This window comes from Callithrix jacchus, chromosome 11 (genome assembly GCF_049354715.1).
Source record: "Callithrix jacchus isolate 240 chromosome 11, calJac240_pri, whole genome shotgun sequence".
NCBI lineage: Eukaryota > Metazoa > Chordata > Mammalia > Primates > Cebidae > Callithrix > Callithrix jacchus.
Window position 1 is genome coordinate 96,845,415 of NC_133512.1, and position 221,208 is coordinate 97,066,622.

General features: G+C 49.7%; 9 protein-coding genes across 17 annotated transcripts; 6 read left to right on the forward strand and 3 right to left on the reverse strand.

The window, feature by feature from the left end:
• Positions 1–553: 553 nt before the first annotated feature.
• On the reverse strand, positions 554–38,719 carry NUB1 (negative regulator of ubiquitin like proteins 1). Of its 4 annotated transcripts, none has more exons than XM_078343446.1 (16): positions 38,681–38,719; positions 33,936–34,053; positions 28,592–28,759; positions 27,349–27,407; positions 25,929–25,999; positions 22,427–22,609; positions 22,193–22,287; positions 19,621–19,727; positions 11,900–12,086; positions 10,755–10,862; positions 9,895–10,047; positions 4,586–4,732; positions 2,959–3,051; positions 2,753–2,851; positions 2,126–2,303; positions 554–1,885 (listed from the first exon to the last, which is right to left on the reverse strand). In XM_078343446.1, exons 2-16 carry the CDS (start codon positions 34,050–34,052, stop codon positions 1,707–1,709), a joined length of 1,944 nt encoding a protein of 647 aa, XP_078199572.1. In that variant the 5' UTR covers position 34,053; positions 38,681–38,719; the 3' UTR covers positions 554–1,706. The 4 variants fall into 4 exon arrangements, with proteins under 4 accessions (XP_078199572.1, XP_078199571.1, XP_009001060.1 ...); XM_078343445.1 differs by having other exon boundaries at positions 38,563–38,719; XM_009002812.6 differs by lacking the exon at positions 2,753–2,851.
• Positions 38,720–91,859: 53,140 nt separating this feature from the next.
• On the forward strand, positions 91,860–130,001 carry SMARCD3 (SWI/SNF related BAF chromatin remodeling complex subunit D3). 3 transcript variants are annotated; one of them, XM_002751854.5, is made up of 14 exons: positions 91,860–91,925; positions 93,756–93,894; positions 123,310–123,521; positions 125,286–125,328; positions 126,169–126,291; positions 126,406–126,528; positions 126,782–126,877; positions 127,036–127,137; positions 127,346–127,507; positions 128,451–128,548; positions 128,727–128,862; positions 129,234–129,356; positions 129,478–129,579; positions 129,818–130,001. In XM_002751854.5, exons 2-14 carry the CDS (start codon positions 93,856–93,858, stop codon positions 129,869–129,871), a joined length of 1,413 nt encoding a protein of 470 aa, XP_002751900.1. In that variant the 5' UTR covers positions 91,860–91,925; positions 93,756–93,855; the 3' UTR covers positions 129,872–130,001. The 3 variants fall into 3 exon arrangements, with proteins under 3 accessions (XP_002751900.1, XP_078199573.1, XP_002751898.1); XM_078343447.1 differs by lacking the exon at positions 123,310–123,521; XM_002751852.7 differs by lacking the exons at positions 91,860–91,925; positions 93,756–93,894 and adding an exon at positions 120,037–120,525.
• On the reverse strand, positions 116,679–119,870 carry LOC144578411 (uncharacterized). Its single transcript, XM_078343448.1, has 2 exons — positions 119,557–119,870; positions 116,679–117,595 (listed from the first exon to the last, which is right to left on the reverse strand). The coding sequence occupies exons 1-2, from the start codon at positions 119,671–119,673 to the stop codon at positions 117,206–117,208; spliced, it is 507 nt and encodes a 168-aa protein (XP_078199574.1). The 5' UTR covers positions 119,674–119,870; the 3' UTR covers positions 116,679–117,205.
• Positions 130,002–130,139: 138 nt separating the features above from the next.
• Positions 130,140–136,002, reverse strand: CHPF2 (chondroitin polymerizing factor 2). 2 transcript variants are annotated; one of them, XM_009002816.6, is made up of 4 exons: positions 134,298–136,002; positions 133,282–133,846; positions 132,358–132,540; positions 130,140–131,583 (listed from the first exon to the last, which is right to left on the reverse strand). In XM_009002816.6, the coding sequence occupies exons 1-4, from the start codon at positions 134,576–134,578 to the stop codon at positions 130,276–130,278; spliced, it is 2,337 nt and encodes a 778-aa protein (XP_009001064.2). In that variant the 5' UTR covers positions 134,579–136,002; the 3' UTR covers positions 130,140–130,275. The 2 variants fall into 2 exon arrangements, with proteins under 2 accessions (XP_009001064.2, XP_009001066.2); XM_009002818.6 differs by lacking the exon at positions 132,358–132,540.
• Positions 136,003–142,446: 6,444 nt separating this feature from the next.
• Positions 142,447–155,984, forward strand: ABCF2 (ATP binding cassette subfamily F member 2). Its single transcript, XM_009002819.3, has 15 exons — positions 142,447–142,525; positions 143,189–143,387; positions 144,730–144,942; positions 145,600–145,782; positions 145,864–146,035; positions 147,101–147,196; positions 148,070–148,172; positions 150,304–150,399; positions 150,613–150,732; positions 150,821–150,910; positions 151,287–151,397; positions 153,181–153,243; positions 153,478–153,606; positions 154,138–154,341; positions 155,312–155,984. Exons 2-15 carry the CDS (start codon positions 143,231–143,233, stop codon positions 155,447–155,449), a joined length of 1,875 nt encoding a protein of 624 aa, XP_009001067.1. The 5' UTR covers positions 142,447–142,525; positions 143,189–143,230; the 3' UTR covers positions 155,450–155,984.
• Positions 155,585–160,771, forward strand: H2BK1 (H2B.K variant histone 1). The gene is made up of 2 exons (XM_009002820.5): positions 155,585–159,254; positions 160,501–160,771. Exons 1-2 carry the CDS (start codon positions 159,105–159,107, stop codon positions 160,735–160,737), a joined length of 387 nt encoding a protein of 128 aa, XP_009001068.1. The 5' UTR covers positions 155,585–159,104; the 3' UTR covers positions 160,738–160,771.
• Positions 160,772–163,126: 2,355 nt separating this feature from the next.
• On the forward strand, positions 163,127–179,606 carry DRC11L (dynein regulatory complex subunit 11 like). Its single transcript, XM_009002821.5, has 19 exons — positions 163,127–163,216; positions 163,822–164,149; positions 165,118–165,237; positions 165,531–165,716; positions 168,753–168,824; positions 170,211–170,416; positions 172,220–172,304; positions 172,763–172,885; positions 172,999–173,074; positions 173,489–173,595; positions 174,363–174,446; positions 174,536–174,594; positions 175,416–175,498; positions 175,652–175,759; positions 176,526–176,725; positions 177,205–177,291; positions 177,597–177,774; positions 178,172–178,410; positions 178,977–179,606. Exons 1-19 carry the CDS (start codon positions 163,206–163,208, stop codon positions 179,082–179,084), a joined length of 2,460 nt encoding a protein of 819 aa, XP_009001069.3. The 5' UTR covers positions 163,127–163,205; the 3' UTR covers positions 179,085–179,606.
• Positions 179,607–182,707: 3,101 nt separating this feature from the next.
• Positions 182,708–193,696, forward strand: ASB10 (ankyrin repeat and SOCS box containing 10). 3 transcript variants are annotated; one of them, XM_035254364.2, is made up of 7 exons: positions 182,708–183,100; positions 183,497–183,735; positions 183,892–184,159; positions 187,511–188,030; positions 192,751–192,864; positions 193,114–193,299; positions 193,435–193,696. In XM_035254364.2, the coding sequence occupies exons 1-6, from the start codon at positions 182,721–182,723 to the stop codon at positions 193,297–193,299; spliced, it is 1,707 nt and encodes a 568-aa protein (XP_035110255.1). In that variant the 5' UTR covers positions 182,708–182,720; the 3' UTR covers positions 193,435–193,696. The 3 variants fall into 3 exon arrangements, with proteins under 3 accessions (XP_035110255.1, XP_035110256.1, XP_017830996.2); XM_035254365.3 differs by lacking the exon at positions 183,497–183,735 and having other exon boundaries at positions 182,736–183,100; XM_017975507.4 differs by lacking the exon at positions 182,708–183,100 and having other exon boundaries at positions 183,301–183,735.
• A 7,930-nt stretch (positions 193,697–201,626) lies between these two features.
• Positions 201,627–220,699, forward strand: GBX1 (gastrulation brain homeobox 1). Its single transcript, XM_035254366.3, has 2 exons — positions 201,627–202,307; positions 219,585–220,699. The coding sequence occupies exons 1-2, from the start codon at positions 201,773–201,775 to the stop codon at positions 220,136–220,138; spliced, it is 1,089 nt and encodes a 362-aa protein (XP_035110257.1). The 5' UTR covers positions 201,627–201,772; the 3' UTR covers positions 220,139–220,699.
• The last annotated feature ends 509 nt before the right edge of the window (positions 220,700–221,208 follow it).

A 221,208-nucleotide genomic window follows, 5' to 3' on the forward strand; every position in this document is an offset into this window, starting at 1 on the left:
GGTGGCGCAGGCTCAGCCCGAGTCTCCATCCCTGGAGGACAGCCTGTCTTGGACACAGCATGCCCAGAACTGCTCCCCACAGCCGGCTTCCTGTGCAGCTCTCTCCACAAGACACGGAATAGCATTGGGGTCTGCTGGTGTGGCCCTGCCTCTATGATGGCTGAAAACAGCTGGGAAGCTAGAAGCCACGCCCAAACCAAGCTCAGGACAGCGACTTGTTAGCCAAAAGCTGCTAATCAGGCCCAAATCTAAGTGTGACATTGTCTCAAATGAGGCTGAGACTCGGCATCACTTCAGCTCACTGGGCACTTCGAGGCAAACCCTGACAGGTGCATTGCAGTCCCCGGCCCAGGGTCCCCCCCACACCCAGCTTTGCATGCGGCATTGTTCACAGCACATGCCCTCTGCTGCTGCTCAGGTCATCCTTCCATTGCCTCACAAAACTCACTGGAAACAAACATCTTGCAATCAAAATGAAGTGCTAGCCACCCAGACCCTTTCCACACCTACAGCTGGGGAGGCTGAGTAACGTACTGCAGAGTTAGGCTGACAATTTTGGAATATATTTTCCACCTTTTATTTCCATCAGTATCATCCATTTAAAAAGAATCACAAGAAGATTCCCAGCAGTCCAAACCGGAGCACCCATGCTTTATGAAAAAGTGGAAGCATTTCAGCCGGCCCCACATGACCTATCCTGCCTTCCATCAGAGGAGCTTCTAGCGCCTTCCGGAAGGCAGGAGAAGTCTCAGATGCACTGGCTGCTGCTGGGGTCCTGGCGCTGGAAGGAACCCCCACCGAATGCATGTCACAGGAGTGCGAGGTGCAGTGAGGACGCTTCCTGAAGCCGACACACAGCGAACCACATGCTTTTAGAAAGCCTTCTGTCACACGGTTAGAACCCAAAACTCCACAGAAAACCTGGAGAAAATATATCTAAATCTCTGATAGGTCTCTTAGCTAGCAGTGAGTTCACTATGGCAGCATAGAGTCTAAAAATACTAAAAATAAGTTGCTTTGGTTAGCATTTACACCTTTCCCATTCAATAAAAGATTTTTGTAATGAGGAATGTTGAATATATATCAAGTCTGACACTCAACCTGGAATTTTGGGGGCATATTTTACTGAGCTAAGAGCAGAAAACACCGATGTCCCAGGCTGAAGGCATCTGCTGCAACCTGCTTTGGCCCCCGAGGCCTGCGCCTTGGCGTTACGCCCCACAGCAACTGGGAGGAAGACTTAAAGTATATGTTGAGGGGCGGGGGAAGGGGGCCCAGGAACCCATGGGGCACCCTGGCAGAGATGGTAGCGGGGGAAGCAGGAAAGCCATGGGCATCAGGTGCAGGCGAGCCGAGCAGATGGAGCTGGGGCTGGAGAAGAAGCGGTCCGGGCGCCCTTCCCAGGACCCGTTCTGCAGCAGCCAGTCTCCTTCCTGCTTCAGCGTGAAACATCAGGCTGGGGAGGGTTTAGGGATGCACACCCGGGAGGCAGAAGGGGCGGCCTGCGCTGGGCCAGAGGAAGCTTCTTCCCCGAGACCACGCGTGAAGGCCCTGGGACCCTTGCTGGCCTTATCCCCTGCCCGTCCCTCCTACACCAAAGAGGACTAGCAATTCAGACAAAAAGTAAGAACAGAAAGACCTGCATTCGCCTTTTCAGAATGATAACATTTATAAGCAGAAACTTCGTACTTATTCCTGTTCAATATCTAGTTTTCCTTTGCTGCTGACTTTGTATTTTCTACGTAGGATAGGTACTCTGCGATAGTAATCTCTTCATCTTCCAGAGTTGAGTCGAGGTAGTCCTCCTCGTGCTCTGGAATGTCTTCCAGAATCTCATTGACAGCCTCTGTCTCCATGTCTTCGTCTGTTGAGGCACTGGAGGTTCCTACAATCAAACACCGCAGGAGTGAGTGAGTTATGTGAGGACTGTCCTGGGCACACGCATGACCACAGTCAACCTCAGACTGTGCCTCCTGCGGGCCACACTGTCCAGGAGGCCGGCCCGGCGACACCACAGGACACCCCTCTCAGTCTCCACGTCTGCCGAGGCCCAGGGCACAGGCCCCATCTGTTGGCTTCTGAAGACACTTTGCTCTCAACACGGCCCTCAGAGACTCACACCTACCTGCGGAGTCTGAAGGGGATGTGGCTGGCGAGGACAAGGAGCCTTCTGGCGAAAGCGGCAGCTCAGCAGGCAGGCTTCCTCCGTTGTGAGCAAGGGTCTGGGCAGCCAGCTGGACGTTGCCTCTGAATACTCTCAGTGCAGCTTCGGCCACAAGTGTGTCAAAACCCATGTACACCAGCTAGGGGAGAGCACAGGGGTCATGGCACCGGACCTGGCTCACCTCTGCCACCCCCGTCACCCACATGGGTGGACAGCCGGCTCTCGTGCTGAAGAGCTCCCGGCGTGCACACCATGGCCCTTTCTGCACAAGTCGTGCTTCTGGGCCAATGTGAGCATGGAGCAACCTGGAGGGGGGCTTGGAAGACTTGAGTCGGGTGCGCCAGTGAGCAGCCATCTCAGGACAGGTGATGACCTCGACTGAAGCAAGGGGGCCATGCCAGCCTCACCACACGCACTGCGAGGTCAGCAGCCACAACACACAGGCACACTAACGTGTGTGGGGGGCAGACAGCCGTTGCTTGGGACAGAAAGCCAGATGGGTTTCACAGGACACAACAACATCCTTTTAGGTCACAGGCAGGGAAATGGGCTGATGTAAACCGTGGTGCATAGAAGAGGGAGGCAAACCTGAAGGGAACCTCCTGATGCCTCCCCAGTTTTCCTGCTCTCCCCTGCCCTCTGTTGCTGCGTGGGTGGCCTCTGAGGCGGGCAGGTCACACCTGGAGCCTGGGAGCCGAGTTTTAGCATGGACTTCCCTGGTCCTGCTGCCGGGTGACCCCAAGCAGCCCCACCCGAGGCTGTCCGAGCTGAGGGCACACAGGCGTGTCACTCACTTGGTCAATGTTTTCCTGGGAAGGACTTTCCTGACGGTTGTTGGTTTCAGGATTGGAATCGTTTAACCACATCAGAGGATTGCTGAGCAGAATCTAAAACACGCAGGAACAGGCTTTACCCATCACGAAGAACTCATCACACGCTCAGACAGGCACCACACCCTGCCGTCCTCCGCTACTCAGGATGCAGGGATGGAAAGGGGCTCCCACCCAGAGACCATGACAGAGCTGGGGTTTGAAGGAGGAGCAAGACTAGCCAGGGGAAGGATCCTTCTGATAGAGCAGGAAGGATGGAGGGCAGGTAGAAGCAGCATCCCAGAAAACATGTTTTGTCAGGGCTACGAGGCCAGGAAGAGCTACAGACAGAAAGGTCTCTTCCGCAGCTCAGGGCTGCCTGATCTCTGAAAGCGTCATGCCCTCTAGACTTAAAATGTCGGCAGGAGGGTTACTTTGACCCTTGATTTCTTCATCAGACAATACTTAGTCTTAAACACCCTTGCGGAGACTTTCCTTTCCAACACTCAATACTTCTGTGTTGATTGAAAGCATTTACGTGCCACTTGTATAATTAAAATCTATTTTGAGACCCATCAGTCCCTTCGGATATTCAGATTTTCCTGCCTCTTTAATATTTCTCTAACACAAAAAAATCAAACTAGATATTCAAATAAAATTTTAAAGTTGAATATGTTAAGTATACATATACATAGTAACAAAAGTACTGACTCATGGAGCCTTCTGGGGAACAGGGCAGAGGTGAGGCAAAGGCAGGGTGGACTCCCTGTTCTGGCTGTACCCACAGCCCTGCCTTAGCAGGGCAAACAAGAGGACACCTGCCCTGCCCCCTACCCCCCTCCAACCCCATCTCTGCCCCCCAGCCCCACCCCCAGCACACGCACAACCTAAGCCAGCTCCTGCCGCCCCCGCCCCACTGCTCGCCACGCTGCGCCAGCATCTGCCTAGACTGCTGCCTCCGCACAGCCAGCCCCTGCCTCCCATGCACCCCTCAGGACCCCCCACCGCGTGTGCTCCTGCGGGGTTGAGAAGGCAGAGGGTGGTTCCATGCCAAGCTGCTGAGACGCAGCATAGCACCCGGCCTACTGAGGATTCGATATGCTTCTCCAACACGGGGAGGGAGCTGGCCCAGGGAAAGTCACTGCTGTCTGGATCCCCACCTGCTGTCACTCGTGAGGGTTTCATTGAAAAGCTCCCCCTTAGTCGACATGTCGTGTGGACTAAATAAATAAAACTAGATACTTACATTTAAAATTGTAACGCCGAACCCTACAGTTAAATTTCCCTTCTCTTTTTCTGCTGTGGGAACTGTGCCCGTGTACATTAAACTCTGCTGCACACGGAAACCCTCCACAAAGTCCCGGCCTGTGGACTCTGCTGGTGTGGACAGGCACCAGGTTCCTGAGCCAGGCCTCTGCCAGGCACTGAACATGGGGCCTCATGGGGCCTCACATGGTCTCTGGGCTGGAGACCCGGAGAAAGCTGCCCCTCAAATCCGGATGATGGGGTAGCCCATGGGAGTGAGCTCCATGAGCCTGGGAGGATGCTGGAGAGCCATGAAAGGAGCTCTGGGCAGGACCCAGTGCTCAGGGACAAGGCCAGAGGCCACTACCTTCAGGGCCTCGTCCAGGTTCCCGCTGGCCACGTGGAGCGCCTGCTGGGCTGCGTGCGTGGAGTAGCCCATCCCTTTCAGGGACCTGATCTTCTCCAGGTGGCGTCTTTTCTTCTCTTTTTCCTCCTTCCTTATTTGGGCCAGTTCCTTTAGGAAAACAGCAAAGTCCCATACCAAGTTAGGGACTGAGATTTCACAGACAGCCTCCTGATCTATGCTCTGCAGGATTCTTGGGGTTCCCAGGCAAAGCCACAAAACCAAAGCACAGCACAGGGGATCCATCTCCACCTCTCCAGCCAAGCGGGGACCTATCTCCACCTCTCCAGCCAAGTGGGGACCTATCTCCACCTCTCCAGCCAAGATGGGACCTATCTCCACCTCTCCAGCCAAACGGCAGAGGCGCCACAAGAGCAGAGCGGTGGTGGGTGCTGCTTCTGACGGCAAGCAGAAGTGACACGCCCGTCACCAACCCCACCAGCCACCATCCAGCATCAGGATGGGCCCAACCCAGTGCTCCCACCGCAGAGGTCGCAAGCGAGAGGTGCACAGATTCTCTTCTAGGAGCCGGGCAGAAGAGCTCCCTGCACTCTGATGAATTGCCCAGGGACTCAAGTTAAAATGTGATGTGGAATCCGTGGGAGGTAGGGGACACCTGGGCCATGCCAAGGCTGATGACCCACCCACCACAGTCTGGGGAGCAAGGACTCCAGGGCCTTCCGGGGACTGTCTGTTCAGAACCCACAGAATGCTCAAGGGATAAAGGTCGTCTGACCTCTTGGTTCTCAAGCCTGTTTCTCAGAGGTGCCTGCTGTGGCTGCAGAGGGTTCTAGTCTCTTCACCTCTCCCACCCAGGGCCAATCAGGAGAGTTCCCAGTTGGTTTTGTAAGCTAATATGCCCATAAAAATGTCATTTAAAAATGGGATTTTGCTGCTTAAAAACCACCACCACAACAAAGCAGGTTTGAAATCCTGGAATTTAATCCAACCTCATTATTTTGCCAACAAGGAGACAGAAAGCTTTCAAAAAAGTTCAGTGACTGCCACATTCTCCGGGGGAGACCAGACCCTCATCAGCAGCAGTGAGCATGGGGGAGGTAACAGACTCCTCTCCTTCCAGAGACCTGCGCCTGCCTCCTGCCCAGCCCCAGTAACAGACACCTGCTTGGATTTTCCCCACAGCAAGAAAGTGGCCTCATTTATTAGGAAAACAGAAGCATCATCGTGGAACCAGACTCCACAGGGCCTGCAGCAGGAGCAGACAGAACAGAGTGGCTGCTGGGAACAGCTCCAGGGCTGAAGACATTTGGAGACTCATGCCCTGTCTCTATCAGGGGAGACCCCCCCAGTGTGCCCCTGGAATGCCCCCAGCGCCAGCTCCCTTTGCTTTCCCTTCAGCTGCACCAGGCCTGTCTCATGCTCCCGTTGAGTTCCTGACCTCTCAGCGGCCAGTCTCCCCCAGCTCCAGCCCCGCTGCACAACGCAGTGGGCTCCGTCATTCCAGCCACCTACCTGAGAGACTGCAGCCACTCCTATCACCCCCCACACTCTGGCAACAGTTCCTCATGCTGTCACGGAGGGCCCCCACGCCTGGCCCCAACAATGTTTCCAAACTGACCTTATCCTGCCACACTGCCAACCATGCACACCAGCAGGTCTTTCATGCCACTCCCATTTCCACTTATATTCACATAGACTCCACGGAAAATGCCTTTACTGGCCCCATCGTCTGCTTTCAATACAGTTTCTTCCATTTGTATTTCAAAAGGCTAAGCAGCACGCCTAACATTCAAGCATAGCGAAGGATGCTGCCAGGCAGCAGACCTGGGCATGACCTGACACAGACCTCACATCAACTGGGACATTCGAAGAACATCCTGTCATCACAAATGTCTTCGTTTCCTTCTAATCACGTAGACGCACGTGAGAAAATTAAAGTATGTTCTAATACTTCTCTATACCAGGATGAGTTAGAAAGATAACGCAGATCGAATCAGTGACAGTGAGTGCCGCATTGCAGCGGCTAGAGTAGTCAGGTCTCAAGAGAGAGGCGCTGTATGGTCGAGACAAGCTGGGCCCACCAATTAGGAAGGCTGCCTCAGGGCCTGGTCATACTGAGGCACGAGCTTCAGTCTCCGTGTCTACAGTCTGCTGCTTTTCCCAGATGCGAAACTGGTCTGTACTCAAGGCCATGTTGCACAAAAAATATAAACTTCCAAGAATTATGTATTAAAGACTGGGTGCAGTGCTGCACACCTGTAATCCCAGCACTTTGGGAGGCCAAGGTGGGAGGACCGCTTGAGCCCAGGAGTTTGAGACCGCCCTGGTGAGACCCCTTTTCTACAAAAAATTGAAAAGAAAAAAAATAGCCAGGAGTGGCAGGAGGCTCACTGGAGTCCAGGAGATAGACTAAGGCTGCAGTGAGCCATAATCATGCCACCACACTCCAGCCTGGACAACAGAGCAAGACTCTGTCTCAAACAAACAAAAGAATTGTGGCCAGGCGCAGTGGCTCACACCTGTAATCCCAGCACTTTGGGAGGCCGAGGCGGGCGAGACCAGCCTGACCAACATGGTGAAACCACATCTCTACTTAAAATTTAAAAATTAGCTGGGCGTGGTGGCACTAGCCTATAATCCCAGCTACTCAGGAGACTGAGGCAAGAGAACTGCTTGAACCCAGAAGGTGGAGGTTGCAGTGAGCCAAGATTGCACCACTGTACTCCAGCCTGGGGAACAGAGTGAGACTCTGGCACACACACACACACACACACACACACACAAATGGTTTTACATTCAGCTGAGATGCTCAAACCCAGAACCTTGGAACTCAGAGGAAAGCAGATTTTTCTCACTCATCTAAAGCTCATCTAAAGCTCTGCTAGGAGCTCATTTTCTATGGGACATGGTTTTTGTCTTCCCAGCACCCATTCTAGCCCTTCCTGAGGCGTGGGAGGCTGCTCCAGCTCCCCAGGTGGCCCCTGAATGGGCCAAGGCAGCAACCCTCTATCTCTCGCCACAGGCCAGGCTTGGTGTTCCTCCAGCTCAGGGACTGGGTCAAGGCTGCCCAATTACAAACAGCTTAGGATTTTCACTGAGGATTCTGGGACAGAGATTATGCTCCTTGGTGTGACTGGATGACACTGATGACATGGGGCAGGGGATGGGGGTAGACAGCAGACCTCAGGTCCTCGGTGACCTCAGTAAGCCGCTGAATGAATCAAGTAACCCTGAGACCTATCCTACTTCTGGACTTTTTACAAGTAAACAGGCCAATAAATCCCACCACATCCATTTTTATGATGTTTAGTCCAGTTTGAACTGGGTTTTGTTGCTGCTGTTTTCAGCCAAAAGCATCCTAACAACAGCCATTGGGTGGAAGAGGGAACAGGGTCAACTGCACCATACACACTGTAGTTTTTTTAATCTGCATTTTCCCCAAGGGCTTTTAACTTCAGAAATGTACACGTGATATGACTCCACTATACTTTAAAAGACTGCCTCTGCACTACAGCTCTTCTGAGTTATGAGATGAGAAGTATCTGTCCTTGTGGCCTCTCGGGTGGTCACAGGCAGAAGTGAATGACGAGTGTGACGATGTTTATGAACTATAGTTTCATACAGCGATGAGAACTGTTGTCCAAATGACCTCATTCTAAAACACTGGCTTTCCGGATGCTAATAAAATCTCACTGGTAGTGGAGTAACAGTGGAGTAACAAATCAGTATCAGCAATGTTCCTTTTCCTGTTAGTACTGAATTAGAGCATGTAACACTCAAACACACAGAACTCAACTTTTCAGCCAGGTGCAGTGGCCCACGCCTGTAATCCCAGCACTTTCAGAGGCTGAGGCGGGCAGCTCGCTTGAGGTCAAGAGTTCAAGACCAGCCTGGCCAACATGGTGAACCCCATCTCTACTAAAAATACGAAAAGTAATTGGGCGTGGTGGTGTGCACCTATAATCCCAGCTACTTAGGAGACTGAGGCAGGAGAATCTCTTGAACCTGGGAGGCGGACATTGCAGTGATCACACCACTGCACTCCAGCCTGGGTGACAGAGTGAGACTCTTGTCTTGAAAAAAAGAGAATTCAGCTTTTCAGTCTCTGCCTTTGCCTACTCATTGACTTCTACAGCAAGACCCAATGGAGCACAGTTGGACTAGGTGAGAAAGGTAACGGCCACAGCTGGTGTTGTAAAACGAGAGGCCGCAGCAGCCCCGTGTCTGGGTCACCTCGGAATCAACCCAGGAATCCACTCCCTCTCCGCCATCAGGCAGGCAGACAACCATGGGACTTCTCTACTCCCCTCCAAATACCCCGATGCTGCTTTTTGCCTTCAGGATTATCCTAGTGTTTAGCAAAAAGAGAAGCAAGAGATAACATACATGTGAAGATTCTAGAGACTTCTTTGGTTGGAGTTGTGGACAGAAAGGACCTGTGAGATAATCTAATACCAACTTCTTGTTTTGACAAGAAAAATGTTTCTCCTGCTAATATTCCACCATTACCTCCCTCCAGACCTCAGTTCTTTCACTGCAAACTTAACATATTGGGTAGAATAAGGATCCTTCCAACTCCAAAATTCTACGGTTTTCTTTAATGTATGTAATTGTTTCAAAGTATTACAGTTTTTTAACCTGTGCTCATAATATAATACAACTTGTTTCTATGGTTGGACTCATGTTTCTAGGCAAGGATGCAATCCCCAACTTTAATAATAACCCCAGGAAAAAATAATTTTCTGTTTTTAAAATGACTTCCAGAAACACACTATGATGTTAGAGAAAGAGAGAGAGGGGGCTGTCTGCACAACCTGCCACCACGGCAGGAAGCAAAACTAAGGAGACTGTAGCACGTGAAAAATGATCTGATTAAAAAGGCACGTTTCGGCCGGGCGCGGTGGCTCACACCTGGAATCCCAGCACTTTGGGAGGCTGAGGTGGGCACATCACTTGAGGTCAGGAGTTTGAGACCAGCCTGGCCAACATGGTGAAATCCCGTCTCTACTAAAAATACAAAAATTATCCGGGTGTGGTGGCAGGCACCTGTAGTCCCAGCTACTGGGGAGGCTGAGTCACAAGAACTGCTTGAACCCAGGAAGGGGAGGTTACAGTGAGCCAAGACCACACCATTGCACTTCATCCTGGGTGACAAAGGGAGACTCCGTCTCAAAAAAAAAAAAAAAGACGAGTTTTTCTCCTTCCTTTCCAATCTGGAGTAATAAAGAGTTCCTTGTGATTAACACCTTCTATGGGATTATCTTCTTTTGTTCTTTCATACTCGAGTGCTGGGGCACTGTGAAAGTGGGTACCTCTCTGCGGTTGGTAATATGAGTGGCCGCATGATCCACGTTCCCATCACACGCCCTCAGGCCAAGCCGGGCTTCCTGGGCAGTAAATCCCAACTGCAACAAATTATCAACTTTTGATGGATCAATATATAGCTCTTTAAAGAGCTGCTGTGCCTAGAGACAGGGAGAAATGTAAGAATCATGTAACCATAGCAATACTTACAGCTTAATACAAAGCAAAAGCCTAAAAGAAATTAAATTGTACCCAGTGTGAATTAAAGGGCATGGGATTTTGGATAAAATCTCTAAACTTGACCTATTAACAGGTACGAATGGAAACAGATCAGCACTATTACCACAACACAACAGGAGGAAAGAGGCTGTGTGTTGCGGAAGTGACTGGTATCCATTTTGTTTTTGCAACAAACACCCCCGAATTTGAGCTGTGCACATGGCATTTCTCACCCTCCTGTGCAGCAGGGTGTAGCCAGGTGGTCAAGTCTAGGTCAATGGCATGCAGCCAGAGCGCTGGGTGCAGTGCTGGGTCAGCTCTCGAGCGGCCTGCTCTGCACTTTCTTGCCCCCTCTGCTGGCTGGAAGAGGCACTGACAGGAGCAACCTGGGACGCCGGGCGCCCAGCTCACCTCTAGAGCCATCAACTTCTATCCCATCAAAGTCACTGTCTTTCTGAAGTCTCCTTATTACAGCATCTGGCCTGTACTCTAACAAATGCAAATATGTTTCTGGTCCAACATCTCTCTCCTGTGCACGGAGAAAGGGCAGCATGTTTCTCACAAGTCACAAACTACAAGTTAAAATCCTTAACTTCCGGGAATGTTTTCTAAAAGCAGGTGAAAATGGTTCCAACTGTACTTTTCTTACCTTGTTAAGACACTCCCGAGCCTCTACATCGTTTCCACTGTGATAGTTTCGGATACCTTGAAGTAAGTAGAGTCTTAAAAACAGTACCTTCTCTTTCCCACAATTTCCCTAAAATTATTGGAGAAAAAAAAGGATAAAATTGCCTTATTTCCATATAGTCCTATAATACTCATATCTGTAATTCCCTTTGTCTCTAGAAGGGCAAAATGGTGATGTTAAAATGTGCATAACTTCACTATGACTGACGGCAAAAGTGAAGCCCCCTCTTCCCCGCCCCCTGTGGTAGGATGACATTCCTCATAACAGACAGGAGAGGTGCCAGAGCACCAGCCTCCAGACATCCAGCACAGCGGCCCTTTAGGTCAGCAGAGAAGTATGTCAAAATCCGAACCAGGTATAAGAGAGCATAAGCAGGATGTTGATGACTTGTGGGAATCAGAAAAATCCTTACTTGAGCCACAGCTCGTGAGCTGTGACTCATTCACGCAAACGGTTCCTGCTGAAATGTCTATTCTCTGCATTGACAGCTTGCAAGTTAGACTCTACCGACAGAAAGAAGTCAGCAGCTCTCTCCTGGTCAGGGTGATCGTGGTGGGGTTTCTATAACCAGCAAACCGTGTTCCTCTGGGCTAAACGCCCACACACTAAAGAGAACAGCCAGATTTGTGAAACGTTGGATACTTTAGAAATATATAGCTTAGAGGCCGGGCGCGGTGGCTCATGCCTGTAATCCCAGCACTTTGGGAGGCCGAAGCGGGTGGATCACGAGGTCAAGAGATCGAGACCATCCTGGTCAATATGGTGAAACCCCGTCTCGACTAAAAATACAAAACTTAGCTGGGCACGGTGGTGTGTGCCTGTAATCCCAGCTACTCGGGAGGCTGAGGCAGGAGAATTGCCTGAACCCAGGAGGCGGAGGTTGCGGTGAGCCGAGATTGCACCATTGCACTCCAGCCTGGGTAGCAAGAGCGAAACTCTGTCTCAAAGAAAAAAATAACTCCAGAAATATATAGCTTAGAAAGAGTCCACTGCATACTCCTATCAACATCAACTCACCTCTGGCAGTAATTCAACTGCTTGGGCAGAAATAAATACAAATGCTAGAAATGAACTCAACAAGATGAAAATGAATTCCAGAAACATACTTTTATGTGGACCAGTCTCTGATGATTTTCTCCATAACAATTTTTAAAGCATTTCTGGGCCAAGTTTAATTTTTTTTCTGCATCATCAAGGCATTCCAGTTGTTCCAGGCGGAAGTAGCACCACACGATGTCCAGCTGGAGCACGGCGTAGTTATCTACCGTGTCCAGCAGCTCTCGGCAACACTCACTGGAAACAGAAGGGGAATGACATCACTGCCAAGCAGCATCTGAAACCTTTTTAGCATCTGAAACCCTTTTCTGAATTACTGGAATTCTTTCCCAGTTCTTGGTATATGTTCAAAGGCTGACTGCTCTAAGAGAGAGCCTAATATTTAGGAAGGAAGCTCTATTTTATAATCTCATCCTGCTAATGGAAGAAAAGAAGGGAAATCAGAAATCAGGGCTTAGGAATAAAAGCTTACCACCACTTGCCCCAGGACATACAGGCAGCACCTTGACAGGAAGCAGAACCCAGGGCCACTGTTTCAAGAGCCCTCAGGAAACACGGGGAGGACCATGCTTTAAAGCCGCGACTTCAACCCTGACTGCAAATCAGCATCACCTGGACAAGAGCAACTTCCTTTTTTTTTTTTTTTTTTGTTTCGCTCTTGTTACCCAGGCTGGAGTGCAATGGCATGATCTTGGCTCACCGCAACCTCCACCTCCTGGGTTCAAGCAATTCTCCTGCCTCAGCCTCCCAAGTAGCTGGGATTACAGGCGCATGCCACCATGCCCAGCTAATTTTTGTATTTTTAGTAGAGATGGTGTTTCACCTTGTTGAAGGGGATGGTCTCAATCTCTTGACCTTGTGATCCACCCGCCTTGGCCTCCCAAAGTGCTGGGATTACAGGCGTGAGCCACCGTGCCCAGCCTTTTTTTTTTTTTTTTTTAAGAATCATTGATCCCACCTAGATCAAATATGACAGAAATCTCTGGGGTTGGGCCTGGATGTCATAGTTCCAGAGTCTCCCCAGGTGATTCTAATGGATAGCCAGGCTGAACACCTCTTCTTTAAAGACACACCAAAAAAAATCACTACTATGAATGCCTCAACTGATGAAGGCTCTGGCAAGGCATTCAGGTTCAACCACGTTCAAGCTGGGAGGAAAAGCAATCCAGAAAGCGCCAGGTTCTAACCGCCCAGCCGATTTCTGAGAGCCTGCGTGCAGGCAACACACAACTCTGCAGCCGTGGCAGCAGGCTGAACCCAGGCGTGGAGAAGGGAAGAAAGACAGCAAGAGACGTCAGTATGGCCCAGGAGGGGAGCTGACAAACAGCCTTCCAGATGACTGATTTTAAGTTACATTACATTACAAATTCCTAATGCCAATCTAGGTCTCAAGTCTTCAGTAAGAACATTTGGAACCACACATCATACATGAATAACCTTTAAAGGTTTTATCTCTGTGTTCATTGGTATTCTAAAAGACCACCCTTGTATAAAACTACAAAATCCACATGGCTGAAAGCTTCCTGTCCTGCCTATCAAAATACGCTTGGAATTAAAAAAAAAAAACAAAAAACAAAAAACTAAAGGACTTTTATTTTCTCGTTTACCCTGTAAAACAATAGTCTCCTAAAGAGGGCCCCTAGAGACAATCCAGTTGGGGGTGGGGCGAGAAAAATGTATCACAGCAGTATTTTTATATTTATTTTCGTCTCTTTTAACATTTCTAATTTTGTGAATGTTTGAGCATCTGCACCATATTTTACACACGTGCGCACAGATACACACAAATGTGGGGCTGGGTGAGGGCACTTTCTCCACATCCACTGCTTAGCCTGAGAAGGGGACCCCGAAAGAAACAGCAGCACTCTGTGGACTGTGGTCTGATCTCACAGTCGCGGTGACAGTTCCTGCCTCTGGACACTTTCTGGTTTCTGGGACAGCAGACTCTGCCACTCACTCAAGAAAGCAGTGGGCATGTGACCGAACCTCTCCAGCTACTGCGTGTTGCTCTATGGGCTCGCTCATGTTTCACTAAGCATCAAGAGCGTGGGCAGAAATGGTCTCATGTCAGTTACAAATAAAATCAACATGCGCTTATCTCAAGTCTGACCCAGAATCGAGTATTTCTTTGTGCAGACAAAAAGAAAAGAAAAAAACAACAAAATGAACAAACACACACACAAAAACAAAGCACAGGTCTCATATTAGAGGTGTACATGTCATACTTTTAGTTTTAAGAAATCAACACTTGGTCGGGTGTGGTGGCACGCTTTGTAATCCCAGCACTTTGGGAGGCCAAGACAGGTGGATCATGAGGTCATGCGTTCAAGACCAGTCTGTCCAACATGGTGAAACCCCGTCTCTACTGAAAAATACAAAAATTAGCTGGCCATGGTGGCTTGTGCCTGTAATTCCAACTACTTGGAAGGCTGAGTTAGGAGAATTGATTGAACTGGGACCCGGGAGGCAGAGGTTGCAGTGAGCTGAGATCACACCATTGCACTCCAGGCTGGGCTAGAGTTGAGACTCCATCTCAAAAAAAAAAAAAAAGAAATCAACACATTGTTATATATAAGTCTATATTTAAACTTGATCATTTGCTTGGGGGAAAAGTGGTGGTTTTTTTTTTTTTGAGACAAATTTTTTTTTTTCCAGTGATACAATCTTGGCTCACTGGAAACTCTGCCTCCCAGGTTCAAGCAATTCTCTGCCTCAGCCTCCTTAGTAGCTGAGATTACAGGCACCCGCCGCCACATCTAGCTAATTTTTTTCTTTTTTCTTTGTATGTTAGTAGAAACAGGGCTTCACCATGCTGGCCAGGCTGGTCTTGAACTCATGATCTCGTGATCCACCTGCCTTGGCCTCCCAAAGTGCTGGGATTACTGTTGTGAGCTCCTGCACCGGACAGAAAAGTGGTTTCTTAAAGCCTGGTGTAAAATTGCATTTAGAAGGCCAGACACGGTGGCTCACACCTGTAATCCCAGCACTTTGGGAGGCTGAGGCAGGAGAATCACTTGAACCCAGGAGCTTCAGACCAGCCTGGGCAACACAGAGAGACTCTGTCTCTAAAAAAAGAACTATAGGCCAGGCACGGTGGCTCAAGCCTGTAATCCCAGCACTTTGGGAGGCCGAGGCGGGTGGATCACGAGGTCAAGAGATCGAGACCATCCTGGTCAACATGGTGAAACCCTGTCTCTACTAAAAATATATATATAAAAAAAAATTAGCTGGGCATGGTGGCGCGTGCCTGTAATCCCAGCTACTCAGGAGGCTGAGGCAGGAGAATTGCCTGAACCCAGGAAGCGGAGGTTGCGGTGAGCAGAGATTGCGCCATTGCACTCCAGCCTGGGTAACAAGAGCAAAACTCTGTCTCAAAAAAAAAAAGAACTATAAAAATTAAAAATTACATTTAGAGTATATTTTTATTAATATTGCTTTGGTTTACAATTTTAGTAACATTAGTATTCAACACTGTTGATACATTTTCATGCTTATAATACTAAAATAAATGAACGATATTTATTTAAATAAAATCTACTGAGTCTAGCTTTCAAAAATTAAATCCTTGCCAGTCACAGTGGCTCACACCTATAATCCAAGTACTTTGAGAGGCCAACGTGGGCAGATAACCTGAGATCAGTAGTTCAAGACCAGCCTGGCCAACATGGTGAAACCCCATCTCTACAAAGATACAAAAATTAGCCAGGCATGATGGCGGGTGCCTGTAATCCCAGCTACTCAGGAGGCTGAGGTGGGAAAATTGCTTGAACACGGGAGGCGGAGGTTGCAGTGAACAGAGATCATGCCATTGCACTCCAGCCTGGGCGACAGAGTGAGACTCTATCTCAAAAACAATAACAACAACAACAAAAATTAAATCCCATTTGACCTTAAGTAGGTTATTTAATGTAAACTTATTATGTTTGTCTTACAGTTTAAAATTTTTATGTAAAATAAAGAATTATATTAATTTCAAGAACAGTAAGCCTGGCCAGGAGCGGTTGGCTCACATCTGTAATCCCAACACTTTGGGAGGCCAAGGTGGGCGGATCACCTGAGGTCAGGAGTTCGAGACCAGCCCGGCCAACATGGTGAAACCCCTATTCTACTAAAAACACAAAAATTAGCTGGAAGTGGTGGTGGACACCTGTAGTCCCAGCTACTCAGGAGGCTGAGGCAGGAGAATCGCTTGAACCCAGGAGGCAGAGGTTGCAGTGAGCTAAGATCGCGCCACTGCACTCCAGCCTGGGCAACAGAGTGAGACTCCATCTAAAAAACAAAAGGCAAGTCAAACTTACATAACTTTTTTCAAGAAAGCTTGGCTAAAAAGTCATTTTCAATTTTATTACTGGTTTTAAGGAACTGGATTGAAGCATGCCATAGTGTGTTTTTTTTCTGATAGTTCTTGTACTTGGGGTTCATTAAAGTTTTTGCATCTGGGGGTTTATAGTTTTCATCAAACTGGAAAAAATTTTGGCCATTGTTTTCTTCAAGTATGTCTTCTGTTCCATATGCCTCCCTTTCCAGGGCCTCCAATTATATGCATTTTAAGCCACCTGAAATTATTCCACAGCTTGCAAATGCTCTGTTCATTTTCTTCAGTTTTCCTGTTTTCTCAGATAGTTTTCATTGCCCTATCTTTACATTGACTAATCTTCTCTTCTACAGTGTCTATACTGCAGTTAATCCCACCTAATGTTCTTTTCATCTTGGATGTTGTACTTTTCATCTCTTACACTCTAATGTGGGTCTTCCAAATGTCTCATGTCTTTATTTGACATATTCAATTGTTCCTCTGCCTTCTTGAACATATGTCCTTGTCTAATTCTATCTTCTATGTCACTTCTGGATCTGTTGCGACTGACTAATTTTTCTGCTTGTTATAGGTTGCATTTTCTTGTTTCTTTGCATGCCTGCTAATTTTTCAGTGGATGCTGGATATTTTTGAATTGCTACATTATTGAGCTTTGTTGGGAATGCACTTATTTGAAAACAGTAAGTTAAGGCTACTATTCAGGACTAGCTTTTAAGCTTTGTTAAGTGGGACCACATTATGCCCTTGTACTGAGGCCACACACCTTTCTGAAGACTCTGTTAGATGCCCACCCTGTGACTACCAAATTCTTCACTCTGACTGGCAGGAACATAAACTATTCCTGGCCTTCTATGAACTCTGAGGATTATTCCCTGCTTGTTTCACATGGTACCTTGCCCAGCCCTGGGTGGTTTCCTCACACACACGTGCTGATCATCACTCGGCAGAAGACTCAAAGGACTCCTCTGAAGCTCTCTGACACCCTCTCTCTGGCAGCTCGCTCCTCTCACCTCCTTGGCCTCCTTCACTCCCAGCTCCAACTCCTTAACTCAAGGGGAGCACAGGGCTCTGTCTGGGTTTGCCTTCCTGCCCCGTAGCCTGAAACTTCTCCAGGCACTGAGCTCCCCTTATGTTTCCCCACTCGGAATCACCATTCTGTGCTGTCAGGAAGTCACTATTTCATACAATTTGGGGAAAGAAACTCTGCTTGGTCATACTACATACCATACTCCAAGACATATAGCAGGAAGCTGTGACAGAACTTCTAGCTTACTTGGAGAAGTCAGGGGGAAAATCAAATCATAAAGGAAATGGAACCACCAAAGTTTCCTCCATCTGCATTCTATTTGGCTTGCATTATTGCTGATCTCCTTTAAGAAAAGGGAGAAATCCCAAACAGAAATATGCTAACAAGTTGGCCAGGATAAGCAGATGCCCAGGATAAACAACTGTCTCGAATTACAAAGACACTGACAATTATTATTCATTTTGATACCTACTACTTACCGAACAGGTTAATGTACCATGAACTGAAGATATAGCCACATTTTTATTCTGTGGTTCCCTGAGACCTGAAAATTATTTCAAGGATTTGTCCAGGGTAAAAAGATTAACAGAGGCCCATAAAGATGTATGAAGATCAGCCATGTATTTAAAATTGCTGAAGCTCAATTGTGAGTGTATATAGAAGCTCATTATACTAATTTTTATTTTTATGTCTATTTGAAATTTTCTGTAATAAAAAATCAGAAACAACTGTGGAAGGGAATAAAAAATTTACCTAAATTTTTAGGACCTAATTTATAGCCTGTTAACCCTCCCCTGTTTTCAGAAAAGAATGAAGCTGACACCCAGAAAGAAGCGGAGACAGAGACCCCAGAGCCACTCAGACCTCATACTTGCTATTCCCAGCCCAGCCCCTCCCCTCCCATATATGTGAGACAATAAATCCCTTCTTTGTGTATGTTAAAGTTGGGACTTGTTCACTTAGAACCCAAAAGGCACTGACCAATGGCAAGCTATAAATATGTGCATTCATCCCCTGGGAGTATACAGTATCACCTTGGGAATGCACCAAAATAGAAAAGAAGTTAACACTAAATTTGTTAACTTTTGACCATTTTCAAAAAATCAAGCCTACTTTTCAAATGTTGAGTATGTCTGCATCACAGTCTCTCAGTACCGATTCCCATGAAGAGAAACCAGGACTCATTGGGAAAGTGCTCATTCCTGGTTTGGAGCATGAGATGCCCAGGCTAAGCCTGGCGTCTTTGGATTCCAGAAATCAGAGACTGCAAAGACTAGCAGGGTCAAGTCAAAAAACACGGGGGCTGCCTGCCAGCCAGTAAGGACCAACTTAAGCAGTGAAGTTTGAAACACATCAAATGTTTTAAACCTGTGAGTTCATAATGACACTTAAGAAAATGAAAGGCCAGGCGCGGTGGCTCACGCCTGTAATCCCAGCACTTTGGGAGGCCGAGGCGGGTGGATCACAAGGTCAAGAGATCGAGACCATCCTGGTCAACATGGTGAAACCCCGTCTCTACTAAAAAAAAAATACAAAAAATTAGCTGGGCATGGTGGCGCGTGCCTGTAGTCCCAGCTACTCAGGAGGCTGAGGCAGGAGTATTGCCTGAACCCAGGAGGCGGAGGTTGCACTGAGCCGAGATCGTGCCATTGCACTCCAGCCTGGGTAACAAGACCGAAACTCCGTCTCAAAAAAAAAAAAAAAAAAAAAAAGAAAAGAAAATGAAAAGGAGGCTGGGCGTGGTGGCTCACGCCTGTAATCCCAGCACTTTGGGAGGCCGAGGCGGGCAGATCACAAGGTCAAGAGATCGAGACCATCCTGGTCAATGAAGTGAAACCCCGTCTCTAATAAAATACAAAAAATTAGCTGGGCATGGTGGCGCGTGCCTGTAATCCCAGCTACTCAGAAGGCTGAGGCAGGAGAATTGCCTGAACCCAGGAGACGGAGGTTACGGTGAGCTGAGATCGCGCCATTGCACTCCAGCCTGGGTAACAAGGGCGAAACTCCATCTCAAAAAATAATAATAATAATAGCAAGTGCAGACGGAATAATATCACCAATAATATCACCATTATATAGCTCCTAATTAAACAATGGATTTGGAGAATCATCATCAATCTACCCCAAAACCTGGTGAAAAGCTGATAGGAAATGTTATAATGGAGAGTTCCAACTAGCAACACAGCACATGCACAAAGAAAGAAGAGAGGATATCCTACCTGCTTAAAAATTCTTTTCTTTACAGGGAGGAAAAGTCAATTAGAAACACGAAGGGAAGAAGAAATTCACCAGTCTACACCACAACTACTCTTTACAGTAACCACTGTCGTAGATGACAGTCTGCAGACTGACGGGCATGGCAGGCGTGCTCCATATAGTCTGGGCCATCTTCCTTAAAGCCGGCATTCACCAAGTACAAAAGCACCTACCAGAAATATTTGTCAGCGTCCAACAAACACGGCAAGGCTATTCCATATTCTTTTCTTTTCAGGAAAGCTCTGCCCTTCTCATGATATCCCATAGCTAACATAAGGGCCTAGGAAAAAATGTGAATTTAAAAAACATCACTTTAAAATATAATAAAACAAATTATATCAAAAGCATATTATTTTTTAAAAATCAAATAAAGTAAAACAAAACCAGAAACAAAAAAACAAAAACAAGATCGAAACTCAATCTAAAAGCCAATTAAATTAAGAAAAATACAGTAATTAAAGCATTATTTCACTTCAGTATGAGGCAGCAGCTCCCTGCACGCAGCTGATACAGTCCTGATCAGCACTTGGACCTTTGTTTTCATCAGTTTACTTTCATATCTGCTGATCTGGATCCACTTCTAATATTCTATTCACACTAAATATATTAAAAAGCAGCCAGTAATGCTTATATCCTTTTAATTTAATTAATTTTTTTAAGATGGAGTCTCACTCTGTCATGCAGGCTGGAGTGCAGTGGTACAATCTCAGCCCACTGCAACCTCCACTTCCTGGGTTTAAGTGATTTTCCTGCCTCAGCCTCCCTAGTAGCTGGAATTACAGCAAGCTAATCCTAATTAAACAATGGATTTGGAGAATCATCATCATGTTTTCTGTTTTTTTCTGAGACGGAGTTTCACTCTTGTTACCCAGGCTGGAGTGCAATGGTGCGATCTCAGCTCACCACAACCTCTGCCTCCTGGGTTCAAGCAATTCTCCTGCCTCAGCCTCCCGAGTAGCTGGGATTACAGGCACGCGCCACCATGCCCAGCTAATTTTTTGTATTTTTAGTAGAGATGGGGTTTCACCATGTTGACCAGGATGGTCTCGATCTCTTGACCTCGTGATCTACCTGCCTTGGCCTCCCCAAGTGCTGGGATTACAGGTGTGAGCCACGGTCCCGGGCCTAATTTTGTGTTTTTAGTAGAGACAGGGTTTCACCTCGTTGGCCAGGCTGGTCTCGAGTCCTGACCTCAGATGATACGCTGGGATTAAAGGCATGAGTCAGGGTACCTGGCTGCTTGTATTGTTTTTAAAAAGGGCATTCATTTCACTTTCTAGTCTTAATCATCTAGTTTTTTCTGAAGTTATTTGTCAAGTTTAGTATTTCCAACACAGTTTTTAAAAGGTGATCCAAAATTTTTTGAAGTTCATTAGTTTTAAAAATTTAAATATTCACATAATTCAGTCTGATAAAGCAGCAGTTCTCAACCTTTGGGTACTAGAGACTGCTTTCATGGACGTTTTTCCATGGACAAGGAGAAAGGGGATGGCTTCAGGATGAAACTGCTCCACCTCAGATCATCAGGCATTAGATTCTCATCAAGAGCGCACAACCTGGCTCCCTCACATGCGCATTCACGGCAGGGTTCATGCTCCTCCAAGACTCTTAACACCGCTGCTGATCTGACAGGAAGCGGAGCTCAAGTAGTCACGCTCACTTGCCCACTGTTCAGCTACTGTGAGGCCCGATTCCTAACAGGCCACAGACTGGTATCCATCGCAGCCTGGGGGTTGGGAACCCCTGTGATAAAGGTTTTCCAAAAAGATCTGGATGTCATCATTCAGTGTAAGAGAGCAGTGGGCAAGTAATCACCACTTCCAAAAAACAAACATCGATCTACTGACAACTCAAATGTAATCCATATAGTTCCCTTTTGAAGACAACTTTAATCCTTAATTTTAAACAGAATAATAGAATGATGCCCACTCAAAACTGTCCTTCAAAAACAGAAAAATTAAAATTGATTTGACCCATAGTCATTCATTATAAGAAGCGACTGAACTCTAGCTCAGAGATTGATCTCAGAGTCCAAGTTCCAGAATGCTGCTATAGAGACCCCCATGGGTCTGGGTAGTAGCTCATGCCTGTAATCCCAGCACTTTGGGAGGCCAAGGCAGGCAGATCATCTGAGGTCAGGAGTTTGATACCAGCCTGGCCAATATGGTGAAACCCCATCTCTACTAAAAATACAAAATTAGTCGGGTGTGGTGGCGTATGCCTGTAGTCCCAACTATTCGGGAGGCTGACGCAGGAGAATCCCTTGAACCTGGGAGGCGAGACTGCACCACTGCATTCCAGCCTGGGCAACAAGAGCAAAACTCTGTCTCAAAAGTCAAACAAACAAACAAGTGCAAAACCACAGACATGTTTAAGATTAAACCCCCAATGATTCCAAATCACAGAACAGGTAAAGGGGTATGAGGACACAGGGGAGCGATGTCAGAATCACCTGTGGACTTTTCCCAAAGTACACTGTTTGGGAGAGCCGCTGCACTGAAGGCAGTGGGTGGTGTCCTCAGGCCTGCTGGAAGTCACTGCTCCAGGACAGTGAGGTCATGACATTTGTACTAATGCAGTGAAAACCACACGGTGAGGCCTACTGGATACAAGTACTCAGAACATGGTGACGTTTTCTGCTGACAAGGCTGGAGACAGCACTGTTTCCAACCCTTTATAACACCTCCAGGATAGAGTAACCGCAAAACACCTCTGCCCTGGCCACACATTTCCCATCATACTTACTTTTCTTTCTTCTGGGGGAATTTTGATGGATCTGCCTGTCTGGTTAGCTATGTCTAAGTATGGCGTCATTTCTGGATCCACCACCGTCTCAGCGGCTGTAACCAAACCGAAAGGACCTCTGTTAACTCAGGGTGAAACAGCTGTGACGATGACAACCTTAACAGTGTGAGCCTGCTGAGGGGAAACCCCAGTGAGAGTCACCTGCGCGGGTGACAAGCCCCCCACCCTGTGTACCTCTCTTTGCCAGTATTTCTAGTCCTCTCTTGGTCCTCTCAATTCGTTTTTCTTTGAGTTCGGCCTCATTTTGTTCCTCTTCCTCTAACTGGAAGTTTTTCCTCATATCCTCTTCAGACTGTTTTAGTTCAAGCACCATCGCTTTTACGTTGTGAGTCACTCCTTGCTCTTCAAGGGTTTTCCCTATAAAAATCAGAATCACCTATTATTTTCAGAAGCCATTAAGCTTACCAGGCAGTAGTCCATTTTCTACGTTAAGTGGAATTGTTTTTCTTTTTGAGACAAGGTCTCACTCTGTCACCCAGGCTGGAGGGCAGTGACACGATCATGGTTCACTGCAGCCTTCATCTCCTGGGCTCAAGCAATTCTCCCACCTCAGCCTCCTGAGGAGCTGGCACTACAGGCCCATGCCACCAAACCCAGCTACTTTTTGTATTTTTCGCAGTGATGAGGTCTCACTATGTTGCCCGGGCTTCGCTTGAACTCCTGGGCTCAAGCGATCCTCCCACCTCGGCCTCCCAAAGTGCTGGGTTACAGACATGAGCCCTCACTCCCGGACAAAATGGAATTCTTAAATCTGCATACCAACACCCCACATAATTGGTAAAAAATATGCTTAAATTTGGTTGTAACTATGACACTGTTAAGCAGTGGCAAAAATTAACTAGTGACAATAGACTCAACTGAATCCATCTTCTCTAATCTTCTTTATTCTCAGCCTAAGACCAGATCAAAGCAACAAATATTTGAGAATCTACTACAGGGAGAACTGTGCTAGACAATATAAATAAGAAAGCGAGAAAGTGTCACACACATTTCCTCTCCTCCAGCTGGAAAAAGAATGAAGCCGATTCACAGCTACAGACAAGAAACTGTACTGCAGTCTGCTGTCACGGTTGGAAGCAAAGACCAGCAGGGCGCGGTGGTTCACATCTGCAACTTCAGCACTTTGGGAGGCTGAGGCAGGTGGATCGCTTGAGCCCAGGAGTTCAAGACTAGCCTGGGCAACAGAGTGAGACCCCATCTCCACAAAAAAATAAAACATTCACCTGGCATGGTGGTGTGCACCTGTAGTCCTAGCTACTCACTGGGAGGCTAAGGTGGGATTGTTTGCATCTGGGAGGTGGAGGTTGCAGTGAGCTGCAATTGCACCACCACACTCTAGCCTGGTGACAGATAGAGACCCAATCAATCAATGCAAAGACCATGGGCTCCATCTGCCATTTTAACTCTGTGGCCCTGAACAACTGCCTGTCTTCTAGGATTCTGTTTCCTCATATAAAAATTGGAAATAGGCCGGGCACGGTGGCTCATGCGTATAATCCCAGCACTTTGGGAGGCCAAGGCGGGTGGATCACGAGGTCAAGAGATCGAGACCATCCTGGTCAATGAGGTGAAACCCCGTCTCTACTAAAAATACAAAAATTAGCTGGGCATGGTGGTGCGCACCTGTAGTCCCAGCTACTCAGGAGGAGGCTGAGGCAGGAGAATTGCTTGAACCCAGAAGGCGGAGGTTGCAGTGAGCGGAGATCGTGCCATTGCACTCCAGTCTGGGTAACAAGAGCGAAACTCTGTCTCAAAAAAAAAAAAAAAAATGAAAATAAAGGGCAGAAATCAGTGAAACAGAATGAAAATGAAAAGCTGGCTCTATGAATAAATTAACCAAATACACAAATTAACAAAAATTAGGTCAAAGATGAAAGCAAACAAGGGTAAACACAGATGCAAACAGATTTAAAAAAACAAAATACCAGCTCAAAAATCAGGGAAATGGGAGAAAAAAAGAAAAAAATAACAAAATAATATTATGAACTATCAACACAAATGTAAACATATTTCTGGAAAACTGTAGTTGGATTTTTATTTATTTATTTATTTATTTATTTTTTATAAAGATGGGGTTTCACCATGTTGGTCAGGCTGGTCTTGAACTCCTGACCTCAGGTGATCCACCCACCTTGGCCTCCAAAGTGCTTGGATTACAGGTGTGAGCCACCACACCCGGCCAGATTTTTTTTCTTTTTAGAAATATGACAATCTTTCTAACATTAATGCACAAAATAAAGGTCCACCGTGGTTAAGTCATCTTGATTAAAAAAAAAAAAAAAAGCAGAGGGTTGGCAGAGGTCACCAGATTTTAAGACTACAACAAAGCCACAGTGATAAAAACACCACAGGTGAAGAGGAGGAGCAGAAAGTACAGAAACAGGGCCCCGAAAAGGGTCACCATCAATCAGCGGGGAAAGGACAGAATAAGGCATTATATAGAAAGAAAATAAAGGAACCCTTAGCCTTTATCTAAGGGGGCTAAAGGGGGACCCTGGACAGACTGAAGATCTCTTACAGATTAAGCTAACAGTCAAGAAAGCAGAGACCATCCTTTCGGCCCTGGGGTTAGGGAAAGAACTTCAACAAAACACAAGCCACAGCGAGGGATTTGATGACATCCGAATCAAGGATTTCTGTCTAATGAAGGATACCATTATCCTTCATTAGATTAACAGGATTAACAGAGGGATGAGGCAGCAGTGAAAAGATACCCATGACATCAAAACTAGACAACGGCAAACTGCTAGAGATGACGCTGGAAAGGAACGCCAGGGTCAGATATGAAGGGCTACCTTATGTCAAGCTAAGAAATGTGAACTGAATTCTCAAGGCCACAGGAATGCACTGAAAGCCAACGGGACTCCAGCTTGTATGGAAACCCTGCAATGGCTAACTGGTCTCCCCAAGTCATTGCATGCCTCCTTCAAATACATTCCCCTACTGCGTGACCTTTATAAAACACAAACAGAATTGTGTACCACTCCCCAGCACAGATGTCTTCCCATTTCTCTTAGGAGAAATGGACTAACACTGAGTAAGGTCATCTAGTTGCTCATTTCCCAGAAGCTATGCCACTGACATCTTGGGCTGGGCCGGTCTTTGTCGCGGGGCCTGCTCTGGGCACTGCATGAGCGGCAGCATCCCCAGCCTCTACCCACTGAATGACAGCAGCACGACCTCCCCATCACCCAGTTATACACCAAAATCGTCTCCAGACGATGCCGAATGTCTCCTGGGGGTTCACAGTGTGGCCTCTGCCTTTTCCACACGCAGCCTCACTGGAACCCCCTCAGTTCCTCAGATTCACACCATAGTGCTCTGACGTGAGGCCGTCAGCCTAGGACACACGCCACCATGGCCTCCCCACTGTCTTCACACAGGCTTTGCTCTTCTCCCTCAAGGAGAATTTGCTGGAACTGGCAACTTACACTCAGCACACCTCACCCTCCATTCTGTAACATTGAATCTAAGCTGCAATGAGTGTCTTCATTACCACTACCATAGAGCAGACAATAAATATTTATTGGAAAAGCTATTTTCTGCTTAACTTCTAAATCAGCTGTGGATTATAAATGGAATAAAGCTACAAACTTTTGAAGAGTGAGAAAAAGAGGGGAGTCATTATTTCTATATCAGGTTCATTGAAAAATTATGCCTACTTTGCCATACATACCTAGTTGCAGTTGCTTCTTATTTATGACAATTTTGATGTAATTTTCTTGAAATCCAAAGGTTTCAGCTATTCTGTAAAATTAAGACCAGTGAAAACTGTAGGAAAACAAAATTGTTATTTGTTATCCACTAAAAAGACTTCAGCCAGGCCCGGTGGCTCACGCCGGTAATCCCAACACTTTGAGAGGCCAGGGTGGAAGGATAGCTTGAGCCCAGGAATTCAAGACCAGCCTGGGCAACATAGAGAGATCCTACCTAAAAACAATGTTTTAACATTAGCCAGGCCTAGTAGCCCGTGCCTGTGGTCCTAGCTGCCTGGGAGGCTTGGGTAGGAGGATCGCTTGAACCCAGGCGTCTGAGGTTGCAATGAGCTATATTCATGCCACTGTGCTCTAGATTGGGTGACAAAGCAAGATCCTGTCTCTACAAAATAAATATTTTTAAAAAGAAGGCTTTAATCATGATAGCTATTTTATACATTTTTATCAGAAACACCCGGGATTTCAACTGACTGACTCAACAACCATCACAATAGAGCCATCTTACTAGCCGGCTATGTGAACCTGTAGGAAACAAGGCCCTTTGAAAGCCTGTTTTCCTACTTGTTCCCGCAGGCAAGGGGGACCACAGTGTCGCAGCTCTACGTCAACAGGAAGCCCTAGCTGCACATCAGGAGAAAATCCACCCTCTAGGCCTTCTGTGGTCTCCTTGGAGGAGTCCATAACAGGGGGGCTGATCCACAGGGTCTTCTACACATGTGTGTTAAATGCCACTTCCTGAACCCACCCCTAACAGCCCTGATGTAGACTGAAGAAGGAAATGAGAAAAATTAGCTGAAGAAATACATCAGCTAGCTAGCCCTGGAGGGCCCCAAACACTTAACATTTTAAAACATATGAGGAGATGAAATAACAGACCAGATCTCAAAGTTAGGATTTCACTAGTATGTGCAGACGTGTGTGTGTGTGTGTGTGTGTGTGTGTGTGTGTGTTTTACAGATGGGCCAACAGCCTGAAATCAGATAAAACACTGCACTGAAGGTCACAGCAAGCTATTAGTACACTAGGGAAAATAACAGTAATTCAAAACTAATGAGCTAGTGACTTTCAGGTATCTCCTGTTTATATCACTCATTCATTCATTCAAACATGCACCAAGTGTCTCCCATGTGATAGGCACGGAGTTCCCACTGCTCAGAAGTTACACCAGGAAATAGTGTTTGCAAGTCCTGAGTCCTCACTTTGCCACTTACCCACCAGTGTTAGCTCTAATAAGTTCTTCGACCTAAAAGCCTCAGTTTTCTCTTCTGTAAAATGGGGACAATACCTGCCCTGCCTATCTTAGGAGGACACTCACAGAGGATCAAATGAGCAGATGTAGAAAGGCCCAGAGCACCTGGGACACGGAGCACAGATACGTACTTAGACCTCAGTTCTCTGCCGGTGACGTGCAATTGGGTCTCCAGCAAGTTTTTCCTATCCTGTGAAAAATAAGACAAATAAAGTAAAATGTACTTGAATTTAACACATTTTGGAGCGATTACCCTGTGAAATCAGAAAAGCTGACAGCAGAGGATATAACCTTAGCTCACTGTTAAAACTAAAACGCTGCCTGCCTAGAAGCCTACTGAACATAACTCAGCACAGGCTGACCCCGTGACTTGCACGTCCTCAAGGGGGCAGCAGTGTGGCACCACCAGGCAGGGCTGCTTAGAGAGGCCGTTCTCGCATGGCTGGCCACCTTTAAAATTCCGGAACATTCCCACCATCCCTCAAAGAAACACTATGCCCTGCACCCCATTCCCTCCGCTTTGCCCCCCAGCCCCTGGCAACCACGAATCTATTTGCTGCTGCTACAGATTTGCCTATTCCAGACAGTTCACATAAACGGGATCAGGCAGTACATGCCTTTTATGTCTGGCTTCTTCCCCAAGCATCATGTTTTCAGGCTCATCCACGCTGCAGATGCATTGGCACTTCATTCCCTTGCATTGCGCACAGCTTCCATCGTATGAGTAGACCACATTTATCTATCCATTCACCTGCTGATGGACATATGGACTACTTCCATCTCTCAGCTACTGAATAGTGCTGCTGTGACCATTCATGCATGAGCTTTTACATATTAATATATACTCTTATTTCTTCAGACAGTACTGGTACTGATCAGTCCCAAGAGGCTCTGGGTGCCTTCTCACAGTGACATTTCTAGATGTGAACTACTTGGCCATGGTAATGAGAGGAGGTGACCCTACCCAGATGTCCTCGGCCCTGCCTGAGCACACAACAGACTGCCCTCTGACCTCCACCGGAACAGGAAAAGGATGAAGCCCTCAGTGATGTGTCCTCCTGTACAGGGTTCCAGGAAACCTGGGAGTCCTTAATTCCCCATTCTTTCTAAACGTTCACACTCTAGAAAGGGTCAGAATGTGACAAACAGCTTTGTGGCATTTTAGAGGTCCAAGAGGGTCTCTAAAAGCCTACCTTGGGAATGTTCCAGTTTAAGAATTTGTAACATTAACTTTCAAGTTGATAAACTTTCAATATGGAAAGTAACTTAAAAGAATTCTAACTTTGGATTGTAACTTTCCAAAAAATAACAGTGTATTGGTTCACATCACTAACTAGACATTAGCGCCTACTCAAATTTAGGGAAATTACTCACTTTTCTTAGTCTTGGTGGTAAAAACACCTCAATTGTAGCAATTCCTGTTGTTCTATAATTTTCATTTCCTGTTCCACGCTCAATTGCCTTGCAACGTATTTCTTCTATGATCTTTTCCACTTCACTTTCACAGCATTCTAGTTTGTCAGAGTACTTCTTAGCAAGCCCCTATCACAAAAGATCAGAAAATGCAATACCGACTTAAACAAAAAAGGCAAAATATAGAAAGGGCATGAAAGACTCTAAGGCCATCAACTCTGATGAGTGGAGGTTGCCCCGTTACACTGCAGTCCACACTGTGGCTTCACATCTTGAGAGGTGTGGCATTTAGAGAGGATCCAGGAAAAGATGAAAACATTTATTTGAGGACAGGCACAGCGGTGCAGGCCTGTAATCCCAGCACTTTGGGAGGCCAAGGTGGGTGGATCACTTGAGTTCAGGAGTTTGAAACCAGCCTGGCCAACGTGGTGAAACCCTGTAACTACTAAAATACAAAAATTAGCTGGGCGTGGTGGCACATGCTTGTAGTCCCAGCTACTCAGGAGGCTGCAGTAGGAGGATCACTTGAACCCAGGAGGCAGAGGTTGCAGTGAGCCCAGATGGCGCCACTGTACTCCAGCCTGGGTGACAGAGCGAGACTCCATCTCAAACAAAACAAAACAAAACAAAACAAAACAAAACAAAACAAAACATTTATTTGATAAATGTCTTTTACCTACAAATAGTAACAACAACAACAACAACCAAAGAGTCTCAACAGAAAAAGTAAAAATAACCGAGAATCTTCTAGGGGGACAAGAAGGGTGGGCTACGACTTACGTGACTGCAATCTATTAAAAAAGTATTTTAGGCTGGGCGTGGTAGCTCACACCTGTAATCCCAGCACTTTGGGAGGCCGAGGCGGGTGAATCACGAGGTCAAGAGATCGAGACCATCCTGGTCAACATGGTGAAACCCCGTCTCTACTAAATATACAAAAAATTAGCTGGGCATGGTGGCACGTGCCTGTAATCCCAGCTACTCGGGAGGCTGAGGCAGGAGAATTGCCTGAACCCAAGAGGTGGAGGTTGCGGTGAGCCGAGATCGCGCCACTGCACTCCAGCCTGGGTAACAAGAGCGAAACTCCGTCTCAAAAAAAAAAAAAAAAGTATTTTAAGGAATAGTGAACTGTTCACCTCCACTGGAGGGGAAAACATGGAAAAAAAAAAACCCAAAATATTCTAATTTTTCAAACTTGTGAGAACAAATCAGGTTGAACTGAATTTTCTTAATGAAAAATTACGAATCAGAAATACTAGTTTTAAAATTATTTGTCAGGGAGAGCTTTAGAAACAGGAAAAAATTAAGGCCGGGCGCAGTGGCTCATGCCTGTAATCTCAGCACTTTGGGAGGCCGAGGCCGGTGGATCACGAGGTCAAGAGATCTAGACCATCCTGGCCAACACAGTGAAACCCTGTCTTTACTAAAAATACAAAAAAAGTGGCCAGGCGTGGTGGCACACACCTGTGATCCCAGCCACTTGGGAGGCTGAGGCGAAGAATCGCTTGAACCCAGGAGGAGGAGATTGCAGTGAGCTGAGATGGGAAAAAAATTAGATTTGGGGGGCCTCAAGAAAGGATGTGAACCAGTTATTACCGCAGGCAAAGTTATTATGTTTCCTCCCCCAAAAGAATAGATTAGTATCTCTAATCCAAAAATCTGAAATCTCCAAAATTTGGAATTCAGTTTTGAATCTGAAAATGCTGAAAGAAAATGCACGCTGAAGTTTCTGAATTTTGAATTTCCAGATCGGGATGCTCACTAGTAGGTATAACACAAACATTCCAAAATCCAAAACATTCCAGTCCCAAACATCTCAGATAAGGGATACTCCTCTCAATTTGTATTTGCATTTGAGGTTTGATGTTTCATTAAACATCTCATAAAACAGTAAACACTTCAAAAAACCCTAAAGGTCAAGGTTTCCTTAAATCCATGATGCAATACCATACAGTACATAAAAATTATGGTGTAAGCGTAAATTTATGACAGAAGAGATGCTGATGATCTATGTGTAGTTGGAAAACTTTATAGATATGAGCAAAGGTTGGGCGCAGTGGCTCATACCTGTAATCCCAGCACTTTGGAAGCCAAGGCAAGAGGACTGCTCAAGCCCAGGAGTTTAAGACCAACCTGGGCAAACAAAGTGAGAACCCATCGCTACAAAAAATAAAAATATATTAGCCAGGCATGGTGACGTGTGCCTCAAGTCCCAGCTACTCCCGAGGCTGGGGTGGGAGGATCACTGGAGCCTGGGAGTTCGAGGCTGCAGTGAACTATCATCATGCCAATGTACTCCAGCCTAGGCAACAGACCAAGACCTTCTTGTCTGTAAAAAAACAAGAAAAAAAAAGTAACATAAACTTATATATCCTTTTTTTCTTTTAGAGATGGGGTCTCACCCAGCAATCCCATTACTGGCTATATACCCAAAGGATTATATAAAGACATTCTGTTATAAAGACACATGCACACATATGTTTATTGTGGCACTGTTCACAATAGCAAAGACTTGGAACCAACCCAAATGCCTACCAATGATAGACTGGATAAAGAAAATGTGGCACATATACAATATGGAATACTATGCAACCATAAAAAAGGATGCGTTAATGTCCTTTGAAGGGACATGGATGAAGCTGGAAACCATCATTCTCAGCAAACTAACACAGGAACAGAAAACCAAACACTGTATGTTCACACTCATAAGTGGGAGTTGAACAATGAGAACACATGGAAACAGGGAGAGGAATATCACACTCTGGGGCCAGGGGGTTGGGGGCTAGGGAGGAATAGCAGGGGGTGGGGGGATTGGGGAAGGATAGCATTAGGAGAAATACCTAAAGTATAATTTAAAAATATATAAATAAATTTTTTAAAAAAGAGAGAGATGGGGTTGCCCAGGCTGGAGTGCAGTGGCTATTCGCAAGTGCTACCATAGCACACCACAGCCTCCAACTCCTGGGTTCAAGCTATCCTCCTGCCTTAGCCTCCTGAGTAGCTGAGACTACAGGCATGCACCACTGTGTCCGGCAATACTTTTTTTAATAGTTACATAGGAAAATAGGAAGAATACACCTACATTAATGGTGTTTAACATATTTTAAAAATACATTTTTTATATTTTTGTATTTAATTGTGTACATACTTTTTTACACCCAGTACATTATAAATACTTTTAAAAAAACTTTCTATAATTTTTTAGAAAACCTAACTAGGGAATATGTCTTCTTCCTCTTGTCACCAGCCAGTTCTGACACCAACTGGAAGTCATATGATTCATTTCTGACACTAACTACCCAGAGTCAGTGTTACACTCCACAGGTTTAAGGGCTCAGTCCACAAAAAGGCCCTAACCTCAGGCACCACTTACCAAGTAGCTGGTCCCCAGGTTACCCGTACTTTTGTCTGACGTAGCTACGAAGTCAAGGGTTCACACAAGCACCCCCTTCAGGTTCTGTGATGTGTTAGAGCGACTCGAAGGACTCCGGAAAATGCTGTACTTACTAATATAGTTCATTATAAAGGACACAAATGACCATTCACATGAAGAGGTACTAAGGCAAGGTTTAGAAGGGCCCTGGGCACAGAAGCCTCTGTCCCATGGAGTTGGGGTATACATCCCTGACATGCGGATGTGTCCACCAATTTGGAAGCTACCCGAAATCTGTCACGTAGGGGTTTGTATGGCAGTTTCATTATGTAGGCCTGATTGATTAAATCACTGGCTATTTGTATTAGTGATCAGCTCAATCTCCCCTGCTCAGAGGTTGGAGAGTAGGATTGAAAGTTTCATGTGTCTGATCAAGGCTTGGCACTTTTGGTGACCAGCCCCACCCTGAAGCTATCTAGGGGCAACCAAGCCACATCAGAACAAAGGTTGTTCCCATCATGCTTGCCACTCAGGAAATCCCAAAAGTGTTGGCTCTGCCAGGACAGGGACAAAGATCGAATATCTTTCCTAGCATGCCGCACCTAGTTTCTGAACCAAGAGACTATAACAAGTAAATTCAGAAGCAAGGTCAGAAGGTGGGTTGCAAAGAGAAAGTGAGGCCTGCCTGGAACAGAAGAAAGGGAAGAACTAAGACCCTAATACAGTTTGTCACCTCCCCAGCACATCATCATGTCACAGCACAGAGCAATTTAATGCCTCATGACGATCCTTAGCCCCTGGTAAAAGTTACACCATGTTCAGGATACTCAGACTGAGAGCCGAGAAGCACATGCTAGGAAATTCCAATATGAGAGATTTCTGGCAAAAGTAAGATTTCCAGCAAAAATGAGCAATGTTTCTCTGGTTAGAAAAGCAAGCAGACTTCAGTTTCGAGAAACATCACTTACATACAACACCATTTGTGATGATGTCATAAAAAAACAGATACAACTGCTGGAAAAAACCTATTTTAGAAAAATGAACCGTGATAGTAATAGCATCCAAAAAAACTGGGGGAAAGGATCAATTGTTTTATAGCAGATGACGACAGCAAGGAGGGCCAAGAATGAACCAAGACACTGTCACTCTGAACGCACAATGCAATAACTTACTGGCACCAATACTGTTGCACCAACAGGTCAAAATTAGTTTCAGATGAATAATGTTATATAATGCAGTGATATTAAAAATAATACATGCCTAGGGTCGGGAGCAGTGGCTCACGCCTGTAATCCCAGCACTTTGGGAGGCTGAGGTGAGTGGATCACGAGGTCAGGAGTCCGAGACCAGCCTGGCCAACATGGTGAAACCCCATCTCTATAAAAAAATAAATAATAAATAATAATAATGCATGCCTAAAAAAGCACATAACATCCTCATGTGAATAAAATATTAGTAAACAAAAATAAGGACATCAATTCCTAGTAAAAACTGGGTACCGGCTGGGCGTGGTGGGTCATGCCTGTATTCCCAGCACTTTGGGAGGACAAGGTGGGTAGATCACAAGGTCAGGAGTTCAAGAACAGCCTGACCAACATGATAAAACCCCGTCTCTACTAAAAATACAAACATTAGCTGGGCATGGTGGCACATGCCTGTAATCTCAGCTACTCAGGAGGCTGAGACAGGAGAATTGTTTGAACTGGGACCCTGGAGGCGGAGGTTACAGTGAGCTGAGATCCCACTATTGCCTGAGCTATGCAGTGAGAATCTGCCTTTAAAAAAAAAAAAAGTGGGTAGCCACTCACCACTAATGTTTTTGGCTATGCTGAAAGTTTGTATGGTCATGCCTGACAATTTCCAGTCACTTCAGAATCTTATTTACCAAAGAGATTTATAGTGCTGCTAATTATTATCTTAAAAGACAAATACCTTTAATGCCAAACCAACTTTTTTACTTTCATCTGTATATGGAGGTTTCCAAAGTTGAATCCTGTCTTCCCTTAAAAACTGGGTCAGTTTTGCTTGAAGATACTTCTTTTGTGCCATCCTTGAAAGCAAAACAATACATTAATAAAACTCCACACCGCACTTTAAAATGCTGCATAACTTACCTACAAGGTAAGGTGTTTTGCTGGGTAAGCAGAGCTCCCTTCCTCTCATTAAATCTAAATTACTATGGCTTAAACAAGCTCCAGATTTCTCTAAAAATATATAAATATATACATTCAATTATATATATTACGTATACAAAATATGTATTTCAAAGTTGCTAATATGTAGCAAGGATTATTACACTTTTCTATTTCTTAACCTGCTATTCTCTTATCTAAGAGAAAAGAGAAAAAACAGGAAAGATGGCTCTCTCAAGTAGTAAACTTTTTTTTTTTTTGAGACAGAGTCTTGCTCTGTCACCCAGGCTGGAGTGCAGTGGGGTGATCTCGGCTCACTGCAACCTCCGCCCCCTGGGTTCAAGCAATTCTCCTGCCTCAGCCTCCTTAGTAGCTGGGATTACAGTCACGTGCTACCACACCCAGCTACTTTTTGTATTTTTACTAAAGATGGGGTTTCGCCATGTTGACCAGTCTGGGGTGGAATTCCTGACCTCAAATGATCCACCTGCCTAGCCTCTCAAAGTGCTGGGATTACAGGCATGAGCTTGTCAATTTTCTCATACTTTGGCTAGTTTAAGATAAAACAGAAGGCCAACAACCCTGGTAGTTAAATATAAAGAAAAGCTTGAACTGTAAACTATCAATAATAAATCTTTTCAGACAGGCGTGGTGGCTCAGGCCTGTAATCCTAGCATTTCGGGAGGCCGAGGCAGGTGAATCTCTTGAGGTCAGGAGTTCGAGACCAGCTTGGCCGACATGGTGAAACCCTGTCTCTACTAAAAAAAAAAAAATACAAAAACTGGCCGGGCGCAGTGGCTCACGCCTATAATCCCAGCACTTTGGGAGGCCAAGGTGGGTGGATCACGAGGTCAAGAGATCGAGACCAACCTGGTCAACAAGGTGAAACCCCGTCTCTACTAAAAATACAAAAATTAGCTGGGCATGGTGATGCGTGCCTGCAGTCCCACCTACTTGGGAGGCTGAGGCAGGAGAATTCCTTGAACCCAGAAGGTGGAGGTTGCAGTGAGCCGAGATCATGCCATTGCACTCCAGTCTGGGTAACAACGGCAAAACTCCGTCTCAAAAAAACAAAAAAAACAAAAAAATTTAGCAGGGTGTGGTGGCAGGTATCTGAGGCAGAAGAATCGCTTGAATCCAGGAGGCAGAGGCTGTAGTGAGCCAGATCACACCACTGCACTCCAGCCTGGGCAACAGAGTGAGACACTGTCTCAAAATAATAAAAATAAATATATAAATATTTTCTACATCAGAATTTTTTAAATTAGAAAGATTACAATCCTAGAAAAACGTTTCCTATTTTCTGATTAACAGCCTAACAGCACAACTGCTATTCAGATCTAACACTGATCAGATCATTTCACAGCTGAGAAAACCAGGGCCCTGAGTTTGTACGACAACTCAGGCAAAGACACAAAATTAGGCGGCATCATAACGAGCATAACTTCCATCCCCAGCACTGGACTCTGAACTTTTGTCATGGAGTCCCTTGCTGCTTCTCTGTTCCATGTATGTAACTTCTCTCTCCCGGAGAAGCACATGCCCGATGGAGCTGTCGACTCATCCCTAGCACAGCAATTCAAAGGTGCACATGACGCGGCGGAGATGCAAGGCAGCCGGCAGGTATAGAGCTTTAAGGTCTGCCAAATCAGACAAGCAGTAAGTACAGAAAAATGTTATTATCACCTGAATGATGAAGACAAGTTCTAGAGAGTCAAAACAATATGAGTAACTATTACCGAGATAAATACATTTCTTTTTTCTATCGAAGGCCAGTATTCCACATCCTCCCAAACCCAATTCACGCAACTCTGAAATCAAGTTTGGTAGCTTCGGTGTATTTCATAAACAAATATTTATTATTATTACTATTTTTTTAACTAAAAAAAATTTTTTTTCTTTTGGCCAGCACGAGGCGCTAAACAAATATTCTTTAAATGGAAGTTCAAATCTATTTTATGTTAATGCAGGGACAAGAATTAGGTTAATCAGGACAGGGAGGAGAAAAGAGGAAGGAATAAGAACAGCCAAGGAGGTGCTGTGTATATCCCAGGGGACCCACGAGGGAATCCTTGATTTTCCTGCACTAACAAACGGCTTATCACAGCAAAGCATATGAATACTTAGAGCGTTGGCTTTTCAAATAGAAGTTGTGGGTAACACCCCATATAAGCACTGAGGAATGAGAGCTAAGCAGAACCCTGGCACAGTTAGGGCTTGAAGAATATCTCAGTTTATAGTGTTACTACTCAGCTATTCCTTTTATATAATCCTTTATATAATCATATATTAGTTTATAGAATTAGGTCCTGAAGAATCCCTTTATATAACCCTCCATATATAATCATATAATAGTTGATAGTATGAGTGCCTAAAGAATATTTCCCTACATATATATAATTATATCTTAGTTCATAATCGGAGGAATGCCTAGAGTGGACACAGTACAGAGCATGAATTAAGGAATAAGCAGCTTATAATCGGAGGAATGCCTAGAGCAGACATAGCGCAGAGCGTGATTTAAGGGAAGAACAGTTATACCAGGACAAGAATCCACGGCCCAGGTGGCAGTGTTCAGTATCATAAAGATACCCGCTATATGGCAGGCTTGGGGCAAGAGCCACTCCTCCTGATAAAGGAGTTGTAGGACCTTGCTCCAGTTCTTGTGGAAGGATGACCTCAGACCAGTAATCCACTTTGGTGACTGTGAACTTTATCAGCTCTTGCTACTGTGCTGCTTGAAAAGCATCTTCCCACAGAACTCACTGGACGGTGCCAGAAGGTGGCGGTAACCCTGACAGCTCTGTCACTGCTATGTGACTTAAAACATCCCCCTATAAATCTTCTTAGAAGTAGTTTGCCCATAGATAGAAGTATTGTACACTGCACCCTCTTCACTGCGCACGGCCCACCTTCAAGCCTTGGTGACCTAATGGGGGTGAACCCCTTACTGCACACAACCCTTGCCTTCATGGTAACAGGCCCCTTGCTGCGCACTGTCCACCTCCTAGCCTGGGTGACCTATTGGGGACGGACCCCATGTTTTATTGCTCACGACCCTATCACTGTCCTTAAAGATGATTTCACTCACTGCCCTTCCCACTAACCTATACACAATAAATACTTACACTTCTGGACATTCGGGGCCTCGCCTGACTCCGCTCATAGGTGGCGTGGCCCTCTGAGCCCAGCTGCGTTTTCCTTGTACTTCTGTGTCCTATCTCTTTGTTTCTCGGATCCTGTCCCTCAGCACAGTATGAGGCTCACCCCGCGACCCTGTGGGGCCTTCCGCCCTACACAAGTAACTTAAAAGACTACTTTACATACCATACTCATGAATCTTCAGAAATTCTGAATAAAATATCACAGCAATCCTACTGTCTCCCCACTGGAGAGTAATATCACAGGCTGTTTACGGAGCCAAGCAATTTGAAAGGCTGAGGCTGTCCTCAAAGAGGTCTTTTCAAGCCACCACTTGACAGAAGGACGAAGGGGTGTCACAAACCCATTTCGTGTCAGACACTCCAGGGAGCAAACTACACTGCATACGATTTAACGTTAAAAAAAAAAAAAATTTAGGCTGGGTGCCGTGTCTCACGCCTGTAATCCCAGCACTTTGGGAGGCTGAGGCGGGTGGATCACCTGAGGTCAGGAGTTGGAGACCAGCCTGACCAACACGGTGAAACCCCGTATTTAAAAAAAAATTAAACCACTGTCTCAAAACTTCATTTACAGACAGCAGAATAAATGGTGACATATTTAAAGTCAAGTTTAATAGTTTTTAACTGAAATGAGAACCGAAAAAGTTTTATGCACGCCATACAATGTTCCACATTATAACAACCAAGAAAAGACGAAACTCATTAATATCACTCCACGCTCCAAACAGAAAGTGAAACGTTATAACGATCCTTTAAAAATGTCACTTTCACTTTTGTAATGAACTGGTCAACGCTAACCTTTAGTAAGAGCTTTTCAACTATACATTGTATATCGTTGAAACATAACTTTATCTAGTCAAGACATTCATTTTTTTCAAGACATTCATTTTTAGGAAAATGAAAGATTCTTGATTAAAAATAAAAGGGAAGGAGACGGGAATTACAGAATCAGGTAGTCAAGGTTCGAGAAAATCAAATGTCATTAAATAGCAAAGAAAATCTGGCTTTGATTGCAAACAAATCCCAAATGGTACACTCGGAGTAAGAGTTATGATTCAAGCATCTTATTTCGCTAATTTTTATACACAGATTTATTGCTTTCTCTCCCCAAACCAATACACTCAATCTCTTCTTTTAAATACCCCACATCTCTGCCTAACTCAGCGCAAACCAAAGGTTCCCGAACGGCCAGCGCGTCCGGAAGCCCTGCCCGCCGCTCCCGGCCCCGGCTCTGGCCCCAGCCCGGCTCTGCACAGGGCCGCTCACCCCTGCACCGCGGCCGTTCCACGCCAGCCAGTAGAGGTGCCCAGTCGTGCCGGGAACCGGAACAACGAGCAGCGCCGCTGAGGCCGGGGTCGGGGACACTCGGCTGCCGGGTTCTCACCTGTGCCACGCCCCACCCGCCGCGACCAGCAAAGTGCCCGGATGCAGCGACGGCCGCCGTTTGTTTTTATTCCGGGTGAGGCCAGCACCGCCCCCACCCCCGCCCCCGCCGCCGCCACTTGGAAGGAGGGTTGTGGGCGGGGCCAAGGAGAAGCCAGCGGTGGGCGGAGATACTGATTGTGGGCGTGGTTACTCGGGGAGGGCCCGCGATGGGGCGGGGCTAAGTGGAGGCGGGGCTGGGCGAGGACCAGATCAAGCCGGACTAAGGATCGGAAGGTGGTGTTGGGCGCTGTCCCAGGCTCAGGCTTCCAGGACCTCCCGCCCGGACCCAGCCCGCTATCAAGAGGAAATGGATCCTGGCTTTGTTGAGGGGGAGGGTCGGGACCGTCCCACCCCGCATCTCATCCCTCAGCCTAGGCTGGAGAGTCAACTCCGTCCCTAAACCAGCGGCTTTTCACCCTGCCCTCCGCAATCCCACCAGGAAGCCCCCGGTGGGACTGTGGAGGGCAGGGTGAAATTAGGCTACTTCCTGGGAATTCCCTCCACCATGCTGTCCAGGGCCAGTAGGAACTACAAGACCTAGGGAGCTCTGCCTACTTCAAAGGCTCTCTGCCCAAGGCTGTGGTCAACAGTGAGGGTTCTGTTTTACTATCAATTACTGTTGTTAAACTCTTACTGTGCCTAATAAACTTTATCGAAGGTATGTATAGGAAAAATGTAGTATATATATATAGGGTGCAGTACTATCAGGTTTCAGGCATCCACTGTGGGTCTTGGGACATGCCACCTGTGTGTGGATGAGAGGGGACTGCTGTAACCTTGCAGTGACCAATCTGCTTTTCGTTCCGTTTCTGCTTTTTCCAGTCCTTTTCTACCTGTAAAGCCCACCTCCTCTGCCCAGCTCACTAGAGCACCATCTCTAAATTTTTAGAGAAGATGCCATCCTGATTCATGAATCAATAAAAGCCAATAGATCTTTAAACTATACTTGTGGTAATTTTGACTTCTGACAAAGGGATATTAAATAATTGTATAACCACACCAGACCAATCTGATTCAACTTTTATATATCCAAGTTGTGAGCTGTTTTTCAGTTGCATAGACTCCCAGATGGAAGATCTTGCTCGTAACCTGAAGATGCCCAGATGAACCAAGCATGCAACCAGGAGCAGAACCTCAGTGCTCAGATCAAAGCAGGGAGTGAATTCAGTAAAAGGCACTGCATGGTGAGATCCAGAATGTTAAAACGCCCGCTCTGAATGAAGAGACCCCGAAACAGGCTTTGTGTAGCAACATGCCTGTTTATTCACCTGGGTGCAGGTGGGCTGAGGTTGAAAAGGGCATCAGTGAAGGGCGGTGGGATAGGAGTTGGTTTTATGTTTGGGGTGGGCAGTGGAAACTTACATTTTAGGGCAGTTTTTTGCAAGCTGGGAGGAGATTGTAGGTTTGCAACCTGGGATGGGGTCATAGGGTCTGGAGTCATGAGGTTGACCAAGGTCAGTTACAAAGTACAATGACCTTATCAATTAGGGCAGGAATAAGGAACAATAGAGAATGTCTCAAAATTAAGTAGGTGTGGGAGAGGTTGATCATTTCTTCAATCTTTCAGTTACTTTAGATTTTCCAGGAACTCATCTGGAGTGTCCTTGCAAGTCACAGAGGTTAACGTGGCGTCCATGGCACCGTCAGTCAGCCTAAAAGACCTTACACAGAATGCAATCAGATCGAGCCTTCCCATCACCCTATGGCAGGGTCCAGTCAGATGAGCATCCCGGCATCACCTCATTGCAAAATCTAATCAGATCATACCTCATTACTCTATGCTTATAAAACCCAGTCCAGCCCCCGGCTCAAGGAGACAGAGTTGGGTGTCTCCTCATGTCTCCTTGACATCAACTCCCAATAAAGCCTTTCTTTTCTCAGAAGCCGGTGCCGGTGCCATGGTGTTGGCTTCTAGCTTGTCAGGAAGCAAGCCCATTGTAGCAAGATAGAAGGACAACAGAATCTGTTCTGACAGTTTTTCCTGAGGGCTTTCTCTGAGATGAGTAAGAAAGATAGTTTCACTTTTACATTTACATAGTACTCCAGGAAATTGAATGTCCAGGCTCAGGTGTGATGGAGCAGCTTACAGCAGACCAAGGCTCCCACTAACAACAACTAGAAAAGCTGGAAAGCAAAGTCAGAAACCATCGATTTGAAGGCAGTGGAAGCTGCTGAGGCAAGAATGGGGGAACTTGATATTCCAGAGAAAGGGGAACCTTAAAGGGGTGAGCTAATGTCTGCAGGGGCTTGATGTCTGAGGGCTTTTTGCCAATTCTGGACACAAGTATGAGGCTGAGAATTTAGACTTTGAGACCACAGAGGACCACTGCTGGGGACAGAAAACCAATACAGCTTTTGCAGAGACCTGGGGGAAATTCCAAGGACATTTGCTGAATTCAAGGCTTGTATGGGGCAATAAACTGAAGCTTACATGAAAGGCCCCTGACAACAGAAGTTTTTGATAGACTTGCAAAACAAAGATTTAAGTCTGAGATTCTGCTGGGGTGGTGGCAGAAGTGGGTCCCTGCAGAGCCTACACCATGTTCCCAGCTGGAAACTGTAGGGCAAAGGTAGCCTGAACCCTACCAGAGCCTCAGCCCAGCCTCCACTCCATGCAGTGCCTGATTGGTTGTAGGTTATCGGCCACCCTCCTCTTTCGTTTTGAGGAGGAAAGGGAAAACCCTCCAGAGAGGATAAAATTTGAAGCCTCTACAACTTTTTAGAAGCTATATTTGGCATCTCATTAAAAAGTTACTAGATAAATGAAAGAAAGAAAAAGGCAATAGAAGCAGACACACAGATGAGTCAGATATCGGAGTTGCCTAAAACAACTATGGTGAGTATGCTCAAGAAAACAGAGAAAAAGATGAAAATTTTCACCTGAGTATTGAAATCCATAAAAATAAATCAATGAGCCGGGTGCAGTGGCTCATGCCTATAATCCCAGCACTTTGGGAAGCCGAGGTGGGTGGATCACGAGGTCAAGAGATTGAGACCATCCTGGTGAACATGGTGAAACCCCATCTCTACTAAAAACACAAAAATTAGCTGGGCATGGTGGTGCACACGTGTAGTCCCAGCTACTCGGAAGGCTGAGGCAGGAGAATTGCCTGAACCCAGGAGGCGGAGGTTGCGGTGAGCCGAGATCGCGCCGTTGCACTCCAGCCTGGGTAACAACAGTGAAACTCCGTCTCAAAAAAATAAAATAAAATAAAATAAAATAAAATAAAATAAAATAAAATAAAATAAAATAAAATAAAATAAAAATAAATAAATCAAATGAAAACTCTAGAGATGAAAAGTATAATAAATGAGGCTGTGAACTCTGGACGTTAAACACAACCAGCGACACAATTAGTGAACTTCAGGCAACATTGATAGAAAACATCCAATCTGAAGCACGGAAGGAAAAAAATGGAAAATACAGAAACAAGTGTTAGAGACACGTGGGATGTGATGAAAAGGTCTACCAGGTGTTCATTTTCCCAGAGAAAGAGAGAATGGGGCAGAAACAATATTTGCAGAGATAATAAGAGTCCAAGTTTCACAAAACTGATGAAAGACATCAAATTATAAGTTCTATGATTCCTAAGCAGGATAAATACAGTCTACCACACCCAGTGCATTCTAGTAGGACCACTGAAAATCAAAGACAAAGATGCGATCTCAAAAGGTACCAGGAAAAAAGATACATTGTCTTTTAAGACTGTCAGCTGATGTCAGAAACAATAAATCCAGAAGACAATGGAATGGCATCTTTAATGTGCCGAAAGAAAATACACATATTTAATTCAACATTCCCCAATATTTTAGGCAGTAAGATTTACTGAGAACATAGAGATGGTGCAGACTTCAGATTTTATGTTTTAATTGTCATGTGTATGTGACGTCATCTGGAATTAAGTTTAAAAAAGCAAAAAAAAAAAAAAACGGGCCGGGTGTGGTGGCTCAAGCCTGTAATCCCAGCACTTTGGGAGGCCGAGGCGGGTGGATCACAAGGTCAAAAGATCGAGACCATCCTGGTCAACATGGTGAAGCCCCGTCTCTACTAAAAATACAAAAAATTAGCTGGGCATGGTGGCGCGTGCCTGTTATCCCAGCTACTCAGGAGGCTGAGGCAGGAGAATTGCCTGAACCCAGGAGGCGGAGGTTGCCGTGAGCCGAGATCGCGCCATTGCACTCCAGCCTGGGTAACAAGAGCGAAACTCCGTCTCAAAAAAAAAAAAGTAAAAAAAGTAAGTTATGCTGGCATCGCATGGCAGTTTCTCAGATGAGAAACCTGCCTACAGTGGTGATCAGCCACCTTCTTGCTTCCAAGGTCACGTTAGTTTTATTCACCCTTAAACTTAAAATCACATGATTAATATCATGTATCGAATTCTTTTTAACATTAAAAGGGGTCAAAAAACAAACACAGATAAAAACACAAACAGATGATCCTGAACTTAATTCAGTAGCACTAATACCACAGTTTTATTTATTTTATCATCTCTGTTCTTTTTTTTTTTTTTGAGACGGAGTTTTGCTCTTGTTACCCAGGCTGGAGTGCAATGGTGCGATCTCGGCTCATGGCAACCTCCGCCTCCTGGGTTCAGGCAATTCTCCTGCCTCAGCCTCCTGAGTAGCTGGGATTACAGGCACACGCCACCATGCCCAGGTAATTTTTTGTATTTTTAGTAGAGACAGGGTTTCACCATGTTCACCAGGATGGTCTCAATCTCTTGACCTCGTGATCCACCCACCTTGGCCTCCCAAAGTGCTGGGATTACAGGCATGAGCCACCACGCCCGGTCCTCTCTGTTCTTATTTCTTTATCTTGTTAGAGTAAGTACATCATCACCCACCCAGCTATTGAGACGAACCTGGGTTTAAAAATTTGAACCAGAATATGTCAGAGATTCAAAACCAGGACACAAACCATGAGGACTGACTATGTGCTTCCAGATGATTCTACCTGAATCACAGGTGAGAAGGCCAAGCCCTTTCTCACAGTGACTATGGCAATAGGTGTTCATGACCTTCACTGAGATAAGGCATCCTGGCGGTGTCTCCTGGGAATCAGAGACACCCTCCGATGCAATTATCTTCTAACTTCCCTTAGCTGCTGTCATCTGTATCTGTTGGGGTGACTGAAATTCTGGATTCCCAATCAGATGGGAACAACTTTTCCTCACCACTCACTTGATTTCTCTGTCTTCCATGTTCTTCATGTCCAACTAGGATGCTGAATAAAATTACCGTGTCTCCAAACAGCATGTTAAAAAATGATTTATGACACTTGTTAAATAAAGATGGGAAGGCAGGTGTGATTCCAAGGGGCCGTGACAATGTGTATAGGGACCCCTGCAACAGGTCTTGCAGTGGGGCAGGGCAGAGACTGGACTCAACTCCAGGTCCAAGTAGGACATGTGAGGAGTTATAATAGAGGAGCAGGAGGAGTGGAAGGGGAGGTCAGTGGATGAAAAATCAAAAGAAATATCAAGGAAAAGGGGCTTCCAGCTAAAATGACTCGATACAGCTGTTTCTGAAGGCAGGCCAGGGTGCTCAGATACAAGATAAAAGGGTCAGATACAAAGGATGAGGGCCTTCTCTCAACTGACTCGGCAAGGTTCTTGCTCTAACTGGATTCTACAAGAAGAGAGAGAAGCCCACAGGGCCTTAGTCAGAAAGGACTCAGGAGACTGACCAAAGTTTGTCCCGAAGAGAGAGTCGTTGTCAAGCGTTCCTAGTAAACCAGAAAAGCCGCCAGACTGAAAGTGTGAGTCATCATCCAAATTCCCCAAAACTCCAGTTCATAACCACTCCCCAGAAATTCCCTTTTATAAATAGGAAAGTCAAGAATTGACTTGTTTTCTTTTTAAATCCACTTTCCTATGTACAAAATGGTTCACCACCAACTTAACCCAATGCATATACTGTCATCCCTTGATATCTGTGGAGCTTGTTCCAGGACCTCCAGATACCAAAATCCTCAAACGCTCAAGTCCCTGCTATGTAAGGGCACAGTGTTTGCGTATAACCTGTGCACATCCTATACTCTAAAGCACTTCCAGATTGCTCATAACACCTGATACAGTGCCTACACACCACTTCATTCCTGTGGATCCAGCGTAGCACTCAGCATGCTGCTAATTCCAGTTTTGCTTTTGGAAACTTAATTTTTTTCCCAGATATTTTTAGTCTGCAGTTGGTTGAATCCATGGATACGGAACACACAGACGTGGAAGGCTGACTATCATCCTGATCAAAAGGAACTGCCAAAGCTACCTACGACTTTTCACGCGTGTTTTTTTTTTTTTTTTTTTTGAGGGAGTTTTGCTGTTGTTACCCAGGCTGGAGTACAATGGCACAATCTCGGCTCACCACAACTTCTGCCTCCTGGGTTCGGGCAATTCTCCTGCCTCAGCCTCCTGAGTAGCTGGGATTACAGGCATGAGCCATCACGCCCAGCTAATTTTTGTATTTTTAGTAGAGACGTGGTTTCACCATGTTGACCAGGATGGTCTCGATCTCTTGACCTCGTGATCCACCCACCTCAGCCTCCCAAAGTGCTGGGATTATAGGCGTGAGCAACCATGCCCGGCCACTTTTCACCCTTCTAACAGGAATTGATAATACTCGGCATTAAGTTTTGCCATCGTGCAGAGGGAGTTTCTGATTTTACTCCAGCAGAAGTCAAGCCGGCTAAGTAGAAGTGCCTTGATTCGTTATCACCACGAAACTCATTCCAGGCTCTTGGCTACTGCCTGGGAATCGGGAAAAACCCACACACAGGGGCTTTGACCACTGTTCAATTCTTCCATTCCTGCGAGGAAAACAGCGTGGGATTCAGCCCGCTGAGCTGACCGTGTTTTTGCCTTCTTCCATCAGAGTGGCATCTTTCTAAATAGGATGTTGTTCGGAACTGCCATCCACAAATCTGGCAGCTTTTTTTCTGGTCAACTGAGATGAATCCTTTGACTCTCCCTTTTGCCTTTCCCCAGTCTCTTATTAATTAACCTAGTGAGCCACCGCGCCCGGCTGAGGTCAGGAATTTTCAAGGATAGTTTGGTGGGCAAGGGGCTAGGGAATGGGTGCTGCTGATAAGTTGAGGATGAAATTATTGGGACATGCTGAGCCCACCTTTAGGTGGGGCCACAAGACGGGTTGAGTCACGAGTCACAAGTCCACCACTGGGTGAGATCAGTCAGTTGCAAGAATGCAGAAGTCTGAAAAACATCTCCAAAGGCCAATCTTAGGTTCTGTAATAGTGATATTATCTACAGGAGTAATTGGGGAAGTTACAATCATGTGACCTCAGAACAATGCTTGGTTATCATATAACTATGCCTACATCTTAGCAGAATTCAAGACCCTCTCATAAACCTAACCTGGTGGCCTTTCATTAGTTTTAGAAAGGTGGCTTAGTTTCGGGAAGAGCTATTATCATCCTTGCTTTAAGGTTAAATGGAAAATAAATTCATCCCAAAGTTAGTGTGGCTTACACCCAGGGATGACCAGACAGCTTGGAGGTCAGAAGAAAGATGGAATCGACTATGTCAGATTTCTCTTACTCTGATAATTTTGCAAAGGTGGTCTCAGGGAGAAATGAACAATTCCTCTTTACAGGGTAACCAGAACTTACAGTGCTTTTATCCAGTGCAGGAGGCTGTATGCCATTGGGAATAAGCTGCTGTGTGTCTGCATCCCATACAACCATCTGTGATTGTTCTTCAGTGAGCTGTGGGTCCAGCTCAAAATGCCCTTCCACCCAGCATCATTGAAAACTAAAGAAGCCGCCCCTGAATTAGTTACTGTCACAATCCATTTTAGTAAATGTTCTTCAGGAAGCTGATGATGCCAAGCTACAAAATGAAACAATTCTTCTGCACGACACCTTCTGGTTTCGGTAGATTCTCGGTTTCGCTTTTCTGCCACATTGACTACCTTAGTAACCACAGGTCTTAGAGGTACTTTCCATTGTGCCTGAATAATTTTCCCCTTGGGAAGTAGCTTTGAGGCTGGTGGCCAAATCTGACTCAACTGAAATGTGAGCTTGATTTAGTATCAAGGTCCCTGCCAGCACTCTATTTTAATTTCATTTTTTTAACTATTGCAGATAATAATCCCTAAGAATTGAGTATTTGCCATTTTCTTATTAGCTTGCATTTTTTTCTCCCCCCTTTCCTCTCTCTCTTTCTTTTCTTGTTCCAGACAAATTCTCACTCTGTTGCCCAGGCTGGAGTGCAGTGCCATGATCATGGCTCACTGCAGCCTTGAACTCCTGGATTCAAGAGGTCCTCTCGCCTCAGACTCCCTAGTAGCTGGGACTACAGGTGCATGCCACCATCTCTTACTGAGTGAAAAGACTAGCTTGTGCTCACAGTGAACCAACTCCCTGGGAGTTAGATTCATCTCTGTGTTTTATTAACCTTTGTCTTTGGTAGCTGAGTGCAACACAACTGCTGTTCCATGCTTCTGGAGCCACTCAGGAATCAAAGGTTCCTCATTTGCCACCCTTTTATCCATTTTCCTCCCAAACCACATGTTTCTGTGAACCAGGGCTGATCCAGCATATCCTACTTTTGACACCAATTCTGAGAGTATAGAGAGAAACAAACTCAGTTTCTCCTAGAGTCTCTCTCAACAATCAACACAGAACACGTCTGTAACCACACCGATCAAGCAGCCCTCTGCAGGGGACACCAGTTGGCTGTCCTGTAATTCATTCCATTCTTGCACTTATCTACCTGGGGATAGCATCTGATCCCACAAGTTGAGGGCTCCATCCCCAAGACTGCCCCAGACACTTACAATGCCAGTTCACAAGCCTCAGGATGCTTTACCTGTGCTTCTGACCGAGCAGCTATAAACTGAGGTTTGCTAGAGCACCTCACAGAACTCAGGGAGACACACATTTACATTTGCTGATTTATTATAAAGGATATTACAATGGATACTGATGAACACCAGATGAAGAGATGGATTAGGTAAGAAATGTGGGAAGGGGTGCAGAGCTTCCTTGACCTCTCTGGGCCCACCACCCTTCAGGAACCTCCATGAGTTCAGCTATCTGGACACTCTCTGAATCTGGTTCTGTTGGGTTTTTAGAGAAACCTCATTACACAGGTATGAATGACTAAATCATTGGCCTTTTGTGATTAAGTGAGCCTCTAGTCCCGTTGCCTTCCCCCAAGACCGGGGAAGTGGGGCTGTAAGGTCTCAACTCTTTAATTAGGCCTTGGTGTTTCCTGTGACCAGCCCTATCCTGATGCTACCTAGGAGCTGCCAGCCAGCAGCCAACTCATTCACATAAAAATACATTACTTTAGGCCAGGCACAGTGGCTCATGCCTGTAATCCCAGCACTTTAGGAGGCCGAGGCGGGTGGATCACGAGGTCAAGAGATTGAGACCATCCTGGTCAACATGGTGAAACCACGTCTCTACTAAAAATACAAAAAATTAGCTGGGCATGGTGGCGCAGCTACTCAGAAGGCTGAGGCAGGAGAATTGCCTGAACCCAGGAGGCAGAGGTTGCGGTGAGCCTAGATTGCACCATTGCACTCCAGCCTGGGTAACAAGAGCAAAACTCCGTCTCAAAAAAAAAAAAAAAAAAGAATTTCCATTTCCCCAAATCCTCACCAATACTTAAAATGATCAGTGTTTAATTTTTCCCATAATCTCTGGCTCTGAAATGAGTTGACTTGTTATTTTCTTTTCTTTTAAGACAGGGTTTCACCATGTTGGTCAGGCTGGTCTTGAACTCCTGACCTCAGGTGATCTGCCCACCTTGGCCTCCAAAGTGCTTGGATTACAGGTGTGAGCCACCACGCCCAGCCGAGTTGACTTGTTCTAAAGGACTTTGGAAATCTTTTCTGCGGGGAATTGGATTTCCAGGGAATAAGATTTTTTAAAAATCTCTTTGCTGGCCAGGTGCGGTGGCTCACACCTATAATCCCAGCACTTTGGGAGGCCGAGGCAGGTGGATCACAAGGTCAAGAGATCAAGACCATCCTGGTCAACATGGTGAAACCCCGTCTCTACTAAAAATACAAAAAATTAGCTGGGCATGGTGGCGCGTGCCTGTAATCCCAGCTACTCAGGAGGCTGAGGCAGGAGAATTGCCTGAACCCAGGAGGCGGAGGTTGCAGTGAGCCGAGATCGCACCATTGCACTCCAGCCTGGGTAAGAAGAGCGAAACTCCGTCTCAAAAAAAAAAAAAAAAAAAAAATCTCTTTGCCTTCCTTCCATTCTCTAATTGGCTCTTCAAAATGACCTCATGTGCTTTACATGATAGAAAATAAATATAAGTTGTTGAATTGAAAATGTCAGCTTTATTTGCTGGAATGTGGGTAAAGCAGTTTGTCTGAACTGGAAAATTTGTCTGAACTGTAAAGTTTGTCTGAACTGGAGGAGGAACAGTAGGCAAGATGAATGGAGTGAGAGATTTCAGTTCTACATAGCATTGGCTGAGGTAAGAAAAACTAAAATACATATAGATGCAATGCAATCTCTATCAAAATACCAGCTGCCTTTTTCAGAGAAATTGACAGGCCGAGCCTCAAATCCATATGGAAATGCGAGGGACTCAGAATAGTCTGAACAATCTTGAAAAGGAACAAGGAACAAAGGAATCTTAAAAAAGGACACTTCCCAATTTCAAATTTTACTACAAAGCTATACTAATCAATACCATATGAGACTGATGTTAGAATAGACATATAGAGAAATGGAAGAGGCTGGGCGCGATGCCTCACGCCTGTAATCCCAGCACTTTGGGAGGCCGAGTTGGGTGGATCACGAGGTCAAGAGATCAAGACCATCCTGGTCAACATGGTGAAACGCCATCTCTACTAAAAATACAAAAAAAAAAAATTAGCCAGGCATGGTGGTGCATGCCTGTAATCCCAGCTACTCAGGAGGCTGAGGCAGGAGAATTGCCTGAACCCAGGAGGTGGAGGTTGCAGTGAGCCAAGATCAGTCGTGCCATTGCACGACCTGGGCAACAAAAGCGAAACTCCGTCTCAAAAAAAAAAAAAAGAGAGAAATGGAAGAGAACTGAAATGAACCTTCACATTTATGACCAGTTGATTTTCAACAAAGTTGCCAACATAATTCAATAAAGGAAAGAACTATCTTTTCAACAAATGGTTCTGGGCTACCTGGATAGCCACATGCAAAAGATTGAAGTTGAACCCTACCTCATATCATACACAAAAATTAGCTCAAGATGGACTATAGATCTAAATAAAAGAGCTAAAACTATAAAACTCTTAGAAGAAAACAAATGAGTAAATCTTCATGATCTTGGATAAGAAAATAGTTTCTTAGCTATGGCACCAAAAGTACAAATGATGAAAGAAAAATTAGGCAAGTTGAACTTTATCAAAATTAAACACTTTTGTGCTTCTAAGGACATTATCAAGAAAACGAGGACACAGGCTGGGTGCTGTGGCTCATGCCTGTAATTTCAACACTTTGGGAGGCTGAGGTGAGAGGATCACTTGAGCCCAGGAGTTTTAGACAAGCGTGGGCAACATAGTGAAATCCCATCTCTACAAAAAAATGAAAAAATTAGCCAGGTGAGGTGGTGTATGCCTGTACTCCCAGCTACCCTGGAGGCTGAGGTGGGAGAATTGCTTGAGCCCAGGAGGTTGAGACTGCTGTGAGCCATGGTTATGCCACTGCACTCCAGCCTAGGCACAGAGCAAGACCCTGTCTCAAAAAAAATGTGAAGGCAATTCTTTCTATGGGAAAAATATTTGCAAATCGTATATCTTAGCAGGGACTGGGATCCAGAATATACAAAGAACTCTAAAGATCAAATAGGCTGGGTGTGGTGGCTCATACCTGTAATCCCAGCACTCTGGGAGGCTGAGGTGGGCGGATCACTTGAGGTCAGGAGTTTGAGACCAGCCTGAGCAACATGGTGAAACCCCATCTCTATTAAGAATACAAAAATTAGCTGGGCATGGTGGCATGCACCTGTAATTCCAGCTGCTTGGGAGGCTGAGGCAGGAAAATCACTTCAACCTGGGAGGCAGAGGTTGCAGTGAGTCGAGATCATGCCATTGCACTCCAGCCTGGGCGACAAGAGTGAAACTCCATCTCAAAAGATAAAAAATAAAAATAAAGATCAAACAATAAAAAGATAAATAACCCAACTTTTTTTAATGCTCAAAGGATCTGAATAGACATTTCTCAATAGAAGACAATGGCCAACAAGCACATAAAAAGATTAGCCGTTAAGAAATTGGGAATGAAAATCACAACGAAATAACATTTTGCATTCCTTAGATTGGTTAGAATAAAAAAGAAAGATGTAGGTGAAAATGTGGAGAAATCAGAACCCTTAAACAGTGCTGGTAAGAACAAAATGGTACAGCTGCTATGAAGCAGTTCAACATTATGAAAGTTTAAACATAGGGTTACCGTATGACCCACCAATTCCACTCCTAGTCATAGACCCCAGAGAATTGAAAACATGTTCCAACACAAAAACTGTGCGCTAATGTCCATGGCAGCATTATTCATAACAGTCAAAAAGTGACAACTAGCCAAATGTTTATTAACCAATTAATAGAATGAATGCTATAATATTTCACGTAATGGAATATGACTCCATTATTCCATCCATACAATGGAATATTTTCTGGCAATAAAAAGGAATGAAGTACTGACACGTTACAACATGAATTAACCTTTAAAACAGAAGAAACTCATCAAAAGAGACCACATTTGCCAGGCACAGTGGAGCGTGCCTGTAGTCCCAGCTACTCAGGAGGCTGAGGTGGGAGGATCGCTTGAGCCCAGGAGTTCTGACCTGTAGTGTGCTATGCCGATCAGGTGTCCGCACTAAGTTCGGCATCAATATGGTGACCTCCCGGGAGTGGGGGACCACCAGGTTGTCTAAGGAGGGGTGAATCGGCCCAGGTCGGAAATGGAGCACGTCAAAACTCCCATGCTGATCTGTAGTGGGATCGCACCTGTGAATAGCCACTGCACTCCAGCCCGGGCAACATAGCGAGACCGCCTGGGCAACATAGAGAGACACTGTCTCTCAAAAAAAAAAAAAAAAGAAAGAAAGAAAAGAGACCACATTTTATATAATTTCATTCTTTTTTTTTTTTGGAGACAGAGTTTCGCTCTTGTTACCCAGGCTGGAGTGCAATGGCGCGATCTCAGCTCACCGCAACCTCTGCCTCCTGGGTTCAGGCAATTCTCCTGCCTCAGCCTCCTGAGTAGCTGGGATTACAGGCACACACCACCATGCCCAGCTAATTTTTTGTATTTTTAGTAGAGACGGGGTTTCACCATGTTGACCAGGATGGTCTCGATCTCTCGACCTCGTGACCCACCCGCCTCGGCCTCCCAAAGTGCTGGGATTACAGGCGTGAGTCACCGCGCCTGGTTTATAATTCCATTCTTATGCAATTTTAGACTAAGCAAATCCATAGAAACAGAAAGTAGATCAGTGGTGCAGGGACAGGGGGAGGTAACAGCCAGTGTGGGATGGAAAATTTCTAGATAATTGTCATATTTTGCATTTCTATTGAGTTTGCACAACATATTTTGGAAATAGAATTGGGTCTGCTTGAAGGAACACCTTGTTATTCCCTCAGTAAAGCCTCCTCCTCTTCAGTACACAAGGCCTAACAATTTTCAAAGAAAGGAGATATGTTACACTGAATAACCTAAACTCCACTGAGCGTTGCTGATGAGCATGTCCCTTAGAAAGCAGAAAGCACTTCAGACTTCAGTATCCAGGCTCACTGCTGCCATTGCTGGGCGCATTGCACTCAACCAGTTCCCCTGTTTATCCTCTACATGAACCAGTCTTGAAGTCCTGACCCATTTTTCCATTGCAGAATTATTGGTGTTTTGCCCTCTCTCTTTTTTCTCTCTCTGTCTACAGTCAAATCCAGTTTGTCATTTCAAGCCTGGATTCATTCCATAAGCTCTTGATTATGTTATGAGATCCTCAGGGTGTCCCTTTTCTGGTCAGAAACCTGTGGCTCATGGCACCTCTGCCTGAATTTTGCTCAAGTCCACTGGGTTCTTTCTGCTCACTCAGCCTGACCAGCTGTACTCAGCTCACACTATCAGCCTGGATCCCATGCCTCCAAGGAAGACTACAAGTCAGGTGTGAAGCGGCAAGGGGCGTGTGAGTGAGCGTGGGGTCCAGCCACTGAACAGTCAAACATACTGGCTGCTGCCATGGGGTGTGCAGCTCTAGGTGCTGGCATGTGCACTGGCTCGCTGCAAGCAAGCTTCCCTGGCTGGCACTGGGGAATGTAGTGGCACCTGGAAGCTGGAAGACACCAGGAACCACAGGGCCCCAAAGTGGGAGTCACAGGTTTGGGCTCCCCAAAGGTCCATAGCTCTTCCCTCCTCTTTGCCCACAACATGGCAAGCAAGGGGCAGGTTTCAGTCCTGTTTGTGTTACAGCTCTTTTAGCCCTTCCATACAATAGGTCCCAAGTACTTGTCCTGCAACCAAAAGAATGAGGTATGCAGACAAGTGGAGGGTAAGCAAAACGAGGGGAGCTCTTTACTGAGTGATAGAGTAGCTCAGTCTCCCACAGCGGGCAGCTCCTTTCCACAGGGTGTCCCAGTGAGTGTTCAGCTCCTAGCAGAGAGGAGGCCCTAGAGTGGTTTGCTCCTCTCTGCAGGCAGGTCATCCCACTGTCTTCTTAGCTCTCAGCTGAGAGGACACTCTGGAATAGGTTGCCCCTCTCTGCAGGCAGGTTGTCCTGTCATCTTCCCAGGTCTCAGCAGAGAGAAGGCCCTGGAGTGGGTTACTCCTCTCTGCAGCTGGTCATCCCAACATCTGCTTGAGTCTCAGCAGAGAGGAGGCCCTGGGAAGGGTAGCTCCTCTCTGAAGCTGGTTGTCTTGATGTCTTTCTGTACTCTGCTCTGCTCTGGCTGAGCCCAGGGCTTTTATGGGCCTCAGAGGGGAGGAAGTGCATGCCAGTTGAACCATGGGCAGCCATGGGTGGGCCCAGAAAAGGCACCACAGCCCGTACTCCAGACCATGGGGACTGGCAGCTCAACCCCCAGCCTCCCTGAACTGAAGGTGAGGACTCACTGGGGACCTGCCCCCTTCCCCCCAGGAGCCTGTCTGCCCCCTGCTGTTGTCCATGGCACCCAGCCTGTTCATACCAAGGGGCACCTACAGGCCAGTGCTGAACCCCCCTCAATCCCCACCTCAGCTTCCCCACGACAATGCTTGTTGGTGCCCAAAGTCCAGAGGAAGCGGAAGCGGCTTGGGGGCTGGCAAGACAGCAGTGCCCCAGGCACCCTAGCCAGGCTGTGACAATGCCCAGGGTTGGCCCCACATTGCTCCAAGATTGAAGCAGGTGCTGACAGCAGGGAGAATCAAGGCAGTGGGAGCAGGCACTTCTGAGCCTACAAGGGCCAAGGGGACCTTCCCAGGCCCCCAAGAGCACATGGAGGCCAGGGTCCACAGCCCTGACTTGGGTGGCTGTAGCTGAGCCTAGGAGGGCAAGCAGGACTGCTGCCTGCTTCTGGCTCCTGCCAGCTCTTTGCAGCCTGGGGCTGGGGCTCCAGGTCTTCACTGGGTCCAGGCTAGTATCTGGGGCAGGGGCAACACTGCCAGGAGCTCCCTCTGTTTCCCTGGTGCTCAGAGGCAGCCCAGGGTGGAGTGGATCATGGGCCCCAGGCCTGGCTGTCAGCAATGTCAGGCTCAGCAGTCACTCCAACATGGGGCTGACCCCAGGGATGCATCCCCGGGAAGCCCCACACAGAGCCTCCTCCCAAGGCACAGGAACCCAGCACCTTCAGTGGAGTGGGCCAGGTCCCTAAAGTGAGTGTCATTCCCACTTCTTGCCCCAGGCTACCTAAGTGTGGCTCCAGCTGTGCACCCTGGGCCCAGCCCCTATGCTCCGTGTGCAAACACAGCACTACCCTGGGTCCAGCTCCACCTCAGGGCCCCTCTCTGCCCAACTGCACTGCTCCCCTGCTGGTGGGCAACCTGGCCCAGTCCTGTCATATCAGTCTCTAGGGCAGTGCGCTGCAGGGAGACTGTCTCCTCCCCACCCATGCAGTGGCCAGCATGATGGCAGTGACCACTCCAGATGGCCTATCACTGCCATCAATTGTACACCTTCCATCTGGCTTCTCCATGAATCTCATAACTAGGTTTGTCGTCCAGGAATTGACCCTCACAAACTGGGCAAGCAATATTTAGGATCTGACAACCCTACTCTTCAAAATCTCACAAAAATAGGAGTAGTTAATTAGCATAAGTGAAGCTATGCAAAGACCATTTCTTGGGTGGGGGAGGGGATCAGAAAAAGTAGATGATAATGGCAGGTAGCAGCTACTGAGCACTTTGCATTCACAAGCTCATTGAATGCCTACCACAATGCACACACGTAGGGTTATTACCCCTGTCAAGGCAGAGCAGAAAGGAACTCACCCAGGTGGCTCAGGTCCCCATTGGAGCAGTGTGTGCAGGACCTGTGTCCTCAGGCTCCACACATGACAGTGCTATAGCAGGCCCAGACATGGGCTTTGGGGTTTGAAAAGGATGACGTCCTGGGGTCAGAGATGCATTTGAAACCAGCCCAGTTTGCCCATAGAACTGATGTTTACGGTCTCTTTTAAATAAGCATACAAGTTGATCCTCCCAGTTTTAAAACTTGAGAAAGTTACAATGGTCTTATCTGAATTCCTTTCTCAGGAAACCAACCACCAGACCTCCCGGACAGTGTCAGCAAACTGAAACTCACCATATCCCCACCTCTGGACAAAGAGATGCTAGACCCCTCACCCACCACGATTGCCTAACAGCCACCTCTGGATAATGAGATGCCAGACCCCTCACCTGATTGCCTAGTAGACCACCTGCTGCCTGTTGACTTATTCCCTTTCCTTATCTCTTCTTAATTTCTGTTTTCTTGAATGTAGTTACATCTTGTCGCTGCTTTATATAAACCCCTGATTTTAGTTGATCAGGGAGATGGATGTGAGACTGATTGCCCATTTCCTCAGCTATAGCACCTGATTAAAGCCTTCTTCTTTGGCAATGCTTGTTGTCTCAGTGATTGGCTTTCTGTGCAGTCAGCAGCAGGATGTAGACCAAACTTGTCCAACCCAACTCATTTTGTTGTTGTTCTGTTTTATTTTGTTTTGTTTTAGGCTTTTAACAGCCTGAAGTCATAGTCTTTAGTTTCTGTTTCCAGTGATAAGTGGAAAAGAGGGATGAGGAAGGGACTTTACTGGCCCAACCAGAAACAGAAACTAAGAACCCACGACTGTATTTTTTCCCTTGGACACCCCTGACCTAGATCAAATCCCTGGCATTTCAGTAACGTACTCTTTCACTCTTCCCTTCCCTGTCCACCTTTCAAAGGCCTCACTAACCATCTCTTAACACTCTGCCAAGAACCTGTGCTCAACACCTGGGCTGTGCCCTCATTCTTAGAGCATTCACAAATTGCCATTATATTTTATGCATACTTGTTTTATTTCTTCACCTAGACATAAGGACATAGGGGCCAGATCATAGGTTTATTTGTGCTACATCTGGAGGCATCGTGCTTGTGGTCCAGTCCAGAGGAAGCGGGGAGGATGAAGAATGGAAAGCACTTGCCCACCAAGACAGCCCATTTTTTTCAGGCAAACAGTAGCTCATCTGGAAGCCCCATCCCTTAGACTCCCTCACATCTGACTGCCTAGAAAAATGCCACATAGACACTCCTAGTTACAAGGGATCTTAGGAAATCATTGCCTACCCACTGCAGGAAAACAAACAAACAAAAGGTAATCTATGAATAAGGAAGAAGAGAATAGATGCTCAGTAGGTAACCAGCCTGCATCAACCAGGGCCCATTCCAGACAAAGCTTAAGGCAGAGCTTCAGATGACCTCTCTCGGGTATGCATTCCCCCGTCCTGCCACTCGACCTCCTCATCCTCACCCATGCCTGCTCATCTTGCAGCCACTTATGACCATGCTGCAAGTGATTTATCCTCATGTAGCAGATTTTTAGTGGGGTACCCCCAAGAAATGATACAGAGGAGTCTGTGTTAGTGACAGAATTGCTGTCATCAGGATGGCTTGCAAGGGAGCTTTGGTAGGAGTTGGGAAAGAGGGACGCCTTCCCTTCCTTCCCACTCCACCAGCTGATGCCTGGATTTCCAATTCCAGCAGATCCCTATACCACCTGGATACAAGGCTGGCCCAAGAGAAGATTTGCCGAATATCTTGAGAATACTATTTGATACATTTTTCTTACTTTTTCATTAGTAAAACAGTTTAAAAATAATAAAATGAGAGAATAATAAAATGAGAGAAGAAAATGAGAGAATTATGTATTTTTTCTTTTCTTTTTTTCTAACTAGAATAACCAGTTTAGAGAGAATTATATTTTATGTAATTTTTATTACCTAAAATAGAACTATTATAACATTAATGTAAAATTTTCCAGAGTTTTCTTTCTAATTAGAGCTTTTCTTAGAGTCATCATCCCAGGTGAGCAGATTTTTATCCTATTAAAAAAAAATTAGTGTATCTTAAGCATCATTTATTCATTTATTTATTTTATTTTTTGGAGAGATGTAGTCTCAGTCTGTTGCCAAGGCTGGAGTGCAGTGGCACAATCTCAGCTCACTGCATCCTCCACCTCTTGGGTTCAAGCAATTCTTCAGACTCAGCCTCCAAGTAGCTGGGATTACAGGCGTGTGCCACCATGCCCAGCTAATTTTTTGTATTTTTGGTAGAGATGGGGTTTCACCATGTTGGCCAGTAGGTCTCAAACTCCTGATCCCAAGTGATCCACCCACCACGGTCTCCCAAAGTGCTGGGATTACAGGCGTGCGCCACCGCCCCTGGTCTCCCAAAGTGCTGGGATCACAGGCATGCGCCACCGCCCCTGGTCTTAAGCAGATTTTATATTATTTCATACCTTCATTAGTATAACTTCAGTAGCTACTTCATATCTCACCAAGTGGACACAGCCATTGGATTAGTCAATCATACCCATTACTGGTCATTTAAGTTTGTGTTAGCTAGAAGACAGACTTACCCATTGGAACAGACACAAGGGAAATTTTATGTTCTAATTTTTACCTTTTTTTTTTAAGAGAGAGGATCTTGGCTGGGCGCGGTGGCTCATGCCTATAATCCCAGCAGGAGGTGGGTGGATCACAAGGTCAAGAGATTGAGACCATCCTGGTCAACATGGTGAAACCCCGTCTCTACTAAAAATACAAAAATTAGCCAGCCATGGTGGTGCGCGCCTGTAGTCCCAGCTACTCAGGAGGCTGAGGCAGGAGAATTGCTTGAACCCAGAAGGCGGAGGTTGCAGTGAGCCGAGATTGTGCCGTTGCACTGCAGTCTGGGTAACAACAGCGAAACTCCAGCTCAAAAAAAAGAGAGACAGAATCTTGCTCTGCCACCTAAGGCTGGAGTGCAGTGGTGCAGTCATGGCTCCACTGTAACCTCAAACTCCTCAGCTCAACCTTCCCACCTCAGCCTCTCCGGTAGCTAGAACTATAGGCATGTGTCACTATGCCCAGCTAACTTTTTGTTTGTTTGTTTTTTGAGGGACAGGGTCTTACTATGTTGCCCAGAACTCGTGGGCTCAAACGATCCTCTGGCTATGGCCTCCCAAGGTGCTGGGATGACAGGGGTGAGCCACCATCCCCAGCCTACTTTTTTCTTAACCAAGAGACACAAGCTGATTGATACAGCAGTTCCAGGATCAGGAAAACAGGTGCCAGTGAGCCACCTTGGACTGTGCAGATGAGGGCAATACCCTAAGAGGACAGAGCAGTGAGATGGACTGTCTTATAAAGATGACATCGTATTCTAGACAGAGAGAAGAAAAGATTAAGGGGAGGCCTCAGTCAGAAGTCACATGCCTCACTGCTGCTTACACCTTCATTGGACAGCGTGTAATCACATGGTGCAAAGGAGGCTGGGAATTGTAGTCATTATTCCAGACAGCTGAAGTCAGCGATTCTATTACAATGAGAAAGGGAAATTGATATTGATTGGAGGCAACTAGTCCCAAGGTTGTTTCTAATAATTCATTATTTGTAATGCCATGAAGATCATCTTTGATAATAGAGCTTTTTCTATTCTTTGGGGTATTTTGTGGTGGTTGTTCAGTTTTGTTTTGTTTTATTTAGTAAACAAAAGTAGCGTGACTGAATTAAAAAGTACATATCTTTAGGACTCTTCATACTTACTAATAAGGTGTTTTGTCTGTCCCCTTACCAGAACTGGATATTGTAATATAAAATAATATGCCATTTTCAGGGGGGGAAAAAGAAAGAGGAGGAGGAGGGAAAATAATAAGAGGAGGACTGGGAGAGAAGAAGAATAGGAAGGAGGAAGAGGCGAGAGAAGGAAAGAGGAGGAGAGAGAGGAGGAAACGAAGCCATTTTCTAGTTCTTGTGGTAATATGTGCTTCGTCCTTGCAGGGCAAATGCCTTGTGTTTGTTTACGGGTTATCTTTCCTTTCTAATGAAACAGTTGGCTTGTGTCTGAGTTAGATCTCTTGGGGTCAAGGATCAGACTTACTCAGGAATCTCAGACAATGGAGAGTATCTTCTAATGGCTCAAATGGGTCTAGGAACAGTGGCAGGCAGCTTGATGTCTGGGCTGTGGTGATGGGCCTTTTGGAAAGGGGGCTTCAGTCCTGGATGAGAGGATCCGGAGCAGCCCTGAGACTGACTGCCAACCTCGGCCTCCCTGGGAAGAGCGCCCCCCCCCGCCCCACCTCGGCCTCCTTGGGAAGAGCGCCCCCCCCCCGCCCCACCCACTATTGCATGAGCAGGTTCACCTCGGGCGAAGCCAGATGTCTGCACGAGCCTTCTGCAAACCAGCAGGTGTGAGATTCCATGGTGGCCACTGAACAAAACTTTCACCAGAAAAGTGGGTTTGAGCATTTTGTGAATTCTGTGGGGTTTTTGCATAATGTGACATTAGCAGGAGTGCAGGAAGCATGGATTGTATCGTATGGAAGCATTTCCTCCCAAAATGAAGGGGCTCCTGTGAGAGGGGCCACAGGCTGACCAGCACCAGTCCTAAGGGGAGCCGGTATTGATGCCATGGCAACCACACATAACCAGAAGGACAAGAATCAAGCTGTCGCTGAGAGATCATTAAAAGTAATTGCTAAAGCCAGGCATGGTGACTCATACCTGTAATCCCAGCACTTTGGGAGGCTGAGGTGGGTGGATCCCCTGAGCTCGGGAGCTTGAGACTAGCCTGGGCAACACAGTGAAACCCCATCTCTCCAAAACATACAAAAATTAGCCAGGCGTGGTAGAGTGGGCCTATAGTCCCAGCTACTTGGGTGGCTGAGGTGGATGGATGGCTTGAGCCCAGGAGGTCGAGGCTACAGTGAGACGAGATTGCACCACTGCATTCCATTTGGGGTTGCAGAGCGAGACTGTCTCACAAAAAACAAAAACAACGAACACTCGCTGATGATGACTCACCATATGTTTTTTGGCCCACAGCTCAAGAGTACAAAAAAAATGTGGCAATGCCGTAAAAATCCCCTTCCATTTCCTTCTACTTATCTATATGAAAAAACATTTCTCTTGGCTGGGCACGATGGTTCACGTCTGTAATCCTCACACTTTGGAAGGCAGAGGCAGGCAGATTGCCTGAGCTCAGGAGTTCAAGACCAGCCTGGGCAACATGGCAAAACCCCATTGCTACTAAAAATACAAAAAATTATCCGGGAGTGATGGCACGCACCTGTAATCCCAGCTAATTGGGAGGCTGAGGCACAGAACCCGGGAGGCGGGGGCTGCAGTGAGCTGAGGTCGCACTTCTGCGCTCCAGCCTGGGCAACAGACTGGAGTGAAATTAGCAAGAGTGAAGGAACCTGTGAGTTTTTTTTTCTCTGAGAGTCTCAGAGAACATCTGACCAACATCTATAATAATAAAACATCTGTAATAACAAAACATCTATAATAATAAAAAGAAGAAATAGAATCGATGTTCATAATGTGTCTTACTCTAGCACAGAGACACATAAGCTAGGAAATAAAAACAACTTCACCTCATTAAGAGATGCATTTCTAATAAAAACGTCCTTTTTATGTTTAACAAATGTTAATTAATTTGTCACGTATTGATGCTGCTTTAATCAAATATCCATAATGGTGATGATACCCGTAACCAGAAGATAACTTTTCTGTACTCAGAGACATGATCACAAAGGCATCACTTCCTTAAATTTCAATTTGTAAACATATTTTTCCTTGCTGAGAAGTATGAGAGGTATAAGCTAATTACTTTCAAACATAAAATACATTAGGATAAAACTTTGTGAGGGAGGTGGATGGAAAGAATGGTTACAGAACTTATGTAACTATTAACGTACATTAAATGGGGGTGTCAGAGTGCTACAGTGCCTAGATATCACTGAACACACAGCCAAGAGTCATATGTTTTATTTTCAAAATATTAATATTTTCAATTAGCTGGAAGTTGCATGATTTTCAGCCCTTTAAACCTGGAGGGAAATTTATAGGTGCGAAACGGAAAACAGGACACAGCTGTTCAGAAGTGAGCAGCGGGGGATGCTGGGCCCGGGGCTCCCTCTGGTGGTGAGACTCAGAATTTGAGTTCGATCACAGCCCGGGAGACCGGCCTAGCAAGAATTAAAAGTATCACGTTCTGCAAGCTGACCCCTTCTTGGTGTGTTTCCTGGAATTGTCACTATACTTTTTTGTTTTGAGACTGAGTTTTGCTCGGTCGCCCAGGCTGAAGTGCAGTGGCGCGATCTCGGCTCACTGCAACCTCTGCCTCTCGGGTGACTCTCCTGTCTGAGCCTCCTGAGTAGCTGGGACTATAGGCATGCACCACTAATTCTTGTATTATTAGTAGAGGCGGTTTCACCATGTTGGCCAGGCTGGTTTCGAACTCTCGACCTCAAGTGATTCGCCCTCCTCGGCCTCCCAAAGTGCTGGAATTACAGGCGTGGGCCACCGTGCCTGGCCTGTCACTATAAAATTTGACCATGTTGGGCCCCCCAAGCCCAGAATCGGGAGGGAAAAGGTACCTCGAGAGAATAGTACACTGCGCATCTCACCAAGCCGGATCCTCCGTGGTCATTCGCTAACCGGACAAAGGTCTACTGGGCACCCACAATGGGCCCACCCATTCCTAGAAGCCCTCTGTATCTCTCTCTAAGAAGTGGGAAGAAATTCCTAAACAAAAGAGGAACCTAACACCAATTAACGACCACAGGAATTCGCCCAAAATTAAAGTGACCCGCAAACGTTTAGGAAGAGGTTCATCCCCTCCAGTAATTAAAGAAACACACGTGAACAACCACAAGAAAGCACTTGCCTGCTACTGAGCTGGCATCGGTTTAAATATCTGATAAGCTCCAAGGCTGCCATGGGTGGAGTGACTGGGAAACACGTATCTCCATACTTTGTTGGCGAGGATATAAACTGGTACAATGTGAGGGACTATGAAGAATATTAACATTTTTAAGTTCATGCTTTTGACCCATGAATTCCTCTTTTAAGACTCCTTCAAGGCCCTGGCCCAGCCTGCTGCTGAGACCGTCGGGACTTGGTAAGATGCGCTCGGGGTAGAGTCTGTGCCTGAGAGCCTTTCCTAACTGCTGAAAAGGAGCGAGTTCTCCAGCCTTTGGTTACATGTCCCCTCATTTTCTAAGAACAGCCTCCCGGGCTCTGCTCCCAGCACAAGCTTTCCTGTGCCAAGAATGGGGCGGCGGGGACTGGCGCCCAACTCAGCCTCCGGGGTCAGCGGTGGGAGAGCGAGCATCCTGGGGCTCAGACTGCCTCGTCTTTCTCCACCCCTGCCCTCCTTTCCATCTAACACCCACAAACACACACATTCACACACTCATACCCACACACACCCACACGCACGCACATGAACTCACACACTCATAAACAATCACACACACCCATACACATGCACACACACACCACTCCCCCCCACATCACACACTCATACTCACAAACACACATTCACATACACCCACCAAACACCCACACACATGCACACACACACCACTCCCTCCCACATCCCACACTCTCATACAAACACACATTCACACACACCCACCTAACACCCATACACATACACCACTCCCCCCACACTCATACACACCCACACACACCCATACACATGCACTCACACACCACTCCCCCCCCACACACATTCACTCATATACACCATACACATTCACACACACCACTCCCCTCACACTCACATGAACTCTCATACAACCACACACACCCATACACATGCACTCACACACAAAAGCATTCACTCATATGCACCCACGCACACCCATACACATGCACTTGCACCACTCCCACACACACAGTAACATACCTTCACACACTCATATATACCCACATACATGCACTGACACACTACTCCACACTCACACATAAACTCCCCATATCCCACACACACATCCACACCCACACTCACACACACATTCATTTATACACACCCATACACCATACACATGCACTCACACCGCTCCCTCACACTCAGTCACACACACCTTCACACACTCATATACATTCACACACCCACACACATGTGCTGACACACCACTCCCTCACACACATTCACACAACTTACCCACACACACATTCACACAACTTACCCACACACATCCACACACACTCATAAACACACAACTTCACACATGCCCATACACATGCACTCACACTGCTCCCTCACACTCAGTCACACACACCTTCACACACTCATATACATTCACACACCCACACACATGTGCTGACACACCACTCCCTCACACACATTCACACAACTTACCCCCACACACATCCACACACACTCAAACACACACCTTCACACATGCCCATACACATGCACTCACACTGCTCCCTCACCCACACAGCACCCCCACACATTTGTCCACACAGACACACACACCACACACTCACAAACAGATTCACACACTGATACCCCCACACACCCATATTCACACATACACTCACATACCACTCCCCTACACTCACAAACTCACACACAGCCCCCACACACTGACACACACACTCACATTCACACACACACCCTGTGGAAGACTAGAAAGAGCCCTGGACTCAAACGTGACCCCCACATGGTCTTGCCTCTGAGGGGCCTGCCTCACTATGGGCCTCAGTTTCCCCACCTCCACAAGGGGATTGGACTAGATGGTGCCTCTGAGCGCCCCACACCGTTAATTCTAGCTCCGCTCTTCAAGGAGGTTGTCCTCTAACTGAGGAAGTGGGAGATGCCCTTCAAGTCACGCCATAGCAAACACGTCTTGAACGCCGCTAACTGGAACGCTGGCATCTCACTCCCAAACACACACGGTCATGGCTGCGTAATGATATTGGCCAACGACAGACCGCATACACAATGGTGGTCCCATGACATGACGGGACCCATAAGATTAGACCGTACATTTACTGTACATTTTCCATGTTTAGCTGTGTTTAAATACACAATACTGGAGGGGCACAAGGGCACATGCCTGCAATCCCAGCATTTTGGGAGGCTGAGGTGGGTAGATCACCTGGGGTCAGGAGTTTGAGACTAGCCTGGCCAACATGCTGAAATACTGTGTCTACTAAAAATACAAAAATTAGCCGAGTGTGGTGGCAGGTGCCTGTAATCTCAGCTACTGGGGAGGCTGAGACAGGAGAATCACTTGAACCCAGGAGGCAGAGGTTGCAGTGAGTCAAGATTGTGCCATTGCACTTCAGCCTGGGTGACAGAGCAAGAATCCATCTCAAAACAAACAAACAAACAAAACAACAACAAAAGGCCTCCTCCCTTCCCTCCAGGGTTTGCCAAGCATTCGACAGTACGAGTAGGAAGTGACTGTTGCTGTGGAGCAGATGGAGAATTCTCCTGACATTCAAGGAAAGGGAGACATTTACGGGAAGCCAGAGAGAAATTTAAGGTCAACAAAAATAGACGGTGGCATGGGCTTGGAGGCAAAGGGGAATAAAGACCCAAAATGTGCCACTAGAATTCAAGAGGGGGAAAGATTTGTTTGGCCTAAAGTAGTTAAAGAAAGGTCCCCCTGGAAGCTGAGAATTGACGTGGTTCTCAGTGAGTAGATGTATAGAAAGCTTGGCGGAGAGGAGTGTCCACAAGCTGGGCAGAGTCGCTTTAGGAGCTCCGAGGATAATATAATTTGGTGGTGTGAGGCCGGGTGAGGTGGCTCACGCCTGTAATCCCAGGACTTTGGGAGGTCGAGGCAGGCAGATCACGTGGGGTGAGGAGTTCAAGACCAGCCTGGCCAACATGGCAAAACCCTGTCTCTACTAAAAAAAAAAAAAAAAAAAAATACAAAAATTAGCTGGGCATGGTGGCATGCATCTGTAGTCCCAGCTACTTGGGAGGCTGAGGCAGGAGAATCACTTGAACCCAGGAAGTAGAGGTTGCAGTGAGCTGAGATGGCACCACAAATACAACATTAGGAATAAAAGTAAATATTACCAAGAAGGAGAAAAAAGTTACAAATTTTAAAAAATTAAAAATGCTACAAACATTACAAAATCCAGAAAAATAAGAAAATATTTTTATTAATTAACTGTCTGATACATATCTATCATACTTTTTTTTTGGCTATAGGCTCTTTAGTTGTCTCTTTAAATGACAATCTTATCAGAGAAATTAGAATCTTTCCCTTAGCATGGTGGATTAAAATTCAGTGATTTATTAATTTATAAAAGTTTCTTTTAGCTTTGTGTCAGTTGTTAATTTACTATATCTCAGCTCCTAATATGTTCTTCATTGCCTGCTCTCCTAGAATTGAGCTGAGCCTTTTAATTAGTTGCTCTTTGCCTGTAGTGGCATGTCAAGCTTTGTCAGTAGAGGGCGCTGGAGGGACACGAGAGGAGAAGGGTTTCTCTTCCCATTCTGGTGCACTCCTCTTGGCAGGCTCCTGGGGCCATGAGGGCCATGCTCCCAGCTTCTGCAGTGTCTGGCAGCTCCAGCAGCATGTGTGGCTTCTGTAGCACCAACTCCAATTCCCAGCCACCAGTAGCTTTTTCTGGAAGCCCCCTGGGCACCTCTGCAGGAGCTTGTGGTCAGTAGGGCACTGTCCTGGGAACTACTTCCCCTCAGACTTTCTCCTGTGGCTTTGCGGAAGGTTCCAAGGCATGGCATGTCCTTGTGGGTGATTCCTCTGATACCCCAGAGAGCAGATTTTCAGGTGCTTCTGCCAACCTGGCACCTCGGTGACTTCTCTGCCACAATCTCTCCCATGAGATCTGGATCTTAGCCCCTGCAGGGACCTTCTCCTGGGGTGCATTATTTCAGCCCTAAGTGTGATGGCTGTGCCTCTATCTGCCATTCCTGCATTTTTCTTTTTTGTTTTTTGGGGGGGGGAGGAAGGCAGGAAGGGAGGGAAGAAGGACGGTAGGGAGGAAGGAAGGGATGAAGGAAGGAAGGAAGGAAGGGAGGAAGCGGGGAGGGAGGGAAGAAGGACGGTAGGGAGGAAGGAAGGGATGAAGGAAGGAAGGAAGGAAGGGAGGAAGCGGGGAGGGAGGAAGAGAGGGAGGGAGGAAAGGGAAGGAAGGAAATCAAGCAATGAGAGAGACATTGCCGACCTGGATCTAGAGGTTTACAAGTTGATTTCTTTTTTTTTGAGAGAAGAAAAGAAAAAAAAAATAAGTAAAGGAGAGGAAGAAAGAGGAAGAGAAAGAGGGAGAGTAAATGGAAATATTGCTTTATTTTGAAAAAAATTGAGTATTAATAATGGCCAATCAATATTTCATTTAAACTTATGGGTAGGTGTGATGTGGTATTGACAAGAATGTATATTTTGTGTATTTGAAGTGGAGAGCTCTATGAATATTTATTAAGTTTACTTGTTCCGGATCTGAGTTCGAGTCCTTGATATCCTTATTAATTTTCTGTCTCATTGAATCTAAGTCTCATATCTGGGTGTTAGGATCGTTAGCTCTTGTTGTTGCATTGATCCTTTTACCACTATATCTTTGTTGCTTTAAAATCTATTTTCTCCGATATGAGAATTGCAACTCCTGCTTTTTATTTATTTATTATTTATTTTTGCTCTCCATTTGGTTGGTAAATCTTTCTCCATCCCTTTGTTTTGAGTCTTTGTGTATCCTTGCATGTGAAACAGGTCTGGATGTAACATGCCATTGGGTTTTGGCTGTGTCTTTTGATTGGGGAATTTAGTCAATTTAAATTTAGGGTTACTGCCATTTGATGTTGACTAGCTGTTTTATCCATTCGTTGGTGTAAATTCTTCTTTATGTTGGTGCTCTTTACTTTTTGGTGTATTTTTAGAAAGGCTAATACTGGTTGTTTCTTTCTGTGTGTAATGCTTCTTTCAGAAGCTCTTGTAAAGCAGGCCTGGTGGTAATAAAATCTCTGAGTTCTTGCTTGTTCATAAAAGATTTAATTTTCCTTCAGTTGTGAAGCTTAGTATGGCTGGATATGAAATTTTGGGCTGAAGGTTCTGTTCTTTGAGAATGTTGAATATTGGCCCCCACTCTCTTCTGGCTTGTAGAGTTTCTGCTGAGAGATCTTCTGTAAGTCTGATAGGCTTGCCTTTGTGGGTAACATGACCTTTCTCTCTGGCTGCCCTTAGTATCTTCTCCTTCGTTTCAACCCTGGTAAATCTAATGATTATGTGCCTTGGGGTTGCTCTTCTTGAGGAATATCTTTGTGGTGTTCTCTGTATTACCTGGGGTTGAATTTTGACCTGCTTTGCTAGTTTAGGAAAATTTTCCTGAATAATATCCTGAAGGGTATTTTCCAGCTTGGATTCATTCTCTCCGTCGCATTCAGGTACACCTATCAAACGTAAATTTGGTCTTTTCACATAGTCCCACATTTCTTGGAGACTTTGCTCATTCCTTTTTATCCTTTTTTCTCTAATCTTTTCTTCACGTTTTATTTCATTAAGTTGGACTTTGACCTCTGATATCCCTTCTTCTGCTTGAACAATTCGAGTGTTTAAACCTGTGCATACTTCTCGGAGTTCCTGTATTGTATTCTTCAGTTCCATTAATTCACTCATACTCCTCTCTAAGTTGTCTATTCTCAATAGGATTTCATCAAACCTTTTTTCAAAGTTCCTAGTTTCTTTACGTTGGGCTACAACATGGTCTTTTAACTCACCGAAGTTTGTTATTATCCATTCCTTGAAGAGTGATTCTGTCATCAGGATGCAGTCGTTCTCCATCAAGCCTTGTTCCATTGTTGATGTGGAACTGTGATCATCTTTAGAGGGAGAGGCGTTCTGATTTTGAGTATTCTCAGCTTTTTTACGCTGGTTTCTTCCCGTCATTGTAAATTTATCCTCCTGTCGTCTTTGAAATTACCAACTTTCAGATTAGGTCTCTTGAGTGGGCGTCCAGGTTGTTAGTTCCCAGGGCCAGAGCAGCAGCATTAAAACTGATGGTGCTTTTCTGCTTAGGATTCTCCTGTCGGGCTTCCTTCTTGTGTTGGTAGTAGGCGACTCTGCCTTCCCGGGGCTCCAAACCTCGGTCAGCATTCCTGCATTTTTCAAGAGTTCTCTCAACTTCTTCCTAGCTGGGCCTTATTACTCCAATCCCATTAAAGTTAATTCTCTCTCTCTTTTTTTTTTTTTTCCTTTTTTTGAAACTGAGTCTCACTCTGTTGCCAGGCTGGAGTGCAGTGGTGCGATCTTGGCTCACTGCAACCTCCGCCTCCTGGGTTAAAATGATTCTCCTGCCTCAGCCTCCCGAGTAGCTGGGACTACAGGAGTGCACCACCATGCCCAGCTAATTTTTATATTTTTAGTAGAGATGGGGTTTTACCATGTTGGCCAGGATGGTCTCTATCTCTAGACCTCATGATCTGCCTGCCTCGGCCTCCCAAAGTGCTAGGATTACAGGTGTGAGCCACCGCACCCGGCATAATTTTTGTATTTTTGGTAGAGATGATTAGCCAGACTGGTCTTGAACTCTGGACCTCAAGTGATCCACCAGGCTCGGCCTCCCAAAGTGCTGGGATTACAAGCATGAGCCACCGAGCCTGGCCTAAAGTTAATTCTCTATGGGAAATGTTCCTTGTACAAATTATTGTGTAGTTTCTGTCTCCTGACTGGAACCTGACTAGTACAGTTTTACTGCCCACTCTTGGTCATAATTACCATATATCTGAAATATTATTTTCAATTTTGGGAAAACATCTGTCAAATTTCATATATGAGTTGTAAGATTCCAGGGCATTTCATGGGTTTTGTGCCGAAAAACCCTTTGAATGAATGGCAGGTGTCCTCTGTGAAGTGGTGCTCCACAAGCATTGTGTGTCAATGTCAGCATTTCATGTCAAATTGCAAAGAAGTTCCACCCTGTTCCCATATACATAGGATTCATTAGTTGGATTATCCAATAATCCAAAAGCTTATTCATTGTTTCTATTCAAAATTTATCTTTTCTTCTGAATCAATTGCCGTTTTTTATGTGATCTGAAAGGGTTTTGTTACAATTTGCTTCTCAATGTCCAAAATAACTTAATATTGATTTTATCTGTCATCTTTATTACTTTTGTTTCAGATTTTGTTAATTTCAAATTGATGACAAAAGAGGGTATCTTGTTCATCCAAATCTAGAGTCTATAATTTCTCACTGGTTTTATTACAATGTTGCAAAACACTTTTTTTTAAATTGTAGCTAAAAGATGGCATTCGAGGATCGATCCAAGATGGCCGACCACTAACAGCTCAGGATTGTAGCTCCCAGTGAAAGCCCAGAGAACGAGACGACGCCACACTTTTAGACAAAATTTCGTCACTCACCGATCAGCCGATTCCCAGTGGAGGAGCCCCACGGGTCACCAGCGCGACTCTTGTGGCCGCCGCAGCGGTTTTGCCGGCGTCTCCGCGCAGCAGCTCTTCATGCAGAGCCAACGGGACTGCTTCCCCTACTGACCGGAGTTTGGAGCTCCGGGAAGTCAGAGCCAATTGTTGCGGACTCAAGAGGGAAGCCAGACCAAAGATTGCCGGGAAGAAGAGCACCATCAGTCTTACCGCTGCTATTTAGGCTGCCACAGTGGGTTGCTCGGATCCCAACACTGGGAATCAATAAGTCGGACGTCGACTCAGAAAACTAATTAGAAAGGCGGTTCATCTACAATGAAGGGAAAAAAACAGCCTAAGAAGGCCGAGTATACTCAAAATCAGAACCCATCAGCAACGGAACAAGCCCTGATGGAAAAGGACTCATCAGCAACCGAACAAGCCCTGATGGAAAAGGACTCATCAGTAACGGAACAAGCCCTGATGGAAAAGGACTGTCTTCCATTATCTGAAGTAGGCTTTAAAAGGTGGATGATAAGAAACTTCTGGGAGTTAAAGGAACTTGTTCTAACCCAATGTAAAGAAACTAAGAACTTGGAAAAAAGGTTAGATGAAATGTTGAAAAGAATAGACAATATAGAGAGGAATACAAATGAACTTATGGAGTTGAAAAATACAACACGAGAACTTAGTGAAATATGTACAAGCTTAAACAGCCTAATGGATCAAGCAGAAGAAAGGGTATCAGAGGTCGAAGATCAACTTAATGAAACAAAACAACAAGACAAGAATAGAGAAAAAAGGATAAAAGGAATGAGCAAAGTCTCCAAGCAATATGGGACTATGTGAAAAGACCTAATATACGCTTGATTGGTGTACCTGAATGTGACGGAGAGAATGAATTCAAGCTGGAAAATACTCTCCAGGACATTATTCAGGAAAATTTTCCTAATTTAGCAAAGCAGGACACTATTCAACCCCAGGCAATACAGAGAACGCCACAAAGATATTCCTCAAGAAGACAAACCCCAAGGCACATAATCGTTAGATTCACCAAGATCGAAACGAAGGAGAAAATATTAAGGACAGCCAGAGAGAAAGATCAAGTTACCCATAAAGGTAAGCCTATTAGGCTTACAGCAAATCTCTCAACGGAAACCCTACAAGCTAGAAGAGAGTGGGGGCCAATATTCAATATACTTAATCAACAGAACTTTCAGCCCAGAATTTCATATCCTGCCAATTTAAGCTTTACATTTGAAGGAAAAATAAAATTTTTTAGGAACAAGCAAGTACTCAGAGATTTTATTACCACCAGGCCTGCTTTACAAGAACTTCTAAAAGAAGCACTATACACAGAAAGGAACAACCAGTATGACCCTTTCTAAAAATACACCAAAAAGTAAAGAGCATTAACATAAAGCAGAATTTTTTATCAACAAAAGGACAAAATAGCCAGTTAATATCAAACGGCAGCAACCCTAAATTTAAATCGACCAAATCTCCCAATCAAAAGAGACAGACAAAATCTAATGGTATATCCAAAGATATACATAGACTCAAAATAAAGGGTTGGAAAAAAAAAAAAAAAACATACCAACCAAATGGAGAGCAAAAATAAATAAATAAAAAGCAGGAGTTGCAATTTTCACATTTGACAAAATAGATTTCAAAGCTACAAGGATAAAAGGATTAATGTAATAATAAGAGATCTTAACACCCAGATACATAAGACCCATAATGAGATATAGATTCAACGAGACAGAAAATTGATAACGATATCCGGGACTGGAACTAAGATCCAGAACAAATAAACTCAATAGAGCTCTCCATTTTAAACACACAAAATATACATTATCCACAAAATCTAACGATATATCTAAAGATATACAAAGACTCAAAACAAGGGGATAAAAAAAAACTCACCAACCAAATGGAGAGCAAAAATAAATAAATAAAAAGCAGGAGTTGCAATTCTCACACTTAATAAAATAGATTTCAAAGCTACAAGGATGCAAGGGTAAAAGGATTAATGCAACAATAAGAGATCTTAACACCCAGATACATAAGACACATAATGAGATTTAGATTCAACGAGACAACAAATTGATAACGATATCCAGGACTTGAACTCAGAGCCAGAACAAATAAACACAATAGAGGTCTCCATTTTAAACACATAAAATATGCATTAACCACTTTAAACACTCAAAATATTGATCGGCCATTATTGAAACCCATTTTAGGAATGAAGTAATATTCCTTTTTCCCTCTTTTTCTTTTTTTCCCCTTCTTCTTCTCTTTTTCCCTCAAAAAAAAAAAAAAAGAAAAAGATGGCATTCAAATTTTATCAAATATACCATTCCCATCAAAAAAGAAGCCTGGGCAATACAGTGAGACTCTGTCTCTACAAAATAAAAAATAAATAAGTAAAATTAGCCAGGCATCATGCTGCATGCCTGTAGTCCCAGCTACCAGGGGGGCTGAGGTGGGAGGATCACTTGCACTCCAGCCTGGGTGAGAAAGTGAGACCTTGCCTCAAAAAATAAAAAAAATAAAGAGAACATGTGCCCTGTGTACTCTGCTGAACCCCTTCATGAGCAGCAGATGGGGATCTGCATGCTCACTCCGTCCTGGAAGTGGGTGCAGAGGGACCCCTTCCTGCAGGTCATTCCTCTCGGCACTTGCGGCGGACACTCCAACATTGCCTGCTACAGACAAGTCAGAACTTCCGACGGTTTTTCTGGGCTACACGGAACTTCCTTGACACTCACTAAGGCCTCCAGCTTTGGAAGTTCTTCACCAATCACCACATCATTCGGTCTTCATGGACCTAGGGAAACCCTCTCACCAGGCAAAAATCTCCTCCCATTCCACAAGCAGGAAATGGTGACATTCACCCTGTTAGCCTCCCTGGCCATGGCAGGAGCCGCACACGTCAAAGCTCCATCTGTGAGTCGCACCCTCCCAGACCACAAGCCAGATGCTAGTGGCTGAAGGAGGGGAGGACTCTGCAGACTCACTTGGCTAGGATGGGGCTTCACGGTTTCCAGAGGTTGCTGCAAGGCCAGTTCCAGCCCCACCCCACCCCCAACAATAAAGGAGGTGGAGGCCACATTGTGTGGCTGCTGAGGCTAAAATCACAAAACAGGGACAGTGGCCTGAGGAACGTGGCTGCTGCCCACGATTGGCAAGGAGGTGGGAGGGAGCTGCAGAGACATAGCCCCTCTCCTTTCACTCTGAGCACGCACTAGGGCCAGCCCTGAGACATAGAGCAGGAATGAACCTGGGGTGGGAGAAAGGAGAATAACCAGCCCGACAGGGCTTGGAGCTGAGAAGTGTGAAACCACATGTGAAAGCTCCCCTGGGTGACCAGACGAGGGAGGTTGATCCAGGAGTGTCTGAGCAGCTGATGGGGAATTGCTCGCTCATGCAGTCCTGGAAGTGGGTGCAGAGGGACCCCTTCCTGCACGTCATTCCTCCCGGCACTTGGACCCAGGCACTTCCCATAGATGCCAGCAAGCCACGACCTGCAGGCAGGATGGGAGGGTGCCCACCCTTGGGGTGCTTTCTGGCTGTGCCCTGATGAAGGCTGCACCCACGCGTCTCAGGGTGTGATTCGTGGAATACTAACAAATGTAAATGCTGCAATCAGGGCTCTGAAAATAATGCCGCTGGAATTATTGAGGGAAATTTACAAGTTAAATAGCCTAAAAGGCTGCAAATGAAAATGACATTCAATTAGCAAGGACTTGGGGAGCACAGGGATGATTTGTCTTTCCTTAAATAAGAAAGTGGTCAGAGCCTGGGTCCCAGAGCCAAGGCAGGATGGAGGGACCCCAGCCTCAGGACAGAACTGGATAGAGGCCCATCCTCCCTGCCCCTTGGCGGGGCGTCTCGTCCACCAGCTGCGGTTCCTGCTGAGGCACATGGTTGAGAGGCTGCTGAGCGCTCAGGTCCCACATGCAGTCCACAGGGCACAGGCCCCAGGACTCTGGTCTCGCTGATGCTGCTCCCTGGCAGCTGGGCTGCAAACATCCACGGCCAGAGCAGCCAGGCAGGCAGGAGGCGGAAACCAGGCAGTGCTCGTGGGCCATGCACCAGTTTCCCTGGGCTTCCTACTGGTTTGAACAACAGAGATATATGGTCTCCTGGTCTGGAGGCCAGAAGTTTGACATCATAGTGTTGGCAAGCCCAGGCTCCCTCAGAGGGCACGAGGGAAGGCTTGCTCCCAGACCTCCCTCCCGGCTTCCAGAAGCATCACTCCCTCAATCTGCACATGACCTTCTCCCTGTGTGCCTGTCTGTCCCTGTGTGCCTGTTTGTCCCTATGTGCCCGTCTGTCCCTATGTACCCATCTGTCCCCGTCTGCCTGTTTGTCCCCGTCTGCCTGTCTGTCCCCGTGTGCTTGTCTGTCCCTGTGTGCCTGTCTGTTCCTGTCTGCCTGTTTGTCCCTGTCTGCCTGTCTGTCCCCGTCTGCCTGTCTGACCCTGTCTGCCTGTCCCTGTGTGCCCGTCTGTGTCCAAATTTCCCCTCTTTAAAAGGACACAGCCATACTGGATCAGCACCTGCTCTAAGGAGCACAGCTTATCTTCATCATCTACATCAATCCTGTTTCCAAGTAAGGTCACACTTACAGATATGGGGGGTTAGGACTTTGGCATCTTTTGGGGAACACAATTTAACCCATAAGACACAGCTATTCCACACAAGTGAATTTGGCCAGTTCTGTGTACCCGGCACTGTGCCAGCCTCTGAGAGGAGGTGGGGTGAATAAGATGCAGCCACTGCCTCCACGGAGTTGACCCCAGCCTCAGAAGTGCCGCCACCCTCACTTACCAGCAACCTGGCAAAACTGGAAGCCCAAGACTTTTCTGAACAGAACCTGGCTCCGTGTCTGTCTGGGAGGTGTCTGTCCCCAGGGCTGCTCAGGGCCCTCAGGTAGGGGACAGTCCTGAAGACTTTGACCCTCAGAGACCCCAGAGAATACAGAATAGGGGAACCTGAACAGATGGCGAGCACGCATAATGACCCTGAGCATTTCCGTCTTCAACATGAGCATGGCAAATGGCAACCCCTCCCCTCTGGCCCACTGTCCCTTCTGCCACAACCTGACACCCTGCAATGCCCCTGAGCTAAGTGCAGATGAATGTCTCTGAGTGTTTACTCCTGGAAGGCTGCCCCTCCCCATGGGGACAAAGGCAGTGAGGGTCTAGAAACCTGGGTTCTCAACCCAGCCCTGTCACCAAGGAGCTGAGGGACCTTGGGCCAATCCCATGCCCCTCTGGCCTCTTCTCAGAGGCTAGGTAGCCCTAAGGTCCCTTCTGGTGTCAGAATTCTGACTCTATGGGGAGCGCAGGGAGGGGCTTTGTGAATCCCTACAAGGGGATCTACACAGGCAGGACCCTCAGCCCTTTCGTTCCCTGGAGGAAGCAGGATTCGTCTTACCTTTACCTGCTTATGGGTCTTTATCTGGTGGGCCTCAGCTGCTCAAGCCTCCTGGGTGTGATTGGGCTCAGCTGAATACAGTGAGGCCACTGTTTTCTCCAGGGGCGTCTCAGATACCAGGCCGAGGCTGGCTCAAGCAGCCTTCACAATAGGGATATCTTCTCTACCCTTATCTTGAGGGTTGGGTCAGAGCATCTTCTGACCCAGGGCTCAGTCACCCACACACCTCCAGGTTATTAGAAGCTCAGCGTTTCCTGCCCCTCACAGACTCCAGTTGTGCTGTCTGTCCATCTTTTACAAACCAGATGAAGTTTCATCTCCTCCATGAAGCCTTCCTAGCTATACCTTTTTTATTTTTTTAGGGAGGGTCTTGTTCTATCACCCAGGATGCTGGAGTGCAGTGGCACGATCTTGGCTCACTACAACCTCCACTTCTCAGGATCAAATGATCTTCCCACCTCAACCTCCCTAGCAGCTGGGACGGCAGATGCACACAACCATGCCCAGCTAATTTTTGTTTTGTTTTTCTTTTGTAGAGACCGGGTTCCACCATGTTGCCCAGGCTGGTCTCAAACTCCTGGGCTCAAGTGATCACCCACCTTGGCCTCCTCAAGTGCTGGGATTACAGGCATGAGCCACCTCGCCCAGCACTCCTGGATAGACCTTGATGCAGCCAAACCAGTATCAACATCTCCTCCATCGCGGCCACCGTGCTTAGTGCCTGGCCTGTATACCGAAGTTCACACCACAGTCTGGGTGCTATTTAAACACAGTTTCAAACATATCAACTGCGAAATGCCACCACCACTGCCTTGCTTTCGGTCTCATTTCACTTATTGTGTTCAATGCTACCCAGGACTTTTCCTTCTGCAGGCAGGATGCTCAGTTCTGGGGAGTTTTCATGTTTGTTTACAAACAACTTCCTTCCTACGGCATACTTGTTTTCCCAAAACTCCAGCTTGTACATTCTGGGTTTATCTTCTACTTCCAGTTTCTCTCCTGAATTCTCAGAGTGGAAAGTCATGAAGTACATACTGAAAGGTTGTCCCAAATACTCTGTACAATGTAAAATTAGGTCCATCCAAAGCACATTGCCATGAACTCTGGGGATATTGGGTGTACAGAGAAGACTCTACAAGCTTCCAATCTTACATATAACAGATAGATATGACAGAAAGGCTGAAGGAAAAGAGTGGCCCCAGACTTCTCACCTGCATCACTAGAAGGTAGCCATGCCTTCAGCTCTCTGAGGGGACTGGGTGAAGTGGCTCGTGCCTGTAACCCCAACACTTCGGAGGTCGAGGTGGGAGGATCACTTGAAGCCAGGAGTTCCAAGACTGGCTTGGGAAGCAAAGTAAGACCCCCAATCTCAAAAAAAAAAAAAGTTAAAAAAAACTAGCCAGGTGTTCTGGTGCACACCTGTGGTCGAGCTACTTGGGAGGCTGAGGTGGGAGGATGGCTTAAGCCCAGGAATTAAAGATTGCGGAGCTGTGATTGCACCACTGTCCTCCAGCTGGGCTACAGGGTAAGATCTGGTCTCTGAGAACAAAAACCAAAAACTGAGGGAAAATGATACCCAGATAACAATTATAAACCCAGCTAAGCTACCAAGCAAGCGTTAGGGTAAAATAAAAACAGGGTCCGATAGACAAGCTCTCAAAATGTTACCTCTCAAGAATCTTTTCTCAGGAAGCTATGGAAGGAGGTACTCAATCAAAATGGGAAAATAAAGCAAGAAACAAGAAAAACGATCCAGGAACCAGGGACTGCCACCCAAGAGGGAGGCAAGCGCCTCTCTGGGCTGCAGGGCAGAAACCCCGGGAAAGAGCTCTTCAAAACACTGCAATCAACAGACTATCGGAGGGGCATTTATCAAAAGGAGAGTTATGGCTGGGTGTGGTGGCTCACCTGTAATCCTAGCATTCAAAGCACATTTGGGAGGCCGAGGCGGATGAATCATCTGAGGTCGGGAGTTCGAGACCAGCCTGACCAACACGGTGAAATCCCCATCTCAAAAAAAAACAAAAAAAAAAAAAAACAAAAAAGAGAGTTACACAGCTGGGGAAGAATTTGGTGATAAAATAGGGTAAACATATGGAGAAGTAAGTGAAAGAAAGTCCAAGTGAATCATTAAATCCAGAGAAAATAAAAAGGTGTGGCAGAAAGGAAAAATAGTCCTAACATATAGTTCCCGGCTCCTTTGTGAGCAGTGGTCTCTAACCCATTAACATCCATCTGCCCCAAGGTAAGAATTCACTGGAGAATGAGGAGGTAGGAGGTGCTGGGAGGGTGTGAGGAGGAGGTGTGTCCTCCTCTTCTGCAACCAGTAGGAAACGCTAGGGATGGAATCCGTTGTTTACAGACATGGAGGCAAAAAACAAGAGTGAGCTGGGAGAGCTGAGAGCCCGCTGTGGAGGACAGGAAGTTGTGGGGGAGCTGCTTTTTCCAGACACCTCCTGTAACAATGTGATTCGAAATTGTGTAACTTGGTTTTTGGCTTGTTTTTACAGGGACATGGATTTGATGTTTTAATAAAAACACAATTTCTCCAGAAGGTCTTAACACAGCCCAGGACCAGGCCGTCAGGTGAAGTCAGCCCTAAGGCCCCTGAAAGAGGTATGCAGAGGGAACCTGCTCCCACCACGCTCCTGCCCGCACGGGGACCCACTGAGAGTCAGTCACTGCTGGGTGTCCCTCATTAAAAAAAAATAAAATAAAAGCCTAGACTGTGACATTCCAAAAGGACTCTGGAAGCCACATGCCCAATTCTTGAATCCCTGCATTAGAAGTGAGTTAGATTAGGTGAAGTAAACCTGAATTCCCAGGTCAGGAATTCCAGTTTCATTTTCACCAGCTCCTGAAAAAGGCCAAGATTGAGGGCTCAGGCCCTGGGCAGGTGTAAGACAGGGACTGTTTTCAGAACCTCCTTGGCCAGCCATGGTGGCTCATATCTGTAATCCCAGCACTTTCAGAGGCCAAGGCGGTCGGATCACCCGAGTCCAGGACTTCAAGACCAGCCTGGCCAACATGGCGAAACCCCGTCTCTACTAAAAATACAAAAATTAGCTGGGCGTGATGGCGGGCACCTGTAGTCCCAGCTACTCCGGAAGGTGAGGCAGGAGAATCATTTGAACCCGGGAGGCGGAGGTTGCAGTAAGCCAAGATCCTGCGATTGAACTCCAGGCTGGGCGACAGAGCGAGACTTTGTCTCAAAAAAAAAAAAAGAAAAAAATGTTCTGCACGTGTACCCCAAAACCTAAAATTAAAAAAAAAAGAACCTATTACACAAAGCTCTTGTTGAAACTGTGTAACTTGGCTTAAATTACAAAAGGCAGGGCCCTAGCGAGTTGCTTAGCCGTGCCGCGCGCCCACCCCCACAGAGCAGGAGGACCCGCCATCGCCAAGTCGTGACCTGTCATGCACACCATGACATGTCACCAATGAGACCAAGTGGCCTCCAACGCCGGTGGGGGTGTAAATCCGAGGTGGGCCCTGGGAGAGCGCGGTTGGCTGGGTGCTGCGCTGAAGGGGCTTCCAGGGTCAGGGCAGCAGGCGTGGGCCTTCGCCTGGCATGGAGTGGGGCTCCCTCGCCCCTTCCCGGCTGCTGCTCGGCGGCCGATTCCGCGGCCCATTCCGCGGCCGGGGGGAGATCCACGGGGGCGTCGGTCCCGCGATGGCCGCCAGGTGGCGCTAGAGTCCGCTCAGCCGCAGCCGCCCAGCCCCGGCTCCCGCCCGCCAAAGCCAAACGCCACCTGGCCCCGGGCCCGGGTCTCCCTCCCGCCCCTCCCGCGGAGTCTCCGAGGGGCGGGAAATGGTTTTCAAGAGACGAATTCAAATACATTCAAAAGCAGACCGGTTCTAACGAAGAAGCCAGTCAGGCTCCCTCATGCCTCCAGCGGAGCCCTGCCTCCTGTTTCTAAAAGCAAATCCCAGACGATCCATCACTCTGCATCTGAAAGTATCTCAGTTCCGAACTCTGTAAAACAAGGACTGTAAAAAAACGATAGTGACGGTCGGGCGCGGTGGCTCACGCCTGTAATCCCAGCACCTTGGGAGGCCGAGGTGGGTAGATCACTTGAGGTCAGGAGTTCGAGACCAGTCTGGCCAACATGGAGAAACCCCGCCTCTACTAAAAATACAAAAATTGGCGAGGTGGCGCATGTCTATAATCGCAGCTACTCTGAAGGCTGAGGCGATTCTCAGGGAGAATCGCTTGAGGCCGCCCGGGAGGCGGAGGTTGCAGTGAGCTGAGATCAGGCCACCGCACTCCAGGCTGGGCCACAGAGGAAGACTCTGTCTCAAAATATCAATAATAAAATAAAATAAATTATAATCCCTATGTTGTGACCACACAAGTTTAACAAAGGCACGTTCCTGGATCAGGACTCTGAGCCTGGAAGGGGACTGAAATCTGGATTTGTGACAAGTTTTCCCTGCAAAGTCTTGGGCGCCATGTGCAAAGGAATGGGGGAGACTCCCCGGAGCTCTGCTCCAGTACTGCTCCAGAGGCAGGTGGAGAACTGGGGTATCACACGCAGGCATCAGGATTGCATACTTGGGGGAACAGGGGTTTGGGAAGAGCCTGGTCAGATGGAGGGGGCAGGGACAGGCTGGGATCCCAGGTCCCACCACACCCTCCTCACTCGGGGATCTTTCTCTCTTGCTTCCACACCTTTCCCGGTCGGCCGCACGGTGGGTGGTACAGTGGCTAACAGGTCCCTTACCTTCAATGTTCTTCCTTTTTTTTTTTCCACTCTTCAAGGTTTATTGGGGGTTTTAGTTGTTGTAACACTTGGATGGTTGGTTGCGTTGTTTATACATAGATCTTGTTACATTGTATGGTAATGTACACTACTGATATATATGGCTCACAAAATAAGATCCCAAGTCTTATTTGGGATCTTACTAAGTCCCAAAATAATTATTCTGAGTGAACGAAGCCATACCAAAGACACATACAGTGTGATTTGATTTATGTGAAATTCTAGAAAATGCAAACCAGCCTGGGCAACAAGAGCGAAACTATGCCTCAAAAAAAAAAAAAAAAGACAAAAAAGAAAAATCAATCTATTGTTTACTGAAGGGTCATCAGATGGAACTGTATGACCACTGCACTAAGTTCCACCCAGAAAAGGGGCGGAAGGACAGTAGTGAAGGGAAAGCGTCTCAGTAGACACATTTTAGCCAATCTGGTGGTCTGCTTTGCTTTGGAGGCAGGATGGCTCAGGGTATGGCTCCACATTGACTAACAGATTGTGTGGCTGGTGAGGAACTTTGGTCAAAACCGGAAGACTGGTGATCAGGAAGTCTGGGAGAGGTACATGGACAGAAGTCCTAGAATGGGCACCACGTGAAGAGATTCATGTATCACGCACATTCCCATCAGAGTCACCCACTGCAGAGGAGGCGTTCAGGGATCAGGCTGATGAAATGGTTGATTCCTCCTGTGAATATCAGCCAGCTTGTTTTCCTTGTACCCAGTCCTTCCTCAGTAGGTACCCACCACTGGGGCTTATATGGATGCCATTACCATTGAGTTCCCTAACTGCTAAATACTAGCAATAACCAACACTGAATCCCTGACGCTGTATCATCCACAGGAACCAGCCAGCCCACTGGAGATAGGTTGATGCTAACTTTGTATCACTCCTCCATGAGGAGGCTATCAATTTGTCCTCTTAAGAATGGAGTCTTGGCTGGGTGCAGTGGCTCACGCCTGTAAGCCCAGCACTTTGGGAGACCGAGGCAGGCAGATCACCTGAGGTCAGGAGTTCAAGACCAGCCTGGCCAACATGGTGAAATCCTGTCTCTACTAAAAATACAAAAATTAGCTGGGCACGGTGGTGGGCACCTGTAATCCCAGCTACTCGGGAGGCTGAGACAGGAGAATCGCTTGAACCGGGGAGGCAGAGGTTGCGGTGAGGCAAGATCTGCACTCCAGCGTAGGTAAGAGATGGAGACTCCATCTCCAAAAAAAAAAAAAGAGAGAGAGAGAGAAAGAATGGAGTCCTTTGGAATAATTGACAGGATTTTATTATTAAAAACAAAAATGAGCAATCAAAAAGAGTGGAGTCCTATCCCCAGATACACACTTGCTTTCCTACTTGGGCTGCTTCTGCCAGTCCTACTGTTTGAAGAGTTCCAGCATGCCCTATTGTCATGGTAACCCCGCAGCTAAACTTTTCAGCTCCCAGCTTTTTTCAGCTCCCAGCTTTGCTTTATTTTTCCATTAAACTTTTTATATGGGGATAACTGTAGATTCACATGCAGTTGTAAGAAATAATGCAGAGATTGGGAGGCTGAGGTGGGTGGATCACAAGGTCGAGAGATTGGGACCATCCTGGTCAACGTGGTGAAACCCCGTCTCTACTAAAAATACAAAAAATTAGCTGGGCATGGTGGCGCGTGCCTGTAATCCCAGCTACTCAGGAGGCTGAGGCAGGAGAATTGCCTGAACCCAGGAGGCGGAGGTTGCCTTGAGCCGAGATTGTGTCATTGCACTCCAGCCTGGGTAACAAGAGCGAACCTCTGTCTCAAAAAAAAAAAAAAAAAAAAGAAGAAAGAATGCAGAGAGATGTGTATCTTTTGCCCAGTGTCCCCAATGGTAACATCTTGCAAAACTGTAGCCTAATATCACAAGGAAGAGAGTCGTGTTGGTTTCCTGTGGCTGCTGTAACAAATTACCACAAACTGGGTGGCTGAAAACAAGACAGATCTGATGCTCACACAGTTCTGGAGGTCAGAAGCTCGAAGTCAAGGCATGTACAGGGTTGTGCTTCCTCCAGAGGCTCCAAGGGGAATCCGTTCCTTGCCTCTTCCAGCGTCTGACAGCTGATCTAATCCGTCTTTCTATGCTCCGCCTTCCCAACAGCTTTTCCTGCGGGTCACTGTGTGTGTGTGTGTGTGTGTGTGTGTGTGTGTGTGTGTGTGTGAAATCCTCTCTCAACACTGGTGATGGCACTTAGAGCCCACCCAGATAATCCAGGATAATCTCCTCTTCAGATCCTCAAGTTAATTATATCTCCAAAGACCTTTTTTCCAGATAAAGTAACATTTAGAAGCTCTGGGCATTAGGATGTGGACATATTTTTGGGAGCCATTATCAGCCTGGCACGAGAGTGAAGATTCCAGACATTTCCACCACCACGAGCGAGAGTTCCTTAGACTGCTCTCTCATAGCCACACCCACTTCTTTCCGACCCAGACCCCTCCTTAACTCCTGGCAAGCGCTAACCGGGTCTCCATCTCCCTAATTTTGCCATTTCAAGAGTGTTACATAACTGGAATGATTCAGTATGTAACATTTTGAGATTGGCTTTTTTTTTTTCCACTCAAATGGATTTTGTCACACTTTCAGATAACTCAAAAAATTGAAATAATTTTGAAATTATTTGGGGGTTCCCCTGTGTAGCTGTGTTTTGTTCCTTTTTATTACTTAGTAGTGAGTATATCGTGGGGTGAGTGTGCAACAGTTTGCTTCGCCATCTACCCACTGAAGGATGTTGAAGTTGTTTCCAGTTCCGGCCATTAGGAGTAAACCTGCTCTGAGCATTGGTATGCAGATTTTTGGGGAACATGAGTTTTCCTTTCTCTGGGATAAATGCCCAAGAGTGCAATTGCTGGGTTAAGTGCATATTTGGTTTTATAAGAAACTGCCAAGCTGTTTTCCAGAGTGCTGTACCAATTCGCATTCCCACCAGTGATTCTGAGTGATTCAGTTTCTCCACATCCTTGCCAGCCTTCGCTGTTGTTACTGGTTTCTGTTTTGGCCGTTCTGAGAGGTGTGTGGCGTGACAGCTGCTGACGTTGAGCATCTTTTCAAGGGCTCATTTGCCATCTGTAAATCCCGTTTGGTTAAGGTCTAGATGTGTCTTTTGCTCAATTTTGCAAATTGAGTTATTTGGTTTTTTTTTTTTTAACCTCTGAGTTTTAAAACTTCTTTATAGTCTAAATACTAGTCATTTGTCTGATATGTAGTTTATACATATTTTCTCCTATTCTGTGGCTTTCATTTTCATCCTTTGTCACAGAGCAAAATTCCTCACAGAACACAAGTTTTTTTTTTTTTTGTTTTGTTTTTTAATGAAATCCAATTTATCAGTTTTTCCTTTGATGGACTGGGCGTTTGCTGTCAAATGTAAGAATTCTTCACTAGGGCTAAGAGCCCTAGATCCCAAATATTTTCTCTTATACTTTTTTCTAAAAGTTTCATAGTTGTTTTCTTGTTTTTTTTTTTTTGCAACAGGGTCTCTTTTTGTTGCTCAGGCAGAAGTGCAGTGGCATGATCATAGCTCACTGCAGCCTTGAACTCGTGGCCTCAAGGGATCCTTCCACCTCAGCCTCCCAAGCAGCTAGGACCACAGGTGCACGCCACGACCCCTAGCCAACTTTTTCTTTGTAGAGATGTGGTCTCGCTATGCTGCCCACGCTTGTCTCAAATTCCTCAGCCTCCCAAAGTGCTGGGATTATAGGCATGAGCCACCATGCCTGCCCTACAAGCCTTATAGTTTAATCTTTTACATTTATATCTGTGATCCATTTTGAGTTAATTTTTGTATAAGGTGTGAAGGTTAGGTGGAGTTCTTTTTTTTTTTTTTTTTTTTTTGCTTTTGGATGTCTGGCTGTTTCAACACCATTTGTCGAAAGGCTACCTTTCCTCCATTGAATTACTTTAAACCTTTGTCAGAAATCAGTTGGGCATATTTGCATGGGTCTATTTCTGGGTTCTCTGTTCTGTTCCATTGATCTATGCATCCATCTCTTTGCCAGTTCCACATTGTCTTATTTCTGTAGCTACATAATAAGCCTCAGCATGGGGTATAGTGATTCTTCCCTCTTGATTCTTCTATTTTTTAAATACCTTAGGTTTTTTAGTTTCTTTGCTTTCCATATAAATTTTAAAAATAATCTTCTTTTTATCTACAAAAACTTCTGCTGGGTTTTGATAGGAACTGAATTAAACCTGTATATCAATTTTGGGAGAATAGACATCTTTCCTATGTTGAATTTTCCAACCCATCAACTTGCTGTGTCTCCTCATTTTTTAGGTTTTCCTTGACTTCTGTCATCAATGTTGTGTAGTTTTCAGCAAACATGTGCTGTACAGGTTTTGTTAGATTTGAACTAAGCGTTTCCATTTTATTAGACAATTGTCAATGTTATTGTATTTTCGATTTTAGTATCTACTTGGTCATTGTTAGTATACAAAATTAATAATTTTGTATCCTTTGTCATTTTATTTTATTTTTTATATTAATTAATTAATTTATTTTTTGGAGGCAAAGTCTCTCTCTGTCTCCTGGACTGGAGTGCAATGGAGCGATCTTGGCTCACTGCAACCTCCGCCTCCTGGGTTCAAGTGATTCTCCTGCCTCGGCCTCCTGAGTAACTGGGACTACAGGTGCACACCACCATGCCCAGCTCATTTTTGTATTTTTAGTAGAGACAGGATTTCACCATATTCGTCAGGTTGGTCTCTAACTCCCGACCTCAGCCTCCCAAAGTGCTGGGTTTGTAGGTATGAGCCACCTCACCCAGCCTCCTTTATCCTTCTCTATCCTGGGGCTTTGCTGAATCTATTGATTAGTTCTAAGAGGTTTTCTGTAGTCTTATCGGTGTTTTCTAGGTAGACAATCGTGTCATCTACAAATAGGGACACTTTTATTTCTTCTCTATTATCTCTATGACTTTTATTTCCTTCGCTTGCCTTGCACTGGCTAGAACTTCCTGCAATATGTTGAAGAAGAGTGGTGAAGGTAGACATCCTTGACTTTCCTCAATTTTAGGGAGAAGGCATTCAGCCTTTTACTTGTCAACCTCGATAATAAACAGAGAGGGAGACTCACTGAAAACAAATGATATTTATTTGGAAATAGAGCATTGCAATGGAAATATGCACACAAAAGTAAATTATGTGTATATCCAGGGAAATAAAGGAAGACTTAAGGTTTTTAAAGGAAAATGAGGAGAATGAACATAACTGTTTTGAGATAACTGTCCCTGGATACAAGAATCAATAACAAGGGTAGCCCCAGTCTGAGATTGGACAGGCAGTTGGCTAGTGGATGCCTTCACAGAAGTATTTTGTGTGTGTGTAAGGTTGCAATGGTCTTTGTGCAAGGTCGTGGTTTTTGCAGAGTCTTTTGCGATAGTTCTTGTTATCAGGCATTTGTGGGTGAGAATTCTCCCTCAATGGCCTTCCCTGGTTCTATATTTCAGGGTTTTTAACACACATGATTCCGTTTTGATTCTGATCACTTTCACACAACAGTAAGCGTGATATCAGCTCAAGTGTTTTGTAGATGGCCTTTACCATGGTGAGGAAGTTTCCCTCTTTGCCTATTTTTCTGAGAGTTTTTATCATAAATAGTTGCTGAATTTTGTTAAATGTTTTTCCATTGCTCGATGTGGTGTGATTTTTCTTCTTCCATCTGTTAATACGGTAGATTATGTTGGTTGATTTTTGAATATTGAAAATATTCAAAATTGCATGACTGGAATGAACACCTCACATGCTTTTCTTGGCTGTTGTCTATTTCTCTCATTTGATGATAAGTTCCAAGTGGGCAAAAACTTTGGTTCTATTTGTTTGGTGCTGTATTCCAGTGCCTGTGACAATGCTGGGCATACAGTGAGGACTCAATACTTATTTGCTACATGAATAGAGGAACAGAAGAGAGATGAATGGAATCCCCAAGGCTATGGTGAAGGGAGACCCCAGGAACAGCTGTGGCCAGCCAGTCTGATAGGAGATGTTGATTGCGGGGGAGGCTGTGCCTATATGGGACCAGAAAGTTTATGGAAATCTCTGCACTTTCTGCTTGATTTTGCTGTAAATCTAAAACTGCTCTGAAAAATAAAGTCTATTTTTTTTAAAAGCTGATCGTTAATTCTAGGGAAAGCAAAAGGTATCCAGGAAAAAAAAAAACCTCATAATTTACTATCTGGCTCAGCCAGGGCAAGTCCACGTTGTGGGGCTGGAAGCTTATCCTCTTGGGGAGGGGACTATTTAAGAAAAGTAAAATAAAAAATAAATCTGATTCAACCTCAGAGCAATTTCTAAACATTTTTTCCTATTTTTTAAAACTTAGGATCTTGCTCTGTTATCCAGCCTGGAACACAGAGCCATGACCAATGCTTGCTACAGTCTTGAACTCCTGGGCTCAGCACATTTTCTGGAATTTTTGGCCTGATCCGTGGAGATATTTGAGGGACCAGCAGGAATGGAGAAGGAGGTGCTGAAAGTTTTCAGGAAGCAGAGCCCAGAAGCTCCAGGAAGTGTGGCAGCCAGAAAGGTTAAGAGTGACCCCTTGCCTGCCAGTGCTCCATGGCCCAGGACCAAGCCCACACCTCCGCAGCATCCCAGAACCTCCACCTCAGGCACGCCCCTTGCTGGCCTTGTTTCCCACCCCACTGGCTGGTGGGTTCACAGGCATACCATACACTGTCATGCCTGTGATGGCAGCTTAGGCTGCTCCTCTCAAGGCGGGCTCTTTCCTCCCCTTCTTGCCTACCAGTAGTGACTCAATGGCCCCTCAGGACTCAGCACCAAGGCTGCCTCTTCCGTGAAATGTCCCCCACCCTCCAGCTCCCACTGTCTTCCCCAGAGGCTGCCAGTTGCAGGGAGAAGTCTGACACACGTGGATATGAACCCCAGCTCCACCACGTGCTGGTTGTGCAGCCTCAGACTTGTCACTAGGTCTCCCTGGGCTCTGTGTCCTGTCATCTGTAAATGTGAGTAATAATGTCCACCCTGCAGGGCCATCGGGAGATCAAACACCTGCCACAGAGCCCGACAGGTGGTGGGTGAATAAACACTATTTTCCGTCCTTCCTCCTTCTTATAGCGTGTTTTCACTTTTTTTTTTTTGAGACGGAGTCGTACACTGTTTCCCAGGCTGGAGTGCAACAGCATGATCTTGGTTCACTGCAACCTCCACCTCCCGGATTCAAGCAATTGTCCTGCCTCAACCTCCTGAGTGGCTGTAATTTCAGGCATGCACCACCACGTCCCGCTAATTTTTGTATTTTTAGCCAAGGAGGGGTTTTGCCATGTTGGCCAGGCTGGTCTCAAATGCTTGACCTCATGTGACCCACCCTCCTTGGCCTCCCACAGTGCTGGGATTACAAGCATGAGCCACTGTGCCCACCCTTCACTTTTAATTTTTTAAAAAAATCTGGTAGCCAGGCACGGTGGCTCACGCCTATAATTCCAGCTTTTAGGGTGGCAGAGGCGCGAGGATAGCTTGAGCCCAGGAGTTCAAGATCTGCCTGGGCAATATAGTGAGACCCCATTCTCTACAATAAAAAAAAAGACAAAAAAGCATAAAAAACTTGGCAAAATACACATAACATACAATTTACCATCTTCACCATTTTAAGTATACAAATCAGGGGCATTGAAGACATTGGCAGTGCTGTGCAGCCACCACCGCCGTCCACCCACAGAACACTCATCCTGTGAAACTGAAACCAGTGCCCTCATTGGCACCAAGCCCCGCTCCCCCAGACCCCGGCACATCCCATTCTACTCTGTCTCCTCTGGTATTTGGCCTGGCCTCTGTGATGGCACCAGCCCCTTCTAGCTGGTGTTGCCAGCTGCTTACAAGTCTTAACCCCCCAATAGGTCAAGTGACATCTCATTCATCCGCAGCCCTATTACTGAGGCACGTGGTAATAAAAGGTTTGAGGGCACAATGCAAAATGAATGAGAGAATGAGCAGAGGGAGGGTCACATGTGGGTTCATGGTCAAAGGCACATAGCTTTGTGTCTGATTTTACGTAGCAGGTGCTCAGAATATATTGAAAGTTTACATGATGATGTGGGTGGTTTATGTAAATGTTTACTTATTTTTTGAATAGGTAAAATATTTGAAATTCACAAAGGTACAAAAGAATATGCAGTGGAAAGTCAGTCTCCCTCCAACACTGTCCTCCAGCCTCACTGGAGTCAGCACTCTGGCCAGTTTCTTCTGCATCCTTCTGAAGGGGTGTGCCCACACCACAGGTGCACACACTCACACGTGTGCATGCACAAGTTCACACCGCACTGGCTCACACACTCACATATGAGCGCAGACTTTACATACTCTTTGTACATCCTGCTTTTTCTCACTTGGCTAATCTTTGAGATCTTTCTAAGATCAGTATATGGACAGTTTCCTCATTGTCTGATAGCATTCGCTGAATGATAAATTCATCCTCTCACCTGTTTACCTGTGGCAGGATTTATGTCATCTGCCACCTGTCGATGACTATTCAGGCCGTTTCCAAATTCTTGCTATACAAGGGGTGCTGCAGTGAGCAGCCAGTCTCGGATGCTCATGAATGACTGAATGACTGAATGTGACCCCTAACTCCAGCCTGGTCTACCCTCTGCCTGGTCTCCCTGGCCTCTACCCCAGTGCACCCCACCCTCCCAGGACTCCCACCTGCCCCTGTGTGCCCATGGCTTGGAATCTTCTTCCTACTCTGTGCCAGGCGCTCTGCTGGGCCTTAGAGTGTTCAGGCTGATGAGCCCCAGTCCTGTCCTCGTGGAGCCACAGCTCAGAGGGAGAGACAAATGAGGGAACAGTTATTTAGGAATCAGGCATTGAGAGCCGGCATAGAAACCTGCCACCGCAACTTATGTCCCTCCCCTGACACCTGGGGAGCCACAGAGACTTCTTGATAACCTTAGCCCCAAGCCAGGCTTCAGGCCAGAGGAGGAGAAAGGGAGGCTGGGGAGTGTAGAGCCAGGGTCAGAGGGGGCCGAATGCCCATCTGGCCACTCTGCCCCGCACCCCTGGGCCATCCTGTCTGTCTGATGCTGCTCATGCCCATCTACTCCCCACTGTGTCCTGGCCGCCTGCTCTCCCTCTGGGCCCACTCTGCCAATCCCCATGTCAGGACCCTGGCACCTCATCACCCTCCTCACTTTCAAAACTAACTACCTGTTTAATTGGAAGAGCTTTTCCACCCTTATTCTGTGAAGTTAACAGTTGGTGACGGTGGGAGTGGAAGGCAGCATTAAGGCCATTCAGATGGTGGGGAGAGGACAGACACAGCCTCTACATAGATTACCCACAGCCCGAGGAAGTGAAGCCAGCAAGGATCTGGGTCCCTGGAAGCCTTTCGAGCCTGATTAAAACCCATCATTCAGAAGCTTTCAGCCTCTCCCAGTTCACTGGACAATGCTCTCCCCAACTCAAAATACCCACCCCACCTCTCCCTTCCCTGCCACACCTGCTGTCCAAGCACTGCTACCAGGTTTATTTCCTGGGGTTGTAAGGCACTGCACCTCCCAAAACCCCTCGTTCAAAGGGAAATGTCCCTGGAAGGACAGCAGGGACTCCTTAGCATGGACTCAGGACACTTCATGAAAACGGGTACAGAAATCAGTTTTGATGCAGGGCATTAAGTAAGCAAACTTGGTTAAAATGTCTGTAGTGGGTCCTCTGAGTAGCCAGAGGTATGAGAGTGCCTGTGGGAAGGGTCCTGAAGGTGGCAATAGGCGCTGGGGGAAGGGGCAGGGGGAGGCTGAGCCCGTCTTCCCAGGGCCAAGTCAAGGGCAGTTTCCTTCTTGTTTGATGTCAGGGGTTTTAAAAGGGGGGTAAATCACAACAGCCAGATGATGGAAGCATCCCAAGTGTTCCACAGCAAATGAATGGATAAACAACAGTGTGGTGGCTTGCACCTGTAGTCCCAGCACCCTGGGAGGCGGAGCTGGGTGGATTGTCTGAATTCAAGAGTTGGAGACCAGCCTGGGCAACATGGCAAACCCCATCACTACAAAAAATACAAAACCAGCCCAGTGTGGTGGTGTGCACCTGTATTTCCAGCTACATAGGAGGCTGAAGCAAGAGGATCCCTTCAGCACAGGAGTCCGAAGCTGCAGTGAGCCTAGATCGTGCCACTGCACTCCAGCGTGGGCAACAGAAAAAGATCCCATTTCTAAAACAATACAATTTGGCCTTAAAAAGGAAGAAAATCACGACTCGTGTTACATTGTGAATGAACCTTGAAGACATTGTGCGAAGTGAAATAAGCCAGCCACAGAAGCACTCTATGAGGTACATGGAGTAGTCAAATTTATGGACAGAAAGTATAACGTGGTTGCCTGTGGACTGGAGGTGGGAAGGGGGAGTTGTTTGATGGATACAGCGTTCCAGTTCTGGAGATTGGTGGTAAAACAATGTGAATATACTTTAAAATACCTAACTGTACACTTCAAAATGACTAAGACGGTAAATTTTACATCATGTGTATTTTATCACAATTAAAAATTTTAAACAGGCCAGGCACAGTGGCTCATGCCTGTAATCTCAGCACTTTGGGAGGCCAAAGCAGGCAGATCATGAGGTCAGGAGTTCGAGACAAGCCTGACCAACATGGTGAAACCCCGTCTGTACTAAAAATACAAAAATTAGCCAGGCGTGGTGGGATGCGCCTGTAATCCAAGCTACTCAGGAAGCCGAGGCAGGAGAATCCCTTGAACCTGGGAGGCAGAGGTTGCAGTGAGCCGAGATGGCACCATTGCACTCCAGTCTGGGTGACAGAGCAAGACTCTGTCTCAAAGGAAAAAAAAAAATACAATTTAAAACAATAACACATAAATATTTTCAGATGGAAGGAGGATAGGAAGATATTAGGGAAGGGGTGGAAAAGCTCCATCCTCTGCCTTAGGTCCACCCCTCACAGAGACAAATCCAGGGAGTGCAGAGCCAGACCCCAAAACACCCCTAGTGTTGCGGGTGTGGCCTGGGCTACGGAGTGCCTGGATTTGGGGGGGGGGGTGCAGAGGCAGGAACCTGACGGGGAAGGACTTGACCTTGACATCAGCCTCAGACAGTGGGTCTATGCTGCCTGCCTGCCTCCTACTGGGGGCCAGCCAGGCCCACAGGCCCTGAAATGCTTGGCAGGCTCCCTGCCCGCTGGCTGCTTAGGAAGGTGCTCCCACTTCCCCAACCCTTGCCTGAGCTATCTAGGTCTCCTTCATTCTGCAGGTAGGCTGAGGTCCCCCTTTGTGCTGGGCACTGTGGTAGCTTAGTGGTGTGAGGCGGGACCCTGCAAGAGCCCATGGGATGGACAGAGCTGGGCTTGACTGGCTGGAAGTTGGGAAGAGGCTTCTCCAAAGTGTTGAGGATATAAAAGGAAAAGATTGGCCAGGCACGGTGGCTCACGCCTGTAATTCCAGCACTTTGGGAGGCCAAGGTGGGTGGATCACGAGGTCAAGATATCAAGACCATCCTGGTCAACATGGTGAAACCCCGTCTCTACTAAAGATACAAAAAATTAGCTGGGCATGGTGGCGTGTACCTGTAATCCCAGCTACTCAGGAGGCTGAGGCAGGAGAATTGCCTGAACCCAGGAAGCGGAGGTTGCAGTGAACCGAGATCGCGCCATTGCACTCCAGCCTGGGTAACGAGAGCGAAACTCCGTCTCAAAAAAAAAAGATTGGCCTTAATGAGAACATGGGCCTGAGGCTTAATGGACCCAGAGCCTCCCAGGGTGCTGGAGAGTGTGTACATGGGTGTGCGGGACCTCGTCTGGGTAATGTTTGCAGTTGTATAGGATGATCTGACTGAATCTGTGTGTGAGCACATCTGTGTGTGTGCCTATGTGTGCGCACCCACATGCATGTGCGTGTGTGGTCCTAGTGTAGGTGATGTCTGCGGCCACACAGGATGCTGACTGCGTGTGTGACTCGTGGGCGTGCAGATGCATGCAGACCTACGACACGTCTGTGTACAGGCTGAAGATCACAAAGGGTCTGGCCAGGGTCCGCCGCGGGGCTCCGAGCTGGCGAGCACACCGACGGCTGGATGGGGCGACGCTTCCTGCTCCGGTCCCTAACACATTATTAAGCTCCTCGCTCTTTGCAGACGCTCCCTGCGCCTCCCCCGCTCCGGGCTGCAGCGGCGCAGGCGCCGGGCCGAGCTGAGCGCCGAGCGGGGAGCGGGCGGCCGCGCTCCGGGCTGGGGTCCCGGGGGAGCAGGTGAGCGACCCGCGCCGCGCGGCCCCCACGGCCCTTGGCTAAGGCGCCTCCCGGCCGCGCTGCGCCAGCGCCCCCGCCTTCCCTGCCTGGCAGTATCCGCTCGCCTCTGTTGGCATCCTCCTCCTCCCCCTGCCTGGCACCCCCCTCCTCCCCCTCCCTGGTATCCCCCTCCTCCTCCTGCCTGGCATCCCTTCTTATCCCTGCCTGGCATCCCTTCTCCTCCCTGCCTGGCATCCTTCTTCTCCCCCTGCCAGGCATCCCCCCTCCTTCTCCTGCCTGGCACCTTTCCCTCACCTGGCACTTCCCCTCCTCCCTACCTGGCATCCCCTTCTCCCTTCCTGGCATCTTCCTCCCCTCCTCCTTTCCAGGTATCTCCCCCACTCCTGACTCTTTCCATCCTCCCACCTGGCACCTCCCTCCACCCCAACCTGGTACCTCTTCCTCCTACCCCTTTCCTGCACCTCGTCCCTGACTGGCAGACTCCCATTCAGCCCCTCTGTGACACCACCTCCTCCCCAGCTCTGCCTGGCATCTTCCCCTCCTTCCCTCTCCAGTACCTTCCTATCCTCCCTCCACCTGCATCCCCTCCTTCCTTCGTCTGGCACCCTCCTGCCTGGCACCTTCCCCTCCTCCCCCTGTCTGGCACCACCTCCTCCCATTGCCTGTCACCTCCCCCCTGCCGAGCACTTTCCCAACCTGCTCCTGCCTGGCATGCTCTGCTTCCTACTCCCCCTGTCTGGCACCTTCCCTCCTTCCCCTGCCTGGCATCCTCTCCCTCCTTCCCCTACCTAGCACCTTCCCATCATTCCCCTGCCTGGCACCTTCCCTGTCTCCACTTGCCACAGTCTTCCCTGGATATCCCTCTCTGATTCATGTTGTCCCTCTGTCCCCTACCTTCCTGCAGGGCACCTCCCCCCAACCCTGGACTGGTAACCCCTCCTCTACTGCATCTTCCTCTCCTTACCCTCCCCTCCGCTCTGTCTCCCAGACCCCACTAGCTCCCCTACCCCCAGCACTCCCTGTCTCCAGCCTCCTCCCTCCTCATTCCCTTTCCTGTTCGGGGTTGACCCATGGGCAGCAGCCCCTTTTGCCCACATGGCTTCACTGGACCCTGAGCCACTCTCAAGCCCCACCCTGTCACCCACCCCCCACACCTACAGCACTGCCTTCTTCTTAGCTCCCATGGCCCACTGTCTGTCCAGGGACTTCAGTTCAGAAGTTGGGTCCTGACCCCAGCTGAAGGCCTTCCTGCTCTTCCAGAAGGGAACAAATCTGGGAGGACAGGACAGGGCAGCACTAGCAGGGACTAGCAGGGGTGTGCGTAGGCCAGCCGGTGATCACGGAGCAGCCTGACTGCCTAGCAGGGAGGTGCATAGGCCAGCCGGTGGTTGTGGACTGCCTGCTACCACCCCTGGAGTCTCTCCTGCTCTCGGGCTCCAGGGCTATCCCACTTACCGTCTTGACCTGCCCTCCGGCCTTGCCTCCCATGCCCAGCTCTCTCCCTCCACCCATTGCCACATCCCCAAAACTGGCCACTCCAGTCAGGGCTTGGGGTCTGCTTGGAGTCCCTGCTCTGTCTTTCAAGTTCTTCGTCCTGCAGAACCCTGTGGCTGGTCTCCATCTGCTTCCCGCACACGCTGCTCCCATCCACACCCTGCCTCATGCCACCCCAGGCCCCTCTGGCCCGTGCTGGTTGTCTCCATCCTAGCCCCTTTCCACGCAGTGCCATCTCTTCCGCAGACCTCCGCTCTGGGGAGTTTGGCTTCTTCCCAGCCTCCCGAGGCCTCCTTGAATCTGCCTTGGGGCTCAGGGTCTGGCCTCTCCTTTCAGATCCTCAGAAATGGCCCTTGGTGCTGCAGGCGTGGTGGGCTCCGGGCCCAGGCACCGAGGGGGCACTGGATGACTCTTCAGGTGCAGTACCTTGCCATCTATGACTCCAGGTCTTCAGCACCCACCCACTTCAGTACAGGTAGGTGCTTCCTCCCCCACCAGCCCAGGAGCAGGAGCTCTGGGGCCCCACAGAGAGTCAGCCAGCCCTTGGCCCCTGCCCCTGCCATGTGGCCCCTCCTAGCATTTCTGCCCCCAGCTGGACTCCTTAGTGCCCATGGCAGTGCCTCTCTGTCCCTCTCCGCACCCCGGCTGGCACCTGTCATTCATGTCCTTTCCTCCATCCCACATCCCTTTTGCTGCATGTCCTCTCATGTCCTGGTGTCCCAGAGCCATTCTGAGCCAGGGAAAGCTAGCCTGAAATCAAGTGTTAGGTTCATGTGAGCATGGTCTGGGCTCTGGCGTGCTCCACTTCCTCCCCAGCCAGACACCCAAACAACACCCCATCTCCTCTCACTGTGCACATGCAGAAGCATGCACATACGTGCACACGCTCACACGCACACACACCACATGCTCTCTGTGAGCTGGAAGGAACCTGCTGATTCCTTGGCACAACTTGGGCTCAGAAACCTATCCCTAGACATGCTGTGCAAACTTCTAAAAGCCCTGCAGGGCCCCAGGCAGGGTTCTGCTTGTGGTAGGAGGGAGGTGGCAGCCGTCTGTGGCACAGCCTGCAGTGGGAGCCAGCTCTGCCCTGCCCTAGGCAGACTGCTGGCTCTGATGCACTCTGGGGCCGTTGCTTGCTTGTAGGACCCTCCTAAGCCTCCTCCCCAAAGAGTGAGAGGGAAATGGTCTGCTGGTCCCACATCAGTCCCCACTTGTCCGGAAGGACACACTGAGGCTCTGAGCAGAAAAGCCACCTGCCCCAGAGCCCCACCTGGCATGGAAACAGGTCGGAGCTGAAGTCTGATCTGAGCTCTGTCTGCCCAGCCCCACCCACTGTCACCTTGGCTGGCCATACTGGTGGGCATCACTTGGCAATAGGGTGGGTGCTGCAGGTCCTCAAGGCATGTGGAGTGCAGTCCCTGTCCTCAGGGCCTGCTGTCTTGGAGAGCAGCCTTGGCAGTCTGGCAGAAAGGGCTGTAGAACACACAGGCCTTGGGACCCTGAGGAGGGAGACATCAGGATAGTTCTGGAAAGGTGCAACTGGAAATGGCTCTGAGGACACTGGGGTTTGGGGAGGCCTGGGGCTGTGGGCAGAATGAGAGTGAGTTCTCTGCTTCTCCTTCCTCAGAAGAGGGCAGAGGAACTCATCCTCCTGCCCGGCTGTTCTGAAAGCTAGGGACAGTGCTGTTCCCCTCCAAACTCCTCCAGTGCTGCTGCTCTTCCAGCGAAGTCCAGGCCCAGAGAAAAATGGGGCAGGACTCTGGCTGCTGGGGAAGCTGGGCTAGCCCAGAGGATCCAAGCCACTCAGGCAGCAGCAGGCGCCAGTCACCTGGTACCATCACCAAGGAAACACGCCTGGTGCCGGCATGCCCAGCCCCACACCTGAAGCCCCTGACCACCTGCAGGAAAGTCAGAGCCTCCATGCAAAGGTCCCACCCTCATCCCCAACACCTCCCTAGCACCTGAAGTGAACTGGGGACTGGTTTCTCAGTTTGTGCTGGTTGGTTTTTTAGCTGAAATTCATAAAGAAAATGTGTGAACTAGCATACGAAACCAAGCACTCTACAGTTCTGGGATATCTGAGAGCAGAGGCCAGGTTGAATTGGGGGCAGGCTGATGGGAGGCAGCTAAGCTCCCTGGGGGGTACACCTGAGGTGGCCCCTCACGTGGACAGTCCTAATACTTGACATGCACTGAGCTAGGCCCTAAGGGGCTCCCCAGCAGCAGTTGGTGGGAGCCCTGTGCTGTTCCAGATCTTTCCCGAAAGGTTGTTGCAGGATAGGCACAGGGGAGGCAGGCAGGGGAGGCCTGTGAAGATTGGAGTTGGTCCACGCTAGTGACATCCGGCCCCAGAGTGGCCCTGGCCATGAGTCAGAAGCCCCAGCTCCAAGAGTGACAAGCTGGGGGAGGTTTGGCATTTTATTTTGGAGTCACATTAACGTGCAACCAGTGGTGTGTGTTGCAGGCTCTCGGCAGCCAGGCGCATTTGGATGGTGACAGGGCCCTGGTGTGGGGTCTAGGCATCTGTCCTCACCCCATGCTGGCGGTGTGATTGCAAGTGAGTGCGCATCATTAGTGAGAATTAAGTGGCGGAGGTAATGAGCTAAGGTGTCACCAGGAGGAGGCTGAGCTACCCATTGGAGGTGGGTGGGCTCCCTCAGCTGTGGCTGGACCCCCAGCCATCCGGAATTGCTGTACCAGAGGGGCCAGGCTGAGGCCACCGCCTGCTTCTGACGGGTACTCGGCTGAGGGACATCTTGTAGGGAGTATAGCTGTGTCCCCCCAAGATGTGCTCCTTGCTAATGAGAGTGTGGGAATCCTTGGTGACTCATAAGGGATTGTAGAGGAGGGCTGATCACTTCAGCCAGGCCCACCTTTTGGGATAGCACATTCTGTTTATTGACTTTCCAAGCTGCGACACCGATTCTTGGCACCCTACGCTTACTTCCAGGGATTTGAGAACGTGCCTCCTGAGCGTGTGCCCCACACAGGCCTCCTACTGGAACTTACAAACTTGGACCATCTCCCATATGAACCTTTTTCCCAGACCGAAGAGCATTCTGGGAAAATGCCCTGAATGAGGAATATTGTGCTGGGAGGGAGGGAGAGGAAGACGCAGGGAGGTGTTCTCACTTTCCGCCTTGGTTTCAGGTAGTTTGCAAAGATACATGTAGTGAGGAAACTGAGACAGAGGGAAGAGATAGAGGAGGGAGAGCATGATGTCGCCAAGGATGCAGTTACTGCACCAAATGCAAACCGTGAGGCCCAGAGACCCCGACCCGCTCAGAGAAGCAAGCAGTTACGTGATTTCTACTGTGCATGAGATACAAATCAAACGACTTGGTCAAATCACTGTGATTTCTGGTCCCAAGCCCCGGGGACATCTCTCCTGTATGAGGAAATGAAGGGGGTACCAAGTCACAGAGTTACACAGTGTCCTCAACAATGTCACAATGGATTCCTAGGGCTAAGGCAAAGACCAACACAGTACTGCTCGGCCATAAACGTATTGGTGATATTGCTTAATCCAAACATAACATTCAGAGCAACTAGAGGAATGCTCTACCACCTTCTTGAACTACTCCTGTCTTTCTCTTTTGTAAGAGACAGGGTCTCACACTGTTGCTCAGGCTGGAGTGCAATAGTGTGATCACGGCTCACTGTAGCCTGTAACTTCTGGGCTCAGGCGATCCTCCTGCTTTAGCCTCCTGAGCAACTGGGACTGCAAGTTCAAGCCACAATGTCCCCTAGCTTTTGTTTGTTTTGTTTTTCTTTTAGTAGAGATGAGGTCTCACTATATTTCCTAGGATGGTCTGGAACTCCTGGGCTCAAGCAATCCTCCCACTTCAGCCTCCCAAAGTGCTGGGATTACAGGCACGAGCCATGGAGCCCAGCCAGGAAATACTCTCTATGTTGATATTTACAACAATGTTTCTGATAAATATCAGGCAGCGGGAAGGTATATTTAAAGTTGGAAATTAAGTACAGAGTCGCATTCTCCAGGTAGGGGTAATATCCTGATAAAGAGCTCCTTCAGCACATAAGCCCCACAGGTGAGTTTGGGTATGAGGAGGGACCAGTCCTGGTCTTTCCCCACAGGTCCTGAACCTGTGGAAAAACAGGCACAGGCATCAGTTAACCTAAGGGCAGGGAAAGCTGAACTGAAGAGAGGCCTGAACCTGAGAAACAAGTGTAGGAGACAGGTCCTACTCCCTAACCTGGGCATGGGCACAGAAGGAGATGATCTGTGTCCTGTAACAGACTGGCTCAGAAGGGGAGTAGGAAAGCAGCCTTGCCTTTGGCACCCACCTGGGAGAGGGATTGTCTGGCTGGCACCGCCCTTACCACCTCATCGGACACAGCCTCCTCCCACAGGGAAGAAGGATGGGCTGAGCACTTCGGTCATTCCAGCATCTCCTCTCCTGGGGAGTAGGGTAGATGTTTCCTTGAGAACACGTAAAGACGAGGGAGTAGGGCCTGTCAGCAGGGGGTGGACGGGCCACATTGCTGGACAGTGACACCAAGGCTCAAGTCCACCCCTTTCTTATCTCTCCATTGAAACAACTGCCACATCCTTTTATTTGATTTTATTTCCTAGATAAGCGTCAAGTCCATCCACTTCTGACTCCCACGTCACCGCCCTAGTCCACGGGCAGTTGTCTTCTGCCCCTATCTGGGTGCCACATACTCAGCCTTGCCCCTGCCTGCGTCAGACCCCATCCCAGCACAGGAGCCAGAATGAACTTCCTGAACACAAATCCCATTTGTTCAGCCTTCCACTTCCTTCATTCTTATGCCCTCACTCAGGGTCCTTACACATGCTGTTCCCTTCACCTCCGACACCCTTCCCAGCTCTCCTCACCTGGCTAATTGCCCTCATCCTCGAAGTCCCCACTTAATGTTCCACGTCTTCCAGGGGCTCTTTCCCCCAGCCCACCTACTCTTTTATGTCTTGCCGCACCTACCAGAGAGCCTAAGACTGAGTTGTAGGGCTCCTTAAAGGTGTGGGCTGTATCTGTCTTGTTCCACATGGTGCAGAGAAGTATTTCCTGAATGAATGAGCAAATGTGTGAGGCAGTGGGCAGAGAGGCGGTAGCTTCCCAGCTCCATGGCTGATTCTAAAATGAGGCCCCAATCCGTCTTGGTGCGTCAGCCTCACCCTCTCTACACCACCACGATGCAAGAGTGAGCCTTCCCTGCCTGCCAGCCTTGTCCTGCTGTCACCTGAGCTGCCCCGTGCCCTGTGCCCAGCAGCTCCTGTAACTGTGGTGGGAGGAGTGCCCCATGCTCATTCCCTCTTCACTTATTCCTCTGGTGAGGGAGAGTGTCACTCCCTCTGACCATGGTTTTGCCTTTTGGAGTTGCAGGGAGAAACCCCTTTCTCTCTCTAAGCCATCTGACACCGCGTTTCAACATTTGGAGGCAGTTTTCCCACGCGTCCTGCATCTCCTCCTGGAAACTCCAGCTCTGGCCCCTTCAAATATGTACCACCCTTGTGCACCCCTGGGGAGCACTGGAGAGGCCCCAAGGCCGTGGCCTATGCTTGGAGCTACCTGAGCCTGTGCTAGGAGGTGAGCTCTCCCTGTCCAGCCAGGCAGATGGGGAAAGGGTACTCGGTTTTCTGAGTGACATGTCTCATCTGTAGAATGGGACATCATGGCCTTCTGTAAAGAAGCAAAGGTGATGCCTGACCTTCTGCACAATGCCTGTAATTCACCAGTGCCCCTTGCTTCTACAAGGCTTCAGATGGGATGCTGAGCACTGTCCCTGCTCCAGGTGTCATCTGTGGGCCCCAAACACCATCTAATGCCACCGATGCCTTCCTTGGCTGCAGGTCCCAGCCTGCCATTCATGCTGCCTGCATATACCACTGGCCACCACCCAGAAGTCTGTTTTTCCTGGTCCATATCTGTGAGCCCCAACATGGAGCTAGCTTAGCTTTAGCCCGTCATTCCAGCCTGCAGCTCCCGTCCAGCCTGGTGCAGTCTACAGGTGTGAGAGGCATATCTTCTTTGCCTTTCATAAAGTTTTTAATTGGAAAAAAAAGGTGAGCCAGCAGGGTCCAGGATGGAACTCTGTGGTCTCTGAGATGGCTGGGTGGGCCGGCAGCTGAGTCCACAGCAGGGGCCTCAACAGTGAGTGGGCTTGGAGGTGCCCGTGAGTGGGAAGGTGCCCCCTGTGGGAGCCTAAGTAGATATAGGGGAAGCTGAGCTCCAGCTTCAGGCCTACAGCTTCCACTTCACTCTCCCCAGCAGGAAGCAGCACTGTGCTTTTGCCTTTTCCTGCCTCAGTTTCACCTCTAACTCCCCCTTCACCATCACCTCACTTGCATCTTACCCAGGCTTCTTCCTTCAGAAAAAAAGTCTGTCTTTGAGACACTTTTGAAGGTGTATCCATTCGGTGGACAGGGATGTCTCCCCCTGCCACCCACCATCACAGCCCCCACCTGAGATTCAAGAGCAGCTACCACAAACACAGTGACCTGCAGGAAGTGAACGAGTAGAGTGGCTGGGGGCAGAGTAATAGCAGCCTATAGAGCTGAGGGCTCATTGTGGGTTTTGAGAACTATTTCAAGAATTTTAGCCTGGGCACAGTGCTTCATGCCTGTAATCTCAGCACTTTGGGAGGCCAAGGCAGGAGGATTGCCTGAAGCCAGGAGTTCAAGACCAACCTGAGCAACAAAGCGAGACCCCATCTCTACATTAAAAAAAAAGAAGAAGAATTGTACGTGGTTTAATTTATCCTAACCATAGCACTATGAGGTAAGTGTTATAATCATCACCACTCCAGATAAGGAAACTGAGGCACAGGGCATGAAGGAACTTTCCCAGTGGTCAAGGCAAGAATCCCAGCTGGGGTCTCTCCACCACATTTAGCCCTCAGACATTTGCTGTGCCCAAAATTCAGGGGGACTCACAGGGACAAGACAGCCACTGCTTTATTCAAGGTCTCAACCCAGCCCCTCCTCTTCTGCCCCCAGCACTGAGTCTCAAGGTCAAAGGCCATTGATCATCTCACACACAGCCTGTTCCCCTCATCGACTTTAACTCCTGTGTCCCTAGGGTCCTTTGAGTTTGCAACCCTTAAAACAGGGAATGGGGAGGAGACATGCTGAATCCGAGGGCTCTTGCCCCTCTGCAAAGGGACAGCCCCTCCTCACTTCCACCCGATTGTCTCTAAGTGGACTGGTGCTCTGGTCTTGCTAAGTTTCTCATTTTTTAACAGATTCTGGAAATCTGGCTTTTGTGCGAAATCTCCAAATCTTTAACGTTGGTGCCTAAGTTTAAGTGTTTAGGACACAGTAAGGGCTCAGCAAAACCTGTGCCCCGCCCAGCTCACAACACCCACCTTAAGCTTTACTTGCCTGCCACGTGTCCCCTGCCCTCCCTTCTATCCCCCAGCTCAGAAAACAAACCATCATTTCTCACTGAGAACTCAGGGGCCCAAGTTTGAGAAACACTGCATTAAGAATTGCTGTCACTTTTTTATTGGTTTGTTTATTTATTTGTATATGAGACAGGACCTCAGCTCCGTTGCCCAGGCTGGAGTGCAGTGGTGCGATCACGGCTCACTGCAGCCTCAGCCTCCTAGACTCAAGCAGTCCTCCCACCTCAGTGCCCCAAGTAGCTGGAACTACGGGTGTACACCGCAACACCTGGCTAATATTTTTGAATTTTAGTAGAGAGGAATCTTGCTATGTTGCCCAGTCTGGTCTCCAACTCCCGAGCTCAAGCAATCTGCCCACCTCAGCCTCCCAGAGTGCTGGAATTACAGCCTTGAGCCACTGCACCTGGGCTGCTATCACTTTAGTTGGTTTCTTGTCAACAACGAAATTATAAACAAAATGCGGAGTCTTTTCAAAAACCCGAGGACTCTCCCGCTAGAACAGATCCGAATCCCAGTTTGAGAAGCAGCACTCATAAATCCTCATGATGGCTGCTAATGGGAAGGGCAGGGGCTATTGTAGAATCCCTCTCAACTTGTCTGTGCCTTAAACCCAGAGGACTTTGGGGTACATTTGATAACCGGTAGGGGAGCAGTCAGGTAGTGACTCAAAAAGAACATGGACCTTATGATCAGAAAATAGGAGTTTGAACCTTGCTTTTGACACCAACTCGCTCTCCAGCTCTGAGTGAGTCTTTAAAGAACTCTATGCCTTGAGTTCCTGTCTTTGTTTTTATTTTATTTTATTTTTTTGAGACGGAGTTTCGCTTTTGTTACCCAGGCTGGAGTGCAATGGCGCGATCTCAGCTCACTGCAACCTCCGCCTCCTGGGTTCAGGCAATTCTCCTGCCTCAGCCTCCTGAGTAGCTGGGATTACAGGCATGTGCCACTGTGCCCAGCTAATTTTTTGTATTTTTAGTAGATACGGGGTTTCACCATGTTGACCAGAATGGTCTCGATCTCTTGACCTCGTGATCCACCCGCCTCGGCCTCCCAAAGTGCTAGGATTACAGGCGTGAGCCACCGTGTCCGGCCCAAGTTCCTGTCTTTAAAATGGATGTAGTAATAGTCATCCCTTCAGCTTCCTGGACTGTGGAGAGAACCAAATTGGATAATGCATGTTGAACCATTTTGTAGGCTAAACTGCGTGAAACTCTATGTGTTAATCTGGAGGTGTTTGACAAAGTGTTTCCCTGTATCTTTATGGTATGATACATAAACGTGGGCTGGATGCGGTGGGGTGCCGATAAATGTTTAACAGCTGGCACTTGGCAGGATGGGGAGCGGGCACAGAGCTCCGGTTTGTATCGTTCTCCAGTTCCTGTAGTCTAAACACTCCCGCTAGCTGGGTGCAGTGGCTGAAGCCTGTAATCCCAGTGCTTTGGGAGGCCACTGTGGGAGACTCACTTAATGCCAAGAGTTCAGGACGAGCCTGGGCAACAAAGCAACACCCCATTTTTACAAAAAATTTGAAAAGTTAGCCAGGCATGGTGGCATGCAACTATAGTCTCAGCCACTCAGGAGACTGAGGCAGGAAGATGGCCTGAGCCCAGGAGGTCCATGGTGCAATGAGCCATGATCACACCACTGCACTCCAGCCTAGGTGACAGCCAGACCCTGTCTCAAAAAATAATAGCAATAACGCTCCCACAGTGGCTGATGTTAAGTTACTGACATGACACACTAACACATTGCTGGCTGGATGTTACTATAATTGGGCAAATTTGCTGAGAATTGAAGAAAGACTAAGCCCCAGAGGGTGTACATTAGTCTGGAGAGAGCCTTGTCTTGCTTCCAGTCCCTTTCTCAACACATTCAGCAAAGATTTAGATGCAGATTGATGGTCACACTCACTGGATTTATGAATGACACACAGCCAGAAAAGATGGTGAATATTTTGGATAACAGAATTAATATTCAAAAGCTGTTGACATTCACCTTCTAAGAATTATGGGCTAATTCTTACAAGATGAATATTAACAGGAATAAACGTTAAGTGTCCATTCTTGAGACAAAAAGGCATCTTTACAAGTAGGGGAAAGGGAGACATGTTTTGGACAGAGTAGAAAAAAAATTGGCTGGGCGCAGTGGCTCATGCCTGTAATCCCATAACTTTGGGAGGCCGAGGTGGGCGGATCATTTGAGGTCAGGAGTTCGAAACCAGCCTGGCCAACATGGTGAAACCTTGTCTTTACTAAAAGTACAAAAAGTAGCTGGGCATGGTGGCATGTGCCTGTAATCCCAGCTTCTCGGAAGGCTGAGGCATGAGAATTGCTTGAACCCAGGAGGCAGAGGTTACAGTGAGCAGAGATCACACCACTGCACTCCAGCCTGGGCAACAGAGTGAGACTCCATCTCAAAAAATAAAAAAAGAAAGGTTAGATTGATAGTAAGGCCAATTCAAATCCACAGTGCAATGGGTGGTTATCAAGACGATAAATTAATGGCCATGGTGATTTTATTCAGGACTCTGTGACTTCAAGAGAATCTGGTAAGTCATCACTATTTTGCTATTCTTTTTTTTTTAAAGATGGGGTTTCACCATCATGGCCAGGCTGGTCATGAACTCCTGACCTCAGGTGATCCACCCACCTCGGCCTCCCAAAGTGCTAGGATTACAGGCGTGAGCCACCGCACCCGGCCACTATTTTGCTTTTCACAATAACCCAGTCAGAGAGGTAAGATGATAAATACCCATTTTAAAGATAAAGAGACTGAGATCAGAGAGGCTAATGCGACTTGACAAGTTTATGCTCCTGTCAATGGATGGTGGAAGAAACGCTCAAACTCAGGCCTTCTGGCTCGGGTTCTGCCCTGTGCTTTGCACCCTGCTCAGAGGCGTTGCTTTCAGTGGCTCCGGGCAAACCAGAGGATGTTCTGAGGGGAGTCCTGGGTGGTGGGTGGACTGGCAAGCAGGTCTCCATAGTGAGACCTGACATGACAGCCACCCTGGGGGTCCTGAAGAGCAGAGCTGTGGGGGTGTTGGGTCACTAGGGCAACCCCAAAAAAGTGCCACAGACCTGGAAGCTTAAACAACAGATTCCTGGTCACAGTGTGGGAGGCTGGAAGTCTGAAATCAAGGTGTCAGCAGGGTTGGTTCCTTCTGAAGGCTGTGAGGGAGGGATCTGTCTCAGGCCCCTCTCCTGGGCTAGAAGTTGAGCATCCTCTCTCTCTGTCTCTTTACATCATCATCTCTCTGTGCAAGCCTCTGTGCCCAAATTTCCTTTTCTTGAAAGGACACCAGTCCTACTGGATGAGGGCCCACCCTAATGACCTCATTTTAACTTGATTACCTCTGTAGGACCCTATCTCCAAATAAGGTCACATTCTGAGATATTAGGGGTTGGGACTGCAACATATGAATTTTGGGGGACACAGTTTAACCCATATCAGGGGGACTGTGATGGGTGCCATCAGAATGTGGAGATGGATCTTACAGAGGAGCCTGAAGATGAGCACTAGATGGTCAGAGCCTCAGAGAGCTGACGGGGCTCAAAACCCTGGGCTTTTATGTGAAATGAAGGGGATACCAAGTGACAAAGTTATGCAGTGTCCTAAATCCTGGGCTCAAGTGATCCTCCTGGTTTAGCCCCCTGGGTAACTGGGACTATAAGCTCAAGCCACACAGGAGGAAGGTCTGCTGGGTGCAGGGCACAGGGCAGCTCAGGCAACAACAGGACAGGGTTGGTGGGAAAGAAAGCCCACCTTTGCATTGTGGTGGCGTAGAGAGGGTGACAGCACTAAGAGGAATCAGGGGCTCATTTTAGAATCAGCTGTAGAGCTGGGAAGCTACTCCCTTTCTGCCCACTGCCTCACACATTTGCTCATTCATTCAAGAAATATTTCTCTGTACTGTATAGAATAAGACGGATGCAGCCCATGCGTTTCAGGAGCCCCAAGATGAGCCTAGGCCCCAAGGGACAGGCTAGCTCCCTGCCACTGTCCAGTCCTTGCGCCCCTGGGCTGCTGGAACACCAGTTCCCCACATGGCTCCATGAAGAGCCAGAGGGCAGCCTCCAGCCCTCCTGTTCTGGTGGTTACCCTGGGCATTCAGTGTGCCACCTTCCCAGCTAGCCCCCGGCCTGGCCCCGTGGTCGGCCCCCACTACTGCCACCTCCACTGCCACCACCATGGCTGCTGCTCCGTGCTGGCTGCTGACACTGCCTCCAGCAGAGGCTTGGGCCTGGCTACGCTGGGCTCCCCAGAACTCCGTAGATCCCACCTATCACTTCGTCACCTCCATGTCAGGGAGAAGGAGGGGGCCTGCTGAGGAGTTAGCTCTTTAGAGGGTGATTGCCTCTGTTCTCCAGAGGAACTCCCACAGTTCCTACCCCAGGCGCTGGCCGGGCCTAGCCTGGTGGCTTCTTGTGTGAGCCCATCTTCGCAGTACTCACCTCGGCTCCGGAATGGCCTACACCGGTACTCTCCTCTTCCCTCGCCCTGTGCCAAAAGCCACTACTGTCCTGGAGCACCTTTCAAGGCAGGAGCTGACATTAGCTCCTCTCTGTTTAGCAAAATCCTGACTTAGGCTGGGCGCAGTGGCTCACACCTGGAATCCCAGCACTTTGGGAGGCTGAGACAGGTGGATCATTTGTGGTCAGGAGTTTGAGACCATCCTGTCCAACAAGGTGAAACCCCAGGTCTACTAAAAATACAAAACTTAGCTGGGTGTGGTGGCAGGCACCTATAATCCCAGCTACTTGGGAGGCTGAGGCAAGAGAATCACTTGAAATGGGGAGGTGGAGGTTGCAGTGAGCCAAGATTGTGCCATTGCACTCCAGCCTGGGCAATAGAGTAAGACTATATCTCAAAAAAAAAAAAAAATCCTATCTTCAAGAACCTGACCTTCAGACCCAGTGCTGGTCATTCCAGGTCAAGAGATGGCAGGTGCAGAGGTCCTGAGGTGGGCAGGGACTCAATGAGTTTGAGGACCAGATAGGAACTGGATGAGCTGATGGGACCCACAGGTGAGGTCAGCCCTGTGAGCCCTGGCAAGGAATCTGGATTCTGCCAGTGCAGTGAAACCATTGTCAGATCTTAAGCGAGGATGGACTGTGGTCCTCATTGCATTTTTTAAAAGATCACTCTGGCCATGCTGTAGAGAGTGTATGGAGAGATAGGACAATCAGTGCAGAAGAAAGATGGTGCTGGCCTGGCCCAGGGTGGTGGCAGGAAAAATGCAGAGACCGGGGGGCCTGGGAGATCAGATACTGGCGAAACCAATACAGCTTGCCTGTGGATTAAACATGAGGGCCGAGGGAGAAGAGGATGTTCATAGGAGCAGCATGGAACAGCATGGAAAATGGCCAGACCCTGGAGTGGCGCTGAGAGAATGGGCTGGCTTGAAGGATATGGTGAGGTAGCTGGGCAGGTTGAGATTTGGAGGGGTAAGAGGACATTCTCTAAGATGGAACCTTCGGGAGCACAGATGGGGCTTTGAGGCTGGTGAGGACGGCCCTTGGTGAAAGCGGTAGGGCCTTGGTGGACACATGGACATCCTGCCTCTTCCTCTCCTCTCTCCCCAGCTGCCTCCCAGGTGTGAAGTTGTGGTTACAGCTTCAGCCTTGATTTAAATCCCTCAGAACACCCCTTGGCATTTTCTTAATTTTAAAAATCATCCATTTAGCAGAAGTGTCTGGGACGTTCCCCTTCTTCCCATCAAGTCTGCCTGTAGCCTCTGGGCTGGGACCTAAACTACAGCCAAGCCACCCGGATGAAAATCCCAGCTCCACCCCTGCTAGCTCTGCGACCTTGCACCTGCCATTTTGCCTCCTTGGGCCTCAGTTTCCCCAGCTGTAAGGTGGGTGATGGATTGTACTCGCAGGGTAGGGTGACTGTGAACATCAGTTGAGCTTAGAATAAACAGTGCTGCTCACGGTAAGAGCTGCGTGCGCTGGTTTCCCTCCTGCTAGTTTTAGCTGACTGGGCTCTGCAGGGCCCCTGTCCTGCCCTTTCCACTACTCATGACTCTCATCAAGATAAAGCACAGGTCTTGGGTGCCTCTCCCCTGTCCTTCACGACCCACAGCACCCCATACCAGCCTTGGGCATCTCCCCCAGCTGGAGCTTTCCCTGGCTGTGCTCAGGGTCCTGCTTGGCGTCACTACTCTGAGAGACCTGCTGGGGCAGCCCTGCCCCACCCTGTTCGGGGCCCCTCCTCCCTGCTATCTCGGGGACACCTGGCACAAAGCCCTTTACCCATCTTGTCTTTCTCAATGACCACCAGGTCACAAGGGCAGAGGCCACACCATGTGTGTAAATGGGCAGCACTTCCCAGCAGCCACCCCAAAGGAGGTGCTCACTCAACACACAGGACAGAAGGAAGGCAGAGGAGTGCTCAGGGTGGGAGAAGCCCCTGCTTTTCCTTGGATGCCATTATCAGCAGTTCCCAAAAATCAGCTTTTCTAGGCCAACCACTGGACTTACAGAGTCTTTTTAGGTTTAAGTCCAAAGGCTGGGCATGGCAGCTCATACCTGTAATCCTAGCACTCTGAGTGGCTGAGGTGAGAGGATTCCTTGAATTTGAGATCAGCCTGGGCAACATAGCAAGACCTCGTCTCTGCAAAAAATTTAAAAACTAGCGGGGCATGTGGCATGTGGTTGTACTTCCTAGCTGCTCAGGAGGCTGAGGGGGGAAGACAGCCCGAGCCCAGGAGGTGCAGGCTGCAGTGAGCTGTGATCACACCACTACACTCCAGTCTAGAGGACAGAGCAAGACCCTGTCTCAAAGGTTTCCGTGCAGTGGCTGTGCTTCATGTGGTGGCTTCTGAATGCCTCCCTCCTGTCCTGCAGCCTGATCTCAGCCCCCACAGCTCGGTTGTGGGGCCACAGGCTTCCCACAGCATGACCCCCTGCGCTGCATGCTAACACTACTTGTGGCTGCTCTCTGCCCAAGAAAGCTTCCAATGGTTTGAATAGCCCCCATACTTCCCGTGAGGCTCCCAGAGCCGCCATAATTAGCCGCTCTGAATGATCACCTGGCTGGCTTCTAAGAGCAGCAGCTTGGCCCTTGCCTGCACCCGCCATGACATTTGTGATAAGCCTGCCACTGAAGGGCTCTGAGAGCCCCAAGGTTCCATTGCATCCCACCCTAGCTGGGGGTGGGTTGGCAGCAATATCATCCGGGTCTGGGAGATAAGGCAGATGAGCAGCAGCTGAGGCCACAGGGAATCCAGGCTGCGGGACAGGCAGGCAGACCCATTGGGAAGCTGATGCTAACGGCTGCCGCTCGTTAAGTGTCGACCCTGTGCCAGGCACTGTGCTGAATTCTGCACACGCTCAACCACATTTTAATCCCCACATCCACCGTGCATCTTTTTGAAGATGGGGAATATGAGGCTCAGAGAGGTCAGGTAACATGATCAGGGTTATGGTCACTCAGTGGCTGGGTGAGAACCAATTGCCCTCAACCCTGGGGCAGTTTCACCCTCCAGGAACAAGGGTCAGCGTCTGGAGATACTTTGTCCCCCACACTGGGTAGAGGATAGAGGCTGGGGGTGCTCCTAACTTCACACAGCGCACAAGACAGCATCAGCCAGCCGAGATGTCAGCGGTGCCAACTGGAGAATCCCTGTCCTAGAATCCAGGCTAAGAGCCATCACACTGTGGAGCCTGCAGAGGCCCCGCCCAGGGCAGCGGGTTCAGGCAGGGGTAGGGGGCACACCAGCCTTAGTTACAAGGGTTTACAGAGAGCAGGCCCCAACATCTGCCACCTCCCCGTTGCCTGCCCCATGGTGAGTCTCCATGAGGCTTTTTGGTGCCACTGTAGCCATTTCAGCCCCAGAGTAAAAGTCTGCTGAGTTACCACTATGCCGTGGCGGGGGACAGAGAGATGCTGAGCTTACTGTGAGGTCCCTGGACAAGCCTCACAGGCCCGAGCTCTTCCCAATCCCACTTACTCTTGCCTGGTTCTCCAAGAAGTCAGTGGTCCGCTCGGCATAGACACAGCCTGTTGCTGTTCTCATCGCTCTCCTGCCCATCTTAAGGGCCAAGTTCTCCAAACCTAACCCCAGGTGGCACCAGGAAGGCAGGGCAAGGTGATATGGGGCTGTCCCAGGGGACTGCTTGGCTGTGTCGGGGCAACCACACATTCCGAAAGGACAGCCGACTGAGGGCCAGGGAGGGGCGGGACGCGTGTCACCATGGGATCTGAGCGTGTACTTTGCACGGAGTTACGCTTGGTTGTGAGGACCAGAGAAGCCACAGGTACCAGGGGCTTATTCTAAGTTTAACTAGGATTCATTTTTCATTTTTTCTTATTTTTGGCTAAAAAGTAATTTTTACACAGTAACAAAGGGAACCTTCTCAAATGCGTTGAAACTGATTTCAGACATGTTGGTGGTAGCAAATTTTCTAGCATTTATATTCCCAATGTTTGGAACAATCAGCTTGAGATTTTAAGGGGTGTGTTTAAAAGGATGATTAAGGGTGATTCAGCTTAGCTCTACAGGCTTCCAGGGACCTTGATTTCCTTCTTTAAAAGGCAGGTGTCTGGGGAAGGTGGCGTGTGTGTGTTGGCAAGTCTGTCACTACCCCCAGCAGGCAAGCTTTAGCACTTGGACACTGGGGAGGCAGCTTGGGGTGAAGGAGAAAACCCAGGGACCTTGAGGGCAGGAAACCTGATTTACAGTCCTAGCCCCACCCTGTTATAGCACAGTGACTTTTGGCAAGTCACACAACTTCTTAGAGTCTCATTTTCATTATCTTTAGAATGGGGACCCTGCCAGGAACCTGATAAGGTTATCTGTTGGGATTAGACAGGTTACGTGTGTGGAAGTGCTTGGTCAATGGTAAAGTCCTATACAAATCTAAGCTGATATAATTAATCCTATGATAACAAGTCTTGGCCAGGCACGGCTCACGCCTGTAATCCCAGCACTTCAGGAGCCGGAGGCAGGCGGATCACCTGAGGTCAGGAGTTCCAGACCGGCCTGGCCAACATGGTGAAACCCCATCTCTACTAAAAATACAAAAATTAGCTGGTTGTGGCGGTGCATGCCTGTCGTCCCAGCTGCTCAGAAGGCTGAGGCAGGAGAATCGCTTGAACTGAGGAGGCAGAGGTTGCAGTGAACTGAGATTGTGCCATTGCACTCCAGCCTGGGCGACAAGAGTGAAACTCCATCTCAAAAAACCAACAACAACAACAAAAAAAACAAGTCACAGGTTGTCATCTCAGCTGGCATTTGGAAGTCCATGCTGAATACCCTGAATGGGCTCGGAGTGGGCTCTCTTCACCTCCACCCATCACATGTTGGAGGCTCTGCCATGTGCCAGACACTTGGGATTTAGCAGCGAAGAACACAGATAAAGAGCCCTGCCTCCTTTAGAAACACACACACACACACGCAGCACCCCTGCCTTTTTTGGAGCTTACATTATTATTTTTTTATTATTTTTTAGCACCCAGGCTAGAGTGCAGTGGCACGATCTCGGCTCACTGCCTCGCAAGTTCCAGCGATTCTCCTGCCTCAGCCTCCCAAGTAGCTGAGACTACAGGTGCCCGCCACCAGGCCCAGCTAATTTTTGTATTTTTAGTAGAGACAGAGTTTTGCCGTGTTGGCCATGCTGCTCTCAAACCCCTGACTTCAAGTGATCCACCTGCCTCGGCCTCCCAAAGTGCTGGGATTACAGGCGTGAGCCACCGGGCCCCACCCTGACTCCCTGTTGAGAACAGACTATCAGGGCAAGGCTGGAATCAAGCTACCCAGTAGTTGTGATTTGGAGCTCAGGCAGCATCTCGGGAGAGGTGAGAAGCGTTGGGCTGCCGGGTCCATAGCCAACAGATGTGCCTTCAGAGTGGATGTGGGGTGTGAGAGAAAGGCAGGCATCTGGGGTGTTCCAGGGTGTGGGCCTGGGCAGCTGGAAGGAGGGAGAAGACTGTGGGTGGAAGATGGGGTGTGAGGCAGAAGAGCAGGAATTTATTCTGGACAGAGCATGTTTGAGCTGTCCACTGAAGACCCAGGTGGAAACGCCGACCAGGTGATTGGGTAGATGTGTCAAAGGGTTGGGAGAGAGGATGGAGCAAGAGGAAACGGCGCTGCCAACACGTAGGCAGCACTGAATGTGATGAGGCTGCACGGGGGACGAGGTCTCCCAGGAAGTGAGCAGGGAGAGATGTGGAGGACCCAGGCCTGAGTCCTGGCGCTCCTGCATGGAGAGGGGAGGAGAAGAGCTGGATGGTCCCAGAGGACTGGGGAAGAGCCGCCCGGGAGGCAGGAGGTCAGCCAAGAGAAGGACATGTTCCCCCTCCACAGGAGGAAGTGTTGGAAAAGGAGAGTGTGTGGAATGCTACAGTTGGTTAAGAACTGATGGTGGCAGGCCGTGCGCAGTGGCTCATGCCTGGAATCCCAGCACTTTGGGGGACCGAGGCAGGTGGATCACAAGTTCAGGAGTTCGAGACCGCCTGGCCAACATGGTGGAACCCTGTCTCTACTAAAAATATGCAAATTAGCTGAGTGTGGCGGCAGGCCCCTGCAGTCCCATCTACTCAGGAGGCTGAGGCAAGGAGAATTGCTTGAACCCAGGAGGAGTAGGTTACAGTGAGCTGAGATCATACCACCGCGCTCCAGACTGAAGGACAGAGCAAGAGTCCACCTAAAAAAAAAGAGAGAGTGAGAACTGACTGCGGCTTTTGCCAGTGTGGAGGCTACTGGCGGCCCGGCAGGAGCATTTCAGTGGAGCGGGAGCTGCATCCAGCAGGGTTGGGATTCAGGGAGAACCGAAGAGTGCAAATGAGACAACTCTTTTGAGAAGTTTTATCACTACTGGGCAGCAGCCTGTAGGATAAGTAGGGTTGAGAGAGCTTGTTTCAGGAGGCTGGGTGCAGGAGCTCACGCCTATGCCAGGACTTCGGGAGGCTGGGGCGGGAGGATCACTTGAGCCCAGGAGTTTGAGACCAGCCCAGGCAACATAGTGAGACCTCGCCTCTATTTTTAAAAACATAATACAAAATGAAAGAAGAGTGCTTGTTTTCAGTGGGAACCTAACAGCACTTGTGCATGCTGCTGGGGGAACTGCAGGGGAGAGGGGAATGCTGATGAAATGATAGTGTGGGAGAGAATTGCTGGAGCGGGCCTTTGTTGTGGAGAAGGGACGGAGCTGACACACGGAGGCTATAGTCAGGAGCACAGACCGCTCATCTGGACGAACAGGATCAGCTGCTGGCAGGTGGAGGGTATGGTGGGAGGCTCTGGAAGTTCTTCAGAAGCTTCTCTTTTCTCAGTGAAGGGGGAAAACAGGGGCATGAGCTGGGAGTGAAGAGGGTGGAGGAGAGGTTGGAGGTCAGAGGAGGTAGAAGATGCGAAAAACGCCTGTCGGGGTGTGGGAGCAGGCATGGATGTGCCTGGCAGCATGAGGCCAGCCAAACTCATGCCGAATCCACAATGAGACAGGGGGGCGGGGGTGAAGGCGGCTGTGTGTCTTTCTCTGGCCACATTCAGGTACACAGTTTCAGGGAAGTGTTGGTGAAGCTGGATTTACCTCGGAAGAGAGTCAAGAGTATATGCAGGGGGCCGGGCATGGTGGCTCACGCCTGTAATCCCAGCACTTTGGGAGGCCAAGGTGGGTGGATCACTTGAAGTCAGAAGTTCGAGACCAGCCTGGCCAACATGGTGAAACCCTGTTTCTACTAAAAATACAAAAAGTAGCTAAGCATGGTGGTATGCGCCTGTGGTTCTAGCTATTCAGGAGGCTGAGGCACAAGAATCGCTTGAACCCAGGAGGCAGAGGTTGCAGTGAGCTGAAGTCACACTGTCTGGATGACAGAGCTAGACTCTGTTTTTGGGAAAGAAAAAAAAAAAAGCCAGGCACAGTGGCTCATGCCTGTAATCCTAACAATTTGGGAGGCTGAGGAGGGCGGATTGGCTGAGGTCAGGAGTTCGAGACCAGCCTGAGCAACACGGTGAAACCCCACATCTACCAAAATACAAAAAATTAGCTGGGCATGGTGGTAAGCACCTGTAGTCCCAGCTTCTTGGGAGGTTGAGGCAGGAGAATTGTTTGAACCCGGGAGGCGGAGGTTGCAGTGAGCCAAGATCACGCCACTGCACTCCAGCCTGGGTGACAGAGCAAGACTCCGTCTCAAAAAAAAAAAAAAAATACATGCAAGGGAGGTTAAGATGGTCAATGTGTGTTATGTGTCACGTCAAAAAAGCCAGGAGATTCAATGTGTAAGAGCAAGGGGTGGCTATGCGGAGGGGTGCAGAGTGGTGAAATGAAGCAGAGGTTCCAGAGGAGTCGCAGGATTTGGAGATCAGGGAGCTGGACAGGGTGAGCTGGAAAGAGGAAAGATGAGATGGTGGTCAGAGAGTGGGGTGCATGGGACTGAAAGTGTGGGGCTGTGGTTGCTGCAGTTATCTAAGAGGTGACCTTGGGAGTGCATGGCTGAGGGAGGGGTGAGGATCACTGGAAGAGGAGCTGCCAAAGAACGGAGAGGCCAGAGTGTTTGGAAGAGCATGCAGCAGGCTGGACTGGAGTGGCGCTCCAGAGAGTGACAGGAGCCAGGAGCAGAATCCGCAGGAGTGAAGGCTCCCTCGATGGGGGTAAGATGCAGAGCCAGGGATCTGGAAACAGCAGTGAGGGGCAATGGGGGGGCCATACCCACCCCAGCCACTGCTGGGAGCCTGGCTTCTGCTTCTGGAAGGCAAAAAGGATGCTTCCAGGAGCAGTGGAGCATGTTGGAAATGTTCCTTAGGACAGACCACACAGCTGTACAGGAGGCTGGGGCACAAGAAGCACTTGAACCTAGGAGGCAGAGCTGAAATTGCACTGCCTGGGCGACAGAGCTATACTGTGTTTTTTGGGGGGGAAAAAAGGCCAGGCACAGTGGCTCAGGACTGTAATCCTAACACTTTGGGAGGCCAAAGTGGGCGGATTGCCTGAGGTCAGGAGTTCGAGACCAGCCTGAGCAACACGGTGAAACCCTGTCTCTACTAAAATACAAAAAATTATCTGGGCATGGTGGTGGGCACCTGTAGTCCCATCCCCTACAGGAAACGTTCCTTAGGACAGACCACACAGTAGGAGGGTGTCAGGGGTTAGAGAGAAGTGGCCACAGCAGAGGGGTCTAGGGCCTTACAGGGCTCGAAGCACAGGAGGTGAGGTAACTGATGGTAACTGATGCAGTCAGAGGTAAAGGCAGCATAAGATTGAACCTGGTGCCCTCAAAGGCTGATGGCAGGTCGAGGGCTCCCCTGGCCCCATGGCTGCAGAGTGGAAGGTTCAGCGTCAGACCTGCAAGGACAGCCAGGCGGCAAATCCACACAGCACTTCCATGGGGGTTTTATTTCCACATTCCACTGCCCATGACCATTTGATTTAATATTCTCGAAAATGTGTTCAGGGAAATGCAGTTTCCCTAAACTTTTTCTCACTCTTCAGTTATCTTCACTCTGGTGACACCCAGACCTCAGAATGCAGTGGTTGGCAGGAATCCCCTGAGCATCTGGTCAGAGCAGCAGCTGGGGTGGGTTCCTGCCTCCTGAGTCCTCAGAAGCTCCCTGAGGTGAGGGGCAGGCCACCGGGCCATCAGAATTGTCCTGACACTGTCAAGGGCAGCTGTTGGCTGCAAAAGACAGAGAGGAGAATTGGAGGTGCTGGAATGGGGCTCCCCTCACTAAGAAAGAAGAGGGCTGGGGCCTGGGGAACACAGGGCACATGTGGAGACAGCTAGCAGGGTGGCCAAAAGCCTCCCAACACCAGGCAGGGTGGGGAAGGCGGGGCCCTGGCCCAAAGCCCCAGTGAAGCGGGCAGCACTCCATGCCTTGCCAGTATTTCCAGAGGTGGAGGTTGGAGGAGAGGCAGCAGCACCCTCATGTCACAGACGTAGACAGAGCTCCAGGGAGGAAATGGCATTCCCAGGGCCACCCACCCTGACATGAGCAGACCCCAAGTCCACCAGAAGCCACAAGGCTGCCCCCCAGATCTGCCAGGGAGCAGGGCACCCAACATCTGGATACAGCCAGCATCTGTAGAGAGACAGGGAGGTGGGTAGGATGTCTGGGTACACTGGGTGACTCCCCTGGATCCTCAAGCATTTGGGACATGGCAGGGGCAGGGCAGGAGTGGGACCTTCGCAGGACCAGGGGATATTGTAAGGATGGGTGGGCTTCCCAGCCCTGGCTGCCTATTGACCTGGCTGGTGGAGGCAGAGATGGCTCCCACACACCTGAGAGGAGGTGAGGGAAAAACTAGCTACTATTTGGAGTCTCAACCACCCTGAGTCCCGAGGCCATGTGTCCCCTTGTTTGCCCTGGGTTTCAGCCACATCTAAGCTGCTGAATCTGGCCAGACGTTCCAGGTGTTGATTCAGAGGGAGAGGAGAGGAGAATAAGGATGTCTCTGGGTGACCCCTCCCTCCAGGGGCCATACAGCCAGCAAGTGAGGGACTGCCCAATTCAGGGTCCCTGGATGTGGCCCTGTTGCCCACCAGGCAGAGCCACTCCCTGGAAGGTTATAGCACCCCTCGGCATCCCACGTAAATACTGCCTCACAGCTCATCGCTGTCCTTGCAGAAATGGGGACCAGGCCTGTGTGGTGCGTTTTTATGGGGTATGTGACCTGCTACAAGTGACTACTTTGTTAATGGTCTCCATGGGGGGAATAAGAAAAATCCTGCTGTGAATCCAAAATGTGCCTTCCCTGTGGGCCAGTGGGATGCTCCAGAGCCCAGAGGCCCGGCTATCCTCCTGCCACCAGCGGTTCATTGTGTTGTGTGTGGTGGGAGGGGTGTCAAGGAGCATCCCATTAGACTGAAAATCCCACGCAGGCAAAGAGAGAAAGGAGGCCTCATTTATTCCACTAACCTTCACATGCACCTGCCCACCGCACAGGACGCTGGGGATCCCAAGGTAAGGCCTCTCCCTGCTGGCTGCGTGTTAAAGGTGTAGGGCTGGGGGCTCAGCAGGTGTGCACTGCAGGGGGCAGAGCCGCCCAGAGAAAGCTGCTCTGAGAAGAGGACAGAGGGAGCAAGTGGGAGGGCCGCGTCCCTGAGGATCCCATAGAGGAGGGGGTGGTGAGCTGGACGACACCTCACTCCTGATGAGCAGCCCCCACTCACTGGGTGCGAGTCTGCTCTCTGCTCCCTCCCTCTGTCCCCCTCCTTCCTCCCAGTCCGCCTTGGTTCCTGCCTCTGTCATAAGAAATCCTTGGATTTCAGAGCTGGAAGGGCCCTAGGAATGCTCTAACTGAAGCCTCTCCTTTCACTCCTGAGGGACTGGGAGGGACTGGAAGGTACAGCGACTTGCTCAAGGTCACACCAGTATTTCGGTGTCCTACTTTTTCTTTGTTTTTTTGCTTCTTTCTATTGCATTTGTCTCTTTCATGTATGTTTGCAAAAGGGACACAGACAGTCCCCCTGATAGCAGCAGAGAGCATGGGGGTACAGAAACATCCCAACACAAACAGGGAGGCATCCAGCTGCTCTGGCCTGGGAGCAGTGTGGGGGCAGCCAGGAGGTGGAGGAGGAAGGTGCCTGATGCCGCTGGCCTGGCCTTCCCAGCTCCCCTTTGCTGATCCTCCACAGGTGGGGGTTAAGGTAAGGACCCCTCTCCTGCTGTCTCTGGGGCTGGGCCTGAGTTCCCCTGGGGTTGGGGCTTAGCCCTGGCTGGCAGGTAGGCTGGATGGTGGAAAGTGGGGGCCTGGTTTAGGGATGGCTGGAACACAGAAACCAGGCTTTGTGGTCCTCAGCGCCAAGTGGTGTCTCTCCTCTCTCTCTCTCTCTTCTCTTGCATTTTCTTTCTCTCTCTCTCTGACACACACACACACACACACACACACACACACACACACGCCGCCCCAATCAGTGAGGGTGATCGCATTCTCCTAAGGAAAGCTTTATTGCCAGGGTGTAGGAAAAAGGGGGCAGAGGAAAGAGCTCTCTCCCATGCAATCCGTTCTCCCTCCAGTCTCGCTTCCTTTGTTCCTCCCTTCCCTTCCTCCCTCTCCCCTCGACAGCTTCCCTTCTGTCCTTCCAGCCCCTTCTTCCCAGTTCCCCGCTCTCCTGCTCCTCCTGCCGCGCCCCCGAGCGGGTCCCGTTGGTGGGACCTTTGCCGAGGGCCGGCGGGCGGGATAGCGGCTGGGGCCCGGCCTCGGTGGCCATCTTCCCGCAGGGAAGGAGTTAAGTCTCTTCCCCGCATCCCTCCTCCCTCCGCCGCCTCCCCGGCCGCCGTGGAGTCCTGCAGCTGGGCCCCGGGCTGACCTTCACCGGGAGGGAGGCCGCGGCGCGCATGCCCAGGCCGGGGACCGGCGCGGGCGGAGGGAGGGGCGGCGCGGCCCGGGCCCGGCGGGGCCCCCCAACGCCCCGGCCACCGCCCGCTCGCTCGGGCTAGGTGGGGGCGAGGCGGCTTAGTCCGTCCCGCAGGCCGCGGCGCATCTCTCCCTGCGCGGGGAGCGGCGCTTTGCCATTTGGTGCTGGTGGTGCTTCAGCGAGGGAAGGAGCGATGGGGGGACGGCAGGGGGGACTCCGGCTCCGGGCGCCGGTTGGCCGTCCTCGCCCCCGACAGGCGCACGGCCTGCCCCAAGCGCGGCGGGTGCCCTACTGCGCCGGGAGGAATCCGGGCTCTTCACTGGCCTCCATCCCACTCGCTGGAGCCTTAGGCGGCGTGGCACCGCCGAGTGCCCTTCCGGGGCTGAGTCACTGGGGATCCTGGCCTTTGTGAGAAGGGAGCCCTGGCCCGGGCCCCCACACTGGCGCCGCCCCTGCTTTCTGGTCTTAAGGCTCCTCCTGTCGTCCACCTAAAAGCAGTATGCAAATAGGTCTGGGCCTGCCTTGAGAATGGGGCCCGCCGCGGGATGCCGAGGTGCTCCAGGTGTGCCTGTGTGTGCAGACCCATGTGACTTCCTCGACCTTCCGGCGCTCGCATTGGTGTGTGTGCCTGGTGTGTGTGTGTGTGTGTGTTGGGAGGGTATGTGTGCCAGGTGTATCTATTGTCTGTGCACACTTAAGGATGCCTCCCAGAGGAGTGGCTCAGGAGGGGGCTTATGTGTGGACTTGGGTGAAGCTCACCAGCTCCTCCATATGGGCCTCACCGTAGCCCCTCCTCTAACCACCTCCGGCAACCTCCTCCACCAAGACCAAGCCCTGCATCTCCCAGCCCCTCCCTCAAACTTCCCAGCGGCCAGGCTGGAATGCCCAGCATGTCCTCTGCTGTCCTCTTTTCCCAAAAGCTCTCTCCAACAGTTGAGATAACTGAGCTTTAACAAAGCCTAGTGGTGTCGACTCCCAGCCCCCAGAACCTCCAAGGCCTGTGGTTTCCCACGACCCTTCTAGAAGCACCCGCCATGGGTGGGGGTGCCCATGGTAACTCACACCTCCAGGTAAATGGCAGAGTACCAGCTCCATCCATTGGCTCATTGAGTTTTGCAAGCATGGGGTATCTGGGGTATTGTTGAGTTCCCGTGCCCAGGCATGGAGGAAGAGTGAGAGTTAAAGATCAGTCCTTGACCGTATCGGGGCCTTAGCCTCTTTGGGAAACCTAAGCTAATGCCCGTGAAATACAATGCACATCAGGCCAGTCCAATGCCAATTCATGGTGCCGGGTAGATGGCAATGGGCATTTGGAGAAGAGAAAAACCCATGCATACAAGTAGGACCAGGGAAGGTTTCCTGGAGGAACTGGGGCCTGAGCTGAGCTTTAAAGGATAGGTGTGATTTGGACAGGTAGAGGGCATTCCAGGTAAAAGAATTCAGGGGCAGGGGCTAAGAAATGGGAGTGAGCAGGGATTTTGGAGGTTAGCAGGCAGACTGGGCAAATCACCTCCCCAGGTTCCCAGCAGCTACCTTCATGACCTATGGCAGACAGAGTCAGCCCACCCACCCATCCCCACCCTGTCAGCCCAGGCTCTGTGTTTGTGTGTGTGTGTGTGTGTGTGTGTGTGGTCTAGTCTAAAGCTCTGGGAGAGATTTGGTAGCAAGGGGATCTCTAGGTCCCCTTTTAAGCCAGGGGTGGTGTAGGGGCATCCTGGACCAGATGCCCTCTCTGGCATTTCAGATTGATGGTGGGCACCTAAATGAACAGTGACAGCTAAGAGCACCACCAGGACCGGCAGAAATCAGGCTGCGGACAGAAAAGACCCCCTGGGCAAAGGCGTTCTGAAGGGTTTAGGGTCAGGACTTGTCAGTCTTCAGGGCCCAACTTCAAATAAGTGTTTCACCAAACTCCCCTAGGCACTAGGCATGGCCCTGCCCTCTCCTGGATTCTCGCAGTGAGCCCACGGCTCCATGTCCCAAAGCCCACAGGCTCCTCCCCCAGAAGGAGGAAAGAGGGGCGTGGCCTTTGGGGGACTCGGGAGGGCCAGGGCTCCCAGCCTGGGGATGTCAGGATTTGCCCCTCCTCCTTCTGGTCCCTCCTCCACTCCAGGGACTGCCAGCTCCTTCCACACGCCCCTTCTGGGGCTCCCTCGCCATCCCACCCCACACCACAGCTTCAAGACTCCTCTCTCTGGGGTATTGAGGCAGGCCCACCATACCCAGCCCAGCTGCCCCAACTCTTCTGGGTCCACCCCCATCCCAAGGAAACCAAGCCGGGCTTCCCTCGTTCCCTCCACGCACCCACCCCAGCACCCCCCTGGCGCCGCGCCATTCCCCACATTCGTTCTCTTCCTGTTCTCATGAGCACAATCCCTGTCCTTCTTTCCGAAATACTTCCCCTGTTGCCCTCACTTTCTCACAGAGCGACAAACAAAGACTCACATACCCAGAAATAGCCTCGCACAGAGCTGAAAGGCACAGGCCACGTCCTGCCACACACGCAGGCGCGCGCGCACGGAGGCTGTCGTGGAGGGAAGCACACAGACAGGGCGTCTGTCTGCATGCACAGAGCAGCCACGCCACAAAAGGGCGCGGACACACACTGCGTGCGAGACAAGGGCACACACAGCCGTGGACGCAGGGCCACGCCGCCGCCCGGGCACACCCACCGCCGCCGGCCCAGGGCAGGCGCGAGGCCTCGCTGCCGGGCTCCCCGGCTCCTGCTAGCCCGTGTTTCCCGGCTCGGCCTGCCAGGTCTCTGGGGAAAGGGCCTCAGAAATGCAGCAGGAGCCGCTGGGGGGAAAGTTGGAACTGACTGTTCCCGGCCTGGCGCGGCCGGCGAATTCCCTGACGGAGAAACTATTTGTGGCGAGAGCCGGTGGCCGGCGACCCCCCGCCGCCTCCCCTGGCGTCCCCTCCCCGCGCCGCCTCCCGCGGCCCTCGGCGGCCTCGGGCTGCAGCGCCGCTGCCCAGCGCCCGCCGCCGGGCTGGTCGGCGCGCCTCGCCGCTTATCTGCGCTGTTTGGACAGCGGGCTTGGAAAGGCAGGCGGCCCCGTCCCCGCCGAGTCAACAGGCAGACCCCGGGCCGCCGGACTATTTCTGGCTTATCAGTGCAGGAATGCGGCAGCCGCGGCGGCGGCGGCGGGCGGGCGGCGGCGGCGTGGGCCGTGGGCCGTCAGGGCAGCCCTGAAGGGGCCCCCTCCCCACTCCGCTCGAGTAGAAGTGTGAGAGAGCCCAGCAGGACTCAGAGGGGAGAGTTGGAGGAAAAAAAAAGGCAGAAAAGGGAAAGAAAGAGGAAGAGAGAGAGAGAGTGAGAGGAGCCGCTGAGCCCACCCCGATGGCCGCGGACGAAGTTGCCGGAGGGGCGCGCAAAGCCACGAAAAGCAAACTTTTTGAGTTTCTGGTCCATGGGGTGGTGAGTGGGGGAAAGTTAGCGGGGGAGGGCGAGTGAGCTGGCTCGGGCTGAATGGAGGGCTGATCGGGAGGGGCCGGGAGGGCGCTCCCGCTCTCCCACCCCTCTAGCGGGGGGCGCCACGGCCCACGGCCCGGCCCCGGGACCGTGCCGGCGCCCTGGCACCTGAACACGTCGCCAGGCGGCCGGCCGGGTCTGGCGCGAGGCGGGGAAGGGAGGCGTTTACATGGCTCTTGTCAGGGGTGGGGGTGGGACTTGGGGACTCTCCCCCCCCAAGTGGGGGGTCCTCGCTGTAGTGGACAGGTTGACTTCCGTTCTTTTCCTTGTGGGCCCAGGTGTTGCCCCTGCCCTCGGGGAGGGGGTGGGGGATGGGGATATGGCAGAGTCTGGGCTGGGCTGTCTCTTCATCCGTTGGGACAGTGTCACTGCTTGTGTCTCCAGAGCAAGGAGCAGGTGACCCTGGAGGCACTGTCGCGGGAAGCTCGCAGGCTGAGCGACTTCTGCATCCCAGCGGGAGGGCTCTGGAGCTTCTGCCTCGGGGTGGGGGAGAGGCCTGCTCTAGGGACTTACCCCAAGTTACGGACTCTGAGGGTCCCCTTGGCGGCTCAGCCACCAGAAGCTGATGTCCTAAACTCCTGGAAGGTGTGAAGGAAGGGCTGGAATTGGGGACGTGAGGCCTAGAGACTGAAGGGTTAGGGGAGTACTGTCCTGCCACAGGCAGGCTGCAAAGGCACGTGGGAGCCCAGGAGGCTGCAGCTGAGTCAGTAGGCCCCACTGGGAGGGGTATGGAGGGGTGTGGAATGGGAGAGGCAGGGGCTGCGGCTCTTGGGATGGATGAGGGGGTGGAGGCCCTATGTAGAGGAAGCAGTTGGGTTTACTATGGCCAAATTTGGTTGTGACCTCAAGGAAGGCACCTTCTCAGTAAGGCCAGAGTCCCTAGGATTTTGGCCTTTCGTGGGGGTGGAGCTGGTGGCTGGGACAGCTCTCGGGGGCTCTGGAAGCCTCCCTCTCAAGGCCTCTTCAGCACATGAGCCAGTGTCCCTGGCCTTGATAACTGGGGAGAGCAGCTGACAGGGAGAGGGGCCTCCAGCCCCAGGGACCCCTGGGTGTAACTTCCCAAGGTGTCCATGTCAGCCAGCTGCGTTACCAGTCCTAACCTGGCTGCTGGTGGGAGCCTCTTTAAAATGGCCCATCTAGTGGGGAGAGAGGCTGTACACGTGAACTTTTTTTTCATCTGGTCAACTTAGAGCTTCAGTTCTTGGGTGGCTGTGAGCCCCAGTGCCCCACCTATGCTGGCGGCCCGGTCTGGCTCCATTCTGGGCTGCTACCCTGAAGGCGTGAGTGACAGGGTCAGGTGGGGTAAGGGAAGCAGACACATGGACAGGCAGGTTTCACTGCAGGAGAGACAGGCAGAGACAGCTGCTGACGGAGGTGGGAGGACATTAGGGCTAGACACAGAGCCTGGAGGGCCAGGAGGGAGGTGGCAGTTGGAAGGGAAACAGCAAGCTGGGGGGCGGTGGGCCCTCTTCGCACCTGGGGGTGAGGTGGGTGGTGTGTCGGTGTTAACAGGCTCAGGGTCTGCATCCCCTGCTCCCTTATCTATTTCCTGTTCCCGAGGTCCCCGTCCCCATCCCACCCCACTCGTTCTGTTTCACAGCCCCGAAAAACTCTCTATGGCCCTCCCCATCTCCCTTCTGGAGTCTGGACAAGTGGGGTTTGGAACACTTCACTGGATGCATTTGCATCTCATTTACACCCCATCTGACCACCCAGGGGTAGTGGCAAGGGAGGAGGAGCTGCCTCCTCTCAGTCTCCACAGCCCCCTCTGAACCCTGACTCCTGACCTGGCTGGGGTGGGGGTAGGAAGAGGAGGAGGGGGCTGCTGACCTGGGCAGACAGGAAGGGAAATGTGAATGGAAATGTCACTGCCCTGACCTACCCCAGGGCCCCTGGGCAGCCCACCTCTAACTCAGCTTCCGTCCTCCCAATCGGAATCCTGGCGGGGTCTGGGACACCCCAGCAGGTTGCCCTTGCCTGCCTCCAGCCCTCACTCTGGGAGCAAATATGGGGGCAGCTTCATCAGCGAAGATCCCGGGTGTGGAGACTTGGAGCCAGCCGAGGAGAGTGGGGTTTGGGACCCAAGGGTCAAAAGCAGGGAAATAGGGAGCAGAGTGGCTGAGATGAGCTGGTGAGTGCCAGGCAGAACCGCCCAAGAAGTGGAGCCTGAGGAGGAGGTGCAGGAGGAGGAACAGAAGTTGGGGCAGGGAGGTGGGTCCCCGACCTCAACCAAGCCCGCAGAGAGCCAGGCCCTAGGTCCCTCGGGGGTGCCCTTCAGGGGCTGCCCGGGCCAGGATGAGCTGGGTGACCTTGGCGAGGTAGTTTTTCTCCTTGAGAGCCACAGTGGCCTCATCCGTCCAGTGGGGATGAATGGACTTGCTGACTGTCTTGCAGAGCAGCATGTGGATGTGAACATCTTTGAAAGGTTGAAAGACGCCATTCATATTCATTTTTGCGGTACCTTCCGCAGCCCCGAGGCTCGCAATGCCCTGTGCGCTGCCTGGCTTCAGTTAGCTTACTGCAGCCAGACGCCAAGCCCCTCCGCCAGAGCCGCGCGGATTCCGGCGCCCCTGCCCCTCCTACCCATCGTTCCCACCCATCGCTCAGCGCTCAGGGTCACCAGCCGAGGGTCTGGGGGGGAGGGGAGACGCCGGCTCACCGCGCCTGGAGCGCGGGCCCTGGTCTGACTCTCGGGCGCCCGTTTCTGCTTCACCCCCGCCCCACCCCCAGCGCCCCGGGATGCCGTCTGGAGCCCGGATGCCCCACCAGGGGGCGCCCATGGGCCCCCCGGGCTCCCCGTACATGGGCAGCCCCGCCGTGCGACCCGGCCTGGCCCCCGCGGGCATGGAGCCCGCCCGCAAGCGAGCAGCGCCCCCGCCCGGGCAGAGCCAGGCACAGAGCCAGGGCCAGCCGGTGCCCACCGCCCCCGCGCGGAGCCGCAGGTGAGTGGGGGGCCCGGCGCGGAGGGGGCGTGCAGAGGCGGGCCCTGGGGACCCGCAGGGACCAGGTGGGCGAGTAACGGGGATTGGAAGGGGCGAGGAAGAATGATTAGCAGTGAGCGAGGCTTCCTGGGTGGGATGCCCTCTGGGGAGGTGGGCTTAGGGGGCACCGGCCTGATTCTTTTGTGTGCCCCCAGTAGAGACAGGCTGCGACCCTCCGCAGCTAGTACCGCTTCCCTGCACGCTCCCCTCACCCTTCTCCTTGTCACCTGCTCAGACCCTCTCTTCACCCGTCAGGTTCTGGGTGATGCTTCAGTCTTTGGGGTGGGGCGGGGCTTCCAATGGGACTGAGGGCAGAGCTGTAAGACTGTGTTGCCCGAAGTGTGGTTCTCCGCTGAGCCTTCCTGCCAGCCCCCCTTGGGCTGTTTCAAAGCCACTCCAGATTTTCTCAATGGGACTCTCTGGCCATGGGGGTGGAGCTTGGGGATTTGCCCGGTGGGTAGATGGTCTATGCCCAGTCCCGCTCTTAATTCTTAGGCACTCTGGACCAGGTCTACTCCCAAGTCACCAGGGCCAGTCCATTTCTTTCTTTCCTCCAGCACCTGGTGACACCCTCAAAGCCCCTGATGGCTCCTGGCAACAGCAGTGCTCCTCTGGGTCTCAGTATTTAGCCAAATACACATGCTTTTTTTGCACAACAGATGGATTTCCATAAAAGGTGTAATATCAATTTTATCTCATTATTAAGTATTTTTTACACATCAGGGAAAATTCACACTTATAGGAATCCCATGATGAATTATTTTGCAAAGCGCATCGTCATCTGTACAGAAAATGGTAATTCCCTGATTTATCTTGTATAAATGGAGAGTTACACATAATCTGTTTAAAACAAATCGGACCTTTAATGAAATCTGCTTGTTAGCCTTCGATTTCTGCATAGGGAGGGGGCAGTGGTTGAAAATACCACACGGGGGCAGTATGAAGCTATTCTCTAGGCTGCGTTTTCATCTCTTGACCCGCCAAGGTTTTTTGGGGGAGTCAGAAGCAACAATGGGTCAGAAAGAGCCCACATCCAGCTGCTACTACCACAGGCCTAGTCAATTTTGCCCCAGCCTGAAGTCATACCCACACAGGAGAGCATCCATGCACTTCTGGGCCCCTATGGCTGCAGTGTGTCCCTCACCCTGTTGGTAGGTAGGCCACAGACATGAGCACCCCCTGCCCATCATCGTTCTCTCTTCCAAGCCCAGGGCGGCTGGCTGGGATGCAAGTCCCACCAGCTTCACACCATCACCTCCTGCTCCATGGATAGGAAGGAGGTCATCTCTCTCCCCTCTGAGCTTAGACCCCTTTGGACAGGGCACCCCCTCCTGCTTTGCAGAAAAGGTCCTGAGAACCTGGCTTCCCTCTCCTTTGTCCTCCCTGATCCCCACCTTTCCTCCAACACTTCTGCAGCTCCCATCTTTGGAAGCACCGCCCCCACCCACCAGTCCCTCCTAAGTCTAAATTTTTCTGTCCCTAAGGATGTGGCGGGGTGGAAGGGGCTCCCAGGCCAGAGAATATTGGATGGGACACCCCTATGTCCTGAGAGAGGACAGAGCACCAGTTCCACACACAACCGTCATAGCCCTTGGGCAGGCAGACAAGCCGGCTGTGGGAACCCCAGCCAGGCAGGCAGAGATGTCGGGATAATTTAGCAGGTGGCCTCGTTACTCCCAGATCTGTCGCCATGGTAACCTGTTTTTTTCTTTAAAAAATGTACAGTGCCAAGAGGAGGAAGATGGCTGACAAAATCCTCCCTCAAAGGGTGAGTGCCTTTCACAGCAGCCCCAGCCCACCCCCAACCCTTTGCTGCTCCGCCCTCCTCTCCCCCAACCCAAGCTGCCTCCCCTCCCCCCTCAGAAGCAGAGCTTCAGCGTTACAGTCACTTTCACTTTTTGTTTAAAAAAGCTCATTAATAAGTGAGGCTCCCCAGGCCAGAGGGAGGGAGTGGGGTGCAGGGAAGCAGCAGAGCCACTGGGGCCAGAACACAGGGCTGAGGGTCAGGGGATTGGACACTAAGACCTAAAGGTGTAGGCCCAGGAGGGGACAAGGGCTAGGGGATCAGAGGCTGCCAGGCAGAATGAAGGTGATAGAAGGTGGCCAGAGATCCTGGGCATCCTAAAGGGACCCAGGTCCAGCTAGGTATGAGGACAGCACAGTTGGGACAGGTGCAGGGACTGAACGAGGTGCCAGCAGCGAAGCAAACACCACTGTCCAACTTGTCTCAGGGACCGAGCCCTTACTATGCACTTTGCAGGGCCCAGGGGAAGCCCAGTAGGTGTATGACGTGGAAAATGATAAGATGAGGAGACTAAAGACTAGTGCTTGCTGGGCTCCACAGTTACTATCTCCTCTTCTGATGATGAAACGCATGGCTCTTCCTAAAGGGAGAAGCAATTGTTTTCCCTACACAGAGAGGGCCCTACTGCTAGATAATGGCATTCTGAGGAGAGAGGTCCTGTTCCCACTGTGAAAGCTCCATGCCCAGAAGTAGGATGGCTCCCCTCCACATCTTTTGTACCCTAGGATCACACAACATGCATACATTCCATGGTACAACCCTGGACTGAAGCCTCTGACTTCTGCCCTGTTCTTCCTTCTCCAGATTCGGGAGCTGGTCCCCGAGTCCCAGGCTTACATGGACCTCTTAGCGTTTGAGAGGAAACTGGATCAAACCATCATGAGGAAGCGGGTGGACATCCAGGAGGCTCTCAAGAGGCCCATGAAGGTGCCTTAGTTTGGGGGTAGGAGGGGGACTCAGTCTCGTGCCCAGGATGGGGAAGCAAGGTGGTCAGGGTGGGAGCACACAGCATTCACTTGGTTCTACACTCTATTTCTACAGCAAAAGCGGAAGCTGCGTCTTTATATCTCCAACACTTTTAACCCTGCGAAGCCTGATGCTGAGGATTCCGATGGCAGCATTGCCTCCTGGGAGCTGCGGGTAGAGGGGAAGCTCCTGGATGATGTACGTCCCGGCGCAGGTCTCTCCAGGTGTCCTAGGGTGGGCCTGGGCTGCACTGAGAACAGAACTAGGTGTCTGCACTAAGGGCTAGAGAGTCAGGCCGGTCCAGGGCAGGGCAGGGCAGGGCAGGGCAGGCCTAGAAACATTCGGGTGCAGAGGATTTCATCTAAGCCCGCTGCCCTGTTTGCTGCCAACTTGGCCTTCTTCTGCCCCCAGTCCCTTTTCTGCACCCACGGTCCCTGTTTCTCTCCCACAGCCCAGCAAACAGAAGCGGAAGTTCTCTTCTTTCTTCAAGAGTTTGGTCATTGAGCTGGACAAAGATCTTTATGGCCCTGATAACCACCTCGTTGAGGTGAGACCAAGATCCCCTCTGCCCTTGAACTGCCACCCTCCCACAGGCCAGAATCCCTGAAGAACCAGCCCAGATTTGGATCACGGACCACCCTAGAGTCCTGGGCCCCACCGCTCCAGATGGGCCTTTGGGTGACCCAGCTCTTCTCTCCTGGACAGTGGCATCGGACACCCACAACCCAGGAGACGGACGGCTTCCAGGTGAAACGGCCTGGGGACCTGAGTGTGCGCTGCACGCTGCTCCTCATGCTGGACTACCAGGTCTGCATCTGCCATGCTGCCCCGCACATGTCACATGAGGCCCTTAGGGCAGGCCTAGGTCCCAACATGGTCCATCTTGAGAGACCTCCTTCCCCTCCCAACCCTGTCTTTCCCTCAGTCAACGCATCCCCCTAGTCCTGAATGGCCTGGCCCTGGGCTCCTTCCATTCTCTCCCTTTGATCTAACTTTCACAGTCCCCTTTTCCCAGCCTCCCCAGTTCAAACTGGATCCCCGTCTAGCACGGCTGCTGGGGTTGCACACACAGAGCCGCTCAGCCATCGTCCAGGCCCTGTGGCAGTATGTGAAGACCAACAGGCTGCAGGACTCCCATGACAAGGAATACATCAATGGGGACAAGTATTTCCAGCAGGTAACCTCCCTCCTGAACCCAGGGGCCTGGGGATCAGGCAGAGTTCTCCAGCAGGGGAAGTACCTCTACCAAGGTAACTACCACCCTCCCTTCTAGTTTCCTGAGTAGCAGAAGCAGTACAGAGTTATGGTCTTGGAGCCAAGAGACCGACCAGGATTCTAGTTCAGGTCCTACTGTGGATTAGCTCTGTGCTGCAGCCAATCCATTTTAGCCCCCGCCCCCGCCCCCCCAAGTTAGGAAGACCTGGAACCCTACAAAGCCAACTGCTTTCTGGAATGTAATATTCTTGGCACCTGGAGTTTGGATTCCCAGGTTCTAGTCCTGAGTCTGGACTCTGGGTAAGTGACTTGTTTCCTTATCTTTGAAGTGGAGTGATAATACCTGCCCCGTCTACTCTCCTGGGCAGTTAGGGAAGATCAAATTGCTGCAAAAGGGACTTAGCGAAATTCCACCAAAAGAGAGTATTCTTATTAATGCATTTTAAAATAAATACGGCAGATAAACCTGAGGAGTAAAAATAGCAGCTGATATTTATTGGGCACTTACCATGTGCCAGGCATTGTTCCAAGCACTTTATGTGCATTAGCACCGACTTCTCACGACAGCCCTGAGATAGATATTATTTTCACCCCCACTCTAGAGATGAAGACAGAGGCCTGAGGTGTCAGCTTGCTCATGGCTGCATAGTGATGGGAGAGGCAGGACCGATACATAGACTGGCCCAGGGCCTGCACTCTCAACCTGCCCCACACTGACCCACCCCAGGCCCTGTCAGCCGTGCTGGTGGCTCCACCACCAGACCAGCCCACCCCAATCCCATCCCCCTGTGCACTGAGGAATCAGACTCACTCTCAGCTTCTTGAGGCCTTTCTACAACCAAAGGATCTACAACTTCGTGATGATCTCTTCCAAGAGTGATCTCTCCCTGCAACTGTCTTGCTAGATTTTTGATTGTCCCCGGCTGAAGTTTTCTGAGATTCCCCAGCGCCTCACAGCCCTGCTACTGCCCCCTGACCCAATTGTCATCAACCATGTCATCAGGTGAGGTGGCCCCAGCTTGCTTCTCAGACCAGGGAATGATCTCATTCCTGCCTTCCCTGCCCCTCCCTCTCCTCCCACTCCCGTATTTTCTCCCTCCCTGTTGGAGCTGCCCCCACCCCGGGGCCCTAGGGCCTCTATAGGGGCATCATGAACACTGAGGGCTGCACTTCCCTGGCAGTGTGGACCCTTCAGACCAGAAGAAGACGGCATGCTATGACATTGATGTGGAGGTGGAGGAGCCATTAAAGGGGCAGATGAGCAGCTTCCTCCTGTCCACAGCCAACCAGCAGGAGATCAGTGCTCTGGACAGTAAGGTGGGGCCCAAGCCCAGAGCTGGAATGGGACATTAACCCAGAGATGATAAAGCAGACTTTTCTGAGACCAGGGTGTGGTTGCAGATGAGCAGTCTGGGTTAAATAAAAAAAAGGAAAAGAAAAAGAAGCGACCAGAGTGTGGGCCAGTGGGGTACACATGGCCCTTCCATGCTACTTGGAGTTGAACCTTATTCCAAATTTAGTTCTGCCCATCCCCTCCTCCCCTGGGACTTCAGAGGAATCAGGGGCTCTGAGGTGTTGTCTTTCACCAAAGAAAACCCCTCTCCCTCCCCTTCCCACCCACCTCCTTTTCCCCTCCCTCTCCCACATCACCACAGCCAGGTGGAAAGCATCTATCTTTCTACCTGCAGATCCATGAGACGATTGAGTCCATAAATCAGCTCAAGATCCAGAGGGACTTCATGCTAAGCTTCTCCAGAGACCCCAAAGGCTATGTCCAAGATCTGCTCCGCTCCCAGAGCCGGGACCTCAAGGTGAGAGGGAGACTCAGGGAGTACTGGAGTAGAAGACAAGCACATCAGGAGAGACAGTAAATGTACTCCAGGGCAGGTGAGGGGATCTGGAGCTCAGGGCTGACCCCATGCCCCCTCCCAGGTGATGACAGATGTAGCTGGCAACCCTGAAGAGGAGCGCCGGGCTGAGTTCTACCACCAGCCCTGGTCCCAGGAGGCCGTCAGTCGCTACTTCTACTGCAAGGTATGGAGGGTCCCTTGCCCTGAGGCTTCCCCCTCCTCAACTCCAAGAGAAACCTCCCTGTTCAGCTTGTGGGCAGCCCTCTTAGCTCCCCACAGTAAAGCTTCACCACAATGCCTGACCATGCAGCAGACCCCTGCTCCCAGATGCTCTTCCAGGGTGGGCAGTGTCAGGTGGTGGGGTGGTCCTGATCACTCACCAGGAACACTGACACCTGCTCCTGCTCTCACTTCCTCTAAAGATCCAGCAGCGCAGGCAGGAGCTGGAGCAGTCGCTGGTTGTGCGCAACACCTAGGAGCCCGGGAACAAGCAGCACGAAGGACCTTCTGGCCGCACTCAGAGCTCCAGCGCTCCACCCCAGGCTCTGGCATCACTCCTCTGCCGCTTTGGGGTGCGGGGCTGGATTAAAAGTTATTCATCTGACAGCAGCCATGTGGTCATTGGAAACTGGGGAGGCAAGGGGGAGGAAAGGTGGGTGGGGAGGCAGTGGGTCCCTCTGGACAAACTCCCCACACCCTTCCCTTGTATTCTCTTTACTCAATTTTCCCTAGATCTAAAAACAGTTTAGCAGAAGACACGTTTAATAATTTTCATACTTTAAAAATACAGCAACAAGCTCTCTATCTGTGGACCACCTTGCCTTGCCCTTCCTGGGGCTGGGGCAAAGCAAAGCTGAGGAGGTTAGGGCCCTGAGGGGGGCTAAGTGCTATTGGCCTGCTCCTGCTCAAAGAGAGCCATGGCCAGCTGGGCACGGCCCCCCAGCCCCTCCAGGTTGCTGAGGCGGCATCGGTGGTAGAGTTCCTCGCTGAGCCGTGGGCTGCAGTCCCGCAGGGAGAACTTCTGCACCAGCCCTGGCTCTACGGCTCGAAAGAGGTGGAGCCCTGAGAACCGGAGGAAAACATCCATCACCTCCAGCCCCTCCAGGGCTTCCTCCTCTTCCTGGCCTGCCAGTTCACCTGCCAGCCTGGCTCGGGCTGCCAAGTAGTCAGCGTTGTAGAAGCAGCCCTCCGCAGAAGCCTGCCGGTCAAATCTGCCCCCTGTAGGAGACCCCCAGGAGGGGCCAGCACCAGGAGGGGAGGGGGGGTCAGGGCCAGCTCCTGGGGGCCCTGGGGGTGATCTCTGTGGTGACAGGGCAGGATTGAACTCCTGGAAATGGACTGGAAAGAAGGCCTGCCAGCCAGAGATGGCATTCATGCGACAGCGGTTAAGGACTTCGGGCCCAGGCCTGGTCCACACAGTGGTGAGGAAGAAGAGAGTGTCCACAGGGTGCTTCTTCGAGACTACGTCCATGAGTCGCACCTGGGAAGGGGCCTCTGCTCGCACGGCGAACCAGGCCAGCCTCGTCCCAGGGTACCGTCGCTCTAACTCAGCTACTGCAGCCTTCACCCCAAGAAATGGGTCTGGAGCTCCACGGCCACCTTCTCGTGGCCCGTAGACGAGCAACAGGGTGAGCAACGCATGTTCTCGTGGCTCCAGGACATTGGCTGCAAAGGCCTCAAGGAAAGCCAGGGCAGCAGCAGCTTCAGCCACCAGGAGTGGTAGTACTAGCTGCACTCGGGTGGCCTCAGTGACATAGGGCATTGGGAGGATTTCCACCCGGCTCAGTGGCCGCAGCAGGCTGACCCTGCGGGCCAGGGCCCGCCGGTGCCCACGCTGAGTCACACATTCCAACAGTAGGTCCAGGGTGTACTCCATGCCCCGTGCCGGGTCGAAGCGCCGGTAGCCGTTGAGCAGCTGCTGCTTTTGGAAGCGCAGACGGGGCTGATAGCGCCGATTGAGCTGCTCCAGGGCAGTCTCCAATGCATCACCTACATCTGCCCTGCTGGCCCCCTGTAGTGGGCACTTCGGAGCCCCATCTGCACAGGAGAAGGTGTGCTGCTCTGTGAAGTAGTCCCAGCCCAGCACCTCAAAGCGAGAATGTGGTGTGAAAGGAGCAGGGAGCCCAACGGGCCAGCTCAGCCCTGCCTCCCCTTCGGGGGTCAGCACCGTCAGGTTCCGGATCTGAGCCTGGGTTGGAGGGAATGTGCCTCACATTAGTGCCAGCTCCAGGACCCTACCCAGCTCCAGCTGCCTGGGCTCTGAGATTCAAACAGTTGAGCTCTGTCCTAACTCCATCAACAGTGAGGGGTCCCTTGTTAATCACTGAATCCCCTGTATGTTACTCTTCACCTCTAAAATGCAGATGGAATAGGAATCATACTCGCCTTACACAATTGCCACGAGGAAGAAGTGGAAAGTGTGCTTTTGCGCAGGTAATAGTATCTTTAAATAGAAGCTCAACAGCCTTTCTCTTCTATACCCAAAGGACCCGCGTCCTCTTCATAACCAACCCTTGTTTTCATCCACACTCCACCTCTGCAAACCCTGACATTCGACTTAAGAATTATTCTACCTTCTACCCTTGGGCTTTCTTGGGACACTTCCAGAAGTTCAGAAACCAGAATTTTTGCCTCTTCAGTAGACAGGCACTATTGAAGAGGAGCTAAAACTATTCGGTCTGAACACAGCGGAGTTTCTTGATCCTGAGTTTACTTACAAACCCCTTTAGCTGCACTCAAGTTGTCCTGGGAGCTTACCTTATGATTGCTTTGGACCCGCAATGACCTTTATCCCGGTAGTTGTTTTAAATTTAAGTGTGGTCAGCCTTTCCCTGCCCTGCCACTATACAGAGCCTAGCCCAGCCCCACTGCCAGCTGCTCACTCATTGTACGCCTGGACATCTCAGGCTCTCTCTGACCCTCTGACTGTGGTCCTCTGCCCACCTGCTCCTCTTCAGCTCACCTGCAGTTGTTCTATTTCACTGTAAGCCCGCTCCAACTCCAGAGCGCTGAAGCGTTTGTGGAGTCGGTACATGAGGGTACCTTCGGAGACAGGGTGCACGGCGAAGGCACTCAGGAAAGCCGAGCTCCCTTCCTTCTCAGGGTCCCTATTTTTGGCCAGTTCAAATGAGCGATACTGCTGCCCCTAGAGGGACCAATCAGACCAATCAATTCCACACACAAGAGCTGCCAGTCCCAAACCACCCTTAACCATACTCAAGCGTTCACATACTTGAACGCACTGCTGCGTTAGAACAGAGGACAGAGGAGGCGCTCTCCACCACCTCTCTTAACCCCGCATTTTGGAAAGCAGAAAGCAACTAAGGACACTCTCAGCTACTCTCAGCGCACTCCTTATGGGCTTGCCCTACTCTGCAAGGAGCAGTCACAGAAATAAAATATTAAAAAGAGTAACAAGGATACTCTCCTCCCCCAAAGAATCCCATTGCTCCTCAAGGGAATGAAAGCCACAAGCTAGAACATCTTCCCAATAATTTGGTTTGAGAGGATGTGCTACCTCTGGGCTCTTCTACTCTTCTCCAGAACAAATAGGGAAGCCCTCTGAGCTGGAAAAGTGATCATCTCACTTCTCTGAGGAGTGGTCATCTCTAGAACATGCCCACATTGCCATGTCAGGGGAGGTGTGGAGGGCAAGGGGGCGGTGAGTAAGAGCACCCTTTGGTCTTGCTTAGGGGTCCCTAACAAGATACCACTTTTGATAGCCCTAGGTTCTCAGATTGCCAAAAGTGAGCAACCGAGGGTCCACAGGGTGGCCAGTGGCCAGGAAGGGTGAACAATGGCCTTCAACGTGCTACTGGAAGGAAGGCCAATCACTCATCCCCCACTAGCTTATCAGGGACTGGGACTGACTTGAAAGAGCGGTCACCTGGTGCTGTGACACACAGCCGACGCCCAGAGAGTCAATGAGGCAGCGTCCAAGCCACTCATCGGGACGGGCACTGAGAATGTCTCCTCGGCAGCCATCCAGATGTGGCCGCAGACGAAGCAGGAGACTCCGTGACAACAGGTAGCCAAAGCCCCCATGACAGTACCGGGCCTGCTCGCCTGCACCAATGAACTCCTCTGCCCGGCCTAAGTACAGGTCTTGGTTGATGCTAAGGTGGCCAGCAAGGGCTGCCAGGCGGGGGGCCTGCACATATGTGTCATCTTGCATGATGAAGAACCAGTCGTAGTCGGCCCCAAAGTGTGTGTGAAGGTGGCGCAGGGTCTCTGACATGAGCCAGGCTGGCCGCTCATCCCCATGAGACACCACCTGCATCCCTGCCGGAGCCCGGGCTCCCCGCTGCCCAGTGAAGTAGAGTAACCGAGGGAAGTGATGGGCCACTGTACGGTTCACAGCGACAGCCAAAGTGGACAGTGTAGCTCGAGAGGTCAGGACAGCCACCAGCAACCGCTCACGGGAGCCCAGCTCTGTCTGGATATACCGAGTCCTGTGGAAAGACCAGTGTGCCAGGGGTCAACTCCCTCATCTTCAGGAACCCAGCTTATTAAGTATATATACCCCCCTCTAGGGGTGAGTGAGTTGGGGCTGAGAAGGGAGAAACTTCCTTCCTTGTCAATATTAATTAGGTTCTGAACTGAGTATCCACTAACTAGCTGACAATGGAATTGATTTGGGAGGGGAGGGAGTCTACTAAGAATAGATTAGATGGGTTAGATGCAATTTCAACTCTGTTCAAGAACATCTAACCCTAATTTAACACCAAAGAGTGAGACTTTCTAAGATCTGAGGAGAGAAAAAACGAAAACCATAATGGGAAATAAGACATAATTGCTCCAAGTCACCTGACACCAATTACCAATAGAAAGGCAGAGGCAAGAATTTACAACAGCCCCAAACAGGGCCAGTGTCTGGGGACTATGCACACACATAGCTCTCACCTGAGCACCTTCTTGTAGGGCTTGTTGGGGTCCCTGTAGTAGGGGACAATCCGGGGTTTGAAGTCTTCATCAGTTTGGTCTAGCCGAGCTCTCGAATCTGGATTCTGTGGCCCTCCTCGCTCCCCTACAGCCGCCACACAGGGATCTTCTCCCTCCCCCTGGATCCAGGAAACCCGCAGCAGACTCAGGCTGCACCCCAGAGACAACCCTAGGATGAGGGGAAGCGCTGGCCGCAGCAGAGCCAACAGGGAGCTCAGTCGCATGGTGGCAGGCCCTGCCATGTGGGTGCCCCACAGGGCACAACCTCAAGGATCAATGGATTGATGGGCACCAGGCCAGCCGTAGGCCTGAAGTTTTAACCAGAGAACCTGGGGTCAATGAGGCCAACAACAGAGCAAGGCACACTGGCTTCCAGGCCCAGCATCCCCAAGATTGACTGTCCTGCCTTCACAACTCCCTTTGCCTGGTCTTCAACCTAACCCCCAGCCCACACGGCAATACATATAACAATCAATTTCACTACACTGGGACTATGGTGTGTCTTCCAGTAGAGAGAGGAGAAAGTAAAACTACCGCCAAAGCTAACCCAAAAAGGAGCACTATACACATCTGCAGACTGGGCCTAAGTCACCAGATGACAGCAAGCAATAAGAGGTTAGGGGAAAGCACACGATCCATCAAAAACAACAGCCCCCAACCAGAGAAGCCGGAGCCGGCCTCAGTGGGCCTTTCCTGAAGAATGCCTGGATCTGGCACAGGTCCTCAGGCAGGCTACTGACGGGGCTGCTGAGCCACCGCAGCAGGCTCGGCGGGCACAAGGGAAGGGGCCAGAGCCTCTTTCTACTCTGCTCCTCGCGTGAGGAGACGCAATGGCTACAGGAACCCCGCCTCCCACTCAGGAGCGGCCAGGAGCCATTCGCATGGCACACACAAGTTCTGCCCACCCGAATGAGCTAGACGGATCGATGACTCAGCACTGACAGCCTCTCAGGAGCGCCATGGCCGATGGAGCCATCTTGCAGAGCATTGTCCTCGGAACCCCAGCTGCTGAGAGGAGACAGCAGGCAGGGACTGGAACTCTTGCTGTGCCTGGTTTTACCAGGGCCCGAGGCCAAACGAAACCAACCAAAAGCAAACAGGATTCTGAGAACACAAACAGAAGCGCAGCCGGCTTCCGACAGGATCCCTGCCGGGGGCCTGCTCTACCTCTAGGCGATCAGAGACCAAGCCTAGCCCTAGAACGAAGGCCCGACGCGAGTCCTCGTCGTTCGTTTCAAAACAGAAATAAACTGGCCACGTCACCCGGCTGCTGAGAAGGGGGCTCGGGAGTCCAGCTCGGATCGTTCTGCGAGCCGGGGTCGGAGGTCGCGGCTGGGAGACTGAGGCACAGACCTCGTTCTCAGGCCCGTCGGCGGGAGCAGAGGCCGCGCCAGAGATAGCACCGAGGCAGCGAGCGCAGGACCAAGAGGGACGCCCAAGCCCCACGGGGAGGAGGCCCGGGTCTCAGGGTCCAGGACCAGCGGACGCCGAATAAAGGGCGGCCGGGGGCTCGGGGGCGGGGACGTGGGGACCAAGAGCGGCGTCCGGCACGCGCCTGGCAGGGAGCAGGGACGGGGAAGGGGGAACAGACCCCAGTGCCCGCTGAGACGCCGGCTCCGCAGCTGCAACCCCTGCCACCTCACAGCCCCAGCCCGCAGCTTCCTCTTCCGCTGCCTGTCAGTCACCTGTCTCTATGGTGACCGCATCCGGCCGCTCGCTCCGCCCGCGCGCGCGCTCTCTATGGTCGCTCCCACAGCTTCTCCGCACAGCGCTCAGCCTCGGCTGGGATCCCGGCGGCCGGTCCCCAACTGGCCACCCACCGGAAAGACGCGTGCGCCCCCACAGACGCGAATCCAGGCAAATCCCGACTGGACCAAAGGTGCCCCGTAGCTTCGGCTGAACCCCATCTGCCCTGGAAAAAAACATGCCCCCACTCTCGGGTGTGTGCTTCTCCCAATTGGCTGGGGAATCCCATCAGCCTTTCAGTTACCTAACAAGTATTTGTTGTTTTCCAGCCCCGTACGTCCATCTAAGGAAGCTAAGATCCGGGCATCTTCGTGAGTGCTGGGGAAATAAGTGGTGGACGAGATGGGCATGGTCCCTGCTCTCAGGAAACTGAGAGTTGAGGGAGGCAGGCATTAAACACACTGACATAGCAAGAACAAAACGGGTAGAAATCCCAATCCATTGCAGAAAAGCACAGAGTCTTGTGGAAAAACTAAACAGTATTAAATTAGATTAGGAATTTGGCAATGCTGAGATCTAAACATTCAGGAAGAGTCATCCAAACATGAAGTGGACAGTTTTCTAGGCAGAGAGCACTAGAATGTCCTAAGAGAGGAAACATTGGCTTAGAGAAGAACTGGGAAGGCCCAGGGCATCTTAGAGCCTGGTGCAGGGAGAACAGCCCCAGGTAAGTGGGGGACAGGGAACAGGAAGGGCCTTCGGACCACCACAGTGGTTCCCCAACCAGAATGGCACCCTCCCTAAGGAGCAATTTGCAAATGTACGGAGCAATTTTGTTATCAAATGATTGGGAGAGAGGGGCCAAGGAGGCTCCATGTCTTGCACATTGCAAGATGGTATCACACAAGAAACCTGTCCTAGGCCGGCGCAGTGGCTCACACCTGTAATCCCAGCACTTTGGGAGGCCGAGGCGGGTGGATCACCTGAGGTCAGGGTTCAAGCCCAGCCTGGCCAACATGGTGAAACCCGGTCTCTACTAAAAGAAAAGAAAACTCTGCTGATCCCACACAGCTTTCTCATGTCCTACTGAACATTTATATAGATTAAAAACAAAGCTGGTTATAATCATCTGATGTGCCTGTGTCTTTTTTTTTTTTTTTTTTTTTTTAGACGGAGTCTCGCTCTGTTGCCCAGGCTAGAGTGCAGTGGTGCAATCTTGGCTCACTGCAACCTCCACCTCCCAGGTTCAAGCAGTTCTCTGCCTCAGTGTCCCTAGTAGCTGGGAATGATTACAGGCACCCACCACCACACCTGCCTAATTTTTGTATTTTTAGTAGAGATGGTGTTTCACCATCTTGGCCAGGCTGGTCTTGAACTCTTGACCTTGTGATCCACCCACCTCAGGCTCCCAAAGTGCTGGGATTACAGGCATGAGCCACCAAGCCTGGCCACCTGTGTCTTATATACAAAAAACAAAGTAATCTTGTAGTGGTGTGAAATGTGCTGAATTTTTAAGGAATGTAACCACCATGTTAACAGAAGGAAGATTATACTCTGATGTATTCAGGAATGTCCCAGGAGTTACTCACCATTTTGGAGAACAGTGTCACTGATAACAGTGTTATTCATGGCATTCAGTCTGCATTTGCACTGTCACATTCAAGGTGCTCCTGTGCATAAATATAAACATCTGACTAATAAGCATAATTATTTTATTTCAGCATACTGAAATAAAATTGTTATCTTATTATAAAGGGTTTCCTTTTATTTCTTCCTTCTGTTATGGTTCAGACACTATCACTGTTTTGAAATTATGTATGTAGTTAGGCTATATCATCTATGAACTTCATTTCAAAATAGTAAACAGGGAGTTATAAAAATGTTATTAAGGCCAGGCACTGTGGCTCATGCCTGTAATCCCAGCACTTTGGGAGGCCCAGGCGGGCAGATCACCTGAGGTCGAGAGTTTGAGACTAGCCTGACAAACTCGGTCTCTACAAAAACATACAAAAAATTAGCCGGGCATGGTGGCACATACCTGTAATCCCAGCTACTTGGGAGGCTGAGGTAGAAGAATTGCTTGAATCGGTGAGCCAAGATTAAGCCATTGCACTCCAGCCTGGGCAACAAGAGCGAAACTCTGTCTCAAAAAAAAAAAAAAAAAAGTTATTAAATGAGAACAACACTGGAGCTGGTAAAGTTAAGAACCACTCAAGAATATCTTGTATGTATATCTTATATACACCATTCTAGGAGTATTAATGTAGAACTCACTGATACATTACCCACCAGCACCTGCTGTCCCTGTTTCAGTCTCATCCTTAGACTGCAACTGAATCTTTCCTCATCAACTGGCACATGATAGGTGGTAAATGACTTGTTGGAAGAGACTCTGGAAAACAGCAGAGACACCTAGCTCGAGGTCAGAAGATTTCTAGACTAATGCTGTCCAGTAGAAATCTAGTGTAAGAAACAAATGTGAGCCATATATGTAGTTTAAAATTTTTTAGTAACCAAAAAAAATTTTTTTTTTGAGACAGAGTTTCACTCTTGTTGCCCAAGCTGGAGTGTAATGGTGTGATCTCGGCTCACTGCAACCTCTGCCTCCCAGGTTCAGGCGATTCTCCTGCCTCAGCCTCCTGAGTAGCTGGGATTTACAGGTGCATGACACCACGCCCGGCTAATTTTTTGTATTTTTACTAGAAACGGGGTTTCACCATGTTAGCCAGGCTGGTCTCGAACTCCTGATATCAAGTGATCCACCTGCTTTGGCCTCCCAAAGTGCTGATATTACTGGCATGAGCCACTGCATCCAGCTAGTAACCACATTTTTTAGACTAAAAAAAAAAATAGGTGAAATTAATTTTAATATTTTATTGTATTGTTAGATATATCCACATCATTTCAACATGTAATTGATATGAAAAATTATTGATGAGATACTTTACATTCTTTTTTTCATATGGAATCTTTGAATTCTGGTGTGTATTTTACACTTAACAGCAAATCTCAATTCAGACTAGCCACATTTCAAGTGCTCCATAGCCACGCATGGCGCAGGCTACTGTATTGAACAGTGCGGATCCAGAGTCTTTTCAGTTACTAAGTTCTTAGGTAATTCTCCAAGAGATAATTCCTTCCTTGGGGCTCAGTTTCTTCATAATTTAAACAGAGTCTAAGCCAAATGTTTTTGCTTCCAGCACTGACCTGTGATTTTCTCAAATTCAGCCAGTCCTTTTCTCCTCTCTCTCTTTTTTTTTTTTTTTTTTTTTTTTTGAGACGGAGTTTCGTTCTTGTTACCCAGGCTGGAGTGCAATGGCACGATCTTGGCTCATCGCAACCTCCACCTCCTGGGTTCAGGCAGTTCTCCTGCCTCAGCCTCCTGAGTAGCTGGGATTACAGGCACGCGCCACCATGCCCAGCTAATTTTTGTATTTTTAGTAGAAACGGGGTTTCACCATGTTGACCAGGTTGGTCTCGATCTCTTGACCTCGTGATCCACCCTCGGCCTCCCAAAATGCTGGGATTACAGGCTTGAGCCACCGCGCCCGGCTCTCCTCTCTCTTTACTCACCTCCTTTTCTCCCCCATTTTCCCATTTCTCTTTACCTGTTTCTTCTCCCCTCATCCCAAGTTCTTTTCTCTATCTAATACCAGGGTGGAGTTGGCGGGGGGAGGACAGTGGCTTACACTTGTAATACCAGTACTTCAGGAGGTCAAGCCAGGAGGATTTCTTGTGCGCAGGAGTTTGAGACCAGCCTGGGCAGCATAGGAAGAAGCCATCTCTACACAAAATTTAAAAATTGTAGCTGGGCAATCGCTTCTCGGCCTTTTGGTTAAGATCAAGTGTAAAAATTGTAGCTGGGTGCAGTGGCTCATGCCTGGGACTGTAATCCTAGCACTCTGGGAGATCATTTGAACTCAGGAGTTCCAGACTAGCCTGAGCAACGTGGAAAAACCTCATTTCTGCAAAGAACACAAAAATTAGCCGGGCATAGTGGTACTTGCCTGTAGTCCCAGCTACTTGAGAGGCCAAGGTGGGAGGATCGCTTGAGCCCAGGAGGTCGAGGTTGCAGTGAGCCATGATTGTGCCACTGCACTCCAGCCTGGGCAACAGAGCTGCTTGTCACCTTAGTTTCCTAATCTGTAAAATGGTAATAATACTCACCTCAGAGGTTGTTGGGGGATTTAATGTGATGGCGTAAATGAAAGAGCATAATAAGCATTGTTCTCTGTAATTGTTCTCATTTTTAAAATGAGGCTGGGGAAGGAGAGGCATTATCATTCCTAGGAAGCACAGGCGCTTGACTCTGTGTGTGGTTTTTTGTTGTTTTTTTTTTTGTCGTGTTTTGTTTTTTCGAACAGAATTTGCTCTGTCACTCAGGTTGGAGTGCAGTGGTTTGATATGGGCTTGCTGCAGTCTTGACCTTCTGGGTAGCTGGGACCACAGGTGTGCGCTACCACACCCGACTAATTTTTGTATTTTTTGTAGAGATGAGGCTTTGCCATGTTACCAAGGCTGGTCTTGAACTCCTGAGCTCAAGGGATCCACCCGCCTGGGCCTCCTAAAGTGCTGGAATTACAGTAAGCCACCACGCCCAGCCCAAATGAGTACTTTTTATATGATCCACAATCATAAATAACTCCTTTGCTTCATACAGAAGGGATTTACAGTCATTTAACTGTATTATTTTTCAAACTATCATTCCCATTTTACAGGGAACATGTACTTTGCCCAAGGCCACACAATGAAGGGTAGAACTGGGGTTATGCTCTTAATTATGCTATGCCAACTGAGGTCTGGTCTCCATCTAGGTACGCCAGCAGCACACTGGGAATACAGTCATGAGCCACCACGCCCAGCTCATGACTGTATTCCACACTGTAAATGTTGGTTACAGAGAACCAACTGTAAATGTGTGGTTACAGCAGCACCCGTAAGTCACTTCTTTTAGGGCACTTAATGTCATAGTGTCAATGGCTGGTTTGTTATGTTTTGTTTGTTTTTGAGACAGGGTCTAGCTCTGTCACCCAGTCTGGAGTACAGTGGTTTGATTATAGATCACTGCAGCCTTGAACTCTTGGGTTCAAATGATCCCCCCACCATGGCCTCCCAAAGTGCTTGGATTACAGGCATGAGCCACCACACCCAGCCTGTTTACTTATCACATGTTCCTTCTTCATTATGAACTCCTTTCGGTCAGGGAGTGACTTTTCACCATTGCAACTCCAGCACATATATCTGAGCCTAACAGATAGTAGGCACTTCATTGTGGAGGATATTATAGAAAAATGTATGTTCAAAGGAAAGCAGGTGTAAAATAGCGTGGTTAATCTCTGAACTATGTAAGTAATTAAGTTCTACTGAATTATTAAGTTTGAGAAGAAAAACTAGTTCTAATTTTTTGAGTCATGGACTGTGGGCGAAAAGGTGCCACATTTGGAGAATATGCTTACAGGGAGCAACAGCTTCCTTTGCTTCCTCACGTGTCACTGATGGTGAGGCTTCCGCCGCACAGGAGCCTGGAGAAGTAACAAAGATCACAAAAGGCCTGCCTTGTACTTGAGGCTACACATTTGGAACTTACAATGTACGCAAAGTCTGTGAGAAATTGTATTTATTTTTAAACCATCCAGCCCGAACTTTTTGTCATGTGAGATATTTTAAACAGTGAGGCTCAAAGGGAACGGAATGGGCCCAGTAGCATGGCTAACTGATAATAAAACGAAATCGTGGTCAAGGGGCCTTATCTCAGGGCTCTTTCCACCAAACTTGCATGGCTTTAGTGGGAACCTAACAATTCTGGAGTGGGTAAGCTAAGCGGCCGAGGTTCCAAAACAACGACTGGCACCTTCTAAAAGTTTTATAATGAACCAGCCTCTAAAATTACGGTTTCGTGAAACGAAGGCGCTTTCTTTCGTGAAGGAATTCTGTTGGCAACATCTTCGCAGTGATGCCTCGCTTTCTGGGACCCCTGCCCATCGCCCCCTTCCTTTTATTCCTCCTTCTCCCCTCACCTCCCACCTCTCCTCTCCCATTGTTTCGACCTACTCCCAATGAGGCAAGCTGGGAAGTGTAGTCGCACGCTCTGTTGCCTGAGTCGGTTACGGGTCTTTAAGAACTCCACAACAGCTCAATCGATTTTCGAGAGGTGAGGTAAAGCCTGGAAGGCTCAGCCGGCTTATAGGATGAGCAATATGGTATTTGCAGTTTCCAGCACCCGAAGCGGGCCCGCTGTCAGCTCTTGGACTCTAATCCCACCCTTCTCAGAGCCTCGCGCATCCTGATGGCGTCACGCGGCCCCGCGAGGTCCCTGGGATACATGATAGTCCTCAAGGTGGATCTCACCCTTGACCGCTGCGGCTTGAGGACTACACTTCCCAGGAGGCTGAGCGACGGCGCGCCGAAAGCCAGCCGAGGCTCTGATTGGCTGGTGAGCCGGCCGCACGCGGAGGAGCCCAAGGAGCAGCTCGGTTGCGACAGAGGCCGAGCGGCGAGGCCCAGTGAGTTAGGGGAAGGGGCGCTGTAGGGAGAGAGTGCCCGTCAGTGAGGGGGAAAGAGTATTAGAAGAGGAAGGAGGGACGGGGCCTGGATGGAGGGTTCTGTGAGGGAGAAGATAGGGCTAAGGGAGAGAAGCTGACGGGCGGGGTGGGGGAGGACCCAGGGGTGACGAGCGTGGAGACTCGGATGGGACTCACGCGGGCGAGGACGAGTGCGTCCCGGCAAGAGGCTGGGCTCAACGACTGGGTGATGTGGAGAGGGACGACCGAGAAGAGGCCCGAGAGGGATGGGAGAAGGAAGCCCGGAAAGTGAGGCGGCCGGCTGAGTGCAGAGAGCCAAGTTGTAGGGAAACCGTAGACGGGAACCTCTGCTGAGGGGCAGAACCTGGTTCCCAGGCGGAGGCCCTGAAAGAAGGAGCATTTCCAGAGTGAGACAGTCCGTGGGGACTGGTGCCTGTGGGAAGAAATGTTAAGATTGGACGAGCGGCTGAGAATCGGCATTGGTTTGAGAGACCCTGACCAAGTTGGGAGGGAAGAGGCAGGGACAGACCAGGGCATCAGAGGCTTGATATTGATAGGCGGATTCCTGAGAGAGATGGAGCAGGACCCAGGCATTCTTACCAGTAAGTTTAGAGTTTGGGGGGGTATCTGTTTACCTTCCTTCAGGCTCCCTGAAATAACAGTATCCTACCCCTGTGGGTCATCATCATGCCCTCCGACCTGGCCAAGAAGAAGGCGGCCAAAAAGAAGGAGGCTGCCAAAGCTCGACAGCGGCCCAGAAAAGGACATGAAGAAAATGGAGATGCTGTCACAGAACCACAGGTGGCAGAGGAGAAAAATGAGGCCAATGGCAGAGAGACCACAGGTGAATTGAGGGAGGGATGAGTTGGGGATGGTTGCTAAGACTTAATGAATGCCCCGGCTAGAGTGGGAATCTTGATGCTGGGGGCAGTGGAGAATATATCTGGTGTCATGCAACTAAACTTTTCATGATGAATCAAGTCAGTAGAGTTGAGTTTGTGCCACCCTGTCATTGAACAAGGAAGCCGAAGACAAAGTTCTCACATACTCCGTGGCAAGCGGATGTGGGAGTTGCCAAGCTGCCTTGCTGCTCTGTTAGATTGTGAGGAGGGGGCCAATTCCCTGACCCTTTCTCAGTTTCCATTTCTACGCGTGGTGGCCAATGTGCCAGGTTCTTGGCTACATCATACACTTGTCTTCACAGGGTTAGTGACTCCACCTACCAGACAGTAACTTATGAGTTGTTTTATGGGGTTTTTTCCTGGGAGAGAGCTGCCTTTCTGTTATTTATATTTTGGGAAATAGTTATTATTTCTCAAGTGCTCGACATGGTGCTACACACGGAGGCACTACAGTGTTCCCTCCAAAAACTTAACATCTAGACAGGGAAACATGGCAATATGCAGTAGAGAATGCTCCAGGCCCTTGGCAATCCAATCCCAGCCCCCTTCCCTGCCCCCTGAAAACCGCCTAAACAGCCCTCTGTCTACCCAGACTATTGATTGCCTCTTGAGTAGTCACCACATCTCTGTCCTGTCACACACTGAATTCTACTACCATCATGTTTTTGCTAGCTACATTGGACATTTCTGTCAAGGCCTAGCTCAAGATAGCAAAGCCTCTCTCAGGCCGACCTGACCTCAGTATTTCCATTCCCTGTACCCCTTTGCTGTCTTTTCATGTTACTTACTTTTTATGTTGTATCTTCTGTTTATCTAAATTATTTGATTTTTGGTGCAAGGACCATGTCTTGGGTGATTTTTTTTTATGACCTGCTTCTCAGATAGACACTAAGTAAATGTTTGAAGAGGAAAGTAGAATTAGTCTTGCAAATTGTAACAGATAGGCACTCAGAAAGCAGGGAGTTAAAAAGCAATTAGAAGGAACAATAAAGCCAGGCCTTGGGGAAGTTTTATTCCTGGCCACAGTAGTGCAGGACAGGAAGTTATGAATGATGAACATAGGTAAACAGACATGAGAGGACAAGAGAGGTTATAATGAAAAGGACGGGTGTCCAGGCGAGCAGGCTGTTGGGGCAGCTCTGTGTCAGTGTGCACTCTGTAAAGCTTGAGAAACATCTGAGTCTGCGCAGCAGGATTGGAGCCCAGTCCTTCAGGATGTTCCTCTTTGTGGAGAGCTGAGTCTGTCTCACAGCCATCTTCCCAAACACTGCTTTCTATCCCCAGAAGTGGATTTGCTGACCAAGGAGCTCGAGGACTTTGAGATGAAGAAAGCTGCTGCTCGAGCTGTCACTGGCGTCCTGGCTTCTCACCCCAATAGTACCGACGTTCACATTATCAACCTGTCACTCACCTTTCACGGTCAAGAGCTGCTCAGTGACACCAAACTGGAATTAAACTCAGGCCGTCGTTATGGCCTCATTGGCTTAAATGGAATTGGTGAGGCCCTTGGAAGGGGAGGTGGGAGGAATCTCTCCTTGGCTCATCTGTCACTCATAAGTATTTATTTAGCACCAGCTGTGTTCAGAGCAAGGCATTTACAATATGGGTAGGAGACCAGACATGTCCAGGGAAAAGGAACTAGCAATGCAGAGCAGTATGTGGTATGTACAGGTTGAGTATCCCTTATCTGGAATGCATAGAACCACAAGTGTTTTGGATCTTGGAATATTTGCATTATACTTACTAGCTGTGCATCCCTAATCCAAAAACCGGAAATCCTCCAATCAGCATTTCCTTTAAGCTTCAGGTCAGCGCTTAAAAGGTCTTGGATTTTGGAGCATTTTGGATTTTCAGATAAGGGTACATCCACCCCCTACCACATCAGTAGTTACAGACAGCAGGTGCTGGAGAAGTTGGTCGGGGCGTGTGAAGCTGTGGTAAATGAAAAAGGCTTCAGAGAAGGGGCGGGCAAGAATTGGAGGAAAGTCAGAAAGGAATCTCAAGAATGGGGGCTGGCAAGATTTGAGCGAATGAAGGGAAGGAAGGTCCTCAAGAAAAATGGATGAGGTCCCAGTTCGGCTGGGTGGACCAACCAGTGGTGAAGAAGAATAGGGAATTTCACTGTACCCAGCGTCTGCTCGTCTCCCCTCTCAGGAAAGTCCATGTTGCTCTCTGCTGTTGGGAAACGTGAAGTGCCCATCCCTGAGCATATCGACATCTACCATCTGACTCGAGAGATGCCCCCGAGTGACAAGACACCTTTGCAGTGTGTGATGGAAGTTGACACAGAGCGGGCCATGCTGGAGAGGGAGGCAGAGCGGCTGGCTCATGAGGATGGTAGGGCTCCGGACCTGGGCGTGGGGGTGGGCTTCTTCTAGGAAGGCTCCCAGGAGGCTCATGGCCATGCACTGTCCACAGCGGAGTGTGAGAAGCTCATGGAGCTCTATGAACGCCTGGAGGAGCTGGATGCTGACAAGGCAGAGATGAGGGCCTCGCGGATCTTGCACGGACTGGGTTTCACACCTGCCATGCAGCGCAAGAAGCTGAAAGACTTCAGTGGGGGCTGGAGGATGAGGGTTGCCCTTGCCAGGTGAGTCCCTCCCTCCTTCCCTAACCCCATAGCTGCCCCATCTCTCCAGAGTTTAATGTTTACTTCAGTGGAACTGTTTGGAGCAGGAGTCAGTGAGTGTTGAACAAGACCTGGACATCTGCAGTGTGGAGAGGGAGGGGGTGCTGTGTATGGGCCAGAGTGAGAGCTTCCTGGCTCAAGTGGTCAAGAGTGACTCCATCTTCTGTTGGATTCCCAGCACCCAACAGAAGGTTGGGTTTAGAGATCCTAGGAGTAGTCAAAAAGAAAATGGTGGAGTAGCTCTGTTTCTGTCCTCCCACCAGGACTCCTTTTGTGCTCTAGTCCTGCTAATTCCAGCTCTAAAGATAAAATGTGAGACAGCTATTAAGATAGCGTTGTTCTTTTTGTCTTGTGGCCTGGACTCAAAGTGAGTTTCTATAGACCAGCATTCCGCCAATAATCCCCTCAGTGTCACTAGTTAAACAGGTAATTCCTTGTCCCATCATTCTCCATGAAGGGAATTTATAAGACTTGATATCCTGCTCTAGAAAACTGCCTGCGTATGCTTTAGAACATGAGCACAGTGGTTTCACATGCTAGGAAGGATTAGCTGCCTCCGGTTCACCTAAGGAGCTTTTAAAAACACAGATTTCTGGTTTGGGAACCAGAGCTTTAGAATCTATCCCTTGCTAGCCTTGGCCACCCTACCAGATAGGTCTAAATATCTTTAGGCCTTCAGATAGGTCTAATTTGCTTTAGCAGTTTATGTCCTCTATATCTTTCTGTCTTCCTCATGGTCTCCAACTTCAGTGTATAAGATTCATAGACTCATAAAGACTTCTATAGCCTTGCCTCAGACTGTGCTTCTGTGCTTCTGAGCCCTGTAGTCTACTCTTCAATGTCTGTTCTTCAGCTCTGGTTTCTGTCCTACTTCTCCTTTTCCCTCTGAGGTACAGAGCCTAGAATTGATTTCAAGACTCAGGCCAGGAGCCTACCCAGAATTGCATGTAGCAGGCAAGTTGGTCCCCTCCTGTGAAACATCCATTATAATTCTGAGGTGCCTCTGTTTCCTTTCCTGTCCTTCAGAGCCCTTTTTATTCGGCCCTTCATGCTGCTCCTGGATGAGCCCACCAACCACCTGGACCTAGATGCTTGCGTGTGGTTGGAAGAAGAACTAAAAACGTAAGAGGGTGGAATGGGGGATGTGAGCGGGCAGGGTCCCAAAGGGGGATTCCAGAACATGGATGCCCAGAAACCGCACTGACGTGACAGCAGTGAGAAGGGAACGGAAGGGACCAGAGTTCACTTGCTTGGACGAGCAGCGAGCGCCTTCAGGGCTGTTTAGGGCTGGCCTTCTTGTCTCATTGTTTTTCTTTAATTTGAAATGTATGAGCATTTTTTTTAAAAGCCTTGTTTTTTTTTTTTTCTCATGGTTTTTTCCATATTTCAAATGCAAGGTCTTATTTAAAGACATTTTTTATTTTCTTAATTGTATGAAGAAGAAAAGATGGTCATCCATCTAAGATCATGATGCAGTGACAAGGGAAAATATAGCCAAAAATATGGTCATGGTCCTTCTATGGCTAAAGAACTGAATAAGTTGGAATATTGTACCAATTTTAAAAGAAAGTTTTTAGTGGTACTGGGCTTAGTACCTTCTTTCAAAAGTGCCTTAGTACCTTCTTTCCAAAAGTAAAGCATTTTGTTTTTTACTCTGTCTTTACCAGTTCTTCCCACCCACAGTTTTGGATACATTCATGAGTGTATTTGTGTATATACACATTTTCGTTTACTCTCACTGTTGCTACTATCTCCACTCCATTCTGTTGAAAATTAGAACAGAAGATTGAGGAAACTCAATCTGTGTCACCAGACTGAAAGATACTTTTACAGATAGATTGTGCAGTGGTGGCTTAGGTGCTTACTGACAGCCAGGAACTGGACAACACATCTAAAAGGTGCTTAGGTATAAGGATGGGCCTGACTCTCAGTCCAGCAGTTGTCAGTTAGCTCCCATTGTTGAGCTCTTCACTAATTGGTTGTTTGGTTTTGCAGTTTTAAGCGCATCTTGGTCCTCGTCTCCCATTCCCAGGATTTTCTGAATGGTGTCTGTACCAACATCATTCACATGCACAACAAGAAACTGAAGTATTACACGGTGAGTGTGCCTCAGCTTCTCATAGAAATCTCTGTGCTTACCAATTCTCTTTAGTTCTCTTTTTTAAAAAAAAGCCGGGGGGGCCAGGCATGGTGGCTCATGCCTGTAATCCTAGCACTGGGGAGGCCAAGGTGGCTGGATCACTTGAGGTGAGGAGTTCCACATCAGCCTAGCCAACATGGTGAAACCCTGTCTCTACTAATTAGCCAGGCGTGGTGGCGGGCGCCTGTAATCCCAGCTACTTGGGAAGCTGAGGCAGGAGAATTGCTTGAACCCTGGAGGCAGAGGTTGCAGTGAGCTGAGATCACGCCACTGCACTCCAGCCTGGGTGACACAGCAAGACTCCATTTCAAAAAAAAAAAAGGCAGACTTACCTAGCAGCTATTTTCTACCTATTGCTGTAAAAAGATACAGACAAGGAGTCCTGCTGCCTGTTTTATTTTGATCCCAAAGTCATTGCTTTCAGGCCATAGGCCATGGGTTAGCAGTCTGTGCACATGGTGTATGTTGTGCACAGACTGCTAACCCATGGCCTATGGCCTGAAAAGAAGCTGACTTTTCATGGTGCCCAGGCAGCCCTGCTCCCATCTGCCTTGCCTCTTTTTTTTTGGAGACATAATCTCATTCTGTCACCCAGGCTGGCACAATCTCAGCTCACTGCAACCTCTATCTCCTGGGGTTCAAGTGATTCTTGTACGTGTCAGCCTTCCAAGTAGCTGGGACTATAGGCATGCACCACCACGCCTGGGTAGTTTTTGTATTTTTAGTAGAAACGGAGTTTCACCATGTAGGCCAGGCTGGTCTTGAACTCCTGGCCTCAAGTGATCTGCCCACCTCGGCCTCCCAAAGTGTTGGGATATCAGGCGTGAGCCACTGCACCAGGCCTCCCTCTGCCTTCTTGAATGCCTTCTTAACTCTGCTTCCCTAGAGTCAACACATTTACCCCACCTCCCATGACCACAGGAGAATGGGGGTGAGGATCTCAACGGCCCACTGTTGTGCCTTGCCTTTTCATTTTATATTTCAAAAAGCACATAAGAAAGGAACAATTGATGTCCTCTTTACTCACAGTCATAGGAGTATTAGTGTTTTTAGTATAGCTTTCCAGGAACTTCCTGTATACTTGTAAGCATTTATAGACAATTTCATATATACATACCTTTTTCTTTTTACACAATTGCAGTCTTTTTTTTCTTTTTCTTTTTCTTGAGATGGGGTTTCAATCTGTCACCCAGGCTGGAGTCCAGTTGCATGATATTGACACACTGCAACCTCTGCCTCCCAGGTTCAAGTGATCCTCCCACTTCAGCCTCCCAAGTAGCTGAGACCACAGGCGCATGCCACCATGCCTGGCTAATTTTTATATTTTAAGTAGAGACGGGGTTTTGCCACGTTGGCCAGCCTGCTCTGAAACTCCTGGCCTCAAGTGATCCACCCGCCTCAGCCTCCCAAAGTGCTGGGATTACAGGTGTAAGCCACTGCACCTGGCCACAGTTAGTTTTAATAATCATTCTGTAGGTTGCTTTTTAAATTTAGTATATTTGGACTGCTTTCCGTGTGAGTATAAATCAACCACAATCTTTTCAGTGACTGCATAGTATTTCATCATGTGTTTATCCTGTGACTTGTTAGGCCCTTTCTGATGGATATTTAGCTTGAGTCCTATTTTTGTTTGCAGATAGAAACCATGGCAATCCACTTATGCAAGGTTTGTCAGCTTCTAAATCTGACTGGTCTCTTTTCCCATCTGGAGACAGCTCTTGTAGTCTGTGGGACTTCAGCCCCTAGGGGCACAGGGAGGAATAGGAGGTGGTTTTGGAAAGCTCTGAGTCTCATGATATCTGTATGACCATGATTTTCAGGGTACTCCCAGTGCCACAGGTGTCTTTTTGACTAAGGATTTACTGTGGAGCCTGGCCCTGGCTGGGCTGAGCGAGGGGCATAGACTCTGATAAGACTCTGATTTGAGGTTAGGATATGCTTCTGTAATGCACTTCCTCTCTTCTTACTGCACAGCCTTAGAGCCAGGGCCAAGTCAGTGCCATCCCTCATGCCCCTAAACTCTGAGTGAGAATCCAGGATTGCAACCCAGGTTAAAGCTGCCCGCCTTGCCTGGCACATTTCCATGCAGGGTAATTATGATCAGTATGTGAAGACACGACTAGAGCTGGAGGAGAACCAGATGAAGAGGTTTCATTGGGAGCAAGATCAGATTGCACACATGAAGGTAGGGAGACTGCAGAGTCAGGCTCACAGCCTCCTGCATGAAACAAGCAGGGGAGTTGGTGAGGGCATTTGGAGAAGTTGGGGTGCTGGAGGGGGGAGAAGTTGGGGTGCTGATGGAGGTGGAGAAGAAGTTATGATCACCATTTTCACCCTGGATTGAAGATGAATTGTTGAGCGCCTACACATACTTCAAGCTCCCTTTGGTCTCTTTTAGAACTACATTGCGAGGTTTGGTCATGGCAGTGCCAAGCTGGCACGGCAGGCCCAGAGCAAGGAAAAGACGCTACAGAAAATGATGGCATCAGGACTGACAGAGAGGGTCGTGAGCGACAAGGTGGGGTGTGATTGGTTGGGGCTGGGTGACCTAAGGTGAGATGGGTAAGAAAGGAGCCAACTTGATAAATGCCCTCTTTTCTTCCTAGACACTGTCATTTTACTTCCCACCATGTGGCAAGATCCCGCCACCCGTCATTATGGTGCAAAATGTGAGCTTCAAGTATACAAAAGATGGGGTAAGTTCAGGCCAGGGCATTATGGCTGGGTGGCTGGGGTGTGTCTTATAAGGTGAATGTCAGCTCATGGGAGCCACTCCTGTTCTTCGCTGACCAAACCTGCTAGCCCACATGCTCTGGGGGATTTTCAGGTGTGGCAGCCGGGGTTCCTCATCCAAGGCTGCACATTGGCCTTTCTTCATGTATGTGGAAGGAAGATGACTCAGCTGGGTTGGTGGGCGGAGGCAGTGGGCTAGGCAGGATCTGCCATGAGTGCTGCCTCCCTCTACTTCCTTGCTTCTCTGTTGGTGACTGGGGACTCAGCAGGCTTGGTCTGCTGGTCAGAGCAGATCTACACTCTAGCCTTGTGTCCGTCTCTCTCTCATCCCCACCTCAGCCTTGCATCTACAATAATCTAGAATTTGGAATTGACCTTGACACACGAGTGGCTCTGGTAGGGCCCAATGGAGCAGGAAAGTCAACTCTTCTGAAGCTGCTAACTGGAGAGGTATGGTGCCAAGGTGGGCGTGGATCCTCCTAAGATTAGGCCTTGTGACGGCTAAGGAAGAGGAGAATGATTCAGGGCTACTTTGGGAGGGCCTGAGCACTCTGGTGGTAAGTGAGCCCTCTGGAGGGGTGGGGCAGCAGACAGGAGACAGGGAAGGTCTGGTTGGACAGTGCTGAAGTTGGGGGCTGTTTTCCTGGGACAGGGATAGGGTAGGGAGGAGTCTGTCAGAGCGTGTGTATTTGTGTGTATGTGAATACGTGTATGTGTTTGAGCATCTTTCTGATTTCAATCAGAGCATTTAGAATATAGGAACATCTGTGCATTTAGAGATGTTGCAGCTTCTCAAATAATGTCATTTCATTAATATCTATGAAAAAAAAAGAAATGATTCCCAGCTGGGGCCACTGTCTGTGTGGAGTTTGCACTTCCCCCTTAACGTCTGCATGGGTTTTCTTGGGTACTTCAGTTTCTTCCCACATCCCAAAGCTACGCCTGTCAGGTTAATTGATGTGTCTCAGTGGCTCCAGTCTGAAGGAGTGTGGGTGTGTGAGCACACCTTGTAATAGAATGGTGTCCTCTTCAGGACTGGTTGTTGCCTTGTACCCTGGGGTGGTGGGATGGGCTCTGGCTGCCCAGGATCCTAAACTTGAATAAGCAGGTTGGAAAATGAAAGAATGAATGAATATAAATTGTTATAAAAGAAAAATTGGTAAAATTTCTGATAATCATACAAATGCACTCAGCAAGTCAGCCCATGTGTGATTATTTTTGAACTGTGTGGTGGTAGGAAGTGCTCTTTACAATTTTCCCTTTGCAAACATTTCTTCCTTGGCTTAACCCACCACTGTTGCAACTACTATTACTCACTGATTCACCAAAAATTGGGTAAATAACTTACCTTGTTTTCATTAATCTTTCTTAAATGTATGTATAGCTCACGTGTATTTAAATGTTGAATATTAGAAGTGATTGGGTCTTTTGGCAGGACGTGGTGGCTCACACCTGTAATCCCAGCACTTTGGGAGGCCAAGGCTGGTGGATCACTTGAGGTCAGGAGTTTGAGACCAGCCTTGCCAACATGGTGAAAGCCCATCTCTACTAGAAATGCAAAAAATCAGCCAGGCATGGTGGTGGGTACCTGTAATCCCAGCTACTCTAGAGGCTAAGGCTAGAGAATTGCTTGAAACTGGGATGGAGAGGTTCCTGTGAGTCACTACACTCCAGCCTGGGTGACAGAGCAAGACTCCCTCTTAAAAAAAAAAAAAAGAAAGCGTTTGGATCTTTATTGGAAGTTTGATGATCTTTTTTTGTGACTAAAAAATGCTGCAGGAACCTAACTGTCGTTTGTATCAGTTAGCCTGTGGCAAATTAGTTCTGTTATATGTTGCTTCACTTAAAGTCTGTTTCCAGACCTTTAAAATAGGTTCTGTTTCTAAGAACCCATTGATGACAGTGACAACTTGGAGAACCTGTTTTTAATTTTAGAAAATGTATGTTGCACCTACATCCAAGCCCTCTGCTACACAGTATAGGGCATTCTGCAGTAGACATTTCGTAACTACTTAAATTGTATCTTTGCCTCTTGAGAACATCTGCTCCAGTACATCTTCCTAAATATATTTAGAGTGGCCAGAATAGCAGTGTGTGAGTTAGTGATGTATTCTCTTTAGGAAGTTGAATCTTGTTCAGTGTGAACATGTGTTTGTTTGCCTGCTCTGCCTATGTCTGTTTCTAACTAGGGTTCCTTTGTTTCATTCTTATGTTTCCACTTTTTTCTTCCTAGCTACTACCCACAGATGGCATGATCCGAAAACACTCTCATGTCAAGATAGGGCGTTACCATCAGGTACGGACCTGGAGTTGGGATCCAGGGAGTTGCTCAGGGTATGGGAAGGTGCTGTATCTGGCCGAGTTCCAGCCAGCCACCCCTACCCCCTGGCAGAAATTCCAGCCTAGGTGGCTCCTACCTGCTTCTTGAACCCAGAACAGGTGCCTGGGATAGAAATAGGAAGTTACCTAGGAGGGTTCCTTTTGAAGCGGGATGCCAGTCACACCTGGGTGGCTTCCATTTTTCCTGTAGCATTTACAAGAGCAGCTGGACTTAGATCTCTCACCTTTGGAGTACATGATGAAGTGCTACCCGGAGATCAAGGAGAAGGAAGAAATGAGGAAGATCATTGGGCGATACGGTCTCACTGGGAAACAGCAGGTCAGTAAAGGAGGGTGTGGTGAGAACGCCAGAGAGCTGGGATTCTGTGGCTGCGTGGGTCAGGGGACGCTGTCTTGGCAGCCTAGGTTTGGAAGCTGTCCAAACCAGTGTCTCCTCCATTTGATTCCCTAAGAACCTACTACCTTCTTTTTACTCTAGATTGTTATGTAATGGAGCATTTTGAGGGGCCAAGGATAGCATGCCGGTCTCAACATGCCCTCGTGCCATAGCACTTGAGGGCAAAGGAACTCACAGTCTAGAAAACACATTTCTGGGTGCAGATCTGGAATGATCCCGTTCATTAAGATTTAATTGCCAGTAGAGCAAGAGGTATGGGCTTAGTAATGACAAGAGCTTCAGGTTTCCAGATGAGTCTCTTTCAGGCCTCAAGAGACTAGTGGGTCTCTCTCAGCCTCACTTTTTATAAAATGGCAATACTTATGGAGGAGTCAGGGAGAAATGGAGGAGAGATGAGCTGTGCTGTTTGGTGGGGATAATGCCAAGTTACATGTATGTCATGGTTCCACTCAGGTGAGCCCAATCCGGAACTTGTCAGACGGGCAGAAGTGCCGAGTATGTCTGGCCTGGCTGGCCTGGCAGAACCCCCACATGCTCTTCCTGGACGAGCCCACCAATCACCTGGATATTGAGACCATCGACGCCCTGGCAGATGCCATCAATGAGTTTGAGGGTGGTATGATGCTGGTCAGCCATGACTTCAGACTCATTCAGCAGGTGAGGCCCTGGCCAAGGGGTGAGGCACAACAGAGACCTTCTAGAAGGTTGGGTAGGGTAGTTGTGGCATATGGAGGGCACATAACATCTGTTTACTGAATTAAGAGAAGGGGCTCAGAGTGTAGACACAGGTGGTGAGGACCAGTACTTATGCCTCTTTGGGGCTACTTAGAAAGCCTTAACTGAAACGCTTCATTTCTTCTATGTGGAGATGTTAACCAACTTGGCATTTTTGGCTCAAATGGGAAAGAAAATTGGGTAGGAAACGGTGCTTGTACTACTGTCCCAAGATTCTTCAGTCTGAAAATAGTTTTCTACTAAGAAGGATTTTGATTAGACAGAGAGCTACCACAGTCGTTGGAGAAAAAGTGCTGCTCAATCCTCTGAAGCTCTGGAGAAGATGGGAGGTGGAGGAAAGCAAGCTGAGAGTGAAGCCCCTAAATAGACCTAGACCCTGCTGGGGAGCTGACTGTAGGAGTGACACAGCAGTTCCTGGCTGGGAAGGCTCCACACCTTGGGTTAGAACATCCCAAATAACTTAGAAGTAGTGAGACAGTGAGCTGGATATGGATTTGCGGATTGAAGTTTTCTTCCTAGGCCGGGCGCGGTGGCTCAACCCTGTAATCCCAGCACTTTGGGAGGCCGAGGCGGGTGGATCACGAGGTCAAGAGATCGAGACCATCCTAGTCAACATGGTGAAACCCCGTCTCTACTCAAAATACAAAAAATTAGCTGGGCATGGTGGCGTGTGCCTGTAATCCCAGCTACTTGGGAGGCTGAGGCAGGAGAATTGCCTGAACCCAGGAGGCGGAGGTTGCGGTGAGCTGAGATCGCACCATTGCACTCCAGCCTGGGTAACAAGAGTGAAACTCCGTCTTAAAAAAAAAAAAAAAGAAAAGAAAAGAAAGTCTGCTGGGCAGAGGTGGGGATGGTGACTGGCCCAGGATTAAGTCTAGGCTTTGCTTTCTAGGTTGCACAGGAAATTTGGGTCTGTGAGAAGCAGACAATCACCAAGTGGCCTGGAGACATCCTGGCTTACAAAGAGCACCTCAAGTCCAAGCTGGTGGATGAGGAGCCACAGCTCACCAAGAGGACCCACAACGTGTGAGCCCTCTACCTGGGCTCAGGTCAGGAGCTCCATCTGGGAACTAACAGCTGCTACCCTGACCAGCTGCTCAGGACAGGACCCTGGGGCTGCACTCCTGCATTGCTGCAATTCCGCTCCCCCAGCCTCTCCCCTGCCCCTCGACCTGCCTTAGCTGCACTCTCTCATCTACAGCTGGACAGTACCTGTCCGTTTCCCGTCCTCCTTCCAGTTACTTCTGTCCATGTCTGGACTCAGCTGGCCGTTCCCTCCAGCCCCTTGCTGGTTACCTTACTCTGAGTGTGATGCAGTCAGAGGCACCTGCGGGTTAGCCCAAGGGCCTGAGCCTGGATTTGGCCCTCGAAGGAGCTTAGGATCCTCGTTTTCTGGGTTTTGGTGATGTTGGAGGAATGCCCACCGCCCCCATTCCTTTTTGCTTCTGGTTTGGAGCTCTGGATCAGGACCTTCGTCCTGGTCAGTTTTTAAATAATTATTTAACAGTGTAACTTTTAGACCTGCGTGGCATCTACAAAGCGCCCAATAAAGAAAGAGGAAGCCATGGTCCCTACCTTCCTTCTCGGGTCTCTGGGGCCTTCTTCTCCCTGCGGTGCCCACATGCACTGCCCTCAGCAGGAGCCGGATCCAGCATCAGTTGTATGGATGGGAACTGGAGACTAGTCCATGGGAGCTGGAAGAACTTTCTACCTTTACTGCTGATTTGAAATTACCTTTTCTCAGGCCTGTGATTCACAGACTAACATGAATCAGAATCACCTGGAGGGCTCATCAGATCAGATTGCCAGATCTCGCCTCAGGGTTTGTGGTTCAGTAGGTCTGGGGGAAACCAAGAACATTAACATTTCTCAGAAGTTTCCAGGTGATGCTGGTGTTGCTGGTCTAGGGGCTGTATTTTGAGAACCACTGTCAGGGCGTGGTTTTCGGATTGTGATCTGAAGTTCTGCCCCATCTGCATGGGCTGCTTGTTAAAAATGCAGGTCAGGTGCATTCGCTCACACCTGTAATCCCAGCGCTTTGGGAGGCAGAGGCAGGTGGATCACTTGAGCTCAGGAGTTCAAGATCAGGGAAACATGGTGAAACCCATCTCTACATGCCTGGAGTCCCACCTGCTCAGGTGGCTGGGTGGATGGATTGCTTGAGCCCGGGAGGCAGAGGTTGCAGTGAGCTGAGATCGCACCACTGCACTCCAACCTGGGTTTTGGAGCAAATCCTTGTCTCAAAAAGATAAGAAATGTAGACTGGCCAGGCACAATGGCTCATACCTGCCTGTAAGCTCATCACCTTGGGAGGCCAATGTAGGAGGATCGATTGAGCCCAGAAGTTCAAGACCAGCCTGGGCAAAACAGGGAGACCCCATCTCTACAAATAATAATAAAAAAACCAGGCATGGTAGCATGTATGCTTGTGGTCCCAGCTGTGCTTGAAGGAGGAGGCTCGCTTGAGCCCAGGAGGTTGAGGCTGCAGTGAGCAGAGAACGTCACTGCACTCCAGCCTGAGGACAGACAGATACTGCCTCAAATTTAAAAATGCAGCTTGCTGAGCATCAGACCTATTAATGGCATTTGGTAGAATGAGAGAGGTGCAGAGATGGCCAGGAGTTTGCATTCCACACCAATGTTTGTGAACCTCTCTTCCTATTGGGATACAGGAAATTAGGCCTGTCCTAATTATGGTCTGTCCACAGCCATAGTTTTCATCACTAATGAATTCACTTCCAGCCCAGGTCTCTGCATACCTTGTCTGAGTCAGCACTCCACTGGTGGCCATCCTTCCTGGTGTGGATTCATCACTCTGCCTCTGAAATCAGCAGCCATCGCTATGGGAAGACAACCATGATTTTTCAGTACTCATTATCGTACAGCCAGGACTGGTTGAGGGGAAGGAACAACTGTCCCAGATGGTGTTTAAACCCCTAAGGAGCTAATGATCTAGTGGGAAAGCCAGTAAGACAGAACAGTACAGGACATAAGTTAGATGCTAAATTGTGATTTAGAAAGGAGACAGCAGTATTGAAAAGGGAGGGAAGTTTCTTGTGAGTAGCTATCCCGAAAGGTGAGATTGGTGTGCTCTCCCTTCAAAAATGAGTAGGGCCTTCTCAGATGGCCAAGAAGTCCAGGAGCTCCCCTGAGCAGTGGGGACAAGAGCCTCCCTTGAGACACCGCAGCTGAGGCAGACAGGAGTCCTTTCTTCTTACTGACCCCAGAGGGGCCTGGCTTGACTGCTTTATGCCTTAAGTGGGGCCTGGAGCAAATGGCCCACATTAGTCTTGAGTGTCCAGAGCCTTGTTTAGGGGAAAATGGCATCTGGAGAGTGGGCTGCAGGGATAATGGGGACAGTGAGAGACAGAGCCCCTGCTGCTTCAGCCAAGGAAGTGCTGGACCTTACTAAGAATCCAGGTAGTCTTGGGATCTCCAGAGTCTCCATGCTGGGACACGAGGCCTTCGGAACTTGGAGGAATGGAAATAGTCTAGTCAGCTTACTTGTCAAGAAAAAAGTCAACCTTGGTATTTTAAAGAATGTTTTAAAAGTACACAAAACACATAATTCTGAAATTAGCAGTGCCTTGTTTTGGATTGAGAAATGCCCTGTTCTCTTAAACCTTTGCACGTAGGATGTGACCAGCCATTCAGAGCTGGGTGGGGAAGTAAGCTGATTGAGGGGTTGCTTGGTTTAACAGCCAGCAGGTGATGCTGGTCTTTGGAAAGTTTCCCCCACCTTTCCATTCGGAACATCCTCTTTTCTCCCAAGCCTCTGTACCTTTCATATTGCTCCACGTTTCTTTAATCACAGCATTCAAGGGCCTGAACTATTTGTTCCCCCATAGGTGCTAAGTGACACCATTGACTCCATTTTTCGATGACCTTTTTCTTCCCTTTACTGCCAACTCCCAAGACCCCCACGTCTGCTTTTCTGGAGAGCATCTACTGTTTTTCTGCTTCTTGCCTCCAGTGGTCTTCCTCCCTATCAGCCTCTTCACTACCTGGGGGGCTTCGTGCTATCTGCATCTAGTCCAGGCTCAGGCGTTTTGCTCATTGCCTTCAGTCCAAGCCTCATTATACTCAGCTCAGGCTGATTCCACTCTACCTTTCACACCGTTTCTCCCATTCTTCCCAATTAAAGGAGACATCCTACAAGACTGGCTTCATATACCCATTTGTGCCAAGAAGCGACCCCTAGCTGCTCGAGCCTCCTTGTGATAGGTACCATCCCCTTTGGCCCCTTCGCCCTTCTCTGGTGGTTTGATGTGAATCAGTCTTGTCCCCAGCTCCACTGGGACCCAGTGGGGGAGGGAGGCTGCATTCCTTCTGGAGTCCCCAGCACTCTGAGCCATGCTGGCACCTGTGTGCCCCGTGATTACAGGCTGGTGGGCTGGAGTTGCCTGAACTTCTAACAAGTGCGTAAATACATTAGTAGATAGTTGGGTGAAGCAGGGGACCTGGTGAAGGGTTTCTTAATTCAGAGACAAAAAATTATTTGTGGGAGAGGAAGGAGCAATTGTCTCTCTTCAAGGTCAGCCCAGAGCATGTTAGATTGGGATTGAGTCACGCCCCTTACCTCCCACCTCCCTCTCCCAGGTGCATGCCCCCAGCCACACCTGGCAGGGCAGCTGACTTCATAAAAGTAGCTCTGAGGGGTGGGTAGGGGCTAGAGGAGCAGGAAGATGAGCGCTGAGTATGGACAGCAGCAGCAGCAGCAGCAGCTCGGGGGCCGTGGGGGCCGTGGGGGCCGCAGTACTGGGAACAAGAAATCCAAAAAGCGCTGTCGGCGCAAGGAAACCTACTCCATGTATATCTACAAGGTGCTGAAGCAGGTGAGTGCAGAGCAAGGGTGTGTGTGTGGGATGCCCTGGCAAAGCGCCTTGAAAGGGTACTGGCTGGAAGCCAGGGCTCTGAGTTTAGTGCTGGCAGTGGGGCAGGTGGCTAAGGCAAGCCAGGTCCCTCTTGAGGTTGCAGGACCTGATTTTTGGGGTCTCCACCTCTCAGGATCTTGGGCACCGGTGATAGGCAGGAGACGAAGTGTGCTTTCTGCCACTCTCCAGTAGTTTACGGGGATGATGGGACAGCATGATTAGGTGGGACATAATTAAAAGACAAGAGGACCACACTTTGTGCCAGGCTGAAGGTGATCAGGTGCCAAACATTATGACATAACAAGATGTGTTTGGTGACCGAGAAGAGGGGTGATCGGGGTGAACTGGAGTCTTGGGGAAGGTTTTCTGGACAAGTGGCACTCAGCTCTTTGAGGGGCTTAGGGTTTGCCCACCGTATAGACAAAGAGCCTGAAGCCCCTAAAGGCTCCATGGGGATCCTGCATCACATGGCCTGACGGTGGCAGTGTCCCAGCTCCCTTGGCTCTGGGCAAGCCCCTAGCATCCTTCCTGTGTGTTCCTCTCCCCAACACTGAGGGGCTGCAGGTGCCCTATATTTGTGCATGAAAAGCGGCTACTCCCAGGAATTGGAACACTGACAGTCAGTTCGTCTGGAGGATCCAGAGCCGCTGCTCAGCAGGGCCAGGGCCAGGAGGAGGGAGGGGTAGCCATGTGTTGCCTGCCGTGCGTCTCCAACCTGCCTGAAAGTCTTCCCCCTCTGCTAGAGCAGGTCCCAGAAGTAATGCCTGACTCCAGTCTGAATCCCATTAGCAGTTTTAGTGAATTGACAACTTGGGTGCCTGGGAATGCTCTTGCAGGGTCAGGGGTGGGTGAGTCCAGCGCTGATATGGGTTGGCTGAAGAGATATACCAGAGGACAAACCCTGGTGCCCTGAAGAAAGTGGGGTAGGAGTGGGTATCACTGAGCCCTGTGTCTTAGCCCGACTTAGAGGGGCAAAAATTGCAACTGATGGGTTGGACCAGGCCTGGACTTGCAGAGGGGAGTGCTGCTGAGGGCCAACCCCTCAACCTCCTGCTGCGGGTGAGAGCCCTAAAGAGAACGGAGGGTGCTGACAGCAGAGGGGTTTAGGGCAGAACCAGGCTTGTGCCAGGTGCAGATTTGCTGCCAGCAGTGGAAACCGCTGCCGCCAGCCCCTTCCACTAACCAAGTGGTGCTGCCCTCTCTCCAGGTGCACCCCGACATCGGCATCTCTGCCAAGGCCATGAGCATCATGAACTCCTTTGTGAATGATGTGTTTGAACGGCTGGCGAGTGAGGCTGCCCAGCTGGCCCAGTACTCAGGCCGGACCACCCTGACTTCCCGGGAAGTCCAGACGGCCGCGCGTCTGCTGCTGCCTGGCGAGCTGGCCAAGCACGCTGTGTCCGAGGGCACCAAGGCTGTCACCAAGTACACCAGCTCCAAGTGACCCAGGGCCTGACCAAAATAAAGGGTAAACTGTTTCTGTGCACTGTGGTGATTTGCAAGGATGTTTGAGGCCAGGGAGTGTGTGGAGCAAGCATGTCCTCACTTTGAGGCTACCACAGGTGGAATAGCTCTTCTCCGTTACTTCTTAGAAACAGCTTTCTGGTACATCCTGTGAGTAAGGTGTGAGAGCTTCGTACACATGCAAATGTTCCATTTGGTAGCGGGCTGGAGTAGGACCTGGGCCTGGGCTATCATCTGGATTTCTACCAGCTGATTCCCGCTCTGGGCCTGAAATTACTCCTGTGTCGTGCTCTTTCAGGCTGTGGCTTTGCAGCATCATTTCCCACGAACCGTCATTGCATCCGATATGACAGAAGCTGTTGTGTGAAGGGGCCACACGGATCTAGTCAAGATACAGAAACTCAAGGCCCAGACCAGCTTCTAAATAACCTGCTGAGATCAGTATGGTTTCTCACTCTCTCCTTATTTTTTGGACAAATCAGTGGAGATGTTTTTGAAACTCCTAACTTTTCTTCTATTCTTTTTAAGTCTTTTTTAACCCAAAGTGCTCACCTGCAGAAACTTCTAACTTTTCTTCTCCAGTTTTATTTGGAAAAATTTGAAACCCAGAGAAAAACTGCAAGAAAGCACCACGGCCATTCCTGTGTCCTTACCTAAATCGGCCACTCACCACTAGACCACTTGCTTTTTCTCTCTCATGCAGCCTCTGCTTATCTTGTGGGCACATGACCCACAAATCCTCTTCCAAGCTTGAAGAGGGTGAAGGGGTGGGATTTAGACAAACCTCAAATTCTTCATGTTCCCTTTGTAATTGGACAGACCTGGCTTGTGGTCACCTTCATCTCCATGTCTTGAAAACGCCATCACCTTGTAGTAATGGCTGATGTTCGGCGGCAGTGCTACCCATGTCACGTGTCTCTTCTCATACCTTGAGCCTCACCATGAGGTTCTGTGAGCTGAGGACTAGTGATCCACGTTTATGTCCACAGCTAGCAAGGGGTAGGCTCAGGATATCTGCCCCTGAAGCCTCACTCCTGCCCACTCTGCCCTGTTTCACACCTTGTTCTGTCAGGCATGACCCAGGCCAGCAGGAGCTGTAGCACCTGGGAGCTTGTTAGAAAGGCAGGCTCTTGACACCTCCTCAGATTCGGAGCAGAATCTGTATTTTATTTATTTATTTTGGAGATAGTTTCGCTCTGTTGCCCAGGCTGGAGTGCAGTGGCATGATCTGCGCTCACTGCAACCTCCACCTCCCAGATTCAAGCAATTCTCCTGCCTCAGCCTCCTGTGTAGCTGGGATTACAGGCACGCACCACTACGCCTGGCTAATTTTTGTATTGTTAGTAGGGACAGGATATCACCCAATTGTCCAGGCTGGTCTTGAACTTCCAACCTCAGGAGAGCTGCCCGCCTTGGCCTCCCAAAGTACTGGAATTATAGGCATGAGCCACCACGCCCAGCCTGGAATTTGCATTTTAACGAGACTCTCAGGTAGCTCGTAGGCACCTTGGAGTTAAGAGTCCTTATCTTTGCTCCTCCTCACTGCTGTTTCCCTTCTGCCCCTTTCTCTGACTCTGTTCCTCATAGATTAACTCAGTCATAAGCCTCAATGTGACACTGAGCCAAAAATCTTACCCCAGCTGACCAGCCTCAGGCTGCTAGTGGTGTATTTTGTCTTTTTGGAAAAATGGTCTTCTGAGCCTGTAGCAGTGATTGGAGGTGGGGGGGCAACCCACAGGTGACCAAGTGAGCCCCAAGCATGCAGAGCAGCATCTGCTACACTTTCTAGCATGATCCTTCACAGGGGTCTGGCTCATGGTAATGGTGTGAGCTCTTGGCAGGCCCCAGGGAGGCAAGTGTGGTTATGCTCACTTTCACCCAAAGTGGCACCTGGGCCCACAGGGCCTTCTGACTGCAAACCAGCACCTTTCCCTCCACCACACAGGCCTCTGTGCTGTCATCCAGGGAGCGAAGGAGGGCTGCGGGGCTCGGGAGGTGGGGGCTGAGCGAGGGATCAGAGACCACTCAGGGCGAGGAGCTGCAGCGATGCCTTGTTAAGGGGAATGCCTTCAGAACAGATGTATCCAGAGCACCAAAGCTTTTAGGGGGCTTCAAATAGAGACTTATTTCACTTGTTCTTTACAAGAGAAATGACTGAAGTTAGACATGTTCTTCCCTAAGCTTCCAAAGCTTGTTCTGTGGGAGGCTGCAGCTGCCCGCCCCGTGGTCCCTTCAGCGTGCTGCTTCCAGGACGGCCTCCGATATAAGTGTCCCGATTCTGCACCCACCAGCCCCCTCTCCTCAGCCTTAGAACACAGGTACAATGGGTCAGAACTCTTAAAAACAGGCTGTTCTGCCCTGTGGCCCTCAGGGTGGAGTCAGGGAGCCACAGAGGTTCTGTGAATTCCACCACCAGCAAACAAAGGGCAGCGTGGAGAAGTGGGCACTATGTCTGAGGGGTGAGTGAGGGCCTGGAGTGGGGCCCCCAGGGCAGAGAGAACAAATGGCAGAGCACCTCCTTGTCCTGAGAGGTTGGGACAGAGTGGGGGGTTTGGCAGCTGGGCCGCTGCTGCTGCTACCCTGGCAGCTTTCACTGTGCAAACTTCCCTCCGGTGGTTAATTCCAGAACCAGGGCTCTTTTCTAGGGAAGGGATCCTCCTCCACATTGATCCCTCACCCCCGCTTCCCACCCACCAGCCCAGATCACTGCAGCACCCATGGGCTGCCCCCACACATGGAGGGCTACTGCCCCTGACTCCCAAAGACCCCATCCTTCCTGGAGCCCCCAGTCTGGTCAGCTTCCCCCCAAATCCCCAAAGGTCATGCCCATTCTGTCTGCTAATCCTACAGCACAGCCCAATCCCACACTCTCCCTAAGACCAGATGAGTGTCCACTCATTGCCCTGCGGTCTCCTCACCTCATTGAAGTCCATTTCAGAGCCATGAGTGACATCATACCTTGTGGTACCCCCGAGCCCACACTCCTCAAAAGGCCCGGTGGCTCTGTCTCCCCATTCCTCCTTGGCTCAGACAGAGCACGTGGCGCCCACCACCTTCTCTCCAGAGCTTACCAGCGCCTCTGGGAGTCCTCCCACGTGACCCTGCAGGAGTTGCTGGACCAAGAGCAGACCCTCCTCGAACCCGTGCCCGACCAGGAGCGTCAGACCTTCCAGTACAGGCTCGGGTCACTCTACCTGCACTACCTGGGGCTGCTGCGCTGCTTCGACACCGTCTACGACCAATTAGTGCAGCCGCAGAAGCGGCGGCTGGTGCGGCGCCTGCTGGACAGCGTGGCGGGACGCGTGCTGGAGCTCAAGGACGAGCTGGTGCGCGTGGAACTGTGTGAGACCCACTGCCTGGACCTCGTGCTGCAGGATCTCAAGCTCACCCCGGTACGAGTGTGCGGCGGCGAAGCCACGCCCACAGCCAGGTAGTGGGAGGGGAGAGGCAGGGCGGACCGGCCTTGATCACCTGGGACACAGAGCCATGCCCCTGACAGCTTGGGGTCGGGTGGGGCCGACCACCCCCTGCCTACCCCCCACCCCATGGATATTCCTGGTGTTGGGACACCTGCGAGGGAAGGAAGGAGGGCAAAGAAGATCAGAGGATGGGCTTTGACCTTGCGGGCAGGGATTCGGGAAGGGGGTGGGTGCATGAGGTACTTGGGAGTTGGATGGAGTCAGGGTGAGATCCCCTGCATGACTGGGAAGACCAATGAACTGCAGGAGATTGTGAGGAGAGTCCTCTAGAGGCTCCTCAAAGTGTGGTCCCTGGACTAGCAGCACTGACATCTCAAATGAGAAACTGCATCCCTAACCCACTAAATTTTCACCGGCATTTTATCAAGACCCTCCAGTGATCTGTGTGAACAAGCAAGTTCTAGAAGGCTGTTCTAGAGCACAGAGCTTCGATGGGGCTGCCAGTCTGGCCCTAAGCTCGGGGTACAGTAATTGCTTCATATCCAAAACTATCTCAAAGTTTCCCCAACCAGCTGCAGCCATGCACTTGTGGGGAAAGAAAAATGATTCTATAGGCCCTGCCATTCTGATGTAGTAGTCTGGGGAGAACTTAGGAATCTGCATTTAAGAGTTTCCCAGTTGATTCTGATGCACAACCAGGGTTAAGACTACTACCACCTACCACCGTCCTCCAGAATTCAACTCCAGCCAGATGATGGGGGCAAAAGAGAGGAATGACTCTTGGGGGCATCTGCCCATTACCCTTTCAGTTTCCTACCCCAGGACTCTAAAATGGAGGAAAACAGTACCGGGGTTGTGTCAGCAGCTGAAAATGGTAATAGATTGGCCAGATGGCCCAGACTTTTGGTTTCTGACCCTCCTCCCCCAACGTTGCCCCAAAGGCTGACCTAGAGGTTCCAATCCCCAAATACTTCCTGCTGGAGCAGTCCACTACTATGCAGGAGCAAAGGCTGATGCTGGCTGAGATCCTGTCCAGACTGGAGCCAGTGTCCTCCCGGAAGGTAAACAGGGGTGACACCCTCCTAGATACTTCCATTCCCCTTCTGTAAGCCTCCAGAATGCAGAGGCCCCTCCCTGCCCTACACCAGAGTGCCCTTTAGGTAATCCCTGGCCTTCTTCAAGGCTGTTCTTATGCTCATGGTAACCTTCTAGCACCAAGACAAGACTTGGGCTCCCAAATACTTTGGGAGGATGGTGTCCTGGTGCATCCTTTGGCGGCTGGTCTCCCAGTGGCCCGCCCTGGATGCAAGCTCTCCCTCACGTACTCTTGCTCTTTTGCCCCTGTTCTGGCCAGAGCTTTACAGGAATGCACCGGACTGAGGCCATAATTCTAATACAAAGGGCAGAGCGGGCCAGGCAAGGCCGGCTTCGAGCCACCTTCATGCAAGAGATTCGAAGAGATGAGGAGCGGGATCGGAGGATTCGGGAGGACGGACGGCACAAGTTCAGTCAGGGCCAAGAAGCTGTCACCATACAGAAGGTAACTCTAGGTGCCCAGGAGGAGGGCCAGGGCAGAGTCACCTCATTCAGGAAGCCTGCTGGGCTCAGCAATTGATCGCAGGAGTGCAGGTGCTTGCATTCTGCAGCCCCACAACTAGATTTTTTTTCTTTTATTTTTTAAAATTTTATTTATTTATTTATTTATTTTTGGAGATGGAGTCTTGCTCTGTCGCCCAGGCTGAAGTGCAGTGGTGTGATCTCAGCAACCTCTGCCTCCTGGGTTCAAGTGATTCTCATGCTTTAGCCTCCTGAGTAGATGAAACTACAGTCCTTTGCCAATACACCCAGCTAATTTTTGCATTTTTAGTATAGATGGGTTTCACCATGTGGCCAGGCTGGTCTCAAACTGACCTCAGGTGATCTCCCCACTTCGGCCTCCCAAAGTGCTGGGATTATAGGCGTGAGCCACAACGCCCAGTCTCCACAACTAGATTCTAAACCAGTCGGTACTTTAATCAGTCAGTAAGCATGTATCTTTTTTGTTTATTAGTTAATCCACATCTCTCTTCTCAAAAGGGTTTGGAGTAGGATACCTTCAAAGTCCCAGAAACAGAAGGATCATTAAAATCAGGGAAGAAAAGTCCATAATAGAATAGCAGAACAGGCCAGGCACGGTGGCTCATGTCTGTAATCCCAGCATTTTGGGGGGCTGAGGCAGGCACAAGGTCAGGAGTTTGAGACCAGCCTGACCAACAGGGTAAAACCCCATCTCTATTAGAAATACAAAAATAAGCTGTGTGTGGTGGCATGCACCTGTAATCCTAGCTACTCAGGAGGCTCAGGCAGAAGAATTGCTTGAACCCCGGAGGCAGAGGTTGCAGTGAGCCCAGATCATGCCACTGTACTCCAGCCTGGGTGACAGAGCACTACTCTGTCTCAAAAAAAAAAAAAAAAAAAAAAGAGAGAGAGTAGCAGAACAGAATAGATGATCACTCCAGAAACTCTTAAGACTATTGAAAATGAGCCACTAGGGTCGGGCGCGGTGGCTCAAGCCTGTAATCCCAGCACTTTGGGAGGCCAAGGTGGGTGGATCACAAGGTCAAGAGATCAAGACCATCCTGGTCAACATGGTGAAACCCCGTCTCTACTAAAAATACAAAAAATTAGCTGGGCATGGTGGCGCATGCCTGTAATCCCAGCTACTCAAGAGGCTGAGGCAGGAGAATTGCCTGAACCCAGGAGGCGGAGGTTGCGGTGAGCCAAGATTGCGCCATTGCACTCCAGCCTGGGTAACAAGAGTGAAACTCCGTCTCAAATAAAAAAAAAAAAAAAAAAGAAAAGGAGCCACTAAAATGTATCCTGCTGAGGCTGGAGTATTGCTTGACCCTTGAGCAACATAGCAAGACCCCATCTCTTAAAACAAAAAAGGATCCTGAGCCTCCCAGAATCTAAGATGGAGGGAAACTTGATCATGATGAATTAAGTTGATAACTGATGTGATCTGAGCATCCCCAAGCTCTTTGCCTTCTGGGTCACAGTTTAACATGGAAATAACGTAATTTCCATAATTTTGCCCCGTCTCACTTCACTGCAGAAAGCCCTTCTCTGGCCTAAGGTTCACCAGCATTCTTACCATCCTGGTTGTCATGCCTCTCCTTTGCTCTGGGCAGCCACTCTGCACCTCTCTGGGTAGCCTCTGCTGTCTGCTTTGGTGTGCGATCATGGCCTCTCCCACCATTCCTTAAAATGCTGCTAACACAGGTGGATCCCTGGTAGTGGTGGTTAACAGCTTGACCAGAGACTGGAGGAGCCCTGGGAAAATCCCAGTGCAAGAACAGAAAGTGGTCTGTGGTGTCACTGCCCCCAAGGCCATGATGTCACGGGAGCCTCTTGCCACTGTTCTTTCCAGGAACTGCTGACCTGGGGTGGGCCCTCTTTCTCAAATCAATCTCCCCTCCCATCCTCTCTCTCTCAAATCCCAATACCTCAAAAATTTCTGCCTCCTAGTCTATTAGAGAAAACTTAGAACTCCTTCCCACCAAAAGACAAAAGCAGGTAACCAACTAACCAACAATAGTGATTCTATGAAGATGGATCCTCTGCAAATGGGGTAGATTTGTGCATTACTAATCAGTACGCTGAGTGTGCCTATCTGAGCCAGGATGACTTTACCAGTGTCTGTCTGAGAAGGACATTTGACAGGAGGGCTCACTAAATCAAAAACTGAAGAAGGAGGCTGGACCCCAATGATGGGGTCCCATTTCCCCTAGAGGCCAAAGTAGGTCATTTTGTGCCTGTCGCCAGACATCAAGAGTACAGAAATATTGTGTGCTGGTCTTAGAGTCACCCAGAGCACTGACAAAAGAAAAGAATGTATAACGGACCCAGTCATGGCGGGCCTGGCCTGTGCTGGTCATGGGAGTGGGAGGACGAAGGCCAGATGAGAAGTGCAGGAACCAGCCCCTGCTTCTAGAGGTGCCATGAGGCAGACAGCGAGCACTGTCTGGCCCGGGCCCTGGCTCTGCCTTCCTCTGCCCAACGTCCCCACCCTCCGGCCCCACTCGGTGATCCTGGAGTCTGAAAGTGGCTGGGCTGGGAGAAAGAGCACGGGTCCACCTCTGCACAGATGGGGTCTTGGGCCTGGGAGAGGTCATGTCCAGTCTCCGGCCTCAGTTGCCTTGGGTCAAAAATGTAGGATCAAATTGAGCTCCACAGTCCCTACAGTGCCAATGTCTGTGTGCCTGGGTGGAATCAAATATCGATTTCAATTGCTCTGGGGATTCTGGGGAGTGGTGTAGGGTGCTTGAGCTCTGATCTGTCCCTCAAAAGAGACAGCAGATTAGGGTGGAGAGGGGAAGGAGGGAATCCCTGAGGGGCCCTGGGATGTTAGCTTGAGTGCCTACCTGAAACCATTCTTCCAGGCTACTCCTGCTCAGTGTGCCCCTGAGCAACTTCCCTGGGGCTCCTGCCCCCCTACGCAAAATCTCCTCTAGCATGACCCTCTCTGACCCTCTCAGAGACAGGCTTCTGCAGGGTGGAGAGTGTGTCCCATGTGTCCCCTTCCTCCCTCCGCCAGGTGTGGAAAGGTTACCTGCAGAGGAGACGCACTCAGCAGGACCGGCGGACGGAGATGGAGTTCATTGGCATGGTGAGCTCAACCTGGCCACCATGGTAGGGCCCGGAACACAGGGCTGGCCAGGGTAGGGCCCCCACCCCAGAGCACAGTCTTCTTCCAGCCCCACATTGCCCATGGTGCTTTCCACTCAGGCCAGGCTGGGAGCCTGGGAGAGAAAGAGGCAGAAGGACAGGAAAGCCTGTAGGCCATATGCCTTCACACCCTTCATCTTGTGGAGATCAGCCCCTGGCAGCAGCTCACCTGTGGGGCCGGTGAGGGGTACTGTGCAGAGCGTCCTGGACCCCACGTTCCCACCCCCAGCTGGAAGGAGGGGCTGCAGGGGTAAACCCCCAGAGGGAGGAGGCCACAAAGCCAGCAGGAGCACCCACACTGCCCCCCGCAAGCCTCTGGTAGCCACAGGGAAACACCAGGGGCTGTGTAGGGGTGGGGACACACTCTCCAAACCAGGGCTTCCCAGGCGGCGTGCCTGTGTGTAGACATGTGTGTCGGCAGTCAGTAGGCCTGGCTCCTTGAGTCTGTCTGTCCCCTGTTCTCTGTATTCTTGCCCAGCTGGTCTCCACTGACTTAGGAAAGGCAGGCCAAACTGGAGGGGTGTTGGGAGCCTGCTCCCTAGGGGAGGGTCTTTGCCCTGGGCAGATCCTATGGAGGCCTGGCTGCCAGAGGGAGCTACAGAGGGAGCTGGGCTGGGGATTGGAAGGATTGGAGGGAAGGGAGCCTTTCCAGGGCTGGTGACATCTTGCAGGCTGAGAGGCTACCACTGGAGGCTTGGGTCCTTGGGAGGAGGAGGGGGCCAGGGGCTGCTATGTGGGAGTGGGGGTCAGAGACTTGTTGTGGGGCCAGAGGGCTGGACCCCCAGGAGATGAGAGCAGGCTGAAAGAGGCAGGGGTTGGCTTCAGCAGGGAGGGGTCTGCGCGGCAGTGGGTGAGGAATGAGCCTGGCCGCCCGGGCCTATCAACAGTGTGAGCTCAGCGTTTTCAGTAATTGTCTCTGCGCAGAGTGATATTTAAAATACATTTGGGAGCCAATGAGGCGGGAAAGTGGCTGCGAGAGCGGCTGCCAACTCGGCCGCGGGGCGGGGGGTGTGGGCGGGGGCTGGGGCCGGAGGCTCCAGGGGAGGGTGTGCTGGGGAAATCGGGCAGGGGCCAGCCTGGATGCATCTAGCAAACTCATTATTAGAGTAATTTACACAGACGAATTCGGCTCCAAACACAGTTTCCCCCAATGCAGGCATGCCTGTTGTTCTGTGTGGGTGTGTGCGTGAGGCCTCGCCTGAGCGTCTTGTTGGGGAAGGAGTGGGTACAGATGTCTGTGCCCGAGGCTGGGGGCTGTATTCAGACTGGATTCTGGCTCCTCCCACTCCCACTCCTGAGCCCCTCGGCCTCTCTTCCACTCCCCCAGCTCCCCTCACCCAACCAGGTAGAGCACCTGAGCATCATCTCCCAGGCCTGCCAAGGGGAGGATGGCCGGAGGATCCGCCAGATGGAGAAAGAGGAGGAGTTCCAGGCGGCAATGGTGAAGACCCATGATTCTCTCGCAGAGACAGAGGGACCTGACATGAAGGAGAAAATGAAGGAGCAAATCCGACAGTGGTTTATCGAGTGCCAGTCAGTGTCCTCAGCTGACCCTACCCTCAGTCCTTCATTCCCTTCTCTTAGCGTCCCTCAGGTCTTCTCGGGCCCCATCCCCCACATGAGTTCTGCCTTCTAGTCCAGATTGGCCCTTTTCTCCTCTACCCCCAGTGTGTGTCCCCAACACACTGCTGACCCTCTTTGTTTCAACCTTGGGGCCCCAACTTACAGGACCATATCCACAGCTGACTTCCCATTTCCAAAAGGGAGAGAAAGTGCCAGGATAGGGTGGGGAAATCACCCATGGATGCCCCTTGAGTGATCTGTCCTCCTGTTTGGAACAATCAATCCCTCCCTTCTCTCCCTGCATCTCCCTGGTCCTTTTTTTTTTCTGGCGTTCTCCATCCATCCACCCACCCTTTTATTCACCTCTCCATCTACCTATCCATCCATTTGTCATCCATTCCCCCACCCACCCCTCTACCCACCTCTCCACCTATCCATCCATCCGTCCACCCACCCACCCTTCTACCCCCTTGTCCATCTATCCATCCACCTGTCCATCTACCCACCAACCCCTCTACCCACCTCTCCCCCTATCCATCCATCTGTCCACCCACCCACCCACCCTTCTACCCATCTCTCCATCTATCCATCCATCTGTCCACCCACCCACCCTTCTACCCCTCTCTCTACCTATCCATTCTTCTGTCCACCCATCCACCCTTCTACCTACCTCTCCATCTATCTATCCATCTGTCCACCCACCCACCCTTCTACCCCCATCTCCATCTATCCATTCGTCTACCAACCCACTCTTCTACCCCTCTGCCCATCTATCCATCCATCTCTCCATCCACCCACCTACCCCTCTACCCACCTCTCCATCTATCCATCCATCTGTCCACCCACCTACATTTTGACCCCCTTCTCCATCTATTTATCCATCTATCCATCCAACCACCCTTCTACCCACCTCTCTACCTATTCATCCATCTGTCCATCCAACCACCCTTCTACCCACCTCTCCACCTATCCATCCATCTCTCCATCTACCCACCCACCCCTCTATCCACCTCTCCATCTATCCATCCATCTGTCCACCCACCTACATTTCGACCCCCTTCTCCATCTATTTATCCATCTATCCATCCAACCACCCTTCTACCCACCTCTCTACCTATCCATCCATCTGTCCATCCAACCACCCTTCTACCCACCTCTCCACCTATCCATCCGTCTCTCCATCTACCCACCCACCCCTCTATCCACCTCTCCATCTATCCATCCATCTGTCCACCCACCCACCCTTCTACCCCTCTCTCCACCTATCCATCCATCTGTCCACCCACCCACCCTTGTACCCCTCTCTCCATCTATCCATCCGTCCATCCAACCACCCTTCTACCCACCTCTCCAGCTATGCATCCATCTGTCCACTTACCTACCCTTCTACCCACCTCTCCACCTATTCATTGATTTGTCCATCCACCCACCCACCCTTCTACCCACCTCTCCATCTATCTGTCCATCCACCTACCCATCCTTCCATCCACCTCTCCATCTCCCCATTCATCCATCCATCTGTCCACCTATCCACCCATCCTTCTACCCACCTCTCCACCTGCCCACCTACCCACCCATTCTTCTCCCCACCTCTCCATCTATCCATCCATGCATCCACCCATTTACCCACCCAACTTTCTGCTCACCTCTCCATCTGTCTATCCATCTGTCCATCCACCCACCCACCCTTCTTCCCACCTCTCTGTCTACCTATGCACCCATCTGTCCATCCATTGATTCATCTTTCTGTCCAATCATTTTATGTTCACTTAGTGACCTTACTGGCCGGTTCCCTGATTATCCAGATGAATCTTTAGGTGGATCCTACCTGATCTTTGCAGACAAAACTCCAGAACAGGTACCTGGCTGGAGGAAGGACAGGGGGTTTTCTGTGGCAGGTGGAGCCAGAGGCTACAGAGAATAGTGAGTAGGATGGGGTGGGTGGGGGAATCAGCTGCAACGGAGGCAGAGGTGGCTAGGGAAAATGTAGCTAGAAAGACGGCATGTGGAAGAGGAGCAAGGAGCAGCTGTGGCCAGAGCAGGCATTGTGGCTGGGAAAGGAAGGATGTCTGGTGAGACTGTGGTGGTCCCAGATTCCCATGGCCCAGAAGAGAAGAGTGGCTCTGACCAGAATGCTCCTTCTTGGGCACCCTTCCTCACTGGACCCTGATGGAGTGTCTGCATGCTCAGCTGTCCCAACCCCATCAGTTACTCTAGGCCTAGGGAATCCTTGGTCCACCCGAGTCTCAGGCCCTGGGTTCTCTTCTGTAAAATCCCCCTGATCTTCTCTGAAATGTCTTGTGTCACTGGTCACAGGTGAGAATGGAACTGGAGATGCAGGTCCAAGAGAACAAAAAAAGGGAAAAAGCGAAGAGCAAGGAAAAAGAAAAGGATGAAAAAGAGAAGAAGAAAGGAAAGGAAGAAAAGGCCAAGAAGGGGGTAAGACACCTCCCGGATGCATGATTTGGGGGACTCATGGCAGGAAGATCAGGACCAGAGTCTGTGCTAGGCAGAGGCAATGAAACCAAGGTCAAAGGTTACTTCTGTTCTAGGAGGTGGATGCGGCGCTGCAAGTATTGCCATCCAGATGTATCCCTGTGATCAGTGCCGGGCACGAGGAATACCTAAGTAAGAGGCGAGATGGCTGGGGACGAGTGTCTGTGCCTCGTGGGCCCTGGAGAAAGTGGGCATCTGCCACATGGACCATGAGGTGGCAGTGTGGGTGTGTGGGCAAAGGGGACAACACCAAATGGGGAGAGGGAGGGGTATGGTGTGATTTTTTTGGTGGGGGTATTATGGGTTTGGGTCTGAATCCTGTGGTCACAGGCCTTGGTGTCAACTCTGTCCGCTGTCTGGGTAGAAGCAGCACCAGGCTGGTGGGTGGGGACAGGGCAACTGGCCAGGGCCCAGCTCCTGACCTGTGTGCACACATGTGTCTGTATGTATGCATGTATGTGTGCATGTGCTTGTGCACACATGCAGGCATGTGTGTGTACACCAAGGACTCTGACCTTCACACATCCATCCATTCTCTGTGATCAGACATTTGGAAGAACCGGTGTGGGGGCGTACATCCCAGTCAGAATTATGACTCTGAGACCCTCCGGGAGGAGAAGAGGAAGGAGGTGGAGCTGGAGATCAGGATACAGGTGAGAATGAGTGGTCAGGGCTTCCCTGCAGGCCACTACCCTACACCTTCTCCCGTGCTCTGCACTTCCAGCCAGATTCGGGCTCCTCCCCACCCATTTCTCTGCCTCTCTCTTGTCCTGAACCCCCAACTCCGGTCCCCAGCTCATCCTCTGTAGACTTCCCTGCCTTGATGTGTGGTCCTAGCTCCACCTGCTGCCCACATCAGTTCCCACCTTCCTCTGCCTCCCCCTGGTCCTGCTTTCTCCCAGGGCTGAAGCAGCAGGGGTGCGGGGTATGGGAGGGGCTCGAAGTCAGGGTATCCAAACCCCTCCACCATCCTCAGGAACCCTCTGATGATGTGTCCCACCCATGCTTCAGGAGTGTTCAATCATGTGATCTTTCACACAACCCATGGTTTTCCTGACGTTACACATGGGAAAGTGAGGCTAAGAGGTTATGCAACCATTCAGGTCACAGAGACCTCAGGGATGGGTCTTGGGCTTGAACTCCATGTGGGGGCTTCTCCCCACATTGAAGGCTGTTAAGAGCAGGGCTCCTGGGAGAGCAGGAAGAAGATTATGACTGAATGTGAACAGGTGCCAGAAGGGAGGGAGGAACACAGAGAACCATGTGGGAAGGCACCAGGGCTGTCCCCACTGCTTTCATCAGGCTCACTGGGCTCTTCTGTAAGGCTCCTCCCCTCCTCCCCATCCCTGCCTGCCTGCTTCTCTCCCACCTGTCCTCCCAGTCCCAGGCCACCCTGCCACACCTCTGCTGTCTCCCCTAGGTGGATGAACTGATGCGTCAGGAGCTGAGGAACCTCCGTCTGGCTGTGGACAAGGAGGAGGAAAGACCCTTGAGGGCTCCAAAGGCAAGATCGGGGCTGGGGCTGGGCAGGGGAGGGCACACAGGGGAGGCAAGGAACAGGGCACAGTGACCTATGTTCTTGTTTCCAATCAGAAAACACCTGGGAAGAAACCTGGGATAAAGAAGAAGGAAAAAGATCTGACCCCAAACAGGTAGCAGGCCCTGTAGTGCCTCCTTGGCAAGTGGTGGCGATAGAGCAAGTCCCAGTCCACCTGCCCATCACCCACCCACCCAGCAGCAGCAGCAGGTCCTGGCTCTGCCGCTGTGAGACGGTGGGAAGGTCACTTTCCCTCTCCGACTCCCTGGCCTTGTTCACCAAGTACCTGCCCTGCCAAACCCATATGATAACCGTGGGGATCAAGTAAAGGCACGTGAGACACAGAGTGAGATGTCAATGGGGTTTCTGATCAGGTCATTGCTCTGCGCTTCCTGATACTCCCTCCAACCTTTGCCTTAACAAGATATCTCTGTCAAAGCCATTTCCCTCTGGACTTCCCGCTCTGGGACATTAAGGGACTCATCAGTGGTCCCTTCCTGCTGACTTGTCTGGTAAAGAGCTCACAAGCACCTTGGTGTCAGCTGCTTTAATTTAATGACTGTCCGTCCCAGGAGCACTCACATCTGAAATGTGGTTTCTAAGAAGAGGGCAATGTTTCACTCAAATGACTGGATTTCTAATGGTGGACCTTTGGGCAGGGGGCAGACTGATGGGGTCACAGAGGCTCCTGTCCTCTTCACACCCCTCACAGAGCACCCACTGCGGGAGGCTTGCCTCCTGGGGCAGTGACTTGGTGCCATACCTAGTTCTGCCTGTCCACAGGCACTGTAGATATTTTTGACCAGAATGTTTGTCACGAGAACCACTGATCCCCTGTCTTCATGACAACATTTCCCCATCTCTGTCTCCATTTTCCCTGTGTTGTCACTTGCTGATGTCCCTGGGGGGGCATTTTCCTGTGCCATCCTCTGCCAGGTCTGTGGAGTCTCTTTATGAAGAGCTTGCTATTGCTGGCCTTGTAAGGAAGAGTGAGCCAGTAGCATTGAAAGACTACATAGGTGAGACCCCTCCCACAATGCCTGTTCTCAGTCTGTAGCCGGGTGCCAAGGCTCCCCTATGCCCTGCCCACCAGCCACACCTTTCCTGTGGCTGATTACCTGATTGCCACTCGGAGAGGATACCTGTCACTCAGTGGCTATCTGTTGCCACAGGTGACTGCCTCTATCTTGGATCTGCTCTGAGTTTGGCAAAGAAGTTGCCCATGCCCTCTCTGTTTGATATACGACAGAACGTGGCCTTGTATGCTGTCCTTCGGCTTGGTGAGAGGCCCTGGGGGTGTGAGGAGCCAGCTCTGGGCAGGCAGCCCTCGGGGTAAGGGCTGGGGTCAGGGTAGGGTGGCTGAGGTGGGCATGTCCAGCCTGGGCCTCCAAGCCCCAGGTCCTCCTGCCCTGCCCAGGCCCTGCTGGAGCTCACACCCAGATTGGGCCACCCCAGAAATCATATAGGCCCTTGACCTGCTGAGGAGTCCACACTGCCAGCCCTTACTCAATCCTGAGGGACAACCTCCTCCCAGAAAACCTCCCAGAAAACCAGCCCTACACCTGCTGAGCTGAGCTGAAAAGCTTTCTGAGGTGGTTTATTCCATGCCTTCTTTTTTTTTTTTTTGTGGCAACAGAATCTTACTCTGTCGCCCAGGCTGGAGTGCAGTGGGGCAATCTCAGCTCACTGCTCCCATGTCTCGTGCCTTTCAATTCCACCATGTCATAATCCAGGAGTGGAAGCACGTGGAGTGGAAAACAGAGTATTGGCTGGGGTAGCAGGCTCCCTCCCAGCCCCATGTACACCTCTTCATGCTGGAGACTGCTAAGCCATTCAAAATCTCCTGCCGCAACTCCTGGCTCCCAGGCCTAGGGGACCAGGGGACCTGCTGGTGTTGGGGAAGGTAGAACGCCGTGATCTGCACCTGTTCCCCCAACCCCAGCCCCGGACCCTTGGCCTGACCTTACGCAGTGTCAAGTCATTGTCTCCCGCCCTGACGCCTGCTGCTGATCCGTCATCTGTCTCTGGCCCATTTCCTTGCTCCAGGCTCCCCGGATATCCACACCATGGCCCCGCTCATCCGCTCCATCCTCCTGGTGGGCCCCTCTGGCATGGGGAAGAAGATGCTGGTCAAGGCGGTGTGCACAGAAACTGGCTCCAACCTGTTTGACCTGTCCCCTGACAACCTGCTGGGCAAATATCCTGGCAGGAACGGGGCACAGATGATGGTGCATATAGTCTTTAAGGTCTGGAGCCCCCAGCTTTTGGCCTTTCTGGTTCTCAGACCTGTGGCAACAGAGGAGGGTGGGCTCCATGCCTAAGAGGTCACCCATCAGCTTAGTGGGTGCGATTTCATGTGCTGAACTGGTGAGATCTCCCTACCAACCTGGACTAGGAGCGTGGGTTCCTTCTGCAGTCCCTATGGTGTGGGAATGAAGAAAAAGGGGAGGAAACAGAGCAGTTCCTTTTCATGGGCTTAATATGCAGTAGGATGAGGCTTAATATGCAGTCCCCCATGGGGGGGGCAGTGACTCAGTTTACCCTGAGGTATGAGGTGTGTGCAGCAGCAGGCTGAGGGGTGGGCTGGTAGGTGTAGGGAGTGGAGACTGGTCTCTAAGGTCAGCCCCTGCCCAAGGCTGGCCCTCATCCTGGCTTCTGACCAGCAGGGACATGACCCTTCTCCAGGGACATCTAACATCTGATTTTTATTCTCTGACCCATCCAGGTAGCCCGGCTCCTACAGCCCTCTGTGATTTGGATTGGAAATGCTGAGAAGAATTTCTATAAGAAGATCCCCAAAGAAGACAGGGAGGTGAGGGAGCATGAGCGGGAAGGCTGTGTGGCCGGTGGCATGAGCTGGGGCTGGGCTGGAAGGCCTGGGCTGGAAGGCCTGGGCTTGTTCAAGTCACTCCACACCCCACCCACGGGGGCCTGGCACATGTCCCCTCTACTCCTCACACCTAGTTTCCTTGTCTCGGAGCAAGATGGGCAGCCTCCTCACACCACTAGGGCTGAGGTGAGGCTGAGGGCGGGGCGTGTGCTCTGAGAACTTGGGAGCCCCATAGGCTGGGCCACTGTGCCCCAGCCCTACCACTCCCGCCTCCTCCCCTGGAGCAGATAGACCCAAAGCGGATAAAGAAGGACCTCACCAAGGCCTTGCGGCTGCTGACTCCTGGAGACCGCGTGATGCTGATTGGGACAACCTCCCGGCCACAGCTGGCTGAGATACGGGGGCTGTGCCAGGTCTACGAGCGGATCCTCTTGATGCCCAGGCCTGACTACGCATCCCGTTATGGTGAGGCCTGGGGACTCAGGGCTGGCTGCTCCTCCCAAAGCCTTCCCACTTCTCTCCCCATCCCCCACTGCTGCTGCAAGCCCTCACTCCACAGCCAGGTCTTCGGGAGGGGCTGCTAGACCAGCAGTCCAGTGGCCTGGGTCCTGGCTTCGACTCTGTGGACACAAGCAGGTGGCTTATGTCCTCCGAGTCTCCACATCCTCAGGTTGAGTTGGGAGGATGACCCTTGCCTCACTTGAGATCTGGTACCTCCTCAGGGGAAGGGGAGCTGATGATTGGGAGCTGCCCCCCAGAGCACAAAGCTCCTTCCAGATCCAGGCGGGGGCTGCTCAGGCCTTGTTGCCTCTCCCTGGTGCCCACTGCCCCTCCAAGCCCCATGTCTTCCACGTGCCTGCAGTGCTCTGGAAGCGTATGATAGAGGCCCAGGGCATCCAGCCAACCCAGCGCCTGGACATCAGTGCCCTGGCCAAGGTCTCCGATGGCTACACACCGGGTCACATTCTCCAAGCCATCCAGTCGGTGCTGAGTGAGCGGCGGTTCCTGCAACTGTCCAAGCGGCCCCTGGTGGCCTCCGAGTTCCTAGGACAACTGTCGAAGCTGGATCCAGTGTACAGGGAGGAGGAGGAGTCCCTGAAGGTGAGGCAGCAGGGTCAGGGGCTGTGGATGAGCAGCGCCTTTGGGGAGTCAGGCCCCCCCAAAGCATACCTCATACCCCTCCCCTCCCTCTGGTAATTTGTAACTCCCACTAATTACCAGAAGACAATTGGTGGAAATGCGTGTGGAGCTCAGCTGGGAAGGGAGCAGGAAATCACCAGGAAATGCCAAGGCTTTGGGGCTGTTCCACCTGGTTTCCCTGAGGATGGGAGCTTGAAAGGGCCACTGAGGTATCAGGAGCCCTTGGTAGGTTCTGACAGCAGCTGGCACCCACCTTTCCTACCCCTGAGTCAGTGCCCACCCAAGGATGGCCTTGGGAGCACAGGAGAGAGGGCTGCAAGTGTGGAGGGAGGAGGGCTTGTCCCCTGAGAATGGCTGACATCATGCCTAAAGCACTTGGTGGGGAGCAAGGGAAACCTCAGCTCTAATAGGACCTCCAAACCCTGGGCAAGAGAAGAGGCTGCTGAGGAAACAGAATCTGAAAAAAGGGGAGGGGTGAGGTCAGGATGGGTCTGAGGGCCTTACCCCTCCTGTGCCCATCAACCCAGGACTGGTACTTCAAGACCCCTTTGGGCAAGAAGAACATGAAACACAGGATGGACCAGTTGGAGGCTGAGGAGGCCAAGCTGACCAAGGAGAAGAAGCAAAGGAAGTGATGGCTGAGGCCTGCGGGCACCTGAGATCAGTGGGGTGGGACAGGGTAGTGGCCCAGGGGTAAAGGGATGGGGCAGAGGCATAAAAGCCCAGATGACTTGGGAACAGACTCTCCTTGTCCATCCATGTTCATGTCTTCCCACGCTTCCTTCTGTGCCCCCACCTGTGCCTGCCACCGTCTGGCACCCACCTCTCTCCTGGGCCCTGGCCCTCGCTGGCTCACTGCCACCTCCCTGCTCTGGCTCCTCGATCCCTGTCCTCAGCCCCACTTCCAGGTCTTCAATTCCTTGTCATTGTCCTATCCTGGCTCCCTGACTCTCTTCCTCCTCAAAGTATTTAAGGGAGAAAAAATACGAAGAGGAGAGAGGGGAGAAGGAAGGTCTGCAGTCAGTATAGAAAAATAAAACACCCAAGTCTAGAAGTTAACTGTGCCTGATTCTGACCCCACTTGGCACTAACTTCCTGTGTGACCCGGAGAGTTCTTTCCTGTCTTGGGGGCTCAGTTTCCTTACTTATAGAGTGAAGAGAGATTGGACCAGGAATTTCTAAGGTCCCTTCTACTCTAGGGTGTGACTATTCTAGCAAAAGTGTCTGGGAAGTCTGGGTGGTGAGGGTGCTTGGGCAGCAGGGGGCGGTGGGATGGGGAGCAGGGCTCAGCAATGGTGTGGGGAAGTGGTGGGGCTTTGTGACCAGGGCAAGGGCTGCTGGTAGACCCAGTGCTTTGGTGGACATGGCAGTGCAGCACTGACTAGACCCAATTTCTCTGGGTGGCCTTCATTTCTTTTCTCTAAAGACCCCTCCCCTGGCACCCTGCCTGCCCCAGCTCTGTACTGTGTTCTCTGACCACACCCTAACCTTTGGTGCTCAATGGGATAGAGCCTCCTGCCCTTGGGGTGGGGGTCCATATGTGGGTTTCCCTTGCTGGGAGGGAACAGCTCAACAGTGAGTGGGGTCAGAGAACTCAGAAGAGCAGGGGCAACCATACCAAGGGCTGGGGAGCCCCAGGGTGTTCTCTTGGAAGAGGCAGATCCATGGACCATGTACAGAGTGTGTGGTTGAAGGCCAAGGTGTGTTCACAGGTAGTAAGAGACAATGGGAGACCTGAAACTGTAAAACCACTAGAAGAAAACATTGGGGAAAGCTCTGGGTAGAGATTTCTTGGATATGACCCAAAAGCATAGGCAATGAAAGCAAAAATAGGCAAATGGGATTGCACCAGACGAAAAGGTTTCTGCACAGCAAAGGAAATGACAGAGTGAAGAGACAATCCACAGATTGGGAAAAAATATTTGCAAGTTAAACATCGGATAAGGGGTGAATATCCAAAATACACAAGGAACTCAAACTACCTCAATAACAAGAAAAGAACCCTATTAAAAAGCGGACAAATGACTTGAATAGACATTTCTCAAAAGAAGACATACAAATGGCCAACAGATATCTGGAAATATGTTCAACATCATTAATCATCAGAGAAATGTGAATCAAAAACCACACAGATACTATCTCACGTCTGTTAGACTGGCTAGTATTGAGCAGGGAACTCTGTGTGCTGCTGGTGGTGTTGTAAATTAGTACCATTTTGAAAAATAGAATGAAGGTTCCTCAAAAAACTAAAAATAGAATTACCTTATGATCCAGCAATCCCAGTACTGGGTATATACCAAAGGAATTGAAACCAGAGTGCAGAAGCTATGTCTGTACCCCGTGTCCACTGCGGCACTACTCACAATTGCCGAGACTTGGGAACAACTTGTGTCCGTCAGTGGATGAATGGATTTTTAAATTCAGTGTATCTGGAGGGCATTATAATTAATGCCACAAAGAAATGATAAATATCGTTTGATAAGTGTGCTAATTACCCTGATATGATTATACATTATATACATGTATCAAAATATATCCCATAAATATAATTATAAGTAGACAGAGACACTTCTCCTTTCTCACTCTCTAGTGGAGACCCCATGTTACCACAGCAAAGGAGAGTTGTCACCCGAGGTAGAGGTCATCCAGGGAGACTGAGGGTCAGCATCAAGTGAAATAAGCCAGGTGCAGAAAGACACATACTGCATGATCTTGCTTATTGCGGTATCCAAAAATGTCAAACTCCTAGAAGTAAAGAGTAGAATGGTGATTCCCAGAGGCTGAGGGCTCAGGGGCAGTGGACAGGGAAAGGAGAGACATTGGTCAGTGGGTACGATGTTACAGGTAGATAGGATAAGTTCAGCTGTTCTATTGCACAGCAAGGTGACTATAGTGAATAATGATGTATATTTCAAAATAGTTTAAAAAGGATTTGATTGATTGATTGATTGATTGAGACAGTCTTGCTCTGTCGCCCAGGCTGGAATGCAGTGGAGCGATCTTGGCTCACTGCAACCTCTGCCTCCCAGGTTCAAGCTATTCTCTTGCCTCAGCCTCCCGAGTAGCTGGGATTACAGGCGCCCACCACCGCGCCTGGCTAATTTTTATATATGTGGTAGAGATGGGGTTTCACCACGTTGGTCAGGCTGGTCTTAAACTCCTGACCTTGTGATCCATCCTCCTTGGCCTCCTAAAGTGCTGGGATTACAGGCGTGAGCCACCATGCCCAGGCTTTAAGAGACGATTTTAAATGTTTTCACCACAAAGAAATGGTAAATATCATTTGATAAGTGTGTTAATTACCCTGATATGATTATACATTATATACATGTATCAAAATATATCCCATAAATATATGCAATTATTGGTCAATTAAAAATGAAACTTTAAAAAGCAATTGATTACAAAAATTTTTGTGTCCAGAAGGTATTCAGGGTAAAACATAAATCATCAAGAAAAAAAAATTTTTAAGCCAGTGTGAGCCAAAGGGGCAAGACCACTGGGGTTGGAGCACCCCGAGCCCACAGTGGGCAGTGGTGGGTCAGGGCTGAGCCTGGGCACTTGGTTTCACATTTTCTTCCTCCCTTTTTTTCCTTTTGATCCACCCGTACCCCAAACAAAAGTCAGTGCCTGAGTAGACAGAGACAATTCTCCTTTCTCACTCTCTAGTGGAGACCCCATGTTACCACAGCAAAGGAGAGATGTCACCCAAGGTAGAGGTCATCCAGGGAGATTGAGGGTCAGCATCAAGGGCAGGCATAGGGAATTTCTGTGGCTGCCTGTGGGTTACACCCTGTTTTCCAGACATATCTGTCTTCGGGAGCCCCCCGAGGGGTGCCTCACACAGCGGGGGCAATCTCTGTCACTACTGTGAACTCCTCCCTTGGTTTGGGAGTGGGAAGGTGCAGGGCTAAGGGATGACATTGGGAAGGGCAGGAAATATTATCTGGCATCCCCAAGCCTTCCCGGGGGATCAGAGCCCAAATGGCTGGAGGCTGATTTGGTGAAGCAGAGAAGCTTGAGGTCCCAGGTTCCAGGTCTGGCTCTGCAACAAGTTCTCCGTGTGATCTTGGGAAATTCACTGCCCTTTAATGCTGAGATGGTGGAATGGACCGCATGGTCCGGGTGGTCCTTTTCCACCGGAGGTCATACAGCCCTGGGGCGAGGTTCAGGGTCAGAGGGCTCAGCCCTCACTTGTTCTCCTGCCCCTCCCTAATTCCCCCACCCAGCCTGACAGCTGGGCCTGTCAGGGCTATTTATGGCTTGGCCTGATGTTGTGTTCCCCTGTGCCTCCCACACTGGGCCCCACGAAGCTTGGGCCCAGCACCCACCAGCCACATTGCCAGGAGTCCCGCTGCTTTGGCTCTCACAGAACAAGCCATGCCCTGGGGAAAGAACTCCTCTCTCCACTGGGGACACCATCTGGGGTGCCTCCCCTCTGCCTCTGCCTGCCGGGTCTGGGAGCCCCACTCCCGCCCAGCCTGGGAGACCCATCAACCATCACCACTGCTCTGCCGAGACATGGCCCTGCAGAATGCCATCTACACCGGAGACCTGGCAAGACTGCAGGAGCTGTTCCCCCCGCACAGCACAGCCGACCTGCTGCTGGAGAGCCAGGGCGCAGAGCCTCGCTGGAGCAGCCACCAGAGGGGTGAGGGGCAGCTGGGGGTGCTGAGAATGAGGGGGCTGGGCTGACTGCCTCTGCCACAGAGGTCCTAAGGGCTTGAGGAAAAGGAGAAGCCCCCGGCTGTTTCTCCCCAACCTCAAAACTTGCCCAATAGCCTAAACCTTGGCCCAGGAACACAGTCATGTGGAGCCCAGAATAACTCCTGCTGGCTGCGTGGCCAGGTCAGGCTTGAAGCGAGGGACACAGGGGCTGTCTGCCTCTGTCTGTCGGTATTTCCCTCCTGCTCTCCCTCTCTCTACCTTTGGCATCTACCTCTCCTCCCTACTCCCCTCTCCCTGCCCGCATGCTCATGAGTTGGTCTCCAGAAGAGTGCAAGGGGCAGGGAGAGCCCCCCGATGACAGACACCCCCTCTGTGCCAGGCTGGTGGAGAAGCCCAGCAGAGGGTCTGAGGAGCACCCCAAGTCTGGCCCGGGACCCATCGTCACCCGCACGGCCTCAGGACCTGCCCTTGCCTTCTGGCAGGCAGTGCTGGCTGGGGATGTGGGCTGTGTCTCCCATATCCTTGCAGACTCCAGTACTGGCCTGGCTCCTGATTCCATCTTTGATACCAGCGACCCAGAGCGATGGAGGGATTTCCGCTTCAACATCCGTGCTCTGAGTACGGGCCAGGGCACTGGGGGGTCTCAGTGGGAGAGAAGGGAGGCTGCAGATGGAGCTCTGGGCTCCCTCTTCCTGCCTCTGGCCACCTCACCCCATTGGCTGGCAGGTCTTTGCCTTCCCTGGGGATCTAAGGCCCATGCCTCCCGCCCCCCAGGACTCTGGTCTCTGACGTATGAAGAGGAGCTGACCACCCCACTGCATGTGGCAGCCAGCCGTGGCCACACCGAAGTCCTGCGGCTGCTGCTGAGGCGGCGGGCAAGGCCAGACAGTGCCCCTGGGGGCCGCACTGCCCTGCACGAGGCCTGTGCTGCAGGCCACAGTGCCTGTGTCCATGTGCTGCTGGTGGCGGGAGCTGACCCCAACATCGCTGACCAGGATGGGAAACACCCCCTGCATCTCTGCCGGGGGCCTGGCACCCTTGAGTGAGTGACCCCCTCACCGCAACCCCCAGTTCCACTCTGAGGGGAGGCAACGAGGCCTTCTCAGGGAGGATGGGGGAAAATGTCGGGGATCTGGGGTAGAGCAGTCCAGGCTTGGGGTTCAGGTCAGGGTGCAATTACTTCCCAAGCCATCCACTCATTAACCCCATGAACTTTGTAGTGGCCTGGACTTTGGGCAGTGTTCTGGTCTCCCAAGGGTGGAGGGAGGCTGCGGCCAGGGTGCAGTTGCATGGCCTGCTGGGAAATTGCCTGGCTTCATTACGGGAGGTGGTGGTGCTTGACGTTTCTTTTAAACGCTTTCTGAGCTTATTCTATGTTCCAGGCACTGTACTAAGTACAACAGCAACTAAGTCATGGCCCTGCCTTCAGGGAGCTTACTGTCCATTGATCCAGACAGGGAGTAGAGGATGGTGGCCCAGTGAGGACCTGCTGGGGTTCCTCTGGGCTGGGTCTGGTTCTCCAGGACAGGTCTAGAATCTCCATATTGATAGAGCACTCTCAGATCATGGGCTAAAGGGACTCTCACTAACTAAACTCCCAAGAAATGAATGAATACACCCAAATGTGCCAATGTATCATTTATTGTAGGGAATAGTCACATAAATAATTGCAACCCATGTGGAAGGGACCTGGAAGGATGGGATCCCAATTACAATGGTGTGAACTAACTCCCCCTACTATAGACACCCTCTCTCTATTGACTGCACACCTGTGGGTCTTTCCTCTTGCCTCTGAAAGGTGCCAAATGATTGACCTTGGGGTTCTCCTTTCATGGACCCCCTCCTTCTTGTTAACCTCATCAGCCTCTAGAGGATTCTATAGACATAATTATACTATGGTTGCAGATGTGTTCTTTACTAGTGTGTCCCATTGGAAACCTCATCTGAGCCACATATGCAATTTAGAATGTTCTAGCAGCCCTATCAAAAAATGACAAATGACTGGGCACAGTGGCTCACGCCTGTAATCCCAGCATATTGGGAGGCTGAGCCAGGTGGATCACCTGAGGTCAGGAGTTCATGACCAGCCTGGCCAACGTGGTAAAACCCCCGTCTCCACTAAAAATACAAAAATTAGCCAGGTGTGGTGGCAGGCGCCTGTAATCCCAGCTACTCGGGAGGCTAAGGCAGGAGAATCTCTTGAACCTGGGAGGCTGAGATTGTGCCACTGCACTCCAGCCTGGGCGAAAAAGGGAAACTCTGTCTCAAAACAAACAAATAAAAACAAAAACCCCACAAAAGTTACTCGGGCATGGTGGCGCATGCCTGTAATCTTAGCTACTCAGGAGGTTGAGGCGGGAGGATCACTTGAGCCTGTGGGATTGCAGTGAGTGGAGACTGCACCACTGTACTCTAGCCTGGATGACAGAGAGAGACCCTATCTCAAAAAAAAAAAAAAAAAAAAAAAATAGAGAGAATGAGTGAGATAGGATCCCTCTCTCAGTCACCCAGTCTTGAGGGGCAGTGGAGCAATCATAGCTCACTGTAGCTTCAAATTCCTGGGCTCAAGCAATCCTCTCACTTCAGCCTACAGAGTAGCTGAGACTTCTACAGGCCCACACCATCATGCCCAGCTAATTTTTTGTGGAGACAGGTCTCACTTTGTTGCCCAGGCAAGTCTTAAACTTCTGGGCTAAAGTAGATTCTCCACTGCATCTACCTGGCTCTGTTTCTGAAGGGAAAAAAAGGCATGCATAGAACACAGCACATCTCAGGATTAGCCACATTTCAAGAACTCGATAGCCACAGGTGGCTGGTAGCTACCACTGGATAGTGAGGCTCCACATCATCCCACCAGCCTCCCTGAGATCACACCCAGTGAGAATTCTTCCTTCCTTTTTGAGTAAACAAATGTATTTTGAAATTATTATGGAGACTCTGAAACATATAGAAAGGCAGACAGGATAATAAAGTGAGCCCCCAAATCCATCACTGTCTATACCACCTGCTCCCCCTGCCGAATATCCTCGTTTTGAGCTCTTACGATGACAGGTTTCCGGGCCTTGTTTCACGTGCTGCTCACAACCACCTCCGAAGGTCTGGGTGTTATTAATTATCCCCATTCTGCACAAGAGGGAACTGGATCTCAGAGAGGCCAAGTTCCCTTAGTCCTGAAGTGAAGCACACACATTGCTGTGACTCCCTGTGCTTCTTACTGTCTTGGAGCAAATCCACTTGGCCAATTTTGGTCTTTTTTTTTTTTTTTTTTTTTTTTGAGTCGAAGTCTCACTCTGTCGCCCAGGCTGGAGGAGTGTAGTGACATGATCTTGGCTCACTGAAGCCTCTGCCTCCCAGGTTCAAGCTATTCTCCTGCCTCAGCCTCCCAAGTGGCTGGGATTACAGGCATCCACCACTATACCAGGCTAATTTTTTGTATTTTTAGTAGAGATGGGGTTTCACCATGTTGGCCAGGCTGGTCTCAAACTCCTGACCTCAGGTGATCTGCCTGCCTCGGCCTCCCAAAGTGCTGGGATTACAGGCATAAGCCACCTCGCCCGGCCAATCAATCTTGTTCTTTGTCCCACTGCCCCATCCCCATGTGTGCCCACAGCTGGGCCCCAAGCCACCTTCCTCCTCCAGTCCCAGAATGCAGAGCCCCCAGCAGTCCTGCTGCCCTGGACCCAAACAGCAACCCTCCCACTACTAGCCGTGTCAACTTGCATGAGATCCTCAAACCTCAGTTTCTTCCTCTATGACATGAGAGTCGTAAGAGAGCCTCCCAAGGGAAGGTAGTGAGGATGAAATTGGCAAATACATGTAAAGCCCTTGGCAGGCACTTGTTCTAATTGCTCATATGATAACTGTTGGTGACTTTTATTTGCACTGACGATTTAGTGGATTATCCCAACAAGAAGTATTTGGATTTTAAAGAAGGACACCATTGGCTGGGTGCAGTGGCTCATGCCTGAAATTCCAGTACTTTTGGAGGCCGAGGAGGGTGGGTCGCTTGAGGTCAGGAGTTCAAAACCAGCCTGGCCAACATGGTGAAAACCCATCTCTATTAAATACACAAAAAATTAGCCATCATGGTGGCAGGTGCCTGTAATCCCAGCTACTCAGGAGGCTGAGGCAGGAGAATCGCTTGAATCCGGGAGGCGGAGGTTGCAGTGAGCCGAGATCATGACACTGCACTTCAGCCTGGGTGATAGAATAAGACTCAGTCTCAAAAAAAAAAAAAACAAAATGGCACTGTTGATCTTGCAGAATGGTGCCAGGATGACCAGTGATGGGCAGGATGGAGGGTGGGTAGGGGGAGACAGAAGCAAGAGCCATCCAACTGTTCCTGCCGGGGGTCTGTGCCAGCTTTCCTCTCACTACCATCTCCCCGCAATAGGTGTGCAGAGCTGCTCCTCAGGTTTGGAGCGAGAGTGGATGGTCGGTCCGAGGAGGAAGAGGAGACCCCTTTGCATGTGGCTGCCCGGCTTGGCCATGTGGAGCTGGCAGACCTGCTTCTAAGACGGGGGGCATGTCCTGATGCCCGTGATGCCCAAGGCTGGACTCCACTGCTGGCTGCCTGTGATGCCCGCTGCCAGTCCACTGCTGATGCAGAGGCCACCACCGCCCGCTGCCTGCAGATGTGCAGCCTGCTGCTTTCAGCTGGAGCAGATGCCGATGCTGCCGACCAGGACAGGCAGCGACCCCTGCACCTGGCCTGTCGCCGTGGCCATGCAGCTGTCGTGGAGCTGCTTCTGTCCTGTGGCGTCAGCGCCAATGCCATGGACTATGGGGGACACACGCCCCTGCACTGTGCTCTGCAGGGCCCAGCTGCAGCCCTGGCCCAGAGCCCTGAGCAAGCGGTTCGGGCTCTGCTCAACCACGGCGCAGTCCGCTTTTGGCCAGGGGCCCTCCCCAAGGTATGGGGGACTACAGGCAGCAGGAGGGCCACCAATGGTGAGGGGACAGGGAGACCTAGGCCTGTGCTCCAGCTTGCTTTGGAATGTGGCCTGGAACACCTGTGCACATAGTTCCTTCTGTCTTTCATTCAGCATGTAAGCAAAGCCCAAATAGGGGTAAAGGTGAAGACAGATCAGTGGGAAATGTGTGTGTGTGCATGTGTGTGTGCATGTGTGTACATGTGTTCATGCACATATGTGTATGTGTGTACATGTATTTATGCACATATGTGCATATATATACTGTGCATGGGTGAGGAAGGTGGACTGAGAGCAGTGGGGCCAGATAATAAAGGATCCAAAAAGAAGGAAGGGGTCAGGGCTCATGTGGGTGGCAGGCATTGCTTAGGGGTCTCCATCAGCACAGCAAACCAGTGAAAATAGCATTTGAGGAAGCTCCCACTTAGCAGTGGGATCAGTTCAGTGACAGATGCAGGAGAGACTCTCCAAGGGAAGAGGGTAAACCTGTTTCAGGAGGCTCACGGTCCCCTGAACATCAGCAAATGGACACGGTCCCACTTTCTGAGAATCTAGCAGGACCCACAGGTGCCACTCTCCTGGCACCTGTGAAAATGCCTTTCACTGTCAATTTCAATTTATGTCCTACTTTATCTTAATTTTCCCTAAGTGGGTTTGACTTGAAGACCTGTGCTACTGATGCCCTGGGAGGGGCCTTGCCCCATGCTGTGTCGTGTCTGGAGGGGGTAGATAATGTCACGGAGGGCCTGGGATGGGGACATCCGTTCTCAGAGGAGATGGGTCAGACTGAAACCACCCTCTGAGTAAGCAGGTCCCCTCTGGCCCCATCCAGGGTCTTGTCCCACCCAGCCTTGCCTGTCCTGCAGGGGCCACCCCTGCTATCCCAGCCTCTCCCCTTTGCTCACAAACCTGGAAGCATCTGTCTGGATTCCTAAGCAAGACCAAATAATTAAACAGCCTGAGAGTTCGGCAGATTGGTCTCCCCTTTGGGAAAATACGAGAAAATCAACAATTAACACTAATTAATCTCCTATTAACACTAGATAATTAGGAGACAAGCAATTCCCTGTAATCTGACGGCAGCTCTGACAGCTAATGATTTTCCCCGGCAGGCAGGCAGGGGCGGGAGGAGGGCCCAGCACAGCGAAAGGATTTCCTGGGACCCCACAGCCCTGCTCCACCCCTCAGCCTGTCTCTGGGACCAAAGGGGCTGGCAGAGCAAAGTACCCCATTTGTCCCTTTCCATGATCTGCAGCCCTGCCAGCCTTGGCTGAGGGGTTTCTGTCCTCCCTGAACAGAAGCCTCCACTGCCCATCTGTGATGAGATGCCAGCCCCCACTGGTTCTCTAGGAGCCACCACTTTGGACTTTGTACTCAGGGGACCTGGATCCTGGATGTGACTTTGATGCTTTTTCTTGTGGCTGTAGGCAACTCACTGCATGTGATACAGCCTCTCCCAAACAGGGTGGAAAGCTGTAGGAGAGGACTGGGGAACAGTCGGAGCAAGCACAGCCCTGACTACACACCAGGCACTGCTATAAGCTGTATTTCCTGTTACAGGAGTTCCTCAGTCCTCCCAGTAACCTCTGAGGTCAGTGGTGACCAGTTGTGCAGGCTCTGGAGCCAGACACACTCCCTGTGTGACTTTCGGCAAGTTGCTGAATCTCCCTAGGCCTCAATTTCCTCATCTGTAACATAGGGATATGACATGATGCTTTCTTCATAGGATTCGTGTGAGAAGAGTTAATACACATCAAGCCTGGTGTTTAACACTTGGTAGCTAGTGTTGTTCTCGTTATGTAATGGATGAGAAAGCACTTGGTAAGCTGATTGGCATCATCCCAATGAGGGTATCACTGGACGTGGGAGAGTGCAAAGCAGGTTGGTGTAGCTGCATGGGCTTCCTGGAGGCAGGACTGGGATGGGCAGTTTGGAGGGAGGGAGGAGAAAGAGGCAGGCATTCCAGGAAGGGTGGGCTGCTTGAGCCCAGTGCAGAGCTGGGGATCAACATGGGCCCAAGGGGCAGCTGGAGAGGAGAGTCAGAGGGAACCAGCCTGCTTTTCCCTAGCTCCGAGGAGGAGTGAGGAAAAGAGGCTTCCTGGGACAGGCTGGTGAGCACTGCTCAGATGCAGGGCTAGAAGCAGAGGGCCTGGATGTGTAAAATGCTTTCTCCAGGGACCCCTGGAAGGCCAGGCCTTCTGCTCCCACTGATCATCAATACTGTCATCTGATGAGCAGAAGGGTCTCCTTTCTTTGCAGGCAGAAGCTGCCAAGCCCCCACTGTCAGATGCAATTTATGTCTGGGCACATGTGTGTTGTGTTGAGATACTGCTTGAAAGATGGTACTTAGCTGTTTTCAGATCTTACAAAGGTTCTGTGACCACAGCCTCTAGATATGCAGCGAGAGTGGAGTGCAGCGGAGGAGGCATGAATCTGCTTCAGGTACCGAGTTCAGGCATGAGCAGGCGTCATGGTGCCAGTGTCTGTCAGGCCACCTTTCTAACTGTCCACAGGCTGCTCCACCACATGGCTTGCCTGCTCGCCACATCAGGGTTTCACTCTGTCACCCAGGCTGGAGTGCAGTGGTGCAGTTTCAGCTCACTGCAACTTTTGCCTCCCAGGTTCAAGCAATTCTCCTGCCTCAGCCTCCTGAGTAGCGGGGACTACAGGTACACACCACTACCACCCAGCTAATTTTTGTATTTTTAGTAGAGATGGTGTTTCATCTTGTTGGCCAGGCTGGTTTCAAACTCTTGACGTCAAGTGATCCGCCCGCCTCAGCCTCCCAAAGCGCTGGGATTACAGACACGAGCTCCTGCTCCTGGCCCCTGCTTATCTTTCACTGCAGCAGCAGATCTGAGAGTGATGACTTCTGTGTTTTTTATGTTTCCTTCTGAAATAGAAGCTCTTGGATGACGAAGACTATTTTCCCCACTAGCCCTTGACACATAGTAGGCCTTCAATAAATATTGCTGAATGAAGCAATGAAAGCATAAATCTGGCTCGAACTAGATCCCATCCCTGCTCCTACCACATCCTCTCCTGCGGCTGCGGGCAGTCCAACAGCCACTGGCTGCCTTGTCCCTTCTCCCTGAGTGCACACCTGGCTCCGGGGTTCCCTTGCCTCAAGAACCCAGTCCTCCCTCTGTGAGCCCCTCCTTGACCACCCAGAGCCACCCCACTCCCTGGCCCCTTCTTGTGGCCATCTCTACCCTCACTTGACATTGGATGGATTCTGTGGTCTTTTTATCTGCTCAGGAGCTCCAGCCACAGGTTGGGGAGGCCCAGCCAGCAGAAAACCCAGCCCAGGACCTTGTAGAGGCAGAGATGAGAGTAGGATGGGGCTGTGGTTAAGGACAAGGGGCTGCACTGCCAGGCCTGGACCATGGAAACCACAACTTGGGCAAGTTAATTAACTTCTCTGTGTCTCAGTTTCCCTTGGCTGTAAAGAAGGAAACTGGATAATAACACAGGGATATTAACTGTCCACTCCGGCCAGGCGCGGTGGCTCATGCCTGTAATCTCAGCACTTTGGGAGGCTGAGGTGGGTAGATCATGAGGGCAGGAGATCAAGACCATCCTGGTTAACACAGTGAAACCCTGTCACTACTAAAAATACAAAAGATTAGTCGGGTGTGATGGCGCACCTGTAGTCCCAGCTACTCAGGAGGCTGAGGCAGGAGAATCACTTGAACACAGGAGGCAGAGGCTGCAGTGAGCTGAGATCATGCCACTGTACTCCAGCCTGGGCAACAGAGCGAGACTTGGTCTCAAAATAAATAAATTAATTAAAAGTATAGCAGTCCATCCCTTGGAGGGAGGACAGTGAAGAGTTCATACATGTAAAGTGCTAGGAAAAGTATCTGGCCTGAGTTACGCAATAGAAAGGTCAGCTACCGTACTGGCTTCCTGGATCAAACGAAACACCACAGACTCGGTATCTTAAAGCAAAAGAAGTGAAATCCCTTATAGCAATGGAGGCTGGAAGTTTGAAATACAGGGGTTGGCAATGCTGGCTCCTTCTGGAGCCTCTGAGGGAGAATCTGTTCCATGGCGCTGTTTTTTTTTTTTTTTCTTGCACTCCAGGCTGGAGTGCAATGGCGCAATCTCGGCTCACCGCAACCTCCACCTCCTGGGTTCAAGCAATTCTCCTGCCTCAGCCTCCCAAGTCGCTGGGACTACAGGTGCGCACCACCATGCCCAGCTAATTTTTGTATTTTTAGTAGAGACTTTAGTTTCACTTTGTTGACCAAGATGGTCTTGATCTCTTGACCTCATGATCCACCCGCCTCGGCCTCCCAAAGTGCTGGGATTATAGGCGTGAGCCACCGCGCCCGGCCTTCCATGGCGCTCTTGTAGCTTCCAGTGGTTCCGCACAATCCTCAGTGTCCTTTGGCTTGTACACAGGTCACTCCACTGTCTGCCTTTGTTGTCACATGGCCTTCTAGTCTCTGTAGGTGTCTGTGCCTCTGTATAAGAACACCAGTCATATTGAATGAGGCCCACCCTAATGACCTCATTTTAACATGATTACATTTGTAAAGGCCCTATTTCCAAATAAGGTCCCATTCATAGGTACAGGGGGTGAGGTTTTCAATATATCTTTTGGGGAACAAAGTTCAACCCACAGCAACTATTCTGTAGCTCTCTGGTCACTCTGTGTGGACTGACTGGATACTCTACATGTCTCTGCCTCCTGCAGGTCCTGGAGCGCTGGAGCACGTGCCCTCGGGCCATCGAGGTCCTGATGAACACCTACAGCACCGTGCAGCTTCCGGAGGAGGCTGTGGGCCTGGTGTCTCCTGAAACTCTGCAGGTCAGATTCCAGGACCCTGAACATACAGCTTCCAGCCTGGCCCCTAAACCGCAGCCCGCCCCCCCACAGAAAGTACCCAAAGACAAACTTACGTCCCAGAAAGAGAACTTTTGGAGTGAACCCCCAAACATTCATTGTTTTTTAAGAGGTTCTGGTAGATGTCCCACCCCTCACCAGCCTACCCTGTAAGGAGGAGCCAGTGCCATCTGTCCAAGGCTGCCCATCGCTGAGCCCTTGTTCTGTCCCCAGAAACATCAGCGTTTCTACTCCTCCCTCTTTGACTTGGTGAGGCAGCCCAGGTCGCTGCAGCATCTGAGCCGCTGTGCGCTCCGCTCCCACCTGGAAGGCAGCCTGCCCCATGCACTGCTCCGCCTCCCCCTGCCACCATGCCTGCTCCGCTACCTGCAGCTGGATTTTGAGGACGTGCTCTACTAGGTGAGCCCTGGGATCTATGAGTGGTCACAGCTGCTTGGGGGGGTCCAGAGATGGGTGGGAGGAAAGAGAAGCACTGGGGAGGGCCCTGGCCAGAACCGGCACCAGAAGCCTCTGAATCCGAACCTCTCCTTCCAGATGTCCACAGCCTTTTGAGAGGGCCTGAAAGCAGATGCCCCAGCCTGCAGAGGGCGCTCCTCTGCACCAACTCAGGCCAGGTAGCCCTGGCAGCAGGAGGCCCAGCTCCACAGGCTGGAGGATTCTCCATGCACAGAGGTGGACCCACCACGACAGCCAGGTGATGCCTGATGAAGACACACTCCTGTCGGGGCTCTCCCAGGCCCCCTTCTAGCCTGTGCAAACCCTGTATGTGCATTAAAATTCTCCAGGTCTGTGTTTAGTGCTGTCTCCAACAGACCTTACTCTGAACCGGCTCCTTTGCAGGGGAGTCAGTATGGGCAGTCTGACAGGCGCTCCCTGACTGCCCCATGGTGCCAGCTGCATCATCTTCCCCTTTGGCATCAGCCAGCTGTTAAGGCGTCCCAGGCTTGCCAGCTTCGTGAAATGACAGAATGGCCAGCAGGTGACAGCGCGTTAGGAAAGGCCTAAAGGAGGTGCGGGGTGCACATGGAGGCAGCGCAGTTAGGCAGGAAGGCACAGGAAGCCTTGGGGTAGGGAGGTGAGGAGGCAGGAGAGCCACCCAGAAGGAGGGGCACGTGGGATGGCCCATCGCGGAGGGTAGCCATGGCTCAGGTGACAGCGAAAGGCCCAGGTTCAGAAAAACACAATCAGTTCTGCCTATTGCCTGACACGGTAGGTCAGGGAGCATCAAAGCACGCCGGGTTCCGGCCTCTTTTATCTACTCCTTCCTTAAATTTAGATCTGTGGCCGCAAAAGAGCTGTGCTGAAAGTTACATGATCCAGTTAACTGCCATTAATTCGTGGAATGTAAGTCTCTTCCCTCTCTGGGCTCACGTTTCTGCATCTGTAAAAAGGAAGGTGGAGTCCCTGAGGGGTTATTGCAGTATCAGGATTTTCAGAACCTTGCCGGAGGCCCCAGCAGCCAGGAGCTGCCTGCAACGGCAGGCGGAGGGCAGGTGGTCGGGACAGAGCAGCCAATCAAGTCCACGGTGGTCCTTGAGGTCAAGGGTCGCTGTCCAGAATTCCCCCAGGCGCCAAAGTGCGCCTGCGCAGGAGCTCGCGACTTTTCCCGCCAACCGGCGCAAGCAACGCGATGAAGGGGATGAAGGGCGGGGCCGGGAGGGTGCGAAGTGCAGTGGGCGGGGCCTGGAGGGTGCGAAGTGCAGTGGGCGGGGCCGGGAGGGCGAGAAACCTGGTTTGGCGTCGAGAAGGTGGTTGAGGAGAAGCGGAGAAGAAATGAGATGGCCCGGATTCCCACCCTGGCCTCACCGACCTTGGGCTGACCGGCCTGTCCGGCTTCAGGTGCTGGGGCGCGGCTTGGGGACACGGGTGCGGGTGGGCAAGCGGTGGAGGCCCCTCGCTGTGGAAACCCCAGGCGGGCCCGGATCCCACCGGCCCCACCTCGCGAGTGAAGGTCGAGGGCAGGAAGCAGCTGCCCCGAGTCCAGGCGCGTTCGCGGGAAGCTGGTGCCCGAGGCCCACTCCTGTGAAGGGCCTGCGGGGCGCCCCACGGAGACCGCGGTTCGGGTGGGGGTCTGGGGGACGTCCTAGTCCTCGATGGTTTGTTCCACAGCCGTTTCGGGGGGCCTGCTGCGTTCAGACAACGCCGCGCGGGGGGCAAGGCCGGCCCTCCAGGCCCCCCAGGGGTCCGCTTGCGCTGGGGAGCCAGAGCCGCGGCGCGGAGGAGGAAGCAGCAGCTGCTGCCGATCTCGGGGAGAGACGTACGGGGCCCGGGTTTGGCAGTGCGAACTATTTTAAATCCGGTGACAGGGAAACCTGCTCTCTGAGGAGGTGACATTTAGCCTGAGACCTGAGTGGAGCGGATCAGCAGGGGTGGCAGCACGGACCGCCCTGACTGCGCGCGTTGGTGGTGGGGGGGCGCACCTGCGGCGGTGGTCTAGGCCAGAGGCGGTCGTAGGGGGTGAGATTCAGGATCCCTGGGGAGAAATGTGGGGCGGGGGCGCTGACGTGGATGTGGGGAGCTGCAGAAGAGCGCTGTCTAGGGCAACTGCCTGGTTTTTGGCTTGGACCCCTGGATGGACGGTGGTGCCAGATGCTAAGGTGGAGAAGACGAGGAAGGACCCGGAAGCAAAAGAACGTTGTTAGGGAGATGGCAATGGAGCCGCCTAGGAAGCATTTCAGCGGCTGTGGCCCCAGGCGTGGGGTTCTGGGAATCTGGGGCCGGGCCGAGCGCAAGGCTGGGCAACTTGCAAGTGCCGGCTCGCTGGCGCGGGAAAGAGTTCAGAGCTCTGCTCCCAGGAAATCCCGACTCCCGGGGATGACTTGGCTGAGAGAGTCCTGTTGGTGGATTTTGATGGAAATTCTATTCGATCGCATCTACTTGGTTCATTGAGTCCTTCCGGGGCCCCAGGTTTCAGGTGCTCCATGCACTGCTTGGAACGAGACGTGCTCCTGCCCTCAGTGAATCTTTAGTCTGAGAAACAAGCGTGTGAACAACCTTTTAGAATACAGGGGCAATAGGATGAATGCAAGATAAACGTGGGATCAGGAGCTGGGGGCGTGAAGAGGAGGGCGAGGAATGGGGTTGGGATCTGGGAGGGCATCCCAGAAGGAGGATCCTCCTCTAAAGTGATAGGAAGAGTGGGGAGGATTCCTGGCCACATCTGGAGAGCCAGTGATCATGGGATGCCTTTTTAAGGATGGGGGAGGGAAGAAAGGCCACGTGGAGTGGTGGCTGTGAAGGGGCTGTGTGCAGCTTCACATGTTGTCCCCTTAGCGGGGCAATGTCAGGAGGGTCCTTCCTGGGGTTAGACATGCAGACTCTTGTGAGCCAGGGCGCTTCCTCCCCAGCCTCCTGGCTGTTGGTCCCGCGGGCCCAGAACCTCTCCCTGGTAATTGCTTTTCGTAATGTGTTTGCTCCAAACCAATTTCACGCCTCCGTGAGGACTCCGCCCTGCACTGGAGGCACGGATCTCCCCACTACCAACCTACCCGCGTGTGAACTCGTGGGCTCACACATACGGCACACATTTAACACAACAGACATACAGGGCTCGGATACCAGGGCACACTAAACATACTTAATCCTACACTCATGCACACTAGACGTTAAGACACTCATGTACAACCCCCTCTCTACAACTAGTGCATTCACAGTTTAGCACCCAGAGGCGTCTCGCGCTCGCCCTTGGATGCTCAGTTGGTGGTTTCTTTGCCCTCGGCGCGTCTCCTGGACTATCGCCAGGGGGCGCTGCAGCACCTACACCGCCTTCTCGGTGCCCGCAGTTGTGCGCTGCTGCCACCAGAGGGTACCAGCGGCCAGGCCCGATGCTGCCCACCGTGAGAGGACTTTCTCCAGCCAATGAGTGGGTTGGAGGTGTATATTTGTTGGCCCTGAGTTGAATACGTTGTTCTTTCTTAGCATCCTTGGTGCTGGTTGGCAACACATGAAACCCAGGTCAGGCTAGATGAGGAGACCATGGCGGGCATACAGAGGGTAGATTAAAGATAAAATTTCTCTGTAGGAGCATTTCCCAAATGTCAGAGAACACGGACAAACAAAGCAGCACTTTTAGAATTCTGTTTTGGACAATGAGACCAGGTATGTGCCTATAATGGGTCTGTTCAGGAATTCAGTATGAGAACCATAGTTTTTCACTGATAAAGAAAGGAGCTAGCTCTGTTCAGATTTGACAGAGACAAAGTCTGTACTCAGTACTGATGAGAGAGTAAGAAGTAGTTTTTGGAGTGCTCTGGATTTCAGGGAAAATGAGTCTCTTCCCTTCTTGGGCAGTCTTTGTCTATTTAGTACAGGAAGAGCTCATTTTGGAGGGTGTTTTTTCATATTCACTTGACCCTTGCCCTTGCTTTTTGACTAGGCAAAGTCTTTGTTGTTGCTATTGTTATTTCTTTTTCTTTTCATTTTTGAGACAGAGTTTCCCTTTTGTCACCAAAGCTGGAGTGCAATGGTGCGATCTCGGCACACTGCAACCTCCACTTCCTGGGTTCAAGCAATTCTCCTGCCTCAGCCTCTAGAGTAGCTGGGATTACAGGCACATGCCACCACACCAGGCTAATTGTTTGTATTTTTAATAGAGACAGGGTTTCATCACATTAGCCAGACTGATCTCGAACTCCTGACCTCAGGTGATCTGCCCGCCTTGGCCTCCCAAAGTGCTGGGATTAGAGGTGTGAGCTACCACACCGGCCTATTATTATTTCTAAGACAGGGTCCTGCTCTATCACCCAAGCTAGAGTGCAACGACACAATCTCTGCACACTGAAGCCTCAACCTCCCCAGCTCAAGTGATCCTCCTACCTCAGTCTCTGGAGTAGCTAGGACTACAGGCATGTGCCACCATGCCTGGCCAATTTTCAAATTTTTTTGTAGAGACAGGGTCTCACCATATTGTCCAGGCCGACCTTGAACTCCTGGTCTCAAGTGGTTCACCTCGGCCTTCCAAATTGTCAGGATTACAGACGTAAATCACTATATCCAGTCAGAGTAGATGTTTATCACTCTCCCTCACAGATAGAGATGTCCAAGAGGGGTCAAGGTCACAGAGCCAGTGAGGGGTCAGAACAGGAATTTGACTCCAGGTCTTTTTACTTTAGCCAATGCTTCTTTCCACTTACCACATGGCCTCAGTTTTATGTTCTATGAAAGGGCAGGGAAATGAAGTGGGTTGCTGCAGTTGCCACTATGTATGCCAATGTTACTGTATGTTAAGGACTTCACAAAGTCACACTTTGTGTCTCTAGCATGGCAAGGAAACAGATAGAGGATTAAATGGGTTATGAAATACAGTATCGGACAAACACCACACCAGGTCAACAGAAGTACTTGAGGTCTTACTTGCCTCTGTTCAGAATTGGTGGGCCACTGGGATTTATTGGCACTAAGCTTTAAGTATGAACTTCCTGTGCCAGCTTGAGTAGAGAATCCACTTTACTGAGTATAGTTCGAAGCAATAAGCTCTTGGCTTGAACTGGGTGACATACATCTTCAAGATCAGAGCATCTTTATTTTATTTATTTTTTGAGATGGAGTTTTTCGCTCTTGTTGCCCAGTCTGGAGTGCGGTGGTGCAATCTTGGCTCACCATAACTTCCACCTCCCAGGTTCAAGCAAGTCTCCTGCCTCAACCTTAGCTGTGATTACAGGCATGTACCACCACGCCCAGCTAATTTTGTACCTTTTTTTTTTTTTGAGACGGAGTTTCACTCTTGTTACCCAGGCTGGAGTGCAATGGCACGATCTCGGCTCACTGCAACCTCCGCCTCCTGGGTTCAGGCAATTCTCCTGCCTCAGCCTCCTGAGTAGCTGGGACTACAGGCACGCGCCACCATGTCCAGCTAATTTTTTTGTATTTTTAGTATAGTCGGGGTTTCACCATGTTGGTCAGGCTGGTTTTGAACTCCTGACCTCAGGTGATCCACCCACCTTGGCCTCCCAAAGTGCTGGGATTACAGGCATGAACCACTGTGCCTGGCCCAGGGGGTCTTTAAAACATTTTTTAGAGATAGCGTCTCCCTCTGTCACCCAATCTGGAGTACAGTGGTGCGATTATAACTCACTCTAACCTCCAACTCCTGGGCTCAAGCAATCCTTCTGCCTCTGCTCCCAAGTAGCTAGGGCTACAAGTGTGTGCCACCATGCTTGGCTAATACAATCAGAGAGTCTTTTAACCTTAAGTCCTTGACACACCAGAAAGTGACAGGCTTCTTAAAGTGGCCTTTTATTGAAGATATTGGTAGAAGAGAGATGTTTCAATATATATCCTTTCGAGCTTTTGGAATTTTGTTCTATGTGATTTCATTACCTATACAATAAATGAATGCAATTACTTTTAAAAATGGCTCTTCCTTCTTGCCTTATTTAATTCGTCCTGTAACTAACTGCTCATACAGGTTTAATTTCAGTTATTGTGTCTGAAAGTTGCCTCAATAATTTATCAAGTCAATAAGCCTCTTATATATCCAAAAATGTTAAGCCCTCTCACTTTAAAAATACAACATACTTTTGAAGCTTGGTTTTCATGTTGGTATGGTAAAGTGCTTGGTTAATTCAACAAAGGGGCGTTCTAAAGAATATCTTTAGACAGGTCCTTTAGTAGTGAGTTGGAGTTCCCAGACCTAAGCTAAGGCACCTCTTCTTTCTCCATCATGACATCTTACACCATACTCGTTTCTTAGAAATTTCACTGAGCTTAATGTGGTACCCAAGGTAGATCAAGACTGCATGGAAATGACACTCTTCTCTGTTCACCTCTGATGAATTGTCAGTTAAGGCATAACCAAAAAACTCTCAATTCTTGAGTCCTGTTCCCTTCCTCAGTCCACCCTGGTGACAGTGTGTTTCAAAGTACTGATTTAAATCCATCAGCCTGACATTAACAGTGTTCACTAGGCTCACACAACATTCCTGATGGAACAAAATGTCACTGAAATCCAGAGATCCCTCCTGGTATGCTCTGTCTTGGCAAGGCAACACTGTGACTCGTGTAGATTTTCCTTCTTGCCGGACCCAAATAACTTCTCCTACCTAGACTGCCTTTTCCTAAACTTGCCTGGTTTTGCTGTTATTAATTTTAACTAGCTTGGCTCTCCCTACCCTTGCCTGAATAACAATTTTCTTGTGACCAGATGACACTCACTGTAGCTAGCCAGGCTGGCTCTGTGTCCTGAAGCTTGGGTCACTCTTCTGTTGACTTGCCTGTCTTAAGTCTCTTTCTTGCCCACTGACCTGAGGTGGCTATCAAGCCAAAGTGTCTGTGACTTTTGCCTCTAGATTGACAACTCTACTGCTGGGAATTGGGAGTAGGAGGAGAACAGTAAAAGGCGCCACCATTTCTGTGTCTCAGAAGGGGGGAGGTGAGAGTCATCTGCAATTAGCGGATAATTAGCGCTGCTGACCCTTGGGGCTCATCAGCGCTCCTGGGGCCAGCCCCCAGCAATCAGCCAGGGCAGGTCGTGAGTGTCAGGCCCCGGAATGAATAGGGCTCATCAGCGGCGCTGGAGCTGGGGAGCCAATCAGGGAAATTAATAGCAGAAGAGAGGGAGAGAGTGCGAGGGAGGGAGACAGGAGATAGACAGACAAGAGATACAGTTAAAGGAGGGAAATGAGAAAAACCAAGTAAGAGGGACTGGGATAAGGAATGAGAAATGGAAAACAAATATCAGACAGAAATAGGAATAGAAACGAGGACGGGAAAGGGAAGAGGAGTGGGAGGAAGAAAAAGAATGTGAAGGATGGGAGAAAGATGGAAGGGAAAGGTGAGAGGAATGGTAAGTACTTGGCATAGTGTGGGCACTCGAGGAAACTACCCACAGAGGTGACAGAAAGGGACTAGGGGAAGTTGGCGATGGAGGAGGGAAAAAGGAAGAAGGTGAAGAGCCAATGCCAAGAGAATAGAGACCAGAGGCCAGAGTGCGAATGGGGCAGACAGACAGGAGGAAAGGGGCCCCGTAAGAGTGGCCCTACGCCGCAGTACCCGGCGGGTGCAGCGCGCCCCCTGCCGGCCCCGTCTCGCCTCCCTCAGCCCTGCGCTTTCGCTGGAAGGGGCGGCGGTGCTGTCCCGCCCGTCGCGCTGGAGCTTGCTTTGGGGACCACCAAGATGTCAGCTCCACGGGCGGGGGAGGGGTGTCGGAGCCGGGAGGTACTCCGGGGAATTACTCAGGGTCCGACGGAGGGCGGCGGCCCAGGGCAGAGGGGTGCTGTGGTCCGGCCCCGCTGCCTGTCCCTCCTGGTGCGCCTTCCCCGCCTGCCGCCCGGCGTCCCATCTGCGCTTGGCTCCGCCGTCCGGTCGGAGCCTGGGCCAACACCCGCTCGCCCTCCGAGCCGGGCCGAGCCCGGGCTGGGTGGGTTGAGTTGGGGGTGGAATGAGTGGAGGGAAAGGGACTGGGTGGAGGGAAGGGGACCAGCCCAGCAGCTGCAGCCGCCTTCTCATCGGCCGCAAACTTTCACAAAGCGGCATGTCCGGCCTCATCAATCTCCATTAATAATAGTTGGTTGGGCCGTGGGGGGTAGGCGGGGGTCCCGGGTCGGCCAGCCGGGCCGCTGGGAACGGGCTCTGCGGAGGGAGCGGGAGCCGGGCGCGGCGGCGGGCGGAGGGAGGAAGTGAAGCGTAATTTGAGGAAGATGGATGAGTCCGGAGGGCGACACCCCCAGCCCGCCTGCTCGCCCGCCCCCTCCCTCCTTATGAGAGAGAGGGAGCGCGGCGCCGGAGCCACACTGCGCCGAGCCCGCGCCCCGCCGCCACCTCGGCCCGGGAGCCAGGGAGCGAGCCCTGCGTGTCAGCGCGGGGCGCCGGAGCCTCGGGGCGCACGGAGGCACCTGGAGGGGAGCGCCCCGGGGCGGCCGCAGCTCCGAACAAGATGCAGCGGGCTGGAGGCGGTGGCGCCCCCGGGGGGAACGGCGGGGGTGGCGGCGGGGGCCCAGGCACTGCCTTCTCCATCGACTCCCTGATCGGGCCGCCGCCGCCGCGATCTGGCCACTTGCTCTACACCGGCTACCCCATGTTCATGCCCTACCGGCCGCTAGTGCTGCCGCAGGCGCTGGCCCCCGCGCCGCTGCCCGCAGGTCTCCCGCCCCTCACCCCGCTAGCCTCCTTCGCCGGCCGCCTTACCAACACCTTCTGCGCGGGGCTGGGTCAGGCTGTGCCCTCAATGGTGGCGCTGACCACCGCGCTGCCCAGCTTCGCGGAGCCTCCCGACGCCTTCTACGGGCCCCCGGAGCTCGCCGCCGCCGCTGCCGCCGCCGCCACTGCCACCCGAAACAACCCTGAGCCAGGCGGCCGACGCCCAGAGGGTGGGCTGGAAGCCGAGGAGCTGCTGCCGGCCCGGGAGAAAGTGGCAGAGCCCCCACCACCTCCGTCTTCGCACTTCTCAGAGACTTTTCCAAGTCTGCCCGGTAAGTCCTGGGGCCGACCAGGGCGGGCTGGAGGCCCGTTCACCTGGAAATTGTGGACAGGAACCTGCTCAGAACCTCGGCACCTGCCTGGACCTTGAAGTCCCAGACCTTTAGATCGCTCTCAGGTTCTGGCTCCAATTCAGTTCCAAATACAGCTTCTTTAGGTCCCAGAACCCCTGCCCTGCTCTGTCCCCGTAGCCCTGGAGGCTAACCGAAGACTTTCCAGTGAGTGCCCCCTTCACATTAGCGCCTTTCCCTCAGCATCCTAGCCATCAAACCTTGGCCCCGGTTCCTTTTCAGAATTCCTTCATCTTTTGTTTTTCCTCTCCTCTGCCGGGGTTAGACAAGCTACAACGAGGGGATTTTTGGGGGCATCAAGAAGGGGGTATGTTGGGGCAGCTCTCAGTTCACCATTGGAGGGCACATTCTGGCTTCTAAAGAGATCATACTGACCAGAAAAGCTTAAAGGGTGGGGATAGGCTCTGTGGATGCAGGGGCCGTGACTTCTGAATTGGTAGATTCAGAGCTAAGCCTTGAAGAACTGAGTAGGGTGCCAAAGAGAACATGAACCTACAGGATGCCAAGCACACACTGGACAAGTGCTGATTAGGATGCCAAGAGAGAGGCTACAGGCTGGGCTGAGTTGGGTGTGGTCCAAAGACTGGAGTGCAGAACCCAGCTAAGATTCAGCTGACAGATGATTCAAGAGCCCTGGACCCACCATGAATGGTGCCCTCTCCATAGAAGCAGGGTGTATTAAACTGAACCTTGTTTAGAGTCAGTTCAATTAGAGCCCTCCTGACCTCTCTATTGGTCCTAAACGCCTAGAAGCCAGAAAAGCTTTCTTCTGGCTAGAGCTTCAGGTGTTCTGAGATCCAAAGCTTATACTATTTGGTGGCGCCTATTTAAGAAAAACAGGGACCACTTGCAAGTGTGGGGACTTTGATGCTTCAATCTTTAGCATCAAGATGGAACTGCCTCTGCTCCACCATTCATTGCATCCAGCTTAGAGGTGGAAATGACCGTAGTAGGCGTGGGGGCTGACTTTAACAGAGACAAGAAGGGAATGCAAGAGTGCTTTTGTCCTTTGCCAGGAGAGGCAATTCTTGATTATCAGTTTCTGGGCTCTTTCTGACGTTGTCCAAAGGGTTACTCACTCTTACAGACCCCAAAGACTGCTGTAGGGCCTGTCTTCCTATTCTTTTCTCCTTTAGCCCTGGCGTCTTGGTTTTGGGGATTCCGCTGTGGTTTTCTTTTCTGTACCGAGTTGGATCAGGAGGATGCAGTAACTGAAGTCAGAATAGCATCTTCTAAGCGGGATCATAAGGAAAAGATAGAGCAGCAACTGGAAGGTGGGAGAAAATGTCCACAAGATAAAAGGGCCCAGGGTGGGAGCCCAGAAGCCAGTAGGATGATCTTAAGAAGAAAGGATTAGTATGATTGTCGGAATTGGATGGTCCTAAGGCAGAAAAAAGAGAAGGCAGGCCATCAAAGAGATGGCTTTGGAGGCAATAGGACCTGGAGGTGTAACCAGACACATCTAGAAAGAGGTGAGCTGAAGAGAGAGGATAGAGGGGGATCCCTTGGTAGGGGGAAAGAGGGGCATATGCCCAAACCATGGGACAACAAGCAATTTGTCCCACCCTTTCAGGTCCTCTCAGTTCTTATTTTGACCCATATGTATAATGGGGGCTCTTTTCTGGATCATATAGTATATTAGGTATAAAAACAGACATTGAGAAAAGAGGAATAAGCAGAGAAAAAAGAACAGAAGAGAAATATTGATGAAACAAGAATAGACGAAAGGACCAGGGGATGAGCTATATACTGGGAACATCCAAAGAACATGAAGAAGGAGAGGGTTCTCTGCTGGAAAAGGGACCCTTGACTGGACTAAATGAAAAGTGAACTGTATTACTGGACTGCAAGTGTGAGTGAGTGTGTGTGTGTAAGAGTTCTGTCATGTGAGGATTTGGGGGGAACTAAATAAAAATGCTCGGGGAACAAGGAAAAGGTTCAACACTAGGAGTAATACTGAGAGTGATGGGAAACTGGAATTTATATGAAATAAAGAAAAGAGCTTCACCATCCGAGGAAAATGTTGAAAGCAAAAAAAAAAAAAAAAAAGAGAGAGAAAGAGAGAGATTTGTGTTCTTGGAGTAAAGGCAAGGAACTTTTTTGTCAAGAATGATGGGAAGGAGAACTTACAGAGGAAGAATTTTGAGAAAGTGCTGGAATAAAAATAATCACTCATGCTGGGAGGAGATACATGTAAAAGGTTTATAGTGGGGCGGCTGCGACAGAGTAGTAAGGAGGAAAGACTTCAGAAGAAACATTCAAAGAGCACAAGGAATGAGAGCTCCTATCTGTGACCACTACTTCTGTCACCTTAGCAAACATGCTTCCAACTCTTCCTAGCCAAGCCACTCACATCCACCTTCCCAATCTTGAGTTTTCCTGAAATCATTGAGAAAAGAAAATGGAACTCCAGAAATGAGAGGCATAAAATCAATTTGGGGACTGATGACACATGACCCAGGCTAAAAATGGTTGGAAAACGAATACTCTGTTTTGGGAATTGTATTCAAGTATTTGGAGTGAAATGACAGCGTTCTCTGCTGTAAATAATGGGATTGAAACCTCAACATTAGAAGAGTTTGGAGAAATAATGCAATCTTTAAATGACAGAGAAGAAATTGTTTTCTTGGTGTGAATGAGTGACATTGGTCTGAATTGATTATTAATTTACATTTGTTTAGTGTTTTAGAACTGCTAGCCCGTTTAAATGAAATCATAGTATAGATAGGCCAATTTGGAGGATGATTAGTGAGGTTATTTTTTGGGGAATTACAGAGACTTTTTAAAAAATTTTGTTGAGAGTTAAGACAGTTACCATTCTCTACTAGGACTGACGAAGGATAAAAGGAACTTCGTTATGATTTGATTGTAGGAGTAGATGCTATATTAGCAGATGAAAAGAAATATGATATATAGAAGTACTTGAGTAGAAAGTTATTGGAAATGGTGGATTGAAAAGAATCCCAGGTTTGGCATGTGGGGAGCAGTAGGGAAAATGGAGAGAACGTCTTTTAGTGAAAGTGATAAAAGTGGAGAGAATTCTGAACTATTGGGGAAGATTAAAGTGTGAGTCAATAGAAGAGCCCAAAGTAGTGCTGGCTAGCAGAGATAGATGCAGGCCACACATATCATTTAAACATTTTTATCAGCCACATTAAAAAGATAAAAATAGGCAAAATTAATAATACATTTTTAAATTGAAGATGTCCAAAATATTATTTCAACATTAATTAATATTAACATTTTAATGAGATAATTTTATGTTCTTTTTTCATATTAAGTCTTCAAAACCCAGTGTTATTTTACACTTCCAGCACATGTGCATTTGGATTAGCCATGTTTCAGTTGGTCAGGAGCCACATGTGAGCAGTGGTGACCATATTTAACATAACCAATCTAGAGAGTTTTAAGAACACAGTCATCTGAAAGTGATGGAGGAAAAGGAGCTTCGAATTGGATACTGGGTCCTCAGTGTATTAGGAATAATGGAGAGAAGAGAGCAGGAAACTAAAAGACAGGAGAGCACAGAATTCTGCCTTAGGTGGGATGGGCTGAGATGATCTCACATGTCTGAAGGTTTGTGTGAGCTCTGGCTGAGAGTAATTGAAGCTAACTTGCTGTGTGCAAGATGTGGTGCAGGTATGCATCACAGCGACAGTGGGTGAAAAGGATGCCATGCAGTTGGGGAATGATGAAAAGAGCTGTGAATGTGGAGAAATGAGAAAAAGACTGGGCACGGTGGCTCACGCCTGTAATCCCAGCATTATGAGAGGCCCGAGGCGGGTGGATCACCTGAGGTTGAGACTTCGGACCAGCCTGACCAACATGGAGAAACCCCATCTCTACTAAAAATACAAAATTAGCCAGGCGTGGTGGTGCATGCCTGTAATCCCAGCTAGTTGGGAGGCCGAGGCAGGAGACTTGCTTGAATCCGGGAGGCAGAGGTTGTGGTGAGCCGATATCATGCCACTGCACTTCAGCCTGGGCAACAAGAGCGAAACTCCATTCCCCCCACACCACCCCCCCAAAAAAAGCAGAAGAAAACTTTGAGTTGGGGGTGTCTAGAGCAATTATTGACTCATGGGAAAAAAAAGATTGGATTGCCTGAATGCAAAAGCTTAAGAAATGAGGAACAGTAGATACTATCTATATATTTGTTAGATGGATGACAAAAATGTAGTGAGAGATTGACGTGAAAAATAATGCCAGTATTGGGCATGGTAAAGAACATTTGTAGTTTAAGGTTATATAGAAGATATGGGAATACGATGGAACAAACCTGAGACACGTTGGTGCAGTAAACATTATTTTTTTAAACTAAGCAGAAAAAGATTTGCTAATTTCTGAATAGAGATTGGCAATAATAATGGAAATCATGCAAGGAAACCAGAGAGACTTCCTAGGTGCGTGGTACTCAAGGGCTGATTACTGTGAGCTAAGCACCTGATTGTAGCTAGAGAACATTTGGATGACCATTAATTAATTTCTGGATAGATATCCATTATGATTGCCAAGATATGATATTTACTTATGGGAGGAAAACAGAACATGATAATGCAATGTGGAATTAGAGACTTATGTTGTTAGAAACAAGAGAGAGATTTCTGGGGGAAGTGATGGAGATCCAGGTATGTTTTCCTAGAACTTTTGAGCATACAGTGAGAGTGATAGCTACATTGACATTTATAGAAAGGCAAATACTGCATTAACTTAATGTGATTGATGGAACATTTGTTTAGGGGTTATGACACATGGGTTCAATTCTCACCTTTGTCACTCATTAATTCTATAATTCTGTCAAGTCACTTAGTTCAATTCAGGGAACATTTGTTGTGTGTCTATTAAAGACATAGTATGTTTGAGACACAGTGGGAGAGTCAAATTCATGTAACTTCTCTAGGCTTTGGTTTCCTCAGAGGGGCCAAAAGTTTTGGTTCAGATGATTGTTAATGTTCCTTTCAATTCTCTAGACCTCAGTGTTTAAAGTAGGTCTCTCAACCTGGACTCCACAGACCTTTCATCAGGGGATCTGTTAGCTATGGGTGGGAGAAAATTTATACTTTTATTTTTACCACTTCAATTATGAACATAGGCCAAAAATCATGGTTGGTTCAGTGGTACAGGAGGTTTTTGTCACTGAAATAAATCACAGATAGTTTGATATAAATTTATAGTCTTTTGAGGGACCTTGTTCAATGAATTAATAAAGAAACATGATTATATCACAAATTCTGTTTTAAACTATATTTTAATATACTTGGCTTCAAATGCAATACTATGTATTTTACGTAGTATATCTAAAAGTATTATTCTAGAATATGTTCATAGGCTTTACCGGACTGCCAAGGTACTTAAGAGCAGAAAAGGGTGAAGAACCCCCCTGGATCAGAGATAGACCTCAGGAGTGACAATAGGAAAATTTTATTAGGAGGAGTGGAATCGGATGCTGAGATGCCCTGTGCCATAGTGAAAGTAACCCTTCAGGGGGTTGGCAGAGAGAAAGAGACTCTAAGGTGGCACATGTAAATATGGAGATATATATATATATACATATATATATATATAATAGACGATTAGGAGGAAGGAGGAAGATTCTTAAACTTGGAGTGGTGGGCATGAGTAGTCTGTACTGGGAATAACGCAGAGAGGCAATATTTAGAATAATGGGGGAAATATTTTAATTGGAAAGAAGGAAGAACATAACATTGTGAGTAAAGTGCTTTGCATTGAGAGAAATGTTAGAATAGGAAGCTGTATAATAGAAAACAAGAATTCTGCCTGGGCAGTAATAGGAAAAGAAAAGTAATGGGAAAAGAAACTAATTTGGAATTAGGAAATAGGAGAGAAGTAATTGAATAGATGTACAAAAAGAGAAAGATTTAAACAGGAATGATGAGTAGGAAAGAATTTGGTGGGAAGGAACATTTATTTAGAGGAAATGAGGAAACACCCTGCAATGGGGTAGGAAAGAAGAAACTTCACACCTGAACCAGTGGAAAGGACAGAGCTCTCTATGCAAGGTGGTGCTAATAGCTGACGAAAGGCCTGGATACCGAGTTGTGAAGAAAAGGCGGGAAATTTTTATTGGAAGTCAGATCTTGTTGGGAGAAAGTTATCAACTTAGAGTAATGTGGAGGAAATATTGACGTGCTAGGACTAAATGAGAGAAAGGGAGAAGAGATGCTTGGATTTGGTGCAATAGAGGAGTGGCCCACACAAGTAAGACAGCACTGTGCTGCAAGCAGAGGGAAAAGCAATGGTCCTTATGTGATGTGAAGAATCTGTATTAGAAGCAGAGGGGCTATAGGAACTCAGACCAGGGTTATAAACAAAAGGCACTATTCAAAATAAGAGGACTGGGAGGAAGAGGAAAATGTTTCTGACTGGGGTTAATGGGAGGCAGATGTCTTGACTGAATTATGGAGAAGATGGTATTATAACAGAAGTAATGGAGAAAACAGAACTCTGTAGTGGGGACGGTGGGAAGGGAAGTAATGCTGAAGTGTCTCCACTGAGGGAAGGAGATGTAATTACCCTGAGTGTGAAGGTAAGAAGTGCTCTGTGCTGCAGTGGATCACTATTCCATGAATTATGTGTGGATGCTACAAGCACATAAACCGATTAACCTAAGCAAAGGAAGTGTCTTAGCTTCCCCATCAGTAAAATTAGGGTGATCTCTAAGATTCCTTTCAGCTCTACAATTCTGTTTTTATCTATAAGGATATCTTTAATTAATGAAATGTTTCTTTAAAAAAAAAAAAGGCATCCTGAGCAAAGGGTCTGGGAAATACTACACTTTTCGGTGCTAAGTTGTAGTCATGGAGGAAGGAGGAGGCGGCAAGGTAAGATATATGCAACCTGAGGTGAGATCAGGGCTAGTCTTCAGCGTGGAAAGGCATTGTTGTCTGGGATGGAGGAGGGCGTACCTGAGCTATACTGTGTATAACTCCCATATTAAATGAGAGAGAGAAACATTTGATAAAGACAGAGTAGGTTTTGTATAGGCCAAATAGTTTGGGGATCAGTAGGGACCAACTTTACTGGTGAGGAAGGGAGCAGTGGAAAAAAAGAGAAGTTGTGTTGTGAAATTGGTTCCTGGCCTTCTATATTGCTTCTGTATCTGGTACAATGTTTATGATAGGCTGACATTAGAATTCATTCTTGCCCCAGTGTGGTGGGTCATACCTGTAATCTCAGCTCTTTTGGAGGCCGAGGTGGACCACCTGATTCCAAGGGTTTGAAATCAGCCTGGGCAACATAATAAGACCCTGTCTCTACCAAAAGAAATTTGCCAGGTATGATAGTGTGTTATCTGTAGTCTCAGCTACTCAGGAGGCTGAGGTAGGAGGATTGCTGGAGCCTGTGAAGTTGAGAATTGAGGCTTCAGTGAGATGTGATTGCGCCTCTGCACACCAGCCTGCACGAGAGCAAGACCTTGACTCAAAAAACAATAAAAATTCAGTCTCTGCCTGGGTGCAGTGGCTCACACCTGTAATCCCAGAACCTTGGGAGGCAGAGGTGGGCCAATCACTTGAATCTAGGAGCTTGAGACCAGCCTGGGCAACATGGCAAAATCCTGTCTCTACAAAAAATCCAAAAAATTAGCCAGCAGTGGTGGTGTACACCTATAGTCCCAGCTACACAGGAGGCTGAGGTAAGAGGATCCCTTGAGCCTGGGAGGTGGAGGCTGCACTGAGCCGAGATCATGACACTGCACTCCAGCCTGAGTAACAGAGTGAGACCCTGTCTCAAAAAAAAAAAAATCAGTCTCTTTTTTATATTAAATGTTAATAAAGAGATGAGGTGTAGCGCAAAGGAACATGCATGGGCTTTGGTCAGCAAAGCTGGGTACAGATGTTGGTGGTGCTCTTTCTTTGTGATCTATAGGAAGTACTCACCCCTACAGTCTCAGTTTCCTCACCAGTGAAATAAGGACAGTAATATCGACCTCACAAGGTTAAGGATTAAAGGCACAGATATTTGTGCAGCATCCTGAAAGTAATAGGTGCTCAAGAGATTATCCTTATTTTCCTTGCCCTGGAAATAGGTGGGGAGCTTTCCTGGGAATTAAGTTGGGAAAGATCTCTTTACTAGGAATGGTGTGACACTCTATGTACTGAAAAGGACAAATATTTCTGGGAGTGATGATAGAGTAGTTCGGTGTTCTAAGAACTGATTATTTGGGGACTGCCAGAGAAGAACATTGTACTGAATCTAATAGGGGTAGATTTCACATGTGTCTTTGGTTCTTTCTCCCTCTTTTTGGTTTCCCTGTCTCACATTTTGGTGTCCTCTGTAAATCCCACGGCTGCTCAAAACCCCTTTACTAGGCCCCATTGGGGCTTGTTCTCCTTTTCTCTCCTTTTAAAAAAAACAACTCTTTTTTCTTTATCAAAAAATTTCTATTCCTTCATATGTTTGATCCCAAATAGATGTTAAAATCAAAGCCGTTGGATTAAACTAATTCCCACTCGGGTGGACTGAGATTTTTAAAAGTCCAGATGAACTTCAAACTGGTGGAATCTTACGTGGTTTTACTATGAATAATTTTAGGTAATATGGAAACGTTACTTTGGATGGGAGAGTTGTGGGAGTGAGGTGGAGAGGCTTACTTTCCCTGGAGTTATGTAACCACTGGCTCTTCTACTTGCAGCCTTGTATTTAGTCAGAACTCTTCAGGTTGTTAGTGATAGTGGCTCAGCTCTCAGCTAGAACAGGGATTTATTGCTTCCTGTAACTGCAAAATACTTGAGTGGATTCTGAAATGCAAGTAGCATTGTGTGAGGTTTTTCTTTTTCACTTCCAACCTGGCCACTCTCTCTGTCATTATCTCATTCTCTCCTGAAGACAGCTTCCTTCATTTAGCTAGAGGTAGGAGAGGGCACAAGCACATGCAGCTCTACATTTTTATAATCCCAGGTTAGGACCTGAGTGGATTCTAGTGTATATAAAACCCTGAGATGATTGGTCCACTAGCTTGAGTCATGACTCCAGGGAGATGATAGCATGTTGCAGTTGGTCAGAACCAAGTCACATGCCCACCTTTAGTCAGGAAGGTAGAGAAATGCTGTTGACAGTCCCACCAAGTAGTGGGTAGTGTTGGGGAAAAGCAGAACCTGAAGGAAGCAGGTGGTGTTACTGAGCAAAAAGGGGAGGGTCTGCTGGGCAGACAAAAACAACCCAAAACAGATGTCTGCCTCAACCAGAAAGAAGGAGAAGAGTGGGCCTTCAGCTCCCTTTCCCTATTAGGAAGAAATACTGAAAGGAAATCCTTTGCTTCCCCACTGGCTAGCTAAATAGTGATAAAGAGATCCTGGCAGTGAAGCTCTGAAGAGAGATCTGCAATGAGGAAGGCAGAGAGAGAAGAGAGTAGAAAACTTTCCATCCCTCAATGAGGCTTTCTCTTTGCTTCAATACCTATCTGAGAAAGAGCTCTATGAGGAATGAGGGAGACAGTTGTAAACTAGAAGCTAGAGAACATTGGTTGGTTTTTGTTATTGTTCTTGTTAGTTTGTTTGAGATGGAGTCTCACTCTGTTGCTGAGGCTGGAGTGCAGTGGTGCGATGTCAGCTCACCACAACCTTCTCTTCCCGGGAATTTCCCACGCAATTCTCCTGCTCAGCCTCCCAAGTAGTTGGGACTACAGGCGTGCGCCACCATGCCTGGGTAATTTTTGTACTTTTCGTAGAGAAAGAGTTGACTGTATTGGTCAGGCTGGTCTCGAACTCCTGACCTTGTGATTCACCTGCTTTGGCCTCCCAAAGCACTGGGATTACAGGCGTGAGCCACCATGCCTGACTTAGAACATTGGTATTAAAACAAAACTTTCTTTACTTCGGCCATATTATTTTCAAAGTTAGAAAATACACTTTTTGGGGTTTTTGTTTGTTTGTTTGTTTTTCTTGAGATAGAGTCTTGCTGTCTCCCAGGCTGGAGTGCAATGGCATGATCTCAGCTCACTGCAACCTCTGCCTCCCAGGTTCAAGAGTTCTCCCACCTCAGCCTCCTGAGTAGCTGGGATTACAGGCACACACCACCACACACAGCTGATTTTTAAATTTTAGTAGAAACGGGGTTTCACCAAGTTGGCCAGACTGGTCTTGAAATTCTGACCTCAAATGATCTGCCTGCCTTGGCCTCCCAAAGTGCTGGGATTACAGGCGTGAGCCACTGTGCCCACCCAAAAATATACTTTTAAATGAAAGAAGCACTGACTGGTAGGATTATATCATACAAACCAATAAGGACAAAAAAAATGGGAGAAAGATTTGGTGGGAATTTTGTCTTAGGAATGAGAGGAAAAGTAGTCTGTTAAAGGACAGGTGAAGTTTGGTGAGTGAAGCCTCTTTGATGACAACTTTAGGAATCTTTTCTGAGAATGTTAAGGGAAGATATTAATGATTAGGCTAAGACTCTGTAGTAGCAAGTGAAAGAGGTGAGATCTTTTTCTTTTCTTTTCTTTTTTTTTTTTTTGGAGACAGGGTCTCGGTCTGTTATCCAGGCTGGAGTGCACTGGCCTGATCTCAGCTTACTGCAACTTCTGCCTCCCAGGTTTAAGTGATTCTCCCACCTTAGCCTCCTGAGTCGCTGGGATTACAGGCATAAACCACCATGCCCAGCTAACTTTTTTGTATTTTTAGTAGAGACAGGGTTTCACCATGTTGGCCAGGCTGGTCTCGAACTCCTGGCCTCAAGTGATCCACCCACCTTGGCTCCCCCAGTGCTAGGATTACAGTTATGAGCCACTGAGTCTGGCTGAAAGGGGTGAAATCTAAACTTGGATTTTATAAGAAGGTTATTTATCTAATGAGACATCTGGGGAGAAGGCTTTTATAAGTGGGAGAGGAGGAGAAAATATTTTACTGGAAAGAATGGAAAGAGCATTAATTACAGGTTTAGGAGACTAAGATTCTAGACATGACACTCTGTCCCTCTCTGCCTGACTTAGGAACATCATTGGATCTTTCTGAAACTCCATTTTTTTCACCAAAAATAAGGTTACTAACTCTCCTATTATTACTAATAGGTCTGCTGTACTTCAGTGAGTTTCTTGAAGATAGAATAAGATAATAAATGTGAAAAATGTTTTGAAAAGTTAAAGGTCATACACGGGTGCTCTTGGCAATGGCAATGTTAGTATGCCCTGAGAGGAGGTCTGAGTTTCAAATGGTGGGAAATTGCCCTGAACTTGTCATGAAGCTGGGAGGGGTCTTGGGTGGCAGTGATGTAAAGAGAATTTTGTTGATTTGGGGTAAAGAATGCTAAAGAGTCATAGGAAGGGTACAGAGGAGAGAAAATGAAAATGAATGTTCCTAATTAAACTTAAAATTGTAGGCAGGAGTAGGAGCATAACAGAAGCATGAAATTCATGAGAATGAGTGAAAAATAAACTGAAAGTGAGCTGGTTGTTTTAAACAATGGGATAAAGTACTGTTTCTGAACAGAACAGAGAAATAATTTTGTACTGGGCATGATGAAATGAGGATTTAGAATGGGACTGATGACAAATATGTCTCTTTTTTGAGGAATGATCTGTGTTTCTTCCCACCTTTTGACCTCACCCAAACTGGAACTGGATTCAGGGAGATGAGTAGTTGCCTGGAAAAATCAGGAAGACTTTCATTGTCCTAAAGAGGGCAGGGCAGGAGAGAACCTCTCCTGAGAGTGGCTGGGGTAAGTGTTAGGATAGTTGTTTTGAAGTAGAGAGAAGTCAGAACTGAGGGGCTTCTCTTCTATGAATACTAAAGACAATTTGATTTCCTACAGCAAGAACAGTAGGAGCTGCAGTGGCGGGGTGACTGAGGGGCAGCACAGGGGCTAGATGAGTTCCTGTAGCTGGGCGCCTAAAGTTGTCCTCCACTCCCTCTGTGGCTTTTCCTCCTCCTTTGTGCCCCTAGTGCAGGCCTCCCTGCCTAGATGGAGAGTCTGGGGCATTGTATTCTTTCTGCTGGAGAACACCTACCATGGATTCTTTGGCCCTTGATTTCTTCCTTAGCCTGAACTGACCCATTACTGAGATGGGGGCCTTCTTTCTGACTCTGGAGCTGCTCCCCTTCCTCTTGGAAGGAAGACCTCATCATGCGAGCATGTCTCCTAGAGTGTAAGTGCTGTTCTCTGGAATGGGATTAATGCCCTTGGCATGAACTCTACAAGTAATCAAGGTTCTCACTCTTCAGTCCTTCCACTGTCCTGGCTACTCAGTATTTTATGTACATCAGCCTGAATAGGGCTTCTGGCTGTGCAAGGTTCCCTTAAAGATTTTCTGCTTCAAGTCTCCCTTTGAAATCTGCCATGAGCACAAAATTATGGTAATTTTTCACCTTATGAAAATTCAAACCTTATGAAGGTTCAAACCTTATGATTTCTGGTTCTTAGGAGTGACCAGTCTCAACTACCATCACTTTCCCTGGCCAGAGGCCAAACTTTTTTCACAGACTTTAGAATCAACCATAGGGAACAAGCTGGAAATTCTATAATATACTCTTCTTATTACCAATAATACCATTCTCATACGTGAAGGTCAGAAGCTCTCTTTTTGGCAGAAAATGATTCTGATGAGAATATTTCAGTAAAATGAAAATTTTAAAATTGTAAACTATTTGGTTGTGCATCTCCCGGTACTTTGGGAAGCCGAGGTGGGAGGTTTGCCTGAGTCCAGGAGTTTTGAGACCAGCCTGGGCAACAAAGTAAGATCCCAGCTCTGCAAAAAATAAAAATAAATAAAAAAATTAGCCACCCATGGTGGTGTGCACCTGTGGCCCCAGCTACTTGGAAGGCTGAGGCAGGAGGATCCCTTCAGACCAGGAGTTCAAGGCTGTGGTGAGCTGATTGCGCCACTGCATTTCAGCCTGGGTGACAGAGTGAGAGCCTGTTTAAAAAAAAAAAAAATTGCCTCTTTCAATTTTTAGTCAATTGCAAATTTTTATGTGCACTTTTTAAATTGTTTTTACTATTAATATTCATTATAAATTGGATAAAAGGAAATATAGTTTTTTTTCTTAGCTAATTCCTGAGAAAGTAGCCGTTTGGGGCTTTCTACACTGTAAATGATCACAGTACTGATTTGCTCATCCTCTTTTTCTGCCTGTGTCTCTATCACTTTGGCTACTGCATTCTTTAGTGCTGCTTCTCTTGGGGCAGCAGAGAGCAAATGGCAGGGCCAAAATGTTTTGCTTTGCTTCAAATGTATCAGTATTCTGGGGGGAAAGGTAGATGGGGCGTTTCTTAAAAGGCACCTTTTGCTTTCCCTCCCCTGATTTTTCCCCTATTTCCTCTCTCCCTTCTACTTTTCAGCCCTGTCATTTTATCCAACTCATCATTTTGTCATTTAATTTTTCTGCTGCTTCTCTACCCCACTTCTCTTTCCCCAGTCCTCTGCCTGCTTTGGCCTTCCCTTGTCTCTTCCACTCCTTGTCGGCCTCACTCATTGTCCCAGACTCTCCTCTGAGGCATGTGGCTGTACTTTCATTGCTTTTTTCTATTGTCTCACCCCTATTTTGTTCCACGAGTTGCTTATCAGAGTCCTCAATGTCATGATTATAAAGGCTTAGAGAGAAACTCTTGCCCCTGCCGTTCAGCATCCCACTGGGATCAAGTAACTGAGAGAGGTTGTGAACCTGTGCTCCTTGTATGGCTTTAAAAGCAGCACTGAGGGTGGCCAGCTCATGTGGGCTTGACTTTATGGATCTGTCTGAAGACAGAGGGATGGATGATACGATCTCAGGAGGGCCCTGCCAGATCGAGGAAGCTGGGAGCCTCATCTCAATCATCATCAATTTAGATTTATTGGACACCTCCTGGGTGCTTGGAGTTGTACTAAATGATTTCATCCTTCAAGCCTTGAAATCTAGTTACTGCCTTTTTAGCACTGTTTAAAATATTATAATATTGGGCTGAGTTTTTACAAGCCTTTGTTATTCTTTCTGTTATTATTTACTACAAACTATGTTTTAAAAAACTGAAATTGATGACTTAGTAATGGTATTGGATTGTCCTTAATGTCTTTAAACATCTAGTAGATTTTTAAGATCCTATAGATTTCTACTCCATATGCGTTCCTCTCAGCTAAGGTGAGATCTGAGGGCATTCTGAAAAGTGGGAAGGATAATATTTACAGGGAGATGTCTTATGGGCACTGGAGCTGGGCTGGGTGGGGTTGTGGGGAATATCTTGGGAAAGGAAGGGACAGGGTTGGAAAGAGAAAGGAGAAGGGGAGCACATGCACGAGCATTTGGAAATCACCTATTTAGTTGACAGATGCTTACTGAGCGCCTACTCCGAGCAGGTCATTTTCAAGACACTGGGGAAATCACAGTGAATGAGAGATATTCAAACTACTTACCTTCATGAAGCTATAGTCTAATAGGAAGAGAGAGCCAGTAAAATAAATGAATAAAATTGGTGGCATGGACCAAAGCAACAAATAAATCAGAGAAAGGAGATAGGGGGTGTTAGAGGGTTTAAGTTTTATAAAGACCTGAAGGAGGTAGGGAATAAGCTAATGCAAAGATCTAGGTGAAAAGCAGCATATGACAGAAAGAGGAATCGTGGGCCAAGTGGAGTACAGAGGACAGAAGCTGGGAAAGCAGTTAGAAGATGACAGTGAACCAGGTCAGAGATAACTGTGACATGAACTAGCTGGAAGCAGGAGATGGGGAGAAAGGATTGGGCTCTGGGTGCATTTTAAAGGCAGCGGCACCAGCAGGGCTTGCAGGTGGACTGGACATGGGTTGCGTGAGTTGTGGGAGAAAGGAGTGAAAGATGGCATCAAGGTTAGGCTTGAACACATGGAGGATGCAGTTGCTCCGCCGTGAGATGAGGGTAACATGGGAATGAGCTGGAGTTCAGTTTGCGGCATGTGAAGTTTGAGTTCTGTGGAAGTAGAAAATAGTGGGGGAAGAGCCCTTAATGAAATGAAGGTGGAAATCAAGGGTGTAAATCTTAGAGAAAACAACATGGATTTGGGCTGGGGATGAGATAGGGGAGAAAGAACAGACTGATGGGAGATACTAGGAGTGAATTAACTACAGACAGGATACAATACTTATCCAGATGGGACTTGACACTGGGTGCCAGTGAAGCCTGGGCAAGCTAGGAAAGAACAAAAGCCATTGGCTAGTGAAAAGCAACATACAGGAATAGCATGGGAAGACACAGTGAGCACAAACTGGGGCATGTCATATGGGCTTTGGGAAGGCTAGAAGAAACAGGAAGCACTCCAGGAAGAAAAGAAGAGGGATGAAAACACCCTGAGATAGGAAGTTGATCGGGATGTAGATGGATGATGTAGGAAAAGGTTGAGAGTTTCGGCCACTAAGGAAAGTGTCAGTTGGGCACAGCAGCTCACACCTGTAATCCTAGCACTTTAGAAGGCCAAGGCCGGAGGATTGCTTGAGCCTGTAAGTTGAAGACCAGCCTGGGCAACACAGTGAGATCCTGTCTCTACAAAAAAATAAACAAAATTAACCAGGCATGGTGGTGTGTCCCAGGTACTTGGGAGGCTGAGGCTGGAGGATCACTTGAGCCTGTGAGGTCAAGGCTGCAGTGGGCCAAGATTGTGCACTGTACTCCAGCCTTGCTGACAGAGTAAGAGTCTGTCTCAAAAGAAAGGAAGAAGATAGAAAAAGAAAATGTCAGTGTGGCTCTTGAGGAAAAAGACCAGATGTAGACTACAGTGAGGGGGAAGGGACCATGGCACGGGGTGGGACGGGTGCACTGAAGAACACCAGGAAGCTCTGACTGCCAGGAGATGTTCTACCTGTGAACACACACACACCCTTTCTCTAATAAAGCATTTATTTCCCTGTGCCCTGAATTTAGTTTACTTGGAGTTGTATTCTCAGCCTCTGAGTGTGCTTATCTTAGGCATATCTGATATGTGGCTGGTACCAAGAGATGCATTCCTACATATAGGTTTGCAGGCCTCCTGCCTTTGGACAGGGAACACTTCTGGAAAGGAGCTGACTATTCAGCTTACAGATTTTCCATTTCCTCTTGTTTTCCTGCCTATTGGTTAATTGTCTTTGACTTGTTTCACTGCTTTTTGGTCCTTTGGGCAGAAAACAGAGTTTGTGAAACTCACTGAAAACATGTGTAATGCTTTATTTGCAGTTCTGATATAAACATCATTGGATACAAAGATTAAAACCGGTGGTTGAATTAAGTTTTAGAATTGTGTGGATTAAAATGTTTACATGCTTGTGATTACAAATAATCAGTATTCTACTGAATCAAAATTTCTTTTTCACCCTTTCCTTCTCTTCGTTTACCCCTGTTGGACTTTTCCCTCTTCCTCTTCTTTCTCCCATATTCCTTCCAGTCCTCCCAGCTGACATCAAGCTTAGGGGCCTCAGGATTCTGAACTTGAGCAGAAAACAGCCATTTGTGCTGCTCAGGCATCCTTGGCTGGAAGAAAGGGGAAGATGGGAAAGAGACTATGTCATTTTAAGGTCAAGGGTAAGGACTGAAAGGGGATCAGGAGGCCAAAGTAACTGGGAGAAAAAATCTGGCCACACTCAAGGTGCTGCATGGCTGGGGGCCATGGAAACGAGGTTTGGGGGCTGTAGATCTAGGGAAGAGGGAGAGGAGGAGACAGAACAGAGGCCATAAGATGGTTCTCGTTAGCTGGGCCAGATAGGAGACTCTTAGGAGAATAGCAAAGGCTGAGCCCTCATCTCCCCATCTGTCCTGCCAAGGTCAGTTCTTCTGCATTGCTTCACTCCTCCCCACAGTGGCTCCGGAGGGATCCCAAGCCAGGTCCCATACTGCTTCATTCTGGGACCTGAGACTGTGAGGCCTGGCTCTGGAGGGCTGGTATATGACTGCGACGCTGGGCCTTTGGTCTCTAGGTTCTGAGAAAGCTGGGGAGGTGGTGGGTGAGAATGAGATGGGGGTGGTGGGGATGTTGAAGGTCATTGTCCACACACTTATTGGCTCCCTTACTTTTCTGTAGTGAAATCTGTGCTGGTTAATACCTTTCTTCCCATTTCTTTGTCTTCCCTAAACCTCTTTTCCATTCCTTATCCTGGATGCACCATCCTTCTGTCTTTGCTCCCTCCCTCTCTCCTCCTCTACATGGCTCTCTTTTTTCCTGCTCTTGTCTCCCAACCTCCCATTTCTGGCCATGGTTCCATGTGCCTCCTCCAAACTCTCTTTTCCTTGCCTCTCCCTCCCCATCCATTGGCTTCTCGCTCCTCACAGCAGAGGGGAAGGTGTACAGCTCAGATGAGGAGAAGCTGGAGGCACCAGCAGGAGACCCAGCAGGCAGCGAACAGGAGGAAGAGGGCTCAGGCGGTGACAGCGAGGACGACAGCTTCCTGGACAGTTCTGCAGGAGGCCCAGGGGCTCTTCTGGGACCTAAACCGAAGCTAAAGGGAAGCTTGGGAACTGCAGCTGAGGAGGGGGCACCGGTGGCAGCAGGGGTCACAGCTCCTGGGGGGAAAAGCCGAAGGCGTCGCACAGCATTTACCAGTGAGCAGCTTTTGGAATTGGAGAAGGAATTTCATTGCAAGAAATACCTGAGCTTGACAGAGCGCTCCCAGATTGCCCATGCCCTCAAGCTCAGTGAGGTGCAGGTCAAGATCTGGTTTCAGAATCGTCGGGCCAAGTGGAAGCGCATCAAAGCCGGCAATGTGAGCAGCCGTTCTGGGGAGCCTGTAAGAAACCCCAAGATTGTTGTGCCCATACCTGTGCATGTCAACAGGTTTGCCGTGCGGAGCCAGCACCAACAAATGGAGCAGGGGTCCCGGCCCTGAACGGGTGCCCAAGGACTTAGGAAGGCGAGGGGTCTGTACCTGATCCTGTTCTGAGACTGTCAGGGTTCTGTGGACCAGAGGGGCTGCAACTGTGATTCTGCCTGGAGAGGGGCTAGTTGGCAATTAACCTCGTCCTGGATGTGCTCCTCCCAGAACCTGAGATGTGTGAGCACTTGGCCCTGAGCCTGTTCCAGAGACTTTCAGGACTAGGGCTTCACGGCTAAAGGGGCTGGGGTTCTAATTGCTGAGGAGCTGTTGGGACTGAGGTGGACTCCTGGGGAGGGGGTGGGTTCTAAGATGCGTAGGGCCTGAAGGTTCTGTGGCAAATGCCCCGGAACAGCTTCTGATGGGTGGAAGAATCAGCCAAGTGGATCGCAGCTCCTTATTTATTTGTGTAAATGTGTATATATGGAGCTATCTGTCTCTGTCTGTCTGTCTGCATCCCTGAGAGGGATTGGGAAAGTTGTTTCCTCAATCCTCAGCCAGAGTTCGTCCGTCCTGCTGCTTTGGGATGGACCGCATCTTGCCTCTCCTTACAAAGAAACAAAAATGGAATCGTCACTGGCCTCTGTAGAAATTCTTCAGCACTCCCTCATCTCCCCCCAACCCCTACGTAAACTACCTCTACCCCTGCGCTTTTCCACTGGGGACTGCCCACTGCTCTTGCCTCTACACCTCATGCTCCTAACGTACTATCTCTTCTGCTTCCCCTTAAACAGGCAGGCTTCTCCAACTCTGTATTCTCTTCCTTGAATGAGTTGGCAGACTTTGGGAGAGATTCACTTCCTGTTGTATTATGAAGGGACACGAAGTACTTTACCTTAATTTAGCTGGGGTATGTCCAAGCCATCTAACTAGGTGGAGGTCACTAATGACTGGGGCATTCATATCACCTGTGAGCTCATGAATAAATTGTTTTCTATGCAGAAGACACGGCAGCTTAGTCTGTCTCTGCCACCCTTCGATACTCCAGATGCAAAGGCCGAGGGGGAGAGACCCACTTCCAGTTTTCTGTTCTCATGGCATTGTCATCTCTTCTCCCCATTGTGCCAGTTTTGAAGCTTGGGATA

What these genes read in the sequence shown, in the direction of transcription:
- NUB1 (XM_078343446.1), bottom strand. Translation starts at nt 34,052, where the DNA reads ATGGCACAAAAGAAGTATCTTCAAGCAAAACTGACCCAGTTTTTAAGG. An exon ending in TAAGAAGCAACTGCAACTAG is followed by an intron (nt 22,610 to 25,928) that starts GTATGTATGGCA and finishes TGATTTTTATAG; the next exon opens with GGAAAACCCTTGAAGAGCAA. An exon ending in AGAGACTGGTCCACATAAAA is followed by an intron (nt 10,863 to 11,899) that starts GTATGTTTCTGG and finishes CAATAATTTTAG; the next exon opens with GGAAATTGTGGGAAAGAGAA.
- LOC144578411 (XM_078343448.1), bottom strand. Translation starts at nt 119,673, where the DNA reads ATGCAGACAGACGCCCTGTCTGTGTGCTTCCCTCCACGACAGCCTCCG. An exon ending in CTGTGCGAGGCTATTTCTGG is followed by an intron (nt 117,596 to 119,556) that starts GTATGTGAGTCT and finishes TACTGCTTTTAG; the next exon opens with GTGGACGACAGGAGGAGCCT.
- SMARCD3 (XM_002751852.7), top strand. Translation starts at nt 120,448, where the DNA reads ATGGCCGCGGACGAAGTTGCCGGAGGGGCGCGCAAAGCCACGAAAAGC. An exon ending in AGTTTCTGGTCCATGGGGTG is followed by an intron (nt 120,526 to 123,309) that starts GTGAGTGGGGGA and finishes CCCCACCCCCAG; the next exon opens with CGCCCCGGGATGCCGTCTGG. An exon ending in GTCGCTACTTCTACTGCAAG is followed by an intron (nt 129,580 to 129,817) that starts GTATGGAGGGTC and finishes CTTCCTCTAAAG; the next exon opens with ATCCAGCAGCGCAGGCAGGA.
- CHPF2 (XM_009002816.6), bottom strand. Translation starts at nt 134,578, where the DNA reads ATGGCAGGGCCTGCCACCATGCGACTGAGCTCCCTGTTGGCTCTGCTG. An exon ending in GCTGTGTGTCACAGCACCAG is followed by an intron (nt 132,541 to 133,281) that starts GTGACCGCTCTT and finishes TGGTCCCTCTAG; the next exon opens with GGGCAGCAGTATCGCTCATT. An exon ending in GTGAAATAGAACAACTGCAG is followed by an intron (nt 131,584 to 132,357) that starts GTGAGCTGAAGA and finishes CCTCCAACCCAG; the next exon opens with GCTCAGATCCGGAACCTGAC.
- ABCF2 (XM_009002819.3), top strand. Translation starts at nt 143,231, where the DNA reads ATGCCCTCCGACCTGGCCAAGAAGAAGGCGGCCAAAAAGAAGGAGGCT. An exon ending in TTGGAAGAAGAACTAAAAAC is followed by an intron (nt 147,197 to 148,069) that starts GTAAGAGGGTGG and finishes TTGGTTTTGCAG; the next exon opens with TTTTAAGCGCATCTTGGTCC. An exon ending in AGATAGGGCGTTACCATCAG is followed by an intron (nt 153,244 to 153,477) that starts GTACGGACCTGG and finishes TTTTTCCTGTAG; the next exon opens with CATTTACAAGAGCAGCTGGA.
- H2BK1 (XM_009002820.5), top strand. Translation starts at nt 159,105, where the DNA reads ATGAGCGCTGAGTATGGACAGCAGCAGCAGCAGCAGCAGCTCGGGGGC. An exon ending in TCTACAAGGTGCTGAAGCAG is followed by an intron (nt 159,255 to 160,500) that starts GTGAGTGCAGAG and finishes CCCTCTCTCCAG; the next exon opens with GTGCACCCCGACATCGGCAT.
- DRC11L (XM_009002821.5), top strand. An exon ending in AGGATCTCAAGCTCACCCCG is followed by an intron (nt 164,150 to 165,117) that starts GTACGAGTGTGC and finishes GTTGCCCCAAAG; the next exon opens with GCTGACCTAGAGGTTCCAAT. An exon ending in AAGCTGTCACCATACAGAAG is followed by an intron (nt 165,717 to 168,752) that starts GTAACTCTAGGT and finishes TCCCTCCGCCAG; the next exon opens with GTGTGGAAAGGTTACCTGCA.
- ASB10 (XM_035254364.2), top strand. Translation starts at nt 182,721, where the DNA reads ATGTTGTGTTCCCCTGTGCCTCCCACACTGGGCCCCACGAAGCTTGGG. An exon ending in CTTCAACATCCGTGCTCTGA is followed by an intron (nt 183,736 to 183,891) that starts GTACGGGCCAGG and finishes CCCGCCCCCCAG; the next exon opens with GACTCTGGTCTCTGACGTAT. An exon ending in GGCCAGGGGCCCTCCCCAAG is followed by an intron (nt 188,031 to 192,750) that starts GTATGGGGGACT and finishes TGCCTCCTGCAG; the next exon opens with GTCCTGGAGCGCTGGAGCAC.
- GBX1 (XM_035254366.3), top strand. Translation starts at nt 201,773, where the DNA reads ATGCAGCGGGCTGGAGGCGGTGGCGCCCCCGGGGGGAACGGCGGGGGT. An exon ending in GACTTTTCCAAGTCTGCCCG is followed by an intron (nt 202,308 to 219,584) that starts GTAAGTCCTGGG and finishes CGCTCCTCACAG; the next exon opens with CAGAGGGGAAGGTGTACAGC.